General features: G+C 44.6%; 2 protein-coding genes across 5 annotated transcripts; one reads left to right on the plus strand and one right to left on the minus strand.

Moving 5' to 3' along the window:
• The first annotated feature begins 4,209 nt into the window (after window positions 1-4,209).
• HTR3A (5-hydroxytryptamine receptor 3A) lies at window positions 4,210-13,066 on the plus strand. Its single transcript, XM_078849857.1, has 9 exons — window positions 4,210-4,285; window positions 5,246-5,412; window positions 6,172-6,216; window positions 7,183-7,292; window positions 8,836-9,005; window positions 9,631-9,791; window positions 10,995-11,205; window positions 11,868-12,128; window positions 12,768-13,066. Exons 1-9 carry the CDS (start codon window positions 4,210-4,212, stop codon window positions 13,064-13,066), a joined length of 1,500 nt encoding a protein of 499 aa, XP_078705983.1.
• Window positions 13,067-33,282: 20,216 nt separating this feature from the next.
• Window positions 33,283-209,009, minus strand: ZBTB16 (zinc finger and BTB domain containing 16). Of its 4 annotated transcripts, none has more exons than XM_073320753.2 (7): window positions 208,787-209,007; window positions 204,622-205,940; window positions 125,680-125,777; window positions 101,971-102,057; window positions 49,371-49,541; window positions 38,321-38,488; window positions 33,283-35,632 (listed from the first exon to the last, which is right to left on the minus strand). In XM_073320753.2, the coding sequence occupies exons 2-7, from the start codon at window positions 205,866-205,868 to the stop codon at window positions 35,403-35,405; spliced, it is 2,001 nt and encodes a 666-aa protein (XP_073176854.1). In that variant the 5' UTR covers window positions 205,869-205,940; window positions 208,787-209,007; the 3' UTR covers window positions 33,283-35,402. The 4 variants fall into 4 exon arrangements, with proteins under 4 accessions (XP_073176854.1, XP_073176856.1, XP_073176855.1 ...); XM_073320755.2 differs by lacking the exon at window positions 208,787-209,007 and adding an exon at window positions 207,403-207,762; XM_073320754.2 differs by lacking the exon at window positions 208,787-209,007 and adding an exon at window positions 207,083-207,325.
• Window positions 209,010-258,890: the final 49,881 nt, after the last annotated feature.

A 258,890-nucleotide genomic window follows, 5' to 3' on the forward strand; every position in this document is an offset into this window, starting at 1 on the left:
ATGCAGGAACCACAGGGTGTTTGAGGAAACTAACTTTAACCAACCAGCAAGAATTTCACATGGACTTTAATGCCTTTTTTCTTTCTGGTGAGTGCAAACACGCATAAAACGCGGTTCCTGTGCTGTGGACCTGCCTCCCCTATGCTCAGAGTCCCCCTTCCATGCCAATGAACGCTATTTTAAATGACATGCCATAGATAATCCAGATCCCATCCTATTAGCCCAGCCTCATCTTAGTTCCAAATCTAGTTTTAACATCTGGCTTGAAAATGATTAATAAGCGTTGAGCACGTACCCTCCATCTTCAGCGTGCAGCCAAGCCCATTAGAGATGAGGAGTTGGGCTGTTTTCCCTCCATTCCTTTCTTTTGAGCTCCACTCTCCTTGTGTCTGTTACTCAAGCACTCCTGGTTACCCAAGGAAACCCAGAGTTTTAGAAACAACTTCAGCAGGAAGTGTGAAGGAAAAAAATATCACATCCATGGAGCCTGCTTTATACATACCCCAGAGCATTTGCAGTGCCTCATTGTTCATTATAGGAGTTTGCACCTTCCCCTAAAGCATTTGGAGACAAGATGTAGGACGAGATGACACCTGACAATTTCTGTTTTCTCATCCTACAATGAGACAAGCCCCAGGGCTACTGAAAACTCAATTTTCCCTCAGGATCACAGTGGTAGGAGTACTAACGTGTGCCGATGAACAACGCAGATCTTCTAGGAAAACTCACCATTTAATAAGCCTGAATGGGTCTCATTTCTACACACAAGAGACCTATGAGTGAAGCCACGATAGAAAACACCTGGAAGGAAAAAAGCTGCTTCTTTGTTTAGAGATTGATGCAGAAAAGTGAGATTTCTCCCAAGATACCTAGGCAAAGAGGGGGAAAAAAAAAGTGTCCCAGCAAATTAGACCTTGGTGTTTCTTTAGAAATCTAATGAATCTGCAAAGTTGCAAGTTTAAAGCTCTTATTCCTGCAGAAAGATTGTGGTTGATTAGTTTTGATTTGATGGGAGTAATTCTGCAATGAAGATCTGTGGTCCAAAACTCCAGTCGAATGAAAAAGGGGGCTGACAAAGGGTTCACCTGTTTAAAGATGCTACCTGAAGTCAATACACCACTAACTGAGGGCTCATGCAGGATGTAAGTAGTGCACAGGGTGTGGGCTGACTTTTCAGCACTGGAGTCACTTCCACCCTAAAGGCGAAGTTGTCCCCCCAGCCACCTGTACTGGTTCTGTCTCCAAGGCCTTGTGTGTGATATCTGCATCCTGGCTTCCCTCCTGCTCTGGGCAGCTGCCACTGGGAGCTGTCCAGCAGCAAGCCTGCTGAAGAGAGAGGCTGGCATCCTGTGTTTTCATACCAATACTGCCTGCAAGAGGTAAAGGCCCAAAGGCGAAACTCCGGTGACTGGTACTTCTCCGCTTGGCAGGGCTGATCACTCTGGGTATGTCTACACTGCAGCTGGGAACGTGCCTGCCAGGCCAGGTAGTCAGACAAGTGCTACTCTGCCCAAGCTAGCATGCTGAGCCTAGCTATGGAGATGTTGCAGCACTGCAGCGGCTGGGGCTAGCCATCCAAATCCAAGCAGGCCCAGCCCGTTGGGTCTGAGTTTCAAGATGATTGCTGTTAAACTCTTTGACTCACCTGAAAATTTAAGAGAAGGGGGGTTGATTTGGGAACATCTGAGATTTTGATTTTTCACCCCAATTCAGGATGAAAGAAAAAAAAATCAAATTCTGAACAATCATCAGGATGGGAAATCTGTTTCCCACCCAGCTTTATTTCTCGCTCTCTCACGTGCACACACAAACACACGGCAAGACTAGGTTACCTACTGAGGTGTCTGAATTCTACCAAATTTTCTCCTCTTCTGAGCTTACACAGCGCTGACATGAAGAGCAGCTCTGTGGAGCTCAAAAGCTTGTCTCTTTCACCACAGAAGTTGGCCCAATAAAAGATATTGCCTCACCCACCTTGTCTAATATCCCAGGACCCACACGGCTACACCACCACTTCATCTGCAGAGTTTGGCAGGGCAAGCCCCAAAAACAAACCTTTGTGAGCCCACTATGACACGTTGCACCATTAAGGGCCACTTGGAAGAGAGCGTGACAGAGTCGACAGCACAACGACCAAACAGCCTGTTTTCCTACCAAACAACAGCCTGTTTTCCTCACCCCCCTCACATCCTCTTTTGCCTTACACAAACCTGGTGGGGGCTCATGAGCCCAGCTAACTTGGAGGCATTATAGGTCCTAGGTAAAGCTTTTTTGTTTTTGTTTTTTTAAAGAAAGATGAAAGGCCCCTTTGTAGACAGCTTTTCCCAAGTCCCTGCAGATCTATTCCTGTCAGCTCCTTTTATTACATGTGAATTGTGCTCTGGTTAGATGGTCATGTTTGCGGGCTGAGCTGCAGACAGGGTTCTGTGACTTTGACTTGACTTTCACTTCACAAGTTGCCTTGTGAACAGGAGCATTGCATTGGGGGCAATCTGTTATGCACTCAGTGCTCACAGCATTAATGCAGAGAGCTTGCAGGACTGTTTGGAGGCCTGACTTTCAAGATACCAACAAGTCTAAGTATTAACAAGTGCTGCTATTTAACTACAAAGTGAATAAAACTCTGTTCAAAGGTTCCAAACGGACAGCACTGGCAAGTGGGGACTTGATCCCCTATCTCCAGGACAGGTACAGCCCAGGCAGTGGCAGAGTAACCTTTTCTCACACACCCTCTCCCCCACCAGTCACCCTTGCTGCATTTGTGGTGGGAGGAAGGAAGGAAGGATTATTGTCCCCATTTTACAGATAGAAAACAGACAAATTAAGTGATTTGCCTGGGTCACACAGGGATTCTGTGGTGGGGAGAGAACCTGAAGCCAGATTTCTGGAAGTCCCAGACCAGTGCTTCAACCACAACGCTGTCCTTGCTCTTCAACTTTCTGCTGCAATATTTGAAAAAGCGTTCCCTCAGCAGGAACAAACCAACCAAGCCATGCTTCCTTAAACACAGCCTTTTATTGCGGGCCAGTGTCTGGAAATTCACTCGCTCTCTCAATCCCTCCCCCTGCCCCATTGCCAGACTCTTTCTGGGGGTTTGATGGTAATGTTGTGACTGATTGGTGTGAAGGTGCCAACCAGGGAGCAGTGTTTCATTACTACTAAGGCATGGGATCACAGCTATCACAGCTTGTGATGGGCCCCTCATTCATTTGAAATCCCACCAGCTCTGCTAACACTTATTAGGCAGAAAGGAGAGCTACAATCCATAACTCCTTTCCTTTTGTCAGTCCAACACAGAAGGAGAGGAGGAGCCCCGCTAGCTGGTTTGCTGGGCAGTAATGAAAGCCATGATGGTGTATGGAGATGGCTTGCAGAAAAAAGGTTCCCATTGACTTCAGCGGTGCCAGAGCAAGACCTTAAACCATCCCCACATCGCAGCTGATTATGGGGGCAGCCAAGGAGGGAGGAACAGGCCAAGCAATGGGTATTTGACCGACATCCAGGCAAACCAGCTGCTCTGCTGTTGCTTTCCAAGAAAAAGTCTGGCTGTAAAAACATTGGCCAAGACTACTTGGAAGCTTTCACAATGTATGAAACTCTCAGAACCTGATCCATGCTAAGACGACCATTGACTTCAATGGGCTTTGGATCAGGTCTTCAGTCACATAAATACTCTTTAAAAAAATCAATTAAAGAGGTAAATGAATTAAACATCTTGGTTTCTCTTTAGCTTCAGCCTCTTCCTCCTACTCCTGTGCCCTCCACTTCCCTGGGATAATTTGATTTAAAAAAATACTGAGGGAAATTTTAAATATTCCCCGGGTGGGAATAGTCTCACCTCTGCCATTGATCCTTGTCCATGTCTGGAGATGACAGATCTGGAAGCTAAAACTCCTTCACATGTCACCTCGTACCCAGCTCCCACAGAGAGCCCAGGGAGAAGGGCCGGGAGCTACCCATGCACTGAGCTAGCAGGGTGGCTTTTTGGAAAGAAAATATACATTAACCATGAGGTCAGTCTTGCTGTAAATCCTGTTCCCATTAATAACACAGGCAGCCACCTCCTGAGTGCCCCCTTATGGCCAGAGGTCCCTCTAAGACACCTGGCCTCTGTTTTCCCCTCTTCAGAGCCCTGGAGAAATCCACAGTCCACAGGCAGTTCAAACAATCCCCACAAGGGGCCCTATTTATTTAGTCTTCTGATACACGATGGACCTCCAGGACCCGACCCCACTTCAGCGTCTCTCTCCTGATCCAAAACCCCATGGAGCCTTTCAGAAAAACAGTACATAAACTCAGTCTTCATCCCAGTTTCAGCTGGGCACATCCCCACCACCCTAAGTGCCTGTCTTTCTGCTCCCCAGCAACCTCCTGCCTGGAGTTTGTTCTTCTCCACAGCCCCTTCCAGTTGCAGTCTCTTCCCTGCTTGGACAGAGACTCTCCCAAGTCTACCTGCCTGGAGCTCACTCGGCCCTGCTTCTGAGCTTTTCTCCTGCCGACACAGAGCCCTGCAGGAGCGTTCTTACAGCCTGCAGCATCTGCAGATATAGCTTCCCCTTCACTGCCACTTCCTGCTCCTTTCGTACTGGAACCACCTGATTCCTCTCAGGTGGGGCTGATCCTATAATCAGGGTTGCCTTAGCCCCAGGCTCTGCAGCCCACGAGGCAGGCCAGCCTGTTACACCACCAATATGCACTCTGTGCTCTTTTTGAATGGAAGAAAGATCAAACCCCTTTGAGTATGTGCGGACCTTGGGCAGGACAATTTCAGGGTGCCCAAAAGTTATCTGAGAGGCAGAGAGATGTACCTGCAGTACTTTGAGCAGCTGGGAGCCAGGCTATAGGCTGCAATAGTTCAGATTAGTGGAGCTCCCCATCCCACAGCCAGACTGCATTGCAGGGTCTCAAGCCCAGCCCATATGCCCAGGAGCAGACAGTTCCACGTGGTGAGCCAATAAAGTGCTTCCTTGTTCTCTAGTCGACAGGAGCCACACCGAGCCAGTCCTGGGTGGGAGTCACTCCCCACCTGAGATGACCCGGCAGGCGCTGCACTGAGCTGGTCTTGGCTGGAAGCTACTTCAGCTAGACTGAGCCATGCTTTGCTGGGAGTCGGCTTTCCCTGAGCCAGGTTGCTTTGCGTCAATTGTGCAGCAGCATGGAGAGAGAGGGAACGGGGAAGGTGAGGCACTGAGCGGGTTCATGCCCAGAAATGAGTCCAAGGAAATGTGATTTTTTTTCCCCTTAGCTGCTCGGAAAGGGAACAACAGGACTTTGAACTCTGCCAAGCCAGCCCTGCTCCAGCTCTCCGACTACCTGCTGACTCATTACAGAAAGGGTGTCCGGCCAGTTCAGGACTGGAGAAGGACAACCAACGTAGCCATTGATGTCATGGTATATGCCATTCTCAGCGTGGTAAGTCCTCTGCTTTGCCACTGAACCCAGAAGCCCTAACACTTCTGGGGCTGAGGAGTGGAGGTAGGTACCTCTGAGCCTAGGGAGGTTCGTATGCCACTAAGTTTTTCCACATCCAGGGTGAAGTGTGGAGACACATCCTCTTTAGGAGCTGGACTTAGGTAAACTAGGGCAAATCACTTGGAGCCATGTCTTCAAGTGCTCAGAAACCATTTAGGCACCTAATTAAGGGTGAGATTTCCAAAGTGCTCAGAACCCAACATGCTGAGATGATATGGAACCTGGCCCTAGTTATAATTTAACAATATTCAATGCACCGTGCCAGAGAGGCTTGACCACAGACAAGGCAGAGTTGCTACAAGAAGCCATCCACACCCACCCCTTACTCCAAACTGAAAGAAGTTTGCTCTAAAATGTGCTGGATCAGTGACTGTGTCTGAAGGCCCCTCTGCCAACAGGGCAGTTAGAGGACAGACAGGCCTTCTGGCGGGGAAAGCTGAAGAGCTTAAGAAGGCCCATCCGTGTCCCAAGGGATCTGCAATCAGAGGTTCTGTTGCTTGTTATTTTGCCATCACCCCACCTTCTCCTCTTGTGTTCTTGCCAGTTGATCCCCACTGACATCTGGAGCTGGGTGATCATTTGTACCCAAGCCCTTCCTGATCACTTTGGGCCCTTGGCATTAATGACACAAGACCAGTAACCCCTGAGCTGTGAAATGCCCTTCGCCGGTTTCACCTTTTTGCTTTTTATTTCCAACAGGATGAAAAAAACCAGGTGCTGACAACCTACCTTTGGTACAGGCAGGTGAGTGGCTGGAACCCTCCCGGCTCTCTCGCCCACTCTCCTTCGGTGGGACTTGCCCTGGGCCCTCTCCAGGGTTAGTCGCATTTATCGCTGCAGCGCCGGCACCCATAGTAACGTGGCGATTTCTCAGACAGCCCTGGAGATGTTGAGAACGCTTTGTGCTCAGGAGCCATGTTCTTCTTGAGGGGGGTGCTGGCCTGTGGGGACTTTTTGCTGGAGACCGTCAGTACCTCTGTGAAGGCAGGCCTGCTGCCTGCTTCACCAAAGGAAACTCGGACATGTCTGCTGCTCACGTCACTCTGGCCAGCTCCTGGCTTGTATTCTAACTTCCATTTTCCTCATGGGGCAGAGGGAGTTTACTCCCACAGCTCCAGGATAGGAGGAGACCAGTGGGGCATCCCCCTTGGCATCCACATGAGAGTTCTCACTTTCTTTTCACTCAGAGCTCCCCGAGCACACCATCCTTTTCTCTTTGGCTATGCAAAGAGAGTGCCCTATGGGCTCCTAATGGTTCTCAACTAACCTAGTTCATCCCAAAATGAGAATGCAGCCAAATGAATAGCTGGGACATGGATATATCCACAGAGTCTCCAGAAGATTAGAACAGTGCACAGACTTGCTCCAACACCAAGAAGACATCCCCTTATGCAGTAGGTAGCCAACACGTAAAACCCAGCACCCTCTGGAAAGCAGAGAGACCGGTGGTTCAGAGCGTGTGCACATGGATGATAATGTCCTAGCTTAGTGCAGCGAGGTCAAAACCATCAGAGGATAACCAGTAGCATGTGGGGCACAGAGCTATAGGATTAGAGGGGAATGGGTGAATGCTTTAAGCTTTGTATAGTTGGGCAAGTACAGTAATTGGGAAGATAGGCTTTGCTTTGTATCTAATACTCCTGCCAGAGGTTGGGAACTGGCCTGGAATTGATCCTGCTGCCTAAGTCCCCTCTTATCTCACTTCTGCAGCACTGGATTGACGAGTTTCTCAGGTGGAATCCAGAGGACTTTGATAACATCACGCAGATGTCTATCCCCACCGAGAGCATCTGGGTACCAGACATCCTCATCAATGAGTTGTAAGTGCAGCAAAGTTCTCGGACAACAGCCCATGGGGCCTGGAGATTTAACTCTCTCCCGCCTCCCCCGCAAGTTCACATTCCACTTTGTATTCCCAGCACTGCTGCTGGTTTGCACAGAGCTGGCAATATCCCCACATACCGTACACTGCAGATGGGAATAGCTCAGGAGTTGGGACATTTCCAATGCTGGCTGACTATAAACGTTCATAATTACCCTTGCTGCATTTGGGGTGGAATTCAGATATTCAGAGGAAGGTTTTGTACAGGAAACACAATGCAGGGGCAGCTGCAGAACTGCCAACCCTTCCTTGGGAAAGAAATCTATTGTTCTTAACCATCTCTATTCTGCTAGGATTTAAGGAGCTGCCATGATCTCAGGCACTTGCCACCCTTTAAAAACTTTACAGCTTTGCTTTGTGCAGTGTGATAACTTCAGTGAGGCGTTCCTGGTACTAATCAGAGGGAGTGTGTCCACAGAGAGAGTCCTACGGCAATGCTAACGAGATGCAAAGGTATAGGGCTGTGTGCAAACTCACCAGCCAGGGAAGTTAAAAAAAATATCATCAAAGCCCCAGCTAAAGTCATTTCCCCCCTTTCCTTCAAGGCTCACTTTGTTTCTAAACACATGACTCAAAACCAGACCAAATCAATCCCCAGCTATCAGCTCACCAGCCCCTCTGAGGCCTTTCCAACCCCAGCCAGCTGGGAGGACCCAGGACCCAGCTTTCCTCTAGGGTATTCTCCTTTGCACCACTTCCTCCCTTCCTTTTAGAACCATGTGACGAACACAAACCCAGTAACCCCATATACATCAGAGGGGCCTTGTCACCAAAGGTAACTGTTGTATGTGTCTGTCCTTTGAACGTTAAGGAGTCTGCCATAGTCTATTGTGCTTCCTACAAGTATTATTTGTATTACAGCAGTGCCTAGAGCCCCAGCTGAGATTGAGGCCCTGCAGTGCTGGGCGCTGTACACACAGGCAGTAACAGAAAGCCCTGCGCTGCAGAGATAACAGTCAAACTAGACAAGTCACCCACTGAGAGAAGCATTGGAGCTATAGTTTGGCTGAGTGGGGGTGATGCTGGTAACTAAAGATGGGGGGATGACTGGTTGCGGGAGGGTTTGCGGTGGGAAAGAAGAGATGGGTACACAGAGCTGGAGAGTCAATAAACGTGTAGGTTTCTTTGGGGAACAGGTAGGATGGGCTGCTTGTCTCCTTGGAGAGGTTCCTGGGCACGAGTCAGCTGGCAGCAACAGGCTCTAAACAGAGACCTCTGCATGGTCTCAGGCTGCTGGACAGCCCAGCTTTGCCGGCTTCAGGCTGCCCAATGCCCTGCCAGGAACGCGAGGGTCACATCTAGCGGGTGTCACAGCTGCTACCATTCCTAACAGAGATGCTCTCCCAACTGTCCCGGCTAGCCGGGCTTGGGGCACTTCCATCCACTGCAGCTGGCATTTCACCACGGTAGAAAAGAGCCAAAGGACTCTGCTTTATTTATTTATTTTTGACGGGGGTGTTCTCATTCTTTGTGCCCTTCAGCGTGGACGTGGGCAAGTCCCCGGACATCCCATACGTCTACATCCGCTACCACGGGGAGGTCCAGAACCTCAAGCCGATCCAGGTGGTGACTGCCTGCAGCCTGGACATCTACAACTTCCCCTTCGACGTGCAGAACTGCTCGCTCACCTTCACCAGCTGGCTGCACAACAGTACGTGACAAGTGGCCCTGCCTTCCCCGCTGCACCCTGCCCTTCAGGAGCCTTGGGAAGGGAGGGACCAGGCCAGCTAAGAAAGCCTCCAGCTGCATGGGAAGTCAATATGACCTGGTCTGGGACTCTATAACTCGCAGTCACTTGGTGGGTCTCAGTTTCATTCCCAGTGGATATTGCAAAAGGCACAAAATGGTCCTCTTACCAGCAGGGAAAGCAAGGACTGAGCTGGCTGGGCTCCCTGGGTCAGTGCTGGGCTCATTGGTACAGGCAGCCTGGGGTTAGCTTGTATTGTTAGCCCATGGCCGCCCAAGGAGGGACAGAGCGGGGTAAGAGCTAGCGGGGCGGAGGGTGTCATGGAGCAATCACAGTCTCTGGGAGCACGCTGGCTCAGTGCAGGCCATGCCTCACCCCCCTAGACAGCCCTAGAAATAGGGAACGCATGCAGGCCAATCCGTCCTTGTGAACAAGGAGAGAAGAGGAATGTGGCCTGGAAGGGAGGAGCGTGACGCTCCCAGATCTTGTAGGATGGCTGTGGGCATGGAGTGCATCAGCAGTGTTGGGGGAAGATGTCCCTTCCCCTCAGGTCCCCAGCCCTGATGCCCACCTCTCTTCCACCCCACAGTCCGCGACATCAACATCTCTCTGTGGCGGCAGCCCGAGCTGGTGAAATTTGACAAGAGCATCTTCATGAACCAGGGAGAGTGGGAGCTCCTCTACGTACTCAGCCAGTTCCGGGAGTTCAGCGTGGAGGGCAGCGACAGCTACGCCGAGATGAAGTTCTATGTAAGGGCCCTCCCCTGGTTGGGTGTGGGCCGTGTGTGTTGGGGGAAGGGAGGAGAACTGAGCTGGGGAAGCACCAAGGTGCAGAAGGCAAATGGTGCCATTCTCTCTCGACTTGGGCAACCGTTCTCCTGGCTCTAAAGCGTGCAGAGAGGTGGCTGAGCAAACCCCGCAGCACGTGCTACCTGCATATCGCGGTGGGGATAGCAAGGACTGCTGCAACACAAGCTGCAGCACATCACTCCTACAAGGGGGCAGGACTCCCAGCCTAGGTCCACTCCAGTGCAGCTCGCACCTGGTTCGCTCACGGGAGGCAAACGAGGTCGCTCAGCATGGCTTCTACCTGATGGCCAGCTTCCCCCTTTGGGTTCAGCTGCTGCCTGCAGACTGCAGAGCTTCCCCCAGCACCCTGGTTTGAGCCAGAGTTAGTCGAACATCCAAGAAACACACACACAGAGTAAGCCCAGATGCCGTTTGTTTGAGCCATCTGAGCAGCCATTTCCCCCAGCATGAAGTGGTTCTATAGCTGGGGCCCCCCTTCCAGGGCAGGGCCGTTCCTTCCACTTCCAGGCCATAATATGGCCATAGAGCATTAAAAGTCTCCAGTGCTGATGGTCCGAGGATCCAAGCCACTGCAGGCGTGTGGCTTAATGGACTGTTTATTGGGCAGCTGGTGACTATAAATAAGGAGCCCAGAGGGTGCGCTGCGGTGGGGTGTGTGCATGGAGGAGCAGCTTTGCAACCGGAAATGCAGGCCAGCTGAGCCGGATGCCCTTGCTCTCAGTCTGTGCTATGCCCATGGGCCTAGGCCCTTCATTTAGAATGGGGGCGGCCAGGCAATAGCCAGTCTCAGCTCCACAGTGCCCTGCCAAGCTGCTGCTGCCAGTTCAAAGCCAGACCAGGGGTCACACGTTAGGGCGCTCAGGGTGGGAAGCAGGCAAAGCTCCCCACAGCAAACGATCAGGGCTGCCGCAGAGAGGAACACATCACAGCCAATGCCATCTGTGCCTGCAGAACATAGCAGCCACTCAGCCAGGCCCCTGGGGCCAGCAAAGCTCTTGGCCTTTCACTTCTGACAGGGTTGCCTGGCAATACCAGGCCCCAATAGCAGTGAAGGGGAGCCAGGCAGCCACGGGCCTTTATTCCCGGATGGCCTCCTCCTGACAGGGAACTCTCCACCTTCTCCGCCCCCTCTTGTGCTGGCAGGTGGTCATCCGGAGACGCCCCCTCTTCTACGCTGTCAGCCTGCTGCTCCCCAGCATCTTCCTGATGGTCATGGACATCGTGGGGTTCTACCTTCCTCCCGACAGTGGGGAGAGGGTGTCCTTCAAGATCACCCTCCTGCTGGGCTACTCCGTCTTCCTGATCATTGTGTCGGACACGCTGCCGGCCACTGCCATCGGGACCCCACTGATAGGTATGATAGCACCCATCACCGTGATTACCTAGGTGTGCACACATCCCCGGTTGAAATCTAGCACCTGTCTCCCTCGCGGAGTCCAGAGCCAAGAAGGGGCTGGATGGTGATAGTCTGGGGCAGATGAACTGTATGGCCAGAGGATCTGGTAGGACAGTGCACTGGACAGAATTGTGTGGGGGTGCTGTGGGTTGGGCATAAGGACCATTAGCAGACCTGTGGCAGGGAGAAGACCAGAACTAGGATATCAAGAGATGGGGGCTGTGGGTCAGGGTTGAGGTGTACTGGCAGAACTGTGTGGTGCTAGGGAGGCCAAGTCTGAAGTAGGAGGGTCTGCTGAGGGCCAGAATTACAGGGCGCCCACACAGCTCCAGATGCACTTGAGGACAGGAACAACCAGGGTGGTGTATCAAGACTGAGGGGAATTGTCAGAGCTGGGTGTGGGGTGACTAGGACAGGAATATCCAGGATGCTGGTTGAGTCAGGGTTACGCTGAGTGATACGCTGAGCTGCCAGGGGTCCCGGTAGGGCTGGAGCAGGAGGGGGTAACATCGAGAGAGGTGAGTACAGAGAGCTCACCCAGGCCCTGCCTGGGCCGTGCCTAGTTCTAGCCGAGAGACTGACCCTGCTGACCATGGACCATTGCTGCCTTCCTCTGGCAGGCGTCTATTTTGTTGTGTGCATGGCCTTGCTGGTCATCAGCCTGACTGAGACCATCCTGATCGTGCGCCTGGTCCACAAGCAGGATCTGCAGCCTCACGTCCCTGACTGGGTCAAGCACCTGGTGCTGGAACGAGCCACCATCCTGCTCTGCATCCGTGACAGGAAGAAATTCTACCCCAGCAGGACACCGAGTTCGGACATCAGCCGGCACCCAGAGAACAATGACAGCACAGGTACGAGCTGTGGCTCTGGGAAAGGGGGTAAGGGCCGCAGGGAGCTGGCCTCCTGGCTGCACGTTACTATCACAACCAAGGGGGGTAAGCTGCATGGAATTAGAAAGAACTCAGGGCTCACCTGGTGGAGCTAGACCATGATGCAGGGAAGCAAAACACCTGAACCTGCATGATAGGGTCAGTGTTGAACTCAAATCCTCCTGGGGCATTAGCCCCAAACCGTGAGAGGGGCACCCCACTGCTCTCAGCGGGACCCCGGGGACCAGCTTTGCCCAGGAAGTCCATGTGGCCCAGGAAGGAGCAATGGAACAGGATCCCCTTTGGGCCACACAGCTCGGGGACATCGGCCCTATTGCACAGCTTACAAAGGCACCCCAGGCATCTTCACTCCCTGCTGGCCCTGGGGCAATGGGGTCAGAGCACCACCCCTCTTTGGAGCACATGCCCCTTGGCCTAGCACGTAGAGAAAAGGGACATACTAGATTTAACCCCCCTGCCTGCCCCCAGAGGCTGTTTGCTGTAAGAGAGGGTGGCTCTGGGCCAGACACTGGGGAGGGGGGCTCAGAACCCCACCTCTGGGGTGGTATAATGCCCAGCACAGCCAAGCTCAGCAGTGCAGTGCTGAGACCTCTGAAAGGCTGCCCCCTCTCTCTCTTGTTCCTACAGCCAAGCTGAACCACTACGGCTGCGAGAACCTCCGCAAGTATGAGAGGACAGCAGGCGCAAGGCCATTGCCGGCACCTCCGGCACAAGGAGAGAGCTCCCCAGTGGTGGAAAGCATCCTGCAGGAGATCGCTGCCATCCGCCAGTTCCTGGAGAAGCGCGACGAGTTCCGCGACATCGCCCGCGAGTGGCTCCAGGTGGGCTACGTGCTGGACGTGCTGCTCTTCCGGGTGTACCTGGTGGCTGTGCTGGCCTATAGCATCACGCTGGGCACCCTCTGGTCCATCTGGCAGTATGCATGAGCCGTGCCGGTCTCTGCAGGCAAGAGTGACAGGGCGCTCCACTGCCATGTTTTAAAGGGGTCATTCCCAGCTCCACAGACTTCCCTGTATATTCTAACCACAGAGATCCAGCGACTAGCAATTCTTCATAGGTGGGCTCCAAACACCATGGCTGGGAGATGGTTAGAGAGGGATGAACAAGCTTTAATTAAATCTGAGCCAACGCTAACTTTAGCCTAACCCCCTTTCCGGTCTCCAACTAACTCCCTTCCCACTCACATGCCGCACACCTACTCCCCTAGTCCCGTTCCAGCTCCTCTCTCATTTCCATCAGGACACAGAGAGCAACATCCCACCACACAGGCTGGCCTCCCTGTGCATCCGGCCACAGCAGAAGCAGGAGATGGTGGGAATATACCAAGGGAGCCTGAATGTGCACAGTTCCCAGGCTCACATGCCTCGACTGCTGGGTGCTGAGCTGACCAGAGCCCTAGGAGGCTGACTTAGTCCCAGTCCAGACCCAAACACCTATCAATTTGTTTATGGGGCGCGGGGGCTCCCAACCACCTAACCCCAGCCTCTCCATGCCACCTCAGTGCCTTGCTGGCTCTGCGCGTGCTTTCCTTACATCTGTAGCAATCCATGTGCTTTTTCAGCCCCTTACATCTCTTATCCTAGCTCTTACCATACACTTTAGCAAGTAGGATTTTCTTGTTTGAGTATTTCTTTCAGGTTACTGTGTAGCAAGTAGGTCTCTGTGAAGGTTGAATAGCTGCATGCTGCCGGGAACAGCCGGTAATTTGATGGCATGGCTCTTTTGTAAATAGCATCCCACGTAGACTATGTGCTGTGTATGGTGTTTTGTTACCTGTTTCAATTGTCTTACCCAAGAGATCTTGGAAAACTAAATAATAAACTGGATGCTTCATTCACTAAACCGAAGAGGACAGAGAGTGACTTCATGTAGTGGCACGTGGGTGTTGGATAAATCCACTCGGCAAGGTGACCACAGGAAAGCATGGTAGATATTTGGAAAATGTCTCCAGCAAGGGCACTCCATACTGGCCTAACCCTGCTCCCATGGGAGCAGAAAAAGTCCAACGCTGAACACATTCGCACCTCCCGCCCTACATGACTGGCACTGGAGTGCCAGGAGTGTTCAGCACCAAGGACAGAGACTACAGGAGAAGAGCACCGATTGACGGCTGTGTGTGGCGGGCAGGAAGGAGGGGCTGTTTAAATGCTTCTCAACTTCGCTGAGGACTCTTTTGCTCCTTCCCTTTAAGCCTAATTAAGGCAGTGGCCCATTCACATGGCACATACTGTGTCAGGCTCACACATGGCTGGACACAGGGGCAAAGAGCAGGGACCAATTGCACCTAGCACAGTGGTCTCCTGGTCCACGATTGGGGTGACCACAATCTGACTAAGCCCTTGGGGTGGCTGTGGAGGTGCTGGCCATGGGGAGCCCACTTTAATGTCACAACTTCCATCTCCTCTGTGCTCTTTGGTCAGCTTATCCCATCAGCTCTCTTTGCCCACTGATTCTATTGTAGGGCAACAAATCCTCATATCTACGTGCACATGTGGACACTGAAGGCCAGGAGTTCAAAGCCACATAGACTGGTGTCAATACTGTGGTGTCATATCCACCATTCCTGCCCCTCTGCCACCTGGCACATTGCCCAGTGCTGCCTAATAGCATTGGCACAGCAGAGCCCCCAGTGCACACTTCGCACGCGTAACCCATGCCTCCACAGTCTACCCTCCTCTCCCACCCTGACCTGCTGGATCCTTGGGCTTTATACTAAAGGCTTCATGCCATGTGGCCCTGGAGCTCCTACCCTGCAAGCACAGACAGTGAAATGACCTGCTTTGGCCATCCAGGAGAGAAGAGCGGAGGTTGGGTGAGATCAGGACCAAGCTGGAGGACACAATACTTAATTCTCATGGGTCCAGAAACACTGAGCCTCCTGCAGTCCCTGGAGGCTGGGCTCTCTATCTATGTGTTGTCTCACATGGCTGATTCAGAGAGAGCTGCCTTTTGTAGCCGTAAGGAGTGAGGCTGTGTGGTGGGATAGGGAGTGAGGTGGAAGGGACTAGAAATTCCAGAGGTGACCAAATGGAGGCAAAGCTGGGGTCAATGCAGGAAGACATGGAGCAAGATGGGAATGGGGACATGGGACCTGCCTCCCATTGTCACATTCTAGTGCTCTTCATTGTTCACCGACTCCACCTAGCATCTATTATTGCCTGCACAGCTAGCCCAGTTCCTTCTCGAGTGTCCCTTCCTTCCTCTCACTCAATTTGCTTCAGCTGCTTCCCTTATGGTGTGTCCATCACATGCAGCGGTTGCTCTCATTAACTCCATCAGCACAGAATAAAGCACCTGGGCCTGTTTTTAACTCTCTCTTGCCTGCCATTTCATCAGAACCAGCTGCTCACCAGGCTTTGCAAGTTTCTTTCCCTCGCCTGCCTGTATTGCATGCTTGGCCAACAAAACCCCCTTCAGATTCCAGCTCTGCTGTATGGTAGCTGGAAAGCACTAATAGAGTGATGACAGGCTCAGCTTAACACATCGGTGGGCTGACAGGATCACTCTCCACCTCCACCAGGGCCAAGGTGCAATGCTTCCCTGGGTTGAGGAGGTAATTCCACTGTGCACAGCAGCAAGGGAGGGAGCCCCCCAGAATCATGGCTATGCCCAGAAAGGCTGGAGATGAAAGGAAATGCCTCCTCTTGTTTCCAGAAGCACACTCTAGTATGTCCTAGTGTTCTTGGGTGAGAAGAATGTGATAAGAATGGTAAGTTCCTGCCATATCCTTGGGAAACCTTATTGAAATCCATGCAAGTATCTTTGCGGTCCATTGTATTAAATAAATGGTTTACGTATTATTGTGGGCTGGGATCCTATGTAACCTCTCGAGGGGGCAGATGTGACAGATACAAGACCTGGCGGCTCAAAAGGACTATACCGAACAACGGGCCAGACAAGAACAGAACAAACAGCGTGAAGCGGTTTTCCTGGGGCATCTCTAGGGCGAGGTGAATGCAAATTCCCCACCTTGGGTTATGCCAAAACCCCAGCCTTTCAAAGCTACATCCTGAGGAGTGGGCCATTGTCTGCTGATCACCCGGTACATGAGTAGCCCCGTATGCCTCCGACATTCCTCACCTGGGGCGCAAAGCAGAAATCAGAAAGGCAAAGAGAGTCCTTAAGCAGCTGAGCTCCCAGTGCTGCCCACCAGGGGCCTGATGCTGCCAGTGCTTCGGGGTCACCGCCGCCGAACGCTGCTTGTGGAGAAAGTGCAGTGCTCCCGGAGACACACAGCTCACAACTCTGACCCATCGCCCGCCCCCAGGGTGACCCCTTGTTTGACTAAGACAAGGCCGTGTGCAATATCCTCCCGCCCCCAGTCCGTTCCCTTTCTTCCTCACCTCAGCCTGCCACCTTATCCCTGATCCAGTCTCCAGGTCCTCATGGGTCTCTCCCACAGGTTCTTGTAGCTCACTCCCAAGCATCGTGGTCCTTGGGTGGCAGCTGTTCCAGGGGAGCCATGAAAAGCTGCCCTGAGCTGGTCTCAGCTGGGCGTCATCTCCATTTGTGGGATGGCTGCTGGCCTGGCTCCATAGCTGAGGTCACTGAGCACATGGCCTCCTAAAGTCTTCACCTGCAAGAAAACTCAGCCATGAGTGACAGCTGGGGACCGGGGCAGAGTGGGTTCTTGGCAGCACGACCTGTGTTAATGTGCTGATGGTCGGTAAGTGGCTGGCTATTGATGAGGTGTCCAGCTAAAGAGTTAGTAAGACACTAAATCAGCCCATTGATCCTGGTGAGATCGATGGTGCTACAGACCTGATCACTGCAACGGGCAATTAACATCCTCTGGAATGAGCTGCCTTCATGTAACATCAAACGCTTCAACGGACAAATCCAATCGGCCCACTGAACCGGGCCCTCCCACTGCAGGGTCTGCGTGGTCCACGTGGATACCCGGAGTGGGCACACAGACCCTGCTCTAGCACCTTGATGTACAAGAAGTCCCCAGTCTCCCCCCACAGCTGGGTCTCCCATCTCACTGGGTTGAGTTGGGGCTCCGGGGGCAGCATGTGCCACCCTGGGAGAAGAATTCTTATAGATGAACTAGAACAATAGAAATTTTAATCCCCTTCCCCAGCCCCCATTAATTCTTGTTTACTTGGGCACTCACCTCTCCCACTAGCCTTCCCCAAAACATGTAAAATGGGAAGAGGGATCAGGGGTTCCACACTTCTGGCTCCAACCTCCTCCCCCTGTGCCAACGAATTGCCAACGGAGTAAGTCCTTTGAGGACTGGGCAGGAGTTACCTGGGACTCACCTCACTGGAACAACCCCAGGGACTGCCTGTCTGCAAAGCCCACGGCGGTGGGGGACCCCAGAAAGAACCATGCCTTTAGCCAGTCCCAAAATGCTCAGGCCAGATCCTGGGGGGCAGGAATGTTTGGGAGGAGGAGGGAGAAGCATGTTTCACCCTGCTGCCTTGAAATGCTAAGGCCAGCTCTGTGCCAAGCCCATTGATTGCTCTAGGAGAGTAACCCCAAATAATCTTTAATGTTATTATGCAGGCAGCACATATCCCACTTTGGGGCATCTGGGGCAAGGGATGGAGGGAGTCCGAACTACCACACCCCTTATAGGTGCATGTCCATGCAACCAGACAACACAGCAGCAGCAAGGAAAAGCTGACGACCCCACTGAAGTCAAATGGTGGATGAGCAGACGTCTCCTGGGCAGGCTTTAGCCCTGATCCCCACTGCCTCCCGAGGCATCTTACAGGTCTCTGAGGAGCTGCCCCTATCATGTGGGCTTGGGCTGGGAGGACGCCACTCACCCACCTTTTAGTAGACACTGGGGTAAAAAAAAAATAGACAATTGTGGGAATCACGTCAGTTCTGCTTGGCCTCAGGGCCCCTGGAAGGTGCTAATCCCACTGCAGAGGGCTGACAAATCTGATCTAAGCCATGCATCTCTCACCTGCCCCAAGGCCTCTGATACAAGCCCTGCACACACCTATGCAGGAGGAAGCTGCTGTCCATGCTCAGCTCAAGCTCTCAACAAACGAAGGCTCAGCCAGAATCCATCCCCACCCCTCATGCATCACACGGTGGGGGCTGGGGGGTAGCAGTGAGTCCGTAGCCACATGCTGCCATCACTCCTGCATGGGACAAGAGGGCCAAACAAACAGAGGGGCAGGAATCCCCCCTTCTTTAGGCTGGAGCCAAGGAGCAATGATATCACAAGCAGGATTACAGCTGTAAAATGTAATCCAGCCTGGTAATCACTTACTTAGGGAAGGATCCACTTAGCTGTACGGTGTGGCCAGGTTCACAACCCAAGAGTCTCCGTGCTGGCCTGTGCTCAGAGTGCCTCATCTCCAGACCCAGCAGGCTGGGGTCCATCCTCCTAACTGGCACCAGCTGCCCCCTCGCTGGTAGCCTTAGCAGAAAGGGCAATGGCTGTGTGAGCCGCAGAGACCGAACTCCCCTTCGAAGCTAGCACAAGTAAGTTAAGCTAGCAGGACGTTGCTACATGTGATCTGAGCTTGGTGGCTGGCACGAGTCTCCACTGGTGCTGCAATGGCCACACTGCTATCCTGAGTCTGCGACTACCCGGCTGGGTGCCTCATTCCCAGCTGCAGTGTAGACAAACCCACTGAGGCCTGGGAACAAAGACAGGCAGCGCCTCTAGCTTGGGCTGGACCCTGCTGCCCAACTGCCCGATACTCACGCTGGTCTCTGAGCTGAGCAGCCTGCCTCACCTGCATGTGGAAACCCGTGCTGAACCCCAGCCTGTGCTTCCCACCCCCGGGGGATTCCCCGCTCGTCCCAACCACCAGGCTGGGAACCGACAGGGGGCAGAGGAGGGGGGCAGGCAGAACGAGTGACGGCACTCGGTAGGGCAAAAGCTGCTGCAGGAGGCAGGGATCTGTTCTGCTGCAAGAGGAGGGGGAAGGAGTTGGGATGGGGCCCGAGAGAGGTTCTGTGGGCTCCTGGGGCCCACAGCCCATGCTAGGAGTCCCAGGCTTTCAAGATGGGTCAACAGTGGTGCTGGTACCAAGGTGTTTGGAGCTGATCCCGACCATGGCAATCCCTGAGCACAGCCTGGCTCGGTGCCTAGGGGAAGTGATATTAGGCTGGGCCTTGCTGCTTAAGCAGCGAGCATCCTGTGCGTTTGTTCCCAAGTAGCACTCATTCAAGCCTGTGTTCTGGGCTGGTCCAATAAATGCTGGCACAGGGACACTCGCCAGTGAGCCCCGTGTGGCCAAGGGAGCACACTCCTCACCCCAGAATCCCCAGCAGCCCTAGGGATGTCAAGTCAGACTGGCCCAAGTGTGACCCCAGCCTCTGGTCCCATGACCACTAGAGTCCCCATCAGCGGGGATGGGAGTTGGTGCCTCCAGTGCAAGGAGCTACGTACTCAAGGCCCTGGCCCTCTCCAAGCAAGATCTCAGGGACTTCCTCAAAGGAAAAGGTCAGCAAGATCCAACATGAGCTCCCTGTCCTCTCCTTCCCAATGCCAAGCTCAATCTACTTGACTTCTAACCTGACCCTTGGTTCTCACCCCTCCCAGCTACTGACTATCCTCCCCCACAACCTCACCCCCTCCTGTTCCTCCACTTTGGGCTCTTGTTCTGTACAGGTCTGTCCCCCACATGCTATGAGCATGTTCGATCTTCCCCATCCGGCTCTCCAGCTTCCATCCCTTCCCCCATAACTCCTCTAACCCCCCAGCTACAACCATTGCCTCCCGTTCCTCTCCACTAGGAACCGCTCTCCCGGGAACCATACTGTTCTACTAAGCACGGGCTGGTAGATAGTCTGCTATTGACCGCCACATGACGTTAAACAAGTCACCCCTCCACTTTGTTTCTCCATCTGTATGGGGAGACCACTACTGACCTTTCTAAGTTACTCATTTGTACGACAAACACCACAGTAGTGACAGTGCAGAGAATTAGACCTAACTCTCCTTCAGTGTAAGAGCCACTAGACTATGGTGTCTCCCTCAATACAAGGGTTAAGTATTATTGAAATACTGCCCAACTGTTACGGTATTAACACATATCTGCTCCAAGGGCAGGCCCCACATGGAAAGTCGGGCACCAAGGTTGCACAAGGGGTACTGCTCTCTTTCTTCAAGGTTAAGCTTTTCCCTTCTAGACAATTTGGAAAAGTTCAGAGCACAGGGAAAGTTGGAGACGTTTCCTTGAGATCGCGAGCCTGGATTTTCCTCTCCAAAAAATCAATAAATCTGAATCTAATCTACTAATAAAGGTTTAATGAGGACATAATGTTGATGGAACAGAACATTGTTGCAGAATAATCGCTCCCAGCTGCTCCGTGAATGTGCAGACAAAGCCTTGATCCTATGACAATGTCCCTATTATAATAACTTTCTTTCTGTTAGGCCAAATGCTTGGAAGGATTTCATCTCCACTCTCCGAGGGGGGTTGGTGCAGCAGAGAGCCAGTCGCCCGCTGATCCTAATTTAATTTAGCCACTGCCCAATTCCAGGGAACAATTTTCTAACTTTCTAAACAAACGTCTATAGGAAAACGCTTCATGGTAAAGCAGCCCCCAGAGGCTGTTGATCAAGGTTTGATCTTAGACCATCCTCACATAACCTGCCGTGGCAATATCTTAGCCCCGAGTTTGCTGACATTGTGTGTTCCAGTTGGCACATCTGTTTTTCCTTCAGCCGATCCGAGACAGCCATCAAAGAGCCTTTTGGAAAGTTAAACTGGTTTCTGGCTGGGATTTTAATGCTCCCTGATTAGGGCTCATTCACCCAGAAGTCTGACTGGCTGTTCCAGATTCCACTGGGGCTAAAGCAACATGCTATTTAGGTCACCCCTTCTATCCAGGACTGCTCCATGCTCACCACAATGCAAAGTCAGCGTCAGGTCCGGCCCTCGAGTGGGACATCATCTTGTGGGCAACTTCAGTACCCGATGGCTCTAGCACATTGATGTGGTGGCACAAGCCCCAGCCCAAACATGGGCTTGGCAAGGCGGGCTTTCGATGTCTCTGCTGCAAAGCAGAGAAGCAAAGAATCCACTGGCCTTTTAAGAGCCATATTCTTCCCCCAGCTAAACTCACCAGCAAAAGTCTAGCGTGGTTCACTGCAGCCAAGGCCCAGTGGAAAAAGGATCCTAATTCTTCTCTCCCGCTCCGCAGCAATCCTGCCACCCTGATGCTCACTGCCAGACTCAACCCCCCACTGCATCCTTCCTTAGCGGCAGTGAGGGGCCATTAATTAATTGCCCACAGCTGGCCCATCCCTGCTACCCAGCAAAACTCTGCACTCAAGGCAAGCAGCTGTCCTCCTTCCTCCAGTTAGGGGAGTGTTAACCCCTTGTCTACCAGCCTTTGCTTGGGTCTATGCTCCTCAGCCGCACTAGGTGTCTCATATCTGCTGCAATGCCAACCCCACCCCACCATGCTGGTAGATGGGACTGGAAGGAGGGGGCATCTGTTGTCCAATTATCATTTACTGGGGGGCTTCATCATGCCTTTTCCCCATCCTATTGATGGATCCATTTTTATCCAGAGACTGATGGGCCCAGAAAGATCCCAGGATGCTGAGCAGTTGGGCACCCATCCAGCTACACAGGGTTTCCTGGATCCCTCTCCATCTGGTTTCTGACCTGGCTGGGGACCTGAGGCCAGGCTAGTATCCACGACTGCTGCCCACCTTCTGGCTGTGGTCCAGGGTAAGGTGCGAATGCTGGTTTCAACCATCAGCCTTTGCAGTTGATGGACACAGGGAATCAGTTGACTTGTGTGTGGGATGGGGGACGGGTAGTCGTCCATGCAGCGAGCCTGTGTATTCCCCATAGACTTCCAGTACCCATAGATCCCTGTATCACACCAGCCTGTCAGCTCCTCCTCTAGGCAATGAGGCCGTGGCCTCCTGCATGCGAAAACTGCCATTGAAACAAGTACCTGTCGAGTACCAGAGCAGAGGCTCCAACCTCCCTAGCTCTCACCCCCCATAGCTTCCTTTCTGCTACTGCAGCCCAGCCAGCATGGACTTCGGCTTGGCACATGCTGCTGTCCCCTCTACCCCGAAGGCGCATTTCACAGCCCCGCACTCTGTGCCCCGGGTCACAGGGCTGCCCCCTCCCCACACCCAGGACTCTGCAATCTGAGGGAGCCCGGGGGAGGTGGGAAACAAACTCATTTCTCTGGATGCTGCAGTCAGAGCTTAACGGCTCAGACTCCAGGGCAGCTGGCTCTAAACTGCGCAGCAGCCGACTGGGAATGTTAAGGGAGCACTGGGTCAGTTAATGCTAATAAACACCTACCCACAGGCCTGCTCGTCTCCCGCCGGGCCTTCGCCAGCAGGCCAGAGCCTTTGCACACCATTGCTCCCCTTCCCCACACGGTGGCAGTGGAGCCCAGTGTTTCTCGGGAGCGGGACGGGAGAGTTGCAGGGAGAAGGGTCTCAAAGGAGCAGCCATGCCAGCGTGACTGACCAGAGGAGAGAAAGCACTCTGGGCCATGCTGGTGCCTGCAGGTGCTGGAGCCAGCCAGGGCTGCTGGGCAGAGCTGGGCAATATGGTCTGGTGGCAAAACCTGGAACTAGCCTCTGCAGCTCGGGTAACCCACAGGGCGACCCCCGAAATAGCAAAACAAACCAGCTCGCGTAGCCCACAGGACAACCCTACAATAACCAGCCCCATAGAGGCCTCAGCAGTACAACCTCTCCACAAAGGGGCTCAGCATGGCAAGCGCCATGGAGCTGCTTGGAGGCCTGACCCCTTCAGCCCAGCATGTGTTCACAAGGACCTGGGTGTTTAACCCAGCCTGAGCCCCCTCCCTCAGCGCCCCTGCCTGTGCGGAGAGCTGGGTGGTCTCCGGGAGGAATGTGGGTCACTCCAGCAGGAATATAAATAGTCTGCATTCCTTCCAGCACAAGGCAGCCGCGCTTCTGTCCCAAGGACCTCTGCTAATAGGCAAACGAGCCCCAAGGATTTTATAGCCATTGTGTGTGGGATCCTAGTGGATTATGGTGCTGCGGGTGTGTGTATGGAATTAAGGGGACATGAGAGCGAGGGCTGCAGCCTGGATTTAATGCAGCATAAACCAGGGGCTAGAGCCCAAGGAGTGAGACCCGCTGGAAACAAGCCTGCCCAGCCATTTGCTTGGGCTGGAATTATGCCACCTCGCGTGGGCTTTGCTCAGGCAAAAGCCCCCCGTGGGGACGGCAAAAGCTTTCTCCGAGTAGCCATGGTGAAGTTTGAGGCCTGTGGAAAGACTCATTGAGATGCTGGACTGCAGGGGCCAGGCTGGGGCAACCTCCAAAGCTTGGGATCAAGCCTTTAGGCCGAGATTTTTCCAAAAATGACTCATGATTCTGGGCACTCGACTTGGGGACCTGGTTTTCCAACTGGGCTGAGCACCTGCCCTTTCAGGTGTCCCATTGCTCAGCACGCAAAATCACTAGGCACTTGGGAAATTCTGGCCTTCCCTCTGAGGGCCTGATTGTGAAAGGTGCTGAGCACAGGCCTCCCATGCAGAGACAAAGCGGTCATGCTTCACATAGCACCTTGCATGGGCGCTATCCCCAAATGCTTCGGCATGAAGACTGACATGACATGACACCAATGTTAAGAGGAATGGCCCACCAGAGAAGAAAACAGGTCCCCAAATGAGGTGATGCGACGCAGGCAGGCTGTTCTGAACGGGAGAAGTTGCAGAGGAGAAAGCCATTGCACCAACCTGTATAACTGCATGAAGGGACAAGTGCAAGGTGGCAGGGAGAAGAGTAGGAAGAATCAAGCCCCACTGAAGGGCGGGGAGAGACCAAGTCCATGGAGGGAGCTTTGGGCTGTCTGGGCGTGGAGTTTGGGGCAGGACGCGCCTCGCCTCGTTTACAGCGACGCAGGGCCTTGGAACACAACGTGCTTTGCTGGGGCACAGGATAATGACTACGTATTTCATCAATCATTTAAAATATAAATAGCACTTTACATTAAGTGACACTAATTGCCCTGGAGCTTCCCCGTAATTAACATTTAACCGTATTTTAATTTCCCATAACTCCCCGGACTGGCTCGGCAGCCCTGGCTCGGGTACGGCCCGTCGGCTCATGTGTCGCACCAGGCCATGCAAAGGCAGTGGCAGCCTAGCAGGTGCTCGGGCAGCTGCTCCCTCTGCTGGGAGAGCTTGGTGCTAATTACCAAGAGGCAGCTTCCTCCTTAGTGACACTCTCTCAAGTGTTAAGCTAGGGTTTCACACTCCAAACCAGAGATGAGGGCAGGGGGGAGTTATTTGCACATGGGGACACTGAGTCCCATACATGGAGCCTGCAGAGAGCAGTATGGAGGGGCTATAGGAGCATCACCTCTCCCCACAAACCGACATGAGCAGGGGGCTTTATAACCAAGTGCCCCAAGGGGCCTTCCCACACTGCTCTTGCTTCCCAGGGCCTCGTGCTGGAGGGGAGGGAGGCAGAGGGAGGAAAAAGCAGAGAGAAAATATATTAATTACAGCCCCTGCCTCACCCCATGATGGGATTGTATCGAGCTGCTAAATAAGAGCATGAGTGCAGCATGCCATAGAGTTTGCAACTAGATAAAAGGAGTGCAGGCTTTGCTGTTAATGTAGTCAGTAAATAAATAAAGGAGGGTTTAAGCTTAGTGTACAGCAATCAGTTTAGAACTACAGGATAATTAACACAGCAGGGGGCCAGAGTACTCTATAGTCAGGTTTAAATGAACGAGTTCACTTTCATTGAAGCAAACTTGCTCAGCTCCCTGGTGAGCCCAGAACACATTTAGAAGAGCCAGCAAAGGCGGCTGAGATCCAAGGCGCGTGCAGGCCTCCAGGCTCGTGCACACAGACTTTTACACACGAAGAACCAAGAGAGAATAGACACACATGCGCCCGGGCTGGACAGGCACACACACACACACGACAAAAACCACAGACCCTTCCCTCCTTCCCCCCAATGCCTTCCCCAGGTTACCTTCCTGTAACAGTCTCCCCAAGACTTTATTCCCTTTACCTCCAACTCCTTTCTTAACTCCATCTCCCTCAGGGCCTACCTGGGGGCGGCCCTGTTCCTCCTTGTGCTGGCCATTTCCTCGCTGCTGTGTTCACTCATTCAGTGCCAGGAATCGGTTTTATTCTGATACCAGATTAACCAGATCCCAATAAACACGTTGGATGGGAACTAGACTGGCGCTGTTTCCTCCCCCCTTTGTGCAGAGGGAGCCAAACTGGGGGATTGAGCCTTTCTAAAAATTGACCTGGCCCAGTTGGGAGATTCCCCATGGAATTCCCCTCTTTAGCCTCCTTTTGTGTTGGGTTAACTCTTGTCTGCCTGGTTGAGGCCAGACTGTTCCCTGCTCCCGGAGAGGTCATGCTGATTGGAAGAGCATGGTAAAGTGGTCTGAGTCATTGAAGAGGCTAAGCGGTCTGTTCCTAGCTCTGCTAGGCAGCCTTGGGCAAGGCAACTAGATGGTGATGTTCCAAAGTCTGATTGCAGGAGGTTCCCAGGTCTGGGGCTTTGCCTCAGCTCCCTGAAATCCAGAGCTTCTGAGCATCGGCCAGGCCAATCAAAGCTGATGGCAGCTCTGGGTGCTTGGCCAAGCTGAAAGCTCAATCCTAAGGTGGATTGGGTTGGGCATCAACAAAACCAAAACACCTGAAATATTGGCTGCTTCTTGCCTCAGTTTCCCCATTATGTGAAATGACAGATGGCAGCAAACAGTTTTATAAAGCACTTTAGTTTGCTGGCTGATACACTGGGGCTCTGCACCTCGAGACAGTGTGTAATTTAAAAGGGGAAAAAAGTGTCCAGCAGAGTATTTGGGGCCTGATGCTCTTTCACACCAAAGCCCCTTTATGGCACACTGGCAGCGTAAAGGGGTCTTTTGTGGGGAAGTACGGTAATTTCCCACAGTTTAAGGCCCCTTTACTTTGCTGGGGTGCTGCAAAGGGATTTCAGAGTAAAGCAGCATCAGGCCCTTTCTGTTTATTTGTATCTTGCACTGTTTAGTGTTTTTCTTAACATCTCAACTCTTGGAGTCCTGTGATTACATAAGAAACAACTTCCATTGAAAACCATACATTTCTAGCCTCCCTGGTTCAGAGAAGAGTGAGAACACGTGACCACAGGAGACCCCAAAGGGTCCAACCCCAGTAGGCAAATTGCCCACAGCTATTATTCCTTGGGTTAAAAATGGCAAGATTTTTAACCGTCTCATGATTTCTGGGGCCCCAAATCATGATTTTTGAAGACCTGGGGTTGCGGACACTGCGAGATAACTGGAGTACACTGTGCGTGTGCCAGAATATCCATGCCACCCTCAGGTGTTTCCTCTCCTCCTGTCCAATAGAAAAAAAGTTTCTATTACAGCCCTTGGGACGTGCAGCTTTCGTTTGGCTCCTCGTCCACTTCTCATGCTGGACAGCAGCACCTTGCTCCTCCTCAGAGCTGTGGCATGAGAAGTTTTTTTTTTGTTTTGTTTTGTTTTGTTTTTTTTTAAATCTGCTGCCAGCTTTCAGTCAACAGGCCAGCTTTGGGGGACTCTTGCACGCTCTATAGCAAGCAAAAGTACATTGAAAAGGGAGTCTCGCTCACTCTTTTCTGCTGGGTTGAATGCGGCATGAGCTGCTATTGCAAAGCGGAGGTCACTCGACTTCGTGTGCCCAGGCAAAGTGGACAGGAATCTCTCCTTGTGCACCCCGTGAAGCGTCACTCAGGCATTCGGGGAGAAGATTCCTGAGGCTGGTCAAGCGCTCTTTGCACGTTCCAGTGCATTCCCTTCCCCAGCCCCGAGCTGTGCAGAGCCGCTGGCTGCTCAGCCGCTGAGGCTGTATAAATATGGTTTGAGGGATTTAATGAAGGGCACAAAGCTTTTTCATGCTCGCGCTGTCAGGGCCCCTTTTTATCCATTAGATCATATCTGGGTCAAAGAGCACATAAGGATGGGAAGCCCTCACTGTCACACAAAGCCTATTCAGCAGGGTCGCTATTCACTCACCTCTTCTCACCCATATCCATGGGGCACATGACCCACCCGGAGCACCTAAGCCTCTGCTTTGATGTCATTTAGCAGAAAACTGCTATTAAATGTTGTTTTAAAGATGGAAATCTTGCTGCCCTCCCATCTGTCAAGAGAAAGCTTAAAAGAGGCCTGCTCAGGCCGGGTGCGTGCATTGGAGACACGCACCCAGCATGTTGTGAGGGGCAGCAGAGAAAGCTGAGCAGGGCTGGGGGTTGTGAAAGAAAAAACAAACAGTCTCCGCCCCCTCGCCCCCCCATAAGGAGGCACCTGCCCATTCAGAGAGACGAACAAGTTTGCTTTGCCCAACTTCCAGCATTAGAGAGACCACGAAGGAGCCACAATATCAGAGGCGACAAGGTGTCAGCAGTGACAGCTCCCAGGGACGAAGCCACTCAAACAAGCAGCAGCAATTCCAGCATGTGGACCCAGGACACAGGCTGTGTTGGGAGGGGAGAAGCCTTGTTTGTTATGAAACCACTGGCTTCCCCCGCACAACCCTGGCCTCTTGGGCCTACAAAGCTGAGCTCCCAGGGGCCAGATGAAGAAGGTACATATATTTTTAAATGGTTCTTCACCTTCATTTGCAAGGGAGAAGGGGCGGTGAGTATTTCATGATGTGCAAAAGTTTAGCAGGTTCTTTTTCTCCTCCTCACCAACATGTCCTGCAATGCAGCCGGACTTCCGCCTAGGAGACAGGTTAGCACCCACCCTGCTGCCCTTGAGCCCTGTGGAAGCAAAAGGAGAGGGAAGTGGAGTCAGATTGTGAGCTCGTTGGGGCAGGAGCCATCAGTTATCTGTTCAGGTAGAGCCTGGCCCCGCGGAAGCTGGAGCTGGTTGAAGCTTCTAGCTGCACGTGATACATAAGTGATGAGCAAGAACATTAGCACAGAAGGCCTCTATCGTTTCAGTGCATTGCCAAGGACCAGTGCAGTGTGCAGTAAGCATGGCAGGGCTCCAATTTTATTTGCCATTATAGAGGGAAGGCATTTGATCAGAGAATAACCTGCCAACTCTGTTTTACTTTGAAATCACTATGGTTTACTCTTAATCACAATTTGATTCTCGTTATCTGACCCGGATGGATGGCCAAGGTATCCCAGTCCCCTATAGTTTGAACAGCAGCACCCTCTTTGGTAAGCAATCTTATCTCCAGCTACCGGGCCTGCTTTCCACAGCAATGGGCACAAGACTTCCAACAGCGGCCAGCGATTTATGGTACCCATCTTGAAACACAACGGCGAGTGCTCAGAACATTGGGAAACATCAGCCCCTTTTTAAGGTGTCTCATATTGGGCAGCCAACAAAAATATGGAGGCTCCCAAAATCATGAGCAGCTCTGGAAAATCTTGGCCTTACGCTGTGTGAGAGACTCAGTTTCTCCGCCCATGAAATGGGAGGAAGAAATATTAAGTGGCCATGCGCATGGCAGTGCAGAGAGCACGTTGGTGAGGAGAAGTGAGATCTGAGACCTAAGTATTATTTCTCTAATTGAGCTGTCTTGAAATGATTCGTGGTGATTATTACATCGGAAACACTTGTGTCAGGGAAGAGTGGTTGAGGTCAGTCTCATATTATTTCACCACTATTTCAAGGCAGTGCCTGACCCCCAAACCACCAGAGACAAGAAGGGGAACTGGAAACCATCCTCGTTTATTTTAGAAGCCACAGAGCCCGTTAAAACGGGAACCAGAAGTAGTTTGAGGCTGACATCTGCTGGTATAAAGAAAAAGCAAAACGCTCTCCAGTGCTCTCTGAAAGGTGAAGGCCATTTGTATGGAAATAACATTAGCCTTTCAATCCCGTCCCTTATTTCAGTCCTGTTCAACAGGGATCAGGTAAGGTTTTAGCTCATTCGATGGATTTCTCCTCTTCCTGGCCAGAGAAACATCTGAGCAAAGAATAGAAGGAGGAGGCGGCAGGCAGAGACGACTGAATTAACTTTATTATTTTTTTTTCTAACTGCAGATTCAAGGTATACAACTGAACATTGCTATTTTTCTTATGAGACTTATAAATAAAAATACAAAAAATGTTCACTACAAAAAAATCTACTGTTAGTAGGATGTAAAAAATATTCTCTTTGCTATAGAAGGCACGAACTTCACTTAGTGACACATGGAGAGAAAAAAAACCTGCAGCAGTAAATTCTTTTTTTTTTTTTCCTTTTTTTCTTTTCCTCTGTCAGAAACACTGAAGTTTTACAAAGAAACGCAGCTGAATCTACACAGAATGAAGGCAGATGCGGAGAGCTGCAACTAGGAGACATCACAATTTGGGATTTTTTTTTTTCCTTTTTAAAATTTTTAGCTAACTGCATCTGTGGCTAGAGAATGGACTCACAAGCAGTGCTGCAAAAGAAATGAACGGAACGAGAAAACAAACAGAAGATTTATACAAAAAATAGTAACCAATAATCTGAAAAAAACAACAACCAAAAAACAAAAAATTGGGCACCTTCTAAAATTAGGCTAACAGGAGGTGCTGAGGTAGACAGAACTAGAACATCACTTAATTAAAAACACTAGTTTTAATACAGAGCGATCAGACTGGCACTTGTGCTGTCACAACATACAAGACAAGCAACGAAAACAAGCCTTTGTTTGCTTGGTCCAGAAGGGCAGTTGGTCCTCAGTGCTATAATATACATATATATAATTATATATATATATGGATAGACGTCATGGAGCTTTACCATGGCTTGTTAGCCTTAAAAGATCATGCATACATAACACTATGTGAAACAAATACTATGATGCACACCAAAAGGTTGGTACTCCGCACGGAAGGATGTCATGGGACCAGAGACTGCTCATCAGCCACATTCATTGGAATGATATTTCAAAGCTGTATGTCGGAGGTGAATTTGCTGCCTTTTTTGTCAGCCCTCTTTTCTGTCCTATGGGTTAAAGCAGTCTTGGAATGACACCCACAGAAGCAGATGTCCCAATGAGGGGGGTTGGAGGGGAGGGAAAAGGGGAGAACAATGAGATGTAAGCGGAGTGAAAAATAATAAAAAGCGTTCTCATCTTGTCTGATGAGTTTTCACTCAACAAAAGTTCATGTCTTTAGATTTAAAACATCCCAGTGACCTGATTTTGAACTTTTTGGGTTTGATAGGAAACAAACTTCAGTTTACACAGTGCCAGGTGGTGCAGCCAAAATGTGCCAACACCTAGGATGGTGGGGGAAGAAAGGGTCTTCCAATGGAAAATAAATTGAGCTGGAAAATTAGTTGTTTGCTCCATTGTACCATGACATCCCCCCGCCAGCAGTACCAATTTACTGCAAAAAGGTACCATATACTTGTGAGAAATCGCAGCCATTTTTTTTCTTTTAAATGTGAAAAAACTGTTTTCAGGCACAAAGATTAAACAAGCCATTCTCCAGAGTTACATCCTGGATCGTACTAAATCAGCATCTGTTCTGCTTCCCATTCCCAACACAAAGCAGCAAAGATACGATCAATCCTATGTGTGTGCACACATGAGTGTATGCTTGAATAGATATACATGTATTTTACATATAATGCATAAAAAGGATCTTAATGCTGTGAATTGAGAGACAACACTAACTTTATTCCCAAAACACCACCAGAGACAGCCAGGTATACGTTCAAAACGGATGATGCAAACAGAGTAATGTCTGTGCATATAGGCAGCTTTAGAAGTTTTGATAGAACTGTATAAGGAAGTTACCATTCTAATTCACAAAGAGTACTATATACCGTGATAAGCAGTGCTCAAAATGTTAACTGACTATCTAAAATGGAAATTACTGACCTGGCCAACAGAGCAAAGAAGTGATGCTGCTCTGAAGATAAAACTGCACACAATATTTCCCCGTTCCCCCCCACCCGCCCCATAAGACTGTGCTCTCTAATGGAAGGGGGGAGAAAGCAGATAGATTCCCCCTACGTTCCAGACCTGTTCATGTTTGCCTGAGCTCCATGTGAAGTCTGTCACCCTGTCTACTTCTGTACGTGTTTGTGCTCTGCCCCTGATGCATCCGAACTGCCTCCACATATCCTCTAACATTCAACAGCAAATAATATCTTTTAGATTGGGGGGTTGAGGAAGAATTTGCTTCTCTCCAGTTAACAGTAAATACAAATGATGGTTGCCCAGGAGTAGTGTAACTCCAGACAATAAAAAGAAATTATTATTAAGTCACCAATACCTACAGTACTGCTTGTTCCCCACTCCACCTCGAGCCCATGTTAGCAGATGTAGGAAATCTGCATTTGACATGCACGTTTGCATACATTTCCTGCATGTGATTCTGAAGTTGCAATATTTTGATTTAGTACCATCCAAGGCTGCAACACTGGATTACAACAATACTGCATGATTTAATACACAACCGCACACACAAAAAGCATACACACACACACGCATACGCACGCACCCACAATTCCTGTTCACATTACAAAAGGAAGGGCAAGGTCCTCTGGAAACTGACACAGGGACTAACAAACATTACAAAAATATTACACTTTGTAAATATCAGTTCAACCCTTTCAGCTCGGTGAATGGGGGACAGGGTGGATGTGAAGAATGGGTTCATTTGGTGGAATACCTTAAACATTTTTGACATCAGTTTTAGTTTTGAGACAGAGATTATCTCATGGCCATTGCTGGCTAACGCAAAATTGATGCGTTAGTGCAGATTTATTTATCCAAGTTCTGCCCTAAGTGATTTTATACTCACATTTTTCACATTATAAACAAGACTCTACTGTTCTATTCACATATTCAAGTTTAACTCTTTCCTTTTCAAAGCACTAAATCTTCACTAAACGGTAAGTTACCCTGCTCCACTGTCACATGAAGTTATTTTCCCCAGTTTTAAGGCCTTCAAATTTTTCCCCGACAGTTGAGACAAGGTTGGGGGTAGGGTGGGCACAGCAGTATAACACCCCTCATTTTTTTCCCTTTACTTCCATCTACAAAACACTTCCCTAACTTTTTTTTGTTTAATATAAATGCAGCTAAGTTACAAAATAATATACAATTGCAAGTAAAGCATGAGATGAAAATTGAAATGACATCACAAAGCGAACACAAATATTGCAAAATGTGCTTTCATAACTGCAAAATAAAAACAAAACCAAACATAAGAGGTAGCTTTCAGAATCAACGACCCCAGCTCTGCCAAGGCAGGCCGTTAAAAAATACCAATTTTGGTAATGATAATGCACAAAAACCACCGTAAAATTACTTTTGCGGCTGTTGTGGCACTTTTGCACTCTCACCGAGCATGCGATTCTTACACCGCATGTCACCGATCTGCGGCATGGCCTTTTAAACAACCTATCCGTTTAAAAAACAAAAACCTCCAACCCAACAATAAAAGCTCATGAGGTCACAAAAAACCGAGGTAATTTCAAGTAAAATGTGCTAAACAGAAATATTCAAAATTAAAACAAAAACAACCAAACCCCCCGAAAGCCAAATACAAAGAAAAGCCGTCTTTTACCATTCACTCCTTCATAGCTTCTTGGACGGAGGGCTGAGCAAAAAAATTAACTGGTATGTTCCTGTTTTGAAACATGGAAAACAAAACCAAAAACAAACGCATTTCCCCATACAGAGCAAAGCTCTTGCAGCCAGACAGGATGGTTTCTAAAGGGCTCTTACTTTAAAAAAGAAGAGCACTGTTGAATTGCAAGGCGTGGCATAAGTGGAGACACAAAAGTGAGCTACTGAGCAGCATGATACAAACAAAATCCATCACCTGAACTTGTGAATTACTCCCCTCTCCTCAAATTTCTGACACATTTAGGTCAAACTGACAGGTTAGCATTTAACCATCCTGAGTCACTGTGACGCATTGCAAGCCATGGGGATATATTGCATGTGTTTGCAAGTGGCGGGAATATGAGCTCACCCATCATTCCTTCAGACCCCTGGCAATACCCAGGCACCAGGGGGCAGTTTAAGAGCATCTTGAACTGTGACTCCCTCATCTGAAGACACACTTGTCCAACCACTGGGATTTGACAAACAGGCTGGAAGTTTTTGCCCTTTCAATCTGATTCTAATTCCCTCCCCTCAAAAAAAAAAAAATAAATAAAAAAATGCATAGAAAGGTCTTTGGTCAGGAGAGAGGGTTGTATCCTAGAGGCAATTTTTGCAGCCAAGTTCTAAGCTCTTGAACAAACTGGCTTCAGCCCAAAATATCCAAGTAGCTTTTATTATAGCAGGACAACCACCAGCACCAACCGACTTGGCCATAAGAGTAGTGACATTGATCAAAACATCCAGGGCAACTTTCCTTGCATGAATGAGAGGATCAGCAGCTGTCAGTTTCTGATCATTCCAAGTGGTAATGTAACAAGAACTTTACTAATTGAGGAGTGTGATTGAGGGGGGCACTCTGAAGGCATCCTCCATACTAGGTTGAGAAGTCACCCTACCTGTCCTATGTAGCAGGATAATTATTATCCTAGTCTAACTCACCAGCATGCTCCTGACACCCTGCACTAACAGGCATGCAAACAATCTGAAGCTCACTTAGTTTCCATCGTCAAATTTATTTTAATAGTTTCCTTCAAATTGAATTTTTATTCAAATTCATTTTCTCCAAAACAGTTTTTTGTTTTCAGATTTTATTAATAAACTGAAAATGTTTTCAGGAAACTATCTGCCATCTGAAACACAGCAGCCCAGGGACAGAGGGGACAAAAAAAAAAAACGAAACAAAACTGTAGCGAAGTTCAGGTTTATTTTACTTATGCCCAAGTGGGTGCAACATGGGCCAGGGGGACAGCCTTCCCTTGGCTGGATCTGAGCAGAGACCCAGCAATGGCGCCGATGCTCCAGATAGCAGCTCAGGGTGGCCCTGAGGCCAGGGACTTGTCACCCACCCAGGAAGTAATGGATGGGGCACCCAACGGCGGAGCCCCGGCCAGAGTCCTGGTGCTGATGGCTGGGAGGAGAGGCCCGGCACTTCCCGAGCTGGGGGGGCTGCAGCCTTGATGCTAGGGCTTTTCATGGAGAATGGGGGCACTGGAGGCCCACGGGGCTGCAGGGTACCTTCCCCCCCCCGCTACTGCTTGGGATGCACCCTGCCCTGGCACTGGGTGCCCAGGCGTGGCATATCCTACTGCTTCCTCCCCTGGCTACAGCCCCACAAACTTGCCTGCTGCTGGCTCTGCTCTCTGAGAGCCACGCACCAAGCTGAGCCATGCTGTGCCCATGGGCACCTACAGCTCACCATCTTCTCCACCTGGGACCAGTGCCCTGCTCTGAAGGGGTCATCTCCCTGGCCCCCTTCCTGAGGAAAATTCCAGTTGTGCCCTAACTTACGCCAAGCTGCGCCAGACTGACTAGTGATTCCGGCTGCAGGCACCAACAAGGGTGATCAGCATGTTCTGAAATTCAGGGTGTCTCAAGTCGGGCAGGCAAAAAACCAAGGCTCCCAAAAATCACTCGTGACTTGGGGAAATCTTGACTGCAATGTGACCCACCACATCATTCGCACAGCTAACGAACTTCCAAAGCGTCCAGCCCGTCATGCTGAGCATCATCTGCCCTGGTATTTCTGGGTACCCCCAAAACAGGGACATTCAATCTAATTTGGGGGGGAATCCTCTGAGGGGGATTTTAACGATAGGCATTACACTGCCACCTACTGGTGAGGCTGCACGAGAAGCAGCTGAATAAAGCTGGGTGACTGAGGGCATGTCTACACTACAGCTGCTACAACAGCAGAAGAGGTTTTTCCTGTTGCCGTAGTTAATCCATCTCTCCGACAGGCGGGTCGATGCAAGAATTCTGTCAGCCTAGCCACATCCACACCAGGGGCTAGGTCACCCTAACTAGAGCGTTCAGGGTGCAAAATTTTTCACAGCCCTAAGCAGTGTAGCTGGGCTGCCCTCATTTTTAAGTGTAGACGAGGCCTGAGTCAATTAAACCAATGTGGCAAAAACGGGATGAAAAATTAAAACCAGGAAAGGAAAACCTCCCAAAAATCTCAGACCCCAAAGCGTGCGCTGGACTGCCCCATTCCTCCCCTCCACACATTCACCTGCTCTTTCCAAAGCCCTTGGCGTGCGTAGTCACAAAACATGAGCAGATATTTGGCTATGCCTCAATACTGATGCATTTTCTCATCGACTGCACAGAGAACCCAAAAATTAAAAAGGGAATTATTCCCCCTACCCCACATAAACACCTCACGAGCCAGAGACAAAAACGGAGAATCCCTTTAGTAAACAACAACAGAATAAAAGGCCATGGATGATGCATTTTTTTGCCCAGTCCTTCATGACTTAAATCTTCCCCCTCCATGTCCCTTAAACATAGCAAAGGTAGAGATAGGTCTTCTCTATCCTCCAGTCAGTGGGGATCTCCTCTGGTTTGTGGCCCTTCATGTGTTTCTGCATGGCAGACAGGCTGGGGCAGTACTCCAGGCAGATAGTGCACTGGTAGGGGGAAGCGCCATTGTGGGTCCTGAGATGTTTGATCATGGCAGAGTAATCTCGGGACCTCTGGTGACACAGCTTGCATTCAAAAGGCTTTTCACCTGCAGGGGCAACAGGGGGAGAGAGACAAAAGAAGGGTGAGGCGGCGACCACACTGACTTGTCTGTGCTACTTACACAGCTGCCCATCCCTGAAGTATCCGGGCACCTCGCTGTCTTCAAGGTGTTTATCCTCACCGTGCCCCAGAGAGCTGAAGCACAAAGAGGTTAAATAACTTGCCCCAGATCACATAGGGAGTCTGCTGTGAAGCGGAGAATCAACCTGGGTCTCCCACATTTCAGGCCAGTGCCCTAAATGCTGGGCCATCCTTCCTCATTATGGCCTTGGGATGTGGGGAGGGAAGGAAAAGGAAGGTGATTTTCAGGCATAACAGGGCATTTGAGACTGTGTTGCCTAGAGGACAGGACACTGGATTTGAGCCTCAAGAGAGCAGGGTTCCAGTCCTAGCTCTTCCGCTGGCTTGCTGCGTGACTCTCCCTTATCCATGCCTCAGTTCCCCCTTCTGTGTAGTGGGGATAATGATGCTCATCTTCTTTGTGAAGCACTTGGAGATCTATGGGTGAAACATTCTATATAACCTCTAGTTGTTCTATATTTTGTAGCGGTCTCCACTGAATGTTTTTAAACCAACCCGAGTGTGGTGGGCATTATGACCCAGCGCACGGTGAGCCTGGGGAACCCATTGCCCCAAGGTATCATGGTTAGCAGGATTAAAAAATGATTGGGGCTTTACATGAAAAAAATTGAGAAAGGTTAAAAAAAGACAGCGAAAGCTTTGGGAGAGCTAAAACCCCTCCCGGCTTCAGGGCATGAGCCCAACTCGGACTCATAGGGGTCAGGTGGAAACTTCCCCCGAGGGCAAGTTATCCACCACTGCAGTATTTCTTGCACCATCCTCTCAAGGCACGGGAGCCAGATATTGCTGGGGACAGGCTGCTGGCTAGATAGACCCGGATCTGATCAACTCTGGTAACTGCTATGTTCCCCCATGGTACCCAGAAGCTAGGTCCCTGAAGGGAAGCTGAGCTCTGCTCCGGCTCAGTTGCCCGTATTTTGGGGTTATTGAATCTCAGCAGACGCCTGTGAATCATTTTGATAACATATGAGGCTGGAGCCGAGATTTCAGGGACTCGTTTCAATGCAGTAATTAACTGCCTGGCCTTTCTGATATTGATACTTGCTCTGTGCACAGACACAGCGAATAATGAAGTAATGAACAGCAAAAGTGATCTAAATATTGATCCACTATTTACAATAGTTACATGCTGACGCATTCAGTGATTCTTTATCCCCAGCAACAAGCCTGGATTCCTAGGGAACTGCAGCAGCCTTCCGAGAGCAAGTGCCCATGATTCAGGCCACTTTGGATGTGGGAAATAATTCAGTATTTAAGGGATGAATATGACCATAATGCTGGATGAAAACACATAAGGGAGAAGAAAACTCTCTAGTGCTTCCCAGACTTGCAGCTATCCCGAAACGACAGGGTAGCAGTGAGTTACCCAGGGAACCTGTACACTGGGGTTAGGTGTGACATGCACCAAAGGATGGCTGGGTACTTTGACTTCCACTTGGAGCTATCATTAGACCTAGTAATAGGGACCTCGTTTTAGCTACTCCTAGCACCTGTCACTGCCCTATGTCAGCACAGGGCAGGAGAGCCACGTCCTCATGCAGGAATGGAAGTGAGGATGGCCCTGCTGAAGATGGGGGTCTCTTCCAGTTGCAGCTCCCTGCATCTTCCAGTGGCTAGAGAGCCCCTGCAACTCTTTCTGAGCCTGCCATGTAGAAGGCAGATGGTAGGTGGGGATGCACCATTTGATGGCTTGGGTATTCAGCCAGGTCAGCTCCTGCATATAGTAAAAGCAGGAAGAGGGAGCAGCACTGCTTAGCTCTCTTTATTCTCTCTCCAGAGAGAGATGAGGGTAATTGTTACTAACCAGCCCTAATCATTTCAGTATGACAAGGAGTCTGGCCTATCCCTTCCCAGCCCGCCCATGACGCCCGCAGGCACCTTGCACAGCTTTCGTTTGTGCTGGCAAAGGGGAAGGATTAATTTTGAAAAGCGGCTGGTGGCTAAGGGCGCAGGGGGCTGGAGATGGGAGAGGTAGCTATGAAGTAAAAGTAAAGGGGAAAGTCTTAAGTGTATTTTCATTTGTCCCAACTTTATATTGCTCTCACGCCCCTCAGCTGTCAAATGCCCAGGCAAGATGTAGTTCTTTCCACAGCACCTTTTCTCTCAAAGGATCCTGAATTGATACCTAAACTAGACCCAGGCATCACATCATCCTGTCCTGGGCTGGGGCCCAGCAGCTGTTTAACAGCGCACATGGCAGGGCAGGGAGTGAAGATACCGTGTTCGACAGAAACTGCAGGAGGAGCTTAGGGAAACAGTGCAATTAGCAGCATAGAACTTCCTGAGGACACAGGAATTAATGTCCCGATTCTTGTGCAGAACACCCAGGTTAAATAATTAGTTTGAAAGCTGGGTGCTTTCAGCAGTGTGACATCCCGTCCCACCACTTGTGGGCAGCAGTTCGATACCGGCTCAAGGGAAGAATGGTCCCTGGCGAACCCCTCACTGTGACCCTAGCTGTTCCATGGAGGACTCCCATCCAAGCGCTGAACCAGCCCAGCCCTGTTTAGCTTGTGAGGTCTAAGGGGATCACAGTCCATGGCGGCGCGGCTGCAGGAGCAGCTCACTCACGCGCGGCTCAGCAGGACGGTACCTGTGTGCACCCTGTAGTGGGTCTCCAGCTGGTGCTTGAGGCTGAATTTCTTGCCGCAGCCGTTGCACTCATACGGTTTCTCTCCAGTGTGGATGCGCTTGTGGCCTTTCAACGTGCTCTCATCCCGGAAGCAGCTGCCACAGAATTCACACTCGTAGGGGTGGTCACCTGGAGTGACACAAGCACGCGGTTAGAGACAGCGGAGAACACCGCACAGCATTACGCAGCCCTCACAGCCTGCGCCCGCACAGCTCTCTCTGTGCTGCCCCCACCTCTCGAAAAGCCACCTGGGAGGTCTTAATCACCACAGAAGGTCAAGGGGAAGGAATTGACAGTGGTCACTTCACACACCCATGACATGCAGCTGGCTCTGGGGTGGAACGCAAGAGATGCCTAGCAATGAAGAGCAATGCTGCGCAGCACCTTCAGACTAGAAGGGAAGAAGAATCTTCCATCCAGCCGGAAATGTAGGGGGAGTAAGCATCCAAGCAGCAATTTATCCAGAGCAGTGGGGTTACACACGTTCCTTTCTTGGCTCAACACCCAGAAGGGATGGAGATACTCGGGATAAGAGGCCACCTAATGAAACTTCAGCGCCACCTCTTGCTGTACATTATTATTTGGCATTAATTTAGACCACCTTTTTGTTCTGTTTGTCTAGTGCCTAGCTCCTGGGGTCCTGGTCCATGACGATGGCTCCTAAACCCTACAATAATACAAATAATAATATCACCACCATCCAAAGGTCCCAGTTGGGATCAGGGCCCCATGGTGCCAGGCGCTGCACAAACACAGCAGGGAGAGACAGCTCTTGCCAAGGGGAGAGGAAGAGGAGGGGAATAATGATAAGATCTGGCTGTTACTTAGGCTAACAATGGGCAGGATATGAAGACTCCCACTCGTTTGTAATGATTGACTAGTTATTTACTGCTCCTGCTCTGGCTGGCTGATTCTTTGCAGGTACTGTGGATTTAGGGGGCAGAAGAGGACTGGGTCATATGGACCAGTTCAGAGAGCAGACCAAAGGGCTGTCCAGTACAACAGTCTTCCTCTACTCAAACCATGCCCTAACTCCTCCCCTCCCGTCCCCATGTCTGTTCCTCTCATTCCCTCACCCCCAGATATGGCCTGTCAAACAGGAATGACAGAATGACAGTCATCCCTCCTGCAGTTCAGTAGGATGGGAAGGACCCGCTGCCCTGCTGCACACAGGAGACCCTCGACCTCGCTGATTGGGTTGGGGAAGTGCTAACGAGGCAACCTGCCTCACCATCTAAGCGCAGCAGGGGGGGAAAGCGTCGCAGAGCGAGCTGCTTCTTACTGGCTCCAGGGAACAGTGCCATGGCAGAGAAAGTAAAGGCTCTCCATCACAGACAAGCCTGCAAAGAGGTTACAGGTCTGCCAGCTGCTTCCTCAGGCATTGTGTCCCATCTCCAGAGAGGGGAATCAAATTGGGGAACCACCCGCCTCCCCCCTCCCCCAACAAGCCTCACTGAGGCATGAGAATTCCAGCAAGAGAGAGGTGTGACAGAAGGCCCACTGCTCCCCTGCAACAGAGGGCTTTGTGGGCTCATTTGTCTGCCAAAGAGAGGGTCACACACATACCTATATCGGGGAGCAATCACAAGCCATTTCCCTCTTGCTCTCCAGACAAATGCGATGCCACCCAGGGCCAAAAACTTTGGGTGTTTAAATATTCCAGATTGGGTGGCTGATAAATGTACTTCAGTTTAGCACCAAACTCAGAATTATCTGAATGAAAGGTGAGGGCTCCAGCTACTTATTTATTACAGAAGTGAAGGCAAGGACAATAAAGATAGATTGATTGCCCAAGACTTTGTTCATGAATATTTAAATATCACTGATTTGTCTTGTCACTGTAATTACAATTTCTCTGTGCTGCATATCCTACAACCACAGTTTATGGTAAAGAATGGCCAACTGTATTTCACTTGTCCTACTGCAGATGTGCAGAGCTGCCAAGCGTGTAATGTTCCTCGCATTTCATACATTTTCTTCAGCTGCTGAAGGCTTAAGTCATCCACAATGACCTACGTTTTTTCATTATCCCCATGTCAAACTGCACTCGTGCTTGGGCATAAATTGTCCTTCTAGTTATATACTCAGATGCCTGTGCTTTCACTTCCTCTTTAAAATGATATTTCACTCTCTTTTCTCTTTAGACCCTCCAACAAAATCCGCCCCTCCCAAATGAAGACCTTCCTCACAATAAATTCTGATTTTACATTAGCGTTTCCAAATCTTTCAGGCAGCACTAAATGGTTTTTTAAAGCATTGTGTATAATAACTCTGATATTCCACATTATTTTCTGATTGCAGGAGACTAGCAGAGAGCTCACATGGTTTAAATGCATTTGATCCTTAAAAACCACTTCGTGTACACAGCTCACAAGAGGGGTTTGAGGCGTGGATGGCAGTTTTCCCTGTGACAAGAAAGGAGGGAGAGGGTTTCCCTCTTTGGATGCTTTTTAAACGTTCATTTGTACACAAAAGCTGAGCCCAATCTGGTATAAATAGGGATAGCTCCACTGAAGTCAAGCTGCATTTATTCTTTATTCTGTGTTGGGCCAGAGCGCTCAATGGTGTCAATGAACCTGGTTCTATCAAGGTCAGCCCATCAACTGAAGATCTGACAATTCCTGAATTTCTAACACAGAATCAATGTGTTTAACTATGATCACAATCACTAGATGTGCTGGCCCTATGGTGATGGGTTCCATATATGAATCTATCTAGTAATACAGATTCTTTTTGAAGCGGGGCAGCAAATGGTGACACAATGGTGAATTTTGAGATTAAAAAAATCCATTTATAAAGATGGAGCTCAGCTCTGAAAACATGTGGCCAGCACCTGAGTTGGTGGAAAACAGGCATAATTTGCGGATTTATACCAGCTGCACATCTGACCCAGGAGTTTTCTGTGACAGAAGCGGGAAGCCTGGGGGGTATTTAAATTTCAGAATTATTGTTTCAGTATTCCATTCAGCGCCTTGCTCAAAAATAAAAGATACTGGAGTGCTGGCTAGGCCCCTGTATGAGAACTTGCAGAATTTGCATTTGTTAAATTAATTTTTTTAGAAAAATGTGTGAATGGAAACCAGGTGAATAATTCACATTAACACCCAGCCACTGGTCTGAGTGGAGTTTTTTCTTTTTCTTCCCTCCTCTGCTGTTTCTTTAGAGCACCTTGGTACTTTAAATGAAGTGTTAAACTCAGGAGCTAGTTTGACAGGATCTTAGTGAATTTCATTATCAACCTGATCACATGTTAAAGGAGTTTAAATATGGAATCCTGAGAGTCAGACCAAATAAAAGGAAAAGGGAAATGCCCAGCACCCGGCCTGTAATCCTGACACAGGGAGCTGAGCAGACCCACGGCCTTGCAGCATGCGCAGAACTGGCAGCAGAACTCAAAAAATCCAATTTGTGGCATGTTGATTAACTTTGTAGGGCCCCTTAATGAGCTTGACATTAAGTGCAGGACAAACGGGACTAATTAGAGCCCCCACTGGCCAGCCTTCTGCACCTGTGACCCTGGTTTTATATTGTACCTGGTGTATTTGTTAGTCTACTGAACAACCAATCGCAAGGCCATAAAATGCCTTTTCTACACAGCTGAGAGTTTATTATATGATCAGCCGTGTAAATCAGGGATCCATCAATGCCAAGGACTCCGCTGGCCTGCATTACCAAACACAGCTGCTGATACTCAACATGCAGCATGGGTGGCAAACGGGCTAGGAACAACGGAATATTAATGAGGCAAGGCACTGTGTGTGTATGTGTGTACATACATACACGAGAGAGAGAGAGAGAGAGAGAGAACACACACATACCAGGCTTATGGAAATCCAAGCATTAAATAATTACATTTTTTGCTCATCTTTAAATAAGAGGTCTGATTTAAAGACAAAAAAACTTCCGGGCCAGACACTCAGCTGGTGAAATTGGCATTGTGCTGTTGAAATTGATGGAATTATGTTGATCAGCACCAGCTAAGGATCTTGCCTTCACCTTTTCCATCTGGAGTGATGAAGGGAGATTATAGGGACGTTTCTAAAAGGGAAAGAAGTTAGGGTTCCTGGTGTTCACAAGAGATGAGGAAAAGGAAGGAAAATGGCAAAAGACACTGACATAATTCACACTGTATCTGGAAAATATTGTAAAAAGAGTTACTAGTAAGAGATGTAACAGAAGCTAGAGGCAAAAGGCCTCCTGCATTATTACACAAGCATTAAACACCAAGATTGCAACCCATTGTTCTAGGTGCTGTATATACACATTGTAAGAGTCCCTGTTCCAAAGAATTGACATTCTAAGTACCTTAGACAAAGGGCAGGAGAGTGTGTTAATTATCTCCATTTTAGAGGCAGGGAACTGAGGCAACGAGAGATTAGGTCACTTGCATATGATCATATGGGGAGCCTGCGGAGGAACTGGTAACAGAAAGCAGATCTCCTGAGTCCCAATCCAGAGTGTTAACCAAAAAATCCACCATTTCTCCTCCATTATCTAGCCCTATTCTCCCATCTCAGTACAGCATTATTCACTAAAAAAGTATGTCTCCCTGAAAGGAACACCTAAGAGATGCTGCTAGACACAGTAAGGGTTGTGTCCATTTGGTTTTGTTTAATTTAAGAGTGGGAACCCCGCGTTCCTATTATTCACTATGGCACAGCCGTCTCTGTATCTCATGGAGGTTCCAAACCACTGCATGGATTTTCCCCAGCACTCAGTGTTTTGGGTGGTAGGGGTAAAATGCACTAAGACTGGAATGCTGTTGCTGGATCCTTTTTAAGCTTTAAAAAGATGTGTGAACACACTCATATTTAGAAAAAGTGGCCACATTTTACATGAGAAGTGCAATTTAAGCAAAGAAGAGGTTAATACATGATTAATAGATGTTTTAATCAATGGATAATCAATTAACCTCAACTGCTAGAAGAGGGCTTCATCCTCCCTGATTGAACTAACCCTTGTTATCCCTAGCCTGATTCTTGCTTGCATATTTATACCTGCCTCTGGAAATTTCCACTACATGCATCCGACGAAGTGGGTATTCACCCAGGAAAGCTTATGCTCCAATATGCCGGTTAGTCTATAAGGTGCCACAGGACTCTTTGCCGCTATTACAGATCCAGACTAACATGGCGACCCTTCTGACAATTATAGATAGTGAGAGTCCAACAAGTCAGTGGATTGCTTGCTATACGCACATCTTATAACCATCTAAACACTTTCTACTAATATGCTTATAACCATCTATAGGCTACACCAATGTCTAACATGCTTATATCATCTATTAACCATCGTTTATTAATCCTTTATAAATGTACTCAATTTAAATGTGACCAAAAACCTTATGCCAAGCTTTCCTACTGGTAAAAGAGATCATCTTCAGAGAGGTCTTTACAGCTAATGTCTCCTTCCCAAAGGGTGCATCCCTGGGCACTATAAACTCAGGAAGAACCAAATGAGATTTCCTTGCATCCTTAATTTGTCCTAAACAAAAAGCCAAAAGGTCACCCAAGGAGACTCTGCGAGGGGGGGGGGGGGAGAGGTCCCAGAGCCCAAGCTCCAGCCAGAGCCCAAACACATACACTGTGATTTTATAGCCCCACAGCCCAAGCCCCATGAGCCCAAGTCAGCGGACACAGGCCAGCCATGGTGTTTTATTGCCATGCAGGCAAACCCAGAGTATCGATGGAGTAGTCAGGGAGCCGTCGCTGGCTCTCAGCATTTCTCCTCCTCCTTGGGCCCATAACTGTGTTGACTTTGCTATGAGCAAGGCTTGGAATTTTGCAGGGGCCAACGGATTTCAGGCTGACTGTGGTCCTGGGTTCTGCTAGACTTGCCACAGGGAGAGCTCTTTACTTCCACGTGGTGGAAGGAGGGTCATGACAAGGATTTGGGGCACAGGTAGTTCTTGTTTTTCTCAGATTCACATCATCAGGCCTGAGGGGCCAACTCAGGGTTTGGCCGGGCTTATCTGTGGGTCTGGGAATCGGCTAGGAGCAAAGCTTAGATGGAGAATTTGGATAGGATATTGTCTAGGTGGATATTTGAGTCTCCCCAAGGCAATGGGTCTCATGAACTTTATCCTCATCTCAAGTAGTCTCTGTCTGCTGCTCTGGGAAGCTCTGGTGCCAGGAGGGTTACACATTAGCAGGACACCCAAGTTAATGGACCCAGATTAAATGAACAGGCTCAAAGGACTGTGATTTGAGCAAGCTTTTCCCAAATGAGAGTCCAAAGGGAAAAGAATAGCTACTCCACCTCCAGGTCAGCCTCTCTGGGCTGGGGAAACGGTATATTCTGAGGCGAGCCCACATCACACCATGCACCAGCAGCATCCATCTGCCAGGATTTGGTGTCACAACCTAGGTCAGATGATGGACTCACTGCACTGACGGCATAAGGCGGAGGTCCTGAGACGTGCCTGCAAGGTAGCTGCCTGCACTGGAATGGACATAGCTGCCAAGAGACTCTTTCCTGGGCACTGACTGGCATTTCCTCTGTCCATTTCTTCCTGTCATTATCCTATTGGGGGGTGACAATTAAAATAGGTGGAAACAGAAACCTCCCGGTTTGTGGGCAGCCTGATTGTAAGCGGCATATCATTCACCACTCCCACCAACCTGCTCTCTCTTGCTAGGGCTCCAAACCCCACAGCCATCTTGCTTGCTGGAAGGGAAACATGAGCCCTTCAGGGAAATATCCTGAGCTGGGGACCATCATGCAATTACCTTGGCTAAATTCATCCCAAGAGGGGCTGAGCAGACACATTTCCCACTGATCTCAAGGGAGTGGTGGGTGCTTAGCACCTCTCAGGATTTGTCCCTGCATTTGCACACTCAGATTTCTTATTTTCTGATTTCTGAACATACTTTGCTGACCTTCCCCAACTCTAAAACTTAGCTAAGCAGAAGGGGTGTCCGGAGCCTCTCCATCCTGATATGCACTGAGTGCTCTCCGCTCCCGCTGGCATCAGGACCAGGACTCTGCCCTTTCCCACTGTGAAAATACACCCAGCACATTAAGGAGACAATCCTCTCTCTCAACAGTGCCTGAATGAAAACACCCAACCACAATTCCCACTGGGCTGAGGCTGGTCACCCAGGGGAGAGGTATGTGAAATCCAACTAAAACTCACCTCCTCCTAGCACAGGAGATTTTGTTTTCCAGCTGAGAGAGAAACATCCCCTGGCTAACGTAACAAATGCATCTGACCCCAGATCAGTAGTGAGGAGGGAAAGGGAAATCTAGATGCCAAACTCACCTGCTACCACACCCAGAAATGAAACTGCAAACAAATCAAGCAAGGAAGAAAATGGTTTTACCTGGAAAATGATGGGAAGAAAACATTTCCCCCACCCATCTGCAAACAATTTCCCAATTCCCAGACAAAGTAATTTCAATCCCTATGATTCATAACAAGCCTTCAAATTACACACCAGCCACTACACCATACAGAGCGGTACAGTCCAGCTAATTACTGAACTCATCCATAAGTCACTGTTCTCCTGTGATTCAGGACATAGTATTTATACACATTCATGGGGTGGGTGAGGGTTAGTACTTCGATCCTCACTGGGGCACAAATGACAGGAAAGATCATTGCTTAGAGAAGACCCTCTTCCTTTTTACACGATATAGTTCATCTCTTGCAAGAGAACAAGCCAAGCCATGAGCAATAATCAACTACCACCTGTTCCATGTTTGCACATGAATGGTTTATAGTACAGCAAACTACTCCAATAAATTGGAGGCAGTGTTGTCCATGGGGGACTGGAAGTCAGGACGTTTTGGATTTATACCAAACTATGTTAATAACTTGCTCTGTGGCCTGGGGTAAAGTTAATTCATTTCTCTGTGCCCCAGTTTCCCCAGATGTAAAACGGGTGTAATAACACTTGACCCAGATCTGTGAAGTGCTTCGAGGTGTTCCGACGAAAGGTCTTACGCAAGCACTAAGCTTTCCACTTATTTGAAAAGGAGCTTTTGATTTACACCTTGGGGAATGCTGTGCTGTTTAAAGAGACTGAACACCATGTCCTAGACAGTTTTTCCACAAGGGGACAACAGCCACGGTCAGCAGGTGTCATCTTTAATGTGTTGTCAAGAGTCTGGTGCAAACGACCTGATGTATATATGCGGCTAGAAGGGGTGAGAAGCTTCTGCAGCAGACTTTACAGTTGGGAAAAGTAGCAGTAATCAAATCTCAGGTGAACTCTTAACCACAGCTATGGTTACTAATGGGAGTGGAGGGGCAGTTTAGAGGCACCTATGCTAAATTAAGATGAGAAGGATAACAGAATTACAGCAGCCATCACCCTAGCCCTTCTCATCCACGGGCCTCAAAGCAATGTATGTGAGTTAATCCTCACACTCCGCCTCCCTTAAATTAAGGTTGATAAACAGGGCTGGATTAAGGCACAGGCATGAGAGGCCAATGCCAGGGGCCACGGGCTCTGGGAACCAGGCTATTCCTGTTGAGTACAGCAGGCCCAGCCCACACAACCAAGCAGCTAGCCCTGTACTTGCCCAACAGCCAGAGTGTGTCATCCTGGAAAAGGCTAAGGACTAAAGAGGAAACAGAACAATATCCCTCAAATTGCCTATACACAGAAGAACTTCCGTGGAAGACCCTATATGTTTGGGCCAAAGGTTTTCCAGAGCGATTAGTGATTTTGGATGCCCGACTGGACACACCATAAAGAGGCCTGATTGTTAAAGGCCAGATGGCTCAACACGTTCTGAAAAACAGCCCCCTTTACAGCGTCTCAAGCTGGGAAGCCAAAGTCTCCAATGAGTTTTGAGAATCTCTGCCTTTTCACTCTACTTTGAAGGCTATGGATCCCCTTCCCAAAGAAAGGCCACTTTTCATTTGTAGAATTGTAGGCTTTAAAAATTACTTTCCTCAACATTACAAGTCTTATATCCAAGCAGTGAGTTTTCAAATTTAGGGTGCACATGTTGGGATTCAGGGGCCCAAACACCTGTTCTAGGTACTCAAGGGCCTTTAGGTCAGCTTATCTGGAACAGTGGATGCTCTGATGTAAGCACTCTGATTTGAAACTCCAACTTCCAAAGACCAGGGCTGCTGCTCACCTGTTTTATATCCCATTTTTACTAGCTGTAGGTAGAAGGATTTGCCCAGTGGAGTCTAGCAAGCTGCTTCAAGTGCCTTATAAAAGCAGAAGCAATGGCATTATCTTCTAGAGTTCGAACAGGCATCCGTTTCCCATGTTTGGGTCTCAAAGACTGTCTGAATCCACCACACGGCCCATCCAGGTCCGTGGTTTGACTGCCCCACTGCTCTTCCAAGCAAAACAGAACTTGCCTGGAACATTTCCCGGCGCAGTTTAAATACCACATCCACATAGCAGAGGTCACTATAATCCCATTAAGGCGGGGCACCAGGCCGATTATGTGCATCTAGTGCTTTAAGCCGATGAGGTACATTCACCCCCCTACTAATAAGGTCACATGCCACGTTACACAGGATAACAAACTTACTGCACGCCGCTTAAGAAACCCAGATGAGTTCTACTGAAGAGTGACGTTGCCTTTAATTTATATTTAAAGGAAATAAAAATAAAAACAAAAAAAAAAACCCCATGCCCTCCAACTGCTCCCACCACTTCTCTTTATCACTAAATCTCCACTAGGAATCCTTCATTCGAATTTCCTTTTCCTGGTCATGAGCCCAACCCATCAAGTCTTGGAAGGGTGGTATCCACTGCTATGAAAGACAGTACTTAATAGGGTGAGAGCCATACCCCACGCTTGGTGTATCCAGCCAGAATTGTTTTGCTGGTGTCTCTCCTCCCCCAGCTTGTTTGTTGCATCCTCTCCAGCCGTGCAAGTAGGCCGGTATGCTCTGGTACGCCTTACCAGCGTGCTGTAGCCGGTGTGGGGTACCAGAAAGACACTGCAGCAGCCCCGCCGGAGGAGAGGGCTGTGGGGCGGGGCTGTGGGTTCTGCTCCTTTCCTTGCTGGGAGAGGCAGCAGCGGGGAAAGGAGCAGAACGCTGTCAGCTCCGGCAGCTGTACCACCCCCCCAGCCCTATCTCCTGTGGAGCAGGATGACGACAGAGCCTCCCCCCAGCCCCGGGTAACATGGGATGGATGTTGGGAGGGAACAGGGAGAACACGGGCTGGGGCGGTGAAGAGTCACGTGGGGAGGTCACGTGCCCCTTTAGCTGGTGCCCCGCCCACTGGATTTTACTTGCACCACTGGCTGTAACCTACAGTATGTCCAGGCTACAGTGGTTCAGCGATGGTGCTGTGACCGTACCACTATAGCGTAGATGCACACTAGGTTGACAGGAGGGGTTTTTCCATGGGTGCAATTAATCCATCGCTCAGAGGCGGTAGCTAGGTTGACAGAAGAATGTAACTTTGTAACTTCCCTTGCCCTAGCTGCATCTACATTGGGAGTTAGCTCAACTAACTATGTCAAAGAGAATGCAACATTTTTCACAGCCCTGAGTAACACAGCTGGGTCAATCTAACCCGGTCCATAGCTCTTTGGGGCAGGGATTGTTGTTTAACAAGAGTTTGCACAGTGTCTAGCACGACAGGATCCTAATTCCTAACTGAGATCCTCAGGCACCATCATATAATGACGACTGCCCAGCCATTACACTAATTTACCTAAGGGAGGAAACGGGGAAAGTTGATGCTAAAGAGCAGCAAAAAAAAAAAAAAAAAAAAAATCCCTAATGGAGAGTTATTAGGCCCACCAAGGGAAGTGACAGAAGCCTCGCCGCTGGACACCCATAGGTTTACACTAGACAATGAACTGGGGATGCACTGTAGGGAACAATCCCGTAGCGTCAGAGGTGGTGCACTAGATGGGTCCTCCTGGGGCTGTTCCACAGATCCCTGTGCAACGGCTTGTGAACACAGGGCTCCCTGTCTTGAGGCCCAGGGCTCGCACTGAGGCCCGCTCCCTATCCCCTCGCAAGGGCAGGCAGCCACCTCCTGGAGCGTTCCAGTGGGATCTCGTCATCGCCACAGCGTACCTGTATGTGAGCGTAGGTGCCGCTTGAGGGCGGTATGGCTGGGGAAGGTGCGGTTGCACTCGCTGCAGATGTAGCTACGCACTCCCGCGTGCACTTCCATGTGCTGCTGCAGGGCAGTCTGCGTCTGGAATCGCTTCCCGCACAGCAGGCAGAAGACGGCCATGTCAGTACCTGGGGAGAAAGGCAGAAATTCTCATCAGCAACCTTTGCCGCAGATTCCTCTGGCATGCTGCCGCTTCTGCGGACAGGATGCTGGGCTAGAGGGCCACTGCTCTGAAGCATTTTGGCCATTCTTTCTTACTTGCGATTGCCCTGTCCAGGCAACATGCGCTCCAACGCAGCACCATTCAACCCAAGGAAACTGTCATAGGAAGGGACAGACCTGAGCAAGCTACTGAAACAGACTAGTGAGAGAGCATCAACTCAAAAGCACTTCGGCACAACCAAAGAGGATGGCACGGATTGCGTCAGGTCAATGCTACTTGAAGCGCTTGCCAGTCATATTGCACATTAGCTCGTTACCCCTAGACGGCCAAAGCCAGCTCTGTTTATTTCCCTGTAATAACTCTCCCATTCTGAAAGAGCAGATGAAACGGCTTGGGTGGATTAACAGAAAACTGGGGTGTCGGTTTAGTACTCTCAAATGGAAACCATTGCATACCCATTCCCCATAGCTACCCAATCCCCAATAAAAATGTAGAGGTTAAAGGTCAATTTGAAACTCTATTTTTATTTCCCCGACACATACTCAGTGGAAACTTGACATCTACAGTTGTACCGGGCACTGGAAACTTGTAACACATGGTAAAGCAAATGGCAAGAGTTTTCCTTTGTTGGGTTGCAGAATAATACATGGCAACATTTCCATTCTATTTCTTGAGCAGTATGGCCAAAAACAAAGGGAGAGACTCCAATCCCTTCATATCTGAGCAGATACCAAACTGCACAGCTACACAGCGTGGCAACTATAAGATAGCTATAATGCAGTATCAAGAATGTATTATCACAGTACCCATACCTGATTAAACTGGCTGAGAAGCAAATTAAAAAATAAAGGTTATGAATGTATATATGATGGCTTTCAAATTGAATCAGTTTAAATTGGAAGAAAATAACTTTGTAACGTGCATCTAGAATATGGAGCACAAGAAGTAATTGGGGGGGGGGGATAAAAAGCACTTAACTTGGGGAGGGATAGCTCAGTGGTTTGAGCATTGGCCTGCTAAACCCAGGGTTGTGAGTTCAATCCTTGAGGGAGCCATTTAGGGATCTGGGGCAAAAAAAAATTGGCAATTGGTCCTGCTTTGAGCAAGGGGTTGGACTAGATGACCTCCTGAGGTCCCTTCCAACCCTGATATTCTATGAGTCTATGATTCTGAAAGCACCTCATTGGTGATCATGGACCAAGACAGAAAAGTGCTTTTGGTTCATCTTTATCTGACACTAATAATAAAATCTTTACATGAAGATAAAATCCTTCATCCTAAAGAATTCGACAAGACCTTCACATGCTACAAAGGAATAAGTAGCCTGATGAAATGCAGCTATCTGTAAGGCAGCTGGGGAGGGGAAATGTTGGCCAAATCAGGACACCATGGCAAGCTCGGATTCTGACAAAGAATGGCATGAGCTCTTTAGTGTCCAGGCAGAACTGTTCTGAGGGTCTCCTCTGGAAGAGTCATTAGCGGAACATAGATTCTTTCCTCCTGACCTGATGTAACAAGTCTTGAAATGGTCACCAGAAACCTTTTATGGAAATATATCCTCTGGATGATAAATGTAAATAGTGCTGTATATAGCACTTTTTTACATTGCAAAGTGATTTTCACAGGGTGGGCCAGTGTAAGTGTCCTCATTTTATAGATGGAGGAGAGAGGGCAAATGACTTGCCCTTGGTCACACAGCAGCAGCAGAGTCAGAAGTAGAACCCAGGACTCCTGTTCCATCCACTGGACCACACATCATGTAGAACAAACACAGGCTTGGGGAATGGTGCAACTAGCTCAGGTGTTTTATGGTGCACCGGATACAGCTAGAAAGACTTCCATCTAAAGCCCAGCCCTGTAACTACAGGCTCGGCAATATCCCTACTCAGATGCCTCCTTTCCCCCTAACTACAAAGTAGCTATTTTTAATAGTTTTCTGCATTCCCTCTCGGACGACAATCATGCTTTGAACACCAGGCCTATACACCTCAGAGATCTAAGCAGGAACTTCTCTCGAGACACTGAGTATCTCTGTCCCCTTAAACCCTGATGTAAGTGGGACCTAGAGACATTGCAAATGGGAGTAGCTCAGAATTCTGCCCTAGAAACTAGAGGGTTGAATGTAATAGAATAACATCTCCATTATTACTTGGGATGCTTAAGAGAAATACAAACAGAAACTAAATCCTATGAACCACACACGATTATAAAGTTGGCTGCACCAACAGAAGAAACCCCCCCCAGATATTTACACACCACCAGTAAAAATATAAGACTTTTGTGTTATTAAACAATTCTTTTCATTTATGCATAGCTGATTGTTCAGAACCTAAGAGTCAGTGCAAATTGTATTATGCTGGGAGATTAAGCCAATAAATGCTACCTTTTTGGAGACACATTAAAATGTGGGGACTATGGAAATAAAATTATCTAGAAAATTGTATTAGCAATTCATTAGCAGCAGCAAGATGTGCAAGGTAACCACTGAATGTGCATTGCCCTTAAAAAATAAAAAAGCAAATTTTCCGTATTGTATGTGCCAGAAATTAACTCTGCAGGAATATTGTTGCAAGGCAAGTAGCGCCAGGCAAGCCTTCTCGGGCAAAAAAGCCACCACTGCTGCCTGTTAAAAAGTTAACTTGCAGGGCGGGTCAATATACTAGAGCATGCCTGTGCCAAAGCAGCAAATCTGTTCCGACTGCTGGTACAGATGGCTGGGTAGAGGCAATCGAGATAGGAACAAAGCAGCAGGTTTCCATGCCAGGCATCAGACAGGGCTGGCTCTGCATGCTTAGAGGGAATGCTGGCAGGGGAGGTCCGAGAAAGCAGGATGTCTGAAAAGACAAAGCAGGATGCGCCACTGCAAGGACAGGAGCTGTTGTCCTTGACAGACTGCTCAGAGAGCAGCCCACCTGAGTGTGAAGGGTTGTCTGTGGGTGTCAAGAGTCAGGTCTCCAATCTCTCTGAGGAAACCACGGTAGGTAGTAACTAGAACTGCTGGCCTAGGAATGAGGGCAGCAGTGACTAACGCATTGTGAAACAGACACCGGACAGCCGTCCTGGTTTGTAACATTGGGATAATATTAATGATAAATCAGACTGCACCATGCATATTTCAGTACCTTTCACCTGTGGATCGCCAAGTACTTTGCTAATGTTAAATAGGCCACACCTCTGTGAGGGTGGCAGGAACACTTATTTTGCAAATGGGGAAACTTGAGACCCGGATGTTCCCATATGACGACAGTCAAGATGTGAGTAATTGGCCCATAAATAGCAAGTTCTGAATGCTAGTCCTTTTCTCTCATCTCTAGGGAACACTCCCCCTCCCAGAGCCAGGACCAGAATCTAGGAGCTCTGTCTCCTGTTCCTTGTTCTAACCAGACACTGCCATCAGTTAGTTATTTAAAAAAACCATCTGAAGTAAATGAAAACTTACCAGTTATATCACTGACAACAATATAGAATTTTATCAGTGGCCCCCGGCAAGAGAAGGAACGCACTGTACAGGTCTCTAAGCTTGACTTGAATGGCAGTGAAGGCAACAGAAATGCTAATTACTGGTGGAAAGTTGTGATTTCATTAAAGAGAAGTCATCCTGTGCTCACTTAAGGAAATTATGCTTAAATCTAATGGATTTTTAAAAATCAAACTACAGGATGACAGGCAGAAGGAACTGTAGGGACATAAATTTAGCTGTTAACATTTTGGTGCTTGTTTATCCTCAGTTTCCCCCTTGAGCACAAAGCAAATACATGGAATTAAAGGATGCCCAGGTTAAAGCTGTACTTTTTACCGTGCGTTGTACTATCAACTCCCTTGGTTGTACTCAGAAATTTCTGGGGTCTCCTACTAGTGGTTGATTTTCAGCACCCTGGGAGAAATCCTGGTCCCACTGAAGCTAATGACAAAGTTTCTATTGAAAATAATAGGGTCAGGATTTCATCCCTTATATTTAAATCTTAAGTATTTTTTGGTCTATAATTCTTGTTAGGTCATCTAGTGTCCCCCTTGGTTGCAAAAGCATTGTTCCCTAGAGTATATGTGATTACTTTCTTAACGCTTTTCCTATCATATTATGCAAGGAAACCTTAACCCAGAAATCCTTTGCTGTGGTGGGTTAAATTCAGGCAATTACTCCCCAACGTGAAATGTAATTTTGCACAGGGGAAGGTGCATGTGTGCACACTGCATTGCCAGGCCTCAGGACATGGGGACCTCTCTTTCTGGAACATGCCTCCTGCCTCTGATCTCCAGGGGGAAAAATATTGAAGGAAGGGAGTCCTACTTGTTATCCATTGAGCTTGTCACAATGCCCACCCCCTTCCTGTATCCCACTGCCACTGCTCCAAGAGAGACCTGGGACTCTTTAACAGTGCTTGCCTGTGCTCTGTGTAGCCTCAGATTCTCACCAGAGGAAGGCACTAAATTCACCCACAGAAAATACTTAAAATAAAAAAAAGAACGATGTTTAGTTTGAGGTGAAGCCAGGGGGCTGTCAAAAAGGCAGAGGAGATTTCACTGCACCCGGGTGACGTTCTGGATCATGAATCACAACAAAATCGCTATGTTTATACCTGTGCCGCTTCCATACAAATTAGATCTTGAAGGGAAGCAACAGACAGCGCGAGAGAGCTGAACACAGCTGGAGAAGATTTCAGGTGCAGCACCTTTTCCAACACAAGGCTCTTATTATCTTGAGCTATAAGCGTTTCCCTAATCAAAGGAGCAGAGGCTCTAAATATACAGTGTCTTTTTTGGTAACAGTACAGCAGTTAGCATGGGCATTAGAGAACCACAGAAGGTGTCGGCAGACCACTGAATAATCGTAAGATCGTGGCTACATGACTGACTTTCCAATCATAGCTGGTGTCCTATCCGAACTCTCTACCGTAGGGCTGGCTCTCCTATTTGTCAGCAAAATAGGTCCCCTCTGAGAGCCTGCATTCATGTTCATAGGATATAATCCTCATAAATAACGAGTCGTCACCGCATTCGTCAATAACAGTCACCATTTTCGTTCAAGGATGGGCTGGATATGATATACAGGTGCACGCTGACTCGCAGGGAGACAGGTTTCTGTCTGCATCTTAAGAGGATGTAAAAGCAGTCAAGGGAGGATTGTGGACATACAGTTCCCCTTCCTATCATCTATATGTGACAATATTGCCCTTAACTTCTGATTTAGCACCTTGATGAATTCTGTCCTTTCCCCCTTTTCAGCCACTCCAAATGAACTGCAGCAGGACATTGACACATTTCAGTGGTTTTCTGCCATGCATTAATACCAAATAGTCTCTCTCTAATGCACACTATACAAATTTGGTAAGCTCTCCATACCAACACTAAGTTCCTTTCTTAATGCAAGCTTGTTAGAGATGGCCTTTTCTTTCTAAGGTTAAAAGTCTTCAAAGAACCTTACAGCTGTATAATCTTTAATGTAAACTTGGGCAAGGAGAAGGTATGATATGCTCCCATATTCATTAGTCAGGAGACCAGTGAATTCTCAGGAAAAAGGCTCCCTCTATTATAGATGAAACTAAGTGCAAACAGAATGATTACATTTTAAAACTCTAAATGCAAATGAATATGCCAAACTTCCATCAGCACGTTCCAAGGAAGACAAGCTCACCACGGCTGCCTCCTGTATTTGTTCTGCAGCGAGCAGACAAGTGCATTTCATTATATAGCACCTCCAGCTACAGTAAACAAATTTGTCAGCTTGCTAGCTCATTAAGGTGTGTGCCCCGCTACATGTGGGATTTATTGGTACTTGTACAATAAAAGTAACATGAATAGATTTACTAATTTTGTCAATCACTTCAAGGGAGGAGGGGGGAAAAAACGTTCCAGAGAAAGGACTTTGGAAGCAGAGGCGAAAACAAACAAAAGCATGAATGAAACGTTCTTGGAACATTTGGACATTGTAAGTATTTTCAGCACAAAGGACTGATATGACAGTGTGCCTTTTTGGATCTCTGCCACAAGCTCAAGTTACAAGGTGGCACGTGTGTTTGTGTGTATTAAAGTCTCAGTTATTCTGCCTTTGACGGAGTGTATGCAAGGCAGGCAAAGGCTTCGTTTTGAATCCAATGAGGGAAGAATTTATGAAGCAAAGAATTAACACGCACAAAGCGACGCAACCGTTCTACCCCCCATCAGTAAGCAAAGGCCATCTCACCCTCTCTGTTGCTTTTTTCCCGGGGTAAGGGGGGGGGTTAGGGGGGGAATACCAATTGGGCTGCTGACAAAACTCTCCGAAGTGTCCAAAAAAACCAAAACAAAATGGGTCGTGCAAAGTAAATCCCGAGAGGTATGCAGCCTTCTGGTCTGTAACTTTCAAAATGACAGCAGGATCGGGTCAGAGGTCACTGGGTCTGAGGCCTTAAGTACCACAGCCAGCTGTGGAGTGGAGGCCCTGAGCCGGCAGGACGCCTGCCCATATAAATCTGCAATAAGCAGCACCCGCTGAGGGAGAGAACAATGGTCTCCAGCAGGGGTGGAAGGAAGGACAAAGCAGGCAGGCCAGTGCGCAGGCCCGTAACAAATCCTCGATGGCACCACAGGACCCTCATTTGTGAAACTAATTGGCCCCCGATTGAAAAATTGGACTAACTTCAACAACAAGAGTGTTAGAGATGAGCTGCCTTTTGGAAGCAAGGGGAAAAAAACCCACTCAGAACTGCGTACGCTCAAGGACGCACCCACAAAATCAGGGAGGTTGTTTACACCTAAAGGGTACATTGCTTCACAACACATGGCTTGTTAAAGGGGAAATGCACCCACATTCCAAGTGTACCTGATGTCCATCATTAAGCACGTGAATTAAAATTAATTTATATTCGGGGGAAAGGAGACCGACGCGCATGCAAACACACACACACGCGTGGCACCTGCAAGGCACAGAACTCCCAGCGTGCGGGACCGTGTGGACTGGATGATCAAAGGAGGTTCCTTACATGCTGGTGGAGGGATAACTTTCTGGAAAGAGACAGCGCCTGCAAAAGATAGTTTTAAACTACACCCCCTTCCACCTCTAAACTCCTCCACCCCTATTGCGAAGCTTAAAAGTTAACAGTAACTTCCCTGCTGCCTTTTAAGAATACTGAAGTTGGGGGAGGCATTCATGAAAACAGTGAAAGGAGACTATAAATTAGGAGCAGAGCAGCCTGAAAACAGAAGTAGGGAGAATTTTAAGTTAAGCATTAGGAAAGAAGAAATGTTTCTAACTAGGAGGTCATTTAGGCAATGGAATAGTTTGCAGAGAGAGGTCAAGGAGGCTCCTCATTGCTAGAGGTCTGAAGACACGGCTAGCTATGACACATCCAAAGGGTTTAAGTGCAGAAGACAATCCAGCACTAAAGCAGAGGGACACAAGAGAAGACCCAGGAGGTCCTGTCCAGACCTACTGAATATAATTCTAACAGGCAGGATGCAGGCCATGTCTAGAGCAGGGGGAAAAAAAACAACTTGTTTTCAGTCCTGAGGCAGAATTGAAACCCATTTTCAAATGGTTAAGGACAGTGCAATACACAAGGGGGCTTGTGTGGCTCTGCGGGGCACTTTCCGCTATCACTTGGCAAACATTTCTAAAATGAAGGGGTTTTTTTAATATGAAAGAAAGTTTGTTGAATGATCAGTAAATCAGGAGGATGTCTACGCAGGATTAGTGAATGAGGAGCTGGCAAAAATACAGCCTCCTGTAAATACATTGCTGCATCATCTCAAACCCACCTGACATTTGGATCAGCGTCTGAGCTTCAAGGCTTGGGCCATCTGATCTGATCATTTACTTATGGTGCAAAAGCCTTCACTTTAGGGGTGATCAGCATTATACTTCTGTATTACAGCAGGGCTGGAAGCCTCGGCAGAGATCAGGGCCCCACTGTGCTTGGAGCTGTACATACACATATTGAGAGAGAGTCCTTGCCCCAAGTAGTTTACAGCATACTCAACACATAAGACAAAGGGTGGGAGAAAGGAAGTGTTGTTATTCCCATTGTATAGGTGAGGCATGGAGAGGCAAACTCACTGCGCAAAGGCATGTCTCAGTCTGTGGAAGAGCAGAAATTGCACCCAGATCTCCAGAGTTCCAGTCTTCCTTCCTGGTTCCCCCTAATGAGCCTAGATACACCAAGCTCCACATTTCTTCCTTGGTATTATTTCCATAGCATCGGCAGTGCGCGAAGGGCTTTAGACAAGGCTGACGAGGCCTCTGATGCAAGGAATTTACAATCCACAGAGACAAAGGATGAGGGATGGGACAGAACAAAAGCAAGTGATGATGCAGTAATGGCTTACACATCTTCCAACCCAGGGTTCCTCCTGCACTTGGAATGATTTTTAGACTCTTTCATTCCCCTGCCCTCCCCGCCCCCTCCTCCCCACCCGCCATTCTCCCTGAGGACTTTGCCTGTTGGGTTGACAACAATTTGAAGGGAGAGAACCACATTTTACAGGCCTCATGAAATAAGTGGGTGGAGGCCTGATAGATTGGAGAAAGGGCCTCAGGCGTCGGGGTTATGTGGTAGAAGGAGCAGAGATCATAGTGACACAAAAGGGGCACAGCTAGTCGTGTGACTTCGATAGAAATAAATAGCTTCCTCTCCCTCCATCCCTGCCCATCACTGGCAGATGCTCAGGAGAGAGAGGGAGCGTGTATATGGATGAGTAGAGGCTAGTTGGCATCCCTCCAAGAAATAACAAGCTTTCTGTCAGTAAAGCTGTGCAGAGGTGACACAGGGTCTTGACCCAACTGATGGCAATTGCCAAGGGGATATGTCTAGACTTCCAAGCCACAGAGACTGCCAGCTCCAGTCCCCTCACCAGGCACCCAGCAAGGTGGCGTAACTTTATTCACGAGGCCGAGACCAATCTTAGCAATAAGCTGCCGTGCCCTTGTGAACAAGACATGAAGATGGCACACAGCGCTGGAACCCACCCAGCACTCCTACAGGTCACGGCCAGGGCCCAACTCCAGATACGGCCACATGTACCAGTGCTTGGCATTTGGGCCAAATTTCCAAGACAGCTCAGAGACCTAAATAAGGGCCAGATTTTCAGGAGTGCTCATCACTCAGCAGCTCCCACCTTGGCGCTTATGACCAGATTTCAGGAAGAGCTCAGGATGCAACGTGCTGCACTCTCTGGAAAAAAATCAAGCCACTTGCTTTGCTGCTTAACTGGGAGCTGAGCTCATTTGAAAATTTGGCCCTGATGACTGGAACATGTGGCCACAGACAGACAGTGAACTTGCTGAGCAGCACAAGAAACAAACCCCAAAAGGCTAAGGAGGGAGGAAAACAAATCACCGACAAACAGCCAAGTTATTTAAAAAGCACCTATGCCCATAAACTACACTGAAGTCTCTGACGGTCGCTGTTAGGAAGCTAGAGGACAACAGGAGTTAGGAACCAAAACGCAACTGATGCACCTAAGTTGCCAGTGCTAATATACACAAGATAAAGACTGGCTCAGCAGTACTCCCTCAAGGGTAAAACAAGGACCATTGAGGACTGAGCCAGTGCACGAGGACAGAGAATGCTGGAATTCCAAGCTGAATTTTATACTTCCTTTTCGGACCCCAGATGGACTGCTGGTGGTGTTCTCCCCGACCCCCTCGTCCAGGACGACTTCAAACGCAAATAAAACCAAAATCTCCAACAAAATGCGGTGCTATTGTTTCCAAGCCACTTAGACATTTGAACGCTCCAGCGTTGAAAGAAAAATCACTCCCAGATAAATAACCCACCACCACACAGACACATCCGAAAAAACGAGGGAGACGAATTTATTCATTTCACTGACATTAATGGTGCTTCTCTCCTTTTTTCCAGGAAGATGATTACAAATTAAGCAGCATTTAAATGCTTTTTACTGTCAACAATTAAAAAGAGAGAATATGGAACAGAAAGTATAGTGGCCATTCATTTCCACGGTAACGGTGCTATCAGAGAACACCAAGGGGCCTTTCCTGTACTGTACGCTGCACAATGGCAAAAAGTATACCATTAATTTTGTAGGACATTCAAAAGCAAATTAAAATATAAAAAGCTCTAGGCACAAAGATAGATACCAAGAGAGAGGGCAGAATAGGTCAAGCTTGTGGAATTAAAGTCTTAGCAACAGTAGAGATTTAAGCATAGCCCTATTACACTACATTCAATAGCCACCTTCTCTTTTTTTTTTCTGAGAGAGCGAGAGAGAGAGACTATGCGCTGTTTTCTCAAAGCTTGCAGTAGTAAACAATTAATACAGTGTGTGTAAGTGATGAAGACTTCAAAGACAAGCTATAGCCTGCCATTTAGATTAGATTTTGGATGCAACAAACTGTTTGGAAGAGAGAGGTATCCGATATGTGCAAGACTCTTAAATAACAGATGATTTGAAAGCTGATTTTTAACTGGATTGATACATATTAAAGGGAGGAAAAAACTTTAAACTAGTGGCTGTACGTGGAGAGATTTGTGAGGTGTAGGGTTAAAGCTATTCTTTACTCTCCCAAAAGCAGTATTTTTCACTTACCCATCACCAGAGATTTAAAGACAAACTAGGTATTTTTTAAATACACTTCAGAATATTTCTCCCTTTTCAGAATCCTGGTGAAGAACGTTCAATTTTTTACGAGGTTAGTGAAAACTAGTAATCTTCCCCACTCTCCCCCGGAGTCTGCAGAGAATGGAATAAAAATAAGATTTGTTTGGATACAAGCATACGGGAGGATGCAGGATTAAAAAAAAAAAAAAACAACAACAACAACAACCAGGAGACATGTACATTTCTGTACCGTAAAGTTTAATATGCAGGAGGTACGTCAAAGAAGTAAAAGAGACACGTCCCCTTTAAAAGGAAATATAATTTACAGTGTGCAGCCAGGCGGTCCATAGTTTCAATCTCGTTTACTATAGAGAAAACTCTGCTAGCTGTTCTCTATCCCACAAATCCGATTTAATCAGACAAGCCAGTCAGCGTGGCATGAAGTAAAAACGGATAATTAGTAAACAGAGAGCTACTTCAGTGCTTCATTGGCATTCGAGCCGGGCTAGTGTGTCGCATTTAAAATGCAGTCTGATGAAGTTTACAAAATCAAACCATTTGTTACTCCTATTGAAGAGGCTTCAGGCCACTTGCAATTAAATTGGAATTAGTGCTCAGAATGAGATACAGCAAATTCATACTAAAAAGGGATCTGACTTTGAGACATTTGACTTCAAGTCCCCCTCCACCCCGTACGTGTCTCTTTTTCCTCACCCCATCTATTGTAGCTCCCTTACCCCAATTCTGACCCTCCTTCTCCATTCGCCTGACATGGGGTTTTAAATTGATACGGGGAACACAGCTGATACCAACAGCACGGCCAGATGAAGCGTGTATCATTACCATGTCGGAATGGCTGGATCTGCCACAGTACTTCGGACCCTCATTGGGTTTTCCTAACTGCATGGTTTAAAGTGATCAAAATGGCCAACTTCAGCTATTCCAATTGCGAAAGGAATTGGATGGGAGAGGAGGGGTGGGAATAACCAATGGTTCTGAGCGTGTTATGGGAAGGGATATCATCTCTCTAGGATCTCTGCCAAGCTTCCATCAACACCACAGTTGCATTGCCATTCTCTCGTGCAATCCGGCTGACTCAGTACAACCCGTGACTATGCCTAGTGCTTCACCCAGCAGACCATGCAAGAAATGGGCACATGAGGGGAAGGGATGTGAAATTTACACACTTGCCTAAGAGCAGAGAAGTGAAATGGTGGCATGAACCCTACTGGGAAAAATGAGCATTTTATGGGTGGGGAGGCAGATTAGATTGGATTTTGAGGCTGCATGGAGTCTCCTTGCTGATCAGGTACCTATCTTTAGGGGGAGGGATGTAGGAAGAAAACGTTACTATGAACACAGCAAAGAATGTTGTCTCCCAGGCTGAGCCGAAGTCAGGAATAAACAAGGAGGTGCTCCCTACATTAGACCACTCTGAGATTAAGTATACCCTATAGCAAGAGAAAACCTGATGCCTGCTGAGCTGGCCCCTTGAAGAGCAGGGTAAACGTCTCTAGCTATACAATGTGTGGGTCTTTAATCATTGAACAGCTTTTATCTCCTTATCAAATATTCATTCTTACATTTTTAAATGGGTTTCACTCCATAGCCCTGGCACTACTGTAGGGGCCAGAGGACAGCACATGTATTCTCTCCCATTCCGCAGAAAAAACAAGGCTCAGCCTCTCTTTGAAGGGGCCTCCTTGCTTTCAGGTTCACAAACCCCAAATCGCCTTAACTTCCCTGGTCTCCCAAGCAGCAGGAAGCTCCCAAGTCTGCAGCGTGAAGGGTGCAAACAGCTCGGGGATATTGTGCTGTGCTTTGGATAGCCCGATGCAGTTTAGCCTTCCCAGGGCTTGAACTTCAATTAGAGCTATTAAGAGGACAGGCCCATTTTTAATTTATTCCACAGGGAATAGGGGGAAGCAAGAAGAGCCTAAAATGCAGAAGAATCATATTCAGCCCAGATATTCTCCAACTGCCATTGTTAATTTGCTGGGGTATTTCCCACCTTTATTTGTTCTGCGCTATAAGCTTAGGAGTCTGACTGCGCTTCTCACTCTCCCTGCAGCTTCTGATATTATCGCTCCCCCCAACCCAAGCCTGCTCCTGCCATACCCAGGTCCTGCAGCTGTAGTCATCATATTCTACTGCAAAGCCTCACAAGTTTCCTAGGGCAAATTACAGGCCATTTAACTCTGAATTGTCCTCTGCATGCAACTTCAAGTCTAAATTAATATTACTAGTTTTTATCTATACTAGTTGCCTAGTGTTTCCTTTTTTTTAATTATTATTATTATTAAACTGGCTGTTCATCTTTTTAATAACTCTGCCTGTCCCAAACTTCAGCAAATCACTATATAGCATCAGAGATCCTTAATCAGCAATTTACTAGGATGAAAAACCAGAAAGATTCTACGGTATCAACATTTAAAAACAAAGGACACTAAGCCCAATAATACACAGTAAGCATGAGTGGCACTGAAATCCATACAAAGTCATGGGTGGGACTGCTACTCAGCCACTAGACTGTATACCTTTAAACACTTCTTTGGCTGTACAACATGTTCTGAGGGTTCTACACAAAGAAAAGGAGATTCTGGCCTATGCTAGGGGCATACTGTTTGAACAGTGATATTTAAAAAAAGCTCAAAGCAGTTTGAGACAAAGTTACCAAGATGTTATGTACATGGCACTCACCAAAAAACCTCAAAGCATTTTACCCATCTTCTGTAAATATCATTTGCCCCATTTTACAGATGGGAAAACTGAGGCACAAAGAGGCAAGGTGACTTGCCCAAGGTCATACAGCAACTTTGTTGGTAGAATTTGGAATAGAAATCACAGCTCCTGCGTCCTAGTCCTGTGTTCTACCACCACACTATGCCACCTCTTGTACACAGAGGTTAACTTTTTCCTGCCACACTAATAACCTAAACATAGTTAAACTGATTAAATCATAACTACATATATATACACACACACATACACACACACCCTCCCCCCCCCCCGGGTCAGAAGCCTTGTACAACAAGTTTCAATCTTCATTCAGTTTGTATGTATAACAGAAATGCCAAATATGTACTCACTATCGTAGGCACAGAAGATAAAGGTTCCAATATAATCCTGATAAGAAAACAGACAAGATGCCTGGTTCTTGCAATGTTAGATTTCAGAACCTTTTAATTAATTTATTTTCATGTGGACTACTTCTTTATAGAAAGCATCTCATGGACAACTCCGCTACTATTTGCGATTGCACGACATCCCAGTGGTTGCTTACACAGAAAAGAGATATTAGGAAAGTAAATGCATTTTTAGCCGTCTTAATGCAATGCAACAGCTGGAAACAAGTAGCAAGAGCCAGCACCATGTGTTCAGCCAGATGTCCATGGACTACCAGTGGTCCACGGACTATAGTCTGGGAACCACTGAGCTACAAAATAGCCCTTGTTTCAAACTGAACCTGCAGCAGCTTATAGATGGTGAGAATTCTTATTGAGAGACAGATGTTTTGCTTGAGGAGTCTACATAACAGGTTTTCTTAGGTCTTAAAATGACCTAAGTTTAGGTTTCTCCTGGTCTTCTGCTACCATCCAAGCTTATCCTTGGTTCTTGCCCCAACCCCCATTTTTATGATCACTTTTCAATGTTGTAATAGTTGTGCTGCTTAGTAGGCTACTGGTAGTGAGCTTTTTATTTCTAGGTTGTCCGTGTGATGCTGGCCTACAATGGCCTGATCCAAAGCCTGCTGAAGTTAGGAGAAGTTTTTCCTGTTGACTTCAGTGGACACTAGACCAGGCCTACGTCATTACCATTTGACTGCATTCCAGTGTTCAAGATGAAACGATTTGCTGCGTTGCAGCCCAGTTGCTAAGGGGCAGATGATTGTAGACCATATTTAGGAAAGCACTTACACACGTCTTAAATCCCATCAGAATAAAGGGACTGAGCACTTGCTGAAGCGCTTTGCTGAATCAGGGCCTTAATCAGTGAAATCCATTCGCATTGGACGATGTCCCACTTGTTGGCAGTTTCAGAGGAAGGTGCCAAGGATGATCTGAGCACTGGAAACAACTCCCACTCCTAGAGGTTACCCTCCAAGAGATGCCTGAAGCAGCGGGGAGAGAGGTGTTTGTCTGCCGCCTATGCTCCGATTGGTCCAGGGAAAACATGTGGGTATTCAACCCCTCGATCTGCATCTTTCCCCAGCACGGAGTTAAAGCCATAAAAAAGGGCCTTGGCATTTTAAAAACATCATCGCAATGGTGCATTTTCTACCATGTTGCCATGACAGGAGAAATAAGTGTACATCCAACAAAGAGTAGCAATATAGCAAAAGATGGCAAAACCAGTCGTTGCCATGTGATGTATGTTTGTTGAAACACTACCTGGGCTGTCTAATGGGATGTTCATTCCCAGTCAGTGGCTCTTTAAAGTGGCTCCCGTGCATCATATGAAAGACTGTACTTTGCCCCAGAACTTTAGTAGATCTGCGTTGCTAAGGCTAAGAAGATTAACCTGATTTCAGTATCTGATTCTGTGAGCTATGATAAAGACAAGAACGACATCTATTAGTTGGCAACATCAAAGCGAGCCCGTATGGAACGTGAGAGAGAGACCTACGCTAATTGCAGTTTTTCTGAAAACCCTTTTATTAAAAAAAAGAAAAAGCGTGTCATCCCAGCACTCAGCAAACCCATCCTTCTAAAATTCTCCCTCTCATGTCACTCCCGTGCAACACTTTTGCATGAAACAATGACCCTATTGAGAGATGATTGCTGTTTTCCGTTAATACTGTAGCAGTGCTGGAATGCTAAAAACACATTCTTTAAAAAAAGATACTGTATTGGAAGGATTTTTCAAAGGCAACACAACAGCACTGTTATGGAGCTGCTGAAAAACACAGGATTGTGCTGCACATGGAGTAAGAGAACAACACAGAGCACCCAGACACACAAGAGGACTGATAAATACCTAGTTTGGTTGAGAGTCAGGAGCTCCTGAGTTCTAATCCTGACTCAGCCACTGACTTGCTGGGGGATCATAGACACACCACTTAGCCTTTCTGTCTCAGCTTCCCTACCCATAAAATGAGGATAAATGATACGTATCTATGACCTTGTGAGGATGTCTGCACAATGCTTTGAATATTATAAAGCATGACGTAAATGCTAAGTAGTAGTATGTGTTAACATTTGGACAAACCATCCAAGTGCATTTCTTGTCATGTCTTACTTTACTCCAGTCTAACAGATGCAGAATCGAACTATGGACTTCTAAAAGTAATTGTAATGCAATGTTGAGTTCTCAGTCACCTAGACTCCAAGGATTGCAAAATGCTTTACAAACAGTGAGTCCAGCCTTCCAACGCAATTGATTCTGTTGGGCACTATCACCATTCGCAGAATAGGAAACTGAAGCAGAGAGAGCTCAAAGTGACTGGATGAAGGCCAGAGTATGAGCGTGCAGCAGAGCCAGAGATGGAATCCACATTTCAATGGAGTGTGCCGGGACTAGAAAAAACATCCTTCAGTTTTCTCTTTGCAGACATATTTTGGTCTTGGTCATCAGTGAAAATGGAATTTTGCCCAGAGAAATGTATATATGTGACCAAGCAGGGACACATCTAATTTCCCCAGAGGGGGGAACCCAACCAAACAAAAAAATATGTTCAAGGAGATGGGAAACGAACACACAATAAACCACCAAAGATACACTTCCTTGTATGTTAGAATCACCATTCATCCAAAACCAGTTTCAAAGCCTGCCTCTGGATTCAAGGACTGAGCTTTCGTACTAATTAACATCTTTATAGAAGGGAAATTCTCTCAAGGGGGCATTTGCTTGATTATTATTATTTACTCAGAGATACCACAACTTTCCTCCTAAGTTTAACGGACTACAGAAAATTAATTCTTAAAAAGCAGCACAAGCCATCTCCTATTCAGCTGCTGATTTTCCTTCCTTTCGTGCCTGTGTAATGCTGTAGCTACTGGGGGAAGAGAGCCCTTCTCTGTAATGGAAAGTAGCTTCAAACAGTAACTGCCATGTTGCCTTGTCTTTTTTCACCCAAATTATGTGTAACTTCCCTACACAAATATTACGAGCAGAGATGGCTGGAAAACGGTCAAAATTTTGATAATGAAAAATGGGGAGGGGAGAATTCCTTTGATTTGATTTTTTTTTTTTTAGGGTGAAATTCTTTTTTCTCCTCCCACCCATGTTTTGACTAGTTCTTGGTAGAAGCAACCTCCACTAGAAACCAGCAAAGATGCCACTTGAGAGACTTGTATTCAAGAACGATATCAGGGTTCTTGTGTCTTTGGCTGGCCAGCACTGTGAATGCTGCAGCCATGGTGCTCTCCGGAGAGGCAGGAATGGGGGAAAAGGGAAATTTTGGTTGAATATTAGGATAGCTTCTCATCAGCGGAAGAAGAGAGTCTCCTTTCATAAGGCCAAGGTGGAAGCCTTCTCTCAATGACCTGGCATTGTCTGGAAGTAGGGAGACTAGATGCCATAATATTATGACTTGGCTGTAGTACTATGAGGCCCAGGAGGTTTCAGGCCCCCATTGTGCTGTACATGCACATAACAGAGTCTCTGATTTATTTTTAATCGGAATTTTCTGTTTCTACAACATGGAGTAAGGAGAGAGCAGGATAAGGAGACATCCAACTCTTCCTCTTTCCCCTCTCCATGGCTGCAGATCTGTGAAGCTATAACCAGATGCCCTCGCTGCAGACAAGGTACGGCCCCCACTTGAAGGCTGAAATGGGTGGGTCAGACAGAGATACAACCAGGATAAAACAGGACAGTTGGTAGACATGAGCACCTTAGAGTCTATGTGGGGGACAAAATCCATTCTCAAATCTCAAGGCTCTCAGCACAGAAAGTGGGGTGGGGGGCGGGGAATGATGTCTTTGTTAGAAGACTTTACAGCATATATTTTGGAATCTGAATGGCTATTATTCAAGGGTGGGTACTTGGTTATGTCATTATGTTATACTAGGCAAGCAGTTGAACAAACATTCTTGTACTGGAAGTTTGCTTATGCCTGAGCTGATTAATTCCAAGGACCATCTGGACATTGGGAACAATGTGGTCCCATATCTGAATGACCGGGCACATTAGTCACACCCTCTTCACTCGACCTCTCAGTCCCTAATCTTCACACTTTCTCTCATTCTCTTTTAGTGAGGCAAAATGACCGGATCCGTTTCTCACCTCTCCTTTGGTTGGCGAAGTTCACAGGAGACAAAAGGCCCTGAGCCTCAGTGCATGTTGGTGCAGTAGTCAAAAACGACAGGCTGCATAAAAATGACATATGTGGCTTCCCTCCCACCCTCCACCTCAAAGTCTGGCTTCAAGATTCCCAGCAAAATATTCCTTCTCACACAACCTGTGTATGGGGCCCAAGCAGCTGCTGTCCGTCCTTCCACCTTCTTATACTGCAGGGAAGCAACACCCACCCCAGAGGAGATATTTTACCCCTATTCTCAGTCGCACCACACTGCTGAACTTGGGTGTTAAAAAATGCCTTGCTTCCTTTATTACGTGGGGGGGGGTAGATGGGAGGGGGTGTCTTGTGTTGGTAATCACTGCTCTGCTTGCTTTTGAACAGGACAAATGGAGTCGCAAGTGCTTGCAAAAATAGCCAGATCCAAATAGGTGGCTGCATATAGTTTTATGGTTTCAAAAAACTTGATTGTCCCTTCCGGACAGAGCGTCTCCAATTTTAAATCCTTTGTTCATCTGACACGCATTAGAAAGTCACTACTGCAAGTAGCTCTGCGCCCCTCTGCTGCCCTTCATCATCATCATCATCATCATCAGTTTACTTCTATTTTATTACACTTTTCGGTAATTGCTCGGGGAAGAATTATTACAAGAGAGCGGGAGAAAAATCAAGTGACTATTAGCAGCGGTAGCTTTATTGCAACAGGCACAGAACTCATTCATTTCATGTTTTGCAGAATATAAAAGCACTGAAACATTTTAATTTTAAATTCTTATCATTGAATTTACTGCTTTTCTCTCACAATGATTTGTGTTGCTTTTTAATTTTTACAGTCTCTACAGAAGCCAGATGCTACCGCCTAGGGCCAAAATAATAAAAACCCACTGCAGTCATGAGTTACAGAACAAAAAAGAAACGCGCAGTTGACAGAAGTTAATATCTCAATTTAACAGTGCTGCTTTGCTAATGATCCTTTGATATGTGTTTATTTAGAAAGGTCTGATCTTGACCTTGAAGGCAAACTGAACCACAAAGTCTTTATGAGAAAAAGAAAAAGACTTTATTTATAGAATGGCTTTGTGTCAATCACTGAAGCAGCTAGATTCGAGGTTAAAAATCACTAAGGAGGGTACGGGTTCATACTGCAAGTGTTAATTTACGGATATAATTTTTGGGGAAAAAATTAAATTTCAAATAAGGACAGGGTGCATGTGTTTAGCAGCCTCGTGAGCTAGGCTAGGACACAAGATGTTAGTATAGAAATGAGCTGCAATTTCTATTTGCGAACGAAAACAGGGATTTGGTTCAAAAACGTTATTCCAGACAAGCATTAATCCGCGTCTGTTGTTACCACGTATAGCGCTGCCTGCTTTTGAAGACAATAGCTTGTAAAAGACGGCCCAAGGGATACAAATGTTACAGAGATGGATTTCAATGCCCAAAGCTGAAGGCTGTTACTACATAAGCATGGTCACTCTTCAAGCCCAAAGGGGTTGTTTGTAAGAACTCCTTCCACTCAATAGAAGAACCACTGCAGGTCAGACTTTGCCCTCAGAAATGCTTGTCGAGCAAACGCCAACTGCACTTGGAGCTGTACACACATGTCTAACAGCACAAAAGCATGCAAATCTTGTGTGCACACATGCACCTGCTGTATTGGCCATCTTGGGATTTTCTGAAAGCATGGGTTTCGGAGTAGCAGCCGTGTTAGTCTGTATTCGCAAAAAGAAAAGGAGGACTTGTGCCACCTTAGAGACTAACCAATTTATTTGAGCATGAGCTTTCGTGAGCTACAGCTCACTTCATAGGATGGTAGCTCACAAAAGCTTACGCTCAAATAAATTTGTTAGTCTCTAAGGTGCCACAAGTCCTCCTTTTCTTTTTTCTGAAAGCACAGTACATCTAGATAACCCACTGCTCTACCTTCTATGTAAGAACAAGAGTCTGCCCTCCAATCAACTTATTTGTTCTTCATGGTAATTGTACAGTCTCTAAGGTTTTTGTACTGGTGCCCATCGCTGTGTCTGGGCACCAGTTTGCAAGAGGTCTTCATTAATGGGAAATCATTTATACAGTGCCCAAAAAACCCACCCAAAATATGCCAGGCACTTAATGCCATGTTTATTGGTGATAATATCAAAGGATGCCTTTTGGAAGAGGATGCAGAGCTAAGAGGACTATGGTGGACTGAAAAACCATGTGGCTTCCTAGCATTGCAATAAAGGCTGGGAAACTGTTTTAAGGAGAGTGATCACTTTAGATAAGCTATTACCAGCAGGAGAGTGGGGTGGGGGGAGAGAAAACCTTTTGTAGTGGTAAACACCCATTTTTTCCATGGTCTGTGTGTATAAAAAGATCTTCTGTACTTTCCACAGTATGCATCCGATGAAGTGAGCTGTAGCTCACGAAAGCTTATGCTCAAATAAATTGGTTAGTCTCTAAGGTTCCACAGGTCCTCTTTTTCTTTTTGTTTTACAGTGTGGTTTTCCCTTATCAGAGACTCAGAGAAACATGTGTGCCCAGTATACAAAAGGGGACTGGGGAAAGAATTCACTTATTTGTATCATACTGCACTCCTCCACCACCAAAGTGAGTACCCAACTCCAACTTGTGGAAATCCTCTTTTTAGATTGTATTGTGCACACAAGCCATCGAGAATGGGCCCGATCCTCAGTGTGAGTGGAACCCAAGCATCAGAGGACAGAACTGAACCCACTGGGATAAAAATCTGGACAGGGAGATGTACTCTGTCCTCTCTGAGCCACCCAAGACCTTTGTGCCGGATGCGAGGTTCAGCTCTGCAGAAGGCTGGCAGCGTTTTCACTGCTGCCTTTGCTTCCATCACAGCTCCACCGGCAGGAGCTGCTCAAGGGGAGGTGCTGGATAAAAGCCTTCCTAGCACACCTCCATCTCCACTAGTGACACCTGCTTTCCTCGCTAAGCTGCCTCTCACACACTGCTACACAGAACAAAATAAGAGGGACTGGTCTCCACTACTTCAGTCCTAGCAGATGAGTGGATAGGGTTTAATCCTAGGTTAATCTAGGTCTGTAATTAGGAGGCAAGGAACATATTAAATATGTATTTTCAATAGTATGCACACCTACACAGACCGTAAGAACAAGTTTCTCTTTCTAAGGAAACCAAAAATCACAGAAACCTTATGTTTTGAAAGGAAAATAAGTAACTTTTCTATGGACCGATTACATTTTACTGCATCTTCACCATTCGGTCAGGAAATCAGAGTTTCCCAAATTCCAAATGGCATGGGAAGAAACCACACACTGCACCAAAGAGATTTGCACATTTAAGGGGGTTTGAGTGTTCAAATTCCATTTATAGTTTAGATCAATGCACTTATTTCAGTAAATGACATTTAAAAAAATTAAACCGGAGCCAGTCCCCTTCCCCCCGCACCTTTGATATTTTGTTTTAGGAAGCTAGCAAAGGCTCAGCTACTCAAGTTTTTACCAAGCAAAGGCCAAACAGTGAAAATGCTTAGAAGCCCAGCAATGCAGAAGCAGGGCTAAGGAAGAAAACCTTCACATTTTAGCCTTGGTCCCAATTAAAAAGTTTAGAACCACCAAAAGAATTATAGTAACAGAAATGCAATCTGCCTGCAGAGAGTGGACTAGTCTTTTCTGGGCAATGATAAACGTCAGAAAGAGGTTTGCACCCTGGCATTGCTAACCAATGCAAATTCTGAACTGAGTCAGTTATCAAAGATCTCTTTAAAAGCTGACTAGAGAGTTTTCAACTGAAATAAATGTGGTTGAAAAGTCCCATCTGGTAAAGCAACTTAATAGGAAAAGCTTAGTGATATTACACGATACTCTCAAACTCATCTAAATTTAGATATATGTAAGACAGCAATGATATTTCAACTTAAAACAGGTATGAAAGATTGATTGAGCATAGGTTTAAGATGAAAGTTTTTATCTCAAAGGAAGGACAATTCTATGTGCGTAGTTCACTGAAACACACAATGGTGGCGCAGAATTATTCCTGTTATTCGAGCACGGCAATTCTTTGTCCAATATTAATGCAGAAGCAATGGCCACACTATGCCTGTCTCGGTCTGTGTGTCCACAACTTAACAGGATAGTGATGAATCTCCCCTCTAAAATCCTGTTCCAGTCTAGATAAAACAAAATGTGAGGTGGGAACTAATGTAAACCAAAGCCATTATCACCTCTTATCAGATTCCAGGTCTAGACTCTGGCTCAGTAAAGTGTGACTTGGTGCATACCCCACAGTTTAGCTACAGGCTCATTCATAAATTCAGCCTTTGCACTGTCTGGATGTGAAACTTCGCCAGTGATCCATACTGGTCTGGAATTACAAGTTGTTTATTCAATAACCAGCAATCTCCTCAATAGAATTTCTAGTTTTAAAACAAAATGTGCTCATATTTAAAGCATTAATATAAACACAAACTCTGCATGAAACTACTTGGGAAATAATTTTTACTTTTGACAAGTGGACGAGAGAATAATTTGTTTGTCTGATTTCTCATGACCACCTACCCGTAATTTCAGTTAAGGTAGAGAAGCAGGTTGTGGGAAAGCAATGTTGGCCTCACTTAGAATTTGCAGGTTTCTTAAACTCCTTTCAATCTGGTGTTTCTCCTAGGCAACATGTGGACATTGCTCCAGTTTCACTGTTTTTAATCTCCTGGCGGTGGAGATAGGACAGGTGTCCATGTTGATTCCATTCCATCTGTCAGCACCCTTTGGTACTATTGCCCATGAGGTGTTGCTTTGCCTGTGAACCCTCGCTGGGGACGGGGAGAATGGTATAGCATTTCAACAACTACTCAGCTTCTGGTGAGGTTCCCAAACATGCTGGTTGGCAATTGGTCATCAGTATATAGTGTCTCCCCTTCACGTATGGTCTCACAGAGTTCTATTCCCTCATTCCTCCTACTCAGTGCATTTGAGACATGAGCGTGGAGAGCAGCTGGCTTGGGCTGCAGTACCATCAATATGCTGGAAACATGCCTTTTTTTTTCTTTTTTAAACAAAACAAGTGACTGGAGAATTTGGGTTCACAAGTTTTTGGATTCCCAGCTAAGGACTTCTCAATGGGGTCTGGTTTACAGGAGATGGGGGGAAGGGAGGATGGCATAAAGTCTCTAGTCACTTTTGATAATCATGGCTCTAGTCTCTGCTGGAAAAAGATGAAGATGGAGAAGTGCTTTTATGGAAGTGGTTTAAGAGTGGGTAAAATGTAAGGAAAAGTCCATCCTGGGTCATCTAGGGCACCAGAACCGCTCATTTTTAATTTAAAGCAAGAGTCCTTTGATTTAAAACAAAATATCACAGCTGAAGGCTTGGAATTTATTTGGGTCTTGTGCACGATGATGCTGGCTGTCAGGTAAAGTCAAAGTATTATTCAGAAAATTAAAATTACCACTTGTTTTTATAGCACTCAAACAGCATAAAAGGTTATGCTTTCAAGAATGTTGGTGCTGAAATATAAGTGATGGATCAGCGTTCACATTACACTCCCCGTCAGTATCTGGCTCAAACCGGAGAAAAGCTAATGATCCAACCAATGGATCAAATTTGGCGATGAATCCTGGTCACATACCACCAGAGCCAAGTTGCATGTACACTAAGTAGTAGTGGTGATAACTGGACTGCACTTGCAAATTCTCCAAAAAATCCCATATATTTTAGAATTTTAAGGCCTACAGAGCAACAAGAAATGGTTCAATAAATCTGATGCATGCAAACTGCATTATTGAAAAACACAACAACAAACCCCCCCTTGATTCCCTGAACTACTTTGAGTTGAATAAGAGGAGAACCAGAAAAAGTACACACAGAAAAGGGACTATCAAGACATCTAATCCATCCCTTTACCAATGCACAATTGTTCCGGATGGTATAGTTTTCAAAGATTACCGTAGTCTGCTTCTAAATGACTCAAACAATGGAGTTTCATACCTTCCCTCGGGAGATTATTTTTTGATAGAATTGGCATTTCTGTGAGGAGTTTTCTGGTTAGTGAGCTAAGGAAGCTTGGTTATGTATTGTCATACTGCTCTTTCCTTCAGGTTTATGCACAAGCATATAGAGACAGTAACCATTAATGTCTGTATTAGCCTTTACCGCCTGGAAAAAGCTATTTGGTCAAGCTACGTATATTTACGTCTTTCAATATCTCGCCACAAATTGTTCCTTCCAGCTTCAATTTCTGTTGCACTTCTCAGACCTCTACCCGGTAGGTCATCTTTCTGGAATAGAGATTCCCTGAACTGAACATCACTAGTATTTTAGGTTATATCAGAGTTACATAAAGAGGAAACCTCACTTCCCCTTTCAAGGGACATGTATTCTTCCCTGCTCAACCAAAAGCAAACTGCTGTGTCATTTTTGGCCACTAGGTCACACTGGACGCACCCATCTAGTTAATTGCACATTGCCATCATTATGGCTTCCCAGATATCTTCTTCCAGTTCACTATTTCAAGTACAGCAGGTTGGGAAAAAACATTTTCTGTGAAAAATTTCAAAGAACTTTTTAAAAACATTTTATTGGACTGAAATTTTCAGATTTGTGATGATTGAAAAGTTTTTTTCGGTTTCCAAGTTGTCAATTTTTTCAAAAAAATTGGTTTTCAATATTTCAGCGACAAAACAACAAACCACAGTCTCGTCAATTTCTGTTTAGTCAAAAGGATATTTTTAGTCAAAAATATCAGCCAGTTCTAATGTCTAGTTATACCTTCCTCAGAGAGCTTTGAAAATCATAGTCTGTTCTTCCTAGCCCATTTCTAACTTGTCTAGATTTCTTTGTATTCACTCCCTTTTAATGGTGTTTGAAACGCCGCCTTGATTTAATACTTTCAGCCAATTGCATGTGGTGTTAACCCTCCTGTTGCAAGTTACATGAAATTAGGCCCAACTTCCAGGCCTTCTGCTCCTCACCACACACCACAGCACACTTTAATTCACTGCAATTTGTTTGCAGTTCAGCAGCAGCCGGTGTTCAGCACACGTGACAACAGTCATATCAGTGCTAGCTTGAATTTTTCCTTTCAAGACAAATTTTGTGAGACACCATATTAAAGGCTTTACTCCAGTCAAGCTGCATTACGTCGGCTGCATTCCTGACACACCGGGGAAGAGAGGAAGAGCCCTCACAGGGATGGTTTTGATGCTGCGCCAAAACAATCCATTTCACGTATTAGCACCTACCTTTAGCTTGTACGTTTGAGCTTCTTACTGAATGTCAATGCTAATGCAAAGCACTGAAGTTTAACTAAGGTTTAAAATGCACTTTAAGGTCTTCAAATGAAAGGCGTTTATAATTGCAAAGCCTCACACAGTGCCTTTCTCACTTTGCCTCCCTGGTAGTCCCATTCCAGTTGGAGATGCCACCAATAGCCTTGTTTCCCCCCTTGTTCGCATGTCCCTATTGCAGCCACTTGAGCTGGCCAAGTGGGTAGACATGTCATGGAGCCAGGGGAATTCAGTGGAACAACTTCCCTGTTCACACTTCCCTGTTCACACTTCCACCGTTACCAACTGGCAGAGTCAGAATATTTTCCTCATGTTCCAACTGGGGCAGGGGAAGGTCCTTAGTCTCCTTCTAAGTAATCCAGTGCACCAGGTTTAAGACACCATGAAAGCACATTTCACACAGTCAGCCACATTAAATGAGATATTCTGACAAATTTCCTTCCACATCTTGCACATAACGAAATGGGCAGCAAGAAATGAAAATTAAAAACAAAACCACCAATATTGTCATACTTTTTTGTGGTTTCAAAAACCAAACGACCCCTCCCTTCAACATCCATGCAACAGAAATTGATTAACATAGACCACAGGTATAGTTGGTTTTCCTTTTGTGCTGCTGGAAAATAACTCAAGATATCAGGACGGACAAGAGGAATATTGACAACGTGGAAAAGTTGATTTTTTAAAAACAGGTTATTCAAAACCTTTGACCCTCAGTTGCTAAATCTTCTCCACTGTACCAAGCCACAAAGCTACTTTCAAGTGAAGTGAAGCTGCTAGAGTTACCGGCAGTCCCATCACCTTATGCAATGACCTTTTCAGCACTCAAGTTAAGAAGGAACTGGTATGTTCAGGGTTTGGCTGAGAGACCTCCAAAGGGCTGGTGATTTGTTAGATGGTACTCTTCTCTCTGTGTCTGTAGGAAGTGAGTGCCCCAACATGGGTTAGGAAAGCTGTGTGGTTGACATCTGGCTAAAATCCTGACCTTCAATGGGCATTAGTATTCCAAGCTCTGTCTCTTTGTATGCAGGTACAATGCCTAGCACATTGTGGGCACTAATGTGATACAAATGAAACAAACAAACAAACAAAAACATGGATTTTTTTTTTTTTTTGGAAGAGTAGCGTGTAAACCTGGTAATCTGAACAAACTCCAATCTGTGTAATCTCATTCAGCTCATCTCAGATTTCCTCTTGGTTTTCAGTGAGTATAGAAGTTATTTCCTGCTCTAAACTGTGTCACTATGTGCTGTTAAACAACTTCTGCATCCCACCCCAGAGATGACAGCATATCCACATTGAGTGAAGCAATCCTTGTATACAGTTCATCAATTTAATAAAGCACTTTGGGATCCTTTGGGGGAAAGAGTCATAATAACTTTTGTTTAAATCTATCGTCATCGAGCTGCAATGAAGAAACATTCAGGGTGTCTGCCTTACACATCAGTAAATAAGATTATGGCTTTGAAAATTTAAAGCACGTTACATTTGTTAGTGCGAAAGTACTGAACAGACTAATAGTATCAGAATTGCTAATAACTTTTAGACAGATTATTAATTCTTTCTTCCACTCCAACCCCTGTATTTTTTACAGGGATTTAAAAAGACCTTTCAGAAAAATCATAAAGACATTAATTAGTAATAGAAGGGAAAATCTCTCTCTGTCTCCTTTTTTTTTTTTTTTTTTTTTAAATAGAGAGGCAAGAATCTGAGGACACAAAAGTAACTGTTAAGGTAAGTTAAACCTTGTCAAGATGAACTTTCCTGCTACTTTTAATTAAAAGTTCTTTAGAATTAAAAAGGACACTATTCAGAAAAAGCTGAAAAAAAATTTCATTGACACCAACCCGTCCCCCTCCCCTTTTTCCCAAGGAAAAGAAAAAAGCTGTTTTTGTGTGTCTGCTCACCCAGCCCTCACTGTACAAAAGGAAGCGGATTTGCAGCAAGACACATGAGATGACCCTTTGACCCTAAACTGCTGAAAAGTCCTCAATGGCATAAATACCAGATAATCAATCACATACCAGGAGGGCTGGTCTCACTGCCCTTACCCCAGTGGCCGAGTTTATGAGAGATGCACTGTAAATGGACACCAGCTTCTTAAGGGAGGCCCCTTTCGGCATTCCACGATCAAGCTGGAATATTTTACTGTGGACTGAGAGACCCTTGACCATCTAGTTTTACACATTTCATCGCTAATTTATAAAGGGCTTGCTTGGAACAGCTGTGTTTCAAGCACACTAGACAGTGTCTACCACCTAGTGACCACTGTGGCTTGCAGGGGAAATGTAAAGATGTAGTTAACAGCCAAAGGACATTGTTAAAAATGAGTTAATAAAGTCATTCAGGGCTTGGTTATTTGAAGGTGGATGGCATAACAATCATGCACCCAAAATAAACGCATACTTAGATGCTCACTAACATTTCAGGCTGCTAGTGCTCTGACTCCATGCCTTGGAAAGCTGAAATCAAGACATCAATGAGCACTTTTTATCATCAGAGGAAAATGGAGTGTAATTACCACAGGCAAACAAAATCAAGACATGGGTACTTATTCTCTTTGCTAGAGCAAATGCTATGGAATTATGACAAACTATTTAAATCCTCCAAGCAGACTGGTGAAGAAAAATATAATAAAAAGGAGGGTAAAAAACCAGCTAGTCTAATCTTTCCAGACCACCAAAAGTTTTGTTTGTTTGGAGGGTTTTTGTTTGTTTTTTGAACCCTAGGCAAGTTCTAACACCAACTGTACAGAAGTTGGTTCTCTTATCTGTGCTCTGACAGCCATCTCAAATCTAAATAGAAGAGAGTACTGCTAAATCTCTGAATGTTTCTAAGGTAACAATAGATTTTAAAGCTTTGCTTTGCAAAAAAAAAAAAGTTTGCTGAGATACTAAACTAGTTCAGCTAAATGGGGAACCACTTGGCAACTAAATTTGATAATGCTTTTGTTTGAAGGTCAGAGGTTAAATATGTTCACACTAATCCCCTTCATCTAGAATTAAAGGACAAGAAAGATTTTTCTGTAGCTTAGCAAGAGGGGTTTTCTCATCAGAGTTTAAATAGTATTTGCACAGGAAAATTAAATGTAGACCGTTGGCCATTTAAGTACTGGTTTCATAGATCTTGTATATTTTTATTTATTTGCTTATTTTTAGGTAAGCATGTCTGATCAGGTGAGCCTCATTCTTGTTACAGTTCCTGACAACTTGATCTTTACAAACAAACTTGCTTTGAAGTTTATTAGTTTTTTTAATTAAAAATTTTTTTAAATGGTTTAAAAGCCAGAGAGATTCCCAGTTTTAGGAATGTGTGTTCAGACTCAAATTTCAAGCACAGTCACAGAACATTACTGTCAGACAAAGAGGCTCTGTGTTAGATACTAAAGAACCAAAAAACCCGCAAAACCCAAGAAATTCTGAGTTAAAGGAAGAATAAAACTGTAACCTTACCTCACCATAATGTGAGTGCAGCACGTGATACTCAGTAAAAGTGTGCTGTGCACTCAGACACCTGCAATACCTAAGACTCATGACAAATGGCTGAAATTCCCAGTTCTCCCCTGCTGTTCACCAGAGACCCAAAGATTTCCACCCCACAGCACCCTGCTAACATTTCTACAGTCACCCCTGGGTGTAGAAGACTAAGTCAAACAGCCAGGTGAAGTACTGGAGGAGTAAATATTTTAAGTATGAGGATATTATAGCCATGTGACTCCTGATGATCTTAATAGGATATGACAGAGTGCAATGCTTTGAAAGCTTAACCCTTCATTCCTGGTTTGAGCAGCTCTCTATATACCATAAGTTTTAGTATAGTTACATAGTACAGGCAATCAGCCTGCCTAGCGTGGAAACACTGAAGGCCATTACAAAAGGTAATTTACCATATTTAATATGCTAAATTACATACTTTCCCCAAATTGGGTCCACTGCATTCAGCACAAGAATCAGGTTTCAGAAGTTATGGGAATGACAAAGTGCGACTCTAATACAGGCAAGTTGTTAACATTATATCGTCAGCTGTTGGTATGTAGCTTAAACCCCAACAGAAACCCAAGTTCAGGTGAGATAATCACTGCCTGTAAAATCACATGTTGGCAAAGATATACATTTGGATTAGAGAAAATGTGTTCCAAACCAATCAGGGGTGGGTTGTCAGTGGGTTTTTTTTTTTTAAACGCATACTTTTTTGGCGTCTTTCCCAAAGTTAAAAATGCCCAAAGCATTGTTCAGAAATGTGTATTTAACAGCAAAAACGCATCTGAATCAAGAACATGCACTCATTCTCAGCCTGTTGAAAGCTTTAAGGGCTGAACTTCACACAGAGGGAAGGGGGGAAAAAAGAGAAAGAGGCTAATAACAGAAATGCTCATAGCATTTGCTATGACACTGTTGGCCGGTACCGGGCATCACTAGAACACTTCTCTTTTACTTATTCATTTTGATCACTTAGAGGCATGGGGCTGTGATAGGGCAGAAATGCTGGCCCCTCACAATTATAAGCTTCAAAGGCTCTCTTTGGGAGTGTCATATCAATGTCTAGATTTGGACTTCGTTTTGCTTTTTTGGTGGTGGGGGGGAGGGAGGTCGAGCTGATTAAAGGCTGACCGAGTTGTAATTTAGGATTCTTTGTGGTAGCTCAGTTTGTATGACTGATTAATGGGTGAATCTACCCAAAACATATATGGTGACTGAGCCTGGGGAATTGGCTTTTCCAGTCAGATGCATCACATGACAGGCCTATGTTTGGTAGGAACACGTGTACCATACAGCAGTCACAGAAAGCATGGCTGAGCTGAGACAGCATGATGTTACTCCAAAGTTAACCTGTTTAGATTGTAAGCTTTGGAGGGCAGGGACTCAGTCTATGTCTGGACAGTGACACAATTGTGTCCCACTCTCAGATGGAGATTTTATGTACTACTGTAATTCATGTAATTCAGGACAGAATTAAATTGAATGCAACCCTATGGAAACAAGTCACTAAAATTAATAATTAGCGCTTCTACTCCTGCAAGTCCTTCACAAGCATCCTTCGCTATAAACACACACGAATCTTTCAGCTCTACAGCATTAAGACAACACATACTATATTTAAAACTAAGATTTTGCTTGCTGGGACAGCCTCAGGAGGTGGAGGTCTTATTTTAGGCAATTCATTTTTAAAACAAAGCCAAAGTACACACCAAAACATTTCAGCTGTACATCATAAGGCTCTGATTACGTACAGATCCTTTCAAGAGACACTAGCTTTGGTACTTTCTGTTCTTCTGTAAACACATGAATGGCACAGTTTCAAACACGTTATGAAGATTCTGTTACACTAGGCAACACTTAGACCTCACTTGTTTAAACATAACGCTGAATACAGCAAGTCCGTGATTTAAAGGTAGCTTCTGCGTCCAGACTTAGGCACTTAAGTAAGTGGCATGATTTTCATAAGTGCTGAGCACTCACTGTCCTCAATACGGGATGCTGGGTGCTCAGCCTACAACAAACAAACAAAAAGAGGCCACATATTTAGGTGCCTAAATATGGATTTAGGCTCCTGCTTTTTAAAACCTCAGGCCAGTTGCTTACGAAACAGGCTGTGTGTTTGAAACAAAACGTTTTAACAAAAAAGGGTCCCTTTGGTTCTGTTGCACCCCCTCTCCTGTATACGTTTTCATGAAGCACACCAAGATCACAGGCTCACAAAGTTACATTTCAGTCAGGGAGTTAAGAAAATGTAATGAAAAGAACTGCCACCCCGTGCTCATTTTTATCTTTAAAGGCTGCCCGTTTGTTAAACTGTCATTGTGAATTATGCTCCCAAATTAAGAAGGCTTCCGATGGGAAGTTTAGCTGTCACAGGCATTGTTTTTATAGAAATAAACTTTACCCAAAAAAAGCATCCGTTTGAAGAAGTCAGCTTACAAATAAAGAGTGCTCAGGCGAAGGGAGGGGAAAAGGAGACAAAATTCTCTAGTAAAATAATTATGCTGTTATTTCTCTCATTTGTGCTGCTTTCAGTCCCTTCTACTGATAAACTTTGTTCAAAAGTCTTTTGCTACCTCCTTCTGCAACCTTATGTTGCTAGCAACCAGATTAGTGCATAACTGTTGGAATCTGAGATTACAGTGTGGAGCTCAGACCTGTGAAAAGCATTTTCACATGGAAAGGAATACTGGTGAATTTAGGCAGGATTGTGTGTGTTGCTTGTGCAAACAGACCATAAATTTTCACAAGAACAACTCTGCAAAACTCAAAAGTGGAATGGAAAGAGTTGGTGGGAAAAAAAAGTCACCCTGTAGGGGACAAGTCTGCGCAGTAAAGAGGTTTCCAAAGTGCGATCTGTGTGTCACCAATGGTTTGCAGAGCAGTGCTTGATCACATTGTTTGGTCTCCTCTTTGCTCTCAGCTGCAGAATCCACTTTCTGAATGCAAGGTCTGTGGTTAATAAAACATCACCCAGCCATGATCAGGTTGAGATCTCAGGTTTTTTAGGAGGAAAAATTGCCTGTTAAAAAAATTAGTGGAAATTTTTTATTTTTTCAACATCTTCAATTTTTTAAATGAAAAATATCAGTTTAAAACCTCCTCCTTTCCTCCCCTCTTTTCCATTGGGTGCCCAATAAATATTGGGGTTTAGGATTTTTTTCCTCCCTTCTGAAAATTTCAGAAAAAAACAATCTTCTGTCATTTTTGTTTAACATGCTTACCATTATTCAACCAGCTCTGTCCACAAGAGACTGGCTGTAGGGCATAGTGGGACCAGTACAATTGGCTTCAGCTGGCTGCTTGAGGCAGAGGGTAAACTTTGGGTCATACTGTTTGCCATCTGAACTGACGGGCTGGTGGAGGTCTCCTGCACAAACTCTCTCTATTCAGTGAGCAAGAAGAAACTTGGGAGAGATCACGTCTGCTGTGCTATGAAATCCCTGCCCAAGCGGATAAAGCTCCTCCGCTGTGGTGATGAGGGCATTGAAGCAGATAGAAAGTTACTGAGCATTATATCCCCAGTAAAAAGAACAGGAGGACTTGTGGCACCTTAGAGATGAACCAATTTATTTGAGCATAAGCTTTCGTGAGCTACAGCCCACTTCACTGGATGCTCACGAAAGCTTATGCTCAAATAAATCTGCTAGTCTCTAAGGTGCCACAAGTCCTCCTGTTCTTTTTGCGGATACAGACTAAACACGGCTGCTACTCTGAAATATATCCCCAGTGGCTCTTCTGAGATGGCTCAGGATTTGATGGCCACCACGAGACCCAAGGTAACCCAGGCCACACTGTGGATCTGGTGTTTACATTTACAGCCACGTCACAGCCATCTCAGTTGGGCTGCCTTCGGATGGTTTGACTTCCAGTGTTGGTGGAACCAGATTGCGGATCCGTCCAGTATTGTTCACAGGACAGACCATTCTGTCATGGCTAGGTTTGCAAACTAATTGTTCTATCCTGTGAGATAGCATCTGGCTTTTGATGCTATGCAATATATTTTAATGCACTTCAGGGGAATTTAAGATAGCATATTTTATTTTTAAATTTTAAGTCAATAAAGTCACACTAAAGGCAGCTAAAATGCATTAATACTGCTTCCCTAAAAGGCCTTTTCTGTACGAGAAACTGTACACGTTGCCAGAGTGATATTATTTGATTGCTAATTTTAGATGGTCCAATACACATAAGCAAGCTGGGAAGCAGTTTGAGAGCTCCTAGACTACCTGATCTAGAAAAGTCCTTCCCATCTCTAATTTCCAGGATTCTGTACGTTTTTGCCATGAGCAAATGGCAGTTTTCACTAGTGAAAAATGCTACAAGCAACATTTCACCAAAGTAACTAAGTTATTTCACAATAGAGACTGGCCAGTTTAAGATAAATTTAGTGAAGGACAGATGACTTTGTGCACTGAAATACTTTACAAACATTCCAAAATCCAACTGTCAGTTTGGCAGCAAAAATTTCAGACACTGGATGTTCTGTTGATTCTGCTCAGCTCACCAGAAGTTATTTTCTGCCATTTTCTAGTGTATATTTTGTAGGCGGGAGTGCGGAAGTAGAATTCAAGATTACACACCCACACTCATGTGCGCGCGTACAGAGGAACAAACACAACCACCTATTTATTCCCCCCCAGCATCAAGAAACTGCAAAAGCAACTTCACAATTGTTTGTTCTTATTTTTAGAGATCCCTGTTTTACAGAAATAGAACAAACCCCAGGAGGAACCCTCTCTGCCTAATTCAAAATGTTGCTCTTTTCTCTAACCTGGTAAACAACTCCTGGGCAATATGTATGACTCAAGACATCAGGAAAGACGTCCTTTGAACCTTCACAAGAGGGGTTTAAAATTTCCTTATCGATGGTGGCATCCCACCTGATACCAGATGTGTGGTTCATATGCTAGAGATTACCAATTCTTTCTAACCCCAGGCTCCCACAATGGGAAGTCAATTTTTCCCCCACTCTAATTCATTGTGATCCACACACAACTTCTACTTTGAAGCCAACACCAGGATCAAATCATTTAGGCCCTGGATGCGGCAAACTAGGCTGGGATGATTTAGTGGGTGTTGGTCCTGCTCTGAGCAGGGGGCTGGACGAGATGACCTCCTGAGGTCTCTTCCAACCCTAATATTCTATGATTCTATGAAACTTTACTCTTGTGTGGAAGTGCTGGCAGGATCAGGATCTTGGTGTTAAAATACCGCAGGAGCAATATGTGCAATATTGTCAACCCCCAAGTGTTCAAAAATAATGAGTCAGGCCCCAAATCATCATGAGATTGGCTTACAAATCATTAGACTTCAAAAATAACAATTTTGGGGGTTTTAGGACTGATGGCTTTTGCATGTTTAGTCTTCATGCTTTCCAGATTTATTTTTTTTTGCAGCCCCAGGGGCTGAAAATATACTTTGTTGCTTCCCCCCTTCTTTTGAATGAAAACTGGGATTCTGGTGTATCCACAGGACCTCAGCTTTTTGGGCTATTAGAAAAATCAGATTTTCAAGATTTGCAGTAGAATTGCAAGAGTTGGCAACACTGTTTTAAACTTTCTTCACTGGCATTAAAAACAAAAAAAAAAACCCCAACCCCCCCCCAGAAGAACAAGTTTGTTACCTTTGTACAAAACCCTGCAACTTTTTTTATTATCCAATTGAGGCCACAATTTTATCTTTCCCATTATTATTATTTCAATTGTTAAGTCCCAACAATGATACTCACAAAATTAGTAGTAATAATCAATTAGAGCTAGTTAAAACATTAAAGGATTTTCGTGAAAAATTTAATGGGAAAAATTGTCATTTTGTCAACATTTCTACCAGCTCCAGTAGCTATTATTTAACAGGTACCCATATGACTAAGTATCAACTGTGCCGTTCCTGCTTTGCAGGGCTTCCTCACTGCCTGGAGCTGTGAGCGCAGCAGCGCTTTCATAGAATCATGGAAGTGTACGACTGAAGGGTTCTAGTCCAGTCCCCTGCACTCAAGATGGTCAAGATAATACTTAATCCTATTCCTGACAGGTGTGTGTCTAACCTGGTCTTAAAAATCTTCAATGCTGGAGATTCCCCAACCTCCCTAGGCAATTTATTCCAGTGCTTAACCACCCTGACAGTTAGGAAGTTTTCTTAATGTCCAACCTAAACCACCCTTGCTGCAATTTAAGCCCATTGCTTCTTGTCCTATCCATAGAGGTTAAGGAGAACAATTTTTCCTCCCTCCTCCTTGTCACAACCTTTTATGTACTTGAAAACTGTTATGTCCCCTCTCAGTCTTCTCTTCTTCAGACTAAACAAACCCAATTTTTTCAATCTTCCCTCATAGTTCATGTTTTCTAGACCTTTAATCATTTTTGTTGCACTTCTCTGGACTTTCTGCAATTTGTCCACATCTTTCCTGAAATGTGTTGCCCAGAACTGGACGCAATACTCCAATTGAGGCCCAATCAGCACAGAATAAATACTTCTTGTGTTTTGCTTATAACACTCTTACTGATACAATCCAGAATGTTTACTTTTTTTGCAAGTGTTACACTGTTGACTCGTATTTAACTTGTGGTCCACTATGACCCCTAGATCCCTTTCTGCAGTACTCCTTCCTTCCTAGGCAGTCATTTCCCATTTTGTACGTGTGCTACCGATTGTTCCCTCCTAAGTGCAGTATTTTGCATTTGTCCTGATTGAATTTCATCCTATTTACTTCAGACCATTTCTCCAGTTTGTCCAGATCATTTCAAATTTTAATCCTATCCTCCAAAGCACTTGCGACCCGCAAACTTTATAAGTGTACTCTCTATACCATTATCTAAATCATTGATAAAGCTATCGAACAGAACCAGACCCAGAACTATTCCCTGTGGGACCCCACTCAAAATGCCCTTACAGCTTGACTGTGAACCACTGGTAACTGGTTGGAAAACCATTCCCAGATTAGTTAAGCACCCACCTTATAGCATCTCCATGTAGGTTATATTTCCCTACTTTGTTTAAGAGAAGGTCATGTGAGACAGTATCAAAAGCCTTACTAAAAAGTCAAGATATACCACATCTACTGCTTCCCCATAACCACAAGGCTTGCTCCATTATCTTTCCCGGTACAGAAATTAAGCTGACTGGTCTGTAATTCCCCAAGTTGTCCTTATTCCCCTTTTTATAGATGCCCTTTTATATTTATATTTGCCCTTTTCCAGTCCTTTGGAATCTATCCTGTCTTCCATGATTTTTTGAAGATAATTGCTAATGACTCAGATATCTCCTCAGTCAGTGCCTTGAGTATTCCAGGATGTATTTCATCAGACCCTGGTGACTGGAAGACATCTAACTTGTCTAGGTAACTTTTAACTTGTTCTTACCTCATATTAGCCTTTGACCCTACCTCATTTTCACTGACATTCATTAAGTTAGATGTCCAATTGCTAGTAAACTTTTTGGTGAAAACCAAAACACAAAAGTAACTTAACCCTTCTGCCATTTCCACTTTGCTCACCAGCACGAGCAACTTGAAAAACAAATAAGCAAAGAATGCCCTGCCTGGAAGGGCCAAAAAGAAATGGAGTAAGGCTTTTCTCAGCCAAAGCCAAAAGCAAAAATCTAGAGTGTGGCTTATTGAGGCCTCGTAGAAGAGGGAAGTGCTTCCCAATTCTCCTCTTAGCTCTCTAGAAATCCTGTTTTCATTACAGAATCCAGGTTTACATTCCCCAAGCATCACTATCCCTCTTATGAGGAGTGGGGTGAATTAATTAATTCTCCACAGCTGGCTCAATCCTGCTACCAGCATTCACTCATGATAGGCATCAGTGCTCCTTCCACCAGCCAAAAAAGTTGGCTAACCCCTTTTCCTGTTGACCCCTGGGCTGGTCCTATACATCATCACATCCCTATGCCTGATGGAATAACGATTCAGGAACATTGGTGTTGAACTCAGGGGTTCACATGGAATAGAACAGATGTCTGATTGAGGGGAGAATTCTGTCCAGTGGTTTGAATTGCTCCTACAATCATGGAAAGTTTTTTGTTCTTACTAAAAAGCAAAGAAGTGTTTATTGTTCCCTTGACCATATTTCCACTGAAATTGGAGTGATTACAGGGTAGACATGCCAATTCCTCAAGCAGCCAGGCAATGTGCACCAAAGCCTTTAAGTACAATCTCAAATTTAACTGTTTTGCCGTAACTAGCACAGTTCTAATGATGATTGAAACAGTGAAATAGGGAAGTCCGATTCTAATTCGATCACCTGTGGTTAACCGGGGAGAAACTGACGTGCAACATATTTAAATATCAGAAAAGTTGCTACCAGAACAACCTGGTGACAAAAGAGCTTGGTCTATAGACTCAAAGGGCTGGATATTTGCCTCCCATACCAATATAAATCTAAAGGAACTTCAGTGAAGTCTATGAAGTTTACACCACTGTTGGGGAGCTACGAAGAAGCCCCAAAAGCCTACCTCTGTTACTACTCAAAGTCAACTAACATATGCCTGGCTACCATATCCACCCACATTCTATTCTGCACCTGCTGAGCCTTCCCTCCTTCCCTTTTTGTTCATGTAACTAAAATGACTACAGGAAAGATAATTACCCTAAAACATATTTAACACTACAGTACATTGTCTCGATCTGCGGAGAAGAATGGTATCTGATAGTATTTTCCTCATAAGCTTAATCAAGCTGTTATCTTAAAACTCTCCAGAGTACTGTGAAACAGTAATAGAAAGTCATAGGCAGTCTGCAAAGATTTTATATTTGTTTGGTTAAGGGAAACATGCTGACTGTTTGCAGGCACTTGATAAGTATTGTTTTACATGTGTAATGGTGCCATTTTATAGAGCTATACTACCAGTGGGCCAGCTGATGCTGAGAACCTATGGAACAGCCCAAACCATGAAGTGATCTCTGAAGTTGCTGATATATTTTAAAATAGGAAGTCTCACACACTTGCATTTTCAGGGGACTGATCCAAAACCCACTGAAGTCAATGGGTAGATGGAATGACTCCCACTGAGTTAACTAGGCTTTGGATCAAGCCTTGAAAGAGGAAAAACCAAGATGAGTCAAGAAAGGTAATTCATGCTTCCACCTGGCATACTATGAGGTAAAACTAAAGCTGGGAAACTGAAGGTGGCTTTTGGTAATATCACGAGAACCACCCCAGAAACTTAGGAAAAGTAGATATGAAGAAAATTTATCATCATGAGCTTTCCAGCTGCACTTTGCAGATCTCACAGAGCTTCAGAGAAACGTTCAAAGTGTTGGGTGCTTAATTGAATCTCTCAAGGTTTCTCACCTCCCTTCCACTCCATCCCCATGCCTCCTTCCACAGGCACCAGAGACGTGGGGGTTAAGGGCCTTTCATTGCCCCTCTGCTTTTTAGATGAAGGGCCATGCATCCAACTTTTAAGAACCTGAACTCATAGGGGACCCAAAAATAATGGGCAGACCCCGACAAGAGCTGGGTGGCGTAAGGGGGAGCCCTTTCCTTGCTGCCATGACTGGGCCAAATCTGAGTGAGTGGTGTGATCTGGCACAGAGGGTCACAATGCCGGTTGCCTCCCCACACACTTTAGTGGTCCCTCCAGCACTTACTTTACGTCTTCCTTTAAAATAAGCAGACAAATCTGCCACTGAACAGCCCTCGAGATGGGTCAGCTGTCAAACAGGTTTTACACAGAAGCTACTGTATACTTGCTCCTGTATAAGAATGGAATGAATAACTTCAGAGAAAAAACTGCCTAACAGAACCTGTTTATCTCATTAACGGAAGAGCCAATAGATAACTTATAATGTGCCATGTAACAGCGAGCATAAATATCACTGCACAAAATACACCGATAGTATAGCTGAATTGGACAGATGTTAAGATGAAGACCCGCAGGAAGAACCGTAACATCCCGTTCACCCCCAACAGCTTGTCGGTTTGTTTTTTTTAATTTTTTTTTTAATTGAGATGCTCAGCTTTATGATTTGTAATCCTAACTCATTTAGTGGCTTCCATCTATCAACATGCCCGCTGAATAGAACATGAATGGAAGGCTTTCTCTTATATCACAGGAAAGCACAGATTTATATTACCTTGCAGTGATTACCCTCCTAACCCCTCAATAGCTAGATGTAGAGGTGGTTGGGAATTTCTGACAAAACGGCGGGGGGGGACGGGGGGACGGGTTGGGTCAGAAAGTGCAGATTTGATTAAACTGAACTTGTTTGTGGAAAAGCATCAATTTTGATGAATCTCCTAATTTGAACTTTTAAAAAAAAGTTGTTAAACTGTCAGAAGGTCCTGTTTTGATATTTCTAAAATGAAAAGGATTTGGTTCAAAACAACTTTGTTTTTAAATTTTATGTAAAAAAATTATCTAAATCAAAATGCTGATTGACTGATCCAGTATTTCTGCACCCCCTCAGATTTTTGGTTCTTGTAAATTTGAGATCTCAATATTTTGTCCTGATTCAGGATAGGAAAAATTGTGTAATCTCAAAAGCTCTTGGAGGATGAGCAAACCATTTCCGGCCCAGCTCTTGTTTGATGTCAGCTTATGGCATGCAGCACAAATTTTTCATGCAAACACATACACGCTTCCTCCCTAGCATTCTGCCAGCGCTTTTCAGTGCTGATCTGCAGCTCCCTCTCATACTCCAAACTGAGATTGGGCTTTGCCCTAGCACTGATAGGTATATGAAATTTAAAGCAACAAAGGAATTTTTTAAAAGGCTAATTTTTTCTTAAGATTTTTAGTATATCATCAGGTCTAAAAAACTTGTATGTTAGGTTTCAACATCAATTGTTCTCACCCAACAGATTCGTTTTGATTACCGCAAAATAGCTTAACAAATGTTTTAAAAACAAAACAAAACCACCACCACCCTGGCTTGCAGACTAACCTTTTATGGAGGGGGCTGGAGGGAAAAATGAAAACATCACAAATATCATGAAGATTAAGTTCAAATGTCCTGGGCTCATGGAGCAAAATTGTACATGACACCAAAGAAACAAGGGCACCATTATAAATAAATGGGAGCCCATCTAACTTTTGACCCCCAAATCCATATTTTGGAGTCTAAATAGCACCCTGATTTGTCAGGAACACTGAGCATCCAGCAGCTTCTATTGACTCCAGGGGGAACTGGCTGGTGCTCAGCACTTATGGAGAAAAAAAAAAGGCCACTTACATAGGCACCTAAAAATGGACATAGAAGCCTAACTTTAGGACCCCAGCTCCGAAAAGGCTTGGACAAAATCCACATGCATACCAAGAAGATGGGCAGCCATTCCCACACCTTGTGCTATTCCATCCTGTATAAAATGGACATTGTGACACACTGGAGCCTTCTGCAGCTTATCAGCAACTGACTACATCACATACAGCTTTCCCGAATACATTGTAAGGATCTCCAGAGTGAAAGCTATATGCATTGTCAACTTCTCCTTTCCCCAGTTGTGCTCATGTAGGATCTACCCGCCCTTCTACCTCCACTTACCACACTCCTGTTTTGAATTTCTAAAATAATGTGACAAGTTAATGATGGCACAATTATCCAAATGTTTAACAGACATGTTATCTAAGTGAATCAGATTGAGATTCCATCCTGCTGACAATAAACATCAATAGCAGAGCAGAAAGTGATAGGCAAATTATCGCAAACCCTGCAATTTCAGTGCTATTAAATTTGGAGGACTAACAGCCCTGAGGCCTGTAAATTCTGAATAAAATAGACCCTTGTGTTTGTCCAACTATTAAATCAAAATGCTACCAACATCCCGTGAACACCACCAAAATGATTTATAGTTTCACTTACACATTGGTTTTATTAAATCCATTCTATTATGTGTGCACCGATGTTTGGTGTCACCATAAAGGAGGTTTTTTTCTGGCTAAAGGATGCAATGGGGCAGCAATCAACGATCAGTAGTCAGGTTTATATAAAGAGAAGGCAGGTTTAAAGCAGACCACTTCCTCTTAGAAAGGACGGAATAAGTGCATTCACGGTTACAACCAGTGACATTTAATGTATTTATTGGTGATCTGGCTTGGGCTGGGTGAACAGTGAGGTTGCAAAATTTATAGATAAAATCATTTTGGTAAAATTATAAGGGTAAAATATCAAAAGAGTGACTTAAGTGACTTTGACACTTCAGAGTCATTTTCAAGCATGATTTTAGCACCTACGAGGCTAACTTCCACTGATTTTCAATGAGACTTGGGCTCTTGAGTCTCAGTCACTTTTCGCAGTGAGACTTGCACTTTAAGGCTGGGAGCTTTTGAAAATTTTGCCTAAAGCACAGAAACCTGCGGGTCCATCTACATCTGAGCTGTGAGGTAGGATTCCCAGTTTGCATGCACACACCAGCGCTAGCTCTGCTCAAGCTAGCACCTGAAATAGCTCTGTTGGGCTAGCTGCCTGAGCACATACCCAGGGGATCAGGCGGGATTTTACCTGGGGTGGCTAGCCTGAGCAGCCACCCACGCCCACCATGGACACACCGCTATCTTTAGTCACTAGCTCCAAGCGCCCAGCTCAAAAGGTAGATATACTCTGTGAGGAAGTTCAGAGAGTCCTAACCAGTCTAGGGCCACAAGAAGCATAATAGAAGATGAAACTCAGTGTTGACAAATGCAAGGTAATGCATTTTGGAAAGAATCATTTGAATTGCTCATACACATGACCAGGTTTTAAATTAAATGCAACTACTCTGGGAAAGAGATCTGGTTGTCACTGCGGACAGCTCCGTGAAAATTACGCCTCCTTTCAAGCAGCTGTCAAGAAAGCATGCAAAATTTTAGGATGCATGAGGAATACATGGAAAGTATTATTACACCGTTGTAGAAATCAATTGGATGTCCTCACCTGGAATGCTGTGTTCAGGTCTCTGTACCCTATCTGAAAAAGGATATAGTAAAAATAGAAGGGGTACAGAGGATGAAAGCGATTCGAGTCCTGGAAAGATTTCTGTATGAGTAATTGAAAAGATTGGGATGTAGTTTAGAGGAAATGAATGAGATGGGACATGGCAGAACTATACACAATAAAGAAAGCAGATCAGATCTGGTACAGTCATTCAACTGTTCTGTTCGTCTCCTACCTGCAAGCAACCATTCCACTGACTGGAACAGAGCTGAAGCATGAAGTTGTACCTGGGAATGGGGGGTGGGTGAAGGGACCCTTGCCATGCCGGGACAGGACAGACAGAACTCTCACACATTGTGTCTGTTTTCCTGGCAGTTCTTCACTGAAACAGACATTTGTTGGAGTGTTGTTGTAGCCATGTAGAGAGACATGGTGGTTGAGGTAATACTTGAAGAGCTCTGTGTACCTCAAAAGCTTGTCTTTCGCCCACAGAAGTGGGTCCAATAAAAGATACTACCTCACCCACCTTGTGTCTCAAGCCGTTCATTTCTTTTTTCTAGAAAGAAATGAGGAAAAGAGGCAGTGTCCAGAGTGGACTGACCTGACTTGGTCACAAGTGCATCGTTCACAGCTGTGAAAGGGTTCTCATTAGAAGTCCAAACGCAGATTTCCTCTTAGTTCAGTTCTTGCCGCTGTGGGCAGAATACCAGGAACAGCACTGGCCCATACCGAATATGCCAAAAGAATGAAGTGCCTTGCCGAGGCTTCTTGCACCTGACAGGGAGCAGTAGCATTGACCCCACAAATCAAAAAGTGAACTGCTTGCCATGATGGAGGCGAGAGCATATGCTATGAAAATAAATTCTATATTAGGCATAAAACATGCCTCTGTAATATCAGTGTGAAATTAGGTCAAAAGTAAATCTATGCTAGCATACTGACAGTCCAAACATATGCACATGACACTGGTTACGCAGCACTTCTGGATCTGTAGCTTTCTCATATTAAACATCTTGGCACATTCATGGAAATACTATACAATTCACCTCTGATATTTATAAAAGTCAACAGCTATTATATTTTAGAGTCAGCAGCTCACATGAACCCACAGAATGAGTTACCATACCCCTATGCATGGGAACGCGTGTGCAGTTTTTAAAGTTATTTTTTGTTGTTTTAAATTTTAAAAAAGTAATGCCTAATTTTCCACACTTTCCCAGAGGCATGGCACTATGCTTCCACTGCTCTGAAGATAAGCCAGAACAGTTGCTGCTTTTTCTGTTACTGTAGGATTCAGGCCAAATAAAGTGAACACCCAGAAAGAACTTTTCAGTCCTGAATCAACTGAGCTATGCAGAATGTACAGAAGTCTCTACACTCATAAGGGGGAAAAAACATTCAAGTAAGAAAAAAATTTCACCCTGTATCCAAAACAGAAGCTTCGTTTTTCTATCGTAAGAGGATCAGTTTGATAGTAGTTAACATAGGGTCTATCGTGAGAGGGTCAGTTTGATAGTAGTCAACATGGTCTAAATTTAAGACAAGTTAGAACGCAGCAAGATAACCTTTCTCTAGGAAGCAGTGAGCAATGTGAAATGTACGTTAGATAAGGTGGCTTTCCCATATTTTTAAATTGTTCCACCCCAGAGCTGTCTACACACTTAAGTGGGAATTTACAAGATTCCTTTACCTTATCCATACCTTTTGTAAAATCTTCTTCTGATCTAAGAAAAGAGCTATGCAGCATTGTCAATATTTTGTACACTTTGTTAAAAGATGTAAAAACTAACTGATCTATAGCTGACTCAGTCACTGGCCCTTCTCAAAAAATTGCATTTGTGAACAAGTCAGTTCAGCTCACCCTGGACACTGCCTCATTTCTCTCTAGAAAGAATCATATAGTAGCACCCTTGCAATGATCTGCCAGAGCAGCTTCAAGAAGTAATACAAACTTGCTGCACCTCTGCAAAAGGAAGGTCTTTCACCATGCTTGTCAAAAAACCAGCTGGCGAGGACAAAGGAGAGACAAATCTTTTCTGCAAGAGAGTTATTTGCAAATCAAGTTTCTTTAATACAGCCTCTTTAATTACATAATTAAAGTTTTTGTACCAGAGACAGCACTATTTGAGAGCTGCTCAGCAACAGGAAGCTATCCATTTCTTGGCAAGTGTGGGTTCCTTTTGCCATAAAGCCCATTTCTGATGTGTAACTGAGAAGCGCATATTTACATCTTAAGGAGGTGATGATAAACCTGTTTAACTTGGGTCCCTGTGACCCGGAAGTCCTATTTTTGTTCCACCAAGCTACGTTTTCATGTCGCCATTTGAGCTTTGGCACGAGCATAGCTCTCTTTGGCAGCCTCGAACATTCCAGTCCCAAGGCTTTAAATCAAATATACTTAAGTCCGCTCACATTTTTCAAGGTTATTAGTGAAACCTAGCAGCTGCCCTGTTTTAACTTTATTTTGATGGGACATGTTGAGCTTCAGTCATCATTAAATGCCTTCTTAAGAACACACATTCCTAACGCTGCACCTTCTCGTCAGAGGTCATAAATGACCTGATTTTCAAAAGGTGCTGACCAGCCATAGAGTCCCATTTATTTCACTGGGAGTGCAGAATGCGCAACAGTTCTAAAAACAAAACAAAAAAATATTAAGCCATGAACTGGTTGCTACATGACATTTAATCAAGTACTAGTGCAAGTTTATTTCTTCGACTCCATAATCTCCCTTCTACTTGAGAAAGTCTTTGGATCCATCCAAGCGATCCTAGGCAGAGCGAGAGGAGAGGTTCTCATATTTAAGCCCAACAGAACTGTCATTGCAAGCCACAACTCTGTCCCCATCCCAGTTTCTTTGCCGTCAGTTAGCCGAGCAGGTTAAGGATACAAACAAAAATGTACTGGAATCCTTGACCATCAGGTCACATCTCCTTAAACAGGGCACAGTTCTAGCACAGAAACAGAGCAAAGGCATGGTCTGTCTAGTTCAGCATTCTGTCTGACAGCGGTCAGTATCCGCTGCTTCAAAGGAAGGTGCAAGAAATCCCGCAGACCACACTCAATTTCCTTCCATTCCCCATCTGTTAGAGCCTAGCTTATTATCAGATTCCCATGGAACTGGCAAACTATGTTTGTACATGAAAACTGGTTAAATCAAATTCTAACTACCATTACAATAGGATGTCTGGGTTTGGAGAGGCAGAGAGAATATTTGAATGGATTACGGACATACACCTTCAGTCCTATCCAGGTGGAATTTTCATCGTCCCCAAACCAGCAGCCACCACCAAACTCGTGGAACAGATAAAAATGTTTCTGACGTTGCTAACTGAAATCCAACTCTCTACAGCATGCAATGGGTCACATACGCCGTACATTACTATTAAATATTTATGCTGTAGTTGTTTCCAATAACCAAGCAGGTCAGGACCTCATTGTGCCAGGTGCTGTACAAACATGTGGTAACAGCATTGAAAATAAAGTACAGTCAGTATTTAATTCTTCCTGTTTTGGTAGCCTGTACATTCCAAATCCTTTTTCTTTCTCTTCCTAATCTGGTATATACAGTTGCTTAAACAACATTATTATTTGTAAAAACCAATCCTAATTAGTTTGGCTTTGAATAAAGAGGGTAATTATTTGAAAATTTATTAACTGCTGCTTGGCCAGTGAAGTTTTCAGATCAAATGACATGGTGAACCTACTCCTGTTCAGTGATGCAGCAATTTATATTACTGATCGGTCATTAAAACCTCTGGCACAAAACCGGTTGTGTTTTCCAAGCCAACACAGTGTCCAGGTGTCAAATTTCAATCTCTGAGTATAAATTAAGATATTAATGGTGTTTATCAGTAATAAAAGACTCGCTTGTACTAAATTAAGCTGTTCCTAATATAGTACAAAAATAAGTGGGCTCCTTCCCCACACACTGCTTTTAGTTTTACTTTAGAGAACCAGGTAAAGACTCTGAAGCATAAATAAAATACATGCTGGAGCAGCCTAACTGTTAACTCTTCAATGCTCTTTAACAGAAGCATTCTAGAAACTACAGTGTTTGCACTATGTATTTGTCTCAATATACAACGCACAAGGGAGTTCCCTGTATTTACCTATTATTGTACTCAAACAAAAACAAAACAAACAAACAAACAACCCTGCAAAAGCACAACAACAAAAGGAAACATGATAAAAACCGTTTGCTCTTTGGTAAAGCAACCATCATTTTCTCCACCACTAAATTATTTAGATAGGAAATAAATGGTCAAGTTAGCTTTTGTATGAATTGGAAATACCTTTCTCTACATCCACATCCTTCGTGCTAAGCAATGCATGCAAAAAAGCCTGAACCACACATGGCATGCATCATTGCATGCCACCACTACTTATTTTGATAGATCCTTTTGGTGTATTGTGCGGTTACAAACCGAACTGAGCAGGAATGGAATTAAGACAACACTGCCATATAAACATTACTGTTTGTTAATCTAGTGTACCCTTCAATGGTTCAAAAAAAATGACTCAGTATGCATAAATGGTTCTTTCCTTGCCTTTGCTTGAACGTCGTGTGCTAGTTAGAATCACTACGTACTCAGCTTGTGCTTTGAGATAGCAGATGGATTCTGTTTTTGAATATACAGATTTGCCCGAGCCATCAAAGTTTCATATTAAAACAGGCAATTTATTAATAAAACTAAAGCACTCTGACAAAAGAAAAAGGAGAGTTCAGAGTTATTAGTAGAGTTTCACTGAGAGGCAGGCTCAGTATACCTTGCAATAAAAGTATCTATTGGTAGCAACAAGCATTCAAGGCATATAGCCAAACAAGTCAATGGCTGAACTTCCAGATCACTAAGGAACAGACACCTACAGCCATGAACAGCTTCCATAAACCCCTGCATCTCACTATGCTCCCCATCTCCTCTTGGAGTTATCACTCAATGGCAGGCCGTAAATTTATCTTGGGGCCACTCTGTTTCCAAGGGTTTCAGAACAAAGAGAAAAAGAAACAACTCCAAGAGGTTCATCCCCTACATCAGCCACCTATCAAGCCTGTGGTCAGTCTGGCAGGAAAAAGAAGTATAGATGTGAGAGGGAGACACAATTGCTGGCCACTGTGGGGAAAGGAAAGGGAAGAGAAAAGCCATTAGCTTTTGGACTCACTCTGGGTTTATAAGCCTATATTTGAATATGCAGATGACAGAACAAGGAGTAATGATCTCTAGTTTCAGTGGGGGAGATTTAGGTTGGATATTAGGAAAAACTTTTTCACTATGAGGGTGGTGAAACACTGGAATGCGTTACCTAGGGAGGTGGTGGAATCTCCTTCCCTAGAAGTTTTTAAGGTCAGGCTTGACAAAGCCCTGGCTGGGATGATTTAATTGGAGATTGGTCCTGCTTTGAGCAGCAGGTTGGACTAGATGACCTCCTGAGGTCCCTTCCAACCCTGATATTCTATGATTCTATGTGGGGATGAGAACCTCAGTGAAGAGTCCCACATGACTCACTCACATGGGGGAAAGAATTAGGAGCTCCCATCTAGAAGCCACTCACAGGAGCGTCCATCTCAGGGACCACTGCACTCTTTAGATCTTCAGCCACAGACCAGCCCCCTAACAACCTGGTTCTCTTTCTTTTGGATATATTCTTAAGTCAGACATCAAAGAATCTCTCTTCTGCAATGCGGGACTAGGCACTCAGTCTATGGTGACGATCCAGTCAACATCTTGACATCAACTACACGTGTCCTATGCCAACGAAACATGACCTCTATAGAGTCAAGATAAAGAACAATTAATTATTCACATAAATAGGATGAAAAAGGGCACTGATCTGCCAATTCAGAGAGAGAATCTTCTGAAGTGCCTAAATTATTTAGGAGTACAAGTCCCATTGACTTTGAGTCAGACTCCTAAGTCACTTTTGAAAATAGCACATAAGTATTTTTGAAAAACTTAAATCATCAGCTTTTAAGATGAGTAATGACGTAGATGGTGAGATTTCTTCAAATCTTCTTGCTGAATATTTCATCTGAATTTTGGATCCATACCATAATCGTGATCAAAAACAGTGATCCAACCACTGAAAAAAAAAATCAGTGAATATCCAATTTCAACAAAACAGAAATCGTTTGTTGGAGAGCGACCAGTGACTAAGAAATGTAACTGAGCAACAGCATTTATTTCAGAGTAACAGCCGTGTTAGTCTGTATTCGCAAAAAGAAAAGGAGTACTTGTGGCACCTTAGAGACTAACCAATTTATTTGAGCATGAGCTTTCGTGAGCTACAGCTCACTTAATCAGATGCATTTATTTCAACTCCTGTATTCAAAGCCCTGAAATGATAAGGGTATTTACTAGCCACCACCCAACAGGAAAAAATAATGGTGTTCTTTCTCGTGAGTTACTGCAACACCCTCCACACCTCTTGGTTTGTTTTTTGTTAGCAGGTGAGAAAGTTCTGCAAGACAAATGTTGACGCAGTCAATAAGTGCTTCCTGTCAGTTTCCACTTCTCTGGTGGTGGTCACACCTCTGAGCTGCACACGCTCATACAAGCCCTAAATGAGAATTTCTCCATCCTTTGTTAGAGACAACGTGGGTGAGGTAATAACTTTCATTGGACCAACTTCCTTTGTTGAAAGAGACAAGCTTTCAAGCTACACAGAGCTCTTCTTCAGCTACTGTGACACTTTGAGTACCTTTCCGAGACCTGGAGAAAAGCTCTGTGTAAGCATAAAGCTTGCCTCTTTCTCCAAGAGAAGCTGGTCCAATAAAAATTACCTCCCTCACTTCTTTCTCTCTCTCTCTCTCTCTCTAATATCCTGGCACCAACATGGTGACACCACCACCCTATCCTTTGGTTTCCTTTTAAAAGGACAGCAATATTCCAGACACATAGACCTCACAAGAATAAACATCTACTAAGGACACCATTTTTCCCATTTCTCTGTTTTTTCTCAACCATCTTTGAGCTGGGGTGGGGATAAGTGTCCAGTTAAATCATTTTAGGGGAAGTCAGCCAGCATGTAAAACACAGCTTGGCAAGATGGAGCCACTACAAGTCACTATTTATGTGAATGAACCTTTTGTAGCTGGTATACATGACCCTATAATGGATTTATCAACATGTTCTTCATGGAATAGGACAACAGCTCTGGGGCAGGATATGCCATCATGTAAAAGACTGAAAGCTCCCCAACTCAGCTTCTGTAATGCAAGAAGTTTTAACTCCCTGGCAACAGCATCCCCAGACTCCTTCTCTTAGATTCCAATCAAACCATCTTAAATTTTTGAAAACCGAGCACCGAGTAACATTTTGACAGATCATTTCACATCTAGCATGTGTAGCTGTCAACCCTTTTCTACACTACGGTTTCAGGTCACAGCTGATAATATGATCTGATCTTTCAGAACACATTTAGCTTAGCGGAGAGACAGAAAATATTAGTTCTTCACCAGATTTTTCTGTTTCATCCAGAAAGACATCTGAGTTTTCTGCTTTCAATTGCTGTATGCGGAATTTAGCACAAGGAGAAAGAGTTTTCAAAGTAAGGAATGGCGGGGGGGGGACATTGGTTTAGCGTTGGAAAATTCATTTTTGTAGATTTTGTAATGAAACAGGAGATCTCATTGCAAGTCTCAGCCAAATCCCACAAGTCAGAGAGCTGGTTCTTCTCCTAGGTGTTTCCTGGAATGGCCATGATGGTGAAAATGCAGGTGCAATGTCATAATACACAAATATTCAGAAATATCCAGCAGAACCATACTGTTCCCCCACCATCAGAGGGCACTGAGAAAAGAAACGTTGGGTAAGAACTCCTAAAGAGCTGTCGGTGACTTATATAAAATGGAGATGCTAGAAAGCCCCATATAGTCTGTCCATTTCTCTGCCTTAGCCAATGTTTGATTGTTCCCTTCAGTATATCATCTAGGGTTTCATTCAGCTTAGTTTTAAATCTTCTCAGGCAATGAGACTTCAACTAAATGCCTTATTGTCAAACTGACTTTAGACTTGAGTTAAAGGAAGCCAAAATAGTTAAGAGCAATCGTTTAGTTAAAACCTTGTCCTTTCAACACCTCACCTCTTTAGAGCCAAACAGGGCCCTAGGAGCTGAAGCGAAATCCAAAGAAGAGAGGGCTCTGCCTAGAAAGCAAAGCCCGGCATGCAAGAGGAAGACAACACTCAGACAACGGGAGTTATCAGAAGGGAGTGAAACCTCTTGCGGGTAATGGATAGAGGCAATCCCACACACCCCACTGCCCTGCTCTGACCTGGGTAACTTAAAAAAAAAGAAGCAGTCTGTATTGTCTTGGAAAAACATTTCTCCGTGCTCCAGGACAATACTTGAATGATGCACAAGACACATGGGCAACATTTCCCAATAGGGACCAAGAGTAAACTTGTAGTTCCCCCGCTGAGCCATTTCATAGATGGTCGTCCGGTCACTTCATCTCCACCTCGTGAGTAGGGTAACCAGGGCATCCAAGCTCCCATTTATTCTTTGGCTTGGCAGAACTCAATATTTTTAATAATATTGATGGATAATATCAATGTTTATTTTAAATATTTTTAAAATTTTTTGTCTATTTAAATTTCAACAATTGTGGGAAATTGGGGGGGGGGGGGATCAGACAATAATTATTTAATGACAGTAGACACTGAGATTCAAACAATTAAAGCTTTATAAGCCAGCTGTTTTAGCCGAAGTGTAAAACCTGCTTTAGGCAGCATTCATTACAACGTCTTTTGTACACATTCAAGTGGGACTCTAGTAAGTTCTCCGCAGGATTCCTTACTTTGCCTATTTCTTAATTTTGATTACCACCACGGGGAATTTTTATTTATTTATTTATGTTTTAGAATCATAGAATCATAGAATATCAGGGTTGGAAGGGACCCCAGAAGGTGATCTAGTCCAACCCCCTGCTCAAAGCAGGACCAATTCCCAGTTAAATCATCCCAGCCAGGGCTTTGTCAAGCCTGACCTTAAAAACCTCTAAGGAAGGAGATTCTACCACCTCCCTAGGTAACTCATTCCAGTGTTTCACCACCCTCTTAGTGAAAAAGTTTTTCCTAATATCCAATCTAAACCTCCCCCACTGCAACTTGAGACCATTACTCCTTGTTCTGTCATCTGCTACCACTGAGAACAGTCTAGAGCCATCCTCTTTGGAACCCCCTTTCAGGTAGTTGAAAGCAGCTATCAAATCCCCCCTCATTCTTCTCTTCTGCAGGCTAAACAATCCCAGCTCCCTCAGCCTCTCCTCATAACTCATGTGTTCCAGTCCCCTAATCATTTTTGTTGCCCTTCGCTGGACTCTCTCCAATTTATCCACATCCTTCTTGAAGTGTGGGGCCCAAAACTGGACACAGTACTCCAGATGAGGCCTCACCGATGTCGAATAGAGGGGAACGATCACGTCCCTCGATCTGCTCGCTATGCCCCTACTTATACATCCCAAAATGCCATTGGCCTTCTTGGCAACAAGGGCACACTGCTGACTCATATCCAGCTTCTCGTCCACTGTCACTCCTAGGTCCTTTTCCGCAGAACTGCTGCCTAGCCATTCAGTCCCTAGTCTGTAGCTGTGCATTGGGTTCTTCCGTCCTAAGTGCAGGACCCTGCACTTATCCTTATTGAACCTCATCAGATTCCTTTTGGCCCAATCTTCCAATTGGTCTAGGTCCTTCTGTATCCTATCCCTCCCCTCCAGCGTATCTACCACTCCTCCCAGTTTAGTATCATCCGCAAATTTGTTGAGAGTGCAATCCACACCATCCTCCAGATCATTTATGAAGATATTGAATAAAACCGGCCCCAGGACCGACCCTTGGGGCACTCCACTTGATACCGGCTGCCAACTAGACATGGAGCCATTGATCACTACCCGTTGAGCCCGACAATCTAGCCAGCTTTCTACCCACCTTATAGTGTATTCATCCAGCCCATACTTCTTTAACTTGCTGACAAGAATACTATAGGAGACCGTGTCAAAAGCTTTGCTAAAGTCAAGAAACAATACATCCACTGCTTTCCCTTCATCCACAGAACCAGTAATCTCATCATAAAAGGCGATTAGATTAGTCAGGCATGACCTTCCCTTGGTGAATCCATGCTGGCTGTTCCTGATCACTTTCCTCTCATGCAAGTGCTTCAGGATTGATTCTTTGAGGACCTGCTCCATGATTTTTCCAGGGACTGAGGTGAGGCTGACTGGCCTGTAGTTCCCAGGATCTTCCTTCTTCCCTTTTTTAAAGATTGGCACTACATTAGCCTTTTTCCAGTCATCCGGGACTTCCCCGGTTCGCCACGAGTTTTCAAAGATAATGGCCAGTGGCTCTGCAATCACAGCCGCCAATTCCTTCAGCACTCTCGGATGCAACTCGTCCGGCCCCATGGACTTGTGCATGTCCAGCTTTTCTAAATAGTCCCTAACCACCTCTATCTCCACAGAGGGCTGGCCATCTCTTCTGCATCTCTTCTTTTGCTCGTTTGTGCGTGTGCATGTGCAGTGAAATCAACATTTACTGGAAAAAAACGAATCCTTTCAATCCTATGTATTCTGCACAGTCTTATACAGAAGTTTGAGCATCCTTAAGAAATAGGGCTCCTGTCCCCCAACTTTACAAGGATCACCTCTTAGAAACTGAATGGGAAAAGACAAAGGGGGCCAAAAAGATGTTCACCCTCTTCCCCCAAGCCTGGGAACACTCTCTTTTCTCTTGGTAGAAAGAACTCTGATTTTGGTTTTTGGTAAAAGAGGGCTTTTGGGAACAGCTCTGAGAGTTAAGAAAAATTGTTTTACAAGGAAAAAATCTTGCTGTATCAACCTGTGTGTGAACCTGGGGAGAGAGGGTATGATCTGCTATCTCCAGTTGGAGCTAACAGACAGGTGAACACCACACAAATGTATCATTTATTCCTCTGTCTGGCTCTCTCCAGGATTCCTGGAAAGTTTTGCCTGCTCGACCAGGTGTCACTGTGCAGACCAACTACGTTTTTTGGGGATGTGTTTAAAAAAAAAAGTCAACATACCGGTGTGTGTCTGTCTGTGCGCCTCCAGGGCATCTTCTTTAGAGAACTGTGCACCACATTGATCACAGACAAACGCTTTGGCACCCGCTAGAGAGGGAAAAAAAATAAAGAGCATATTATGAAGATACCCAGGCACAATATACGTCTTCAGATGATCCAACACAAATACAATCTGTAAACATTTTTGTCAGAGACGATATTGCAACAGGGACCATTTAATGTACAGCAGGAAGGAAAGACAGACACAGACAACTTTAAGGTAAGAGTCTCTGTGCCAAGTAAAACATTGTCAGACTCTTCAAAACACCGCAATTAATGTGGATTTTGTTTGTAATAAGTCAAACCAGAACAAGTTAAACAAGTCTGTATCCAACATTGCTAACTAAAGCAGTATTCCAATCAGTATTTGATAATGCAATACAAATTATCCATGCTTGAGGACAGGATAGAGCAATTCTCTATGGCATCACTTTGTGCTGTCGTGAAAGTGATACAAATGCGGATCATTCCCAAAAAGGGAGGAAACGTTCTACTGAATGGGTCAGTGAAAGATCAAATATTTTACACCTAGTAAGATAACCCATAGATCCCAATTTATCCAGGAGCAGTGGGTCTTCTGCAGCACCAAAATTAAAAACACAACACAACAAAACATACAGTTGTAGCAGCTCAGAAGAACAGCCTAATAATAAAATACACTATTAATATTACATTGCTCTTTACAATCAAAGAGCTGCTTTCCAACAAATTAGATATTTGTTTAAAAAAATCATTAGACATCAGTGACTTTCACCAGAGTTGTAACTGATCTAATTTTAATTGGTTTTCCCGCACTCTCTGCCAATTGTAGCAGTTATTACCAGTATCTAAAGAGGAGAGGAAAGAAAGAAAGTAGAACCATCTGATAAGAAACGTGGCAGAAACAACACAATTTAGTGAAAGGCACAGATATTTCTGTGACTATTAGAGAGATGTGGTATTTGTGGGAATTCTTAGAAAATTGCTATCAACATGCACTGCATATAGTGGGTCAGAGGCTCTAGTTATAATGAGAAAAAAACAGGATGTCTAACAGCAGATAAGTAACTTACAGATAAAAATAGATTAACAATATACACAATCTTCTAAGCATATGCTGCCAGGAAAAAGCTGTGAATGCATTTGTTAGATTTTGAAGTTTGATACATCTGCTGTAAGAAAACTAAATAATGATTAGAGTATGACAGGGTAATCTTCAAACTGGTATGATGTGGGGAAAAAACGCCAGCTACCTCACTTGTCATTTAGACCTTAGCTACATAGCTTCCCCTGCTACATTTGAAAGTGTTCCCATCATGAGATACCAAAATGCTACGTGGCTTATTTCCAGGAATTCAGATGGCACTTCTCATCCTCATCCCATCCCTCCAAATTTAATACGAAGAAAAGTACTTCGCTGCCCCCCTCAAAAATACAGGGCTTTAGAGAAAGGTGCAGACAAAACAGGTAGAGAAAGACAGAGGTGCCGTGAGATCCATTAAAGAGAGAATTCCTTTGCCTTTAAATTGCCTTAGTAACGGCTGGCTCACGGGCAGAAATATTTGGCAGCAGTGAAATTAAAAGTGATAAATTTTCTCGCCAAGCTTTGATCGATAATAGAGGTCTCATCTGTTAATCAATAAGACAGTCTGCCTGTTTACTGTGCATATGTTGTTCTCTGCTGCCTTCGGTATGATGTCAAGTTTGCATTCAAAACAACTCAACTGTGCATAAACCACATGGCTGTTCCCTTAAAAAAAAAAAAAAAAAACAAAACAAAAAAAACACTCCAGTGACATCATATGGCCGGTTACACATTTAAAAAGACATTAATGGAAACTTGCTTCTTTCAGCTACATGTAATTTTTTTGTTAAGTGTATATATTTTTATTCAGGCAGATTATTTCTTAAGAGCTTCTTTATGGGATAGGACCTGAATACAATATGGATGTGGCCAACTTGACTTGCAGCCAAGCTTACGCTACCCTAGTTCAAAGAGGAAGGAGATAAAGAGAACAAGCAAGGATAGGATGCCAGCTGCCTCTTTCCTCCACTAACAAAGTACTGCTTTAATAACAAACACAGCTCTATTACCAACATAATTAGAAAGGTCAGTTCTATTACAGTCTGTCATGCCAGAGATTACTCAGAGAATGTTTTGTTCCTGGATCATTGACCCAAAAGGCCAGTACAGTCCCTATTGGTACTGCACATGCACCCAATAGCCAAAGGCTGACATCTCTGAGACTTGGGGTAGAACAATCTGATTGCAGACAAATGCCAGCTCGTTCTCAAGCCATTTACTTTTCCTAAAACAGCAACAAAAAAAGCGTGTAGTCCACATTTAACCCCAAGCATATGCTAATTTGTGGCAGGTCTTGTTTTGTTTTTAAAGAAGATGCACTTTGGGGTTCCTGCACATCAAATACAGCAGGTCTGAAATGACTCACTTCTGTGCTTGCTCTCCTCTTCTGGTTGGCCACATTGCATTAGAAGCAGCAATATGTGACTGGAGGAAGAATGCTAACAAGTTTGGGGCAGTCTGAGACAACTTCCTGCCTTTCCTAGAAAATGGATAAAACGATACATGCAGTAGGCAGAAAGCCAGTTTGAGCGGATGGCATGCCAAAAATGAAAACATGTAGGCAGATGTATAGCAGGGCTTTAATAGCCTGATTCTAAGAGGGGCTCAAAACCCCAGACAGCCACTCAACTCAATGGTAGTTCAGGAGTGCTCAGCAACTCTGAAAATCAGGCCATTAATTATATCAGATATAATAGTTTGCCCTGGCTTATAAATACAGACATGCATTATTAGCATTGCAGCCCTGCCTTCCAGCTTCAATCAAGGGCAGTATCAGTTTAGTATTGGCTACCTCCATTGGAGGATTATATCCTGAACTCGAAGGGAAGGACATACTCTTTGGTCTAATAGACGCTTTCAGTCTCTAACTTCCTAGGAGCCTATGATATACAGAACACCTTGTTAAGTTTCTGTGCTGTGCTTTATTAAAATAAAAGCAGCTTTGATAAGCACTTGCACTGCACTGTCCAGGTTTAAATTAATACAGCCTAGTTCTATAAACTTTTCGAAAAGCAGTTGGTGAACAATGGATAGGCCAAGGTATCCTGAAGTATGAAGCCACTGAACAACGTGCAAGGAAAGCACATAATGTATAGCAAACAGTCACTGGGGCAACAAAAGTGCACAGATGCGTCAAACTCCTTCAAACCCCCAATGGGAGGCACTACCCCGGAAGTTACATCAACCTGATACAGCAGCATCAATAACGTACCACATCAGCTAAGGCAACACAGAAAATAGGTCATCACTTAAACACCTTCAGGTTGTTTTCCACTTGTCCTGGATACCATTAAGACCTGGATGTTTACTGCTCATGGCTGTGAACCTGCTTATTTGCAGCATTCCCTGACCCAAGTATAGCAGTGTTGTCTCTTTTGCCCATGTGGAAGATGAAGTTCTCTGATTGGGTAGGTTCTTCTTTAGTCTCAAGATGTTTATCAAGGGTCAGGAGTAGGTGGGTCAGGACACTGTATGTACCAAAGAAATCTGCCAAAGAAATCTGAACGGGGACTGACCGCTACAATGCTGTATGACCAGGACACAAACAAACCCACAAGGCTGTGATGCTACCGAAGCCTGACTGCAGAGTCTTGTTGGGCTGGAGAAGCAAACAAGCCAACCGCCTCCACCCCATCTTCAAAGGAGATATAACCATCAAGACAAGATGGGAGACAGACAACAGCAGAAAATCTTATTCATTTTTCCAGGCTCAATAGGCAGTTTTTGCAAAGCAACGGAAAAATGCTGCCCCTCTGGGAGAAGTTGGCTCATGTACTTTGATATGCCTGAGACAGAACTACTGCTAACCCCCATATGCCACCCCAAAACCCACAAACAAAAATTGAGAGATGCAACTCGAATGAGAAAGGGAGGGAAAAAAATCTCAAAGACTAATATTATAAATGCAAAACAAGAAAATAAAGAGCTTGCCAGCATCTAATGGAGGGTTTGAAAAATTCCTTGAGATTTTAAAATAAACATCTTGAATGTTCTGATGAGATATGCATGCTTGGTTACATAAGGAAGTACAGAGTGTACCAAAACAGCATACCCCAAAAAAGCATAAGCTGTCAGAACAATAAGTACAGACATAGGGCATTTTACAACAGGCTATGCTGTACAGTTTTATTTACAGTACCTCTTATCAGTCAGGGAACAGTACACTGCCTGCCAATTTCAAAAGGCCAGTACTGTGTGTTCTTTCACTCAAGTAGATGTGTACTCCAGGCAGGGAATTTTTTTTAATCAACAAAACAAAAATTGATGCAGAGCCAGAATTCCTGTAATGTACACATGCTTGGGCGGGGGAAGGGGGCAGAGAGAAGAGAATGCAGTGATTGAGCATGTAAATAGTTCAAGGTTAATTTTAATATGTGAGTCACCAGGAAAAATGTCATCCAACATCTGAGCTTATTATAACAGGGTTTAAAAAAAATGGAGATATTTATTAAAGAGAGCTCTGGAGAGGTCATGATTGAGAGCAATACATCAAAAAGGTTCTGGTGTTACTTAAGAAAACATCTAGAGAAACTATTAGTCCATTGAAATGTAAATATTGTTTGGGGTATTTTTAGTAAGGGGTTTGCATTGCCTACAGTATATATCTTCAGATGATCTACCCAACGGGATGGAACTTTGCATGCTGCCAAGGGTCAGCTGTGATGGAGAGCATGCCTTGTAACTGGCACAGAAGTCTCAGAGGCTTACATTTATATTTGTACAAGTAAATTTATAGCCCCTGCCTAATAAAGGTCTGTGCTGCAAAGGACTGGCATAAACATACAATGGAGCGGCTGCTTTTTCCATTCAGCAGGATTCTGCATAGTCACTGCTGTCCCCTAGACTGGCTGCAAATCTCCATACTCCTCACCCTCTCATTCAGCATTATTCCGTCACCCTGAACGTAAGAAACAGCTATAGCCCCTTCTCCACAGCCCCAGAGACACTAATTGTACCTCCCCAAAACAACCCCCTGTGGTCACCAGCGCCCACAAAGAACAAGCAAGAGATAAGAGACAGCTTCTGCTGGCTTTTGGAGAGGGAGTGGCGGCAGTGGAAATAAATAATCCAAGCATAAATGTGGATGAAAATTAAGAACTGCTTATTTTGTGTGATGTTTCCAAACACAACAGTAAAGCGAAGCCTGCTTCAGCACTTGAACGCCATTATCTCATAAAACTTGAACACAAAAAACCTTTGTGCCTTAGGAACGCTGGCATTAGGGGTAGGGAGTCTGGCAGCCAAGAAAGAGGATGAGCACCAAGTACCACCTAGCAAGGTTTCAGCACATAAGCCTCCTTGTAACAGGCTAGCATCACTTTTTGGCCTTGGAAGAATGACTTAGTAGCCAATAGAGGAAACATTTGTGTCTATATACTGCACCTACCTATTATTCTCTTGGTCAAAATTAAGGAAGACTGTCATTTGGGACAGGGGGTTCCTTTAAACGTTGAGAAAGTGAAGACTAAGCGTGAATCCTTGACTGAACCGACTACTGCCAGTATTGTGTTAGCATGTAGCCATCCAAGTGAAGCATCTGGGCCTCACTGTGCAAGGTATGTACAGAGGGAAAAGATGGTAGAAGGGAAAGATGGTCCCTGCCCCACAGAATGTTGAATATTATTTATTTATTAGTAGCGCTTTATGACAGTCAATAGTTTCCTTCAAATGTGTCTTGGTTTCCCTCTCACTCACTCACACACACTTACTTTATTCAGGCAAAACATTCCATTTCAGGGCCTGTCGGTCTCTTACTTTGGGTTTGTACAATGCCTGCCCAATGGACCCCTGGATCTCATTAGGGACCTCTAGGCGCTATCAGAACAACCGGGTTCAGAAGTTATACAGGAGCAGCTCCCCAAAACTAGGTCTCTGATAAAGCTGTGACTCTTCTGGCAAAGCTGCAAAAGGCAATTATGAAAGGAACCACTACAATTATTGTGGATGAGAGAGAAAAAAGAGTTCATTGGCACGTGGCTAATAAGATCAAACTGGAATTGATGAACATGCTTGAAATGGAACATCTTAAAAATACTTGGCCAAGAGCGCCAAGTTTTAAACTGCACTCCAGCACATCTGGGCAAACTCCGACAGGAACCTGGCAGCCAGGGATTTTCTAGCACCGGTGGAATCTGCTCGGACCCAGACAGTTCCAGCAGCTTAGCAAGACCACATTAAAGCCATTCTAGTAGAACCAGGCAAGACAGCCAGAAATAGTAAGTCTGAGCCATAACAATCAAATGGAAGCTAGACTTGCAGCTTTTGACAAGCTTTGACAATTCTTAGCGTGACAAAGAAGGGGCACATAGGAAAAGCAGAGTCTTAAGACAAAGCTGACAGACTCACAGGTGGCATGCTTATTACAAACTGGTTTCTTCCAAGACCTAGAATTCGAAGAGAAATAAAGAGGGTGAACAACCAAAATGTGTGTCCCAAATACAGTCATTTCTTAATATTCATGTACAGAATCTCACTTTTCTTTGGGAACCAGGTCTAATGATTTGTTGTCTAGCTACCAAATTACTGGGGAAATGTGGTAGACTCTCTCCATACAAGTGAGAGAGCGTTACTCTACACTTAATTTTACCGGTATAGCTATACAAAAAACAAAACAAAACAAACTACCAAAAAAAACCCCACAGATGGTCCCCGGGTCTTTTGCTCTCCTCTGGATGTTACCAAGGTGACAAAAGAATAACGTATCCAAGCTCCTCATCTCATCTGGGGTACTGATCTGTAGAATGGTGGCGAGTTTGTGGCAGCTTCTCTTTCTGTCTCCCGGAATTGAGACCAAAAACTTCCGAAGGCCTCAGACCACTGTAACATGGCTGCAAGCCTTGAGGCAGTTTCCTTCTTCTACTTGCAAGAAGGTTTTATGCTTTTCTGGTTCTAGTCGGATAGGTTTACCTCGCAAGGGAGCTGGGCTCATGGGGACAGGCCCACTGTTGTAATTACACAGCATGAGTGACTTTTTAAGTCTTATGGGGCCCCATAGGAAACCAGATCCACAAACTAGTCTCTAGGGCTTTCTGTTTGCTAAACTCACTGCTGGTACACGATGCTCCTGCACATAGGAGAAAAGCTACAGAGGCACACACCTTGCCCCTCTCCAGTTACTGATTACCAGGCAGTCTGACCCTTTGCATGCCTCCTACAATATGAGCATATTGATATCCTCCTCCTTCTACTGCTCTAGCTGCCCACACAACCGCCAGGATGCAGGCAAAAGGGAATATCAGTTTGGACTGGGATATTCACCGAATTCACGAAACTTCTGGGCACAACCAAGGGTAACACAGCGATCTCATTGACTGTTCAGTTAATCTGTGCTAGAATTCTACAAATAGGCTTTATCCAGCTCAATTTTGGACTCTCCATCTTGAACCATGATCTGGAAACTGCATGCATCAATGTGCAGGAATGATTATGGGATTATGAAAGATAAAACACAAAAACAACCAACAAAACCTGTCTCCTGTAGATCTTCTAGATAATCTTGTGGGTTCTTGTGCAATACAACCGGATGCTACCCTGGTGTTCAACTCCTCCTTGCCTCTGCAACCAATATCAATGGGATATGTGCCCATGTAACCCACTTGCCTTCACAACGTAAATGGGCATTTGACAGAGTTTCCCAGCCTGTCTGCCAGGCCCCAGTCCTTGTTCCTTTCCTTCCACAGGAGAGGTGGTTGGTTACCTTGGAGAGACTCACCAATGAGTCAGTTACATATACAGAACCAGGCCCCTAGCTTGTGTGGCTCCACTGAATTCAATGGAGCTTTGCCAACAGAGCTGAGATCTGGCCACTGTACCTGCCAGAAGCTGCAGATAAAGATGAAAATGCCCTTGGTGATTTTTGCTTAATAAACCAAAGGCACCCCAAAATTTCACTCCCTAAGCCCTCACTATTTTGAATTCATTTAAAAGAAAGAACAGAATCCTTCAGACTCCCCTGGGCGTTTACACTGCAAAATGCAGAGACAATTGATCAACTGCCAGCTGTCTGGTTCAACTCTCACTTTAGAATAAAGCAAGCAGCAAGCCTTATCATTTGACTACATCTTCTGTAAAATATCCTGAGTCTCAAAGACACAGCTTAAAGGTCCTGGTTAAGTGATACCACTAGGATAGCACTAAGTCTTCAGAAAACCTCAGCTGATCTGAAAAGAGAGCTTTTCTATTTTTAGTCACTATCAACCTAATAATACTTCCCAACACTCATTCAGTTTAATTACTTTATTGAGGACAAGAAATAGGCTCTCCAGTTTTAACACTTCTGATGTAAGGAAGTAGTAAAATGTTCTAACTGGTTAAAAATGACACTCGTTGGCTTGCCTTTGGTGTTTCTGAAACCTTAATTGTGGCTCAGGCAGTGGATCTAAAGATCCTTGGCTGTTTCATAGCTTTGATTTCTACCCCCTTTCACCATAATTGAGGTGTTGCATTACAAATACAGCACTGGCATTTTCAGAGTAAAAATATATATTCTTAGAAGCTTGACTTTCAAGACACAAATTTTTCCCCATCGCGCTTAATGGCTGTGCTTAGCTTTTTTTATTGTTCTGTTTTGTTTAGCCAGGAGAACGGTCTGTGTGTATAACTGTTTTTACTGTATTATGTCCTGAACATTAAAATGTACCTGACATCTAAAATGACATTCAAATTGGGGCTTGAAAACAGAAGTGTTTGAGATGTAATAGAGGACCTGAAAATTGTGGGTATGGAAATGCACTGTTGATAACTCTGACTCTCACGCCCCTTTGCTACTTGGCAGCACAGAGCATCCAGAGGTGTGTTTCCAACATACAACATGAAGATGAAACCGACTGTTCCTACCTCAAACACCATGTTTTAAGCGCTCTTCCACCCCCTCCCTGCTTCTACTAGATTTCATTTAGAGCCATAAATGTTATCAAGATGAGAGACTGAGCACATCTGTTCAAACAGGGTTTTATAAAAGGACCCTTTTGCCTTTAAATGCTGCAAGTCCACTCCTCCGCTTAGGTGTTCAGCTACCTTCATAAACCTGCCTTTCCTACAAAGGCAGACAAGTAATGCCTCATTAACCTTCCCAACTAATTTTACAGTTTACTAAAACACTGTTTTCCTGCACCCATTTAACCATCCCTGACTGTGATAAACTTTTATGGGGATGGCAGAGAGGAGAAAGACAGAAGACAGGCTACGACGGGGGGAGAGATTACCAGAAAACGACATGCTTCCGCATTAAAGGGTTGCAATTTTTATCCACAGGAATTGGATGACAGGCACAGCCTTAGAGAACAGTAGTGGCAGGAGCAGCGTCTTTGTGTCAAAGGGCTACCAGAGGTCTTCTTGTCTACAGGAATCAGTCTGCAAGAGGATTCCTTGATGCTCTGACAATTACAGGGCATATTCCACCCTGACTTACAGGGCTCTCGCGGTGAGATCACTTGCAGGTGCATGAAGGGTGTAAGCCACAGAAGAATCTGACAAGGACTTTCCTTGGGTTAAAGGAATGGAATTCTCTCCAGATTTCTCACCTTCCTGGTGTTACTTTAATTCAGCCCAGCCCCACAGCTCATCGCAGAGCCCAGGAGAAGCCCCTCTAATTCATCAAAAAACTCAGCCTGGTGAAGAGAGATTTTTCAACAGGATTGTATGAAGTCTTGCTCATGGTATTCATTTAAGACCTTTGCAGTTTTCCAGTCAACTGCATTCAGGTACCATCCTCATCCTCTTCACCAGGATCAGGTGGGACAACATCCAACTCAGGGCTTGCATGCAGCCACTAAGTGCTTTACTACTGCCTAGAAACAGGGAAAAAATAAACAAAGCTCCCAACCACGTTAAGGTCTCTCTAACAAGATCACCAAAGCAGTCCAGAATTCTAGGACTTCTGTTCTCTCTCAATGTATTGCATCCAGTATGCTTGTGATAGATTCCAAAGTAGGCTTTCCACCAGAGCTTTCTTTATTTGGATACTACCGAAACCACATTTGCTGGTTACAAGCCCGCCTTGAAGACTTGGCAAAAACATTATGCCATCATTCTTCACTGGTTCTCTTCACAGACCTGGTGTGAATTTTCAGTGAATTGCATAAGGTGTTTTCTAAGTTTTCTGACTCCCATTAAAAGTCAATAGAAGGAGGATAGCTAAAAACCCTACTCAGCTATAGAAATAGGCTCCTGTGTTTTTTTAAGTAACAGCCACCAATGACCATCTGTAAGCAGAATGGGGAACCTCTTCTCTCTGACAGGGGAAAGCTTCAGTCTTGGCTGGGCTGTCTGGGAAATGACAGCTGTTAGACCCACTTCCTTTCATCATGCCCTGAAGGCCCAAAAAACCCTCAACCCACTGTTTTCAACACTAAACTTGATTGCCGCATAGGTGTTTCATTTTAATCCCAAAGCGTGGCATATTATGTACCCAAGTTTGAGCAAGCGTTTGGAGAGTGCATTCCTTCAAAACATTTCGCCCATTTACTTTAAAATAAAAGGAGGGGATAACTCTTACTCCTCTGGCATTGTGTCTAGTGCAAGGAGGCTGAAAGGGATCAGAATGACTAAGTGAATACAGGATTCCCTTCCAGCTGTATTTCCACAACTCACCAGTGAGCGTTTCACGTATAATAAATATATTCCCACCCCCTTCTAAAACACAAGAGATTAATATATAACCTCACATTTTTTGAAATGCTGTACATAACAAGAATGTGGAACGGAAATATGGATTTTTTTTTAAATTGCAAAGTAAATTTATGCATTGTTGTCACTTTACTACCTAATTAATTCAGTAATTTCAAAAACAATTGTATTTATGTTCCATTTACCACATCAAAAGTACAAAGAAAAAAAAACAACACTGATGCTAAAATAATACCTCAAGGCATCTATTTTTAATCAGTTAAAAAAAACTGGTTTCTATACAATCTCTCTTGGGCAGACCACCAACTCCAGGAGAGAGAAAGCCCAGCCAAGCCCTCTATGAGGACCCTTCCTGGCTGCCGAAAACAGAGCTTGTCAAAAAAAAAACCAAAAAAAAAACAAAAAACACAAATCCATAATGGCCTGAGGCTCCTCTCCAATCTATTTTCTGCTCAGCTGGTTTTAAATGAAGTTATTATGAGTCATTAAAACACCCGCAAGCCTGTGGAAGTCAGCCAATTACAATTTTAAATTTAGCCTGTTCTCTACCCCATTCTCTTGTTTTCTTCTTTTGCCCACATAAAGCTGCTGTGGGGTTTTTTTATTATTATTATTTTTCCCTTTTCCTCTATTTTACCCAAAGTGGAAGAGACAGTTATAAAAATGTCTTGTATTTTATATCAAAAATACATCCAAGGGCCAAAAGAAGGAAACTAAGAATAGTTTCTGTGATCGGAAAATGCAAAAGGTTGGGGGTTTTTTTTAGGGGGGGGGGTGGGAATGGGGGTTAGTATTAAAAAAAGTAATCAGTGAATTTAAGAAAAATAAAAAGCATAGGTTTTAAAAGGTAAAGACAGACTTCTAAATTGAGCATGAATGTCAGGGTAAGTCACTAGATATGATGAGCTCATTTCGTTTTTAAATCTGGAAGGTAATGGTCTGTGCTGTGCTATTAGAGCAAAGGAACAATTTTCGGCTTCCATGTAACCCTCATTGTACAATTGCCTGGGATATAAAAGCAGCCCCCACCCAACCCAAGTTGAGCTTGTTGAATACCGTTTCCTGCATAATCATAGTGGTTTATGCTGCTTAAAGCAGGTTTATAAACATCTACTGTTATCTTTGGGACAATCTGGCTGACTAGTGCATGCATTTCAGATCAGCCTGAATGTTCTTATTTGCTCTCAGAAGGTGGGAAAAGATCATCAGGGAAGAAAAATAGCATCCAGGTTCAATGGGAGATCACCGCATCCATAAGGACACCTTGGCCATGTAAATTAAAAAACCCTGTGGCTTCTGACTTACACCCAGCCCACCCTCTACTCAAAACCTACACAGCCCTCTTTCTGCAACACATAGATTCCAAGCCGCCCCACAAATAGCCTTGTACAGTGGTTCCGCACAATCAGATCTGTAGCAAGTTGTTATAGATGTTTAGACAATTGTTCAAGCCTCTTGAATGGTTCACATAAAGGGCGTCTGGATAACCACCTTCACATGCTGTGAGGTTGACGGTGTGACCAGAGCATGTTTCCTGGACATTGCCAGTGCTCCCACATTACCCCAGCAATGGCACAGTGCACAACCTAAATTTCTCACAGCATCTCAAATTTAGGGGTGGACTGACATTTTTATTCCACAGTTCATTTCATAACGTCTTGGCATGGACCAACTCCCTTCGCCAAAGGCCAAGCAAACTCCCCGACATGAAGCGAAGGCCCCTTTGCAAGAGAAAACTCTTTGCACTTATCCACCTCCCCAGTTCCCATCCATCAATTGATTTTACAAGATATTTCAATCCACAGACAACCAGGAATGCCTTTGAAAGCCCAATGTGGTCTAGGACTGTGGGTAGAGATCCACCACCCAGGCTTTGTAGTTGTATAAGGGACAAATGCTCAGAATCAGAAGCTTTGGCATTCCCCAAGAGGGACTCTCTCAAGATGGTCTGAATGGTTTCTACATTCTCAGCTTCCAGTACAGGGTTACAAATTGAGATAGATAGGTAGATAAAAACACCCAGAGAAAATTGTGTCATTGGCTCCCATCCCCTTCCATGCTACTGAGATGTAACATGTTGACTTGATTCTGATCTCTGCACGGATGAAGTAATAACTCCTGATTTACACCACCATGAGAGCAGGATCACTTATATTCTCTTAATAATGCTTTGGGTGTTGTGGACTAGAGCTGGGGTTCCCTGAAGAAACACTCCTTTGGGAATTTCTGAGTTTTAGGGTGCTGCCAACTCCCCTTTCCTATTTCCCCCCACAAAGCTGAAAATTTATGGCTGGGTGGTGGAGGGATGGCTCTTTTGGGGGGACACATGGCTAAAAATCTTTTTCCAAATAGCTTCCGACACCTAGTCAGTAAATGGCAGCAAGTCTCACATACCCAATACGTCCGAATAGACCTGAACAATTTCAGCAGCTTTTTACACTTGCTGATTTTAAAAGAATTGTTACAAGACATTCATCCACAAACTTCACCCGATTGAAGGGAGTTCTTCCCAAAACAGGAAAATGGGTTTTGTTTTTCATGCAACGTGTAAGTGGAGCTTTTAAAGAGGTGACCCCTTTGCGCAAACCATGCCAACAGAGAAGCATCACAAGGGCTAGGTCAAAGGAAGAACTACCATCGTTCCAAATTACATTCTAATAGGTCAAATAAGTCAAATTGGAATGGAGAAAGAGGGAAGAAAAGCACCTAATTGTTTGGGCTTGTTCCTTAAAACATTCAGGTCCCATAAAGGATTCAGCTTTCAGAGATGGGCTGTGTAGGTTTGATGCCAGAGTCATGCCCTCATCCAGGGTGCAACTGAAACTGAGAAAGGCACAGAGGTCAGGCTGCTAATTCTGTCCATCCAACTTTGCCCTCGTGCCTAGGTACTGAAGCATTTCTCTGCCATGTTGCAGCAGACTCTGAGTCACCTACTTGCAAGCAGGGCAAAGGTCAGCACTGAGTGAGGAATTGGCTGCTCCCAAGTTCCTGGGTTTTGGTTGGCTTGTGTTCTGCCCTGAATGCCATTTTAGAGATGTAGTCCTGGAGTTTAGCATGTCTGGGTGTCACCCACAACATGGCTTCTGCCTCCCAACTTACCTACCCGTCACGGTCGGACAGCAAGGGGAAAAAAGTTAAGGGCTTTTGTAAAGTCTGGAGCATTTTGGCCCTTTGGTGTCCCGCCTCCAAAAAAAGTGCTCCCGCCAGCCCACCAGCCATTTAAAAAGAAGTAAACCCCACATGAAGGGGAAAGCTTAGAATTCAGAGAAAAGGAATACAAGAGACGGAAAGGCATTTGACTAAGCACCAACCATGTCATATTATCAACTTCATTAGCCTGTTCCTCCCCCCACAGCAGCTTATGAATTTGTGGGACTATTTTGGGACTAAAAAAATAATTTCGGTTTAGCGAAAAATAGAGGTTATTACACAATTTCCACTTTTCTCTCCACCCTTCAAGTAATGTTCTATCTGACAGCCTCCTCTCAGAGGGGAAAAAATGACAAATCCAATCCAAAATTCAACAGCCTGTGTTCTGTTCAGAAAGCACACAGTGTACTGTACAGCCCATAAAACTCCAAACAGCCTCCAGACACTTCTGCAATCGTCCTCCATCAAAACACTTTGTCTTGCATACAAAAATAAGATACAGTGCTGAACAGAATACAAAATCAGCCCATTACAGTACAGGGAGGCTGCTACTTAGCAACAAGGGGGCTTTAAAGCTGCGATACTCTACAGGAAACAAAATGTGTCAAGCCTGTTGGGCAAATGATAAACATTAGCAGTATTAAAAAACACAAAAGCCATGTAAATGGATTGCACACAACATGGGGAGGAATTTAAAGAACGCATCTTGGGGAGAGGGGAGGATGGTTTGATCAGCAATGTCACCCCAAATCTGGATGCAGAGTCCTGAGCATGTTTATGTTCTCCTTTTCAGGAGGGAGGGAATGTTTTCTAATACCGCAGCCTACAGTGAACTTTCAGAACTTTCCCATCTCGCATGCATGATGAGAAACCAGAGAGAAAATGGGTTACAGTAGGATGATCACATACATTTAGCAGTATTAATGTAGACAGATGTGCATAAGATTTATTTGCTACAGAGCACACAATGGTGTAATGGGTCCTGGCATTACACTCGATGCATAATGCTTAGCAGAACACCTTGAATAACAAAAGGCATCCAAAAGAGGGGGAGGAGTAGTGATGGCTGCAAAATAAACGTATTTCAGCAGGTAAAGGGGAAAAATACCATGGCTCTGGATCAGCAGCAGGGGCTAGGGCTCCAGCCAAAACAGGAGCTAAAAAGCAAACCATATTCTTCCAGTCTCATCTTAGACTCTTGAGGCAGAAAAGGAAGGCAGGGAGGGGCTGGGGGAAAAGAAATGTATATTTCATTAGCCAGTGTATAATTTATAAACAGCATTAAACAGTTTGTTTTCTTTTTTTCCTCTCTCCTGTGTATGAGGGTTGGACAGCAGTCAAGCCTGCATTAATTTCTGCTTTGGGTACAGTGTGTTCTTGGATGCACATCTGCGAATGATCATAAACTCTCTGGAATGCTGGCAGAACATCCAGACCTGCCGGCAAGCCGATGACATCACTCTGGGAATAAATTTGGGATGCCAGCCAAAATGCAAAAAGGGAGGGGGAAAGGGGAAGAGGGAGGGTGAACAATCTCCAAAGAATCTCAGCGCTTCCCTTTTTTCTTAACTTTGCATTGATGCACACACCGACTTCAGCAAACAACAACATTTTTAAAAGGCACCAGAGAGGGAGGCAGCTTAATTCCAAGATGAACATCTCAGATACTTCAAGAGAAAACATCTTCTGTAGCTCACCGCTTAATAAGGAGATAAGCGCAGAACACGAAGAGGAAGAAAAGTTTACATTTATTAGAGACTGGTAGCAAATGAATTAACCACAGCTTTAGATCTTGGCTGGATAAAAGCAGCCCACTAGGACACACGATGAGCGATCGTGGGCCACACCAGCAGAGCGGGGGAGGGCACGGGGTTGGTGATTGCACAACACAGCCAGCGAAAGGAGGTGGCTAGTGAACCTTGGGCATCTTTGCCCCACGCATTTTGCCACTGCTTTTGTCGCAGCCTTTCTGCTCCTTGATGCCAGGCCCCAGATTTCAGCTGTCAGGAGTCTCCTTTACTCTTGTCACATCAACAGCTGAAGTCAGAACGCCTGCATCACCTCGCCTTCCTGTCATGCAGATTATACATCGGACGGACGGACGGACGAGGCAGTTTATCTCTTCGGGTGTCAGAATCCTGCTAGTGCTAGAGCAAGAGCAACCTGGGAGAAGAAGATCCCAAAATCTCATCTCACTGCCACACCATGTGCGCACACACTTCCAGGGACTGGCTTCCCCTCATCCTCCCCCTGCATGTCCCTAATCCCAATTCAACCCTTCCCCACACTGTAGCTAGGTCAAGTTTTCTTAGTGGCTAAAAAGCTGGGCTCAGATCTTGGCTGCCCTTAAAACAGGGTGCAAGATAAAAATTACTACCACTGCCCCCCACGGGCAGAATTCCTGTGCTCCTTAAAGACGAGATGCCATGGAATTTTAATTCTGGCTGGGACACTATGTGCCACAAACGGGATTTAGTTCAGTAGGGCCAGGCTGTGGGCAGACTTGCCTCTCCTTCACTGAAATCAACAGGCAGCCTGAGGCCTGCTCAGAGGTGAACGCTGGCTGCAGCTTAGGAGTCATTTCTAGGCACATAACCCCAGACTGGCCACCTTTGTCTCCTTGCCACAACTGTGTCATTAGCAGCAGTCTGGCCGGAAATGCGACTCTCCGCTGCCCTGGGCCACGTCACAGTCACTGACCTGCTAAGCAGCATAATGGAATTAAGTCAACAAACAACACGGTCATGCTTAGGGCATTATTTTAAGATTGAGAATTTGCCAGTGCAGGGTTACAAAATCTTGAATGAACACCTGAGCGTTCAAAACAATAATTAAAGCAAGGAATCACACCTTTGCAAGCAGTGTTCCTTGGCGTTGCCTGTTTGGGATTGCATGATGGATCAGTGGATTAGAAAGTGTGTAGTTTTCTCTCTCACACACACAACACACTCTTTACAATGGGTGCCTCCTGAGGCAATCTCTCATTTTAATACATTGGTAACTTTTTGAAACATTCCCCTTCTGAGCTCACTAAGTCCAGGACTGGTCTTTACATGGAGGAGAAGTATTTTGTTTGGGGGGGGGAGGAAATGGGGGCTCTATTTGCACTCTCCTCATCTCCATTTTGGACTGGGGGCGGGGAACCATTCTCTCATAAACAAAAGTTACAAGCACCAATAGCTGAAGCTGGAAGCATGGAATTTGCCCTGGCCATCTTCCTCCGTAACAACTAGGCCTTGGTGTGGTTTGAAGAAAAAACTTAAGTCTACAATGAAGCCCAATGCTGGAGACTTGCTAACTGCAACCTGAGCATGCAGAGGTGTTTTGGATCAAGGCTATACACATTCAATTAAAAAGAGATGCATATATGTGTAGCTAGCATTTGTTGGTTCAGAGAACTCAAACTCTGCTCATTAAGTCAATGGAGCACGTAAACTGTATGTTCCAAATAGCTTGAGATTTTTCCTTTCCTTTCCCGCCTCCCGCCCTCTTTTCTTTTCCTGGGAGGAAAAAGATTTAAACTTTAACGTTTCTTAAGACCCACCTCTAATTAAGAGAACAACCTTAACTCAACCCTATGAAACACATTTAAGGCTCTTAACTATTTTGTCCCTCATTAAATGTAAACCTAAATAAACTACGTTTATACTGTATTTTAGCTTAAAATATACTGCATGTGTAATACTGCCAAGTTAACATTGCCAGAACACCCTGAACACAGTATTAACAATAGGGTTTGCCTTGCAGTTTTGTAACGATTATAATTATGCTATACATACATGCAATACTTATGCACACACTATTCCATGAGAAACATACTCCTAAATGGAGGGTTGCACTTCTCCAGACCATGTCCCCACTCTCTCCCTCTCTGCTTTTCACAGTGTCACAACAACCCCCATACAGGTAAGCATTTTAGCTCTATGTGCCTATGATCCACATTCTGCAATACACCAGTAGTAAGTGCTATGGCCTATCCACTCATATAGGAATCTATGAGCCCAGTTCCAAAGAGCTCTCAGGTCAATGGAAAACCATATGCAAAGGGAGGATGGATGGGGACAAAACTATCATTAAAAAACAGAACAGTATCAAACCATCCCCTGCACCTGTTCTTGGTCATTAGTAGCAGGTGTCACAGCAGAGGTGGGTTTTGATATGGCGAGGACAATGGCTTTATAGACCAGTTCAGTGAGAGCATTCATAACATCAAATTCTAAGGCCAGAAGGGATCCTTTAGACTTAGCTGCCTAGCACAGGGCTTAGAATTCCCCCCAGTATTTCATGCACTGAGCCCATACACCTCATAACTGAGCTCCAGCACTCGTTAAAGTTTATTTTTAGGAAGGCATTCCATGAGCATATTCATAAAAGCAGGAAAATGGGATGTATGACCAGACCTCAGAGACAAGACTGCATCAAAAGACTAAAGAAAATGGATATTTGGACTGAAAAAAAAAAAGAAGGGGGTAATGATCCGGAAGGACATTTTAGGGAGATGGCATTAGACACAGCAGCCTTCGTTTCTAATTCAAGTGTTTTCTTCTCCTTATATAAAAGTGACGACATGGGTCAAACACGTGCACAACTGCCAAACTCCAAATGTTCAAAAATCGTGTGATTTGCTTAAAAATCATGAGATTAAAAAAACAAACAACAACAGTTGGGTTCTGTTTGCCTTCTGGCATTGGAATATTTAATGATCACAGTTTCCAGCTTTTCTCCACAACTCTGAGGGCTAGAAAACTTAAAAATAAACAAAGCCGAGCTTGTCAAGCAATCTAATTTCAGCAGCTGGAGCTTTAAGAAAGACCACCAAATATTGTGAGACTGACGAAAACACTGGAAGAGGTGGCAACGGTGCAGATTCACCCCTCTTGCTCTTTTTCCTGCTATATAAAATGGGTAGATATTGAACTTAGCACCAGAGCGAGGGCCAGATACTGGAGCGCTGTCTATTTATACCAGCTGCAGATCCGGCCCTACAGTCTCTCAGCTTCCCAGAGAAACCTAAAAGTGGGAGAAAGAGAGGAAAAACTTTCTAACTGATCTCCCAGAGCTGCATCAGAGCATTTCTCCTTTCCCTATGACTGGAAACCCCCAAAAAAGATTTTCCCCAGCACATCACCGGAACTGACAGCAGGTCATGTGAAAGACGACATGAATTGAACTGTACGTTATAAAATAAGCACCGATTTAGTGCTCATCCCTCCCCAAGCGCCGCCCCCCACCCCCGCATTACAGTACAATACGACCTTGAGAGGAGTCACAGAACCGGGACAGGCCAGAACAATCTCGTTAGTTAATTTGTTAATTTATTGTTCATTAATTAAACTTCTCTTTATCATCAGGTATCCCTCAAACATTTGATTAGTTGAACACATTCTGACTGAAATGGAAAAACTTCAATTAAATGGAACATTTACTACTGCCATCATCTATGGCCTTTTGAGGTGTGGGGGGACCCCAAATCATAAGGGTCTCCTACAGGGCAAACTTCTAATTCAACAAAATTGTCCATTTGGACAATGAAAACTGGATTTAGGAGATTTAATTTTAGCATGCTAGTCACTGAAAACATGACCTCATGTTGTGGATCCAACACAACCTCATTGCATGGAGGGGGGGGGGGGGGGAGAAGAAAGGAAAAGAAGAGGTGCAAAGGTCTCGTGTTTTAATAAATAACAGTGCTGGAATTTAATGCGGCTGTTTTCGAGCGTTCAAACAGCTCCTTCTGCCTCCCCCCACCCTCGGATTTCATCCAACCCCAGACAGATTAGAAAAAAAATTAATCTTGTATGATGACAAACTTGGCTCAATGTTCACTGTACATACTGTACCCACAAGGCTGGCAGCCCGCCAGGGATTGGCATGGGGCCAAAACGACAACAACACACACAGGCAGCGCAAGCCAAAAAAAGGGGGAGGATGGAGGAGGAGGAGGAGGGGGAAGGGAAAACACAGCTGAGATGCTAAGTGCAGTACACACGGCCTGCCACAATGCCAGGTATTAGCCAGGACCTCAGAGGCGGTTGGCTTCAGGGGAGCGACTCCGGGAATATACACCGGATGGTAACGCCAGTCAGAATCTGGCCCAATTAAAATGACAACAAATCAGAGGATCCAATCCTGCAAATACTTACAGCTGGGAGTAGTGTTTGATACTGTGAGAAGGACAAAGGGAGGCAAGTGGCCTACTCCTGAGAATAAGGACCATGCTGAGTGAAGTGCGTGCGGGATCAGGCCTTAAAGGAAGAAATAAAAAGGGGCCATTGACTTTTCATTGATTTATATCTAGTATTTTTTAGAATAAAATCTATAACCGGACTCTCTTTATAAAGCCAGTCACAGTGGACTCTCAGATATATATGAAGGAACACTAGCCTAGGTACAGGAAACACAGAAGAAAAGTCTTCAAGTCTAATTTCTCATGCATCAAGATTAAGAGAAATACAGCAGTCAATATCCAGGACCAAACACAGAAGAAAACAGCAGCACAAGAGTTATTGCTCTTGGTTTTTTGAGAGGCAGGGTGTCAGGGAAATACAGCTAAACAGCGGATGGATTCATTTCCATTTGGAATGCCAAACTCATGCATGTGGGAGGATCCAGGTGTGGCAGATAGTCTAATAAATTGACTACAATCACCATCATGCACCAGGAGTTCAGAGTCAGCCTTCAGTGACAAGAGAGGTTGGAGAGAAGGAACAATAAACAGATCTTCACTCTGTCTGTACAGCGCCTTGCACAACAAGCATTCTAGGTATTACCGCAATACCATTCAGTATTTGTGCCAGGTTACTGTGCAGTGGGGTTCTGGGGTGCATTGGTATTCCAGAGACTATTCGTGCACCTGACACTGAATGTTGAGGAGAGGCCCATAAGTAAAGGGGCAGAGGTGCCAGAGGAAGGGAGCAAGGTGAATTGCCAGAGCTCTGGGAAGAAACCTGGATAGCAGCTGCGTGATTCCTGGCTCTAGTGTCTGTCATCCACCTCCCAGCAGCACCACGCCCCCCAATTCATGCCCTTCCCGTGGGAGATACTCAGCTGCCCCTAACTCCTGCCCGCGGGACAGCTGAAAGTTCAGCTAATTTAGGGCCAGGCTCTCAAAGCTGGGACTCAGAGGTGTGAGCTCTTATTGGGTCAGGAGAATTTCTCTTTTAGAGACTGGGACAATCCCAAACAAACCTCCAGACTTGAGTGGCTTGGATATAATGGAACCGGATCATCCCCTATTTTCACAACAGGAAAAAACAGCCCTCCTCAACCACTCTCACCATGTGTATGACGAGTCCTCTTGCAGCATCTAGCTGCCCACCCTCCATCAACACAGAGCAATGGGGAAAGCCAGGTGCAACACTGCCTAGTTCTGCGCAAGCCCCTACGTGACCAGACCTGCTGGGGTATCTCACTCATGATCTGCTTCCCTTATTCCAGCCGCAGGCCTCCCCCTTAAGCAAAGACTGCCAATTATGCCATGTTGCTGGGTAGTTTTGTGCTATGGAGAAGAGACCCTTGGAGACTATTCTGAGTTCCTCTCAAACTCAGTTCACTGGTGCCTTATGCCAGCTTTGAAATTGTGCCCGAGAGCTTGCTGTCTTACTCCCCGTGTGCCATGCAGCTCTCTTCCCTCTCCAAGTCTAATTTCTCATGTATCTAGATTAAAAGAAATACAGCAGTCCATACCCAGGACCAAGCACAGACTGCAGGGAAAAAAAAAAGAGGAGTAAGAGAGAGACAGCGCGTGCTCATCTTCCACAGAAAACAATTTATGAAGCATTTGAAAAAACTGATTGTATTTATTGTGCACAATCTCTTCATTTATCCCACATTTGTTTGCATGTCTATGGTCAGATGATCGTGTTTATTCTAGCCCTGTCAGGACCTCTAGAGCTGCTGGTGTATGTCAGAGGAGATTCAATGATCCATGATCAACCATCTAGGAGTCATCTGCTAGGAGATATCTGTGTGCTTCGGTTCCCACTCTGACCCAACCAGAACGGCAGAAGCCACTCTCAGTGCTTAAAGAACAAGGACAGAAGCAGCACCTCCATGAGATGCATGAACTTCAGTTAGGAAATTATCCTGCATCTGGTCTCTCATACTTATTACCATTCACGATTAAAGCACTGGCAGGAATTATAACACATTTTATGGAGGTAGGTGAGTAAGTATTAATTATCACCATTTTACAGGTGGGGAAATGGACCATTTGTTCTGTGTTTGTACAGTGCCTAGCACAATGAGGGCCTGGTCAATGACTAGGGCTCTCAGGCACCAAGATAAAACAATCAAACAGAAAGTGCAGTGACTTGCCCAAGGCCACATAGGGAGGGAATAGCAGAGGAAGGATTAGAACTCACTGCCTTCTGACTCTCCACCCTGTGATTATTCCTACAGACCATATGGCAGAAAGTTCTACAGTGATGCTAGCATCCTTCCAAAATTACTCCAAACGTGCAGCCTTGTAAACTCATGTGGACTCTAAGGGTGTGTCCACACTGCAAAAAACCCCCACAGCAGAATCTCAGAGCCCAGGTCAGCTGACTCGGGCTTGCACCACAGGGCTAAAGACAACAATATAGGTGTTCCTACTCTGGCCAAGACCCTCCCCCCAACTGGGTTTCAGAGCCCAGGCTCCAGCCTGAGCAAGAATGTCTACACTGCTATTTTTAGCTCCCTAACACAAGCCCTGCGAGCTTGAGTCAGTTGACATAGGCTCAGACTCACTGCTGCAGGGATTTTTTTTTGGTAGTGTTGCAGTTATGTCTACACTGCACACTAAGTTTAGGTCTGTGGGACCTGGGCTTGTGGACTCGATGTTTCCAAGCCTGCACTTGTGTATCTGTAAACTTGGCTTTACGATTGCTGGAGCCAGGTCTTGGAGCCATACTAATGATCCATACTACACTACAGAGACCTTCTGACTCAGGACTGCAACTTGTCTCGCATCCAGACCTGCAAAATGACAAGGCTTGGACCTGAGTCACAGCGGGACTTGGGCTCTGGCCCACCTCCCTAGCAGTATTGCAGGGCCTTGGTCTTGAGTGTTTGCTGACGCGAGACAGACTGATTTGTGTGTGTGGACAGAAGCGTGGGGCATGAGCTCAAACCTGAGTAAGCACCCAGGCTTCGTGAGCAGTGTGAACATACCCTAAGTGATTTACCCTTGAATGAATGAGACATGGATTCGTAGGTACACTTTACCTTTGAGCAAATGGATCCAATGGCTGCCTGCATTTTTTTTTAAATAGAAAAACTAATTGTATATGGGACTCTATACCCAATAGGAATTTCAGACTAAATTAACTTGCAAAACACGTCGTCTTCTCACTAGTTTAGCATTCCAACCTTTCTATATCTATTTAATTAAAGGGCCTGCATAATTTGAACCCAATAGTTAGATTCATTAGACGGAGTGCCTAATTTTGCAACGGTTTTGCTAATGAAACTGCAGTGGGTGCCTGTACGTGGCAAATACAGTACACACACACAGGAAAACCACTCCAATACCGTGGCCGAAGTGGATGGAGGCAATTGAATAGCACTCAGCCATGCAGTAGTCCAAGTCTGTTATTCCAGGCTGCTGAGGACCTGCAAATATTTCCCCAGTTAAAGAGCTGAAAACAAAACCTCTAAAAATGAATGTAACTGGCTCTGGAATTAAAAGGAAATATAGTCATAATTTACCATTCTAAAATAGTTAAAATAATCCCCGGCCCTACACATATGCGTGCACTGTTAAAGTTTGTCTGGGAGTTTCAATAGATTTGGGTCAATATGACAGAGGCAGCAGTCCCCTAACGGAGCATCGAAGTCTCTAAACCTACCTGAGTGAGCCAGTAAGTGCATTCGGAGCCGCAAGCTATCCAAGAATCGTTTCCCACACAACTCACATCCATAAGTCTTCATACCACTGTGCAGCTTCCTAGGGAAAAACAGAGACGGATTAGTCCTCTTGCTTGTTTGGGGGAAGGGGAAAAAGTTTTATTTAAAATGTTAACACTGAGACCTTTTGAATATTTCATGAAATCTACACATTATCCGTGAATTTTCTCATTAACTCAGCAGGAACACAAATCACAGATATACTTGTTTCATATAAAGCTAGACAGCTGTAGGGACAGAGGGAAAAATGGGACTTCTGCTGGCCAGCAGCAATGAGGAGGCTCAGCCAGAATATTCAACCATCAAGGCCTACTCTGCTATCAAGGTTGCTAAAAGGGAAGTCATTTCTTGGATGTCCTTTGAGCAAAGGGAAAAGGAGAGCTGCTTTAACTGAGGAGCATGTGGGAAGCCTGCTTGAATCTTCTCCCCAAAGCTTGCTTTAGTGAAGTTCAGAAAGTTTCAGTTCTGGCATTTTAGGAAGAAGGATCCTGTAGGGTTTTGCTTTTCCTTCCCCTAACTGGTTTGTTTACAAAGCACCTATCCTACCTGCCTTTGTCCAGAAACAGAAACCCTACAGGCAAACCCCAGTGACACCATGAAGCAATTAAAGCTGAATGAGAAAGATTACTCTTGTGAAATTTCTAGAGGGACTGCAAGCCCCTTTTAGTAATAAAAGCATCAGAACTCTTACTAGGGTTGCCAACTTTCTAATGCACAAAGCCGAACACCCTTTCCCCATCTCCTACCCTGCCCCTTCCCCAAGGCCCTGTTCATTCTCCGAGATCCCGCTCACTCCATCCCTCCTCCCTGTCATTCACTCTCCCCCACCCTCACTCACTTGCTCATTTTTACCAGGCTGGGGCAGGGGATTGGGGTGCAGGAGGGAGTGAGGGCTCCAGCTGGGGGTGCAGACTTCAGGGCAGGACCAGAAATGAGGGGTTCAGGGAGTGGGGGGGGCAAGCTCCAGGCTGAGACAGGAGGTTGGGGTGCGAGGGGGAGGGGTCTGGCTTGGGGTGCAGGCTCTGGGGGGGGGTAGGGGGTGATGGGCTTGGGGTGCAGGAGGGAGCTCAAGGCTGGGGCAGGGGCGCAGGAGGGGGTGCAGGGACCAGGCTCCATGCTGTATTTACTTTGGGGAGCTCCCTGGAAGTAGCGACATGTCCCTCGGCTCGCAGGCATAGGGGCGGCCAGGCAGCATACTCGCTGCCCTTACCCACAGGCACCGCCCCCACAGCTCCCATTGGCTGTGGTTCCCGGCCAATGGGAGCTGCAGAGCTGGTGCTCAGGGAGGGACTGGGGCAGTGCGTGGAGCCCCCATGGCCGCAGGGACACATTGCCACTTCCCGGGAGCTGCATGGAGCCAGTTAGGGAGCCTGCCAACCCCACACAAACCAGACTCCCTTTTTGACAGGACGTTTCAGTCGAAAACTGGACACCTGGCAACCCTGAAGAGATGGCGAGCTAGAGATGCACCCATCCCTACAAATACTTCATGAAGGACATCAATGCTGTCCTTTCCATTGAGGGGGAAATGTTAGGATACGTACATCGATGACATGTATTCGTGCATCTCACACCACCTGGACCAAGGGTAGCAACAGACGAGCACTAGCCAAAGCAGCAGAGCTCAGAAGCAGATTAGAAGAGTGGCCCCTTTGGAAAGCGAACAGCAGGAACTCCATTGCCCTAATACTGCTTGCTACTGCAGTAGCTGAGACCGTATTGGGGGGCAAGAGGTAGGCTGCAAGGTCCCTGCTGAGAAGTGCCATCCAGATGTTGCTGGATGTTTGGAGAGCTGATGAAGCATAAACACAGCTCGCTCTTCTGGCTAAAAATACTGCACGTGAGAGACTCTCCAGGCTAAGTACCAAAGGGAAGGAGGAGGATGGAAGGAATAAAAATCTCACTAATGCTTCTCCCAAGAGCAGTACAGATGGGACAGAATCCTGGAGAGTTTTACTACAACTGGTCCTGAGATGAGCATCCTTAACTCCTATTATCTCAGCAGGAGCAAAGGCAGGGTGCTAAGTGTCTTGCAAGTTCACCCCCAGAAACAGGGCAAAGCGATGTCTGTTCCCAGAATTGAAGCAGCAGATGCTTGATGCAGAGTTTCTGTTTTAGTATTTTACTGTTCAAATTTGCTTAAATGTAGTCAACAAGTTTAATGACAAGTGGCACTGTCATGACAAGTGGCACAGCTTTCATTCACTCCTTGGTCAGAATCTGACTAGAAAGGTGGGCATTACAGGGGAAAAAGTAGGGAATATTTAGGGCACTAAAATCCTTACATATATTTCACTTAATTGGATTCCCCCGTTGAGCCCAGATTGGAGAGTCTGGAGAGATGGGTAGTGCATCAAGATTGTGCTTTCTGCACTACTTAGCTCAGAACCCAAACCACTCCTTTCTGGAAGGATGTTCATTCTTCTTCCTAAAGAAACAACCCCACTCAAAAGCAATTCAGTAGATCCTAGTGCACTCTACTAGATTAAATAATATTTAGCAGACACCGCTTGTGCAGATCTGGTGAGCAGCGCTGCCCAAGCCAGAAAAAAATTAAGTTATTATTAAAATGCAAGTGACATGTTAAAGGCACTTGCTCCCTGGCAGCATAAAGCACACGAATGCGCTAACCTCAGAAGTCTACGGACAATCATGATCCTGACAAGAGGATACAGTATCCTAGCAAACAGGAGCCTTCTTTCCACTCCTCAACTCACACTGCTACAGCCAGAGAATTCTTTCAATCACAGTTTTCTGTTATTCACTAACCACCCCCCAAAATCCATCTTTTCCTCCACCCCTTTTTAAGGCCAATTATTGGTCAATCGCAAGTCTCACGCACATTGACGTTGCAAGGCAAAGTTCCAAAGTTAACTCACGATCATCTATTGTTGAGCCAACTACACTCAGAAACATTAAACAGAAAACATTAAATGAACTTTGACTATTTCACAGTGTCAGAGGTTGATACATGTATTGTTTAGAAGCAGCCCATGCTTTGTAGTTGACACAAGCATTGAAAAGCTATCAAGCCAAGTTTGCTACATTTTCCTAAGAGAGATGCACACCCATTTATTGTGATCTTTTCATACAGATGGAAGTGGAAGAGTCTAACAACAAAAACACATGCAGGTTTCAAAATAAGATTCTATAAAAAGAGTTCTTTGCTGATGTTTTCATCCGACGATAGAGTCAAATGACCTACTCAACCTTCTAATCAAATCCACTATTTATTATCACTTTGTTATAAGACAAACATGTTTTATTGCATTGGTGCCAAATATAAACTACAAACTCAAGATAATACTTAGTCCTGCCACGAATGCAGGGGACTGGACTAGATAATCTCTCGAGGTTCCTTCCAGTCCTTTGATTCTACGAAACAGTTCTGTGCAGAACTGGGCAGGGTATATGTATCCTAGAAAGCAGGGATCCATTGACACTTTAGTTGGCCATCCAGCATCAGAAGACCCTGAAAGTCAGTGGCTGGGCCATAGTAACAAGCCACAAATTATGGACAATTAGGAGTCCAGTGACATTTTAAAGACTAACAGATTTATCTGGGCATAAGCTTTCGTGGGTAAAAAAACACTTCTTCAGATTTTTTTTTAAATGAGGCTCACAAACATTCTTCTACAAAGAATTCTATGAAGAACGGCCCTTTTCCCAAATGTCTACCATCATTTATTCTAGTTGGGACTGAGTTCACCGTAGCCTCTTAGTTAAGTGGCCCTCTTTCAAAATGGCCACTGTTTCCAAAGAGCATAGAGCCAAGCTGCCCTCAGGGAAGATGGTGCCCCAGACAGCATCAGTTTTTAAAGGTTGAAACTACACATCTTCAAACCATTAGAAATATCACAAAGTAACCTTCTTCTTTCGTATTCATTTATGCAACTTTAATAATTAAAACAAAAATTGCCAGGTAAAAATTAACTTAAACTGAAGTGAAGACGAGGATTTATCACTAATTTACAGGTAAAAACACATTTACAGGATGTGGTGATTATCCACCATGTTTTTAATTTTTTTTAAGGCCTGGAAAAGCAGAAGTAAGAGTTGTTTTGGTGCCTAACTCCATTCTGTAGTGGTAAGAGGAGAAATAAAATAATGAGGAAAAAAACTAGTGTGGGCCTTTAAAAATCAGTAATCTAATCTGGGACCATAAAACACCGTTCGGCACTAATCTTTGCTGTACGATTACCGCGCGGTGTCACTACCAGACAATTTTAAAGATAACTACTAACCCCGGCTGCTGGGGAAGGAAGGGCACAATCCCAGCCTTTCCTACAGCCCACATATGGATGGGGACAAACCCCAAACCCTGGAAGTATGGGCAAGTCCACATGGCAAACAAACGTTGCTGCAAACTGCCACCCCCGCTTCCCCTCCCCTTATCTAGATCTCAAAAGTATCTCCCAGACGCACACGTGCCAATTGCATCCTGCCATTTCTCATACCCCACAGCTGTGTGAGAGATTCTACCCAATCCCGTTGCAGGGTGGGTGGTAAGAAAGCCGAGTAGGCATACACAGTGCAAATGCTACTTTCAGGGTAATGTCTAAAGATAGCCTGTGCTCAGACTGTCACATGCTTGAAACAAAAACACTGTGTCCAACTGAGATCTTTCCCAGGGAAGAGACAACCCTGAAAACACAAACACACTCTTGCACTCATCTCGAGTCATCGCTCAGTCGAGCAGCACTCCAATGTTAAACCGTCCATTTGCACCACACTGGGTTAAGTGATGCCCCGTGGTCCTTACTGCCTTTCACTTAAAAATAATAACAACGAAGGTGGTGGGTTTAAGAGGCACAACGGTTAATAACTCATCTTGGAGTCAATGGCGAAACTCCCATTGACTTCAGTGCCACAAGATTGGGTCCCAACAAGGCTTGCTGCTGTCTTTCCTAACAGAGCTCTGGACTGGGATACAGGGATTTGGATTCAATTCCCATTTCTGCCATAGGATTGTTGGGTGACGCTGAGCAAATCACTTCCTCTGTGCCTCAGTTTCCTCACCCATAAAATTGGGGATAATGGTACCAACCTCCTTTGTACGTGCTTTGAGATCTACAGGTGAAAAGCACGGTGTAAGAGCTAGGTATTACACTATAGTGGATACACAAGTTACTAACACGCAAGCTAGGGCATCTTTACTGCAGAAGGAAGGGGAATATTTGTCAACGTGGCCAACAATCCACTTATCTTAAAAAAAACCCAAAAAATGAACTTTGTTTTTTGGCCAACAAAAACTTTTCCTCTCTGATTTCTAGACTGGAATGTCAAGATAGGATGGAGCCAAACACATGGTGCCTTGACAGAGAACAAAAAGTATTAACCTGACTAGAGATACCAAGATTTAAGCCAGGCCCACTAGGAGCAAGGTTGGTTGGGCCAATGTGTGGGATGAGGTGGTATGTGTGTATGGGGACTGAAGATATATCGGGAGAGAGAACAGCAGTGGATACGCATCATGAGCATCTGGAGCCAGCAAGCCAGTCGTACACCCTTCCTGCCCAGTAAAAGAAAAACTTCATGGTGTGTTTCACATCTTTCTTTTTTTGGTACAAATTCGTATTACACAGAGCTATTTGACAAGATGGTATTGCCACATATTATGCTTGCTAGCAATAGAGCTCATTGCTCCGTGATTAGTCAATATTAATAAACATTACCAAAGGCATTTACAACACAATTTACTTGTTTAATATAGCACTTGATGCTCGCCATAAAGTAAATATATCAATAAAAGGCAAACAATTTCAATCAGATTTAAAATAATAAAGCACAAACAATAACTAGACAAGTTAAAGAGGAAATAAAGGTGTTCATTGGATAACTTCTTTTAACCCTTTCACTGCCACAGAACCAGGTACATGGCTTAAATCCATCTGTGCTGATGCATTGTAAGGATGCGGTGAATAAGGCATGCCAGAAGGGCATATTTACTACACTGAACAGTACCCTCCCCTCAAGTAATAAATGATGTGTTTGATCAGTATTTCTGTACAGGGACTAGAACACTGTGTTCTTGAGGTTTTTAAGACAGTTTGGACACCACCAAACGAAAAATACTTGAATGCGAGGGATCGCGGGATTGCCAGAAAACCAGATGCTTGCAGCCACACTGCCTTGTGCTGGAGCCCTGTCAAACCTCCAACTAATACGGACAGGCCAAGTCAAGATCTCTCAGTAAATGTCAAGGTGCTGCAGGGAGTGTGCTGGGGGAGAGGGCCCCCTCCTCTTAGAGTCAGCATTGAACCAAAGCCATAGCACGGTACTAGGGGACACTTGCTGCTGGAGGGGACGTCTTTTTCATGAGATGCATGCTGCAGCTGCGCTTTAACGTACCTTGTGTGGTCGCACTAAAGAAACCCACCTCAACAAGGGGCGCAGCTCCCAGTGCTGGAGCACTGTTTACACGGGCGCTTTACAGGGCTGCAACTTGCTGCTCTCAGGGGGGTGTTTTTTCACACCCCTGAGCAAGAAAGTTGCAGCGCTGTTAATTGTCAGTGTAGACACGCCCACAGTAATTAACTCCTGACCACCTGTTATATGTATAAAGGCCCCTCTTGAGTCAGGATGTTACCCAAGCTGGCTTCCAACCAGAATATTGGGGTTACCACTTTCTACCTAGCTGAAAGCCCACCCACAGTGTCCATTGGCGGCAGTCTTCCTCACTTCCTGACAACCAACCGCTGCTGCCTTCCCCCTCTGAGGGGGCTGCACTTCATCCACGATGGAAGTGTCCCTTTCACAAAGGGTCTGATCCTCTAAGATGCTGCATACCTTCAGTCCCAGTGCAGTCAGTGGGAAAGGAAAGAACTAAGGGCTTTACACGAGTGGACCCCACTGACTGGAGTGGAGCTAAGTTTACACTGTCTTGGGATCTATCCCAGAATCTGTCAGTGTTCTTTGGGTGGAATGGTGCTATATAAAAGTTACACTTCGAGAAATAGGGGGGAGGAGGGGAGACTAAAAAAACCATGTTGTTTCCTGCATTACACAATCGTATTAAAAAACACCAGTTCCATTGTATGTACACATAGTCTGTAAGTCGAGCTGGATGTTAGTCAGGCTCTGGAGTAGAGCAATTCGTTCTAGTTCTTGTAACCGTAAGGACAGACAATAACATTTGAAGCTAACCACAATCCCAGTAAAGTGCTTGCAGATAAGACTTTTCCCTCTCCTCTCTTCCCCCCCCCCCAATCCTCCCCCACCAGAAAAAGTGTTAGAACAGGGTGTCAGAAACGACAAAAGAACACATTAATCTTACTAGTGCAGCAGCTCACATAGAAATCTACATGGCAATCAAACTTCAGCTTTGATATTTCCGGCCGTTACGTAACCTGCTCATTGTTTTAAAATGCTCGAGTTCTCACTAAGTAATTTATTTGAAATATCTTTATCGACAGATTTCACCTGAGCACAAAAGTTTTCTCATTTGGTGTCTACTTATAGGACGATCTTATCGTGCACAATCTTATACAGTCTCTTTCAATAAGGTCTTAAAAGCGCTTTATCTTCTAGGTTCCTGGTAGCAAAATATGATTGAAATGTTCTATTTATGCTCACTGGATTAAGGAGATGTTGCAAAATTGCACAAAAACCTGGCAGATGTAAGCAAGGTATTACAGCCAGTCAGGCTGTTAAGATCTAAGTGAGGAGATCAATACAGGTTTCTGCACTTTTACTGAAGTTGTACCTTTAAAATAGAAGGAAGGGGGGTTGTTAAGAACATTAAAATAGATCTCTCCTCACTGATATTATCCAAACTCGGGTACAGAAAGATAGACTGAACTTTATTATGACAGCTTGATGCTGAAATTAAATTCCAACTATTCTGTTTGTCCTGAGATGTCCTTATAAGCAAATTAAACTAAACAAAAGGATATTCAGGGATTAAAAGGAACAGCAATCTGGAAAGGTCTTTCATTCCATACAATCATGCCACGGTTTTCGATATAGTATCACTAGTCAATACTTACAGCATGCAAATTTACTTTACTGTGCAACATTAAATGAGTACGTCTCAAAGTATACAAATTTTCTGCTGCAACTGCTGGAGAAACAAAGGCCTCATGATAAATTCCGGCTAAAATCCTAGATTTAGGACACTAGCATGGCTCAAAATCCAGCTTTTTTTATTTGGAGGAGACTATGCTACAATGCAAGAGTATGCGTCAGCCTTGGAATTTGTCCAAAGGTATGGCAAGTGGTGTTGTACAATTGAATTTCCTCTTGGAAATGGGGTTTGCTGCAAAGGAGTGAAGAATAGAGGGACATGGATAAGGATTTCCCCCTCACCCCCCCACAACCCCTTTACATGCTCTACTCCAGGATTAAAGTTTCCATTTCCCTCCCTCTTTACCAGCAGGAAGAGGCAGCTAAAGATCTGACCTCAATTTTGTCACATGGATGTAATACCCACAAAAGGGTTAAGTTGGTTGAAAGCAACTTTGAGAAGTAGCTGGAAAAAATATCACGTGCTCGGGGTATGGCCAGCCAATGAAAGTTTGTCCTGGTGACATAATAGTTCTAACCTGGTTTTTCACTGGTAGGGCATGCTGTGCCTTCCCTGGTCTCCTGCTTGAGAATTCTGGGGATAACGTTTCTATGGAACCTTAAAGAAGCTTCTCTCTTCCAGTTCTTTGTAAATGTTTGTTTTCCTGCCTCACCTCTGGATTCAATTATTAGTGCTTGAAATATTATAGCCCTCAGAGTTCATCCAAGTCCCAGAGGAACTGCATTTCTGAGAACCTCTAAGACAAGAGAACGTCATGGCCTTTCCAGTCTTCCAACATTCCCCACCCTCTGTCCGTGGCCTGCTGGGGACAATCTCTTTTTCTGTGTCCAGGGGTAACCGTTTTATTAATTCAATACCTTCCAAAGCCGTCTAATGCATTTCAAACTGTGTCAGTGCCACGGTCTGGGTTTTTAACTCCCAACAGCAGGACATCCTGCTGAAGATTAGTAGACCAGCAATATCATGCTACTCCGGCCATACAATCCATTTACGGGGGCTGCAAGGTAGCTTTCCCTCAGCCAGTGGGAAGTGTCACATGCTGGCTTGGAATGGTCATGCCCTCTAGGGGCTGGAGGCCTGCAAAAAAAATAAGCAAGGCCAGGGAAATGAGATTTCTACTTTCGCACAGAGAGAAGGGGAAGTTTATCAATTCTGTTCCAAATACAAGCGGGCCACTTGCTGACCATGACAACTGCATACACCTCCACCAACAGAGCATCTACGTAACCTCAGTCACACTAAATACTATGCACCAGGCTCTTGCTGGGGGTGGGTGGGGAGGGGATGGAAATCAGGCCAAGTAAATAAAGTGAAGCTGTTGGGAAGACCTCAGCACCAGAAGGCACCTGCCCTCATGGGAGACCATTCCAAAGAGGTGGTGTTTTTTTTTTTAAATGTGGTTTTCCCTTTAATTATGGTTTATTAAAAATGCACGTTTAAATATCAAACCGGCTTGGAGCTAAAGTTTTCAGGTCATCAGCTATTACTCAAGAATGTTTTGGCTTTGGAAATAAACTGTCTATTTGCTATTCCAACCTTCCTCAAAGTAAGGAAATTAAAAATCAACACATGACCTTGTTTACGGAGAGGTAGCACAGAGCTGTGATTATGCAACTATCTTTGTTCGAAGGCCTAAAAGCCAGGAAGCGTACAGTACCTTGAGGAGTAGCTATAGATCATTCAAAGCAAACTGCTGAAGGAAGAGCCCTTCCCTAAGTAAAAACCACAAAAGACAGGTTTGCCAACGAGTTCCCTATACTTTAAAAAAAAAAAATGCAGCAATATTCCTTTCCAAACAGACACTGGAAAGAACAAACAAACAAAAGCTGGAATGGAAGTAGGCCCCTTACAAGCTGTAAGTAATTAAAAAGGCCTGTAAATGCCCTGCAAAAAGCACTTCAAAGAGACAGTAATTCCAGCAATGGCTAGTCAAGAGCGTGTGGTGTAAAAATTATGAGTTTTCCCAACAGGGTGCTTTGTGTGAAAAGGACAGGATTGGTGGCAAGCGATTCTGCACCACTCAGGAGATTTTTATGTTCAGTTGCATACAATGGGCATGTGCAGGCATTTATCAATATGTACTTTATCCACGTGTACACAGGAACAGTGTGTGGAAGGGGAAATAAACTACCAAAGGCTTTCCTCATTACAGGCTTTGTTCCAACTCTGTGGTAGTGAATTCACCGTACCTAGGCTCCAGACTAATCCACAAGCTAGCCCATAGAGTCAGTACCAGTTACGCACCAACTACTGCAGTAGCTAGGAGGGAAATTTCCAAAAGCTCCTGGGATTTAGGAAGCACAAGTCTTACTACAAACTTACATAAGTGACACAAAGACACGTGATGAACTGCCATGCACATTTTTGTATGAAATAACCAATGCAATCTGTTGCATTATGGCCTTACTGACTTTTTATTTTCCTAAAGTTCCTATAGGAGTCTTTATTACTCAGCCTTAACTCTGTTATTTCCCAGTCACACAATAGCTAATCCTTTATCCTTCCAATAATTTCTCTCCCTCTAAGAGAGGAGATAAGATGTATGTTCAGTCCTAATATGTAAAAATCACAAACAGCAAGTAGCTCAATTCTGTCATAAACAAATCCCTATTCTGCTCAGTTTACAGCCCCACTCTAACTCCGCCTGCTTAAAAACCCATACATAAAAATGTCTTTTACTATATTTAATTTAATGAGTTTTCATTCCATACCCCCACCTACCTCCCCTTCTTTAAACGAGGAAGACAAAAGCCTGCCTCCTACCAGAAGTGATAAACTAAACCTGGGGTAAGCTTTCCAAATGGATTGCAACTTTGTGGGAAGCCCTCTCCACTCCCCACCCCCAACCTGCCTCCCCCACAAGAACCCCTACCATTCCAAACAAGATGTATGGATTTTGGACATTTGATTACTTTTAAGTATATATTTTCCCCTCAAATAGACTGAATACAATGGTTAGGAAATTTGACAGAAAGCTATTCTGAGCCATTTATTGCCTTAATACGCACCTTTGTCCAACAGGCAGTTTTGACAAGAGCGATAAATTCCAAATTTATGTCAACAGAGCATATGTTGAACACCTCATTTCTGAGCTAAAGCGGCATGCTGCCCCATAAATCACAGTTCTGTTTGAAATGAAAGTAGATTACAGGCCTGTGTTATTGAGCAGTTAGAGCTATAGTCATATAAATCAGAACTTTTAACTCTAGGCGATCCGTTGTGCAATTAACTAAAGGGTACTTTGTCATTTCAAGGCTTGTGCACAGACTTGGCAGGGCGCACAGCTACTGGGGAAAGGCAAAAAAGTTACTGGCAACTAACAGCTTTAACACTGCAGAGCTTTGCTAAATACCAGTTGAACCAGTTAATTCTATGAACAACCATGCTAATAGAAAACCCAAACATTTGCTACACAAATTTGATGTTGTAGATACCTAACCATGCAAGCCCTTTGCTCTAAAAAAAGGCTCGCTCTCTCTCTCTCTCTCTCTCACACACACACCCAGTAGAAGTAAAAACTCGTCATTTTTCTTTGAGTATAGAACCCTTGGTGCATGTCTTATTTTATGTTCTATACAGTGCCAAGAAACATTATTTGAGCTCAAATAATAAATAAGGGTAACTTGACATTCACAGAAAGGTTAACCACTCACTTCCACTATTGGAGAACAGGAAAAAAAGGGCATTGTAAGGATCTCCAACTACAGCACCTCTCATCAAATTGAGGTATTTAGGTCTAATGGATAAGTATCTTCTCTGTTATTTAGATATCAGTTGGTGTAACAATGGTGTCCGATATTCTGAAAAGAAGAGAGTTTTATTGTGTTTAGCACTAGCCTTTCAACCATGCCAACCACCAATGCAGTCACATCACAGGCCAGATAAGGAGTAGAAATTCTCTTCTTACCTGCCTGCTTCATTGTGTTAACGAAACACCTGTTTCAACACTGCCAGCATTCAATGGGTGCCAGTCAAGAACTTTGAAGGGCAATGCCAAGACTGGTTGGCCAAACCTGACCTTTGAAGAATCATCCTTCTTAAGTTTTTGCCTCCATTTTTCCCCCCTTCCAAACTGGTCATGCCTAACAAAAAAGTATTGAAAATTGTCCAGCTCGGGAAGGTGAATTTATGGATCTGGCAACCTTGACAACATCCCTGGCATTCACAGATGCTGACTTCTCAAGATGCAATGTTAGTCTAGCATTGTAGTTGAGTTACATTAATCTATTTGGCTTTCACCATTATAAAGGACAAACTTCACAGAAACTCAGTGTAACTAAACAATCAACACGCACCACACAGGAATGCTACTTCCTAAAACTATAAAAAGGAATTTCCAGATACACCAGAGAAATTGGTACACTCCAAAAATTACAACAGCAGGGGAGATTTTCAAATTCCCAGCTCCAGTGAAAGTCAATGGAAGCTGGGCACCAATCTGCTTTTAAGAGTTACTCAGCACCCAGCAGATTTAATTTGTGATCCAAGCCAAAGAAGCATCCCGTACCATCTATTCATTTGTTTCTCTCCTAAGAAGTCACAAACACTGGAATTCAACATTTGACTTTGGTCAAAACCAAAGTAAGCTGGGTCAAATTAGCCCAGCCTCTAGACAACTTTTTCCAGGGACATCTACATCCAGGGTAGTTCCATGAATGGGGAGAGGCAAGAGAGCACCAGAGGAGGGTGGTGTCAGACATGTTTGGCATAAACCAAGAGAAACCTGACGTGATAATTCACGTGCCTTGTCACTTTCATGAACATCTCCTTGCTCATCCCAGAGACTTCCTTTTCAGGAGATTGACAGCAGCAGGTCTTTATCATTCTTTCCTCATTGCACATGAACAATTAAGTGATTTCCATTAAATTTATAGACCACGGTTTTCCTTTTTAGGCTGGACCCATCCGTAGAGATCTTACTGTTTAGAATGCTGGAAAATTCATTTCTCACTGAATAAATTACTCATCCAGAGCCAGACTAGTGACTTTTACTAAAACAAATAAATGTATAGTTAAGGAACAGCAAAAAGCCCCCTAGGATGGCTGATATCCAGATCCATCATTCCTGACCATGCACGCTCAACCAGGCCAAAGGGAAAGGATGGAGTTGGCTAGAACGTCACACTCAAGTGCTGCATTTTCTGAGGAAAGGTCACAAACATTAATCCCGATCATTCAAGTGTCAAATTTCTTGTGCAGTGCCTTCCACATACATCTCTTCAATAGACATCACCCTCGCTCTCTTCACTCAGAGAGCAGAGACTACCCTTTGACAGAAAGGAACTTCATTTGCCTTCCATAAGGCACAACTGAATTCATACACAAACTGTCACTTTGCAAGCCTTCAGGCCCTTCACACATGAGTTGCAAATATTTGGAAGTGTCACTGGTTAAGAAATTCTCAGGTCTAGTCATAATTTAGTAGCCCCCTGAACATTCAAATTATAATACTTTACAGAAAGCACACATTTCTTTGCTGGCATGGGTAGACAGAGATGAAATGCGGCAGACAGCGATGGAACGCAGAAGACACCGGAAGAAACAATTTTTTCCACATTCTCCAAAAGTCCAAAATGAAATACAATAAAGTGCAGCGTATTAGTGGATGTATCCATGCTCAAAACTAATGACTAATATGAAGACCGTTCAGGTAAGCGTGGGAATTTGTGGGTGTCTTATGACTCAAACCATTGTTTTGATATTTGCTATCGTTTGAAGAAGCATGGAACAGATGGCTTCTCACTGAAGCTCTACATTTCCTTAGCAGGCCGTGATTACTTAATGATAAAACATTGACCTGTACTGAACAAACCTAAAATTGTTCCACTAGAGGAATAAGGAGACATCAGTAAATTACAGACTTCCACAGAAACCAGGACTCCTCACTGAGGCGTAGATCTTTAGGAGGTTTTTCCACTTTATGGGTGGATGAGTCTCACTGGACTACAGGTACTTTCCCTTAGCAACATAGGGATCAAAAAGAGACTTGAGGTTCTAAATTGAAACTGGCTACAGACATGAAAGAACTGCAGAGCTCAATTTGTTTAGCTTATTAAAAAGAAGATTGAGAGGTGACTTGATTATAACCTCTTCATGGGGAGAAAATACCATGTACTAAAAGGTTCTTTAGCTGAGCACAGAAAGACAGAACAAGAAGCAATGGCTGGAAGCTAAAGCCAGAAAAATTCATATCAGAAATATGGCACTTTTTTGGGGTCGTTCCCCCCATCCCTGACAGCAAGGGTGATTAACCATAGGAACAAACAACCAAGGGAACTGGTGGATTCTCCATCTCTTGAATTCTTCAAAGCAAGACTGGATGCACCCTTCTGGAAGATATGTGGTAGAGAAATACAAGCTACCAGATGTAATGCAGATGTAACTGGGTAAAATCCGGTAGCCTGTGTCATACAGGCCAGTCGATAATCCAATGCCTTTATAACCTATGAATATAGGTAGCTTCACTGAAGCAGTCAAGGAGAGACTGATGCACCCTAAAGTCTTGCGTCAAAATATCCTCTGCTTACTTTAAGGTTATTTATCCAGAGCCTCAATTTTCCTCTTAACCAATTTCAAATATAACTATCCAAATCCCCAGTCAGTTGTTGTCACTTCCTTCTTCTTTATTAACAGCCCTGCAAACTCAACCTAGAATCTGAGCCACGCTAGGTTCTATCAGACTCCCGAATCAACAAGTTTCGGAAATCAGAGCATAGTTAAATTTGTTGAGCCAAAAGAAAAGAATTTCATAATCCTAGAGCTGTACTGGCTCTGGAGTTCCAGAAGGACTAAAACATTTATTTCAGTTACTAATCCAGAGTCAGCAGGCTCATTTCTGAATTTGCACAGGGAGCAAATCTATTTATTAACAAGGTGCTCATTTTACCAAGTCACTTTTCAGAGTAAAACTGTATTTGAAGATATTATAAGCAATAATCCCACAATGCTGGCTTGTCAAGCAGCTCTGTATTTTAACTTTATCTTTGCTCCATGCTCTCCTTTGATGAACAAGGTGGGTATAAACTTTGGGAGGTGGGACAGAGTTGGCTGGTGCCCAAAGTTCATAAAAGATATTTGGGAAATAGCTGTATTTACTGTGTCCAGTTTTGGGCCCCACACTACAAGAAGGATGTGGATAAATTGGAGAGAGTCCAGCGAAGGGCAACAAACATGATTAGGGGTCTGGAACACATGACTTATGAGGAGAGGCTGAGGGAACTGGGATTGTTTAGTCTGAGGAAGAGAAGAATGAGGGGGGGATTTGATAGCTGCTTTCAACTACCTGAGAGGTGGTTCCAGAGAGGATGGTTCTAGACTATTCTCAGTGGTAGAAGAGGACAGGACAAGGAGTAATGGTCTCAAGTTGCAGTGGGGGAGGTTTAGGTTGGATATTAGGAAAAAAATTTTCACTAGGAGGGTGGTGAAACACTGGAATGCGTTACCTAGGGAGGTGGTAGAATCTCCTTCCTTAGAAGTTTTTAAGGTCAGGCTTGACAAAGCCCTGGCTAGGATGATTTAATTGGGGATTGGTCCTGCTTTGAGCAGGGGGTTGGACTAGATGACCTCCTGAGGTCCCTTCCAACCCTGATATTCTATGATTCTATAAACTTTTACAAAATTATTTAATACTTAAAAAGAGCAGTATTAGGGTCTTCTATGTGAGGAAATGGTGAGAAACGAGTGCTAACCAGGTGTGCTTCGTAACTACCAGGATGCCAAGACTGGAATGTGAAATGAAAAGTGGTTTGAGAAAAAAATATCTATAAAGTGAGTCAAGAGGTTTGTAGCTCAGAAGAACTCTTCATTAATCACACAATATGTCCATTTAGCTATCGTTAAAGGAAAACGGAAGTCAACAACAAACAAAATATATACCTCCATGGTGAGCAACAGAATGTGAGGATAGTAAGAGGTGGCTTTTCTTTCCCATGTTATGGCAGTTCCATTTCTATGCTGTTTGGTATATTTCAACATCATGGGTTCCTCAAGTTTCAAAGCAAATATCAGTGTCTATTTTCTGCAGCAGAGCAACTCGAATTCACAGCCCACAACTGCTGCTATTACAATCTCATGCCAAGTACAAAAGCAATGATGTTAGTTCCGGATTTATGCAGTACATCCAACAAATGAGCCAAGGCCTTTCTCTGATGATGCAAAGAGGAACAGTTGGGAATACTACCCGAAAGAGAGGGACTAATTGGAATGGGCCATTTCCCCTCCACACACCCTCTGTTCTGGAGCTGAATTCATTCAGTAAAAGCAAAGATACTAATTTTTCTGACTACCCCTTTATTGAAACAAACATGCATTTATTTCTCAGGTATTTCTAAGGTGCCTAAACTCCCAGTGCCATATGCAGCCGTGCACATTTTTTTAAAAAAAAAAAATCCGTGTTCCTTTCACATGGCATTTTCAGCCTCTGTTTCCATGAGCACAGCCAGCAGATCACAACATTGGTGATCCTGGTTCATACAACCTGAATGGGAAAACAAGATGAGATGATAAAAACACAGGTAGATGGGTTCTCACTCGTGCATTCTTGGAGGAGAAGGGAGGTTGGTTAGTATAAGGCGGAATTTCTATATCCAAGTCCCATTCATTTTAAATTAGGTAGGTGTGAAAAATCTCACCCCAAATCCTCTGATAAAGACCTCCAGGGACTTAACACACAACTCAACCCCGAGTTAAAAAAAAATAACTAAATCTTGATACCACCACCGGATTCTCATGATTTATAAGAGCAAAAAGGACATTAAATGAAACTGAAAAACATGAAAAACCTCACAAAAGGGAATCCTTTTGTTTCATTTTCATAAAGACAGCGAATTAAATTTTCCAAAAGTGCTTAAGAGACTTAGAAATCTGAACCCTGTTTTCAAAAAGTGATTTGAGCATTTAGGCCCAAATTTCAGCCACTTTTGAAAATGGGACTTAAGCACTTCTGACGATTTTACCCAGTAGATAAACAGCCTGTGGAACTCATTACCACAAGATTTCACTGTCACTGAGGCTAAGAGCTCAGAAGGATTCAAACAAGGATTAGGTACTTCTATGGATAATGAGAACTCCTCAGGCACATTAGATAGAAAAATATATATATTTTACAAAGCAACATAGAATTTTAGGATTCAGGTCACCAGCTATGGCAGGGGTTAGAAGGAAACTGCCCTTTGAGTAGGTTATACAATAGCTGTCTACTAAAGGATTTTCTTTCATCTTCTAACATAGCGAGTTCTGACTTCAGTCAGAGACAAGGTACTAGACAGGTGGACCACCAGTCTAAATTCAGCATGGCAATTACAGTTTTCCTTCCAAAATATGCACAAAAACATTTTAAAAAACCCCACCTTTCCTGAGCTGCATCAATCATTCCTTGAACCAGAAAGATCATTCTTATTCAATTTCTAGCACACAAGCAATTTTTTCTCATTTTTCCCTGCTGTTGAATTTGAAGACTGAAGGGTGGGGGGGGGGGGAGGCGGCAAGTAAAGCTGACCCAGAACATGCCTCCAAAGTGAAAAATATATGGCTCTGTTCTGCTGTAATGCAATCGAGAGTTGGAGACTAAAACCAAAAGCTTTCCAAGGTTTGCAAATCATTCTTTTCCCTGTACCTGCTTTGGCAGCCAACAAAAACACAAGGGGGAAATCATAAGGCAGACAAAACTAAGATCTCAGAGTCCTCAAGTTAAATTCAAGGGGGGAAATATGCATTAACATTAAGGATCTTGCATAGACGCCAAAAAGCCACAAAATGAAATCGGACATCCCACAAATTCCACAGCGTGCTTATCTGTGTCCCCTTGCCTGAGCAGCACAGCACTTATGGATCCAAGCCCCAAACACCATGCAGTACTAAGTGCTACTGGTAAAATATTTACTCTATCTAAATACTGTAGGTTAAGTGAAATAAATATTTTGCCAGGGTTATAGGGCCCTCCAAGGACCATGTGTGATGCAAGAGCTGGTATAACTTGAGCGAAAGTGTTTATAATGGAATCTTAATAGATTTGCAAGGAAATCTTTCTTGGAAGGAAGAACTGTGGGTATCCAAAACTACCAATACTACCATGGGTTCTAGGTTCTTGTCACTGACCAATTCCCTAGTTTCTCCAACTGCAGAGCACAAATGCGTAGTGACTCTAATGCTAGACGATTTTTGTAGTTACTGAACCCCCTAGGTTTACAGATCATTGTGGAAGCAAGTTAGGATACTGAGAGGTTCATGATAGAACAACTAAGCTGCCCCAGTCAGACTCCAGCGTCTCGTGCAAACTCACAATGCCCTTGGAGCAGGCCTGTTACTGAAGGAAAGCTCCTGCCATTATCTAGAACCAGATATTTCAGAGTCAGTGGACCCACATGTCAAGACTCCCAAAGTGGTTTCTGAATCTCTCACACCCAGTACAACGGGCTATAGGTACAATATCTTCCTACCACCACCGCCCCCAACACACCCTTCAATAAGAGGCACTCTGCTCAGCCTACTCACCTGGAAAGACCGGTGCAACATGGCTGTCACTACTGGAAGATATTTAGGATGAGATTTTTCACAGCTGCCTAGGGGATTTGGAAGCAATTCCCAGTAAAAATTAGCACCTTAAACCTGAAGGTGATGGCTCTGATGATCAGTAGCAGCAGAACAGGAGTTCATATCTAGAAGCCAGCTACTATTTTAAGTGCAACTATGTTGACGCCATAATGCTTGGCCAGTGACCCCATCTTGCAAAGGAGACAGACAGATGCAAACCAGCATTCTCCTGTGTTTGAAGGGACGAAGATCAGACTGAACCCTCAGGTCACCGAGTCCATTCCCCTGCACCTCAGTATTTGTACTTCAGCTGAACTGCAGCAAGCGGACTTTAAACAATCCAAGTGCAGCCATAAGCAGCAACAAGCTTCCAGGTCTTGACGTATAAATTGAGGGAGGTCAGTTAGTCTGAAGGGATGTCCACGTCTCTCCCAGAGCCACTAGTCTAAGCACCAACTGAACTGTGATGCCTCCAGATCATGTGCAATAAGGAAGGTGGCAAGATATTGGGGTTTTATGCTAATGAGGACCATTTTCCAACACAACAGGCAAGCTGATAAAGTTCCTGGGACATAAAAAGCATGAGCATTTGCAGTGGAAGTTTTTGTGCAGATTAAAAAACAAATAAATAAATAAAAGGGGGGGTGTATTGTGATTTTTGAGAGAGATCTGGAAGGTTACCAGCCTTACGAGTAGCAGCACTATAAAAAGATTCAGACACTAAGTATTTCCTTTCCTATAAAATATTCATTGCAGTATGTGAGAGCCAAGTAGCAGAAACCTCAAGCATTTCTAACTTTGTACTGCAGTAATAACAGAGTTTTATAGGAACCTTCTGATTTTATTTATATCCGGCTATAAATATGTTGTTCCATCCGATACAGAACTGTGGGCATGTACGTACCCTTCTCAGGCTATACAGCACACAGACAAAATGTAAGCGAAGCAAGTGAAATTGGTTTGGTTTAGCATTCTGAACGGAAGCAGACAAAATAATTTGCAAAAGAAAGAAAATCATTCCTTTTGGAAAAGACTTGTTTGGAAGAGGCCTCATTGTCCCTTATCATAAACAATAGTTCCTTTAGGTAAAGCTCCCTTACCCCAATAAAGCAAATCAACTGTCAGTTTAGATCTTAGATGGAGTGAATATTTGAGAACGCCTATTCTGCTTAGAAGACCTAGGGAGCAGCAGCTTAAGGAGAGATGCCAGAGTGAAGACAAATTTTTGTATTTCACTTTCCATTTTTTTTTTATTAATTATTGCTTATAAAACAGATTTAAAGAGGAGAGAGATTAAAGCTGCACGGAATACTGTGTGTGTAAAATGTCCTGCATGTACACTGTTACAGCTGTTTTCTGCTTATGTTCCCTTTACATTTCTAAAGAATCTACTTAGCTACCATTTTGTGAGGCAGATGTGATGCAGCATTTTAAAAAGGAGCCACACACACTGTGCTCTCCTCTCCCATGAGAGTTTGACTCTTGATCTCACTGGTTCTCTTACTACTCTTAATCTAAAGTAAAAATTGCTCAGATTGAAAGGATATAGATGCTTCTCATGGATAGAATCACGTTGTTTCTATGAAAAGTTTACCTCTGGGCTTTTGCAGCCATAAGAACCAGTGATGCCTTAACAGTTCTCTCAGTAGAAAGGCAAATAACCAGCTCAGGTGAGCAGCACATATGTACGTACACACACACACACACACACACACAATCTCCAGCCTCATGGCAGGATTTGTCTGATTCATACTCAGGCATTTCAATTTCAGATACCTCAAAAATCCACCAATTTGATTTATGTACAGTATGTGAACGTTTTGGTTTTGACACTGACCTGCCTGCTTTGGTTAATTTGCCTGAATTTTACATGCTTTGAGCAATGGTTTATTCCACTTAGCTTGCCAAGAGCCATGATCTGAATGAAGTATATGCAAAGGCAGGCAGACATGTCACAGCTTCTTACAGTAGTTGCTCTCTAACTTTCCAAGCCATCTTTGGGCTAGGTCATTAAGAGACACTTGATTTTCACACACACCTTTCTTGCCTGAGTAAATCAATATGAAAATCAATTCATCCACTGATATATTTTTATCAAGATACATGCAGCGAAGCCACATCTCATTTACAGTCTAGATCTTGTGGAAACCCAAGGTCACTAGATAGAAAACAGTCTACAAAAAGCATTATATATTGGCTGCAAATACTGTAGAAAAGTGAACGGAACAGGGAGGAGATAGAAAAGGAGCCTAAGGATGCAACAATTATTGCACTGGGAAGGCTGAGTCTTGGCTTGCCGAGCTTGTTTAAATGTGAAACCGTTAGATTTGGAATTAGAGAGTATTTTCCTCAGACCACTCCAAAAACAAGAGGGGCGGGGGGAGGAAATGGTTTCATTGGTATACAACCTGCAGAATGCAAAGCATTTCAGAGAAAGAAGAAAGAGCACAAAAACTGCAATAAATTGCACAAAAAAAGAAAAGAGAAAGAAGGCAGGATCAAGAGGATGTTTCCAGTTTGTGAAAAGGAGAACATGAGCGCACACACCTCAGATAAAAAATTTATCTTTGTATCTGAGATGGGGCATTTATTTTCTTACCCGATTTACTTAAAACACATGGTGACAAACTCTGAGCTTTCTCGAACAGATCAGACTACGTATCAAATATACCTGGTAATTGCACAATCACTGCTGCCCTCTCACCTCTAAACATAGCCAATTAAAATAGCATGAAGAGCGATAACTGGGTTGGGACTCAGCTGTTAAAAAAAAAGCTAGCAAATGCTTATGGAAGTAAGGATTTTGCTGATGGATTTCTAGACTTTATATTTTAAAAGGGTAAAAAAATAGCCATCAGACCACAGCAGTAGCATTTTGTGACTAATGGCTGTGAGATATTTATATTTGCAACTTCAAATAAATGCTATGATTTCTCCTCTCTGCTTATGATACAGTCACATTTGCCAAACAATACCTTCCCTTTACAAATCTTCAAAAAGATCAGTTGTTCTTTCCCACCCACTTCAAGAAAAAAAAAAAAGAAAAAAAAAAACACCAACAGCTCCTAGGTTCCACTCTCAGAAAATAGTACCAACCACTATCATGCCCATAAAGGACAGACAAACGCTCCAATGGATGGACATCTGCAGGTAGTACATACAGGCCACAATTTCCACTCCGACTCACTAAATCCACTTCCTGAGAAATTGCATGTGTTTAGACCTATTGACTAGTGATCAAGCAACGTGGCTTTCTGTCCCTAAAGCTCTCTGCTACAGCTGAGTGAAATGAAATCTAGGCTAGGGATCCACCTTGCCCTTGCCCGCAGCCTCCAGCAGAATGTAGCCAAGCAAAACAGAGGGACTGTTTTATGGTCTGCAAATAAAAACGTGCCAGTTGTTTCCTTCGCGTATGGGCACATTTAAATGGTAGCTTTCTTCTCATTGCAGTTAGGAGTTCCCTATAACCATTAACATCTTATTTCATTTCAATTGGTCTGTGGATTTACATAGTGAAATAAGTCTTCAGACACCTGCTGAAAAGTCTGATCTGCATGGATTGATAAAGAATCCCCTCCCCACACCTCCCTTAAGGATTTTCCATAACAAAGTTTGCAATTTAGTCACTAGTTGTTTCCTTTTCATGTTTCAGCCCAAGAACCCTTCAATCTACTCTACACCCACACAGCATCAGAAGCCCGTGGGGCTCTTTGGGGTACAATGTCCTGCCGGTGTGGCTGAAAGACTCTCTCTCTAGCTTGATTTGTATTACAAATATAAATCATGGAGCAGCATCGCTAGGTGCCACATGCAAACACATTAAGGGACAGTTCATGCCCTACAGACTTTATCATCTACACAGGCAAGAATGGCAGAAGGTCTGCAGAGACAAGTAGACAGGGGAAGCCACTTGTCCAAGGTCACACAGCAAATCAGTGGCAGAGCCAAGGACAGAACCTGGGCCTCCTGAGCTGCCGTCCAGCCCTCCACCCACTCAACAATACTGTGCCGTACGTGCTGCGGAAAATCTCCTACACGTTATATTTCAGGTAAGACAGTACCTTAGTGTTACCTTATCAAATTACAAAAAAAGCCTCCTAAAAGGTACAATAATCCGTTGAAATTCCTTTTGATCAATATAACATGGACAGTCCCCAACCTTCCGAGCTTGGGGTTTGTTCTTCAAGGTACTTTAGTCAAAAATACAACATAAATAAGCCACCCTGACGTCTGAATGCTAGGGAACTCTCAGTCCCCAAAACAGCACCAATTTGGCTTTAAAGGCTTTTCTACTCCAGCATTGGATTTTTCCTGGCTATTTGCGATATTCATTTTGAAACTCTAGTTTGCCAGTATCAATTCTTTGTTTTGCCACCTGTCTGCTGAATGGACCCATGATATCCTGAAGTTCCAGCTGCTAGAAAACAGGCACTAAAAGGGTTAACGTAGAGGTATCACAACTTGCCAAGATATTTTCTTCACTGAAACCCCTGGGCTATGGAAGTGGGGATTTCAGCAATGCTTAAGTGCTAATGCATTTTATCAGCAGCTCGAGGTGCAAGCAGCAATGGGTTAATGTATTCTGATTCATACAGCTCTACTTAGAATAACCAGCACTAATTCAGGAGTCCAGAAACATCATCTATATTCCTTGGGCATCTAAGGACACTAACGTATTAAAAACTAAAAGAATAGTATTTGCTTTCATGGGTTGACCCCGCAGGGCTGAGCTTATCATAACACTTGTTTTGACTAGTAAATTAAGCAAACATGACATGGATGTCATAGGTGTCAAAGAGGGAACCGGAGGAACTTATTTTTTAAAAATAAAATTTTAAAAACCTAACAAAAACAAAGTGACCTGAAATGCAGAATACATCTACTGAGGCCATGAAGCGATTATTCATATGTTTTGATTCCTAATTCAGAAATAATAAGTGGTTCATGGATTCCAAGTTTAAAAATATATTCATCATCTGGTTTCCTTAGCAGCATGTATTCCATTGGTGCATTAACGCATTCCACAAATTGTGAGCTGAGTGCTGGGTCTGTCTATTTATTAGTTCAGCCATAAGTGATGGGAGTGCAGGAACTGGTACAGTTCCTTATAAGTATCAAACAAAGCAAAGCAGAGAAGTACCTATTTACTAATTCTACCAGCCTGGAAATAGATTTGGTTTTCACAAAAAAAGACTCAAGCCCTGAGTTTTGCACCAAGCACAGGCCAAATAGCAAAGGTATATCTCTACTCGACACCACGGCATCAGCTTACAAACAAAATCATCCACGAGGATGTTGGAAGAGCTGTTGGGAGTAATTTAGGATATTAAAAATATTCCAGTGCAGCAGAAAATGAAACCTCAATACCTGAGCTTCGAGGTTAAATTTGCTTCTTTTTTTTTTGTTTGAAAAAATCCTTGAAACAAGTCTTAAAGTTTGAAAATGTTCAATGTTTTCACTGATAAGATCTTCTTACAAATCAAAAAGCTATCTTTCAGCCACGGACTTCATTGCAGAGAACTCTGAGAAGGCCAAGCAGGCAGTGGCAGCTTCTTTAAATGTTGAGCCCTTTAGACAAACAAAAAAACTGAGGCCTTTGGGGGCTTGTCAGAAAAACTGACAAATATATGGTGCTAACTTTTGTAGACGCCCCAGTTATTTTTCCTTAAACCAACTTCAACCAACTGTATTCAGACCTAGCACCTCTTACCTGCAAGAAGATTCCAGTTGAACAGGCAGACAGCAATACGGCTATCACCACCACGAAATCAAAAAGTTTGCCCGTCTCCCGGGGTGAAGCACATTGGGCCAGATCCTCAAGTGACTAAGCTGGCAAAATCCTGAAGCGATAACATCAATAGAGCTATTGATCCCAGCCCATTGGCACAGCTGGGTATTTGACCCATGAAAGCTGGACAAGGGTCTTATTTTCTGAGTCGGCTGTAAAACCGCGAGGGGTCGTTTCTGCTCTCTTGGGACACGATACCAAGAGTCTTAAGATAGAATCATAGAATCTCAGGGTTGGAAGGGACCTCAGGAGGTCATCTAGTCCAACCCCCTGCTCAAAGCAGGACCAATCCCCAATTTTTGCCCCAGATCCCTAAATGGCCCTCTCAAGGATTGAACTCACAACCTTGGGTTTAGCAGGCCAAAGCTCAAACCACTGAGCTACCCCTCCCACCCTTAACAGAGACATTACCCCATGACCACCTGTCTTCCCATTTGTGATTACATTACATCCCCTGTGGCAACTACAGTGATTGCCTAAATGGAAAGGTAACATTAGGGATGTAATGTATTTTTTAGTTGTCTTGAATGTGATGTAGAAGTGAGAAATGACAGCCAGCACCATTTGACCAATTGTTCTCTGGGGACCACCAGCAAGTGCTCTCTGGACCTCTTTAGGCACCTCTGTTGCAACAAGCAGGAGGCAGGATGGAAAGATTTCATTGTTTTCTCTTTTGATGACACAGAGCAAGGGAATCTGAAATCTTCCTCTTTTTTTGACATCACAAAGCAGGGGGACTGGGAAATCCCTCTCTCTCTCAGCATCACAGAGTGCCTGTCTCTCTGCAGTACAGCTGGTCCAATCAGGAAACATTAGGAATACAATGTGTTACCATAAATGTTGTCACATCTCCCTCCTTAGTTGATCTTTTCCACTCCTCCACTTTGAAGTGCTTGAAGACATTCAGATATGGATGCTGCCACACTTAAGATGCTACAGAAGAGTCAGTGTTTGCTCCAGTGACCTGGCCAAAATTTCCACTTGAGACTGCAGAATCCCAATCCCCCATCGTTTAGTCCGGCATCCATTTTCCAACCCAGGAAATCATTCATTAGACACTGGGAGACCCCTTCCAGATGCACAAAGGGATAGAAATGCAATATATGGACACACACAGCTCGTTGGTTGACAAGGCGTAAAAACCTTGAACAGAGAGGGACAACAATTGCTGGGGCCTGCTCACATGGTTTCCAATATGCATTGCAAGACATCTTCTCATGCTCTGACCATGGAAGTGGGGAGGGCAGGCTGCAGACGAAAGGGCCAGGAGGTACTTGAGAAAGCCATGGGAGCAACATGACACACATTAAATGAAGATGGAAATGGCAAAAGAAGTTAAGAAAATAAAGAATCCACTAAAATAGGAGGCAGGAAGAAGAGATAGGAAGCGGACAAGAATATACTGGAATACAGTCTAGCATTTAAGTGACTGGCTTTCTGGCTGGTTCAGACAAGCATAGTACCTGAAACACAGCATAAAAGTCTTATATTCTCAGACAGTCTCTCTTCCCCCTCTGCTCTCCTCCAGCCATTATTATTTATATTTTAGTAGTGCCCAGCGTTTCCAACTGAGACTGGGACCTCATGGCGCAGGGTGCGCTGTACAGACATGTCAGAAGAGACAAACCCTGCTCCAAAAAGCTGATGATCCAGACAGAGGAGACAAACAGTAAGGGGGTTGCTCAGGGATGCTGGGGCAGAGCCAAAATTGAACCCTGGGTCTCTCGAGTCAGAGTGCTAAGCACAAGACCTTTCTTTCTCCCTTAGGGAGAGCTTGGCAGAAATAAGAACAGATGAGACCAGCTGGGTCAGCCCGTTGTCCATCTCTCTGCTCTCCGTTATCAGTGGCTCTTCAGTAAGTGATAAACATCCTCCAAAGAACAGCAAGGCAAGGTGGGGTTGTTAATGGACACTGATAACCGGGCCCTACTGTGACCTTGCCACAGAGACTGTGCATAGCTGCATTCTCACAATGGGCTTTATACCCTCCCTTCCTCCTTTCCTCAACCCAGAAGGAAAAAAGTTAGTGCACAGCCATAGCTAAAGCCAATCTGCATCTTCCTCCCACCACAATCTCCTTACACTGTACGACCTGAGCAGCTGCAAATCTTTTGGATACTGACACATACAGAGACAAGCCCTCCCCCGCCCCCCGCCCCATCCAGGTCTCCCTGGACTCCAGGCTGTGCATCGCCAGTATCCTGTTCTTGCATTTTATTTTGTTATTGACCCCAATTTACTGCGGAAATTATTCATATTTTCCACATTGTTAACCTGCTATGGCGATTTGTCCCCTTCTTCCAAGCTCATTTTTGGTCACTTGTACAGCATGGAATAAATCCATCAAAAGCTCAGAAGCTCTGTCATGTTGGAGGGACATGTGTTTTCCCAGCTACCCTCACTCATTATAAAGATTTTCATGCCTCCCCCCACTCCTTACACATTAGTTATAATTATTTTCTATCCCCTGGTTCCCTCCCCTAGTTGCAGTCAGGTACATAACTTTAAAATGGTACCCAAATACATTCAGAATTAGGAGCAAATGGGTTTCTTCAAATGCACGGCCCAGATCCTGAGGATTTTATAAGGTAATCAAGTACGCAATAGATTCAACAAACTAATTTCAAGAACACACCTGGGGTCCTCTGATAATGTCAGTTGTGTCTATACAGCGCAAGGATTAAAATTTCATAGAGTCATGATTTCATCAGTCACTAAACTACAAAGGATTAATTAACAGCAAGGGAAGAGCTCATGGGTTGAAAATACAGTCTTAAGGAAAATATATATCTCAGCTCTCCAGATGTCAGCACATATAGGAATAAAAGTACTTTGATTAAAACATTTCTTTATTATTAGGGACTCCAAAATATTGTTTCTGTACCTAGAATTAAAATGTGTCTAGTTCCAAATTCTTCTAAATAATCTCTAGTCATCTAAAAATGAATTTGAATTTGCGTGTTGTCCCCCTTTCAAAATATACAGAGATAGAAAAACCTCCCTACCTGCCACCCCCAAATAGCTTTTGGAAAGCTCTTGTGAGCACAACATTAAGCTCTTCCCCCAAAGGGCAGCTTCTGAACAAATATAGTTAGAGAATCATATACAGAACTTCAGATCAGCTTGATAAAGAGCATTTGAAATAAGGACTTAGGAAGCTCGTGCCAATACACAGAACTGGAAAAACACCCATCCAAAATAAGCAAGACCGTTTGGAAACCAAAAGTCACTACTGTGGTATTGGGTAGAGCAATTTCAATTCACTGCTTCAGGGGTACATCATCTTCCACCGTCTTGGAACCCAAACTCATACAGTCTGAGAACCCAAGTTGGTCTAGTGCCCACAACAGCTAGACAGGCAATGCAAAGCAGGTGGCAGAACCCACAGATTTGGATACAGGCTAAAACAGAGGACCCCCCCCATACACACACACACACACACACACACACACCGCCTGCCAGACTCACAAAATAGCCCCTAGGATAGCATTTGAAATATGGCCTGGACTGGTCTGGGATTCAACCTACAACCCATGTCTCAGAGTAGCTTGGTGATTGGTGGCCATTGTATGTGGGGAGGAGAAAGGGGTCTCCAGATTTTTATTAGAGACATGGAATATGCTAAGCTGAGGAATGAGAGGGGGAGGAGGTGACAGACTAGAGGTGAGGAGAGGAAGGGAGAATTGTTTTGCTACAGACAGGTACAGAGAAGCATGTCTGAGCATGGCCAAAGTCTCACAACACATCCATCAAAGCTTCCACACAGCGTATTAGTGCTTTAAAGATTTCCATACCGTAAAAAGAACAGAAGCTCAAAGCACGGTCAGTGGTGTCACCCTGAGTCCTGCCTACAATTATTTAAGGTCAGACATGCCTGGTTATATCCCAGTGGGCAGAGTTTTATCTTCCTCTCTCGTGCGCACACACCTGAAACATCACTGCTGTCAGCGAACCAAAATGATCAAACTTCTTAAAAAATGCATTAGGCACATTCAGCCACCCCCGCCCCTGCTCTGCTGGACCCAGAAGCGTTCACTGGCCTCAAGAAAGTTCCTGCTGCAACAGCTCATATGGCCCAGTTTCACTTGATAGGTCAATTTAGTTCACAGGTACTAAATTACTAACCAGTGCCCAATGACTATTAATAGTACATCACAGATTATACTCAAGAGGATGACAAGCCACATGATTAAAGCATCAACAAGTTCTTCCATGCCAGTGCTCCTCCAAATTTCTTCATCTAGGACTTGGGCTGGGGGGAGCGAAGAGGGTCGGGAGGCTCCGATTTAGTTGCCCTCCTCTGAATAAGAGAGAAGGTGGTGTCTCTTTCCATTAGTGCCGCCAACATCCTTACCACACCAAAATGAGTTAAGAAAGATGATTTCCTGGATTTGACACACCAAGCTCAGGGTTTAGATTTAAATAGTAGAGTCATCAAAATTCCAGAAGCAACGTATTTATAATGATTAAAAGCAATGTATTTATAACGATGGCCTCAAATTTGTTAAGTGCCAAAAACGCTGACACACGGCACCTTTAACTACCAGCTCCATATTACACAACAAGTTAGCCAAGTGCTCTCCTTAAGGAGGATTATTTTAGGCTATGCTCTCTTTTGCACATTGCAAGAATCTGATCATCTGGTGTACTATACACAGGGGTATCATATCCACATGCTGACATGCGCACAAATTCAGGCCAGGTTTTCTTTACTTATTTTTAAAATCATCAGGGACAGTGAATACTCCTTTCAACCCAGAGGTTGGAAGAAAAAGGCTTTACTTTGTCATAACCATTATGAACTCTTCCAAGCTTGCACAGAGAGGCCCAGAAGCCCAGCTCTCATGTTGCCAAGCCTCAGGCTAACACAGCAAGACTCTTTGGCAGAGTCTTCCAGCTCTAAAATAAGACATCTAACCAGTAAAAAAAAAAAGCAATAGGACACTAAAATAATGCCATCTGAAGGACTTCTAGTCAACCCTATAGCTTCTCTCTGTGCCACCCGGGAAACAAGAACCAATTCAGGTACTTCATTAAGCAGTAAAGAAATTAGTAGAAACTAGTAAAGAAGGAGTTGAGTTGAGCAAAGACAACTAACAATCGATCTGAGTACTCTGGTGCAAGGCCCCAGTTCAGCAAAGCACTTAAGCACATGCTTAAGTCCCACTGACTAACGCTAAGTGCCCTTAAATGTTTTGCTGCATCAGCACCGCAAAGGAGCATCTCAGATGCTAGGCCAAAATTTATCCTTGGCATATGCGCTATCGATGCTAGAGGGGATGGAACTGCCTCAATGGGGATTATCCTGTTCACCTGGCCTGAAGGGTTCTTGAAAAATATATGCAAGGTTTGCATCTCTGGACAGCAGTTCATTGCAGGAGGCTGAAGAGAACATGAAAGGAAATACTATCCCCTCTCCTTGAATCGCTGGTGAGTGATTTACTCTGAAGCCTTATTATGCCAGGCTTCCCATGAAAATATGTATTTCTCCTTCCCAAACTCGGGACTGAGAGCAGGAAGAGAGAAAATTACCTCTTTGAATAAAAATAGATAACCATGTACTTTTGGTTATTGAACAGTTTTGTCATCATGCCGGGCAGAGAGGCAACGCACAATACTTCACTTCGTGCAAAATATGCTAAGCATAGGGTTTAAACCTCTACAGTAAACATGTACACACCAGCACTGGAAACAAGCAATCGCTTACATTTTTGTACAGCAAGTGGGCATCAGCACCCCCACACCTCACCCCCGTTTCTTCCCTGGGAAGATAAATTAGCAAGCTGTCAGCAAAGGACAGCCAAAGCAGTTGTGTTTCTGTAAAGGGGCAGTGGAAGTGTCTTTGATTAATGAAACCTTAATACTTGGCTGTTAGACAGCCTTTCTTCAGACAGCTCCAGGAAGATAGATCCCTTCAGACAGACTTAAAATATCACGATTTCCAAGGATCCCAGAGAAAGATTTCTCACAAGTGCAGTTTGTTTTCACTCTTGGAGGAATTAATTTCTCTCTCTCTCTCTCCTACTTTTCACATTACACTTCGGGCTTCTTTACGGAAAAGAGAAGGAATGCAACACAGTTCCTTCCTAAGGGCAAGAATGCTGTTGTCATCTCACTAAAAGCCGTGCCTGCTGATGTGCTGAGAGTTTGCTTCAAGTCTTGACAATGCATCAAAGAAATAGTTTTGGAGGGTTAAGAAAACAGGCAGAAAAAAACCCTAAAGAAAAACTCACCTTTAGGAGTCTGGCTCAGAGACTGACCAACACACTTAATGCATTTCATGAGGCTTTCCTTGTGCTATCACACACAATGACTCATTCATTCAGAAACTGGATGGAGAAAGACACTGAAAATTGTACTCTTCAGGTAACATTCGGGTGTTTGGGAAGAAACAAAGTTTGATGTGTTTGTTGGGTCATCTCTGGTGCTCAAAAAAAGTACAGAAGGGTGTTAATAGGATTTTCTTTTATACCATGGAAAATGCTTATAAAGAATTCACTACTGCAACTCTATCCCCAGGGTCGAGCAGAAGCAGAATCCCAAATTGTTTCAATGCACTGCAAAGCGCAATTCCTGTTCTAGTGAACTCTCTAATCAGAGGAACGTTGTTCCAAGTAATTTCATTTTGTAAGAGATCCCAGAGTTTACACTTCATATAAATAAAAATAAAAGCATTCTGACCTTGTTTAGACAGAACACTTCAAATGGATAGAGAATCTCATTGAATTGCATCCAATGAAGTGAGCTGTAGCTCACGAAAGCTTATGCTCAGATAAATTGCTTAGTCTCTAAGGTGCCACAAGTACTCCTTTTCTTTTTGCGAATACAGACTAACACGGCTGTTACTCTGAAACCTGTCATTGAATTATAAAGCAACAAAACCCCATTTTCCCCCTTAATGATACCACCAACAATTTGAAAATAAATCATCAGCAGGCTTCATCTTTGTTAAGACATATGGGCACTTTATCTTGGCTAATTTGGACTTAAAAAATGTTGACCCTACAAATGAAAAAAAGAGAAGGGAGGGTGTCAAACTATCATCTTCCAGGATGTTCTGTTCCCAGTAATCAAGAAAGCCTGTACCCCTCTTCCCCAGCCCTTGTGACTACACCTGGACCAACACCATTCCCTCAGAAATTCCAAAGGCCGACAAAACTAATTATTTCCAATTAGAAGCTGCGAGAGGAACATTGTATACTTTTCAACCTAGTAAATTAATGGTCTGAACTACACTGGATCGGTGACAGCCCATGATGTCCAAAGCAAGGAGGTAGCAGAAAGTGGCACTTAAATGCATAAAGCCAGAGTCTGCAACCATCAGGCGACAGAGCCAAATTCGAGTGTTGGGTTGCATATGGCAACTGGGTTCTTGACAGCGTGATGTCAGTTTGAAGCAAGAGCTTGTACTGAAGGTCAAGCACTGGGCAGCTGAAGTAAGGGCAATAATGTTATTCTGGCATCGTGTGCCATGTACATTAGCTAGTAACAGCGATGTTAGTATATGTAGGAGGTTGTGGATCTCCGCATTAATACTAAAGACAGACACTATTTTAGCACTGGACTGGTCACTACAGAACATGCTTGTTTTTATACACATAAGTCATAAAGTAAAGTAATAATTTGAGGGCCTAGAAGAGGTGTCACCAACACGACATGAAACAACCTCTTGGGTGTCACTGTAATGCTTGTTATTTAAAAACAAAAAAGAATGATTCATTTTGACAAACTCATGTGTTTCCATGGTCATCCCCTAGCTGACATTGTTGCATTAGGGGCCTGATCCAAAGCCCACTCAAGTCAATGGGAACATTCCTATTAACCTCGATAAGCTTTGAATCAAGCTCAGGGAAAGGCGGGTGGTGGTGGTCGGGGACTCTCTCCTCCGGGGGACTGAGTCATCTATCTGCCGCCCTGACCGGGAAAACTGAGAAGTCTGCTGCTTGCCAGGGGCTAAGATTTGCGATGTGACGGAGAGACTGCCGAGACTCATCAAGCCCTCGGATCGCTACCCCTTCCTGCTTCTCCACGTGGGCACCAATGATACTGCCAAGAATGACCTTGAGTGGATCACTGCGGACTACATGGCTCTGGGAAGAAGGATAAAGGAGTTTGAGGTGCAAGTGGTGTTCTCATCCATCCTCCCCGTGGAAGGAAAAGGCCGGGGCAGGGACTGTCGAATCGTGGAAGTCAACGAATGGCTACGCAGGTGGTGTCGGAGAGAAGGCTTTGGATTCTTTGACCATGGGATGGTGTTCCATGAAGGAGGAGTGCTGGGCAGAGACAGGCTCCATCTTACGAAGAGAGGGAAGAGCATCTTTGCGAGCAGGCTGGCTAACCTAGTGAGGAGGGCTTTAAACTAGGTTCACCGGGAGAAGGAGACCAAAGCCCTGAGGTAAGTGGGAAAGCGGGATACCGGGTGGAAGCACAGGCAGGAACGTCTGGGAGGGGAGGGCTCCTGCCTCATACTGAGAATGAGGGGCGAACAGCAGGTTATCTCAAGTGCTTATATACGAATGCACAAAGCCTTGGAAACAAGCAGGGAGAACTGGAGGTCCTGGCGATGTCAAGGAATTATGACGTGATTGGAATAACAGAGACTTGGTGGGATAACTCACACGACTGGAGTACCGTCATGGATGGTTATAAACTGTTCAGGAAGGACAGGCAGGGCAGAAAAGGTGGGGGAGTAGCACTGTATGTAAGGGAGCAGTATGACTGCTCAGAGCTCCGGTACGAAACTGTAGAAAAACCTGAGTGTCTCTGGATTAAGTTTAGAAGTGTGAGCAACAAGAGTGATGTAGTGGTGGGAGTCTGCTATAGACCACCAGACCAGGGGGATGAGGTGGATGAGGCTTTCTTCCGGCAACTCGCAGAAGCTACTAGATCGCATGCCCTGGTTCTCATAGGTGACTTTAATTTTCCTGATATCTGCTGGGAGAGCAATACAGCGGTGCATAGACAATCCAGGAAGTTTATGGAAAGCAGAGGGGACAATTTCCTGGTGCAAGTGCTAGAGGAGCCAACTGGGGGGGAGCTTTTCTTGACCTGCTGCTCACAAACAGGGAAGAATTAGTGGTGGAAGCAAAAGTGGACGGGAATCTGGGAGGCAGTGACCATGAGTTAGTTGAGTATTTCAAGGAATCCCTGTTGAGGTTATAGGGACAAACCATCCCGATGAGTCGAAAGAATGGTAAATATGGCAGGCAACCAGCTTGGCTTAACGGTGAAATCCTAGCGGATCTTAAACACAAAAAAGAAGCTCACAAGAAGTGGAAGGTTGGACATATGACCAGGGAAGAGTATAAAAATATTGTTCAGGCATGTAGGAATGAAATCAGGAGGGCCAAATCACCCCTGGAGCTGCAGCTAGCCAGAGATGTCAAGAGTAACAAGAAGGGTTTCTTCAGGTATGTTGGCAACAAGAAGAAAGCCAAGGAAAGTGTGGGCCCCTTACTGAATGAGGGAGACAACCTAGTGACAGAGGATGTGGAAAAAGCTAATGTGCTCAATGCTTTTTTTGCCTCTGTCTTCACTAACAAGGACAGCTCCCAGACTGCTGCGCTGGGCATCACAACATGGGGAGTAGATGGTCAGCCCTCTGTGGAGAAAGAGGTGGTTAGGGACTATTTAGAAAAGCTGGACGTGCACAAATCCATGGGGCCGGACGAGTTGCATCCGAGAGTGCTAAAGGAACTGGCGGCTGTGATTGCAGAGCCATTGGCCATTATCTTTGAAAACTCATGGCAAACGGGGGAAGTCCCAGATGACTGGAAAAAGGCTAATGTAGTGCCAATCTTTAAAAAAGGGAAGGAGGAGGATCCTGGGAACTACAGGCCAGTCAGCCTCACCTCAGTCCTCGGAAAAATCATGGAGCAGGTCCTCAAGGAATCAATCCTGAAGCACTTACATGAGAGGAAAGTAATCAGGAACAGTCAGCATGGATTCACCAAGGGAAGGTCATGCCTGACTAATCTAATCGCCTTCTATGATGAGATTACTGGTTCTGTGGATGAACGGAAAGCAGTGGATGTATTGTTTCTTGACTTTAGCAAAGCTTTTGACACGGTCTCCCACAGTATTCTTGTCAGCAAGTTAAAGAAGTACGGGCTGGATGAATGCACTATAAGGTGGGTAGAAAGTTGGCTAGATTGTCAGGCTCAACGGGTAGTGATCAATGGCTCCATGTCTAGTTGGCAGCTGGTGTCAAGTTGAGTGCCCCAGGGGTCGGTCCTGGGGCTGGTTTTGTTCAATATCTTCATAAATGATCTGGAGGATGATGTGGATTGCACTCTCAGCAAATTTGCGGATGATACTAAACTGGGAGGAGTGGTAGATACGCTGGAGGGGAGGGATAGGATACAGAGGGACCTAGACAAATTGGAGGATTGGGCCAAAAGAAATCTGATGAGGTTCAATAAGGATAAGTGCAGAGTCCTGCACTTAGGATGGAAGAACCCAATGCACAGCTACAGACTAGGGACCGAATGGCTAGGCAGCAGTTCTGCGGAAAAGGACCTGGAGTGACAGTGGACGAGAAGCTGGATATGAGTCAGCAGTGTGCCCTTGTTGCCAAGAAGGCCAATGGCATTTTGGGATGTATAAGTAGGGGCATAGCGAGCAGATCGAGAGATGGGATTGTTCCCCTCTATTCGACATTGGTGAGGCCTCATCTGGAGTACTGTGTCCAGTTTTGGGCCCCACACTACAAGAAGGATGTGGATAAATTGGAGAGAGTCCAGCGAAGGGCAACAAAAATGATTAGGGGTCTGGAACACATGAGTTATGAGGAGAGGCTGAGGGAACTGGGATTGTTTAGTCTGCAGAAGAGAAGAATGAGGGGGGATTTGATAGCTGCTTTCAACTACCTGAGAGGTGGTTCCAGAGAGGATGGTTCTAGACTATTCTCAGTGGTAGAAGAGGACAGGACAAGGAGTAATGGTCTCAAGTTGCAGTAGGGGAGGTTTAGGTTGCATATTAGGAAAAACTTCTTCACTAGGAGGGTGGTGAAACACTGGAATGCATTACCTAGGGAGGTGGTAGAATCTCCTTCCTTAGAAGTTTTTAAGGTCAGGCTTGACAAAGCCCTGGCTGGGATGATTTAATTGGGGATTGGTCCTGCTTTGAGCAAGGGGTTGGACTAGATGACCTCCTGAGGTCCCTGATATTCTATGATTCTATGAAAGGAAAACCCAAACATGGATTTTCACCGACTAAATGACCAGGAGCCACTTTTATTTACAAGGGAGAGGGCAGAGGGCAGCCATCCAACCAACTCCAATTTCCTCAGCTATCTCCTCCCAATAATCTGAAAATGAGGAATATAGGCCAAGATTTTCCACAATAGGAACTTCAAGTTATGTAGGAGCCTAACTGGCCTGACTTTAAATAGTGATGAGCACCCATAGGAGGTCATCAGGAGCTGCTGGGCACTGGGCACTCTTCAAATATCAGCATCTATTTAGGAGCTTAATTTTAGGTTCTTATTTCTGAAAATCCGGGCCACGCATGCTGAAGGCATTGGCGCTAGCAGATTCCGTTCCACAAAGCTCCCCTTTCTCCAAACAAGTCATTGGAATACAAAAACAAAAAATTCTTGTTACCAGCATTGGCAAAAGTTGCTCTAAAAAAATATTTTACTTAACTCCCCCCCAAAAAATCATACATAAGGTGGGGAGGAGAAAAAGTAGATGGGATTTATGTAAGTGACTGGCATTGGTAATGCGGGGGAAAGCTAGGACTTCAGGCTAAGTCCATTAGAAAGTCATTTGATAAAGTGAAGCTTTTCTGAGGGTACGCATTCGCTACCCGCCGGATTGGCAGATAGTGATCTATCTATTGGGGATCGATTTATCGCGTCTCATCTAGACACGATAAATCGATCCCTGAATCGACACCTGTACTCCACCTTGGTAGGAGGAGTAAGCAGAGTCGACGGGGGAGCCGCCGCGGTCAACTCGCCACCGTGAGGATGGCCAGGTAAGTCGAACTAAGATACTTTGACTTCAGCTTTGCAAATAGCGTAGCTGTAGTTGCATATCTTAGTTCAAACTCCCCTCCCCTCCCCCCCCCCAGTGTAGCCCAGGCCTAAGTAGCACATAGTTTTAGGGAAAGACTGTCAAGGCAGGAGGTGTCAAAATCGCTTGTGTAAACTAACTCCCAGAGGAGTTCTCAATATTATATGGTACACGGTGGTCTCTGTATTTCATTCATAACGTTTGATTTGGCTTCAGTTCTAAAACCACAAAAACATCTGTACAGAAGGAAGCAACAGATTCAGTGAAGTCACTCTGCAAACTTAACATACTTAGAGGAATCGCATGAAAGAACAATACAGTTAATGTTACTGCTGGAAGAACACTGTGGTTACTGGCTGGAGCCAGTTCCTTTCACTTGCACACCAACGGGCAGAGGGGGTGGCAGCAGAGACGACCATTTAAGGAATATGCCCTATTATAAGGCCTGGCTTTAATTTTAAACCTGGTGCTTAAATACTAGCAGCCTTGCCTTCAGCTCGCTGAAAGCCAGTGCAATTAGTTTCACTCAACTTAAAACATATCCAGGTTAAAAAAAAAAATGTACACACACACACACACGAAAAAAGCTATATCCGCAACTTCTCCCCCAATAAAAGGCTTCAACCGAAAGTACATCCATACCTAACAGAAAAAACAACGATTCCTAACAAGTCCTTCCATTTTGTGACCTTCTTTAAAGAGGTTTCCTCACAATTAATTAATTTATGAATAGTTTCACCCCCACCCCCCTCCTCAACTGGCACAACAGGTTCCATGCAAATTCTGGAGCTTTTAAATTATACTGTTAATGAAAGCAAATAAAGGCAGTTAAAAGGCAATTTACTCAATTGGTGTTAATATTTAAGCACAGCATGTGTAAAAACAAGATCACAGAATTCAGTTTTTCCTAAAGAAAACTTTTAGCTCCAACTTTTCTGCAGAAAAGATCAAACGCATTAAGCAATTTTTTTTGCGTGTTTTTCCTCCTCCTTTTAAATCCCTCTCAGCATTAGGTAATGAGGCTTTTTATTAAGTAAATTTTTCACATTAGCCTCATCCGTTTCTATTGCATAGACATTCCAGTCTATAAAATGAAATCAGCTTAATCATGGTTAGATTAGATCCTGCATCCTGGAGGCAAACAAAATTGTTTACCTCTTCTTACCCCGGACTCAGTCAGCTACACGCAGGGTTAGAAAACTTTGGTTATTAAAAAGGTTCTGTTTTACCACTTTGGCACCGCGTTGCACTTTACTACCTGATTTTCCCCATTTCAGACTTTAGCAGGGAAGCCTGTAAATTAGCATTTCAGTGCTAGAAATTCATTTACATCTCTGCCCCTCCCACCCACCTGGCACATTCCACCGTAATCTAGAAACACTCCAGAATTTCCCTTTCTGATCAGCACTGCACATCTCCATTGCACATTCTGCTCTTATTCAGAGTACAGCACTTCCATTTCTTCCACTTCCCCAGGCACCTAAGGGTGGGCAGCCCCACTGTGCCTTCATTGTTTTTTTACCCCATGCATTTCCCTTCCTAAAGGAGTTTCCCACCCCCTACAGAAACTAAAAAAACCTCCTTCCAGCCCCACCCCTGATGCCACATTTTTCAATGTACTGGTTTTAACCTTCCATTCCTAAGGCGTGCAAAGTCCCACCCATTACAACAATATTGGTGGAAAACTCTGAAGTCCATCATTTTTACATCTCACCTTCCCAAGCCATGCAAGGGCCAGCAAGTTATGGTTGCAAAGAAACCTTTCCAGCAAGAACTGATCCTATTCTACCTTACTGAGCAATCACTCTGCTGGAGGGATGAAACACCAGCGTCATCTCAACAGGGTGTTGGCCCTGAAGCCTAAGGTTATGAGTTACAATAGTTACCTGTTTCGCTACCCATTTGAGTAGAAAAGCATCCAGCCCTTCTGGAACTGGAGACAGAGTCTGGATACCGGCCCTTATCCAGCCCATAGTTCTTCCTTTAACAAATGAGAGATTTTTCTGCTCTGACATATACACCAAAATCTAAAAGTCAAATTAGTTTTTAAGCCTTGTCGACTGAAAGTACCATCAACTAAGAAGCCATTGGACTATATGAACTAAAAACCCTTGCAAACCCATACACAGGGCTGCCAATCTACTGGTTGAACTTTATGCTTTGCTTTTGCCATACTGGGCTGTAATGAACTAGAGACTCTTACTTGAATTCAAGGGATCCAAAACCTATATAAAAAGGAAATAGGCAAGTTCCTCAGAGCTATGATGCACTCCCCATGTAACTATCTAGGTACTTATATGGCCCTCCAACATGCCAGTTTCAGAGCTCACCATGAACAGTGAACCTGATACTGTCAGCATCCCTCTGAGGTAGGGCAGCATTGTGATAGCCATCTATAAAACAGGGCAACTAAGGCACAAAAAAGTGCTATGACCTGCACAAGCTTACAAGGCAAGTCAGCAGTAGAGTCATGAACAGAATCAAGAGCCTTGACTTCCTGCTGTAACTTACTAGACAACAGTTCTTCTCCAGTTCTGCTTGCTGCTTTATTTAGTAATGAAGAATAATATTTATAAAATGCACCAGACTGGTTTCTTTTGCTGCCATCAACACAGTCAGTTACCTTAACCGCACCCAAAGCTCTGGAAGGCACTTCTTTAAGCAAAGGAAGGAAGAGCAGTTGGCCAGCTTCCTTTACATAGCATAATGATGCTCCTGAAGACTCAAGCTGTAATGTGGGAGTCAGCCAACACAAAAACAGGCTAAGAAGTATGCAGCCAAGAAAGTACCGAACACCCACTTCAGACATGCTGCTCTTCGTGTATGATAAGTTATCATCAGGATCCAAAAGAAATTAAATTAATAATGCTAACTCATGTTAATAGCATGAAGATCAAATTGTAATTTCCCACCCAAAGCCATTCAGAGACTAGTCCCAGTTTTGTTGTTTTAACTGAAGACGCGTCTCTGCCCCTCTTCCCCTGCCATTCACCGCCCCCCCCATACACACACAGTGGACAATGCTGTTCATGTTTGCCCTGTATGTGAAGAACACCAAAGAAAATCCATTTGGGGAGGTCATTTTCCCCCCTTGAACCATTTCCACTCGATTAACGGGAACGACGGAAGAAAGGATGTTTATGTTAGCCTCATTTCCAGGCCTTCACCCATCCTGAGGGAATACATTCCTGACCAAAGCAATGGCACAAGGTATGCAAACCATCTGGGCACGAGGAGAACACAAGACTAGCGTGTGCAGAGGAACAGAGCCCCTTTGGACAAGGAGTCGCCTGTAGGGCGCATTAAGTTGTACAAAAGGGAGTTTCCAAAAATGCTAACATAATAAACCTCCTTGGAGAAGTGCTGAGAGGAAGAGAGAGGGAGAGGGGAAGTGGCATGAAGTGAGGGAAACATTTATAAAGAAATGGATCAAAGAACTGTACCTTCAGAAGGAAAAAGATGAAGTCATGTAGACTAAGGCATACAAATCTCTTCATGAGGCACATCAATTTGCATATGTACACACTCCAGAACAGAGAGCACCCGGAAGTGTGGGATCAGTTATTTTACCCGTGTAAAGGGGGTGTCTATATCTATTTATACCCCCTTTATTTATATATAGAGAGACACACAGTTACATTTACACGTTGCTATAGTTACTCAAATGACTTAGCATTCCACCTACAAAACATCCCAGTCACAGCACGTCATTACAGCCACATGTAAAATGAATCCAGAAACAGGCAAGGAATGCCACAGATGCCTGGGTAAGCAAGCTTCTATACAAATGAAAAGACAAGCAAAAATACATGTCAATTGAAGCTACGGAAAGACCATATAACTTAAATAACCTATAGAGTATTCAATGTTATTACTATTTTCTACACATGCATATCCACTCCTGCAAGATTACTTCTGTTCTGGTATATTGTCTGTCCTTTCCAGTCAGAATAATCTGACCACTAACTACACAAATCCCCTCCCCCTCTCCTCCTCAAGTCTAACCCCATGAGGTCATTTACTCAGACACTGGGATTCAGGATTTTACAACAAGACATCTCTGAACCAGTGCTCTGCAAGGCGTCTCTCATAGGCATTAGGTAGGAGCAGGTTTTGTTCTCAACTGTCTAATTTGTGAAAGACTCAGGTTAGGGACGGAGACTCCTGTGACTAGATATTGCAACAGCCTTCATTTCCAAACAGACTCTCAGAAGCTGAACAAGAATTCCCTTTCTCCCACCATGTACACTTAAAAAGAAATAAGCCACTGCACAACAAAAAACAAAAACAAAATCTAACACATACGAAAAAAAACCCACACAAACAAAAAACCCCAGAGGATTTGTAGTAAAATTTTCTGTTTTAGTTGGGGAGGGGGGGGGGAAAAGAAGGGGGGGGGGAAATCAGCAAAATGTTTTGATCAGTTTTTGTGAAAAACTTCTAGGCTAGTCACAAAGGAGTGATCTGATGCAAAGGTTATATATTTAAAGTGAAAAAATTATTAGGAATTGCAAACTTCTTCATTTCCTAGTGCAAAATACAAACTTGTGTTTGCTAGTGAAGAAAATATAAAAGTGGTCAAATCTTCATATTTAAAAAGGCAACTATATAAAGTGCTAGTTCTCGGGTTCCTAAAATGCAATTACAAGGCCATAAAACATGCGAACACTTGCCTATTAATTATGTTTGTTTGTTTTTTTAAATATCAAGTTTTAAAAGTTAAGTTAAACAAATAATAAAGGGGTGGTTCTCAAGACAGAAGCTGCCACTGAATAAGAACTTGATTTCTAATGGTTGGAAATATTTTGTACACTCTGCTGCTCCCTCTATACCCCTTTGTCAGGTCCAAGGTCTTCAAGCTAAAGCGTGCACCAAAAGACCATCTGTAGCTACCGTCTTTACAGAGAAGTTTAAATAGAAGGATGAATGAACACAGGAATTAATGAATGATAAAGCCGTATGGCCTCAAGCAGCCTCCCACACTTGCCTGTGGTATTCAAACCCTCCCAGCCTTCTGCTACAATGAGAGGTTTCTAAGCTACAAAAAAAGGCAGATTTTTAAAACAAAACCAGCAACTTGTCACAAAGTTCCCACAAGATCCCCTGCTCAAGTTATTTGGCAAAAGGCACATTTTGATCCAGAATGAGAAGAATTAAAAATAAAAAACACCTTGGTGATTTTTCCCAGAGCCAGCTGCAGATACGAAGCAGCATCAATAGACTGAAATCCAAACGGCTCCATTTTGAGTTTTAGTCACAATAATAATGTATTAGTTTTATTTAAGATCAAGTATTTCCAAAGAACTTGCACTGCCTCCCCCCAGCCCCACCCCCCAAAAAACCCAACTGACTTTACTAGTAGGTGTGTGTCTGCAAGGAATGTGTCTACCAGGAAGGCAGGCCCTGAAAGGAAATATTTGAATAACTTCAGAATGCAAAAATCATACCACCACCACATTACATACACATACCTACCAGAAGTCTTTCCTATAAAGTGTCCCCCATCCCCTATACTTCAAGACTAGAGAATGAGGACTTCAGGGAAAAGTGCTAACTTATGTACCAAAAGGCACCACTTTAATCATCATGGAATAAAAATGTGGAATTAATTAAGCAGTGGATACGGTTCTTTGGAGCACGAGATGTTGCAAAGTGTCAGTTGGCAAATCACTTGGGTTTCACTCCAGAGTCCGGCACTGAATGACTCTCTCTAAGTCACAAAGGTTTTAACTTCTGCTCAAATATTCTATTTACCAAGAGCAAGAAGAGCCTCCTTGAGGGAACATCAATAAAGCGAATTAATAGAGGGATTTATTTAAAATATGGGTTTTGTTTGGATACATATAAATGCTGAGCTACAGTAAGTGGCTAAGACACCACCTATCTCACAGTTTCTGCATTAGCAGTGCTGGGTGGGTTATGGTTAAGCAGACATCACCCTCCCCCCGCTTTTTCAACGTCCATTTGGTGCAGATTAAACATGTCCATTAAAAGCTAACAAACCTTAAAAGGCCCTAATGAATATTTTAAGCAAGAGGTCGTGTGGAGGGTGTGCACCATGTTCAGAAGTGCATCGATTATAAAAGCAGCACCATAAAGAGTGTGGAGCTTGGGGTATAGGCTCAGAATTTATCCAGGAGCACAGCGGTGACTGGTGATTCACAATTGGAGGTTGCGTTTGCTCTGCTCTGCGAATGTTAACAGCACAAAGATGCTGCTTCCCTTCCCTGCCACAAGCGTTTTGAAGAATAGTTAAAAGAAAGAGTTACAACTGTTTCTCAGTGTTACCAAAAAAAAAAAAAATTAATACTCGAGAGTCCAGTTGTATTCTCACGCGAAGTTGCGTAACCCCAATGAGTTCACGGAGGTTACTCCAGATTTTGGTGTGAGAGGAGAAGCGGGCTCTAAGTGTCTGATTTTCCATTCACATACATCAGTGTAACGACTGGCATCACATAGTGCTACACTGGTGAAAAACGTGGTATAAAGGCCTAGAGAGTCGGGCAAAAAAAATCTTGTGCTTTTCAGACCTTTACCCCCACATCCCCAGCCAGATCTGCATCGTTCGTGCAGAACTACTTACTCTGGGACATGAGTCTTGTAAGAAAAGGTAATGCAATCGGCGCTGACTCTGTGGGTTCTCTGGGGCTCAAGCAGCCACCGGAAAAAAACCAGGGGGTGCTCAGCATCCACCTAGCCGCTCCGCCTCGAGGCTCCACTCAATATTTGCACGGGGAAGAGGGGTGGAAAGGAGGCACCCACCAGCAAAAACGAAAGTCAGCGCCTGTGGATGATACAACACTGTGGGCTGGGTGGGAAAGATTAGAAAGTGGGAGACACAGAAAGAATCCCGTGCCATTTGGCGAGAGCAAAAAATACAAGCCCGAAAGTGTCACACTAAATTGAGGATCAAAATATTAAAATCTTTTAGATTATTCATTCACTTTACTCTTCAAGGAGCTAGTGACTGATTCATTCTCTGTCTAAAATGATCTTTTGCAGCTAAAGGTTAATATGTACATGAAAAAGCATTATGCAATATTAGAATGCTACTTTTATTTTAAAAGTCATCATGTGTAAAGCATTAGTGTTTTTGAAATTGCATTCTTGAGTTAATTAAATAGACAATCTTTTACACATAAAAAGTGAAAGGAAGCAATTAAAAGCTAAACAAAGAAAAGCTGCCTTTTCAGAGCTGTGCACTACCCCATAATTTTATATTAACTTCTCATGAACACAAGCATCTCAATAGTACCACTGTCCAAATGTGGCCTTTTCAGCACCCTTGGTGCCCATTTGAGCAATATTGTTTTCCTTCTGTTTGCCTACGGGACTTAGTATAACCAGAATATCCTCACTTGGGCAGTGTCTCACTAACAAACAAGGAAGGCATGGAGGTTTGTAGCTTTAGAATGACTAACCAGCAACAAAACCCCCATGAAGGGAGTTCCACAGAAGTCAAGCATGGCAAGGCAAGTGGAACTTTGGCCTCCACCCCAGCTCGGCCCCTGGTACGGAGGTACGCCAGCAGAATCAGTACAGGAAGTCACCCACAGATCTCAAACCACAGCAATGCCCAGGCAGAGCATGAACGTTCCAGGCGGGAGTGGCAGGCTGCATTAGACTCTGAATCCCTTTTCCTTTTTGCTCAAGAGTTTGGGCCTGCATTGACTCTGAAATGGCTCTGACCGGGACAAGTACAAAAGGCATTCCCACAAAAGCAAAGAGGTGGGAGGGTGCATGCATGTGTTTGTTTCGTGGCAAGAGGGAAAAGTAAGCTTCCACGTGACATGGGAATGAGGTCTTTCTGGCCCAGCTGTGTTATTTTGGTTCCCCAGCCCGGAAGGCTGCCATCCATGCTATTTCATGTCCATTCCCTTGAAGGCATTGTCCCTGTTCAGCGACCAGCTTAGCAAGAGCTGCTGTTAGGATCCAACCCTCTCCCCACTGCCCATAAGGACAGCAGGAGGGGCTGCTGGAGGATCCAGGAATGGAGCCATGCCTGAGGCCTGAGGTCCCATCATGACACGGATGTACCCAGCAGCGACAGGTGTAACAAAATGAGGCAGATCCGTCGGCCCACAAAAAACAGCCAGTAGTTCCAGTTTCTGAGTCCACTCGAGCCAGGTGAAGGCTGACAGCCCACGTGCTTGACATCTGCCCCCAGCCAAGTGGGACCTGCTGGGTATTGCAGCCCAAGGTCTGGTCTAACAGTAGAAGAGCAACCTGCTCACAAATCAGAAACCCTAACTGAAAGGCCTAGAAAAGCCATAGTGCAACCAGTTCAGATGACTCCTTCTCTGCCCGGGGAAACGGGAGGATGAACTTTCTCATTTCAAGACTACCTCAGACCCCTCCGTCCTTTTGGTAGTTTGGAAAGACTCTTCCATACTCTTCCATAGATGGTTTCTCCCTGCCCCTGCATGCGTACGTGTCCGTCCCCTACCAAGGCACCACCATCCCTGTCATGGGTGCAGGGCTAGCTACCCCTCCATCCCCTTTGCTGTCTGAGTGCACCGCCTCAGGCCTCCTGCCTATACCTCTCCCAGGGTTGCATTCCTGGAATTGGTACCTCCTAGGGGATTAGGCTGTACTTCACTGGTACAGGACCATGGCCTTACAACAGCCCCATTTGCTAAACAACCCCAGTTCATTCCCAGAGCTGATCCATTCCTGGCACTGAAAAAAGGGAAGGTGGGGAGTAATAAAAATAGCACGTGATTAATGCACACATGGTAAAGGGATGAATTCAGGTTTCAAGAGGAACTTTCATTCTGGCATTTCCTAACAGGAGTGCTTGACTTTACAATCTTAACATTGTTTTAACTTTCATTTTTGGATGCAATGTATATTTTACTATTCATGAGTCTAATGAGAAGAGAATGTGTCTTTAAAAAAAAACCACACACCTGCAATAACGAGCTAGAATTAGGACTATTTTAAAAGGATTTTGCATTCCTTAGCCATATTTTAAAAAATAGATAAAGTGTAATTCCCCATGACAAATGACAGTTGAGAGTTTTTTGTACATGAAAATTGTTTGCCTTTATTTAAGTCTCTCACTTTGCCCGAATTCTTCTAGGCTTAAACACTGGTGCTGTTCCAGTTTTAATTATTAGAGGGAGGGGCAGAGAAAGGAGAGAAAAATACTAATATTCCAGACTCATGCCTTTCATGAGGGAGGGGATGACAGATCAGATGACTGGAAAGTAACAGAGGGTGACTGCTGTGTACCTCAAGAGTAAGGCTAGAAACAAAACCTTGAAGGAAGTAAAGTGATGTTTCCAACTTTTTTTTTTTTTTGTGCGAAATGTTATATCCAAAAGGGAACACAGTGAGGAATGGCCAGCAGCCAGAAATTCTGCTTTACAGGATTTCGGACTGCTATTATAGTGATGAATTTACTGAGGAATCTAACTCTAACGACAGAAACACGAGCAGTTGTTCACTTAGTTAAAAGAGGAAGACAACAACTATATGTAAGAGAAACAAAGACAGCAACATTTTCTTTTATTGTTTAAATAATTGCTCTCTGCCACACTTCTGAAGACTCAATTTTTCCCCACTGAAAATACACCGTCATTCAATTGCATAGTTCTCACTTCATCTTTTGTCACAGTGACTTGATTGTGCTACAAAAAAGTTCTCTAGTATCACAAACTAAGCTTATATATATACACACACACACACACACACACACACTGTGTTAATAAGCTCAGTATATATGAGACACAAAGTAAGCAGCTGACTGACATCGCTGCTTTCCGTAAGTAAGCAAGTTTGGTTCCACACACAAGGAGGAACACCTCTCTCGGGGTCTGACCAAAGCCTATTGAAATCAGTGTAAAAACCTCCCAGTGACCTTCGTTGGCTTTGGATCAGACCCTCAATAAGCTTTCCATCTTGTCTCACTATTTTTTTTATTAAAAGGTTACTTGCTGAAAGCTACTTTGGAATATGAAGACAGACATTTCACCATCCCATCATAGCCGCATCTGTAACCTCAAGTTTTCTGCTGAAGCCTCAGGAACGCGAAGGATTTAGGATGAGTTAAATGTTACCTTTATTTCTCATCAGCTCTCCAAAGAATCTGATAAGCACTGAAAAAACATCCTGTGGGTAGTAGACACAGACTGCGCCGAACATCAACAGGTACCATAGTGACAATCACAAATGAGTTCTACTTCCCTCATAGTGGTCACAAAACGGGTTCAGCTCTAATTTACGTTACATGAAGTTACCAAACAAGCGAGCAGAAACTTCCATTCTCAAAGATGGCTTTAAAAAAAAAAATAAGAAAACCCACAGCCATCAGAAGAATTTTTTGCTCTTTTGGAATGTAAGTTTTGTCATCTACAATACCACCAACGTACAGTGTTTCCAGAACAGGTTATACCAGCTGACTCTATAAAGACTCTTTGTATCCTCATCGGAGAAGTAGTGATGGGGCAAGAGTACAAATTCCAAATTCCCACCATTGTGTCAATGTCTCATATCCCATATCTCAATTTGGTAGCAAAACTAATGAGAGGAAGACCACTCCCTTGAATTACAACACACCATTGCATTCGCATTAGGTCTTATGTATGGTACTCATTCAGTGACAGTTACATTAGTTGACTGGGTGGGATTCTGCTGTCATACACAGTTTTTGGAGCACTGAAGCAGTAACTATTCCATCTTACAAATGGCGCTTTTTTAACGTCTTAAATCAGGAAACAGGATTTTGAGGATTACATCATCTTTTTAAGAAGAGGCCACCAATATAGTCTTCACTAAATGAATTTGTAAACCAGTGTTAGAGGAAACGATGTACTGGGAATCGGGCTGAACTACTCATTTCTGATGATTCCAACACCACAGCCACACCCAGCCTGGATTTTAAAATTCCCGAATATTCAACTCCCATGGCAAAAAATCCAAACTTCACTAGTATGTGATGGGAAACTATCTAGCAGCTCCCTCTTCCCTGGATATTAATGTAATTAAAAAGTCACACACACAAATCAATATTATACCTACACACACAAATCTGCTTTATACAAAGGCATTCACTTGCTAACAAGAGTGTGAAAACTAGCATCAGTTATCTTAATGCAATAAAAACCTGACCTTCAGTTTAGGAGAGGTAAAGTTCACTATTGATTGGACCCACCATAATCTGTTTATAATTACTATTATCTCTGACTTAATCTTGTAAGAGGTCAACGGTTTTAGAAAAATCTTGCAAGTCATGTCATTTGCCTCCCAACTTCATATCTGGGTCAAACAGTCAATTACTTTCAATTGCTAATTTTAGATTTCAAAATAAAATAAAATAAAATAAATAAATAAAGAGTAATTACATTTGATTTCACCTTCTGATCCGGAGATTAAATTGCAGACAAGAAAGTAGCTGCCAAATTTCATTGACTTAATTTCAGTACATCATTATAGAACGCTACACGGTGCCCAAACATTTCATCATGTGACATAAGCCAATTTCTTTCTAGCCCCCAATACACCAGCAGACAGACATCTCTCTATGTCCAACCCTATCATTCTGAGGCACTCTTACCATGCCACGAGTATCATCCTACACTGTACAGGAAACAAAAGAACTAAATTAGGCACCAGCCTTCTACAAACCAATCCCACAACACCCCCTCCTCCCTCCTGCATGTATTTTTCTCCTACACAACCTCATGTTCATATAGCCTTCAACCTCATCTTCCCTCCTATTCCCCTGGACTGTGGATGCTCTCTGGCATTATCTTAAATAATACCCAATCTTGCAGGTACTTCAGTATCTACATAACTATACTCACATGAGAAATGTTACACAAGTTGCTTAATGTTTTCAGGATTGGGGCGCCTTTGTTAGGCCTGACCCAAAGCCCTCTGAAGTCAATGGGAGTCTTTCCACTGATTTTGATGACTATTGGATAAGGTCCTAAGATCAGTTCCTGGAAAAGTGACTCTGTTTAGTTGTATGCACTGAGTAGTTCTGTTACCTCGACAGAACAAGTCACAATACATCAAGTAAAGCACAGGCCTAAACATAGGCAAGATCAGGGCCTTTAGTTGTAAGCCATTTGAGGCAGGAAATCTGCCTTTGTTTCGTAAGGCAGCAGACAGATCTTTGGCATTGTGCTAGGAATAACAGATATCCTCCTACACCTAGGTGTGAGTTAATGATTAAGTTATTCTAGTGATGAACAGGTTACCAGATATCCATTTTATCAAATAAAACGTAATGTAATTCTCAGGTATTTATGCAACCCTCCCTCCCCCCAACCCCCACACACACACATTAAATGACTATTTAAAAATAAGGAACAGGCTCCTAGATTTATTTTTAAAAGATGACAAGAGAGAAACCACGAAGATGTAGCTCGGTCTCTCATTCGACAAGGCTATCCTTCATCCAGCTTGACTGTACAGTATAATCAAATATAAATCACTCACAATATTTTACCGTTTTACAGTTTTTGGACAAAGGAAGACTCTGCCACTTCTGTTAAGACAGCAGTGTTCAAAGAGCGTAATATACCATACTTAGAAAACAAAAATCAGTAGCTGTTGTTGCACCCTTCCCTATAAGATCATGACTCGGGTTTAGGAGAATACAAGCTTCTGAAATGTAGCCTTAACAAACAGAACATTGCTCAACTGTTCTAGAGGCAGGTGTCATAAACAAGCAGGCACATGGCAAACATATTGATTTCCTGAATCTTATCGCACAGCAACCAGTGCTCAGTTACCAGGCTACTTTAATATGTAATTTACTGCAAGAAGAGGGAACTAGACTAAGGATGTCTGAAATATTTACTGTAGAATCAACAGGAAGAGTAACTGTATATGGGCAGCTTGTTGCTGTACATTGTAAGCAAATATGAAGGCAGATACCGCAGTTGTTGCTTCTAGCAGTCATTAGTATTTTCAAACTGTTAAAAAAAATCTTCTCTGCAATGAACTGTTTACACAGATGCTATTAATCTTCTGCAACTGTTTACACTATGAAAATATAGCCTCGACTGCCCGAGTTCTCCATCTCCCTAATTTAAATTCAGATGCTTAATTTCTGTCAAAACAGAGCCCATGGAAATTACCTCCATCTATTTCTTGTGCTAAACTGGCGTTCAGTCATTCAAAAGCCCACCTGGATTCGAAATTAAGTAAAACAACAACAGCTGGAAGAGTGGGGAATGATGCTAGGGAATGAAGAGTGGGGAAACCCTTCTCTGACCTGTCTCAGGCCCCGTCTCTACTGAACGGTTGTGAAAAAGAAGATTTAAGAATTCTTGGATGTACGTACCCTCATAGCAGCAAGTCGAAGTCACTGCTACCCTAGATTTGTGTGTGCTATGTATATAGCTAGTTAAGTAACATCAGCGGAACACATCAATATTAGAGGTGGTGGATTCCAAAATTTTGTGCTCAACGTATAGATTCCAAAACCCTGAAAGCTTCCCCCGCCCCCACAAACACACAAAAGAGAATCTGAATTATTAAGGACTCAGGTACTTGTTAAAATTGTTTACTAGACTAACACATCACACAAGCAGTTCAGGTTTTAAGAAGTCTGAGTCATTTCACCATGGTGTAAAAGTCATCACCATCCACACATATTTGCCCAGAATGAAAAAGGAAATATGTAGCAATTTGTCAAGTTATCAAAATAAATCCCATGAATGCTACCGCAGCAAAAAGCCAGCCAGAGATAACATTACAGAAGTACTTGTGTAATGCTGCTGCTGTTGAAACCTTCACTTTCGGAGATCACTAGAGTTCAGTATCAGAAGTGTGCAGGAAAGGATCTGTAGGGTATGATAAATCTAAGTTTAATGGAAGAATTAACATGTTTCAACAGAGCAAGGCCCTTTATGGGACAACAGTGCTAAAACGCCTAACTATATTTGGCAATAAGTAACAGTCAACATGGATTTGTCAAGAACAAATCATGTCAAACCAACCTGATAGCTTTCTTTGACAGGGTAACAAGCCTTGTGGATGGCTTGGTCTGGGGGGTGAAAGCGGTAGACATGGTATATCTTGACTTCAGTAAAGCTTTTGATACGGTCTCCCAGGACCTTCTCATAAACAAACTAGGGAAATACAACCTAGATGGAGTTATTGTAAGGTGGGTGTATAACTGGTTGGAAAACTGTTCCCAGAGAGTAGTTATCAGTGGTTCACAGTCATGGGTGGAAGGGCATAACGAGAGGGGTCCCACAGGGATCAGTTCTGGGTCCAGTTCTGTTCAATATCTTCATCAAATTATTTAGATAATAGAGAGTACACTTATAAAGTTTGCAGATGTTACCAAGCTGGGAGGGGTTGCAAGTGCTTTGGAGGATAGGATTATAATTCAAAATGATCTGGACAAACTGGAGAAAGGGTCTGAAGTAAATAGGATGAAATTCAATAAGGACAAATGCAAAACACTCCACTTAGGAAGAAACAATCAGTAGCACTCATACAAAATGGGAAAGGACTGCCTAGGAAGGAGTACTGCGGAAAGGGATCTGGGGGTCATAGTGGACCACAAGCTAAATATGAGTCAACAGTGTAACACTATTGCAAAAAAGAGAACATCATTCTGGGATGTATTAGCAGGAGTGTTGTAAGCAAGACGAGAGAAGTAATTCTTCCACTCTATTCTGCGTTGATTAGGCCTCAACTGGGGTATTGTGTCCAGTTCTGGGCACCACATTTCAGGAAACGTGTGGACAAATTGGAGAAAGTCCAGAGAAGAGCAACAAAAATGATTAAAGGTCCAGAAAACATGACTTATGAGGGAAGATTGAAAAAATTGGGTTTGTTTAATCTGGAGAAGAAAAGACAGAGGGGACATAACAGTTTTCAAGTACATCAAAGGTTGTTACAAGGAAGAGGGAGAAAAAATGTTCTTCTTAACCTCTGAGGATAGGACAAGAAGCAATGAGCTTGAATTGCAGCAAAGGAGATTTAGGTTGGACATTAGGAAAAACTTCCTGTCAGGGTGGTTAAGCACTGGAATAAATTGCCTAGGGAGGTTGTGGAATCTCCAGCACTGGAAATTGTTAAGACCAGGTTAGACAAACACCTTGTCAGGGACTGTCTAGATAATACTTAGTCCTGCCATGAGTGCAGGGGACTGGACTAGAAGACCTCTCTAGGTCTCTTCCAGTCCTATGATTTTACACCTACTGGGAAATTAATCATAGAAATGTAGGGCTAGAAGGGACCTCAGGAAATCATTAAGTCCAGCCCCCTGCATCGCGGCAGGACCAACTAAACTAGACCATCCCTGACAGGAATTTGTCCAACTTGTCCTTAAAAACCTCCAGTGACAGGGATGCTACAACCTGCCTTGAAAACCTGTTCCAGAGCTTAGCTACCCCTAGAGTTAGACAGTCCTCCTAATATCTAACCTAAATCCCCATTGCTTCAGATTAAGTCCATTGCTTCTATTTAGTTCTAACAGAAGCTTTAGTGCATTGGAACTAAAATTTTTCAATGCAAGAAACAGCGTATGGACTCTACCGGCTTTTTCATCAATCCCCACAAAGTCAATATTTTAAAACTGAGATTGTACTTTAATTTGCAAAATAGATAACCGTTATCTTTTACTTATTTATTAAAAATAAAATGGTCTGCAAATGTTTGCTGATAAATTTTACTGGGCTTTATGCATAATCTGCCTCTGAAATCTGGAAATCGATTAAAAGCATTCAGAGAGATGCACAGAAGACATAAGTAAAATGGAGGCAATTTTACATTCCTCTGAGAATATTTTAGCGTGTAACATTACAGCATTCTTTAGTTGTTCAAGCCATTAAGAGTTTACATTTTCATAATGTAAAGTTTTTTAAAAATCCTTTTTATACAGTGTCTAAGTAGATCTTTTGGAATTTACAAGATAAATACTTGTAATTTGATTCTTATCTTCTCCAAATCCAATTCTAAGCCAATTCTATGTAAAGGACACTAATTATAGCCTACAGGGAAAGAAAAGGTAACCTATCAGTGAGAATGCACTTGAAACATTTAAAAGGGTATGGGACAGTGAAAAATTAAATAGATTTCAAATCTGTTCCTGAAAGAACAATAATTTGTTAAGTGAAAATTATTCTCTGTGCCCACTAACGTGCATTTTTTAATCTTACCAATGCTGCACTAAACATACTCCAATCAATTGTACGTACTGTTTGCACGTATCGTTTGCAATCGTTTTGTTTAAGCCTGCTGATCTTTTTAAGACTGCCCAATCTCACTGAGAACAAGGCTAAGAAAAGAAGAAAATCTGGGTAATCAGATCTTTATGCTAAAGAAAGATTGTTTTCTTCCTATGCACACCCTACACCCACACCCTTCTTAAATAATAAAAAAAAAAAGTAGTTAGCTATTTCAAGTGAGTAACCTTTCAATTTAAAAAGAAAATGGCATTCAGACCAATTGTTCTAGCAATATTTAGAACATGGGGCAAATATAGCATATAGGACAGGAGAGACTCTACCATCCAATTGCCCAGGTGATGTCAGCTTTGCTGTGCGTTTCTCGAATGGGGAGTAATGCTGTACCGCGCAAATGGTGCAAACACTTATTTTAAAAAAAAAAAAGAAAAGGAGGACTTGTGGCACCTTAGAGACTAACAAATTTATTTGAGCATAAGCTTTCGTGAGCTACAGCTCAGTTCATCGGATGCATTCAGTGGAAAATACAATGGGGAGATTTATATACATAGAGAACATGAAACAATGGGTGTTACCATACACACTGTAACCAGAGTGATCACTTAAGGTGAGCTATTACCAGCAGGAGAGCGGGGTGGGGTGGGATGGGAACCTTTTGTAGTGATAATCAAGGTCCCCACCCCACCCCACCCCCGCTCTCCTGCTGGTAATAGCTCACCTTAAGTGATCACTCTGGTTACAGTGTGTATGGTAACACCCATTGTTTCATGTTCTCTATGTATATAAATCTCCCCACTGTATTTTCCACTGAATGCATCCGATGAAGTGAGCTGTAGCTCACGAAAGCTTATGCTCAAATAAATGTGTTAGTCTCTAAGGTGCCACAAGTACTCCTTTTCTTTTTGCAAATACAGACTAACATGGCTGCTACTCTGAAACCTGTCAAAGACAGATAAATATTGCTTGAGAACTTACTAGAGTTTAAGGATCTTTATTTTGTCTGTTTTACAATGTGATGTTGGCAATGTATTTTAACGATTATAAAGCTAACTTTCTGGAATCTGAACATCTACTGAATTAAATAACTTCTCTGACACCACAATGTCCCATAACTGTGAAAATTTTAAATCAATAAAAATTGGGGGGGAAATGCTTAATTATTTTGCATAACTGGAAAAGAAAACATGAAAAAATGCTTAAAAATGAACGTCAATATTATCTGTCAATTATAAAAAATAAAAATTCAATTCTGCCAAGTCTACCTGCCTTCATTAAATCAGAACGAAAGGACTGTTTTATGGTTAAGCCACTGGACAAGGACTCCAGAGAGCAAGATTCAGCTCCTGGTTCTGCCAGAGATTCCTTCTGAAACCTTGGGCAAGACACGTAAAGTAACCTTTTTAAAAGCTATGCATGCCTTCAGAGTCCAAGTGCTAATTTCAAAAGCATCCAACTCCCATGGAAAGTAAACAGGGCCAAAGGGAAAAATTTCCCTTAATCTCTCTGCTTCAGTTTCCCCAACAATAAGATAGTATTAAACATACTTCCAGTCTCTGAAACCTTTGTCTTGGATAGATGATCAGTTCTTCAAAGTAGGGATGATTTCTCAGATGTATTTACAGCATTTGGTACACTGAGGCTCTGAGCTCAAATGAGGCATCTATGTGCAATTAAAATACAGATAATCAGAAGCCCAAATTGGTATCTTATTTTGGGGAAAGTGGCATTGTGTGTCATTCGTATGAACATCTCTGAGTGCTGTGTTACATCCAGATTGGTCACTGCAGGTCCACCTATTGTGCAAGGCTAAGACTGAACTGCATTTCCAAAGCCATGGGCATCTTTCCTTCGAGGCTGTGCCCATCTCAGCATTCACACTCCAGCTGTAATTATTGTTCTGCACGAAAGGCCAGCAAAAGCAAAATGAGAACTCAAAGCATACCACAAGGTATCGGAATCAAGGCCGAGCGGTCCAGAATGAACTGCTCCCCTGAGTGACCACAGCCACGGCAATTGAGAGAGGCTAAAGGTCAGCAGTCAAAGGTCACGCAGGTTACACGGGCATGAAGTAGTTGGGTAGCGATCAACAAATAGGCATTTTAACACTGTGCGTACTGAATTTTTCTTTTGCCGTAATTCGTTCAGGGACACAAAAATGGGCCCTGTGCACTAGCCTTTCCTAGTCACCATCGTCTAGCGTCAGCACCTTTTCGCCTTCCAAAGCAACAGCGTCAGAGGAGTCTCTGAATGCCTTCTAGTCCCCATCCAAGCACAGGTTTATATTAAAATCAATATAAAGTAGCCTGTGTTGTCAGCAGCTTCCACCTTCCTCTGATACCTAGAACAGAACCTGCGTTCAAGAGAACAAGAAGTTTTTAGGCCATTCAGGAGTAAGCCTTCTGTCAAAAGAACCCCAAAATGCAATAAAAGTAAGACAGACTTTGTTTAACTAGCGCCTGTTAAAAGAAAAGAAAAGAAAAAGAAAAGAAAACTGGGCCAACATGGCAGGGCAGGGTGATGGGTTCTGCTCACTCACTGACAGCTTTAAACGTAAAGCACCGAGGGGTTTTTTTTAGAATGGGGTTACACAAACAGTCCTGGGTCCAGGCTAACAATTTCTGTCGTAAGAAAATTTTCTACGGCCAAGGTACTATGGTCTGGAAAGGGAGTGGAGACTATGCGGCCAGTTCAGTGAAATGCTGGTGTGAGAGTCCTCAAGGCAATAAATAAGTAACATACTGATTGGTTGGATGTATGGCAGTAAAGCTTCTCTGTTTAAGTTAATCATCTCCTCACATGTGTTAAGTTCTGTTATGGCAGAACTTAGGAACCCCAGTCAAGGATCAGAACCATTGTACAGACAAATGAAAGGGATGGTGTCTGCCCCTGAGAATTTACAATAAAAAAAACCCACATACGTTTCAGTATATGGTTGGCTTTAAGCACATGAAGAAACCGATTGAAGTAAACTGGACACATTCCATGCTTCACTTTAAACCTGTGTGTTTACAGGATCAGGGCCTACTTGAAAAATGCGTGCAGCACACCTGAAATCCAATCTATATTCCATCCTTTCTCCCCAGACACTCAAAACACAATTATAAACACTGGAGGGAATTTCCAAAAGCACAAGTGATTTAGGAGCACAAACCCCACTGATGTTCAGTTGCACCTGCACTCCTAAGTCATGTTGACACACTGAAAGTGTCCACACTGGAGTCTGTGGGTAAGTACACTTGCCATTACCCTGCCAGACTGGTAAGTGACACAGCAATGGGAATACAATGTAAATGTGGGTAATTTGACAATGATTTGAAATAGACCAACTTTTCTGAAGGAAGAACATATTTTGCTGAGGTGGACTCACCCTGTGTCCAAAGAATTAAGCAACTGTCATTTGGTATCAGACTGAAATAGGTCTATTTCCCAGGCGATATGGATCATTTTCTATTCGAGGAAAAATTCTCTCTCACACATGCTTCAAATCAATAGGGAGAGATCTCATGAGAAAGAGACAAGAGCACCAGTAAAATACCACTACCAGCAGATTTACCAGAGGCCATAGGAAGAAACTAATTAAAATGCAATACTGGATTAAGACAGCTGCAAACAAACTTTCCCCCTTTCAAATGGAACGATAGATAAATAAGATCTCTTTTGGTTTCAGTTGATTGTAGCATTTGTAGGTCAGTCATGAGCTTATCATTAATTTGTTAAAAGGCAAACTAAATTGGATATTTTGCACTTAACCCATTAGATAATTTATTTACAAAGTGAAAAAGTTCATAAATAGGACTATTTAAATTAGATTAACTCTACAATCAGAATACCAAAAAAAAAAAAAAAACCCCTCAAAACTACTGTTCCCCAAAAAGTATTTGATGTTTTTCTGCAGTTTAAAAATACAATTCCCACCCTTTCGTAAAGAAAATACCACAATTTTGCTCACTACATTTAACAAATGGACCATTTTTAATTTGGGCCAATAAAGCAAGTCAGTTTGGGAACAGTCTGAGCAGCGACCATTGCACAGCATTATTTGAACATTATGGCACCTATAAAATAATAAAAATCCTGCCCCACCACGCTGCTGAGCCAGGATGCGGAAAAAGATCCAGAAAGAATCAAAGGGATTTGACAATCTAAACAGTGTTTTGTTTAACAAGTGCTGAGGGTTGTAACTTTAGGCACCTCAATATTGCCCAGCCCCATGCAATTCTTTACAGAAGGGCCGTCAGGACTAAAAGCAAACAGAAGGCTTTTAAAGTATGAACAACAACAACAACGTGTGGCTGCACTAACTGTAATCAATAAAAGGTGAAAAATTCACTCCTCCCACACAGAGCCCGAGCAATCATATGGAATGTATAGAACTCCATGGAGTAGGATGGAAGTTATCCTTAAGAACATAAGAATGGCCATACTGGATCATACTAATGGTTCATCTAGCCAAGTATCCTGTCTCTGTCAGTGGCCAGTATCAGAGCTTCAGGGGAGTGTACAAAAAAGGGCAGTTGGAGCAATCCACCCAGCCTTCCCCTGCCAGCAGTCAGAGGTTTAGGGACACCCAGAGCACGGGGTTGCATCCCTGACCATCTTGGCTAATAGCGGATGATGGACCTATCCTCCATGAACTTATCCAATTGTTTTTTGAGCCCAGTTATACTTTTGGCCATCACAGCATCCCACAGCAACGAGTTGCACAGGTTCCTTTTGTTTGTATTAAAACCTTCTGTCTATTAATTTCATCAGGTAACCTTTGTTTTTTGTTTCGGGTGGAAGGGGCAAAACATTTCTCTACTCACTTTTTCCATATCATTCATGATTTAATAGACCTATCATATCCTGCCTTATTCTTCTGGCCAGCGTGCCGCACAATGTCACTGTGGTTGCTAGTCCCTTAACCCTACTATCCCCTGCAGAGGGAAAATGCAAGAGAGTCTGGGACAGCGGGACCTAGCAAATGGGACACTGGACAGGGACTCCGACAACCTGGGTTCTACTTCTGGCTATGCCAATCTAACCCCTGGTTTAGACATGGCTAGTCAATGCAAGAATGCTTCTGTTGACCTAGCTACTGCCACTCGCGGGGTGGGGGGTGAATTACCTAGAGCAATGGAAAAACCCCTTCCGTCACTGTAGGAAGCATCTATGCTCCAGCAGCACAGCTATGGCACCATAGCTGTGTCACTGTCATGCCTGTAGTGTAGACACGGCCTAAATGAAGTTGAGGCAGAGGGGGATGGGGGAGAAGGAAGAAAAGCACAAGAAAACGACAAATAACTATTTTAACATTTACAGTGTGGGGGGGGCACTGTTTTGTTTTAAACAGACGGTGAAATTCAGCATCGCTCTGCTGAATTCAATGGACATATACCAATTTATACCAGGCAAGGATCTGGCCCTCTCTTGCTCTCAATCTCTGAGACCCAAACCTGGGGAACAGAAAAAAATGTTTTATATTGCACCATTAATACTAAATCTCAGAGATCATCATCCAGCATTAGCAGGGTTTAAAAAAAGAAATGCATGCAAACATTCTTAAATTACTCCAGTTCCATGATTCAGCAATTCCAGACGGAGTTATTCCCCACCAATAAAAGTGTGATAAACCTCACATATTTATGAATGAAAATGGTAAATTCAGGCCTTGATTGACTTTTGAGAACTATGGTGTTAAGTAAAGACCTTTTTTATTTTTTAAAAAATAGCTATATATATTTTTCCTGTATGGAAAAAGGAGAGAGAAAAATAAATCAACTTAACAATGAAAATCTCTCACACAGCAAAATATAAGAAAGCAGCTTGAGAATGAGGGAAGAATTAACCCAATGTATTTAAAGAAAAAACCTATATACAATATACACCCAGCCACAAACCATAAATTAGCTTAAAGAGACGGCAGAAGATGTCTAAACAAACATAAAACCTTTCGAAGGCCTCACACTATCGCCCTTCCCCCCCCCCCACCCCCGTCAAGCCTGGCTGCAATTTACAATAAGTCCCTTTAGTCCACTGTAATGCCCCCAACCTTTGTACACTGTGCTCTCAAGCCCCATGAAGGCCTGACTGAGCAAACACAGTACCCTTTCAATATGGCCTCTTGGGGCTCCGGCTTCACTTGGCCAATGAAAAGGACTACTGTAAATAAAAGAGGCCTGCTTGACCTGCCCATTGTCATCCCCCCAGACCCCTGCATCCACCCTACTGTAACAGAGCCGGCTCTTCACAAAGACCTCACTGATGTCTTCTCTGCCTCAGAGGGGTACACCCACTGGGACTGAGTTTCAGATGAAGAGGGGCGGGGGGGGTGGGGGCGGGAAAAGAAGAGTCAAGGTTTTAAAACTTGCTGAGCAGGAGGTGGTATCTTTAAAATATAGAGCCACCGTTTATAGGCCAGCTACACGAGCTTTAAAAACACTCCAGTTCACAGCCAAGCACCCACGACTCTCATTTGCATTGTTGAACTCTGCTACCTGTCTCCCACACATAGTTCTGACTGGTCTCCAATTTTGGTATATTTTGCCACCCAGTTATTTGTATGCAGTGTGCTTACAGCACAACCCATCAGACGTGGAAATTGTCTCTCTTAAAGAGACTAGTCTGCCACGTATCCTGTCCAAACAGTGAAAACAAACAAAACCAACAGAGGCGCACAGTGCATCCACAAGCGTGGCTAAAGCCACTAAGGAAGTTCAGGCAATTTAAAATAAAGTGGTTGCAGAGGCAAATACAGCAAAGCAATCTCAGAAACAAGACAGTTGGATTTTTTTTGTTTTGTTTTTTGCATAAAAACACATGCACACATGTGCGTGCACACACACTATTTTCAGTCATTATACATCCAGTTCTGGAAAGATTCAGTTCCCTGTTGCCTGCGGGATGCTGCTCGCAGGGAAGTCAGCCAAGACACTGAACCAAAACTCTGAGTTACTAAGATCCTTAACATTTACAAGACTGACAGGATAAGGTTTTATTGTTCCACATGAAGACCAGGAGAGTGAACCTTTCAAACCGAAGGTAATTAGCAGGGAGACACACACTTGGTTCAAAATAAACACTCCTCTACTGCCACCTTTAAAGGAAAAAAGAGAGTCTGATTCTAAGAAACAGAATGCTATCCTAGTACGAACGGCCACAGCCAAATGCACCTTTTGAAAGAAGGTTCTGCAGAAGAAGCTGTGGGTAACAGTTTCCACAGCTTGAAACCCTGGACAAAAACCTAAATACGTAACCCACACAGGAGCCACCACTACTTACATTACAACTGCTCACTTTGTGCCAATCGAGCACAGGGCTGATGAGATCTTTCCATCATCAGCCCCTGCTTGGAAGAGCTTCGTACCTTTGGATGCAGTAACTAGTTCTCAGTTGAAATTTGTCCTACTCGGTCTTCATTTAACACCATTTATTTCCCTTCTATTCTTAGGAGAAAGATCTTTATTTTAAAAAGAAGATAATTCAACCAAAACCCAAGAAATGTGTTCCAAGGGCAAATGTATTTACAAGGTGAGGGGTCGGTAGTCACAATCTTGATTTATCTCAGAGTGGGAAGGCAGGGACAGGGAGCAGCCTAAAAAACGATGAGCCAATTATCCATAGAAAAATAAAAGTACTTGACACTTGTTCCCAACCCACCCAGACTTGTGAAACATACCAATCCCTAGCTGTGCAATGAAGAGCTCAGGAGTGTCTGAGAACAAGCTGAAATTTGCAAAGAGAGCATTGCAGGTAAAGTAATATCTGGGATTTAAAACTGCTTTTTAAAAAATGCAACTGTTAAAAACGTGATAAGAGATTTTCTAACTCTTTGTACAGATTAATACTTGAGGGTCTGCAACATTTTGTGCCAGTTATAGTGTTTACTTCACACGCAATCAGTTGCCCATAAAGAGGTTCTTAGCATTTTAATTAGGTGGACTCCATGCACCAAAAAGCTAAATACACTGAGAATTGGAAAGAATTTCTATCTTATTCAGCAGCTGGCGTGGCAGATTAAACATGGCCCTTCCCGGTACAGTGTAACTGGTAAATTGGGATTTACAATGACAACTAGCATTTCCTGCACTGTTCCTCCCCACTGCACCCCAGGGTATGTCTACTCTGGAATTGAAGACGTATAGAAGATAGTTTCACACAGCACACTAAAAATAGAGATGTAGCCATGGCCAGAATATGCATCTGTGGTCTTGGAAGGGATTGTTCTCAGGACGACTCGCTCCTCCCTCCACCATGGCTACCCCTCTCTTTTTAGCATGCTAGCTGGATAACAGCTCTCACAGGTAGGTCTCCTCAATCTGGAAATTACACCGTCCAGCTCCAGTGTAGACATATCCTAAGTTTTAAACCAATGTTAGGAAGAGCCAAAACAAAGGTAAGTCAAACTGGATGGGACATTCCCTCCTACTGTTTTGACTAAGGGAAGAACTCTCTCTAGCACCTAAGTCTGCATGAGATCCTCTGAGCCAGTTCCTGGGGCGTTCCAGTCCACAGGGCCAGGGGACCAGGCTGCTGCACTGAGGGGTGCGTTCTCCACCTTCACTAGGAGGAGGAAGGTTCTCCATTGCTGCACATGGCAGGACACTGTTGTGGACAGACCAGGTAATAGACACGGGAGCCACATTTACATTTATCTAGTGCCTCAAAATCCCCATCACTGGACACTCGGAAGAGCAAGCACCATACCAGCGGGCTGGCATGGCAGCCATTGAACGGCTGCAGTGGGGAAAGGGTGCCGAGAATAGAATTGCAGCCTGCACTCAGAACTTCACAGAGACTATGTGCTTTGGAGCAGGGCGGGTCTTGTTCGGTGTTTGTACAGCGCCTAGCACCACGGGAGTTGGTTCAGGACAACATAAACTAAACAAGACTCCTATTCTGGTTCTCATATTACATTTTAGCATCTCAATCTTCTCCCCGGTTGCCTCAACTTGTTACTGACAAAACGGCACTAGCCCAGAGTCCACGATTACCTCTTCGCACTCACTCACTCTGCCTTGGTTTGACCTTATGTGATGTCCGTGTTTCATGCTACAGTTTCCCACTGTGACAGCTCTACAGGGTGTCCTCAAAGGGCTCGACATCAAGGCCCATGGCCCCACCATCAGGCCCGCTATCTGCGGTGCGAATCATCTCTGTGGTGAGCAGCAGCAGACTTCTTTCAAGGCTCTCTGGCCACAGGGAGCGAGGTACAGGTCTGCTACAATTCCTACTGGAGGGAAGCGACTACCAGCAGAATTCAGGCTCTCAATGTTAGTACACTGCTGTAAATGCCGTCCACCTGGAAAGATCTTCATGCCCTTTGCAATGTATATCAACACAGGCTCGGGAATTGCTTCACCTGTTTTGGAAGTGCAGCTACCTCTGTCTTGGAATGTGGCAGCTGTTTAAACAGCCCCCAGCTTAAGACAGAGAATGAATAACACTGGATCCAGTTGAAACTGCACAGGTGGATTCTAGGGTAGCAAAATAAACCTGACACCCGAATCAATTCCTTTGTTGCTGGGAGCATTGCTATAGGGGGTCTTTAAATGGCCAGGAGCAGACAGGACCTCAAGCTTTACATACACTAGGCCAGACCCTCAGCTCGTGTAAAACAGCATCACTCCATTGGCTACGGTGGCTTACAGCAGTTGAGGATCTGGCCCACTTTCCGTAAGCCTCTGTAACCCAAAGGACTGTTTTACAAAAGAGTCAGTTTTTATCTTTTTGTGATTTCCACCACTAACTGGGCAGATGGCTTTGCAATGGGGGGTGGGGAGGGAAGAACAATCACCACACAAGATTTGCACGTACACAATATGGCATGGAGGTCACAAATAGCGGTTACAACACACGCAAAACCAGAAGCCCGAAAAGTCAGTGCCAAGCTCAGGACACTCAGCCCACACCACATGGATAGTCTGCTTATAAATTTTTGTTTGGGGGAGGGAGGCGGGGGAGGGCAAATTCCTCTACTTGCTCTGGCTCAGGGATGCTTACTGGAGTTCATCGGTTCCATTTACAGGCTAACCAATCAAATGGAATGAGAGTGGGAGGGTGGAGGGAAGCAATTTGCTTCTTGTCCTTGGCCTGCTTTACCTGATGGTTGTGACAAAGCAAGTAAACAAGGGGTCTGATACATTAATACCTGTGAGTGCACAATAAGTAATTGTGTGTGCTGTTTTATGACCCCTCTGCACACACGTATCACTATCAGGAAGCTTGTCACTTGAGGCTCCTTCACTTGGCAACAAAGGTGCTAAATTAGAAGGCTGCTTTCCACCCAAAGTTGAAAGAAGATTCTGCTCAGCTATTCTGGGATGCAGGTCCCTTGGCCTAGATGGCTTTTGTTCACCAATGCCTACAGGCCAGGAGTTAATTTTTTAGTGCATCCTGAAGAAAGCACCATGGCAGCGTACAACAAAGGAGGAGGGTCCAATTCTGGGCATTTGTATTATAGCGTACCAGGGCCACCTGCACGCTCCTTTTGCGCTCATGAGCTTGGTATGCCAGCTTTAAGCCTACAGCAATTAAAATGAGGTGCAAAAGGTGAGATTGTCAACTGCGTCTGGTATTCCTGGCCAGAGTCACAACTCTCACTGAAGCCAACAGGAGTTTTGGGAGGTAGTCCCTGAGATAAGATGCCTACATACAAAGACACAAACCTATGTTAGCACACAACACCCCTTCCCTCATCTCCCCCCATGCACCTCTGAACCCTCTCACCTAACTGTCCCCTTTGCCATCTTCCCCCATTCCTGGTGTCATACTTTTACTTGACTGGGACAGCCCCTCAGTAGACATCCCCCAAATTCCACCCCTCCCCCTTCGCCTTTACAAGTCACTTCTCTGAGGAAGCTTTCAACACCACAGGTCTCAGCAACGCCCCACATCTCAATCACTGGCTTCTGAGTCAGACCTGTCTGCATTAGACTGAGCGCTTCATAGCCAAAAAAGACTTTCCATAGCATTCTCTACAGCAATTATTGGACCACGTCAATGACAAGAGCGCCTCTCCCTCCCCACCTATGTTTAGTGGCTTTTCTGGCCATATGCCTATCACTTTACTGGGCTAGTTTTCAGTTCCTCACATTCTTCATTCCTGCCCTACACACACACGCCATGCCTACCCCGCAATACCTGTGAACCATGATGCACACACCAACCCATCCCTACATTAGTTTCCAAGGAGGCTACAGTGGCTTTTACCACTCTAAATAATGCATTTACCAGCCCTAATTAATGCAAGAAAAGGATGATACACATTTCTCAGTTGCTTTAAGTTACATCTGGTTAGACACAGAGAGGAGCAGCCGCTACCTAAAGGGTCAGAGAAGCTAAAAATCAATGTAAGCAACTGCCTCTGAATGCTTTAAATCAGAAACCCCCATTCCAAACTCTCCTGAGAGCGAGAGTAAATAGAGGAGCCCATGCAGCAAGACCTGACTATGTCTCAACACCATTACTATGGGAATCCCAGTCTGACCACACAGACCCATGAATCCTCTCAGCTAACATGCACGGGAGCAAAAACAGAAAGGGGTGGGAGGAAGAGGGGGTGCAGTGAGATCTGCTTTGCATAACAAGCACTTCAAGCAATGGCACGCAAATTTTGTCTAGCTAATAGCTGCGCTGGCAATGAAGAGTACAAGCCACATACAAATTGTGGCCAGACAGCAGCCTCCCACATCTTTAAACTGAGAGTTGTGAGTTCAGCTCAGGCTTATGGGTCATGGCATGCCAAGATGTGAACGGCCCAATTCTCCACTTTGTTACACCAGTTTAAGACTAGAGTTGCTTGAAAGAAACAAATAGTTTTCTTCTTGAAACAAAACAACAAAAACCCTACCATTTTAGAAGAATTTTTTGACAATACAAAAACAAATATTTCCTTTTATTTTCATTTTCCCATCCTCTCCCCTGCTCCACCCTGGTTTTTGTTGGCAGGGAAGGGAAAAAAGAGAAAGGGGGAGAACCCCAAACTAAATTGTTTTTAAAATAAAAACAGTGAAAATACTGGACTTTTTCAGTGAAAAAACTGGAAGATTTTCACCAAGATGATGAAAATTTTCATCTTGGTGAAAAAGTCATTTTCCATTGGTGGGGAAATTAAAGTTTTGATGAAAACTATTTAATCCATTTTATTTCATGCCGATGATTTCAATGGAGTTACACCACTGTAACAGAGAAGACAATCAGATTCCAAATGGGCCAGCATTCCCAACGAAGTAGTACCTCACTGCATTTAGACCCATTGCCCATGCTTTGGTCAACCCTGATTTCAAAGCAAAGGTTTTTTTAAAAAAAAAAAACAAAAAAAACCCAAACCAACAACACTGAGTAGAGCTGACTGAATTTTTCTGAGCTGCAAGTTCCACCCAGCACCCAAAAACTAGCCTTTTTTCAAAGCCATTTTTTCACAGAGTTGTCAGCACCATTGAAATTTTTCATTTTTTCCTCATCAAAAGTGTTTCAATAAAAATATGGGGAAAAAATGGGCAAAGATTTAAAAAAAAAAAAAACAACAACAACAAACGGTTCTAAACCCTTCAAAACAAACTACTTCAAACCTTTGTGACAATCCCCCTCCCCCCCGCCCTTTGCCTAGAATACACAGAGCCAGGAACCTCCCTCCTCATCTCTGGACTCAGCATTGTGGCTTCAGTCTGACTGAAGCCAAAAGAGCTTTATGCAACTGTCAAGCGTCATTGGTCAGTACTGACAACAACAACAACAAATATACAGCTGGGGTTTGAAATGATTTCTTAAAAAAGGATCTGTGCTAATGCCCATGATGTGTGGTGTTATCATTGTTTCCTACAGCCAACCGCAAGCATGTAGATGCAGAGCGAAGGAGGGCCATGGAAATGCATTTCAGAATAGCGTTCTAGGCAAGTGCAGAGGGGCTGGCTCCTTTGTTGAGGTTAGCAGTTACAAGAGAGCTGGGGAAGGAGGACTGGCAAATAGACAATGAACCGATATTACACAATGCCTCTGCCTTATCTCTCCTACGCAAAGTCAGTTTGTATGTGTTGCGTAGCACACTGCAACCACAGCCCCTACCCAGCAATAGATAAGATATCCACCACTGGTGTTAGCTACCTAACCCAGCTTAGCAGCAGACTCCTGCAGCTCAAGCAAGTCCCCGGCAGCTAACCTGAATTTAAACAATTCAGGAACTCATAAGATAAAAATCACACTAGCCAGTTTGAGTCTCTTCCTTTGCTACTGATAGCAACTATTTCTACTGATCCAGCATAGAGAGCTGAAACGGAGCTGGATCTTGTCCAAGGAAGGGGAATATGGACAGCGGTTTGCAGCAGGAGATCTTTAACCACATCAGAGGCTCATCAGGTCTCCCTCCCCTGTCCCTTTCACACATTGCCATTCATGTGTGAGCCTGAGCAGCAGCTGCTTTAGCAGTTATTAAAAATAAACGTGATGGAAGCACAAGGAGTCCTGCAGAGATCAGGATGCCATTGTGCTAGGTGCTGTATGAATAAATAGCAAGAGTCCCCTGCCCAGCGACCTTCTAGGCTAAATAGACAAGGAAATATATTATCCCCATTCAACAGATGGGAAATGGAGGCAAAGAGCAATCAAGTGACATGCCAGAGGTCACACAAGGAACTGATTGCACATCTGGGTACTGAACACAGTTCTCGGGAGCTCTAACTCAGTTCCTTCTACTCCAGGATGACAGTGAAGGCACTGACAGTAACCCCCTCTGCCAAGCAGCATTATTGCTCAGGAGTTTGGTGGCAACAACAGACACCAATTCACCAGCAACCCAAGTGAGTACTCCGGTCTGCATTTTGCAACCCAGGTGGCTCTCTGAGGTAGCTGGAGTGTCTAATTTAGGGTGGCACTCAACATGCACAAACATTTTCCTTCTTGACAAGAGGAAATTCTAGCACTCATAACAGTTGTGTATTAGTTTCTATTCAATCAAAAAACAGGTCTCTTCTAGATACAATGAGTGTTAGAGCCCATCAGCAATAAAAACCTGATGCTCAACACCTTTGCTTTCACTCTGCAGTTTCAGGAAGAGGATGCTTATAGGTAACAATCTGGGATTCCCAGGTGCCACACTTCCCAACACTCAGGACTGAATCTAGAACGTGGTGCCCAAAGAAACCAACCAGAAGTCTTAGCCCTGTAAAATGAGAGTCCAACACATGTAGTAAGAGATCTGCAAACTGATTTGCCAACCTGAAAAACTGGTGCATGTATTTCCAAGAAGAGTGACTTACAAAAAATGCACAATTTGTGCTGTGGTTAAATCTAATTGCTCTGATACTTATAGTTCACAGGCTTGGCTTGGCTGCTCCCAAATTAGCAAAACCTGGCCTTAAATACCATATAAAAAACACATAGTAAGCACTTTGAAATCACTGATATAAATAAAAGCAATGAGAATGACTCATGCTTCCTCCTTAACACTCCTCACCATGCATTATTTATAGTAAACCCTATTAGAAAAGAGGGAGGGAAAGAAGGAACAGTGTGCAGAATATGGGCTATTGCAAATACAGGTGCCCAAAAGCTCTGATGATGCTTGTTGGCATAAGCATAAGAAATAAACTGCATTCTAACAGTAGGAGTGGTTCTGGGGACAACATACACAATTTGGAATTAAAATTCAAAGGATACTAATCCAATTACACAATGTACATTTGAGAGCGTGAAGTCTGTGTGTACGATACCTTTAAGAGTGAAATCCAGATATTTTTGTAGTTATTTTAAAACCTAGAGTGTAAAATCCTGGCCCTACTGAAGTCAATTGCAAAATTCCCATGGACTGCAGTTGGGCCAGAATTGCATATTTTCATTCTCTGCCTAACAAATTTTTAAGCTAACTATGCCTAACAGTACCCTAAAACCTGGATGCAAAACACACATATTGTTCGTATAGATCTCTCTGCAACTGAGTTAAGCATAAAAGAAAAAAGTTGTGCAAGTTGCCCTACAGAACTAAGACTCTGAGCACAGAAGCCTTTTAACCCAGATTACACAGGTTGCCAGGCCTAATGCAGTGTATATAATGTCACACACACACTCTCACCTGTGCTGCTATTTGCTGTCTCCAGCATGTCTCAAGGAGTGGACTTTGTGGCATTTCACATTTGCTTCATAGTAAAATAAAGGCTCAGGGAGATACCACTGTTCTTTAAATAGCACTCTCAAAGGTCTGCAAACATGAGGGCACAGCTATCAAGGGCTCATTCCTATACAAACTCTGGTACCTAACTTTAGCAGTTTATTTGTGCTCTTTCAGACCTTCTTACTGGGCAAGTAATGGAAATAGTTTGGTGCTTTTCCCCCTGCCCCACACTCATTCAATTTCTGACTCCTTTATAGGTCAAACAAGCAGGAGTTCTGCTGATCACCCCTTTGTGTTTTATGAAGTCATATAGATATAGATATTTACAGCTGCAAATTTCAATTTTTTTTATTGAAGACAATTATATGCAAGCCACCCAAAAAATACACAAGAAACAAAACAAACCTTTCTACCTCACCAGTCCTTTCTTATCACTACTGGCAAAAAAGCCAATATAAAACTTTGCCAACTGTGGAAGTTAATACAAGGCTTAGCAGGAAAAAAATAGTTAAAACTGTTATTTTATTACAACCATTGTTTAACAAGGTACCTGCTTTCTGCGATCAGGTGCTTTGTACATCTTTGTATCAATCTTAAATAGCTTATCCTCCCCGCCTACCGCCGCCTCTTCCCCAGCAGTTTATCTTTGTATATTGGAGAAACTGGTGTTTAGCTATATACGAGGAACAGATTACTTGATAAACAGACCACAGGGTTATCAGTTGAACTGATATACACAGATAAACAGCAAATCTCCTATGCTAACATAGGTATGAATGCAATGCATCTTATATTTACCCTCAATAGTTATATTTAGGCCAAACTTGCATTTTATCACTGGTTTTAAACTGAAATATTTTTCAGAAGTATACATTTCACACACATTGGTTAAACGAATGTGCCAAAACCCAACTACATTAAAAGGGGCAATAAAAACTGAATTAAAATAGTGGGACATAAATTATGGTTGAGTAACTTAAAAAAAATAAAGTTAGTTAACATGACAGTGAAAATTACATAGATTACACCACACTCCATCCACAATACGAAGGCTGGACCCAAAAGACAAGACAGTGAGCTTGAGTCTACAACACTTGCTCACATAAACAGTTCTATTGAAGCCCATATTGTTTGATTCCTAGCCAGTACTCAGATACCATGATAATGGGTACCTTAAAAATGCCCTAAGAGATAACTACTGTCCAGTCTGGATAAAGATTTTGAATGTTCCATAATTATTCTTAGCATAAAAGAACAGACTCCACTATTGAACTGAAACTGTTTCATATATGAAGGTAAATGTAGAAGTTAAAAAGTATCAAACATTTGCACAGAAGTATCCTGTACCTGTGATGATCATTTGTATTTTTACCCATGCTAACATACTTTGTCTCCGCCTGTGTACGTGCACCCATATTTATATACACATAGACACACACCCCTTTGTATATGTTGTTTCAGTTAGTTTTACAACTATTTTACTTGTTGTCTGACTTTTACTTGAGTTTATTATTTTACAACAGTTAACCTTTTCACAAATAAAAACAAAAACTTCTGACAAGAAAACAAACCTTTGTTTTGTATTTAATCATCTAACTAAACTCAGACAGTTAAAAAGGAATCACTGGATCCAAAATTATTGCCTTAGTTAAAAGGCCTAGGTTGGATTTTTTTTTCTCTAAAACAGAAACTTTTTAGTCAATTATAAAAAATACCATGCACAGTCAACAATTTTGTCTGTATTTATTAAAAGTCAGTAACAAAAACAGTAGTTTTTTGCTAAAATACAATTGCAATGTTTTGTCAGCACTCTTGTGTTTTGTCAACACTCTTGTGTTTTGCAGCACTCTTGTGTGCAAGTTCCTTATTACTCGGCTATGTGGTTTATTCAAACTATGCTGTACCTACCTGGAAAGAGTTTTAAAGTTGTTTTTTTTTTTTTTTTTTAATTTAAAGGTGCCCACAAGGCCCTGGAGAACAGGTTAGTGAGGGAAAGGTTCAGATAATTTACTCTAGCTCTCCCTAGTCCCAGCGTTCTAATTCCTAGTTTTATTTCTCCTGCATAGCAGCCACATTTGCATTGCTTCAAAAATGTAAGTTTGTCTGATAAGGATTTTTTTTAAAAAAATGACCCTACACAGCTTCAAACTATTGCAGTGATGACTGCAAACCAAGTTGTTCAGTCTTATAATCAATGTGCATACACACTAGTAGGGCCTTTTGTGCTTTATTAGTAGAGAAAGACAAATGTTGGAAGAGTTGGAACAGGCATTCAAAGCCAACCTTAGATCTTTTGACGGTGACTTGCATACTAAGGTGAGGGAGTGACCAATGCCAAACGAAGAATTAAACCTACCATAAAGCACTTAGCTGCCTAACACCAGACCAGGGGAAAAAATTGTAAGAAGAATGACACAATCCAGGACTACCCAGAATGAAAGAATGAATGGAATAGGCTAATTTACACAGGAAGTGAGCACTTACCAGACCCTTCATCCTAACACACAAAACCCTCTGCCATATCTGGAAGCAATTACATCCAGTTAACATGATCTGCCTGCCACTAAAATTAACTGCAAAACAGAAATATTTTTCACTTTTGCAACAGGAGATGCCATGGCCCCGTGTTTGGCTGCCGGGAAATATTTAGTAATTACTCATTTAAAGTCTCTCTTGAAGCTGTCAAGGGGGGGGGGGGGTGTAAAATTGTTGCTAATTATGAACTAAAAGGAAAATGCAGATCACTTTACTATAGACAAGGAACACATTATACACACACACACACAGTGAACAGTGTAACCAATTGAGTCTGTATCAAACAGACGCAGATAAGGTTGCTGATATACTTGGTCAAAAGTTTAAGGCTGCCAAAGTTATTGTAGGGCATTCTGCCACATTTCCAAGCAAGGAGGAAAAACACATTTATGTTAATATCACTCACAAAATACCACAATTTCTGCAGCCCGTTTTTCCATACAATCAATGAGTTTTCTTTCACTAAATATTAGTTTACTGTTCAAGTTAAGAGCTATAAATATGCAGTAAATCTTACTGACCTTTCCTAAAGGCAATGAAACAAGAGCAGTTTGGAAAACAAAACCCCTTCCTAACTGAATGATATTTGGTTTAAAACTCAAGGCTCCAATTCTGAAGTCAGCAGAGCTCTGCAGAGACACAGGGATTGCCCAGATGGAGCAGATGACAGGGATCATGAGCAAGCAAGCAAACAATTTTGGAAAGGTGAAAGTGCTGTCTAGGCACTTATAACATCCTCATCACTGTACTCATTCATTAATGTGGAGTCATCTTTGTTGTACCCTCAGACTTTGGCTTAAACAAGGTAAAAAAAATTAGTAAGAGCATAGCAAAAAAAAAACCCACCAAAAATTATTTTCCCAATCAAAATATTGTATTTACTGTACCGAGACACTTTAGTCTCTAAATAGCACTGTTACAATAATTAGTCTCTAAGAACCTTTTGTTCAGAAAAAAATTCACTACTTTTCTGGCAGCATTACATAGGTTATATTCCCCCCGCAAGCATATCTGCATCTTAAACTATAAGGGGATTTGAAAATTTCACAAGGAAAGAACAGTGGTATTTCTCTGGGAAACTACAAAAAACTCCTACCAGGAATAGGGGAAATATTGCTGTTCCCGGCAAGATGAATTTTAGATTTCTGCTTTCAAGAGGTATCCATCCCCCACACCACTAAAGAAAGCAGAGAGCGATGCCTGATTGATTGAATAAAATAGTACACTTAAAAAGAACTCTTCCCTCTTCACGCTATGTTCTCTGTATGGAAATGGTTAAGTCCCCCCCCACTGAATAAATCAAAAGTTCAAGGCTGCAACATACCACAATGTATTCCCTCTTTACATATGACAAGAACCAGAGAAAGCCTGAAATCCCAAGCATCCTGAGCGGGGTCTCCGCTGGCGCTCACAGGTTACATGATCAGGGTCAGAGCTGTGGACCTTAACTGCAACATTCATTTCCTGAACAGGGCAAGTTCTCTTACCCATAAAGCTAATAAGAACTTCCTCGCATGGCAAGCTCAAACTGACAGAGCTACTTGTCAGTGACCACGCAGTAGGAGAATGCTGGTTTCTATTAACATGTTATGATGCCAGGTGCCACTAATAAGGTCCATCAGCAAGGAACAAGAGCCTGCTAAGTTGTCTTTCAAACTCTGGAAATAATCAGTGTCCGAGTTTGGGAGGTTTTTTTGGTGGGGGGAGGAAGGGGAATTGTTTTGATTCAGACTACAGCAAAGCTTACCGACACATATTGCTGACTGCTTAAAATTAAAAAATTACACAAACAAAAAAACCACAACTACTGTATCAGGCTACCAAAATTAACACTAATAACATCTCACAAAGCACTTGGGATCTGATTTATCACATTTATTACTTTAATGGTATACTGCATCTGTTTCTCGCTGTGACATGTTGCACGGTGCCAGTGGGTCTAATGGCATTAATATTACAATAGTCAGCTAATCCACTCAAAAGATAAATGGAGGTGAGCCTGGCAAAGAAAGAGCCAAAAAGCAGCTATACTTCCCTATCCAGCTGCTTAAGATACACTACAGTCTTACTGTCACAGCTCCATATTAAGAAAAAAATCAACAAGTTTAGTGGCATTAAAATTGCCAGGCATTAAAAACTGCATATATTCTTAGCCAGCTTTGTGGTTTTCCCCCTTACAAAAGCATTTTAGAGTATTAGTAATTATTGTACTGTGGTGGCACCCAGGAATGCCTGTCATGGACCAGTGTCCCATGGGGCTGGGTGCTGTACAAACACAGACCAGACAGACAGTCCTTGCCCCAAAGAGCTTCCAATCTAACAATTTCATCATTAAACACATTGGGGTGAGTCTGTCCCCGCCATGAGTTCTACAGAAAATCAATGAGTTCTACAGAAGGTATGTTGGGCTGCTGCATATCATTAGAAATACAGATTCACTGACTATTTATATATGAACTATCCCAAAGCTTCTCTAAAATGTACACTAAGGTCACTTCACTCCAAAGGACTTCCCACAAAATTCACAAAAAGTATCGGTAGAAACTGCACCCCAAAATGTGCTTTGGCAAAGGGAACATGCATATAAAAAGAAATAGGTCATGCGCTGTAGCTACATCTCCTGCACCATATTCTGGGATGCCAGAATGGTCTTGGGATTCTACGCTACAACTGGACATAGATCACAGATGAGGATGAGGTGACCAGTCAATTGCCCTGGCACGTTCCCAACTTTCACTGATGGTACCACTGTCATTAAAGAGCAGTTGCTATTCAGTAAATGGTTTGAAGGGGCATCAGGCCTTAAGTGGCTCAAGTCAGGTATCCAAAGCCAGTGAACAATTTTGAAAATTTGGTCTTAAGCATCTTACGCTGGGAATAGAACTCATGAATCCAGACTCCGCAGCAGTCTGTTCCAACGACTAAGCAACTCTGCCTCAATCATGTAACCATTAATTTATATAGTTGGTGTAAAAGATGGCATGGATAGCCATTCTATCCTTGCTTGTTAAAGAGAACGACCTTTCATCCAAGGATCTCCACATTACACAATGCGGTGCATAGAATACAGCCAAACTGTATATTAAAGTAGCTCTCAAGATCCCAATCAGGATCAAGGCGCTGTTTCTTCGGGCACCGAATAAATAAGCCCTGACCCTCTAAATACTTACACCAGAGTAGTCCCACTGAACCCAGTGCAACTACTGATGGGTAAAAGAGTTAAGCACGTACTTAACTGTTTGCAAAATTGGGGACAGAGAGAGAAACAGTCCCTGACTGAAAAGCATACAATCCAACATAACATACGACAGGTGGAAGAGAATACCTTACAAGTAATTAAGTTTGTGAATCTTATCCTGCACCTGTAGTTTGTTCCACTGTTTAAAAAAAATCCAATTTTAAATAAAATTAAAAGCCACCATAAGTATCAGAAAGTTTAAATATTTTGACTTCATGATAGAAACAAACTGTGCAAGTTCAATTTAGTATAATAGCAATTTTCAAAGTTCATGCGTGGTTTTTCAAATACAAAAAGGTTGTTGAAATATAGCTTTTTTCCCCTTCAATTAGAAGCTGCAATCAATACCAACATTAGATTAAGTTTGAATTTCACTGGACCTAGAATGAAATCTTTTATTTAAAAAAAAAGAATAAAGGTGCAAACTAAATACACAATTAGTCAGAATCATAAGCTCAGTAAAGAAAATATGGATTTTAAAACAGTTTAGATGTTCCAGACAAAAATTCAGCTGGGACTCCAAACCTTGAACAGATCATTGTGATGGTTCTGCTTCCAAAAGGTCATAATTAACTGTTCTTTATTAATAAATTGTGTTACAAAATGGCATCATCGGATGACAACTCCATCAAGAAAGGAGAGATGGTTGGGTCACTAAGCCACTAGATAGGAATTAAATCCAGATCTCCTGGGTCCCACAGTATGTTGGACTCTCTGCATAACCTGAGACAAGTCACAACCTCAGTTTCCCTTGGGTAAAAATAGAACTAACAATATTTCCTTTCTCCTACCCTCTCTCTGATGTGTTTAGACTGTAAGCTTTTCAGCATGGGGACCATCCCTTATTAGATGTTTGGATCTAGGGGCCTCGAAACACTATCATAGTACGAATACATAGTGACTAGCCAAAAGGAATGATCTTTATTACCCACATTATCCACTTGCACATCCTTATACTAATGAAAAATGGTAGGAAACACGCAACCGAGAGGGAAAAAAAAAAAAGCTATGTCAGCTGAACACTACCGATTGTGGGGACCTATTGGTTCCTTAATATGCTCTTGATAATACTACGGTAAAGCATTTCTACTGTGGTTTTGACACAAACTATGGTCTACTGCAGGCACCTGCATCCTTCAAAAATAAATATATAAAATAAATAGCTCTACCCACACAGACGTTACTGTTTCCAAATGTAATTGTCCCAGCCTTGCATATTCAATTGCTTCCTTGACCGCCTTAAAGACCATCGGTCTTGGTTCACAAACACAGCATGGGCAAGTGGAAATATTCACTAACCAAGTCAGCGCAGAAGACCCCTCTATGTTTAAGCTGAGGCTCTGTGTACCCAGTCTCCAGAAAGGGTGGGAAGAAACAAAAGAAGCCATTGACATTTAGTTGTAGCTTACATCTGGGCTAAAAATGAACCTGCTGGCACCTCACAAAGATCACTTCAAGTTTAAAACACAAAAAACCCCACACAACTGCTGCTAATCAGCTTGGTGACTAAACAGCCATACCGCAGCGACTTCAGCATGGCCAAGCCTCTGCTCTCTCTGAAGCAGATAGCTTCAAGCAACTCAAGAACCTCACATTTTCTACAACAAACGATAGGGTAGAGCACAATCAAGAGTTTGGACAGAGACATCCATGGCACGTTAATGTAGTTTATTCAGACAAATTCTTCACACCTCCACTCCGGGCCTGATCCAAAGCCCACCAATCTCCCTGGGAGTCTTACCAGGCCCTAAAAAAACCTGCGGCCTGTAATTTTCCACTGGGGCAGCTCCAGTCAGTAATAGAGTAATCAGGACTCATGCATGCATGCCATCTAAACCTACTCTAGAGTTAGACAAAATAGGGGTAAGAGACACCTGTGCCCTGTCTGTGCTGTAACTTCCACTATTGCTACCTCGGATAGAGCGGCCGCAGTGGAGCATTACAGGTCCCAATATTCCGAGTATAAAACACTGCTCATAGCTTCATAAATACAGTAGGACTTCAGCAATACAGATTTAAAATAGCATATTCTCCCCATTTTGTAGAAAAATGTAACCGCAAAGGCTTGTAGTAAATACTCATGTTATTAAGGCCTTCTCTATAAAAGAGAAGCACCAATTTAAAGGGATGTTTTTTAACCCAGGCCCCAACCCTCTAAACAGTCTTAAGGCTCAGACTGGTCATCCTAGAAAAGACAGAACTGAAGGGGGATACGATGGAGATCTATAAAATCATTACTGGTGTGGAGAAAGTGAAGAGGGAAGTGATACAGCCCCTTCACATAACACAAGAACTAGGCATCACCCAATGAAATTAATAGGCTGCATGTTTAAAAACAAACAAACACAGGGAAGTCCTTCTTTATACAACCGCAGTCAGCCTGTGGCACTTGTTGCCGGGGACGATGTGAAGGCTGAAAGCGTAACTGGGTTCAAAAAACAATTTGATAAATTCATGGAGCACAAGCCCATCAACAGCTATTAGCCAAGATGGTCAGGGATGCATCCCCGAGCTCTCAGTGTCCCTAAGACTCCAACTGCCAGAAGCTAAAAGACAGGAAGACAGAGGATGGATCCCTCAATTGCCTGGTTCTGTTCATTCCCACTGAACCATCTGACACACTGGCCACTGTTGGAAGACAAGGTACTGGGCTAGATGGACCATTGGGTCTGACCCAGTATGGTCATTCTTACGAGTTTAAAAATTGGCTTACATGGATTTAGTTGTATTGGTAAATTTACTGACAAGCTAAACATACACAAACCAGGTTTGAATCAAATTAAGAGTGTCCACGCAGGGTTTGGTATTGGTTAAACTCAATCTTTTTAAAAACTACACTTAGTTAAACTAGTGCAAAAATTGTGAATAGGTCAGAACTACGACCTTATTACAGTACAAAAGCTATTGAAGTGCATTACAAGTATCAAATCATTTAAACTAGAACGACAATTGCAGCTACAGAAACAAGTACATCTCATGATGCAGAAACCTGGTTTTAAATGTTTGTCCTCTCATTCAAAACATTTAGTCATTCACAATGAGTCTCCTAATCATGGGTGTGAATTAGGAAGGTTCTAACCTTACAATGAGACTCAGCAACGGTGGAAGATTATTGATCAGCAATGGGAACTCTAGAGCAGATTCAGCATTGAAGTTCTCAATTTAATCTCTGCCAAGCTGACCTCTCAGAGAGTTTCTAAAATAGTTTCTGTGGTACGTGCAGGAGCATCAATTGTTATTCTTTGTACTTTAGAAAGGAGAAAGGAAGACATTTAAGAACATGGCAGATAGCCATGTTCAAATTCTCTCCAGCCATGCACTGCAGCTGCTTTTCAATGACATTTAGCCTGCATCGCTTTATAGTAAGCACATCAGCCCAGATCCTCAACTGGTGTAAGTCAGTATAGCTCTAGATCCAATTTACATCAGCTCAGGCCCTGGCCCATTGTGTCTATTTAAAAAAAAAATTACACAATCTCCAATGAATTATATCCATGCTCTAGAATGACAATGCAGGAAGTTGCTGTTTACATATCATCAGAGTAAACAAAAAAGAAATCTGTTTTGCCAATGGGGATTGCTAGCATGCTGCTATCACCTATTTGTTTAAATAGAGCTGGCATCACAATGCACACACACACAGTCAAACTGCACTAAGATGCCATCTGAAGAGTCTGACAAACCCATGTGAGGGTGAAAATCCCAAAGTTAAGGCTGCCAGGCTGTACTTAAAATGTAACAAGTTGAACAGGCAATTGATGTTCCAAGGCCCTTCGTGAGCTACAGATAATCCTTGATCATTTATGGATGGCACAACAAGACAAACAGCCAGAGCCTCGTGTATATATTATGTACATTAAAACTAATTAAACTTGTTGGTCTGTTCAAATACTGAAAGATGCTCAGTCTGAATACTTCAGAGAGACTCCTAGGAATTCTAGCGTCATCCATGATTTGAATTCTACTAATAGAGGATTGGACTGTCATGTACTTTTGTCACCCCCACGGAACAGAGGGGCTGCAACATGGCTTACACACACATACACACACCATGAAGTGCTGACACGTCGGTAGAACCAGTACAAATGTCTGCACAAGGATCAAGCAGCCCTTCACAAGGCTGTTCAGTCAGTTCCTACCCCTGTGATATTAGCACATCCAAATGCAGGAACAAGTTAAGAGTTCCTGCTCTTACAGCTTAGGACAGGAAAATCTGAGCCCTGACCCCACAAGCTGATGCTCACCGGCAGACCCTTACACCCACAATGAGCCCTACCAACCAATAGGGCTCTGTGCAAGCACAGAGGTCCATCTGTGCGGATCAGCCTGCATGACTGGCTCCAACAGACCCACTAAAGGCTAGATTCTGATCTCTTTCACAATATGCATAAACCTAGAGAAACACCACTGACAGTGTAAAAAACCAACGAGGAGTCTGGTGATGCCTTAAAGACGAACAGATTTATTTAGGCATAAGCTTTCGGGGGTTAAAACCCCACTTCTTCAGATACCCACGAAATCCTATGCCTAAATAAATCTGTTGGGCTTTAAGGTGCCACCGGACTCCTCGTTGTTTTTGTGGATACAGACTAACACGGCGACCCCCCTGATACTTGGCACTGACAGTGTAGTTACTCTGGACATTCTCTAGCTTCAAACTCTGATCACTAGGACACCAAAGTCATCATCTGACACTGGTCTGAGAAGCAAGAAGGTAAGTATTTCATATGCAGTTACTTAATGGGTGAGTGGCATCATGAGATTGTTAATTTTACACTCTATATCAATCCAGAAGACAGAGAGGAAAAATCCCAAAGTCTCTGGAGCAGAATGTGAGAATCCAACATGCCTCATTCCAATGTTATAAAAAAAACAATTACAGCACATGCATAGCCCTGGCATCTGAATGCATGTTAGGACATGGGGCAAGAAAAGGACAGGCTATTGTCTGAGTTGAGTGCCAGCCCTCTTTTCAACCCAAAGAAGGAAGCGCACGTCGTATGGAACTGGTAATATAATATAGAATTTTTCATATCTGGGTTGTGGGCTCAAATCTGGCCAGGTAGTGACCGTAACTCATTGTCTTGGCGAAGTAAGTTGGTGAGACTCAGAGCGGTTCTCAACAGACAAGGGGCCCCATCACAATCCTCTCCCCGGGCGTTCCCTTATTTAGTTTGCAGCTTGTTAATGCTTTACCCCGTTGAGAATGCAGTAAATTCACACATGTGCAAAGGGCCAGCAAGAGGCCTACACACCACTAAGGTCCCACTTCTTGATGTCTTAAGCAGGAACTGAAGAGTGATACACAGGCTTCACGCAAGCCCTATGCACAGGGGTGAATTACCCGCAGATGGAATTCATTTTCCTCTACTGAGGTCAAACCAGCCAGCACTAAATTCAACTGAAGAAAAAACAAAAAATACAAAACAAGCTGATTGTGACACGAACCATCAAATGTCAGAAGAGACTTGCTGCCACGTCAAGACTAAACAAGTGCAGAGGACTTACCTGTGTTGTTCCACCGTCTCGTTGTCCGGCAGTTCTGCTCCACAAACACTGCACTGTTCACTAATGGCTCGGTTTTCAGTTTTCATGCCAGCTGCCAATTCACCCAGCTTACTGAACAGCTCCCTTTGAATAAAGCCTTGAGGCAGAAGCCCCCCATAAGCACTGAAGTCCATAGACACGGCAAGAGCTGGCTGCATGTGAAGAGCCGGCGTCATGGAGGATGGCATGCTGAGCATCGAGTCAGTTTTGTGATTTGGTAGCACTGAATATATACTCAGGTGTTTCTCACTTTGAGAAATCGAGTGCTCCGGCCCGACTGGCACTCCTTGGCCCAACTCGAGGGGCTGCTCTGCATTCTCATCCCGGGCATAATGAAGTTCACGGGCACTTGTGATAACACTGCTACGCGTGGGAGTACCGGGGCCTTCCTTGCTTTTGTCATCAGACTTGTCCCCTCCAGAAGTGCTGGACTCGGCCGTCCTTGGGCTTTCATGGCTAGAAGCCTCCTCCACTTGCATCACCTCTGTTTTCACTTCAGAGAGGCTGTGGTGATGGCTGCTCGTGGAGTGCAAGTCCTCGGAGGCGTTCTGCTGCAGAGCTCCTTGCAATAATGACTGCCCAATGGTCATCAAACTATCCACAGCAGCCTTTGTGGGGCTCATCGCGGAGAGTCCAAATGAAGTGGAGACAGATGGGCTCTGCTCCACCATTGCCCCCGTTAAACTCTGACTGGCCATGCTGGCATAACTGCTCTCTTCACCGGAATGCTTGGAGATAAATAGGTTTTTGATGTACCTAGATTTCCTATCCTCCTCCTCTTCAGTGCCACCATCCGTCATGTTGACTTCTGTATCATTCTCATCAGAAGCCTGAATGGTCTCCAAGATCTTCAGACACTGTTCTTCCAGATATTCTATTTCTAGGATCTCGGCTGCGTAAAGAAGATCATCCAAGTCTTCAACTTTAGCCTGGAGGGTGGCCGTGTAAGCATATTCCAGTATCTGCTGAAAAGTCTTTGGTGAAAGAAAGTCCAGGGTATAATGCTGACTGTTGCGGTGGAACAGGATTTCAAACATTTTACTAGTGCAAGCCAACACTGTCCTGTGAGCATGGAACTCCTGATTGTCCACCATGATGACCACATCACACAGAGTCCCTGCAAGGCGCATTTGGTTGGCTTTGTGCAGGAGCCCCGTGGGGTGGCTGGGGTTCTGGAGCTGTATCAGACCCATTTTAGTCAAATCCATAGTGCGCCTGAGATTTAGTCATTAGGGTGTCTTTCTTTGCTCAATCCGGGACTAGCTTTGGGTGCCCGTTGTCTGTGAAAACAAAATAAAGGAAGGGGGAAATAAAGGGGGAAAGAACTTTTAGTTTAGGATTTTGGCAGCAAGTTGCATACAAAGTTTCTACAGCTAAGTTTTAGAGCCTGGAAACTGTGGCAGTAAAAGCTCCAAAATCATCACAAACCTACTTCCCTTTACACAGAGGGGACATGCGGAGGGTTGCTGGGTTCCAAGCTGCAGCACTCCTTGGCCTTGCACAGCCCAGCTCGCCTGGTTGATAAATGGAGTCACCCTCCAGGCACCTTTGTGACATGGAGACATTGAAACCTGGGGGAATGGGGAGACCTCTTGTTGTTGGAAGCTGAAGGCGGGGAGGTGTCCAGGCTTCTCCCCCGGCACCCCAAAGAAATCACAGCCACCCTCCTTAAATCTGCAAACCTTGTTTTGGGAGCTACCACCCCCACCGCCTGTCAGACACCCCCCCCCTCACAACACAGAGTCCTACCCACACCTGGTACCAGGGGGGCCGCTCCCCTAAATACAGTCACACGCCTTCCACCCAAGGGGCCACCCCTCTACCCCCTCGTGCCCGCTGGCCCCCAGCCCCCGCGTACCCCAGGGGAAGGGGGGGCAGATCTGTGCCCCGGGGACTGGTTTCCTCTCCCACCCTACCGGCTCGCCCCCTCCCCACGCAGGCTTGGTGCCCGCCCCCCAGAACGGAGCGGCAGCCGGAGCCCGGCGCCAGCGCCGTAGAGGGCGTGAAGCAAGAGGGGTCCCGCCGGGCGGACACCCCGCTCCGCCCCAGGACCCCGGGCCAGGGCAGGGGCCGCTCCTACCGCCTTTGTCCGCTGGCAGCGAGCGGGGGCGCCCCGAGACACCCCTCCGATCGGCCCCCTCCTGGAGACACCCCCCCCTCGGCTCCCCTCCTCCGGGACTGACCCCCCCAACCCAGCTCCCCCTGCCCCGGAGACACCCCCAGACTCAGCCTTCGGGCGAGACCCCCAAATCCTCCCCAGGGGGACTCCAAGCCCCGGCTCCCGCCCGTGATTCCACACCCCGCCGAGGTAGCGGGGCGCACCCCACGCCGCCCCCAAACCCAGCCTCGGGGGCTCCTGCTCCTCGGCTGCCCGAGGGGAAAAAGGGGCTCCGACCCGGGGGCCCCCGCTGCCCCCTCGCACCTTGCCGCGGCCCGTAACATGCTGGATCGGGGAAGGAATGGGAAAGCCCCGGGAAAAGCGGCGGAGCTTCGCCCCCAACCGGGCACTAACGCCGGGGCTTCAGCATCAGAGCCGCCGCTGTGCGCGTTTCCTTAGCCCTGGGGAAAGGCACCTCGCCCGAGAACAAAGCTGCCAGGGGCGAGTTGGAAGGGTTAATGAGTGAACTATTAAAATCCTTTATCAGCTCCGGATTGGGGCTTGTTAGACCAAGTTGCAGCAGCGTGCGTTCGTCCTTCCCCCTCCCCAGCACCGCATCTCCAGCACCCCAAGAGAACACCTACCCCTCCGGGACCCACATCCACCGGCACAAACCACGGGGAAACCAGCAGCATCTGTTTTAGTTATTGCGCAGAGGAGGGAGCCCAGCTCCGCACTTTGGAGCCAATGAAAATCACGGCTTCTATCGCGCAAGATAACCACCAGTCCCCCTCTCCCCCCCCTGCTCGGGTCGCTTTCAAACTTCAGCCACCAAAATCAAAGAAAGAAAGAAAAATAACCGAACAGCGTTTGAGCGGCTGGAATCACCCCGAACCCACCGCCTGCGCTGAACGGTTAAACCCGGGGCACAAGGGAGAAGCGCAGAGGAAGAAAGGGGAACATTGGAAGGCGGGATGCAAAATATTGTAATTCGCGCAAAAGCTACTTTCACAGTCACACGACTCTCTTCTGGGGCGGGCGGGGGGGTATTTGTCTCCGCTAAACAGCACCTGGCCATATATAATCAAGATCAAATGCAGATCAGCCTGGATTACATGGAGCAACACCACCATGGACGGAGCCCTGTCCAGGGAACTGTCACGTAGGGCCGGGGAGGGACGCGAGCTCGATTGTGGCTGGCTATCCTGCTCGCTCCCAACGTGCCCAGCCAGCGCCAGGGCTCGAGATTTGCACCCGGCGAAGGAAGTTTTGAGCTGGACCATGAAAAGACAGACCCCGCTGGATTTACAAGGCATCAAACGGTCATCAGGTGCAAAGGCTGGAATGAACACAGCCGGGGGGAAATTGTTATTTTTCAGACCGCACCAAGGCGTTTTGATTACAACACTGGGCACCAACCATTTACAAAAATAAAATGCATCTTTGCAAGCAAACAAGGCTGAAGCGACAGAAAAGCGAGGGTGCCGGCACAACCCCAACCTTCCCGAGACGCTATTTGCCAAACTAACCAAAAAATGAAGGAAAAAAAAAAAAAAGAGGAAAATCGCTTCCCCAACCCGCCCGTTAACCCTCCCCAGCCCAGACCCGAGCCTTCTCGCTCTGAAACCATCGCAGGGCTCCACCTCCCCACGCAACAAATAAATAAGGAGGGGAAGTCACATTTTTCTCCTGCGAGCCCTTCAGAATACATCTTAGCCAGAACATCACAACAATTGCCTCTCAGCTCCCTGCCAGCTTCTCCCACACACACCGGAACCCAAAGCGTCCCCAGTCCTCCCTCCTCCATTGCAAGCACCCCGGTGCCCAGTTTACCCCCCCCCCCCATTTCCCCAGGGGAGAGCCGGCTCGGGGCAGAAATGACAGGCAAGACCATTTCTCTCCTTGCAGCTCTCTCCCCGTGCATCCATTCAGGAGCAAACACCAACACCCCCCACCCCTCCCCGCGCCCCCTCCTCTAAAGCAACCCGAGCAAGTTCCCGCAAGCCCGCCCCCGCCGCGGGCACTCACGGTCAGTGCATGGCAGGAGGCCCCTCGGCGTCGGAACTGTTGCTTCTTGTTAAAGCCGCAGAAGCATGATCCGGCAGTTCGCAGTACCCGCTCTCATCCTCTCCAACTCCTCTCTGCTTTCAGGTTAGCAAATCAACACCGCGCTGCCTGACGTGCCGGCTTGCGCCCCGCGTCAGGGCCGCTCCCACCCCAGCGAAGCCCGGCCCGGGCACCATCTTTACTGCTGGCACGGGGCTCGTGCCCACACCCGGCTCCCCCCACCCCCACCCCCACCCATAGGCGCAGCGCCCTCCCGCCAGAGTCTGCCCCCCCCCCCCCGCAGCACCCCGGCCCCTGCACGCCCCGCGGAGCCAAACCGATCTGTGCCAGACCCCTCGCGGCTGAGGTCTCTGCTGGGAGCCTGCACCCTGCCGGGGGAGATCCTGGAGGAGAAAACTTCCCGGACACCCACCCTGGGGGAGCTCCGCATGTCCCACAATTATTCAGGGGCCCAGGTTGGATGCTGGGCCTCTGCCAGAGAAGCTGCTCCCAGGAGGGAAACTTCCACCTGCCTGGGCTGTCTCTCGGGGACCTGGAGCTGGAACAGAAGCGGGCGCCATCCCCCCATTGCTGCAACACTGGGGGGTTGGGGGGGGTTGCTAACCTATTCAGACTTGAGGGACTACTTCGGAAAGGACGGGATGGAGTAGTTACTATCCCTTGCCCCCCAAATCCCACACGCCCCCCCCCCATTCAAACTTGATCCCCTCGGTAAGCAGTGCTGATTTGGTGGAGAGAGAGAGGGAGGGAGGGAGGGAGGGAGGGAGGAAGAAGCGATTTTCGGGTCTCTCTGGAACCCTGTGTTATGATTTAGTCCGTGAATCGTGCACTGCAGCTGTTGACTGCCAAGGATGGAGGAGACTGTTCCCAGGCGGATTGCGGAGACAGGACCCTCCGGGTTTACACTATTCTGTGCGTTAACTACACCTTGCAGGGTTCACGGGAAGCATTGTGTTATGCTGAGCTGGGCCCCGGTTTCCGTACTGATGCGAAAGGCGAAGGAAACCAGGCTTGGAGTGGGAAGCCACAGAAAGCTCTGGGTCCCTTTCCTCGGGAATCGCACCAGAGCGATCCGTGTGGAAGGACCAAGACAGAGCTCTGTGCCAGCCGAATTAGGCTCCGGATTAGGAGAACGCAGATGGGAACCGCTTCCCCTGAGCATCCTTCCTGCTCCAGTCTATTAAACCGCCCCTCCCAAGCCAGCCGCGTGAAGGACAAGGGGTCCAAGCGTCTCCTGGCAGCTTGCCCTGACCAGAGCTGGGGAGGTACAAGCGGAGCAGGGGGGCACAGCAGAGGTGGGGAGCGGGTGTCTATTATAGCGCTACTAGGGAGATCGCTTCTCGGTTTGCTCCGCCAGGCAGACCGGTACCCAAGTCCTGGGCAGAGGCGTGCCAGCCCGTGGGAGATGCTGGCAGCCAGAGGGAGGGGAAGGGGGGAGAGCCCTTGGCTCGGCTCCTGCCCATCCCGAAAGAAGTCACCGAAAAGTTGCATGGGGAGGAAGGGAGCGGGCGGCTGCTCACGGTGCTTGGCTTTTAGAGACTGACAGGAGGGGATAGGGAGGGAAGGGGGAGCTGATCCCGAGGGCTGCTGGACAGCGCTTGGCGTCGCTGGCCTCTGCCAACAACAAACATGGAGGAGCAGGAGGCTGCCTTTGGGAATCAATGAACCGGAGCCAATGCCTCCAATCCGGCTTTAGAGCAGCCCCGGCGGCACCCCTGGGCTCTGAGCGGGCCCCCGCTGCGCCCTCGGGGGGAGGTCGCGGAGCAGCGTGTGGACAGGTGCCCGGCGGAGCGGTGCACTCCCAGAACAGGCGGCTCCCGAGCGGTGGATGGGGGCAGGCAGGATGGCTTTAGGACAAGGTGCACAGGCGCGAGAGGGACCCGTCCACACACCCCAGCGCATGGCACGAAACGTGTCTCGGAGGCCGGGCTCTGGAGGGTTTGTTTGGACACACAAGAGCCCCGCACCTCCACACGTTCAATCCTGCCATTGGGTGTTTCACCTGGTGGCGGCTGGATTGTGATCCCTGGCTGCAAACGCAGCTCCTAGGTTAGATACCGGACACACGGTCTCCTCGCCCCCCGCACGCCTGACAGCCAAACTCCCTGCTTCCCGCGTCCCTCTCCACCTCGCCCCTGCCCAGAAGAGGAAATCAAAAGACTGGTCTTCGCAAATCAGCTCCTGATGCCTCGTTAAGTGCGTGAGCCAAGAAGCCATAACACAATCATGAGGAGCCGGGTTTAAATTAACCCTCGCCTTAATTAATGAGTGCGCAGCGCTCACCTAATACAAGACACCGAGTAGCACCAACTGTAATGCCCAGGATTCGAGGTTGTGTTTTCTCTCTCTGACACACACACACACGCCCGCCCCTCCCTCCACATTTAGCAACACCCCCGAAACCTGGGGATGCGGTGGGAGCAGCAGCGAAAGGGTTAACCCCCCCCCCCCCAGCGTGTTAATAATGAAATCATTACATCGAAAAGCCGCCTAACAAGCAGGCGGATATAATTGACTGCGCTACCGACAAGTTAAAAAAGATACATTTTAAACTTGTTGAACTTCCAACGTGACAACTGCATTGAGGCGAACGACAAGGCTGCCTGTCATTCGGTCCTAGCCTGCCTCACAATTACTCTAACGCGCAGCAGACTCACCCTAGGAAGGACCCTATCTTCCCAAACGGAGAAATACACAATTAACCCCCGATCCTAATCCTCAATTAATCCTCAAGCCAGAGAAGGCCACTTGAAACAATAGGAAGCGAGAACAGTCCCCAAGATTCCTTACACAAGAAGTCTCCCTCGCTTAACAAAGTCTGCGCTTTGAGAGCCCAGCCCCTTGCTAGGAAGTAGTACAGGGAGACTGATGCCTGAATTCCAGAGATGGAGAAGGTAACAAAGACAAACCCATGGGCTTGGAAACTGTTTCTGTTAGAGTTTAATGTTGGGTACACACCGGCTCCATAATGGTTATTTTGACCCGATAAAGACACTACCCCAAACAAGCACAGTTTATAGGAAGGGCAGGCTCTTGTGAGGCAAGAATAGCAGTGGAAAGTCTGGGGGCAAGGATTTACTGCTGCAGCCTCTACAAAAAGAAGGGATTTTTTTAAAAAGTGAGAGCTGGACAGACTCTGGGTTACACCGAACTGCCTGTTTACAAAGCTACTCTTTGGAGTGGAGCTCCTAGAATGGTGCAATTCATAAAGGCCAACATACTTTGGTACCAAAGTTCAACACCTTTTAAAACCCAGGTCTCCTTATATAACAGGGGAGAGTGAATGAAATAAATGAGGTAAGTGAGGTTTCCAGGGGATATCAAAATATGAATCTGTAATGGGAAAGCTATAAAGACTTTCCCTTCTCCCTCTGGAGGATGCAAATAGGGTAGGACCCAATATTGTCAGCTAAAATAGCAAATAAGAATGGTATTACTATAAAGATACCCTGAGGGGCAAAGCAGTATGAATGTAATCTAAAGAGAATGTTATAGGGAAGTGTGTTTATAATTATAATGGGATTTAATGTACTTTGGGACCAGATGATAGCAGTCATTTAACAAGAACAGCCTAATAACAGAGGCCCCATAATGAAGGGGACAGCATGGAGGGTTATTAGATAAGTAAGTATTACAGTGTGGCATTCACAGTAGCATAGTTAAAGATAAGACATCAACAAAACCACATTTTTTCAGGGGTTATAACTCTGCCGTTTTAATTGGCAGCAAGCTGAAATTTGGCATGCAGGCTGCCAGCCCAGATACCTATTTCCTCTTTTAAAATTGCTTACATCCACAGAGCTGTTGTGTGTTTTTTGAATAAAAAGTGAACTAGAAGAAAATACTGTGGAGGGAGGGGGAAGGGTTTCAGGTGTTTGTTTATCCTGCTCTAACTTTTAAGAGGCTTGATTTCAGAATTGAAATTTTGCAGACAGCTAGGGGTACATTTTTAGTGTAGCTTGCATGAAATTAAGTTGCATGAGTCCCATTAGCAATAATGGAACTCCCAAGGCTAAATTCCCAGGCAGCACGCTGAAGATTAACGCCCCCCACTCTCCCCCAGTCCTTTCTGGGAACTGGTGCATTTCATAGATACTAAGGTCAGAAGGGACCATTATGATCATCTAGTCTGACCTCCTGCACAATGCAGGCCACAGAATTTCACCCACCCACTCCTGCAAAAAGCCTCTCACTTTTCTTTAAAAAAAATAAATAAAGTAAAAGCTATTGAGCTGTTTAACTTTAAGAGACTTAATTCCTATTGCTATTTTTCAAAAGATATTGTCCGGATGACCCTAAAACTGAAGTCCTCATTCATCCACAGAATAGGTATAGCTCAGGCAACCGTGCACTTAAATACTCCCGCAGTTTCAAACTGCACCTTAATAGTTATATTACAGTGGCTCTCAGAGTCCCCAGTCAGAATCAAGCTCCTATTGCGCTTTGTGCTGTACAAATACAAGTTAAAACATGGTCCTTGCTCCAAAGCTCCGATCCTGCAAGCACGTGCATAAACTTCATTCACCTGACTAGTGCCCCTTTACTGCAATAGGACTAGTTACATAACTTTACTCGTGTGCATTCTTATTTTCGTCATTTGAATTGCACAGTAGAGCCAAGGAACCCCAGGCACATACCAGGACCCCATGGTGCTAGACACTGTATAAACACACAAGATGGTACCCGACCAAGAACATACAATCGAATAAGAAGTTAGCCTGCATATTCCCTGGGAGGGGCCTTCTCACCTAGGGGTGAGAAGAGAGTTCTGACTACGTGGTCCATTCGGTCCCAAGTTTCTCTGCTGAGGCTGTCAATAAAGGTAACAAATATGTGGATGATTTCTATGGTGGGGGACACCCTTTCCTTTAGGAACCAGACAGACTTTCTTTCCACATGGACTCCCAAACAGACTCATAGTCCAAAATCACCTCCCATGGCACACACCTCTTCCCATTGTTGTATCATGGACACTGTACATGGATGCACTTCAAGACACTTTCTTTGCTCAAAGAAGGTTTCAGTTTTGTCTGTCTTTTGCGGATAACAGGCATCAACAGAGAGGAGGACAGAAAATTCTAGTGAAACTTTTATTTTCCCAGCAGAATATATTGAAATGAAAGCATTTCCTGGAGACACTTTGATTTTGACGAAGTTCCGTTGGCACCCTGCCTGGTTTCATGACAGGCTGCTGAGAAGCCATGGGGAGGAACTATCTGATGGACTGCCCTGGGGTTGGGAATCCCAGGGTCCTGATGCCATCCCCTCGCAGAGAATCTCACATTTTTGCTTTCATTCCAAATTGGAACAAAAACAATTTTCAAAATGTCACCCCCACCCAAACTAGAACAATCTCCCTCTTCACAGCTCTGGTTAGGAGACCTTGGTGGTGCCATTGGCATTAGAAAAGTAGCTTCCCCTACCTTCGTCTTGTCTGCCCCGAAACCGCAAACTCTTTGGGGCTCCGATTGTCTCTTACCACTTCTGTGTCAGCGGCTCGCAAAAATGGGGCCCCGATCTTCAGTGGGGCCTCTAGGCCCTACTGGAATACAGACAATATGCCAGGTCTGTGTATTATGTTCTCTTGCAGGCTCCACTCAGCTGAAATTCGATTTCCACGGTTGCCACAGCTGAAGAGGTCTTTGGAATTGGCGAGCTCAGCAGCAGAGTCCAATCCTGATACAAACCTTGCACTCCCTCAGATCTGCACCTTGTCATCTCTACACTGTTTGAGTCAACAGGGTGCCCTTGTTGCCAAGAAGGCCAATGGCATTTTGGGATGTATACGTAGGGGCATTGCCAGCAGATCGAGGGACGTGATCGTTCCCCTCTATTCGACATTGGTGAGGCCTCATCTGGAGTACTGTGTCCAGTTTTGGGCCCCACACTACAAGAAGGATGTGGAAAAATTGGAAAGAGTCCAGCGGAGGGCAACAAAAATGATTAGGGGACTGGAACACATGAGTCATGAGGAGAGGCTGAGGGAACTGGGGATGTTTAGTCTGCGGAAGAGAAGAATGAGGGGGGATTTGATAGCTGCTTTCAACTACCTGAAAGGGGGTTCCAAAGGGGATGGCTCTAGACTGTTCTTAGTGGTAGCAGATGACAGAACAAGGAGTAATGGTCTCAAGTTGCAGTGGGGGAGATTTAGGTTGGATATTAGGAAAAACTTTTTCACTAGGAGGGTGGTGAAACACTGGAATGCGTTACCTAGGGAGGTGGTGGAATCTCCTTCCGTAGAAGTTTTTAAGGTCAGGCTTGACAAGGCCCTGGCTGGGATGATTTAGTTGGGGATTGGTCCTGCTTTGAGCAGGGGGTTGGACTAAATGACTTCCTGAGGTCCCTTCCAACCCTGATATTCTATGATTCTACCTGTCTCTCCACACTCGCTCTTCTAATGTCCATCCACCCACAACCCTTTCCCTAGCCATTCCCCTCTTGCCCCCCACCCACACACTGCCATGAACCATCACAGTAAGGGTTACTGTATTTCACTGCACATATTTTGGTCTCTGGGTGTATACTTATGATGTAAAGAAGCCACTTATTGCTTGAAGCCATGGACCGTAGTAAAAATTTGAACCAATATTTACCGTTACATTAGCTTTGTTGTAACAGCCTGGTCAAGAACATCTGTTGCTTGACAATAGCAGGAACAAGGGAGTCCTCCTCAGAAAACACTCACACCACTAGGAAATGTGCCTCTCTACTTCCTTCAGAATGTGTATCCTCCTCCAGACACATACACTGTGTTCAGACACTATCGGTGACCATAAGGGAAGTGAAAGGCAGAGCAATTCTGAGAGGTATGAAATAAGAAGATGAAAAAACATAAAAACAACCCTTGCTTGTGACCTTCTAAATGTCAGTCCCTTGTCTTTCAGTGAGACCATGTATACATTATGCACAGGAAATGTTAAAAGCAAATTCTGCTACGAGCAACCCTCCCCCTGCCTCCCACCTCCTGTCTTCTTGATTTAGATAAAATAAAACTTTGTTTCCTCCTCCAAATCAAGTCAAATACAAGACTTGGAAGTTCTGACACCATAAGCAAAAGAGACCATCTACCTGGTAGTTGGGTGCCTCGAGACCAATAGAAAAATGGAGTGTAAGTGAGATTCCAATAGGTTCAGCTTTTTACTTGTGTAGTGTCATATAGAAGCAAATAGAGACACACACCAGTATGCGCTGAGTGTTTTTGTAACAGCAGAGCTCCCACAACCTGCTCCATGCAAAGTTTTCCTGGGCTAAACTAAACTCCAGCAGTCCTGGGGTTCTCTTGTTACAATCCAGAAGGAACACTTCATTACAGCTTGCTACAGTAGGACCTTGCCAGGTAGGACTGGAGAAACTGAAGATCTACTTAACAAACCTCTCGTCCATCACTCACAGCAGCTCACTCAGAGATATGGGGGAAAGGAGACTACCCCGAACATCTCAACTAGATTGAATCCAGCAACAGCAACCTGTGTCTGCACCTGACAATAATACGTTTCCACCTGTTGTGGATAAGCCATATGTAAGACCAACGGGCCCTGCAAAGGTCATCTCAATCTCCAAGTCTTTAATTATCAATCACAGAAATGCTAGATATTATAGCAATGGGTACCCATTTAAGAGCCTAGTCATCAGGCTTTGAGGCTGCCTACCCATAAAAGAAGAAAATTCAGCCAGGGCTATCCTCAGGTTTTGGGACTCTCTCTGCAAAGGAGTTACCCCCTATATTCCAAGAGTTGCCTTTTTTCCTTCTACTGTTTCCCACCCCTGAAAAATCCATTGCATGCTAACCCCTCTCTCCACCTTCTGCAATTTACTTATGTTTAAAACATAATCCTCACCTTATCGAGTAACATGTTTATTAGAAAAGAACCAGCACATTAAATGAAGCCAGGCTGGGTTTCTCATGTTAAATAGCAGTCATGCCCAAGTGGCTCTCCGTGTGCCATTGCTCCAAGTGATTGAAGCAATTTCTTCTTCTTCTGCCATGAGCTTAAGTTGTAAATCTCTCAACCAGATACAAAGGCAATGATGTGCTGCCTGTTGTGATTATTATTAACCTTTACTATTAAACTCGCAAAACTTCCAGGATTTCACTAGAAGATCTTCACAGCCGTGTAGCCTTGAGAAAAAAAATCCTCCTGGAGACCCACTTGTGGAAACCCAGGGAACATTTCAAAACTACCTCTTGTGTTACCAGTGCAATAGGAAGAGTTATTCTCTGAGCTACATGGTGACTGAAGTTGTGGGGGACATTATCAATTTGTTTAGCGGCAGCAGTGCATTAAGTATTTTATAGACACATAAAGGGAAGGTCCCTGAACTAACTGCCAACCATAACACTACACCTATTCCTGAAGGATAGAAATATCATTAGCAAGGCAAAGAGATTGTTTGGGTTGCTCCAAAAGGGGTTTAACCAGGTGTATCAGGATGGAATGAGGAAAAGGTAAAACTGAATATTAGGAAGAGGCCCCCCGGTGCTGGCAAAGAGGAGATTAAACTGTGAAATAGTCTCCCAAATTAAAGAGTGGAAAAGCCACCACACAAGATACTTGAGACTAAACTGTAAAAAGCAGGAGAGAATGTATTTCCAGAAGCCGGCAGCATAGTCCTGCACTTGCTAGTGAACTAACTAGATGACCCAGAAGATCTTTTCCATCCCCAACTTCCCTCATTTAGCTGATAACCTTTAGACATTGCAAGGGCCTAGAGCTGGGTGTCCAAGCAGTGATGTTCAACACTCATCACCAGACACAGTGGAGAGTTATGGAAATGCTGGTTTTTAAGGGTGGTAAACTCTATAGTACAACAAACCAGAAACTACAAAGGAGTATCACCCTCTTCTTAAGGGGCAAACAACAGGACTCCACTCTGCTAAAAGGGCAAAGCAAAAATCTAGAACATGGCTCACTTTAGCCAAGGTCCCCAAAGGAGCAAGTCAACCTCCAGCTTGACACTTCTACCTCCTCCTAGGTATCTTGACCTTGTTTGTTAGACTCAGCCCACAGCACCATCCTTCTCATATGACTAGGTGGAAATAATTAATTCCCTCCCACTGGCCCAGCCCTGTTACCTTGCAAATCCCTGAACTCAGGGCAGGCAGCTGTGTTCCTTCCACTAGCCAGAATTAACCACTTCTTTGCCAGCCTCCGAAAAGATTCTACACACTGTCACATACAGGGATAAGCGACCCTGATAGTAAAAAGTTGAATCAGTTTCACTGTAAAACGTTGAATGCTGCCGAGTTAAAACCTAGGCTGGATAGGGGGCTGGGTGGGAGCAGGAATTCTCTAAAGGAGGGCCAGTGGTTTGTCCCTTACAATCATGGAGGCTTTCATGTAGCATGGAGAGCTGTTCATTTGTTGCTGCTGAGGGACTATTGGGATAGTGGTTTAAAATGTCATCAGCTGAGCTTTAGGGAAGGAATAGAGGCTATTTTGAGTTAAATACTAAAATCTAAGGCTTTTGGCATCATTTCATAATGATGGTCTAAAAATCACAAAACTATGACCTGACCCGGCCTTTGTGCACAATTTACCTTTATAGTTCTAGGCCCTGATTCTGCAAACTTGTCACCAAGGGCTTAGAACTCTTTCTGTCACAGATGTCATATTGTTGGTATTTATGCAAAGTTCTTACTGTACGTGTGCTAGGTTTGCTCTGAGATTTGAGCATACTTCACTGCTCCAAGTTCACATATAAAACAAGCTGACAGCTTATGAAAAGATGATTAAATGTGTTAGACTTTGTTTTTTAAAAAAAAACAAACCCAAAGCTATTTTTGGAAGAAAATAGAAATTTTACAGGGACCTCAGAAGGCTGCTAAATGTGCATCTATAGAACATGTGAAATCCACAGATTAGTCTGAGTTTCCATCTGAGGTGTTTGGATACTGGACCCAGGCATATCATAGCTGCACGCTGGAGTTGTGTGGCATTGGCTCGTAATAGCAGAGAGTAACAGGAAAAGAAGAGCTGCTTTTGGAGAATTGTAGGCTAGGATAAGAGGTGGTCGGTTCGCACACATTTCTGTTGGTTTCCTGCATTTCTGCAGATTATCTGTAGTTACCATCCGTATTAAAATAAGCAGCACCTATTGTTACAGCCACACAGTTTTAACTGAGCTAATACAATCATGGAGGAGTTCTCCGCTATTGCTCCAGGGAAAGGTGCATATTTAAGTTGAATGGTGCATATTTAAGTTGTTCGTACCCTAATGGACTGGCCACAAACTTGTATTACGGTAACCCTTGTCCTTCTTGCCTACATCCCCCTTTGGCTTTTTACTTTAACTCACCACATCACTTTTAAAGTTAGGGCCCCGTCCTGAAAAAAAAAAATTAATCATACAAAAGAAACAGGGCAACACATGTGAAGAACGTTATGTGCATGCTTAAGTGTTTGCAGAATCAGGCTCTTACGCTCCAATTCTGGTGGGGGGAAAACACACTCATGTACATGAGAAGTAACTTCACACGCCTGGAGTCCAATGGGACTCCAGGTGATTATTCAGATGCAAGAGCGTTTGCAGGATCAAGGTCTGTGACTCTTTGGAGTTAGGAACACAATGACCAAGATGTTCAAAAGTGACTCATGATTTTGGGGGCTCAGTTGGGCACAGCTGAAAGTGCCCTGATTCTCAGAAGGGAGGAGGCTCAATGCTTTCTGAAAGCCCACTAAGGTGTCTTAAATCAGACCCCCAAACAATAGACACCCAAACACACTAAGCCCCAGATCTTCAAAAGTAGGTAGGTGCCTAGCTTCCATTGATTTCAATAGGAACTGGGTGTCTAAATACCTCTGGGGATCTGGGCCTAGGTCACTTTTGTAAATCTCAGCTCTTTGCATCTGTGTTGCACAAGGAGGGGAGGGGCTGTATGCGCAACAGTATTAATAAGGCACCAAAAACACATGGAAAAATAGAATACATTTAAAGAAGAGGTTAGAACTATCCTCTTTCAGCTTTCAGAGATCAAATGGATCATAAAAGGTACAAGTATGTGATAAACTAATATTTGCATGATAATTTCTTGGGCTTGCAGATTTTGATGCCTTCTCTCCGTTCCTTCCTCTTTTGTCCAGGTTATATATACAGGGAGGACTGTAAGACAATAAGGCTAATTAGTGGCTTATGGCCCTAAGCCTGCAAACACTATGAGGATCATTGCGAATTGTGACTCAGGACCATGACAGCGGAGGCCAGCCTGCCCACATTCCATGACTAAATCCCCCACCACAAAAGGGAATGTATCTACAGTGACTCAGCTAAGGAGAGCAAAGTTTATTGGGCTGCAAAACGGGTAGCCGGGCTTTGAACTGTCGTATTTTTATTTTTCCACCAACAATCCAGGGTCTAGTTTGTAATTAAATAAAAAAAGTCTCTGCCAAGCAGTGTATGACCTAATCATTTGTACAGGACCTATTTTTAGAATTACCCTTTGTACCGTTCAAGATAGCTGAAGCCAGAAGCAGCAACGTGTAACTCTTGAAGTCTTAATAAGCAGGGGGGTTGCCCTGGTTTAATTTACTGTGTAATTATTTTTCCTCTTTTCCCCTTTTCTTAACCTAAAATATTTGACATCTTGCATGGGATGGGGAGGAAAAAGCGATTAGATTTTAAATGCCAGACCTAACTGCATGGTACAGAGGGGTTGTGCATATACTCAGTACAGCTCATCCTAAAATAACTTTTAAATAGAATAGAATCAACTAGGGAAGTTCATAGACAGCCCAGGTTTTCGTCAATTGTAACTGCCCTCCAGTCACTGAGCTCATCATGTCACAGATTGGTTTTAGGGTTCCCCCCGCCCTTTGGTTTTAAATTTCTCTTTACAATAAAGTGGTGGTCTGACAGCTCCAGGAAACCAAGGTGCCTCTTTATCCCAAACAGGTCAAGCCCAGGATTCTGACCTACAAGTACCAATTCCTCATTCCCCTCCAGAATAGTGAAGCCTGTTCTGAAGAGACCAACTCTGGAGGCAAAGGGTGTGTGTTCTCTCTCGTTTCAGTCTGTGGCCACAAAGGGAGGCCAATAAGCAGGGAACACCTGTCCATAAGGAACCGAACTAAGACTAACTCCTTTCAAAATGGTGACCAACCAGCTAACTATCACTGCAGGCCAACTAGTTACCTATCTATCATAGGCACTTCTCTGGTGACCTGTAACATAGTATCTGTGCACCTCCCAGCCTTCAAGGGTTAACAGTTTCAAAAGCTCCTGAGCCTCAGATCCTCAAAGGTATGAAGGTTCCTAACTTCCACTGAATTCAATGGGAGTTTAGAAGCCTCAATACTTTTGAAGATTTGAGCTTAAGGCACATTTGAAAATTTTACCCCAAGTGTCTTGCCCAAGGTCCCAAAGGAAATCAGTGGAAAAGAATTAAATTCAGGGCTCTAGGCTAGGCTAAGCACTAGACCATCCTCCCTCCCCAAGGAAGTCAAAGTTTCTCAACTTATTTTTCAACTCCCTAAGTCATCCAACCCCCTTTCCAAATATCAGCCATTCTTTTCCTTGTCATGGCCAAGAATAGTCCACGTTAGTGGAACACTTGTGTTTGTTTACTGCAGCTTCACATGCGATGCACATACAGCTGGGGAAATTTGTTCTATCAGAATGGGCTCCTGTTTGCTTGATTTCTTGCATAAGAGAACATCTAGGTGACTGAGTCACACATAATGAAAACCTGGGCAGCATATAAAGTGTTTTGATCAGCACATGCAGCTGTGTTTTAATCAAAGGATTTTCTCACCCCCCAAGATTATTCTGAAAACCCACAAACAGGACACAGAACTCCAGCGCTCCGAACAGAGTCTGAATAAGAGTTTACATCCTAACATTACAGTTTGGATTCAGGATTAGATATTAACTGATTTTATTTTCTTAATAATTGCCAGGAGATACAACAAACCCTTGGTATCTTATCTATTTAGAAATTCCTAAGTGACTGAAACCTTAGATAACATTTGTAAATCAAGACAATTTGCAAACTATCTTATTTTTTAAAGAGCTATTTATGAATCCCTCTTGAAGGCTGGAAGAAATTGGGGCATTCCAAATCAGTCACAACATATTTGTCTGTGCACTTAGTAGCAGAATTTTGCAAGTGGGTCAGCATTTGCGGTGGAGGGGGAATTTACTCCTAAAAATGCCCTTGGAAATTTGACTTTTATGCAGGAGGGAAAGTTAGTGAGTTGCATGTTTGGCATCCAAGTCAATTCAATGGTGGAATGGCTGGATTTGAGTGGGGAACGGATGGAGGGAAAACATTCGTGGAGAGCTTTCCGGGATAAGAACTAGTTTCCGAGGGCCAGATTTTCAAAGATATTTAGACATCTAGTGGCGCAGATATTTCAATAGGCCTTAGGCACCTTTGTGCTTTGTGGGGGGGAGAAGGGGAATCACACAAGGCATCTCACTAAATTTTTAGGCCCTAAGTACCTTTGAAAATCTGGGCCTCGGAAACTAGTTCTTATCCAGGAAAACTCTATCCAAGATTGTTTCATTCCATCCATTCTCCACTCTAGTCCAGTCATCCCAATATAAATCTTACCTTCAATAATCTGATCCTGAGTGGCTTGCTTGGCTCTCTGTAGCCAACCATCTCTAGTCCTGTAGACACCCTATATGCTAATTATGTCAGAAGTTGACCAAAACTCCACTCTCCTTCACCGTTTGACAGGGCTTCTTCAATCACAGGCTCTTTGTTGCAAGGGCTTTGTGACATCAAAGCCTAATCATGTAAAAGAATATGATGTAACCAGTTTAACATTAGGTCTACCCCGTGGCATGAAGGAAATGACCCAGATGGGAAGGGAGCAACCTCTTCTTTAAATAAAAATGGCCTCACTTGTCCCATCTGACTGGTGATTGAGTGGGGACTCAATTTTAGGAAGCCAAACTTGAGAAACCCTGAGAGACATAATTTTCAGAGGATGGGTGCCAAAAAAAAAAAAAAAAAAGAATAAAATAAAAAAATCGCTAGTCACTTTTGAAAATTTAGACCAATATTTCTGATAATCATGACACAGAGCAAGGGCAAATTGTGAAGACGCTAAAAGCAGACTGGGATTTAGTGAAAGGGGTACACAATCTCTGGAAGATTTTTCCATCTTTAAAGCCCCATTTTAAATTAACCTCCTCTCATTGGTGTGGAAAGGCTGTGCTCAATACCATGTCATCCTGGCACATATCTGAACGTATTGAAAGAACCTTAGAATTCAAGCACTGGTTTGGTAAGCTCTGCCCATCTACCTCTGAGGCTGAGTACAATCCAAAAGCCAAAGCTCTTTGTTAGCCGCTCCTTTAGGAACCCTGCTCATTATGAGAGCTTAGAGCAGGAGGGACAGAGCAATGTGCGGAGAATAATTGGTTGCAGACAGGCTGCCCGTGTTGATGTGGGCAACAGAACACACAATCAGAATGAGCCTGGAGATGTGGAGAATGAGAGAGGCAGATCCAGCAAAGATCAGATGGAATCTAGCTGGGATGAGGTGGGGAGGGAAAAGCAGCTCTTACATTCACAGGCCGTGAAGGAGGAAGCCAGGCAGAAGGCCTTTTATGAAGGCAGAATTGCAACCAGTATCATGAGGGACAGACTGAGCCTAGCATAAAAGGAGTTTAAAAATGACCAGCTGGGGCTGGGCTTAGAAAGCATAACCCTGACTCCAAATCAAGTGGCAATGGGGAGCCAAATAGCTCAAGGGCTTGCCAACGAGCTATGCAGTCAGAGGCCAGGATCGCCGTGAATAAAAGTTTTCCACATCTGACTGGTTTCCAGTGGCCAGCGTGAAACAAGTTGGTGATTAGATTGTAAACTCTTTGGAGCAAAGGCTGTCTTTTCATGACATGTTCCAGGGCCAAGCACAACGGGGTCCCCATCCCTGACTGGGGCCTCTAAGTGCTGTCTAATTTCAGCCCAGTTCTTAATGGATAGGTATCCGCATCACAGCTGGTACCCTCAGGATAACTCAGTAGAAATGCCAATGGATGAATAAGGCATGCATAGTTGCCCATTGGCAGGGCACTGGGGGAAAATTCTCATTACTGCTCACTATGCTGTATTTGTTTCATAGATAAACAGAGGACTTTAGTCTCCAGGTCTGTCCAGCCAGCATCTTTCACCCCATTAGGGACATTAAAGTGTTTTGACTTTGGGGAGGAGGGAAAAACAGCCCTAGGGGCCTGCGAAGTGGCATTCTGAAAAATCAGCTTATAGCAAAGCTCAAGTTCAGCCACAGCTAAGAAACACGGAGGCTGGTGAACATTCAGCTCAGCTCAATTGGCACAAATAGGGCCAGATCATCATTTGATATGGCTGTAAATTGATGTCAGTAGAACCTACACCATCGGCACTAGCTCGGGCTCTGGCCTTCTGTTTTCATTGTCTTTAACGTGACTAAATACAAAATCTAAGAATAAATACCTGCTTCTCCTTAGAGAGGAAGTTCACTTTATTTACTTCTTACTTAAAAAGCCACATTAAAAGCTTATGCTCAAATAAATTGGTTAGTCTCTAAGGTGCCACAAGTCCTCCTTTTCTTTTTATTAAAAGGGTTCACTTTTATCCCCCTTTCTTTGGATTCCCAAGCCCTGTGCTCCTCCTACTCAAAGCCAATAGCCTGGCTTGTGCTTGAAGCCAAATCAAGCTCAGAACAAAGAATAATGAGAAATATTGGATGCTCTCCTTGCATTCTGCAGTGAGAACTCACTCACGAAAACCAAGGCCCCTTTCTCAGCAACTTCTGCTGACCTCTAGTGGTTGCTGACAACAACAACCGAGCCAGCTCATGCACTGGGAGCAAGAGGCCAGTGTGTATTTTTTGCTCTTAAGTGCATGTGTGTTCATTCCTTGGGCACCTGGAGCTTCCATCTGGATGGAGTGCAGGGGTGTGCTCACACCTAGAGGTCAGGAAATGAAAACGCACTCAACCAGCTTTAAGCCACAGCCCAGAATAATGATAATTAATAGTGGAGGAATACACCAGTGCTTTAGCTGTTAAACACTGAAATGGGAAGTTTCAGAGTAACAGCCGTGTTAGTCTGTATTCGCAAAAAGAAAAGGAGTACTTGTGGCACCTTAGAGACTAACCAATTTAATTGAGCATGAGCTTTCATGCTCAAATAAATTGGTTAGTCTCTAAGGTGCCACAAGTACTCCTTTTCTTTTTGAAATGGGAAGGGACGCCACAGAAAAGTTTCAAAGTTAACGAGAGTAAATACTAGGTCATAATATATTCAGCAAATGCTAACACAAGTCCCAGAAAGAATATGCACCGAAGCGGAGGAAATCCATCTAGGATCATCTTTGGAAGATCACCTAAGGGGAGGTAACCGGTGAATACCACTGACTCTCAAGGAGATGTGGCTATGAAGTGCCTGAATCACTTTGGAAAATGGGGCTTAGACGCCTAAGGCTCAGCTTCTCCAGTGGAGTTAGGTACCTAACTCCATTAGATGAGTTGATTTCAACGTGAGTCACGTACCTAAATACATTGCAGGATCTGAGCCTTGGTGCTTTTGAAAGTTGTACCCCTACTGTTACTTTACATGGTTATAAGAGACCTGCCAGAAATGCTTTGTTGGGGCTGACTAATCCCCACCAATAAATACAGGACAGTTGTAGTAGGTTATACCTCTCTGGTGCCCCTTTTGAGGGTGGATGGGTGTCACTCCTGTCTCAAAGTCCAGAGCTCAGCCCTCTAGCATGGGCTGTTCAGGTTCTCTGACCACCTCACAGGGCAGGTAAAGTAGCTGCACAAAGGGCAGACTACAGGGCCTTCAGGGAAGACAAGCAAAAGAGAAGAGAACTGGCCCCTCTCCAAGAATGCCTAGCTGGTCAAGGCTCCCAGGGGGCTTCCCCTGGCTGGGGAGTATCAGCCTTACTTCCCTCAAAGTGCCACCTGCCCCCAGCTGAACCGGGATGCTCCCTTGTAAGGACCTACCCCTCCCCAGGCTTGATGGGATTCACCAGGTGTGCTAGGTTGGAGCCATCTGTGCCCAGAGGAGCTCTTTAACCTCTTCCTGTCTGGGGTGGTGGATCTGCCCTTCCCAATAATAAATGAATTGAATAAACTCCCCTGCAGCACGGAGGTTAACCAATTGCCTGGGGTCAGCTAGCCCATGAGTGGAAGAGCCCCAGGATTAAGACTCATTTGTCCTGACTCCCAGTAAATTCATTGTTCTGACTGGTAGACCAGCACCTAGGAGTCCCGTCACTTAAGCACATTCCTTAAAATACAGTTTTCCAGCAGGGGGCAGGAGACGATCATTTCAGGCTTCCCTTCCTCAAGGTACCTGTTTTGGGCCAACCAGCCCTTGTTGGTCCCAAACACTGCATTTGATCGGATCTGTGTGGGGGCTGAGTTTGCAATCTGACTATCCATTCTTCAAACCCTAGCCCTGCACACTTTAACACAGGACCATATGCTACCAGCAGTCGTATGTGGAATGCCCTCATGAAGTTCCCTGCACAGAGCCTGGACGGGAAATGACCCCACAATTTCTACCTTATGCATTGCTTTCAAACACTTGGATCTTAGTCTGAGACATTCTAAGAGCTCCACATACTACTAACAGCGCTGTTTCTGTCCGGAGTCACCGGAGTCATCCTCAATGCTGCTATCTAGGAGGTTTTTGGTTACAAGGCTAAATGTGGCTAAAGGGCCAGGCCCAGTACAGTGACATTAATTTCTAGCATCTACGCCCAGTTACAATAATCCTCTTCAGCTCATCTTGAGCCTATGTGTAATGTTCCTGAAAATTAGCTCCTGTGTGCATATGTATTTTGTTCTTGCTTTTCACAGCCACCTTTTCAGTTGGTTGCTGCACCACCCCGTCCTCAAGTTGCACGTGAAGCCACAAAACCGTTAATTGCTTTAGGATACAGAAGCAGTTTCAGTGCATAAAAATAGAGAGGGAGAGAATTCCCAATTTCTGAGGTCAATGCTATAGAAAACTGAAGTTCAGCAAGGAAATAAGGCTCAGATTTTCAACAGCGAGGGTAGTTAGCCATTGGAACAGAGAACCAAGGGGATGTGGTACATTCATCATTGCTTGGCATCTTTAAATCAAGATGGGATGTTTTTCCAAAAGATACATTCTAGTCCACCCACAAGCTGTGGGGCTGGATGCAGGAATCACTGTGTGAGGTTCTATGTCTGTGTTATGCAGGAGGTCATATTAAATGAGCATACTGGTCCCCTCTGACCTTAAAAATCAATGAATCTAAGAATAAACACTTACCCATCACACCCCTTGCTCCTTTCTTTTAGTGTTTGTGGGCTGTTTATTCTCACTCCCAGAGATACCTGATCACCCAGAATGTTCCACTTTGTGGGCAGTGGGTAACCTTTAGTAAAGAGCCAAAAGGGAAATAAAAAGTTTCAGAAACAAGAAGTAAAAAGATCAGCATGAAAAAGCAAAATATCCATAGGAGAGCACTGGCCTCTTCTTGTCTAGGCCTGAAATATCATTTTAGCAACAGGAGCCACTGCTTACATACACTTACTTGTATAAGAATGAAATGGAAACACGATTGTTCCTGTTCATTGGAATAAGAGGTGAGCATGCTCTGTATATCTAAGGTATGCCTAGAATGCTCATCACCATATTTATTATCTAAGTGCAGCATGCCTTATCTCCTTGGGCCGTGATCTAATCAGATGCAATAGCTAACCATGGTTGGGGCTGGCTGCAACTTGTACAAGAGACCTCCAAATAAAACCCAGGTGTCACAGAAGTTGGGCTAGTGAATTCAGTAGAAGATCATTCATTCTTTGAGTCACTGCTGAAACCAGTACCCCTGGCTGGTAGATATGCCATTTTTCAGATGGAATAGGAAACATGCTCTGAGTGGCTGTGGCCAAGTAAAGATGCCATGGTACCTTCTGCAAGAATAGAGTTGTCAGCTGTCATATTCCAACTCAGGTTCTGTATCTCAGAAGAAGTTTATTAGCCCCACAGTGTTCAGTCTTCTTGGATGAACAGTACTATATCAACATAAGGAGTTATTGTTAAACACTGCGATTGGGTGCCACAATTGCTCTGTCCATGCCAGATGGCATCAGCCCTGTTCCACTCACTCACAGTAGTGCCTCTCCTTTCTGGGGATCTGTGATGGGAACATATTTATTTACTGGCATCTGTGTGATCCATGTCCTTCCACTGACATCAGTGGGAGTCGGATCAGGTTCTGTCCTATAGGGGGAGTTACAGCAACTGCAGGTTAAACATAGTCCAAGCAGGAGGAGAGAATTCCCCAGCCCCCAAATGCGTTGAACTCTTAGCAAGAGAAGACAACTTCAGCAATTATTACTGTGTGGAAGTTCTATGGCCCGTGTTATACAGGAGGTCAGACTAGATGATCACAGTGGTCCCTTCTGGCCTGGGACTCTATGAATCAATGACAAGTCTCCACATGAAATTTCTCTAAGTGTCTCTGGGAATAATTGGATGGTACCCCCACTCCTAATAACGTGGGGCATTCACATTAGGAACATCCTGAGAAGTATGGAAATGAGTTCAGTTAAAAAAAACAGAAGAAAAGGAGTACTTGTGGCACCTTAGAGACTAACCAATTTATTTGAGCATGAGCTTTCGTGAGCTACAGCTCACTTCATCGGTTGCATCCGATGAAGTGAGCTGTAGCTCACGAAAGCTTATGCTCAAATAAATTGGTTAGTCTCTAAGGTGCCACAAGTACTCCTTTTCTTTTGGCAAATACAGACTAAACACAGCTGTTACTCTAAAAAAAAACAAAGCGTGTACCTCCCAACGCAAGCCAGCTTGCTGGGGTTACCTGAGACTGCAAACCACCCTATTTTTCTCGCCAGTCCCAGAAGGCCCCATCACTGAAATGGGTATGTTTGAGAGTGACATAGAACCCTGTGCAGGAGGGACACGGATTCGGCCAGTCTGTGACGATGTCCTTTCCTGGATCAGTATCTTTTGAATATCTAGGAGAGAGGAGACTACAGCATGGGGGGGATCAATGAGAAAATCATAGACGCTGGCAGTTAATTGTTACCATTTCCAGTAAATCTGGGAATACTGAAGACAGAGAAACATCCAATTTAATCTGGACTTTCATCATTATCACAACTTCAATCTCACTTTACAGCATCCTCCTTCCAATGTTGTTTTTCCTTCTAGGAGTGCATCAAATTCCCAGACTGACAGTCCTGGAGAATAGCCACAGAATAGGTGCATCAGGCCAAGTTTCCCCCTCACATCACTCCCTGTGATGTGGCGTGTCACACCATAGACCAGGAAGGAGTACCTATAATGGCAAGAGAGAATGTTAATCTCCAAGAGCCTTTTAATCCCTAGCCTTTCTGATGAGACTGCCAACAAGAGGATCAACCGCAATGGTGGTTTTTGTGACATTGACACTAGGAACTGAACTGAGATGCCAAGCTTTTTCCCCAAAGGCCACTGAATAGCTGTCAGATTGTAAGTCTTTTATTCTCTACTGCCTGGGTCACAGCTGAGCCAGTGACCTAGAGGTGAAAAGCTCTCTGTTCCATTAACGAGGCCCTGAGCCAGCTGTTGCCTCTTGGATGTTTGGGTGAAGAAGGCTCAGAACTTTACAGATCCTATCATTACGGAGTATGAATATCATCATCCAAAGTGCTTCGATATCAGGGCCACAATTTCTTTGGCTGGGACAAAGGTTGGATTGTTACAACTTGGAACTGCATGTTATGAACCTTCTCACCCACAGCAAAGTCCCACATCAAAGGCAGTTTTTGCACATGCAATCACCCACTAAAGTGTGTTTGTGGTCCACAAAACCAGGGTCATCCAAAATTGAGATTTAAAGCAATAGATGTATATATTTAAACCAGGCTGTGAAAAATAAATTCTGCCTCTAGAGCCCTGAACACGTATGAAGCAAGAAATGCAAAAACCTCCAAGGAGTTAAAAAATACATGATGGGAAGGGGATGAAGGAAAGGGGAACAAAAGACATTGATTACAAAATCAAACACTTCTCTTTCAAGATCATATCTCTCTCCCTCTCCTACCCCTTCCCCCCCGGCTTGATTTCTGCCAGCGAGCTGACCAAATACATTTCCTCATCAAAATAGGAAGAGCTTTCACTGATCTCCAAGAAAACACAAGAAGAAGAATGGGGGTGTTGGGGAGAAGTCATTCCCAAGCCAGTTGCAAAGATGCATTTGAACTTTAGTAAATCTCCAGCTCTGCCTTCCAGTTTTCAGCATTTTGGGACCTGGATCCTCCTGGTTTGTTTCTCTTAAACAGCTTCCTAGCAAGAGGGAGGAGAAATAAATGGGGGAGAGGAAAGGAGATGAGTGAGAGCATTGCCTACTGCAAATATTGACATAGCTATTATAGGCATGTATAAAACTCCCATTTGTGTTATGCAAGTGTTATATTCTTTGAATACTTCTGTCTGGAGGAATTCTTTATTTCGCTATAGAAGAAAAATGTTTTCATATTCTCTCCTGCCATTCAGACCTGCAACCCAGTGAGCCCTTTTGCCCTTGAGAGCCATAACATTATTTGTTAACATTTTTATGATGCCAAATGGTCTGTGCTAGAACGGGTGCCATTCTTTAGCTGGGAAACCATATGGCATGCCGAGTAATAAATAAGGTATTGTGATAGTTAATGAACCTAATTGCTAGCAAAGACTTTAATACAAAGAATGTGCTGCTGAGAATTTAGCACCACATTAGAGATGCAGCAGAGCTCCTCTGACTTCTGAGACTTAATTTAAGTTCTATATTGCAAACTCCAGAAAATAATTCCAAACCCTCCTGCTGGAAAAGCAACCTGCTGGTAGACTGTGATTATACTGAATTACTAAAATCGCAATCAATTTTATACCCACAGTTAACCCTTGCTAGGGAGTTTTCTCAGTGATTTCATATTAAGCCACTTAAAGATACATTGGGTCCAAATGGGTGCAAGCATTATTGTCATCAGCATAAACATTTATTTTCCTTAGACATCTCCTTATACCAGGAGCAGCTTCTTTAAAGATCTTTCCGGGCCTGAGCCAGCCTGACTAGAAGCAGAATGATTAGAGGTCTTCAGGTAAAAAGCAACAATTCTGAACCATTGCTGCTATTTTTCCCCATAACTCAAATGTTATTAACTAGCAGCAATCAAATTGCAGCAGCCAAATAACCGCCCGTGGTGTAAAAATCCAACATTGAGCAGCTGACCAACTTTTTATGAAATGTTTTCTTACTTTAAAAGAGTAGTGCAAGCAATGTTACACATGGAGAATATTTCGGCCTGTTGCAGCCCTGAAGAGCTTCTCCCCTCACAAGTGCTGCTGAAATTCATAGCGTCACAATGGGCTACATTTTTTAAACACAGGCAGCTAAGATACAGCCACAGCCACCAACACGTGACTCTGTCATACCTGCAAATGGGCATTTGTGCACCTGGCACAGTGCACACGCATGCAATTACTTGCTCTGCCTTTCAGAAGTGGGATTTTATAGAGCCATGTGCAGATGCTGCGAGTGACAACGCTGATCCACAGCCTATTGAAGTCAATTAAAGACAAGACTATCCAGGGTTATAATAGTTAAGATAAACAAGACTTTTGGAATGGGTATAAACCCCTCCAGCTTCAGGGCATTAGCCATTTGCTACCTGATGGAGGTTAGGAAGAGACTTTCCATGGAGACCGGTTCTTCCATAACTGCAGGGTTTCTTGCAGCTGTTGGTCAGAGGATGGATGAATCCTGATCTCATCCAGTTAGAAAACTGCCATTTCCCCACTTTCTCACTGACTTCAACAGATCCAGATTGCGTCCAATCAAATCACTTATTTTACACACAACAAGCTGCTCTCTTCAACTTGAACTCTTTTTAGACTCTCCTCCCATCCACTTATGCCCTGCCCTGAATGGACCATCGGCAGAACACCCAAGCAGCAAACTCTCATGAGACAAGACAAAGGATATTTTTTCCCCCCTTTCATTTTGCCTCCTAACAGTGACATGATCTGTCTGGGCTGCATGATGCCAGTGTTTAAATGGTCATGCCCTTGCCTTAAGCCATAGGTGATGGTTAAGCCTTGAGCTTTGGTGTGACTGCCATCTCTCTGACTCTGGGTATAGCCTCACTGTTCCTGGCTGCTGTAATTGTAGAAGAACTTGTACCACATACATGGGTCCTGATGGGTATCCCTAGCAAGCAGCAGACCATGACACCCATCGGGGCAGTGTCCATCCCTGGGAGTTTCCCTTGAAAGAACAAATACATACACCCCCAGTGCTCCCATTGTTCTGGCTCCCTGACAGGTGAGTGCTCCTGTTGTGGACTCTGAGCCATGTCCCTGCTTCTGTCCCCTGTGTGCACTCCCCCCAATGAGACGATGCACCTAGCTGGCCAGAAGCAAGGAGGTCACCACTAGTCTTCTGCAGCCTGCTCTGTTTAAACAGTCAGGTAGTTAAGCGTGGCAGACCCCTCCCTGGACCATTTGCAGTGACGACTGTAGCCTACAAAGCCCATCTGTGTTACATAACCTGTGCACCAGAATTGTGTTCTAGCTCCCTGCAGGAAAACCAAGGGGTATGCAAGCTATCGGCACCAGGATTGTGGACTAGCTCCCCAGGCTCTGTGTTCAGATGTGCCCACATCAGACAGTGGCATCCAGAACAAACTAGACCAGGGATGTTACTCCACCACTGCCCGTGCAATATGATGCACACTTGTCCGGGGGAGGAGGTTGGCAGCTGTGTGTGTGTGTGTGTGTGTGTGTGTGTGTGTGTGTGTGTGTGTGTGTGTGTGTGTGTGTGTGTGTGTGGAAGACAGCAAAGGACAGAGGGGTGCTCAGTCTTGTGCGGCCAGAGCAGACTGGAGGTTTTGTATGTATTCGTTCTCTCAAGGGAAACTCCCAGAGATGGACACAGCCCCGATAGAGGTCATGGTCTGCTGCTTGCTAGGGATACCTGTCAGGAGGACCTGGCCCTGTTAAGCGTAGCACTAGCAGCTTCATGGTGAAAAGCTGTGAGTTTCCCTTTATGGGCAACTGACAGGCAAGGCTTCATTCCACTTCCAGGAGCATCCCGTGTCTGTTGGCCTCACCATAAGCAGCCCAGGTTGAGTCTGTGGGATGTTATAATTAAGGGCCATTTTACACTGACATGCCTGCAGGTGAGGCATGACATTATTGGATTCCTTTGGGATGCATTGCCAAAACCCATCAACGGCATCACCTGGGAACCTTTGCAAAATCTGCTTGAGTTTGGAATCCAGCTTTAGCCTGCACGCTATGGACAGAGTTCCTTGTGAACACAACTATTTCTTGCATAATGACAGGTTTCAGAGTAACAGCCGTGTTAGTCTGTATTCGCAAAAGGAAAAGGAGTACTTGTGGCACCTTAGAGACTAACCAATTTATTTGAGCATAAGCTTTCGTGAGCTACAGCTCACTTCATCGGATGCATACTGTGGAAAGTGTAGAAGATCTTTTATACACACAAAGCATGAAAAAATACCTCCCCCCACCCCACTCTCCTGCTGGTAATAGCTTATCTAAAGTGAGGAGAGTGATCACTTTTTCTTTTCTTTTTACAACTATTTCTGCAAGACCTGTGCTGTGATTAAATTGTCCAGCGCACTCCTCTGTAATCCCACGAGCTGTCTCATCTCTGGGGCACACTGCATACTAGGAGAGAAGGGAAAAACCATAATTTATTATTCCTTTCAATGACTCCCAGAAGCCACAACATCTGTAAAAGCTGGAGCTTCTGTGAGTGAATGAAAGAATTTAAGAAGGGAGAGCAATGGAAATATTTCCTTGGTGTATGTGGCACCCATGAAAATGAGTAAGAGCAGCTGCCATTGCCTCAAGGTATAATCAGACAATAAGAGCTTGGGCTGATGACTTTTTATGTAGGGGTTTGTTATGGGTAACATCACCACAGTATTTAGTGTGCCACATACATTAAGGGATTTATCTATGAGGTAGGAAAGCAGTATTACTAGAGATTGTTGACATTTTTGTGATAAAAAAAACTTTGCTGAAAAATGGGGCTTCATCAAAATGTTTTGTGGAAAAAAAATCATTTTCAACAACAAAATCGGAAAATATTTTGATTTTTGGCAGCTGAAAAATTCAGTGTGAAATTTTTGAAACTGACAATGAAAATATTTTTTCCTCCCTTGTGAAAAATTTGATTTCCCGACCTGCTGTAATTATCCCCTGGTACACAGAGAGATTAAGGGCTAGACTGGAGCCTTTATTCATGTTAGGGGCACTTACTCATCTGAGCAATCTCATTGATATCATTGGGACTATTTGTGTGTGTAACTGCTCACCAGCATGAATAATGGTTGCAAACTCTTGCTCTAACTTACTTGCCCAGGTTCACATAGGAAGACTGTGGCATAACAAGGCATTGACTGCCGAGAACAAGCCCAATACCCTAACCACATCTTAACCCCGCCCAGTACAACATAGCTCACTCTCCATTTCAAAGGTTTGGGTATTTTATGGTATTGAGTAGTATATCTGACTACAGAATTTGGGCAGGGGAGCTACTGTGGAAGCTCAGAGAAGCTTCTTTGGCTTCTGTGCAGTTCAGCACTTATCAGCCTTGCTGTTCCTATTCAACACTGGATTCTGAATAACTATAAAGAATTATTTCAGAGTAACAGCCGTGTTAGTCTGTATTCGCAAAAAGAAAAGGAGTACTTGTGGCACCTTAGAGACTAACCAATTTATTAGAGCATAAGCTTTCGTGAGCTACAGCTCACTTCCTCAGATGCATATCGTGGAAACTGCAGCAGGCTTTATAAATACACAGAGAATATATAAAGCCTGCTGCAGTTTCCACGATATGCATCTGAGGAAGTGAGCTGTAGCTCACGAAAGCTTATGCTCTAATAAATTGGTTAGTCTCTAAGGTGCCACAAGTCCTCCTTTTCTTTTTATAAAGAATTAAGAATTCAGAGGCGAGTTGGAGTTTCTGGGTTCAATTCTCAGACTCCCTTTATTACCTTGGGCAACTCATTTCCCCCTGCTGTGCCTCAGTTTCCCCTTCTGTAAAAGTAACACAAGAACAGAGACCTACCTTACAGGGCAGGCTGCGAAGCTCAATTCACAAATGCTTGTGGGGTGCGCAGACAGGTCAGACAGGGATGACGGCTATTGAAATCCAAAGCAACAGACATGGGTCTAAACCCCGGATGCGAGACCTCCCAGAAGTTCCAACATTTGCTACTCAGGTGTAAATCAGCTAAGTCTGGACAAGTTGCCCCCCCTGTGTTTGGAAGTTTCTGAGCCACACTGACCTGCCACTTATCACCATCCTGTGCTTCTTTTCTACTACTGAGCAAACAGCATCCTAGGAATAATACCCAAGTTTTGCTGTTCTAGTCAATTAGTAAACAGTGAGCTGGAACATCTAGTTCATGCTGGTTCTTCACATTTTTAAACATTTCTGGGAAGAATTCACTCTGGTGACTGCCACTTTGGAGTACTTCTTACATCGCTCTCTGCAGACCAAGCTACCCACTGGGCATGTCGAGAGAAAACGATGCTGCTTTGGGAAAGCAGACATGCTGTAACTCCTTGGCCACCATGTACACACAAGAGGGGCCCAAGACTCCAAGACCTGCCTCTTGTGCTTCCTTTTAGCTCCCATTCAAAACAGCTGTGAAACATGGCCATTCTGACTCGGTAGCATCATGCAACCCCTTTGTAGTGCTGTAAAGGATTACACAGGAGCCCGTGGAAAGGAGAATCAAGCTCTTTCATTTTTCCACGGACCATATAATCACAACATTAACACACAACAGGTACCAGGTAGCTGTGTTGGGGACCCCTGCTCCGAGTCTTGCATTAAAAACAGCATGGCTTATTCAAGTTTGGTTTTCCCCATGTCAAGGGGCAGCTTAGGAAAGTGATTTTCCCCCCCTTTTCCATTACACCCACCAGTGCTTATGCATGTGGTCAATAGCTCCCTGCACTTCTACCTAACCTTGATTACTCCTCAGTGCCGTCACAGCTGGGACCTCTGCATTTTAAAGGATCTCAGAGAAGAGTACAAAATCTCAGGGATGGATAGCACAGGAGAGCTGATATCCAACACTGGGAACTTAGCAGCTTGGGGTGGGTTATTCCTTAGCATGGAGCACAGGGACTCCGGAGACCTGGCCTCTATTCCTTACTCTACCATTGCCATACTTTGTAGTTTGGGGCAAATCACTTCCCCTCTCTATAAAACAAACAATCATGTTGACTTACTCTTCCTCTCAGGGCTTCCAGGGAGTTTCCTTAATGCATGTTTGCAAAGGACTTTGGGAACTTGGGGGAAGTGCAAACTCGTATATAATTTTTATTTATGCCATCACCTTTGTGTAACTGAAACAGATCTGGGGCATGTGCTAATTATATAGAGTATGATTGCGGAGACGGAAGGTGGCTGGGGCCAGCCCTGGCACTGGCATCAAATGAGGAAAGTGCCAAGATAAAGAGTCACATAGTGTGGATTTAATACTGTACATAAATACACTTTACAAGCACAGGAAGGCTCTGTACTAAGAGGAAGCCATTGGAATATTTTATAGTGATGCAGATCGAGTGAAAAGACTGTGAATAAATAAAAGGGAAGATAATTATTTGATGGAGTTCTCTTAGGATATGCCACAGCAGGGAATACTTATGGAGAATACGTATTACTAGAGAGACACAGCTATTCAAGCATCAAACTAACCTATAAATTGTCACAGGAGAAAATTGGAGGCGAGGAATAGATGGGGTTTTGGGCACTGGTCTCATTATTAACATCGGGTTCCTCTTTCTACCTTGCTTCTTGCAGTTTCCTGCACCCAAGGAGTTGCAGTCCCTGAGAAAAGTGAAGAGATGAGTCTAATAAATGTCTTTTAGAAATTATGACTGAACCACTACAGTAAAAAGATGGGTTTCAGAGTAACAGCCGTGTTAGTTGGCCTGGTAGCAGCAGCCTGCTCCCAGAAAGTTTTACATCTTGAGCACTTCATTCCCCCCAATTTCAAATGTGTGGTCTTGTTAACATCCCCCCCATGCTGCACGATGCAGGCACTGAGCCCACAATTTGCTAGAATGGCCTCTGATTTTGGGTGCCACCTCTGAGACATCGCTTGGGCCTCATTTCTGGAGGTGATGAGAGCCCACAACTCCGACTGAAGCCACTGGGAGCTGTGATTGTTCAGCATCTCTGCAGTTCAGATGAGAGAATGGAGGCACCTGAGATCAGAAGCGGCTTTTGAAAATAGGACTTTATTCATTTAAAAAGGAACGGTTTTTAGAGGTGTGACTCTCAGCACAGAGTCCAACTCTGGCAAAGAGAAGAGAGACAAGAAGATACAGCAGTTGTTGGGAAGGTTTTTGCTTGCACATCTTCAGGACTGACGTGGTAGAAATCAGAGCTCCTCTCTCAGCAGAGGAGGCCTTATCCATCTTTCTCCTGGCCATTGGATGGCCACCAGAAGGACGGATGGATCTACAATCTCCAGCTGGAGAAAGAGGGAAGATGAAAAACTGTGGAAGTCATATTGATCTGCTGGAGTTGATTTTATTTCACCAGAACTGCAAGCTAGCAAAACATCACAATCTGAAGCAGATTTACTGAGCTTTTACAAACATGTGACAGATCCTATGGACCAATACACAGGCACTGCCAGACCAGATCAGAGGAATGGCCCTTATAGGTTGGTATCATGTATCTGGCAGCGGCTAGTACCTCATGTTGCAGGGCAAGTCTATAATCCCACAATGAACAATTCTACAGGAACAGGCTTCTAGGGAATATCCTTTCCTAACACCAAATCACAGCTGGAAAAGGTTCGCATGTGCCATCCTGTCTGTTCCTTGCTGGGGACAATGTAGGATGGTTCCCTGCTATGTATTTTCTATTGCTGTATCCACAGACTCAGACTTAACTAAGGAGTCACAAATGGAGCCTCCATAATAAGAATCTATGGTACAAACTGATGCATCTATTAACAATAATTCACCCTCCCATAAAGCCTGTTAGCCAAGTATTTCAAAGCATGTCACAAGTCCTAATTATTTAAGCTTCATACTGACCTTCATCACCGGGGGGGGTGTATCATTCTCCCCATTTTACAAACAGGGAAACTAATATCCACAGAGGCCAAGTGACTTGCCCAAAGTCACAGAGCTTCTCAGAGGCAGGTCTCAAAATAGAACCCAGGAGTCCTGCCTTCCAGTTTCACTACTCTGTCCAGCCAACACCCCCCGTGGCCCATAAATTTGAAACTATAAATATTTTTAATGATCAATTTAATAATTCAAGTGACTTTATCTTATTGGCCATCATGTTTAATAGCCAGTTGCAGCTTTAAACAAGACATAGTACCGTGCTCATAAAATCTAAGTTAGATGGAACTAGTTGTAATATTCATTACCAATCAGTTATTATAAACATATTAATCCAGAAAGGCTCAAGCACTACACAATAGATCTCTCTATAAATGTTTGTCATAATTGGCAGGCATGTAATAACAAAAAACAACCATTCTCCTTTTTACATTCTAAATTGAATCCTTATTGCCGCATACAACCCCCAAACTCTCATTTGGCTTATATATAGCTGGGAAACTGTATGATTTAAAGCCCCTCTTCTTGTCAGAGGGAGACCTAATATACCCTGAAGAACTAATGTGGCTGAGAAGTTTCTAAATATGTTTAATGAATGTAACAGTAACACAGCAGGTGTCCATTAACCTTCCCCTTCCCGGACTAATCAAAAAATTGAGAAAATACTACCTATAGTATAACTACGGTGGGAAAATCCTAGCCAAAGCTGGAAAATACAATATTACCATTCTGAAGGCTAATTCAGGAATCCTATAAAAACAGCATACACAAAATCGAAACCATGCAGATACGGAGTCACTAGGTAACAATGATTTGTTTTACAGCTTTTTAAATAAGTGCTGTTTCTATAGTTTCTTTTCTTCCATTATTTTTGGCAATTCTGCTGCTCCCCATCCCACCTCTTGCATGCACAACTTCACTTTTCACTCCCTATGATGCTGGAAGGCTCAGTAAGGGCTCCAGGATTGGGAGACAGGCACATATACTGGTTCTGGAAAGCGATTCAATAATTCTCTTTCAGAAGGGACAGGGGAGAATTTAGTGCACAGGTCTCTCTCCCCCTGCCTTGTGGTGAAATTCCCACTGGAAGTTCTGAGGTCTTGGTCAGAATGAAGACCACAATCCCACCAACACTTGGGCATGTGCTTAACTTGTGAGCACATGCAGAAGCGTTTGCAGGACTGGTGCCTAGTTACATTTCCCCAGATATCATCTTCAATTCTGGGCACCGTGGGACCCAGACAAACGTCAGCCATGCAGAGGATAACCAGAGGACACCCTCCTTGGAGAGGAAGGATAGTCCAGCGGGGACACTACTGTCAGAGGTTTGTTTCGGTGGTATATCCTTGTGCCTCCACACAATGCAACTCACCCAGCCACAGGTCTCCGCTGGTAGATCGCTGCCCTGGCGAGGTCCAATGTAACAGCGCTTTACCTGCTGGCCAAGGCATGATTTAGTCCTTCCCCTTCTGCGATGTTAAGGTCCAAAAGAAATCATGTGGAAAAAAAACAAAAAAACCCAGCTCAAAATAGGGTCATCCAGTGAACCTTCAGCAGGGCCCTGATATTCAAGACTTGTCTTCAAATAACCAGTAATTTAGCTGGCCTCCCTGGGTCCCGTCATGACAGCTTTCCTTTCTGGTCAGCCCTGACCTAGGTGAGGTCCAGTTAACTCCCCTCACGACACCTGACACCTGCCACAGTCTAGCAGTCCAGTCCATGGGCTCTCATTAACCCTCTCCTTGCCAGTCTAGGGCCTGTCTGCCCCACTCCTGGCACTAGACTGGGGTTTGGAGAGCTGAATTCAATTCCCCGCTCAGTCACAGACTTCATTTTGTGATCTTGGGCAAGCTAGTTAGTCTGCCTGTACCTCAGTTCCCCACTTGTAAAATGAGGTTAATAGCACTGCCCTGCCTCACAGGGGTTATGAGGTTAAATCCACTAAAAATTGTGAAGTGCTGAGGTACTGCGGCAACGGGGTCCAGATAAGGCCCAAAGGAACTGATTTGGGAGCAAAGATTAAAAGTGCTACATTCTGAATGCATCTCGCTTGTCCACATGAAGACTAAGTGGAGGAAGACGCTGCTATTTGCTACTGCACAAAGGGTGTAAACCATCAAAGAAGTAGAGGATCTGCCTCGAGTGCAACAAAGGGGTAACACCGGGGCGATAGGGTGGAACTGAGCAGAGGGTTAATATCAAGGAAGTATTTCCTAAGAGTTAGACTGTGGAATAGAACCGCAAGGGCGGGGTGGAAGCCACATTACTTGAATTGTTTGACAACAAGACTGGGCGAAGCCTGAAGAGAGAACAGCCTGTAGGGAACACACCTGCCCAAGCTGGGAGTTTGAGTGAACAGGATTTAATTGGTCTTTCCCATCTCTTGATGCATTGATGCCAAGGAGGTGAGTTAAGGATGAAGTCTCAGTCTTGGCTCTAAGTTTCTTAGCTTTGATGGGTTTAAGGCAGGCCTTAAAGCAATAATTTAACTGTGTGTAAGTCTTCACGGGAGCGCGTGGATCTCTGTTGTTGCAGAGCTGGAAAGGAACTATGCCAAGGGAAACGGAAGCATAAACCCTGAAACCCTGAAGAAAGGTCAAGTGGCGAGTGGTCTTCAACCCAGGCCAGTTTTAAATGGCTATTTACTTGTTCATAAACCAAATTCGCTTGTGAACCTCTTTAACCGGTGAGCATGTGAGGTGTATCTGGTCAGTAGGGAGAAGGGCCAGGTGCTTTGCTGGTGTAAATTGGCATAGCCCCACTGAAGCTAGTGGAGCCAGCCTGATTTATGCCACCTGAGGATCTTGCCCCAAGTCTTGCCCACAGAGTAGATGTCATAAGCTCTAAATGGATCGAGAGTTAAAAAAGCATTGGTTCTTTTACCCAGGAAAGGCAGAGTGACTGTTTATATAGTTGATATAGAGCCTAATGTGATTAGAGAAGACACTCATTTTATTTTAAACGTCTGCCACTGCTTCAAAAGTCCCGTGTGAAGGCAACACTGAAGGCAGGCTGTCTTTAAGGTTAGCTCTGACTGCAAAATCAAGGGCACAACAGGGCTCTTCCCTCCCCCTCCCTCAGTTACAGGCACCCATCGCAGGTGCTTGTATCCATTACTGTCGTTAACTGATTCCCCTCTAATTCCTGTGAATTAGTGGGACCCAAGAGGCTAGCATAACCCACCTGTTCTCATCACCTGCATCCCCGCTCCTGACTGACTTTGACATTTGAAGACTTGGTAGCAGATAGAGGCGCTGGCAAATAGTATCATAAACCATTTGATACCATGATATCTGCTGGTTTGCATCTAAGCCTTGATTTCCCCCTCCGTGAGTAAGTAAATCCAGGGCAACAAACTACATGCAACAGCAGGCCTTTCCTCCCATCGGTTCCTGCTCCCCTTAGCTCCCTTGGGGGGTGGGAGCGAGGGAAGGGGAGCGTCAGACCTGAGTGAAAGTGCAGAGATGGCCACAACCAGCAAGCTATTTCCCTAGTCTAGACATGCCCAGAGTGGCATCTTTTAAAAGTACAATAGAGTTGAGATTTTCAAAGACACCAAACCCCTCTTGACTTTCAATAGGCACTGGGGCACTAACTGCCTTTTGTGCCTTTGAAGTCCAACCCATCGATATTCACAACCCACGGGACGTTCCCTACCAAACTCTGCCCGTTTTAACACAGGGAAACTTTGAGCCCTAACAAGAACTTTTGCGCAGCATTCACAATGCACAGCACTGCGTTTTAATTTTGGGCCATGTGGCTGGTCTAAGCAAATGGGTCTTAAGTGCATTTTGTGAAATAAAAATACATTTGGCTGGATGAGGAGGAAGGGAGCAATTTTTAAAAGCCACGGTGTCCTCCTACTGTGATGAAATTACCATGTCATGAGTGAGTGACTGAAAACTGCAATTCACCTGCTGCACCTCTCTTGCAATCCTTTGATTAAACAGGCTAGTGTCTCAGCAGTTTTAGACACTGCTGCTCCGTTTTATTTCTCTAGAAGCCTCTCCCTCCTTTCTTCCTCTCTGAAACTCACAACCACAAACATGTGCATCCCCCTACATGCAAACAACGCCCCTTCTACATGCACGCACTCATAAGTTGTATAAAAGTGAAGTCACTCCGCATCTCAACAAAACACAGTGGACCTGATTTTCATCCCAGATCAATATTTTTTACGTGAGTACAGCTCTATTGATTTCAGTGTGCTTGCTCCAGATTTACACCAGAGTAACCAAGAGCAAAGTCAGACCCATTTCCACACATCATCTTCCCAGTGACTCGGAATTTAAAAAAAGCAAACCAACAAAATCTGTAAATTTCTGTTAATAATAAAAACCACCACCAGCACCCTCCGGGAGTCCATCAGATTAGATTAGCTAAACTGAACAACAGAAGCCAAATTCTCAGCTGATGTAAATTGACATTGCTCTCTTGGCTTCAATGAAGTGATGCCAATTTCTGCCAGCTGGGCAGTTGGCCCTTGAAACAGCTGTTTTACCAATGTTTCTAAATCCACAGACTGCAGTCAAGCTCCCCTGGCTTTTTATTCAAGAGCTTCCCCGGACATCTAACCAAAAGCTAATATCGCTGCTGGTAACAGAAGCGTTTCTCTGCTCTGCAGTTAGCAGAAAAGCAGCAGCATAGGAATACACTTGAAAACACTTGGCAAGTCGTGTTTCTGACCACTGCACCAATCTAACAGCTCTGCCTGGTGATCAGGCTGCTGAGCAGATTTGTACTGACGAATGGTGTTTGGAGAGAAGCAAGGACAAACCCTGGTAAACAAAGCAGCGGGCATGTTGAAACTTCTTAGCGAGGTTGTGTCATGTAATGTTATACAAAAGGCAGCGGTACGACTAGTTCTGGCTCATCGACAGGCTGGATAAATATTTGTGTATACCTCCACGTGCTGGAGCAGGGAGTGAATAATGCTCTCCCCTTGCGCCAGATGAGCCATGACCCCGAGACAGTCCAATGAAAGGAGAAGGTCTATGATGCAACTTGTCTTTACAAAACATACCCTTGGGAGACAGAGCTCGCTTTCTCTTCACAGCTGAACAAAATGGCCCAAGTGCCCCTAGCCTCAGAAACCCACCTACACTTGCTGCATGTGATGTTCAATAAGTGGTGAGGTATCTTGGAATATTGAGATTCCACCCCCCTGCCCCCCTGAGCTGGGGTAAGGGAAGGGTGTTTTCCACTTCCTTTATAAGGCCTTGTCTACAGCTGGGAATAATATTGGTTCCGTGATTGGTTTACCTGTGCTGTTGCGGTCCCTAAATACAGGTAAGGGCAAGCTGGGGTTTCAGCTGGTGTAAACTGAATTGGGTTTTTATTCTCGTCTACGCTCAGAGATGCGCCTCCCCCGATTGCTCTCAGGGCTAGTTCTGAGCGTGCATCAGGCCAGAGAATCCCAAATACATCCACCAACACCACCGCCACCATCTTCTACCCCCAGCCCCATGGTGTGGCCTTTACAATAGAGGAGAGCTGAATTTTGGAGCCAGCTGACAGAGTGATACTCGTACCCTCATTAGAGGTGTCACGGCAGAATGGTTCTAGGGGCTTCCTGCATTCTCAGATGCAGGTGCATGGAGGAGGTGGCATGCTCCAGTCCCTGCTGGCTGCAGTAACAGGACTCAGGGGTTCCTTCCAAAATTATTCTCAGTGAGACATGATACCCCAGGGTGGGCTGTTGACAGCGGGGATCCTACCCAGCACCTCTGGATTTAAGACCGTGAGCCTCTACTGTCTGAGATTAAAGACCCAGTTCTGTTATGCTCCCTGTCTGTACAGACTCATTAACCTCTTTGGGTATGTCTACACAGCAATGAAAAACCCCTGGCTGGCCCAGGCCTGCTGACTGCTTTGAGGGGCTCAGACTCCAGGGCTGAAAAATTGCTCTGTAAACGTTCGGGCTCCAGTCCAAGCCCGAATGTCTACACAGCAATTTTTAGCCCCACATCCTGAACACAAGTCAGCTGTCCTGGGCCAGCTGCAGCCATGCCGCAGGGCTTTGATCCCTGCGTAGACGCATCCTTTTGTGGCCCTGACACCAGCGGGGCACAGAGAGTCCCACTGTGTGGGTGTAGGTTACAGTAGGAACAAAGATTTTGCCAGAGCCGAGTATTGGTTCACCACAGCTGGTATCCTGACTTTGGCAGCACCCCATACCTGAGGCTTTGTGGGAAGGGTAAGTCCTTGGCCTGTTGAGTACTGCTGCAAACTCCTTCATGAGCCCTGCAGTGATGAGCGGGAGAGAGAGAGATCTGGTTATCCCGCATTCCTCAAGCACGGCTACAGCTGTCATTATCCATCATAAAACCTCCGTATTGCTGACGCTAACCTTACATGTGTGCCTCCACACTGGCTGACAACACTGTGCCACGATCTCACCTCATGGGTCAGGTCTTGATATCGGAGACATGAGTTATGGAGCGGATTTATTATTATTCGCTCTTTGTATCACAGTAATGCCGAGTGGCTGCAGAGGACATCAGAGCCCCACTGTCCTGAGTGCTGCACCCCCAAATAATGAGAGAACTTTCAGCTTAAGTAGGTTAGCCAAAGAGCAGCAGGGGAAACAGAAGCACAGAGAAATGAGGTGCCTCGCCCAAGGTTACACAGAAGGTCAGTGGCAGAGCTGGGAATAGACAGCAGATCTCTTAGGGCTTGTCTACATGGGAGGGGTTAAACCAGTGTTCAGTGTTGTAGCCACAAGACCACACTGCTTCTCCTAGGTCCATCTAGCTATGTTTTTAAACGTTGCCCATCCCCATGTTATTTACACCAGCTGGGACTGTGGGACAGCGATTGCATTAACACGTGCAGCACAACCAAGCCTTTTGGAGTTACCCCTCCAACCCATAACCTCACCAGTCCTCATGCAACTGTATGAATTCCCTGACAGGCACCTCAGTGACCCAGCCAAATAGCCAAGCAGGGCTGAGCCAGTTTCTCAAGGCTCCACACCATTGGGCCAAGCAAAGACTGAGATTTGGTATGAATCGTAGTGAGATTTGTAGGCAAAAGTCCATTAATGAAACTTCTCAGAGCTATTGCAGTTCTTAGTACTCAGTTGTCAAGTACTGTAGAGATGAAAGTCTTATTTATGTGTAAAGGTATATCTTCAGAGGGAGCAATAAACAGGAAAGCGAAGTGTGATGATTTTACAATGTTTATCTCAAGTTTTATATTCCTGAAAACTAGGAATAAAAGATAGAACCATTTAAAACCAAGTGGATAAAAGGGGCTTCCACAGGACTATAAAACAGTCTGGTGATTGTTAATTGCTAGTTTTGGGTTACAACAAAGATTCAAATTAAAAAACAAATGAACAACTGACTCCTTGCACCCACCTTTAACACCATCACTGGAGAGCAGGAGAGGAGAGGTGAGCGCGCACAGGAAAAAGAAAGGCAGAACAAGAACACATCTTTTGTTTCAGAATTCTCAGTATTATAGGGAAAAAGAGAAATATTTTGTTCCTGGGGAAATAAATACAGAGGGATTAAAACCCTATAGGTAACACCAGGGGGCAAGATGGCTGTGCTGCGATTGAAAGGTGACCTGAAAAAGGTGTGTGTGTGCGTGACGGGTTCCCTCTGGGGTGCCACCTGGAACTGGGGTACCACTGAGCCCTCTGACCCACCAGCCTGGGCTCCCTCTCACACTGCTGCTATGACAAGCTACAGACCCGCTTCCGGTCCTACACTTCTACCAGCATTCACACAGGTAGGGGCGCACCCAGTGGAAGTTAAATGCAGGCTCTCGGACCAGCCACTGCATGAACCAACTAATAGAGAGGCCACAGCCAAAATAATTGCCAGCTTCTCAGCCTACGTCCCCCACGCTGGAGTATAAACCCAAAATTATACTGTCTTGCACTGCACAGTGAAAACTCAGAGTTCGCCCCTCCTTCAATGTGGAGAAGAAATGGAACAGGCCCCTGAGCTAAGATTCCCAAGCACTTCACTCCAAGCTTACTGGTTTAGATTAAAACATAAAATAAGTTTATTAACTACAAAAAGATAGATTTTAAGTGATAGAAGGGATAGCAAACAGATCAAAGCAGATTACCTAGCAAATAAACAAAAACACAAACTGATCTTAACATACTAGAAGGAGAAGATTTGAATTAATAATCTCTCACCCTGACTGATGATATGAGCAGGCTGGCAGATTCTTCAAGGACAAACTGCATTTGCTTTGCAGCTTGGGATCCCCAGGTTTTCATACACAGGCTAGAAACCCCTTTAGCCTGCATCCAGCACTTCCCCCAGTTCAATCTTTGTTCCTCAGGTGTTTTCTGGGAGTCTTCTTGTGTGTGGAGTGAAGAACAACAGATGTATCACTCCCTGTCTTATATAGCTTCAGCTTTGCCCCAAACTCAGTTTGTGGAAAAACACTGACACCCCAAAATGGAGTCCAGAGTCATGTGGTCTGGTCACATGACCTTGTGGAGTCATAGCAGCCATTACTTACAGGCTGTTTGGAGCATTCTCAGGGAGGCTCACCAGGTGGGGGATAAGCTTCTCCTAAGGCCTATTGTTTTCCCCAATGGCTCATTACCCTGAATAGGCCCTTCACTATGACCTAGCTACACTGAAAGCATCTTGCCTAGTGTAACTACATCACCCAGGTGTAACTACATTTGAAATACAGATACATAGTCAATATTCATAACTTCAGATACTAATAGGATAATTATATTCAGCAAATCATAACTTTTCCACTGACATCTCACATGACCTGTCTTATACAAAATGCATCATAATTATGCCATAATCATATCACAATATAATCCCTGTGAAGAATTTGGGGTGCAGTATCTCAGTGGGGATTTTTGTTTTTTTATGGTGGAGAGAGAAGGCCTGAAATGATTATTTTTTAAAATTTGATTTTTCTGTTTCTGTCTTCATACTAGAAATTCAGATCTTGCCTACCCTGACTAAGGACAAATGGATAATGAGCAGGTTTAAGACATTAGACACACCAAGGCAGATTTGACATAGTAGAGATTTTTGTTCAGATTATACAAAATTTGTTGGGCCTGATTCTCAAATACTCTGTTAGTTTCCAAAAGTAGGGAAGATCGGATTGGGGGTGGCAAAGGTGGCTTTAAACTACAGTGGTTTCTTAGTGACTGGTTCAAGTCTTTAGCATGAACTTCCACAGGAGCTAAGGACCATCACAAACCTGACCACCTTCCACTTCTCGATCATCAGGCTTTCCTTATCCTTTTTAAGGCAGCATACAAGAGCACACACCAGAGCTGCTGGAAAATCTTCCAACAACCATTTTCCTGACAGAAAATGGCTTTTTGACTAAATGGGAATTTTTGAGAAAAAACTCTGGTTTTGTTAAAAATTTGGGGGTTTCAGTTGCCAAAAACTGGGGGGGGGGAGGGAGGGATACAGCTTTTGCTAAAAACCTGAAAATTTTCAACAGAAATGAAAAAAAATAAAGTCTAAATTTCAAGGGAAAAAAATTCCTTTCCTAACCCGTTCTATGCTTATTGAAGAATGCCATGGAGTTCTCGAACAGCCCCTGAGGAGCTGTTTGAAAGTTTCATCTGTGAAATTAAAAGCACTGTATCCTTTAAAAAGCACAGTTGTCTCCATTTTTATTTTGGGGGGGCAAAGGGGCCTCAACAAAAGAACAGTCGGTCTCTTTTTCCAGAAAGACATTTATTAATGGAAATATTTACTTTTAAGAAACATTATCTACACTTTTTGGTGCAAATAAAAGGAGAGGGCACTTGACTCTTACTCCATTTAGGAAAATTTAAAATACAGAAAGGACCAGTTTTCTACCACCAAACTTAGCAAATCACCTCATTTCTCTTTCCACTTAGTTTGCACCATTCAGTTGCCTTCTACAGAGCCTTGCATCTCTGCACAGTGAATTACATTTAGCAGGGGATAAAGTGGCATTTCATCTGTATTCATCTTTCCTTATAGTTCCTGTTATATGTTGGTAATAGGTGCTATCTAAATCAAAAGCATCATTGTTATTGTTGTAGATATTTCTTTGCACTTTAATATTTTACCTCCTGCAAAGATATTTTTAAGTCCATGCTCTATAATAAAACTCACCAAGATCAAGCTGGGTTTCACCTTTGACTTATGGGAAATCCTTCCCTATGACCTCCAACATGAAAAGCCCTGATGACCCTGGGCTATAGGAAAGCCACTGCCTCACAATAGACAAAAGGGCTGGATTGCTCCACTACTGCGTCTTTCAGGTTTTTTAGCCAGCTTTTAATTTAAGATGGGGAAAAAAATAAATCATTTGCCACATGGTGACTTCCCAGTGTCATCCTTCTTTCTGATCTCTTTCTTTATCCTACCCTCCCTGCGTCAGCGGCAGGGAGAGAGTCACGAATGACATGATAGACACAGATGCTGAGTACTCACAGATCTCCTTGAAGTTATGGGGACTGTAGATATGTAATGCCTCTGAAAATCAAGCTGCTTTCAGCTGCCCCTTCCGAATCAAGGGGGTGGGGTGATGGAGTTATGCTTCACTTCGATGTGACTAAGATGAGATGCTGCACAGAGTTCAGATCCCTTAGCCTGTGCGGAGTCCCCCCCTTTAATGACAGATTTAATGCATTATCCTGGAATACTAACTAGAGAAATAAGTTCCATTCAACGCAGTGTAAATATCAAAACGCTGTTTCTATCAAGCAGAGAACCACTTAGGAGGAGAAGACAATAGAGCCCTAATGATACACTTCGGTTCAACTAAAAGTATTAGGGAAAATGGCAATCAGCTGATGTCTACAGCTGAGTTCTGAATAGAGCTGGAGAAGCAGAGAGATACAGGGAGAGTGTTCCAGGCAGCAGGAGCTGCAGAGGGGATGGGTCTGCATAGAAGTGTGGAAGGCCTGTTCCATAACACCACCAGGTTGGCACAGAGTCAGGTAATGGTGACACACTGTGTTGGGAGACGGAGAGCCAAGATGGAGAGGTCCCCCATGGCCCACTGAGATTTTTCAGCCACAAATACCATTGGGCCCCTCTTGTCTTTTTCAAATTCATTTTTATCCCCAACCCGCTTTGTGCAATTTCATGCAAATAGACTATCCTGACAAACACTGGAGCTGCTCTGCGGGACAAGACCAAAAACTGAGCCCAAGCCTGAGTTTCTAGCTCAGAGGTGGTTCCAATCTCTCCCAAAGTGAACGGGTGTTTTCATCTGATATTTCAGTTCAGTCCACTTTGGATCTGGATACCTTCTAGGGTACTTGGACCTCAGGCCTATTTCTATAACATGGTACACACTCAGGGAGCTGGGACTCCTGGGGTCTATTCCTGCCTATTCCAAAGGCTCACTGTGTGACCTTGGCCAATTCATTTTGCATCTCTCTAAAATGGGGACTGTATGTACTTACATCACAGCTAAGGTTTAATGTTCAACTAATTCATGTTGTAAGGTGCATTGAGATCTGGATTGAAAGGGGCGAGGAACTGGACTCCAGATGCGGCCTATAAACCTGTCATTTCAACTGCAGGTGGAATTCTTCCACAGTGCCCCCAACCTGATGTGTGAGGCTTTCCTGCATTGAGCATCTCCTTCCAGACCCATGCAAGACATTATCCTATGCTCCAGTGCATGAGAGATTATGCCTCTGGTGACATCTGACCTCATTTCCTAGTGAGTGCAGCAGTAAGTGAGGTTCAGTGATGTAAATACCTCTTGGAATCCCACAAGAGGATTGCAATGAAAGAGGTCACTCAGAAAACCTCACTGCTGATCTGATCTATTGCTCTGTGTTAATATCTCACCACAAGGAAGGCATTAATGAGAAGACTCAGGAAACCAAAGGCAGCACGCAGTATCATGCAATATAAAATGCAATCATGCAGTGTCACGGCAGGTTTGCATTGCACACTCAGCAGATTGTAATGCCTCATGCTAACACAGCAACTCTTTCCCCACCTCAAGTGTAGGTTCTATCTTGTGTGTAACCAGTAAGTTTCCACCACATGTGAGTGGCGTTGCATTTATACCCAGGGGAACTAGGTCTAACTCGTGGAAGACAAGACTATTCATGCCCACCGCACCATCTGCGTTGACAGCACACCCCTACGTCGCAAGCCCAGCATAGCACTTGCCTGGGGAGTGTCGCTGCTCAGTTGTGGGGATCATGCCACAGTCATGTGACCTATGTGGTCCTGTGCTGAGAATATGGATGCCGGAGGCTTTTTGCAGAATCTCTCTGCTTCCTGCTCTAATAGGGTGGAGAAGGGGAACTGTGATGGTGGTGGGAAAATGGGCTTGGGACCTATGGATCACTGAGCCCATTAACTCCACCAACTGGAGCCGTGACCAGAGAGAAAAGGGCTTGTTGCACTCAGCTGCCTGGCAGCAGTAGCTCCGTTTCCCGCTGCTGTGTGACCCAGGCCTGACACAGCCAGTGCAGAATTAGCCAGTCTCTCACGGAAACCCATCCGTCTCTGAAATCCTTCCCCTAGCAGCATCGTGCTACCATTACCCTCTGGTGTTGGATTTGAGGCAGTGTCCCGTCTCGCATGGGAGTGGCTCAAGCAGGTTGCATTCGGGAATCCTGCTCCAGCAGCATGCACAATGGCAGGGGAAGGCAGTTTCCCCTGGTCCTTTACAGCAGCAGAGGGAGTGGCTGAACAGTCCACCAGTTCAGTGTGCAAATGGAGGTTTCCTTTTTTCCCCCCAGGACATGAGCATCTGTCCATCCACAGGGTGCAGCAGGTGCCCTCAGTGGCTGAGCCAGTCCTGCTACCGAGAGCACATTGCCCTTTCAGGAGGACTCTATGCACCACAGTGCAGGGCTGGGATGGAAACAGCCAGCATCCAGTTCTTCAGTGGAAAGATTCTGCATTTCTCCGGGTCACATTTTCTTAAGGAGCCAGCAGCAGCCTCGATCAGGGCCCAGACTGGCAGCAGATCTGGCTCCCTGTGTACAGAGCTGCAGTGATTTTCTTTGGAGTTTTGGGGCTGGGAAAGGGAAATGCCCCCTTCCTTCACTGTGTCACGTGGAATCCTGCCCGCCTATAGTTTCACAAGCACAGTGCACTTTCGCCCTTGGAATGCTGGTGCTTTGCAGTGTTACCCGATTGAACGTTTGTAGGGAACCACAGAGAGAAAGACATGGTCGACTGGTCTGAGCACAGGACTGGGAGCCAGGAGGCACCCGAATGCCAGCCCTACTGTTGACTCTCTCTCTGTGGCTCTAGACAGGTCACTCACAGAGAGAGAGAATAGTCGGGTGATTTGCCACAATACAGAGGAAATCAGCAGCAGAACTGGCATTAGAACTCAGGTGCTCCTGGGCTCCCAGGCAGGTGCCTAGCTCTCTCTCCCTGCTTACAGAGTCTCCCAGAAATTAAGCCACACACTTCCAGCAGCTCCCCACCTCTTAGGAACATTTCCCCCACCTGCAGCAAAATCGCAGCCTGTGACTGCCCCATTCTCAGTGATGGGGGGGTCCATACTCTGAGCAATGCTTTGGAAGAGCACTCCCTGAAGCTGGGCCTGGAGCATTGCACGAGTGCTGAAGGGGGAGTTGGAAGAACTGATTCAGTATGTTTGAAATTGAGTTTGCCTAATGCCCCCATCTGATGTAGTTACCTCTTCCCCCCCGGAGCTGCCTTTGAAGCTGGTCCCCCCTTGTCAGGAACAGTCCTGCAGAGCCTGAGCATATTCTCTTCTCTGGGGATGGGGGCAGGCGGGAGCTCTAAGTAAATTTCAAAGAGAATGTAATTGGAACCAGGAGTGGGGAGAATAAGGGGTTTATTGGGGAACACACAGTGCACAAGCACGAGCAGGCTTAAGTTAGTGATCACCTCCATCCAGTGGGCAGAGACCAACTTAAGCCCAAACCACAATTTAACTGTCAGTTTTAATATTTGAACTCTGCTGCTGGCATTTCTACTTCAATGAGAATGGACCCTGTGCAGCATCGGAGGGGTGGACGGAGGTTGCATCTTGACCTGCTACGCAGCATTTCAATGGCTAGGTCCATGAATCCAATGCGAGTTTGAAAGTTCCCACTTTGGGGGGCCTGTAGGCTGCAGCACATCATCATCATGATGCTTATTCTGTCCAGTGCAGGTTGAAGGCGTCACTGTGGGGCCCTAGGGCGTCCCATTGCGGAGCAGGCATGGCCATAGAGAGCCGGCAGCTCCTTCCAGTGGCTTTGGCTCCCCTTCTACTGCTCCCCAAGTCTGCTGAGGGTGGTGCCTTGCTTGTCTCCTGGCTGAAGGCCAGCGTAGGTGCAAAGAGCAGTGCTCACAGCCAGAGGGGCACGTGGCCATGCAAAGTGCTTCTGTGCTCTACACAGAGGATTAGCTGGAGCTGCCCCAAAATGGCATGAGTGGGTGATTCCCCACTGTTGTCTGCCAGAACGCTGCACCTAACTCACAGAGAAAGGCAGTTGCCCGTACCCAGCTGGCAAGCATTCCGGCTCTCGGGACAGGGACATCTTCCCCATGCCCAGTGCTCTATAGCTCCACCTAGTGAGAGCATCTTGGCGGCTCCTGGGCTGCCCAGAAATGCACAATGCACTGAGGCAGATGCTATCACCTCCCCCTGGATTTGTGCAAGGCACCGCTGGGGGGGGAGGCCTGGGGGGGCTTGGGGGGGAGGGGGAGACTCTGCTCTACATCCAGTTGCAGGGAAAGCTGGAGGTGCATGAACATTTACACTGTGGGGCAGGTGCGAGGCCCCTTGCTGGGCGGGAAGTGCGTGTCGTCCCGCAGAGCAGATACCCCACGGTATCAGAGCATGCCCCCCCCACCAGGGACCCCCCCTCTCTGGCCTTGTCTGTGCTGGGGTTTCAGCCAGGGATGCAAAGCCCACGGTGTGGACACAGTTCGGTTTCATACCAGAGTAAGTGCAAATCTTGTACGGGCTAATGGTTTGTGTCAGTGCAGCTGCACTAGTGGCTGAAACTCCAGTGTAGACAAGGCCTAAGGGTAAGGGCGGAGGTTCAAGGCTACGACTCAATCTGCGGCCTCTCTTCTGGGAGACCGGTGCTGGTGGGTCTCATGACAAGGTACCCGTCCTCTTGGGAATTGCATTGAGATGGCCACCTCACCCCCCTTCCATTTGGTTCCTTTTTCCTCAGGGCGCATCTATTTTAGGGACTTCTGTAACTCAGAGCAGAGCTAGACAACAAGGAGTAAAAAGATACATGTATTGTGCCTAGGTTCTGCTGCACACTTTTGGGATCATCCTGGGTGTTCCGGTGCTGAAAAGCGAGTAGCAGTTTTCCTAATGCAGAGGAGGTCTTCAGTGCCTGCTTTGGCTACTGTTTACTGCCAATATGGAAATAGACTATGTGTGGCAGACTCTATTCCCCTTTTCACCCGTGGATCAGGGTGGGAAGAGTTCACACGGTTTTGTTTGTGCTTTATCAGACCAGGGAATCTATTCCCAGCCCTGCCACTGACTTGCGAAGAAACTTGAGGAAGTCATTTCCTCCCTTTGTGCCTTCATTTTCCCATCTATAAGATAAAGATGCTGACAGTATTGGCCCCCATACCCCCTGGGTGTTGTGGGGCTTATTTAATGAATGTTTATAAAGTGCTGTGAGTTCCACTGACAAATTATGTTTGGTGTGAGTTTCACTGTAATCATCTGAGTCTGTTTGAATAGCAGGTCAGAACTGCTGTGCTCTTCACACTAAAAAGACGACAACCTAATTAAAAGTTTCACCTTTCAGATTTGCAAATTTTATTTTTTAGCTTCCTTTTTTGGTAGCTAGTTTTTACCAGCAGGACTCACCACACATGCTGTCTGTAAAGTGGCATTTATTAATCAAAGCCACCTTAGGATCTAACATAGAAATGATTAGCATGACTACGACATAGCAGCTCATCCACCCATCATTGCCAATGACAACTCTTTATTTTTTTAAAGGCCAATTATATATATATTGAGTTTGTAATGAACCTAGAATTGTTGGATCATTTTGGCACCTGCTGTAATTGCTCATAGGATGAGATATTTGAGACCAGTTCATCAGTTGCTAGGATTCTCTTTCAGTTTAACACGATCCTTTACTTCCCCTTAGTGGCGAGAAAAGAGAAAGCAGGATGAAAGCTGGATAGGATGTGTCAACAAGTGGCTAACCTACTTCCACATCTTCATCTAATTCAGTGTAACCAGCTCTCCATGTGCCTACAGGAGGCAAGAAAGTCACATGCAGTGCCAAAGCCTGCAGTGGTCAGTGCTAGGAAGGCCTGATCCCTGCATAATGAGCTTTCACAGCAGATCAAGATTTCTTTATGAAGTAGGTCAAAGGGGCTATAAGGCAGAGCACTGGGCTAGGTGTTAGAATTCTGGGTGTCTAATCCCAGCTCTGCCCCTGCATCATTGTGTGCTCTTGGGGCAAGCCACCTCCCTTCTGTGCCTCACTTTCCTCACGTTGAGTGTTGTGATCAGGGCAGTGAAAACCCTGCCGATCCATTCACAGGGACTGACACCAGTGCTTAATTTACCTGGGCTATGTCTTTGGCTTGTCTATCCTTGTCTGTGACACAAACCCAGGTTTTGTGTGGCTCTTTGTTGGGGCAAACTATCACTAGAATGTGGTTTGGTTATTTGGTATCCAGAGTCACTCACAACTGGTCTGTAACAAAAAACAACCTAGAGCACAAAAGAGTACTGATGGAAAGAGCTGCACCGTGGAAGCAATTTGAAGTGCATAACTACAACAACTTTTATAGGTCTTAGATAACCTATGTACAAAAGAAACTACATATTCTTGAGCATCAACTAGTAGCACATTATCAGTGAACTATCTACACGTATACAGACATCTCTTTAGGAGAGCACTTCGCAGTAAAAAGTCTGGCTCATTGTGGCCGTGCTTCAGACTTACCCTACTGCACAGGGCTGCTTAGAGGATTCGTTAGCTAGTATTTGTTACAGTGCTTTGAAGACGAGAAGCCCTTTATAAGTGCTATTAGTCTGTGAGATCTGACCCTCCCTCCCCTTTCTGCATAGTATCCACTTGGAATGCAATACAATACCACCAGCAAGCCTGGGATTAGCTCCTGCCTCTGCTACTGACTTGCTATGTGACCCTACCCAAGTCTCTTCCCTTCTGTATGCATCAGCCCAGCCCAGCTGCTAATAGGGATAGTGCATGGACCTCTCTTTGTAAAGCACCTTAAAAATCTATGGAGAAAAGCACAAGTGAAAAGTATTTTGATTATGATTTGCAGAGATGGTAAACAATTGTCCACTAAAGTGTTTTCTTGGTGGAAAAATGGCTTTTCCTTTTCCATTAAAAAGAAATGGAATTGTTTGAGAAAGCTGTCAGGTTTTTTGAAAAGTTTTAGGTTTTCATGGGAAAAAATAAAACTGCATTTTTATTTTAGTTTCAAACTCAAAAAGTTCAGTTGCTAAACAAAATTCCCCAATTAAAACTTGAAAACTTTCAAACAAAAATTGTAATGAAAACTTTTTTAGTTGAAAATTTTCATGGGAATGAGAATTTCCAAACCTGCTCTAATTATATGGCAAATTCCCCTTCAGCCTCCTTGCAGGGAAAAGCATGAAAGTACTTTATTAAATTGACTCAACTTCATTAAAATTCCCCCTTGCCGTTAAATTATTGAATGCACTTGCTTGAATCTGTTTAATAAGTCAATAACGATGCACTTTTTAATAGTGGTTAGAAAGCTGATGGATTGTAAATGCCAGCTCTACAAAAAAAAAAAAAATTACATAGTAACAAAGCAATCAGTTACTGAGAAATCACGGGCATGGAGTTGTAATCCTAGGGATTGCCCTTTATTACAGCAACTTGTCCGGGGTAAGGGGGGAGGTGGGAGAGCTGCATGGCACAGGAGTCTGGTCATGGGATTAAAGCATCTTGCATTATAGAAAAACTATAACTGAACAGAGATTGACATGCAATAAAAAGCTTGAGCTGGGGCATCAACCATGGATGGAATGTAGAGAAACAGACAAGAGAAAAAAAAATCACTTAACACCTGCTAACCGGAAACGGTAACGTCTGTCTTTGCTCTGTATCAGTTACCCAGAGGAAGAAAATAGGTGCAGGTGAAATATCACAAGAAACGTGAACAGTCACCACTTCAGGAAGAGACTGTATTTTCTGTGCTTCTGCTGGAAGGAATGGAAAGGCACCTGATAAATACTCAGACAACCATGGCACTGGGAAGTGGAAGAGATCTACTAGGTCTCATCTAGTCCAACCCCTGAGGGCCAGTGCAGGCTTATTTCCAGAGGGCATTCTCTAGATTCTGTGTATGGTATAGAGGGGGTGGATATAGGAGAGAGATTTAGATTTTGATTTTCATAAGGAGTTAGACTGCTCTGAAAAGTTCAACCTTACCTTTTAGGATATGGAGAAAATTCTGAGCAACATCCTAAATGCCCTGATTTATAGCTTATTCCAGGTGACATTAGCAGTAGATGTGCACTAAGAGACCAGACAGTTCCTGTATCTAAACTCAGCAGCTTAATTTGTTAGAAGACTTTGTTTCCCACTCCCTAGAGTTGTTCCTCTACAATACTCCAGACTCGCTCAAACTCTGTGAGTGTTTTGTTTTGTCTATGCCTATTTATTGGCTCCTAATCAATAGCCCTGGGATATTTTGGTAAGAAATCCTTATTGAAGCAGCAGCAGTAGGGTTCCTCCATGAACAAGAGGAATATGTGTATCTCTTTCATGCTGTGTCATCATAGTCACCACCTCTACTGGTGCCCTGTGACAGGGTGCCCCGCCCACCGTTAGGACAGCGCCTCCATCTGGTCATTCTGGGGAATAGCTTGCAAGGTCAATGCTCCTTCCCACGGTTGCACACTGTCTCTCCGACTCTCTCTCTGGATCTGTGGCCCCTTTCTTGCACCACGAGCTGATGCTGCCTCTTCATGACTTGGCCCTCAGGCCAGGTCACCAAATGGTTTCCCCTTCCGGCATTGGAAAGTCTCTTCCCACAAAACAGGCTCCAGCATTCTTCCTATTCACTGCTTCGTAGTTCCACTCCCTCAGTGACTGGCAGGGGAACCCAGGCCCACCCACTACTCTGGGCCAACAATCAAGGTCTGTTCCCTCCTGGACCTTACTGCCTTTCCCTGAGCCCTGTTCTACCTTCCTGGCTTCTCCTCTTTGGGTCTACCAGCCCAAACACACCTCCCTTCTCTCAGGGAGTAACTGTAACCTTTCCCAGCTGTTCCTTTGCTGCCAATTTCCTGCCTTTATAATCACAGCCTAGCTCATTCCTCCTCAGCTGGGCTCCCTCATTCAATCAGGGGATTGCTTAGCCACCTGATTGCTCTCCACTATGGCCTGTTGCATTCATTAGCCCACTCCTCACTCTGCATTGACCCTTTCTGAGCAAGTGTGGGGTGATCATCCCATCACATACACCTGTTTAGTTTAGATGGGTAAAATTTTCAAAAGTGCCTAAGTGACCTAGAAGCCTGAGTTCCACTGAACGTCAATCAAGTTTCAAGAGTCGCAGACTTTATGGCCGGAAGGGACAACTATGAACATCTAGTTTGACCACCAGCATCACAGAGGCCATAGAATTTCACTCAGCCGTTCCTGCAGTGGAAGGAATTATTCCGTTCTCCTATGTAAGTGAAATATTACAGAGCCCAAGTGCTTTGGCTGAACTAAAGTTCAGGAGGTTATCAGTTATTGATTTATGTTTCCAGAAGGGTTCAATTCTTCTGGCCAAAGTCTAAGAGAAGCCCGATAGCAACAAGCTGATCGTGCAGCATTTTAGCCTGAACCTTAGCCTGTCAAGGGACCTCCATGACATGTGGATCAACAGACTGAACTGCACAGTCCCCCAAAATTTATGGCTACAAACATCCAACCACGAATCACCACAGGGCAACATCTGACAAAACAAACTCAGCAACCAAAAGTTGCAAAGTAACAATTTATCTTTTCGATAGTGTATTTTTACACACACACACACACCCCAAAATTACAATTTCTTATTTTTTAAAAAAAAGGAAATTTCAAAGAAAATGAACTGTTTTCACAAAATATATAGACTGCAACCAAACAGCATTTCTGACAATATTTTTTTCATTTAGAAACATTTGGTAAACCTTAATTGTAACCTCTCTTTGTAAAGTGGTTTGTGTTTGTTCTTATTGCTATTATTATGAGGCAAATTCCCTCCAAGCTCTCCTGAAGGAATGGATACATGAATCTATTGTTAAAAGACCCAGCTTCATTAGCACCCTCCACCCCATTCAGTTATTTGACTGTATTTTCTGGTATCTATTTTTAATAAGTAAATGGAAAGCACTTTTTAATACTGTTTACAAAGCTGTTACATAACAAATGCCCGTAATACCAAATTACATTGTATTGGTCTATTACCACCAATCACTCTCTGCTCAGACATGCTGTAATCCTAGGCACTGTCCTTATTCACAGTCATTTGTAAATGGGATTGGGTGGCTCAGGGGACTGGTAATGGGATTAGTGTATTTTGCATATATACACTGATTAAAACTATAAGTACAATAAAAAGTATGTTCTGGGGTACTGAGGAGTTGGTCATGAATAAGAATGGACTTTATGCAGAAGAATTACACTTCCAGAAAACTTGCTAATTGAAAACACTGAATTATTTGTCATTGTTCTGTATTAGTTGCTGTATCAATGATATCAGATTGTAAGATCTTTGAGGGCAGGGACTGTGTATTATGCTGTTTCTATACAGCACCGAGCACAATGGGACCCGATTCTCCATTGGTTCGTAGGCACTGCTATAATATCATAAGTCAATCATAAATAATGACAAAGCGATACATGTAAACTCTCATCTAGTGAAACCCTAAGGAGCTGAGCAGGATGGTTTCCTGAGAGACATTGTCCGGGTCCCCTACCATGTTTTTGTTCAATATATATTTAGCCTGTTATTTTCAAAGCCATCTAGGATATAAAGACACAAGTACAGGGCAACTGTAAATTGTAAATCGG

The sequence above is a fragment of the Lepidochelys kempii genome, chromosome 22, assembly GCF_965140285.1.
Source record: "Lepidochelys kempii isolate rLepKem1 chromosome 22, rLepKem1.hap1, whole genome shotgun sequence".
NCBI lineage: Eukaryota > Metazoa > Chordata > Testudines > Cheloniidae > Lepidochelys > Lepidochelys kempii.

What these genes read in the sequence shown, in the direction of transcription:
- HTR3A (XM_078849857.1), top strand. Translation starts at nt 4,210, where the DNA reads ATGGACCTCCAGGACCCGACCCCACTTCAGCGTCTCTCTCCTGATCCA. An exon ending in TGGAGCCTTTCAGAAAAACA is followed by an intron (nt 4,286 to 5,245) that starts GTACATAAACTC and finishes TTTTCCCCTTAG; the next exon opens with CTGCTCGGAAAGGGAACAAC. An exon ending in CCTACCTTTGGTACAGGCAG is followed by an intron (nt 6,217 to 7,182) that starts GTGAGTGGCTGG and finishes TCACTTCTGCAG; the next exon opens with CACTGGATTGACGAGTTTCT.
- ZBTB16 (XM_073320753.2), bottom strand. Translation starts at nt 205,868, where the DNA reads ATGGATTTGACTAAAATGGGTCTGATACAGCTCCAGAACCCCAGCCAC. An exon ending in GCACTTACTGGCTCACTCAG is followed by an intron (nt 102,058 to 125,679) that starts GTAGGTTTAGAG and finishes TTCCCTCTCTAG; the next exon opens with CGGGTGCCAAAGCGTTTGTC. An exon ending in GCACCTACGCTCACATACAG is followed by an intron (nt 38,489 to 49,370) that starts GTACGCTGTGGC and finishes GTGTCACTCCAG; the next exon opens with GTGACCACCCCTACGAGTGT.